Here is a 247,949-nt window from a genome sequence, read left to right on the forward strand (position 1 = left end):
ATTCTTAAAATTTAAAATGAGTCTTTGGAAGTAAAAGTTGAAAGTTGCATCTTCAGTCATACTACCTCCAGTATGTCTTTGCCTAAGAAGTCAAGCAGGGTCAGGCAGGGTTAATACTTGGAAGGGAACATTGAAAGTTTGGGAAACATTTTATTTCCTTGGTTTGGAAAACTGGGGCAATGGAGTCCAGTTTCCCTCACATTCTGCCAGGAATTCACATTGCAAAAGGAAAGACATGCCATAATCCTGTGGGCGATTCTTGTTATTGTTTGTTTATTTCAATGAAGAGATCTTTATTTTAATCTTTGTTCTCTATTCCCCCCCTGGCAGTTTCTGTCTTCACCCTCCCTCTGTGCATTGAAGGTCCAGTTCTTTGGAACTGTCATTCATCCCTCCCTGGAGGTTTGAATTAGTTCAAGAGCTGATTGTTTGATTGTTCGGTTCTAGTCAATTGTTTGACTACTCTTTCAAGCAAGTAACTTAAAGTGGGAAGCCATTTAAAACCAACCAAAGGCTGTGTCAGGCTGCCACCCACATGCACTTCAGCCAGCTTGGCCTTGAACAAGTGTGGCTCTTCCTTGGATGAAAAGGATGAGCAGAAAGATGAATCAGATCAGGCCCCAACCTCTATTAAAATTTATTTATTTATTATTGTCATTATTTTTTAACTACACGTTTATGTGCACCTGTGTGAGGGCTACAGGCATGTACTAATGCCTGAGGAGGTTAGAGGCTTTTGGTAGTTCCGGTGACTGTGAGCCATCTTGCAAGAGTGCTAGGATCCGAACTCTGGTCCACTGGGACAGAAGCAAGAGCTCTTAGCTGCTGAGCCGTCTTTACAGCCTGTGGTCTTAACCTTTTCATGAGTTCTTAGTGCATTCTCCGTGCACTAACATTCATATAGGTAAAAATAACATGAAACCTGCACCATCTTTGTCTTTGTCTGTCTTTCGTGGCTCAAAACAGGGCAAATGCATTTGTCTGGCTCAACAGTACAGTAACCTTGGACACATTTGTCTTCCAGGGATTCAGTGGATTACAAACAGGATCCTGACCTGGTGCTGGGTCTGGAAAGAGGCTCACACAGTGGTGTCCTAATGGTGGCCATACCTTTTCAGTGGTGCATTCCAGTGCCAGCTCCCCTAATCATCTTCCTTTCCCTAAGTGTGAGCTGTATGCTAAGTTTATTGCCTGGAGTTGTGACACACGTCAGTGCTGTGGCTGACTCCCTCACTATTTTTGTCCAGGAGTGATTGCTGTGGAGGCCTTACCGAAAGTGATGGCCTCAGGCTGCCTCCTGCTCCAACAGCTGCACTTTGCAAAGTACAGGTTTTCTCCTCTTTTCTTTTTCCTCTTGTTTTACTTCACGTGGTTCTGTATTTACCTTTGCTTGTCTGTATTTGAAGCTATGGGGAAATGATAATACAATATTATTTCAGGGCTCTCTTCTAGAGGAGGGGAGGGTCTTTGAATTACATTTCTGTTTCTCCCTCCCACCCCATCTCTGTTTTATAACATGTTAAAAGGCACAGCAACAAGGGTTTACCCTCCACTTCGGGGAGTAATAAATGAAACAGTAAGAAGCTATATGTTTTGGGAGATTCTTTTTTTTTTTTTTTTTCCAGACAGGGTTTCTCTGTATAGCCCTGGCTGTTCTGGAACTCACTTTGTAGACCAGGCTGACCTCGAACTCAGAAATCTGCCTGCCTCTGCCTCCCGAGTGCTGGGATTAAAGGTGTGTGTCACCTTGGATAGCCCTGGCCAACCACTGAAAAGAGGGCCTCTCATGTCTGGCGCTGGGGTTTTGTCATGGGGATCTTGACATTTGGCTATTGCAGGGAGCACTGTTGGCACAGATGAGAAAAATTTATTAAGGTTGTAGATTTACACATGGAATCATGTGTCCAAATATGGGCTGAACAAGAGTGACATCATATATATCCAAATGGGATGGGGGAAGCCCACAAAGCCTCAGTCGGACACAAAGAACCATAAGCAACTGAGGAAGGCTGGGAGCCGGAGAGGTGGTCGTTCTCAGGGACGAGCACAACAACTGGTAGTCTATTGCTGGTCGGTTTACCCCGGGGCGGATGCTGTCCATGGGGATCCATAGGACATTAGCCCAGCTGGCTGGACAAAGAGTTATAGCTCTCCAAGGGGAAGCTGGAATAAGATGGGCTTCTGGGTCTCTTCTGTGGCCATCGATGCCCCGGATTCGGTGGCAGGTGGTGAGATGACAGTGGGCAGCTAGGGGCCAAAGTCAGGGCCACGGAGCAGGAAGTGACACATGCACACACTCAGCTGGTTGGTCCAGTGACTGAAAGCTTAAGGAGAGAAAACGCTTCCCTGGAGTGTTTACAGCTCAATAAGACAGGCACTCTCAGACGATCTTTGATGAAATAACTCGTGGACTTTATTCCTGTGGATAGCACCTTATAAACGTTTGTGGGTGGGGTGGGATCTAGAGGCAGATCGTTTCTATTGGATTAGTCTGAGATGTTAGGGCTGCCTCATCTACATGTAGAAGGACTTCAGATGTCATCTCTACTGTGATTGATTGTCACAGTCCTCTCAATGGGTTTTGTGGTCACGTGTTCCAAAACAGGAACATGGTTGGGAGTCGATTTAAATGCCTACTGCTCTCAATTATAAAACTTGCCAGCGGGTGCTGGTAAGATGGCTCAGCAGGTAAGAGCACCCGACTGCTCTTCCAAAGATCCTTAGTTCAAATCCCAGCAACCACATGGTGGCTCACAACCATCCGTAACAAGATCTGACTCCCTCTTCTGGTGTGTCTGAAGACAGCTACAGTGTACATTACATGTAATAAATAAATAATCTTTAAAAAAAAGAAAAAAAAACTTGCCAGGGCTTCTGAATTATGTACCGAACAGGTTATATTTAGGAATGAATATGTGCATGTGTATATACATTTATTTTCACACACACACACATACACACACACACACACACACACACACACACACACTAAAAACTAGTATGAAAAGAATCCATGGTTAAGGGGTATATGGGGGGTTTGTAGGGAGGTAAGGGAAAGGAGAAACATTGTAATTAAATTATAATCTCAAAAGGAAAAAGGAAAAAAAAGTTACACAGGAAATCTCCAGTTGATCATCACTGCCAGTGTCATGAGAAGCTCATGACCGCCCACAGCTCTCCATAGCACTTTCACATCTGTACCCCTACATGGCTTTATGAGTACTTCCTGGAGATGTGAGGTAGGTGAGACAGAGATCGCCAGGATTAACAAGGCCCTGTTTCAGCTTCCTCTTACACACCCTGCTGGTATTAATCCACATCCTGGCTTTTATGATGAAATCCAGCCCTTGAAGCTGGGCACGCAACTCGGTGGTAGGATGCTTTTCAGCATGCATGAGTCTTTGGGTTTGATCTTCCTTCTTCTCTCCATCCCCATCCCATCTCTTACACATAAGTGCAACCCATCAGATATGGTATATAATTGGACGGTGGAATATATAGGTTAGAAGTCATGTTTGCCATTTCCAGACCTGGTCCATACACGATTCAGATCTGTTATGATTTTTTGTTTCCTAGTGTCCAAACAAAAGCAAAAGGACAGTAGATGGCATATGGTAGAGGCATCCGTAAAAGGAGACTGCCCACAGATGTGTGAATGATTCATTTCAATCTCGGAAGACTCCATGGAACAATAAAGAGAATTAAAGAGATAATTGGGATGTGAGGGGCTTTGTGCTTAGTTCAGCAGTTAGCTTATCTTCTTTAACTCCCCAGCCCCCAGCTCTGATTGAACCTAGGGCCAGTAGGTAAGCGTCATATACAAAGCTCCATCGTTCCTCCTTTTCATTCTTTCCAGTGAACAAGACCAAGAAGAAAGAGAGGGGAAGGGTCATGATGTAAATCTAGGAAGAGTAGTCCAGATTCATCTGGTGTTTAGTCTTGCTAAGGTACAGTATGGGACACTTTCAGGTGCTCCCAACAAATGGATGAGGAAGATACTCAGTGGTAACGTGCCAGCTTTATAAATGGGCTAAGGGCTGTAGGAGATGTCATCATTTTCTTCTTTTGTTGGATATTTTCTTTATTTACATTTCAAAAGTTATCTCCTTTCCAGGTCTCCACTCCAGAAACCTCCTACCCTATCACCCCTCCCCCTGCTTCTATGACTGGTTTTTTTTTTTTTTTTTTTTTTAAGCTTTCCCAGTATCTAAAGGTCCTTCCTATTTTTGGGAAGCTTCCTCTGGGCGACAGTGTTTACAGTCCAGACTTTCGATGAAAGGAGGACAATGTGCTGGATCTTCTTTTTTTCATTTTTTATTAGGGCCATCAATTGGCCTATCAGATTCAGCAATGCAATCTCCAGGGAGACACACAGGGATGCAGGAATAACCTTCAGAGCTACTTGAGGTTGCTCTGAGTCGGCTGGAGAGTGCTTAAGGCTGCTTGCTGGCAGTGGCTTTGGATTGAGGCATCCTAACTACTAAAACTCAGGGAGGTGTGCCAAATTTTTGTCTTCCTATTGACTTGGTAGAACTGGCTGTCTTTCTAGTACATTATAGCTTGTTCACACTCTGTTGCTTATAGACAATATATTTACCTAGTACAGAGAGGTTGAACAGATGACTAAGGATTGCCGTACTGATAGCAACAAAGCAAAGATTTTATTATAGGCTTCCCTGGTCCCCACACTTATACGCACAACCTCTGTATTTCCTAGCCCAAGCTGCATCTTCAGACACACCACTTAGCACTCTCTTTTTGTTTACTCTCCCAACCTTATTAGGTTTAAATAAAGAAAATCTGGGCTTAATATAGGTCACTCCAGTAACCCATAGTCATTTTAAAAGCAAGTTTATCGCATTAAAATAAAATAAAATACTAAAACAATATGTTTTGAGGAGAAAAACTACTTTGATTGATGGGCTCCCATGAGATCCTTCCCCATCCATGACCAAATGTTAATGGATGCAGGCTGGCTCTGTGCAGGCCACCCTGGCTGCTGTGAATCTGGGATTTCAGCAACAATGTTATATCCAAGAGACAATGGTTCAAGGCTCTCCTCCATATCTTTCAGCTGTTACTTTTTTCTGCTCTTTCTTTTTTGATCATCTTTAAAAGGGGTGACACGCGCTTCTGTGGAGGGCTGAGTGCTCCAAGATCACTTAGGTATTTTGCATTAATTAGTAGTTGCTGCAAAAAGAGGTTTCTCCATTAGACTGTTACCTTATGTTTCTACCATTGTATCTATGAAAAGAGTTACAGGATACAAGCTACAGCTTGTCTGTTACAAGTTACAGCTTGCCCTTTTGTAGATTCACCCACACTTTCACCTTTAGAGAAAGATTTATGATTCAGTGGCTACAATTTTACACTTATCAGAAAGTGTATGCTCTTTGCAGGTACTCCCACATGAGTCATGAGGAGGTTGGGGGTCTCTTGTTTGTTTCTAAGGTCTTCAGAGAATAATTTCCTTTGCAGAGCTGGTACCAACCTGTGATCCTTGGACTGTTGTGTAAGTCTGTATGACGTTTTACATGTAGAGCAGTAGAGCCATCTCACATCTCTTGTCTGCCTTTCTGAAAATTCAAGCTAAGATTGTTCTGAAAGCTTGCCCACAATGCTGCTACTCCCCTGGAGAAAATGCTCTGCAGCTGGGATGTTCCCATCATGCTCTGGGAGTGAACCACGTGACAGTCAGCTACCCTGGAACTCAGACAGCCAGGGTTCTAAACAGTGGTTAACAGTATTTTTTCAGTGACAAGCTGGTTGAGTTTTCACAACATCTTTATTCTCTCTCTTTGCCTCTTCCCTGTTTCTCACTGTTCATTAATGGTCTTCACAACTGAGTGCTAGTGAACACTAGATTATGCTAGAACACAAGGAAATGTGCAAAGTACTTACTGTATAATTCCTCTTCTCCTCCCCCTCCTCATGTCACAAGTGATCAAGTGAGGCTGCTGTGACAAAGCAGACCCAAGTCACTGTTCTAAGGTCACAGAGCTCAATAGTTATATAGTTAAGGGTAGTAAGCAGCAGTATGGTCCTAGTTTACAGAAATGGAAACTGAGTCTTAGAAAGACTTTCAGAAAGTTCTTCAGGATGGCAGTGAGGGGAGACAGACCAGAGAGTGGGCTTTCTAACTTCTGTGTTATAGGAAGACATTTGTAGTAGAAAAACAAGGGAAATCAAGCCTCAGCCATCCTTAGCTGTGTGACTTTTGTAGAGATGAATTTCCTTTTGTAGAGATGAAAGTCTTGTGCTGTGAGTTTTTTTTTCTGGACGTACCATCTAGGTCCCTTGCTCTGTCAACAAATGCCATTGCCATAGTCACTTCTAATAACAATAACATAGTATCCCTCCTCTCCCCCCCCCCCCAACTTTCTCTTTGTGCTTGTTTTTCCCTCTCAGTTTCTGTTCTCCCAAGATTGCCTCTCAACTTGCTCTATTGCGACCAAGGACGACTTTGAAGTCCTGCTTCTCTTGATCTCAAGTCCTGGGATCCACAGGTGTTCACCACTATGGCTACTTTATGTGTTGTTGGGGATGAAAACCAAAACTTTGTACATGTTAGACAAGAACTTAGAGGAGCTACATCCTTAGGAACTTGCTTATCCCTGACTTTAATACACACAGTGAGTGTGTGTTACACACAGTGAGTGTGTGTTAGTGCACAGACCGCTTATCCCTGACTTTAATACACACAGTGAGTGTGTGTTACACACAGTGAGTGTGTGTTACTGCACAGTGAGTGTGTGTTAGTGCACAGTGAGTGTGTGTTAGTGCACAGTGAGTGTGTGTTAGTGCACAGTGAGTGTGTGTTACACACAGTGAGTGTGTGTTAGTGCACAGTGAGTGTGTGATACACACAGTGAGTGTGTGTTAGTGCACAAACCGTTCGACTTCTTTAGATTCTTCAAGAAAGTAGACATATCTCCATTAAGATGTAAATGAAGTAAGAAAATTTTCATGTATTCTTTTTAAAATTAAAATCAAATTATTAAATTTTATTCCTGTTTATAGTATGGCCCTGTGTGAGTTTATGTGCACCAGGTGTGTGTAGGAGCCTGCAGAGGACAGAAGAGGATGTCAGACCCTCTAGTCTATAACTAGAGTTATAGGTGATTATGAGCTGCTGTGTGGGTACAGGGATCCAAACTCTGGGCCACAGGATAATAAGGGCATTAAAGATCCTTAGCCACCTAGCCCATTATGCATCTCTTTTATGAGGGTGGATTAATAATGGACTCAGGGATAATGTGAAAGGTGGGACATATCATCTAATTTTTCATATTATGTAATTTTGTATTGTAGACTTTGCTAATTAATAATCTCACTGCTCCTTTCAAGGGTTGTTCAAATTTGTTAATAGAACTTATTTATTTTTGGAAGTCTCAACTGCAAGAAGCTCTTTGGAAATGATAAAAAGATGCTATACTTTCCTTCTGTTTCTTTTTAAGAAATATTAGTATTGTGTCTATAAGAATAATAAATTATTATTAATGATAACTGGGTTTTCTCATTTTAGGGCTCAAAAGAGAGCTTGTATCCTTTTGAAATTAGTACAGTTTAGAGCATGATTTCAGTGCTAATATCTAGAAAGAAGAGTTTCAAAGCCAGATCAACTTCCTAAGTCCTTAAAAAAAATCTCATTGCACAACAAAACTACTGAAGGCTCTAAGGTGTTTAATCTTTTTAGAAAGCATCATTTTAAAATTTGCTTCAGGTAGCATATTCCAGGTTTATTTGCTCATGCACTCTTTCTTTGATGACATCTACTAACATAGAACAATCAGAAAAATTCCTTGGAACATACAGAGCATATCTTTCCAAATATAGCAAAGGACACTTTACTTTTCTCAGACAGATGGAGGCTGTCATTTTAGTAGACAAATACTGGTTTGGATGCATTAAGAAAATATATGTCTCATTTACAATTTTATGGATTTTGTTGCTTGGGATAGACCCAATATATGTCAAAAAGAACAGAATTCTAAAATGTAAAGTAAATGCCATTAGAAATAATATGTAAAGGTGACAAGAGCATAAAGGTGGTAGGGGAATGTCCAAAGGTTAGGTAATGCTTGCTAGCTTTAAGTAGAACTGCAAACTTGTGTGCTAATCCAGGAGGTACATCACTTTGAATCTGTATACTCAGATCCGATCCAGTTATCAGGAACCTAAAGCCAGGGTAATTACTTAGTTCTCTAGATCTGCCTTAAAATAATCCTCTGAGTTGGGGTCTTGGTCTCCTTTTCTGCTCATAAATACAGGTAATGCAGTAGTCAGCATGTATACAGCTGCACCTATCTGCACCAGGAGAACAGTGCCCATACACAGACCCAGCACATATTAGTGAGACTGGGCTGTCACATTCTAGGTTGGCTCTGGCTGGAGCATGAGGCAGAGCTCTAAATTATTTGGGGGTCCCCAGGGAAATGGTTATTCTTTAGGTCTATTTTCTCAAAGTTGCTGAGCAGTGTTCTTGATCTGAGCTCCTTCCTAGAGTGTAGCATCTTGCATAGTTCTGTCTACAGAGGATGTCCTAACGGATGACCGAATGACTGGACAGCTCGCATATTTCCTGCCAAAGGCCTAGATGTTCTCAAGAACTGAACAGCAGGTAATGAAAATGTGACTCTTCCTGAAGTCCTTTGCTCTTAGGTTTGCCCTTAAGCCTCTGTCTGTCTCCTTGTTATGTTTTCTTTCAGTTGGCTGGCTAAGGGTTATTGATTGCACTATGAGCAGGATCCCATGACCCACATTACTTTTTTTTTGCCTGTGCATTGTGACAATATCATGTAATGGTTCTGCCAGGTTGTCACACACTAGCTGTGTACCCTTACATACAGTTATTCAATCTCTGTTCCTTGAGGTTAAATAATTTTAAGATTTAGCATAGTAAATACATTTCAAATGAAAATTATAATTTTAAAATTGAAGGGATTGATACAGGAAAATAACGTTTTCAGTGTCTGGTGTATCATCCTCAAAACTACTGTTGGCTGTTATTCCTTATATAGTTCTCAGTCATATTACTAAGCTTATTTCTGCTGGTACTGTCACCCAACTGTCTTAAATGTTCTAAGACACAGTTATGTATTAGGAAAAGAATGCCAGTATAGGTATGCTCTTTCTCTCTTCCTCTGCTCTTCCCTTTTCTTCCTTTCCCTCTCTTTCTCTCATCCTCTTTTCCCTCCCTCTCTCCATCCATCCACCCATCCATCTCTTCCTTCTGTTCTTGATTGGCAAGTGCTTTATCACTGAGTTTAATTCCCAGTTCACAGTGATCTTGCTTGGAGTCTCCTTGGTTGGCATCCTGAACTTAGTATCTGTGTGTTTCAATTTAATAACTTCTTTTTATGGAACTTATTTACTATACTATATCAATAAAAATTTTTCTTTCTGACATGAACATCTTCATCTTGATAATGTTTTGAGAACATTTTTTTCATGTGGATTATAATTCCATACTATAAACTCTATGGTTTTTTACATTTACACATTAGTATATATATATATTTGGTTAAAAATCAGGAATAGAAATATCTGTATGCACCACTCAGCTTAAATAAAATGTCACTGGACACTTAGAACCCCTCTGTACCACTCCTCAATTGCTTCAAGAATTTTAAAAGTCATTTACTTGCTTTTTTGGTTGTCATATTCTTCAAATTTTATTTTCAAGTTAGCACACAAAATAATGGCTTCCTTGGTGGCATTTGCACCCATACATGTCACCACACTGCCCTGTGGTATGTTTATTGTCCCCATGTCTTACGAGGTCTCTTTTCTTTGTTTTGTGTGTGTGTGTGTTTTAGTTTTATCTTTGTCAATATAAGCTAAGACATGCTAAAATTACTTAGTAATTCATTCACTGTATTTATTATTTTTATTATTTCTTTTGAGATCATAATTATATAATTTCTTCCCTCCCCCTTTCCTCTATAAACTCTCCTGTCTTAGTTCGGATTTCTATTGCTGTGAAGAGACACTATGACCAAGGCAACTCTTATAAAGGACAACATTTAATTGGGGCCAGTTTACACAGTTTCAGAGGTTCAGTTCATTGTCATCATGGAAGGAAACATGGCAGCATGCAGGAGGAGATAGTGCTGGAGGAGCTGAAAGTTCTACATCTTGATCTAAGACCAGCCAGGAAGAGACTCTGATTTCAAATTGGGTGGAGCTTGAGCATAGAAGACCTCACCTCAAAGCTCACCCATGTAGTGACACACCTCCTACAACAAGGCTATGCCTCGTCCAATAAGGACACACCTCCTAATAGAGCCGTTTCCTATGGCCAAGCATTGAAACACATGAGTCTATGGGGGCAAACCTATTCAATCCACCTCTCCACACATACACTCTTCTTTTCTCTCTTTCAAATTCCTGGCCTCTTTTATTCATTAATTGCTATGTATTTTTTTAAATATTACCTGCTTAGTCTGTATAATATATGTGTATATATGTTTCCAGGGCTGACCATTTGGGATTGGATAACCCTTAGGAAGACTGACTCTTCCTCTCTCAGAAACCCTTAGCTTCCTGTAGTTCTTTGTGTAGAGTTGAAGCCTTGAGGTCTTTCCCTGTCCACAGTTGTGTTGATGAGACTTTTTGGGTGGAGCTTCTGTGATTCTTTCTATGGCTTTCTGAGTTTGGCTGATGAAGATGGGGCTTTCACCTATTGGAGATTAACTTAGTTCAGGTTCCTATTGCTGCCATGAAACACCATGACCAAAAATCAAGTAGGAGAGGAAAGGATTTATTTGGCTTATACTTTCCTATTGTTGTTCATCATTGAAGGAAGTCAGGGTAGGAACTCAAACACGGCAGGATTCTGGAGGCAGGAACTGATGCAAAGGCTATGGAGTGGTGCTAATTACTGGCTTGCTCCCATGTCTTGTTCAGTCTGTTTCCTTATAGAACCCAGGACCACCAGCCGAGGGGTTGCACCACCCACAATAGGCTGGGGTCTCCCCATCTAAAACAAATTAAGAAAATGCATTACAACTAGATCTTATGGAGACATCCTCTTAATTAAGATTCCCTCCTTTTAGATGCCTCTAGCTTGTGTGTCAAGGTGACACAAGACTAGTTAGGAGAAGCTCCTTGACACAGATTCTGAGAAATGCAATTACCAGACCAGCAGGAGTGTTTTAAGAGCTTTAAACAAGTATCAATTCACAAACTGTTTTCCAAAAATCTTGCTTCAGCTTATATTCTCAAAAAATGGGTTAGTAACACTTCAGAGGACAATTCAAAAGGCAAGAAGTCTGCCAGGAAGAGGGAAAAATGCCTGCTGCCAAACCCTGATGCTATGGTTTCAATATAAACTATCCTCCACATATGCTTGAGCATCTGGTTTCTAACCCATGGGGCTATCTGGGAATCGTTAGGAGATGGATAAAGTACCCAAGGGCAGGCTTTGTGGGTTTATAGCCTGGCCCTACTTCCGGTTCTGACCCCCTACTTCCGGTTTTGACACCGCACTTCCTGAGTGCAGAGGAAATGTCATCCGTCTGCCACTTGTCTGCCAGGTTGGCCTCACTACAGGTCTCTTGCTGCCATGCCTTCTCTGCTCTGATGGACTATAACCCTTCTGGAACTGGAAGCCAAAATAAATCCTTTCTTTCCTAATTTGCTTTACGCCAGGGTATTTTATCACAGCAACAGCAATGTAACTAATACACTTGATAGTCTAAATTTGATCCCTGGGATCCCCAAAGTTGTCCTCTGACTTCCATAGGTGTGACATGACACGTATTAAAAAAAAAAACCCACAAATGAATAAAAATGTAAAAAGAAGTAAGGCAAGAAGTGTCACGAGTATATTGTACTGTACCATATGGTAAGGCTATAATTAAAATCAATTATATTTTTAGAAGGATCATTCACTTACAGGAATATTCATACAACCCAAGAATTTTGCCTGATGAATTCTTGTGAGAGAAACATGACTTTATAACTAGCACCAAAATCAAGAAGCATATGCCTTTTTTAATAAAAATTTTAAGTACTGGCTTTTGACTCATTTTGTTTATATGGCCACAATCATCCTTTCTATATATGTAAGACTGAAGTTATAAAACAAATTTATCAATTAAGAAAGCTGTATGGACTCTGTGATAGTTTTACTGTTGAGGTGGCACAGCCGGGAAACACCTGGAAAGAGTCTTAAGGATTGTCTAGATCAGAGTGGCTTGTAGACATGTCCTTGGGAGATTTTCTTGAATACATTAGTTATTGTGGGAAGACTAAGCCCACTGTGGCTGGCACCATTTCTTAAGCTTTGGGTCTGGTACTGTTTAAGTATAGAAAGTGGATTGGACACACGCAGATATGCAGGCATTTACTGTCTCCTCTGCTCTCGACCCTGAGCATGACCAGCTGTTTCACTTTCCTGTCTTAAATTCCTGGATGGGATGGACTAGTGGTTCTCCATGGTCATAATGTTCTGAGCCTTTAATACTATTCCTCATGCTGTGGTGACTCCCTCCAACCATAAAATTACTTTGATGCTATTTCAGAACTGTAATTTGCTACTGTTATAGATAAAAATGTAAGTATCAATATACAGGATATCTGATATATGACCCCCCAAGTGGGTCACGACCCACAGGTTGAGAACCTCTGAAATATAACCTGGAATTGTAAGCTGATCACTTCTCCCTTAACGTTGCTTCTGTTGTGTATTATCACAGCAAGAAAATGAAGGTAGAAAGAACATCTTACCCACTTATTTGTACTATTATCTCTCTCCTCCTTACAAGTCATTACATAGACCCAGGTATTGTATGATTGTGAGAGTGGGCACAGGAAGTTTCATATATAACTACACCACACACACACACACACACACACACACACACACACACACCCCTTGTGAAGTATAATCCATAAATTATTTCTTCTTAGAAAGGCATAGAACTTGATTTCCTTAATGTCTTTCCATCTTTCTGTGAGACCTGTCCTGACTTATTTTAGTATGGCCTACATTAATTAGTGAGACTATATGAAATGCCACAGATGCTTAAAGAAATCTACCAGACTGGGACACGCTAGTCTTTTAGTTCCTAAGAATACAGATCTTGGTCAGAAAAAGGCGACTGTTGTGGTATCGGTTGCTTCCCAGGTGTTCTCTGAAATCCGACTGGCCCCCTTGAAGAGAGAACACTGGGCTTGACCTCACACTGCTGTGAATCAGGGGTGAAGTTTATTAGCTCTCCCTTAATTAAACCAGTGCAGCAAGAGCTACCGTATCATTTGCTCCTTTGTTACTCTTGGCAATATTCCCATTTCTCCTTTATGACAAATTACCCACCCTTTGGCCTCTGATTACCCACCAGAGAAACAGGCCATTGCTTTGTGAAGCAGGAGGGGAAATATACTATAGTTTAATTTTCAACTGTAAGGATTGGCACATTGTGTCAGGAACAAATAAATTTGAATTGTACTTATCTAATGTTTAAGCAATTCTGTGAGGCTTTTATGGGTACTTTAGGGAAAACTGTCAGCAGTCCAGGCTGATGTCCTTCTCTGGCTGGCAGATGCCAATGTTATTGTGCTGGTTGCCTTTCTGTCTGCTCCAGCTGTCAGTAGCATCTGAGAAGAGTGGACCTCAGTTGAGAAGATGTCTCCAACAGATTGGATTGTAAGCAAATATATGGGGCTTTTTCTTCATTAATGAATGATGTGGGAGTCTGAGCCCACAATATATGGGACCTGGGACTTAGAAAAACAACAAGGTTAAATACCATTCTCCCACAATCTCTGCTTCAGTTTCTGACTCCAGGTTACTCCTTGAGCGCCTGCCCAGAACCCCCTCAGTGATGGACCGGGATGTGGACTTGTTGGAAAAAATAAACTCTTTCCATCCCAAGGTGCTTTTAGTCAGGGCCTTATCACAGCAACAGAAAGCAAACTGGAAGGTGGGAGAGGTCCCTGGCTTCAAACAGGAGGAGCTACTTTTTCAGGGTGGGAGGTATCTGCGTAGCGTGAGCAGGCAGCCCACAGAGCTCCACAGATGTTTCTCAATAGTTCCCTTTATCTATTTTAAACCATTATATTGTGTGTTGGGTATGGTGGTGTGCTCCTATAACGCCTGTGCTCAGAGATATCACAAGTCTGAGGACAGCCCAAGCTTCATAGTCTGATCTATTTTGAAAGAGTAAACTCCTCCCTTGAAGGAAACTGGCATATGGTAGATTTCATACTCCATTTTCATTTCATACTCCATTTTCATACTCCAATGGGTGGCTTTACACCCATGCACAGATGGGCAGTACTAGTTGAACCCAATGGGTCCTTTAAAAAGATAGAAGAAAATAGAAAAAGAAAAAGAAAGGAAAAAGAAAGAGAAAAGAAAAAGAAAGGAAAAAGAAAAAAAAAGAAAAAGAAAAAGAAAAAGAAAAAGAAAAGCCTTGGGCAGTGGTAGGTAGTTCATGCCTTTAATCCCAGCACTCAAGAGGCAGAGGAAGGTAGATCTCTGAGTTTGAGGCCAGCTTGGTCTACAGAATGAGTTTCAGGACAACCAGGGTTCCAAAGAGAAACCCTATCTGGGAAAAAAAATGTCATGGGGAATTATGAGAGGCTGTGACTGTGAAGGAGCTGCTGAGAAGGAACTGGAGGGGTTGTATATGATCTAAGTACATTGTGCAAATGTATGAAATCACAAAATAAGTAAATATAGAGCCAAAATACCATGACAGGCAACCAAAAACAAAGCAATGGAGCAAAGCAAAACAAACCAAAACAATTGTACCAAGCTAGACCGACAGAGAAAAGAACTGTCCACATTTAAGGTGTACAATACGGTGAACTTGAAGACAAATACTCACTTGTGTAATCATTGCTACAGTTAATGTTTTCAACACACCCACCCGCTGCAGTTTCCCCTGAACCCCTATTTACCTTTTGCCTTTAAACTATTTTATTCATTTTTTGAAATTTTCATACATTTTTTTCAATGCATCTTGACAGTGTCAATCAATTCCTTCTTCCCCAAGCCTCCATCATATCCCCATTCCATTTCTTTTCTACTTTATGCTTTCTTTTTGTTGTTGTTATCAATAATTCCCCGAGTCCACTGAGTACACGGTATGTGGGGCTGCTCACTGGGGCATGGCAACCTACCGGTGGCCAAGTCCCAAAGGAGAGTAACTCCCTCGCTCAGCAGCCACCAGCTGCCAATAACTACGCCAGGGCTACTTTACCATCTGTGCTGGAATTTTGACTGGTTTGGTCTTGCACAGGCACCACAAGTGCAGCATCTGTCAGGTTGTGTCGGGAAGGCAGCACTTCACAGTTCTCTTCCGTTCTTCCCACTCCTTCTCCGACCCTGTTGCCTGATCCTTCCACAGTGGAAGGCTGACTCAGTAGACTTCACTCACAGCGGAGCCCGCACTGTTACATATACTGGATGCTTTGCCCAGTTACGAGTTTCTGAATTAAGCGATATCTACTGCAAAAAGCAGCTTCTCTCACCAAAGTCGGGAGCAACACAGAAATCAATTTCCATAAGGTTTCTTCATTATCTTCCACTTCCTGTCCTCTCCCTGCTAAAAATAAACCAATCAAGAGTTGAACATGTGTTTCTGAACTGATCTACTTTGCCAATCTTATGAAGTCTTACATTTAAGTTTGGTATGAGTGACAAGAAAAGAGAAGAACTGTGAACGAAAAGAAAGGTTTGAAAACCCAGAGCGAAGACACCATCCTGAATTGGCTCTGTGGGGGAGCTGAGCAAGGTTCTCCATGGTCTGCTTGTCCTGCCAAAATAACATACCGCACACAAAGTAGGTTAAGCAAGATAAATTTCCTTTCTTACAGCTGTGGAAGCTGCAAGGGTATTGGCAAGTTAAGATTCAGACACATCTCTGTGCTATGCAGATGCTCAGGCTCTTTTTGCCTTGCTTCTGTGTCCCCAGAGAACCTGCCTCATGTCAGGATACCAGTCAGACTGGATTAGAGCTGACCCTAACCCATGTCCCCTTGCTCCCTGCCCTGAGAGCCTTGTCCCTCTTTACTGGTAGTCATGTTGGGACTCCAGTTTCAATTTCAGAGAGTGGGCATCACAGCCAGCCCGCAGGAAGGCAATCCTTACAGGGCTTTTTATTATTCTGACAGAATTCGAAAGCGAATTGAGGATGTAAATGACTACAAACCTTCAGACCGAAATTAACTGGGGATAGCTCACTGAAGAATGAGGGTGATTACTAACACATTATGCAAATGGAGGAAACTAGATAAGAAAAGTAAATGGGCAATTTGAAGTGTAAGTGGCTTTATGCTACACAGTGAATTCATGGCCCGTCATCGGAGAAGTCATGCGTTTGCGGTGTCGGAGAATTAACTTGTCAAAATTGCTTGCATTTCTCATGTTTGTGTGGTTTGTTTTGAAACCTTTCTACAAGTCAAAGAGATTTATGGTATTTCCTTTATTATTTTTGGAAGAAAAAGCGGTGGAAAGAAAGTGTAAACATTAAACAAAATGAAGCTCTAGTTAAGTTGTTATTTAGTAACAAAGGAAATAGTTACCTAGTACCTAATTCATAATCTTTTGAAATATAATAAAAAATATTTAATTAAGATAAGCATCTAGTAAGGTGTTTATTTCATTTTATTAAGTTCTGAAAACCAATATTGCCACAATTATAATAAAAACTACCAAAACTATTGAGTTTTTTTAACCTTTTATCATTTTCAAATTAAAATGATAAATTAAAATTAAAATCCTTAATACTTAGAATGCTGAATGCTCAAATGTTTCTAGAAGAATTTAAAAATGTATGTATTGTCAGCTTGTCTATTTGACATATAACATGCATTGTCTGTGCTGTTACTTGTCCTCCCTCCCTCCCTCTCTCCCTCCCTCCCTCCCTCCCTCCCTCCCTCCCTCCCTCCTTCTTTCTTTCTTTCTTTCTTTCTTTCTTTCTTTCTTTCTTTCTTTCTTTCTGTCTTTCTTTCTTTCTTTGTTTTAAATCTACCTTTTGTTTTCATTAACAAGGCAAAATGACCATACCCAAGTCGCGGCATTGTTCGAGAGCTTTGCATGTGATAGTGAGATGGTGAATTACTTTATCATTGAGGTTATGCAGTATGGAACATTTCTCGTACATTTAACTGGATCTTTTCAGCTTTAATAAAGCTGTGAGTTAAATAACAAAAATCAGATAATTAACTCAGTCTTTACTTATTCAACTTGAAACAAACGAAAAATGTTTTGTGTCTTGTTTTGTTTTTGTTTTTCCCCAAATTGCTTGTGTTAGGTATGCAATGGAAAGACACAGCTGCCTGGCATACAATTCTGGTCTTACGATTCTTAGCTGTAACAACTCTGGGCAAGTTGTTGAGTATGTTTTTGTCTCAGTTTCTTTTGTGTGAAATGGTATTGCATTAATGCCTACTTTTAGTTTCGCTGTAGGATTAAACGAGGTAGCTGTGGAAAGTGCTTAGGAGGGGTACACGCCCATCATTAACATCATAGGTGTTAATTTACTAGATGTTTTTATTGTTAGCTGAAGTGGCATACCCTCCCCCACCCTTCTGCATTGTATAGTTGCACAATTAAACCCAAAACCCCAGAACCATTTCACTGATAAATAGTATTCCATAAGAAAGGAAGCTCTTGATCTGGGAATTATGACATCTTCTCCAAACCAAATTTGAGAAAGCTCTGCCCTTGAGCATCAATGAATCCAGAACTGGCATCTCCCCACATCTTGAACAGCAAGTATTATGTTTGGCTGATGTGCAAAAATTGAGCTGGCTACAGAGAAGTTGAGGCAGGATTGGTTATAGTTTCCTAGAAAGGAATTGCTTTAAATACCGAGAAGAGCAGAATGGACTCTTCTCAGCACTCCATAGATGCAAGCTGCTTAACAGGAGTGACTGAACGTGGAGGCTGAACGTCACTTGCAGGGTGCACACGGTAATATCCCAGCCTCCTCAGGGCAACTTGCAGCAACTGAAAAATTATATCCCCACACATAGGTGTATGGAATCCTAAAGGAGATGGACTCATGGATCTTGACTGATATCAGATCTAGCCTGTGAAGATTGTCTCATCTGGTGGCTAGGATGGGTCACCAAGGGATTATTATTGGTTCTGAAAATGTGTGGCTTCTTCAGACTTATATAATGATTGCTTAGATTCTTTGGACCTTAGTTTCTCCACAAATAAGTGAAGGGAAAGACATTTTTTTAATTGAAATGATTTTTTTCATATACTATATGCTGATAATTGTTTCCACCCCCCCAGTTCCATGTGCTTTCTTATTCTCTTTGGAAAACAAACAAACAAACAGACAAACAAACAGGCAAACAAAACAGGATAAAGAAAAAAACAAAACAGCAACAAAAACAAACCAAAGAAGAATCACAAGAAACATGCACACATGCACATACACATACACACACACATACACATACACATACACGCACATGTACACGCACACGCACACGCACACACACACAAATGAAACCTATAAAGGAACAAAATCGGAAAGCATAATATCAAAGCAAGTCAAAAACATCTAAACAAAGCAGTATGAGGTGAAATGTCTACAGAAGTACCATTGAGTTCATTTTGTGCTGGGCATCTACTGCTGAGGATGTGGTGTGCCCTTAAGTGGAGTTAAGATACCCAGTGAAATGCCAAGAGAAAGGCTTGCATTTGATGTGAGAATCTCAAAGACACAAATAGAAAATTTGGGAAATAGTTGCTATTAGTCTAGAAGAGCAAAGCCATGAGCCTGCTGTGTCTTGTCTTCTTTTGTGTTTCCTCCTTTTCCCTGTATAGTTCCTTATAAGCAACTGCTTTGTCTTGGAACTAGAAATAAGACGCTTTGGATAACCACAACTATTTGATGGTAGCTCCACATTTAGGGATTAAGGTATTGCTGGCCGCAGTGTTGTGTGAGAATGTCTTCGATGTGTTAGACTGAGTGAGTGAGTAGAGTCAGGGAAAGATGAGAGAGGCCATTACACATTCTTTTATCATAAAGTGGAAGTTAAGTACTTAAGCTCCTTCAGGCTCTAATGCATAAGTTATAAACCAGATCACAAATTGCCTTAAGTGCACCAGGTCTCTTGCTGACTCATTTCAAATGTCGATGAACAATAGGGGGTGGGCTGAGTGCCAGAGGGCGAGAGAGGATACAGCAAGAAATCTATACACATTTAGAGAGGTGGCATCTGCTGGGTGGTGACGGTGCATGCCTTTAATTCCAGGACTTGGGAAGCAAAAGCAGGTGTTCAAGGCCAGTCTGGTCTACAGAGTAAGTTCCAGGACAAGGACAGCCAGGACTACACAGAGAAGGCATGTCCCCCCCCCAAAAAAAGTAAAAAATTCCCCCCCACTCCAACAAAGCAACACCATCATCAAAAACACCATCTAAACAAACAAAAAAGAAAGGTGTCATCCAGTGGTGTAGATATAGAAGTAATATTGATTATTATTATTATTTTATTATTATAATCTTATTTTTCTTTGAGAAAGAGCAACACCAGAGGGAGGAAGAAAATAAATATATTAGGACACACCACAAGTTCAGCAATCAGAAAATTATTAATTGGGGCAAGTAATATTATGGTTGATGTTGCTGATAACTGGCTATATGAAGGGGCATGTTTTGCCTTTGCCTTAAATGTGTTTGAGGATGTGAGGAGGCTTTTGAAGAGTCCATGAAGCTATATAGAGGTAAAATATATAACTTTAGGAAAATTAGTCTGAACAGGTGAGAGGGTGCGCCAGAGAACCTGACAGCTTCTGGAACAGGCAGAAGCACAGAGGCGCTGAGGCAGCACCCTGTGTGGGCCGGGGACAGCCGGCCACCTTCCGGACCGGAGGACAGGTGCCCACCCGGCTGGGGAGGCGGCCTAAGCCACAGCAGCAGCGGTCGCCATCTTGGTCCGGGACCCGCCGAACTTGGGAAATTAGTCTGGGCAGGTGAGAGGGTGCGCCAGAGAACCTGACAGCTTCTGGAACAGGCGGAAGCACAGAGGCGCTGAGGCAGCACCCTTTGTGGGCCGGGGACAGCCAGCCACCTTCCGGACCAGAGGACAGGTGCCCACCCGGCTGGGGAGGCGGCCTAAGCCACAGCAGCAGCGGTCGCCATCTTGGTCCGGGACCCGCCGAACTTAGGAAATTAGTCTGAACAGGTGAGAGGGTGCGCCAGAGAACCTGACAGCCTCTGGAACAGGCAGAAGCACAGAGGGGCTGAGGCAGCACCCTGTGTGGGCCGGGGACAGCCGGCCACCTTCCGGACCGGAGGACAGGTGCCCGCCCGGCTGGGGAGGCGACCTAAGCCACAGCAGCAGCGGTCGCCATCTTGGTCCGGGACCCGCCGAACTTAGGAAATTAGTCTGAACAGGTGAGAGGGTGCGCCAGAGAACCTGACAGCTTCTGGAACAGGCAGAAGCACAGAGGCGCTGAGGCAGCACCCTGTGTGGGCCGGGGACAGCCAGCCACCTTCCGGACCAGAGGACAGGTGCCCGCCCGGCTGGGGAGGCGACCTAAGCCACAGCAGCAGCGGTCGCCATCTTGGTCCCGGGACTCCAAGGAACTTAGGAATTTAGTCTGCTTAGGTGAGAGTCTGTACCACCTGGGAACTGCCAAAGCAACACAGTGTCTGAGAAAGGTCCTGTTTTGGGCCTTCTTCTTCGGCCAGGAGGAGGTCCAAATACAAGATATCTGCGCACCTTCCCTGTAAGAGAGCTTGCCAGCAGAGAGTGCTCTGAGCACTGAAACTCAGAGGAGAGAATCTGTCTCCCAGGTCTGCTGATAGACGGTAACAGAATCACCAGAAGAACAATCTCTAAACAGAGTCAACTATAACTACTAACTCCAGAGATTACCAGATGGCGAAAGGTAAACGGAGGAATCTTACTAACAGGAACCAAGACCACTCACCATCACCAGAACCCAGCACACCCACTTCGCCCAGTCCAGGGAACCCCAACACACCTGAGAACCTAGACCTAGATTTAAAAGCATATCTCATGATGATGGTAGAGGACATCAAGAAGGACTTTAATAAATCACTTAAAGAAATACAGGAGAACACTGCTAAAGAGTTACAAGTCCTTAAAGAAAAACAGGAAAACACAATCAAACAGGTAGAAGTCCTTACAGAAAAAGAGGAAAAAACATACAAACAGGTGATGGAAATGAACAAAACCATACTAGACCTAAAAAGGGAAGTAGACACAATAAAGAAAACTCAAAGCGAGGCAACACTAGAGATAGAAACCCTAGGAAAGAAATCTGGAACCATAGATTTGAGCATCAGCAACAGAATACAAGAGATGGAAGAGAGAATCTCAGGTGCAGAAGATTCCATAGAGAACATCGGCACAACAATCAAAGAAAACGGAAAATGCAAAAAGATCCTAACTCAAAATATCCAGGAAATCCAGGACACAATAAGAAGACCAAACGTACGGATAATAGGAGTGGATGAGAATGAAGATTTTCAACTCAAAGGTCCAGCAAACATCTTCAACAAAATTATTGAAGAAAACTTCCCAAATCTAAAGAATGAGATGCATATGAACATACAAGAAGCCTACAGAACTCCAAATAGACTGGACCAGAAAAGAAATTCCTCCCGACACATAATAATCAGAACATCAAATGCACTAAATAAAGATAGAATACTAAAAGCAGTAAGGGAAAAAGGTCAAGTAACATATAAAGGCAAGCCTATCAGAATTACACCAGATTTTTCACCAGAGACTATGAAAGCCAGAAGAGCCTGGACAGATGTTATACAGACACTAAGAGAACACAAACTGCAGCCCAGGCTACTATACCCAGCCAAACTCTCAATTATCATAGAGGGAGAAACCAAAGTATTCCACGACAAAACCAAATTCACGCATTATCTCTCCACGAATCCAGCCCTTCAAAGGATAATAACAGAAAAAAACCAATACAAGAACGGGAACAACGCCCTAGAAAAAACAAGAAGGTAATCCCTCAACAAACCTAAAAGAAGACAGCCACAAGAACAGAATGCCACCTTTAACAACTAAAATAACAGGAAGCAACAATTACTTTTCCTTAATATGTCTTAACATCAATGGTCTCAACTCGCCAATAAAAAGACATAGACTAACAAACTGGCTACACAAACAAGACCCAACATTTTGCTGCTTACAGGAAACTCATCTCAGAGAAAAAGATAGACACTACCTCAGAATGAAAGGCTGGAAAACAATTTTCCAAGCAAATGGTATGAAGAAACAAGCAGGAGTAGCCATCCTAATATCTGATAAGATTGACTTCCAACCCAAAGTCATCAAAAAAGACAAGGAGGGACACTTCATTCTCATCAAAGGTAAAATCCTCCAAGAGGAACTCTCAATTCTGAATATCTATGCTCCAAATACAAGAGCAGCCACATTCACTAAAGAAACTTTAGTAAAGCTCAAAGCACACATTGCGCCTCACACAATAATAGTGGGAGACTTCAACACACCACTTTCACCAATGGACAGATCATGGAAACAGAAACTAAACAGGGACACACTGAAACTAACAGAAGTGATGAAACAAATGGATCTGACAGATATCTACAGAACATTTTATCCTAAAACAAAAGGATATACCTTCTTCTCAGCACCTCATGGTACCTTCTCCAAAATTGACCACATAATAGGTCACAAATCAGGCCTCAACAGATTCAAAAATATTGAAATTGTCCCATGTATCCTATCAGATCACCATGCACTAAGGCTGATCTTCAATAACAAGATAAATAACAGAAAGCCAACATTCACATGGAAACTGAACAACACTCTTCTCAATGATACCTTGGTCAAGGAAGGAATAAAGAAAGAAATTAAAGACTTTTTAGAGTTTAATGAAAATGAAGCCACAACGTACCCAAACCTTTGGGACACAATGAAAGCATTTCTAAGAGGGAAACTCATAGCTATGAGTGCCTTCAAGAAAAAACGGGAGAGAGCACATACTAGCAGCTTGACAACACATCTAAAAGCTCTAGAAAAAAAGGAAGCAAATTCACCCAAGAGGAGTAGACGGCAGGAAATAATCAAACTCAGGGGTGAAATCAACCAAGTGGAAACAAGAAGAACTATTCAAAGAATTAACCAAACGAGGAGTTGGTTCTTTGAGAAAATCAACAAGATAGATAAACCCTTAGCTAGACTCACTAAAGGGCACAGGGACAAAATCCTAATTAACAAAATCAGAAATGAAAAGGGAGACATAACAACAGATCCTGAAGAAATCCAAAACACTATCAGATCCTTCTACAAAAGGCTATACTCAACAAAACTGGAAAACCTGGATGAAATGGACAAATTTCTGGACAGATACCAGGTACCAAAGTTGAATCAGGATCAAGTTGACCTTCTAAACAGTCCCATATCCCCTAAAGAAATAGAAGCAGTTATTAATAGTCTCCCAGCCAAAAAAAGCCCAGGACCAGACGGGTTTAGTGCAGAGTTCTATCAGACCTTCAAAGAAGATCTAACTCCAGTTCTGCACAAACTTTTTCACAAGATAGAAGTAGAAGGTATTCTACCCAACTCATTTTATGAAGCCACTATTACTCTGATACCTAAACCACAGAAAGATCCAACAAAGATAGAGAACTTCAGACCAATTTCTCTTATGAACATCGATGCAAAAATTCTTAATAAAATTCTCGCTAACCGAATCCAAGAACACATTAAAGCAATCATCCATCCTGACCAAGTAGGTTTTATTCCAGGGATGCAGGGATGGTTTAATATACGAAAATCCATCAATGTAATCCATTATATAAACAAACTCAAAGACAAAAACCACATGATCATCTCGTTAGATGCAGAAAAAGCATTTGACAAGATCCAACACCCATTCATGATAAAAGTTCTGGAAAGATCAGGAATTCAAGGCCAATACCTAAACATGATAAAAGCAATCTACAGCAAACCAGTAGCCAACATCAAAGTAAATGGAGAGAAGCTGGAAGCAATCCCACTAAAATCAGGGACTAGACAAGGCTGCCCACTTTCTCCCTACCTTTTCAACATAGTACTTGAAGTATTAGCCAGAGCAATTCGACAACAAAAGGAGATCAAGGGGATACAAATTGGAAAAGAGGAAGTCAAAATATCACTTTTTGCAGATGATATGATAGTATATATAAGTGACCCTAAAAATTCCAACAGAGAACTCCTAAACCTGATAAACAGCTTCGGTGAAGTAGCTGGATATAAAATTAACTCAAACAAGTCAATGGCCTTTCTCTACACAAAGAATAAACAGGCTGAGAAAGAAATTAGGGAAACAACACCCTTCTCAATAGCCACAAATAATATAAAATATCTCGGCGTGACTCTAACGAAGGAAGTGAAAGATCTGTATGATAAAAACTTCAAGTCCCTGAAGAAAGAAATTAAAGAAGATCTCAGAAGATGGAAAGATCTCCCATGCTCATGGATTGGCAGGACCAACATTGTAAAAATGGCTATCTTGCCAAAAGCAATCTACAGATTCAATGCAATCCCCATTAAAATTCCAACTCAATTCTTCAACGAACTAGAAGGAGCAATTTGCAAATTCATCTGGAATAACAAAAAACCGAGGATAGCAAAAACTCTTCTCAAGGATAAAAGAACCTCTGGTGGAATCACCATGCCTGACCTAAAGCTTTACTACAGAGCAATTGTGATAAAAACTGCATGGTACTGGTATAGAGACAGACAAGTGGACCAATGGAATAGAATTGAAGACCCAGAAATGAACCCACACACCTATGGTCACTTGATCTTCGACAAGGGAGCCAAAACCATCCAGTGGAAGAAAGACAGCATTTTCAACAATTGGTGCTGGCACAACTGGTTGTTATCATGTAGAAGAATGCGAATCGATCCATACTTATCTCCTTGTACTAAGGTCAAATCTAAGTGGATCAAGGAACTTCACATAAAACCAGAGACACTGAAACTTATAGAGGAGAAAGTGGGGAAAAGCCTTGAAGATATGGGCACAGGGGAAAAATTCCTGAACAGAACAGCAATGGCTTGTGCTGTAAGATCGAGAATTGACAAATGGGACCTAATGAAACTCCAAAGTTTCTGCAAGGCAAAAGACACTGTCTATAAGACAAAAAGACCACCAACAGACTGGGAAAGGATCTTTACCTATCCTAAATCAGATAGGGGACTAATATCCAACATATATAAAGAACTCAAGAAGGTGGACCTCAGAAAATCAAATAACCCCCTTAAAAAATGGGGCTCAGAACTGAACAAAGAATTCTCACCTGAGGAATACCGAATGGCAGAGAAGCACCTGAAAAAATGTTCAACATCCTTAATCATCAGGGAAATGCAAATCAAAACAACCCTGAGATTCCACCTCACACCAGTCAGAATGGCTAAGATCAAAAATTCAGGTGACAGCAGATGCTGGCGAGGATGTGGAGAAAGAGGAACACTCCTCCATTGTTGGTGGGATTGCAGGCTTGTACAACCACTCTGGAAATCAGTCTGGCGGTTCCTCAGAAAATTGGACATAGTACTACCGGAGGATCCAGCAATACCTCTCCTGGGCATATATCCAGAAGAAGCCCCAACTGGTAAGAAGGACACATGCTCCACTATGTTCATAGCAGCCTTATTTATAATAGCCAGAAACTGGAAAGAACCCAGATGCCCCTCAACAGAGGAATGGATACAGAAAATGTGGTACATCTACACAATGGAGTACTACTCAGCTATTAAAAAGAATGAATTTATGAAATTCCTAGCCAAATGGATGGACCTGGAGAGCATCATCCTGAGTGAGGTAACACAATCACAAAGGAACTCACACAATATGTACTCACTGATAAGTGGATACTAGCCCAAAACCTAGGATACCCACGATATAAGATACAATTTCCTAAACACATGAAACTCAAGAAAAATGAAGACTGAAGTGTGGACACTATGCCCCTCCTTAGAAGTGGGAACAAAACACCCATGGAAGGAGTTACAGAAACAAAGTATGGAGCTGAGATGAAAGGATGGACCATGTAGAGACTGCCATATCCAGGGATCCACCCCATAATCAGCTTCCAAATGCTGACACCATTGCATACACTAGCAAGATTTTACTGAAAGGACCCAGATGTAGCTGTCTCTTGTGAGACTATGCCGGGGCCTAGCAAACACAGAAGTGGATGCTCACAGTCAGCTAATGGATGGATCACAGGGCTCCCAATGGAGGAGCTAGAGAAAGTACCCAAGGAGCTAAAGGGATCTTCAACCCTATAGGTGGAACAACATTATGAACTAACCAGTACCCCTGAGCTCTTGACTCTAGCTGCATATGTATCAAAAGATGGCCTAGTCGGCCATCACTGGAAAGAGAGGCCCATTGGACACGCAGACTTTGTGTGCCCCGGTACAGGGGAACGCCAGGGCCAAAGGGGGGGAGTGGGTGGGTAGGGGAGTGGGGGTGGGTGGGTAAGGGGGTCTTTTGGTATAGCATTGGAAATGTAAATGAGCTAAATACCTAATAAAAAATGGAAAAAAAAATAAACCACATGCGGAATAAAAAAAAAAAATATATAACTTTGTCATTGTCATGAAACATTCAATGACAAAGCTCTGAATATGGAGGTCACAAGAATGTTTTAAACATTCTATGCCTATAACTTTGTTAACTGCGAGCAAATGTTCAGTGCAATACGAAGCGATTTTGATATTTTACGTGTCAAGGTTAGGTAGGGCGGGGAGTATGCCTTACCTGTTTTGCCAGCTGTGAAATACTCACTTGAAAGTCACTGCAATGTTCTTACTGAAGAAGACCTCAAGCACCACCATAATCAACGCGAGGAAAACACATGTCATCCAACAAGAAGATCCCTTCCTGTCTACATTTCTTTTCAGGCTTCTTAAAGCTAATGATCTAGGAGAAAACACTGTTAAGCAAGGAAAAAAGTACTTGTCACCAAATTTCTTCTGCTTATAGTCAGATAAGGAATCATTCTCATGCTTCCTTTCAGAATATAGGCAGCAAGGTTTTGTTGTGGCCAGGGGGCGGGGCATGCACAGTAATGTTCATGCAGATCACAGCAACCCTTTGTCAGTCTTTAAGACTTTCCCTCCTGTCAGTTGTATATACCAATGGAATATATATGAGAGGAAAGTTAAGGTACTGTAAAGATCTTCCCAGGATCTGTGTGAGATTAATAAATCTGCAAGCTTAGGATAAGACCTTCAGTGGCAGCAACAATGATTTTAGTCTACTTACTATATTCAGTAGAGAACGTGATAAAAGGAGTAAGTCCAAATTTTGTGACTAAGGGAAGATAATACTTGCTTACTTAGAAAATACATCTATAGTAACTGCTTTATTCCAAGACCAGAAGAGAATGCAGCATTCTACGTCCCTTAAAGTGGTAAGCTCTCCAAGTGATGGTAGCTGCCTCAGAGGATAGAAGCCAACACTGGGCCTCAAACTTGTCTTTCTGCCAGTCTGTAAGAGGCTACAGAAATAAAATTCTTCATTCTCATAGAGTAAAGGAGCTCTGTGGGCCAGGTTGGAAATCCGAATACATTTCTTTAATGACTGTTAGCATCTCCGGTAGGAGCAGATTTGCCTTCCCTCTGATGGAATTTTGTAATAGTTGTTTTTCTTGACTGGCTCATATTAGTCATTTTTGTTCTAAAGTAGATCAGAGGTTCCCTTTGGCTTCCTTATTGCCCTGAACAATGGATCCAAACTAATAATACTGTAAAGTACTTGAGAAGGGTGAAATAAGGAGCAGACAGGGAGAGACAGAATTAATGAACCTACAGGGCAGAGAAGATAGGATCAGGGAATGAAGGCTAGCAGGGGTCCTTGGCACAGAAATAACAAGGAGAATGGTTAATGCAGTAGTCCTCAACCCTGCAAGCACATTTGAATGCTCTGATTTGGTTAAAAAAGTATGGCTCCCTGGATATGGCAGTCTCTACATGGTCCATCCTTTCATCTCAGCTCCAAACCTTGTCTCTGTAACTCCTTCCATGGGTGTTTTGTTCCCAATTCTAAGGAGGGGCATAGTGTCCACACTTCAGTCTTCATTCCTCTTGAGTTTCATGTGTTTAGCAAATTCAGGGATCCACCCCATAATCAGCATCCAAACGCTGACACCATTGCATACACTAGCAAGATTTTATTGAAAGGACCCAGATGTAGCTATCTCTTGTGAGACTATCCCGGGGCCTAGCAAACACAGAAGTGGATGCTCACAGTCAGCTAATGGATGGATCACAGGGCTCCCAATGGAGGAGCTAGAGAAAGTAGCCAAGGAGCTAAAGGGATCTGCAACCCTATAGGTGGAACAACATTATGAACTAACCAGTACCCCGGAGCTCTTGACTCTAGCTGCATATGTATCAAAAGATGGCCTAGTCGGCCATCACTGGAAAGAGAGGCCCATTGGACATGCAAACTTTATATGCCCCAGTACAGGGGAACGCCAGGGCCAAAAAGGGGGAGTGGGTGGGTAGGGGTGTGGGGGTGGGTGGGTATGGCGGACTTTTGGTATAGCATTGGAAATGTAAATGAGCTAAATACCTAATAAAAAAATGGAAAAAAAGAGAAAACTTATTATTAGATCCTGTTTCCTTATGTAACATTTGATAATTATACTAGTATTTATTATTTTTTTTAAACATATACTCACATTTATTTATATGTAAGTAAAACATATAGTCACTGTAGCTGACTTCAGAAACCACAGAAGAGGGCATCAGATCTCATTACGGGTGGTTGTGAACCACCATGTGGTTGCTGGGATTTGAACTCACGGCCTTTGGGAGAGCAGTCGGTGCTCTTTACTGCTGAGCCATCTCTCCAGCCTTTAGTATTTATTATTAAGTGCCACCCTTAACAGGTCCTGTTTTTGTTTTGTGGGAGTAATCACACTGATATAATATTAAAGCTGACTAATGGAGAATATGAAATAATAAATACTTTTAAACAAACAAACAAAAAAGTATGGCTCATACTTGAACTGGTTTCCAGAGTGATAAACACTTTTTAGGAGTTGCCAGTGACACCAGGTGTCAGAGTGTGGAATGAGTCTTTGGAAAGGGCAAGGCCATGTGTAGAGGATGGGTGTTTTTCAACCACTCTCAGGCCAGATCAGGATAGAAGGCAATGCCTCAAAGGACTCAGAAAACTGTTGGTCAGAGGCTACTGATCTTTTTAAAGCCTTTCAAAAATTTATTCATAAAGTAATATTTTGTGATGTTTAATGTAAGGTCCGGCTTCTTTAAGTTGATAAAAAATGATGATAAGACTCTAGTAAATAGGCTACTGCAATAGCTCAGGCACCAGGGCAGAAGGTCTGTGTGGAAGCCATAGGGAGGGAAACAAGAACACAGGGTAGAAGGACGTCTGAAACCGTGAAATGCTACACGATGTGTCCTTAGCACAGAAGATATGAACGGAATGTAAAGGGGGGGGGGGCGTCCCCAAAAGAATTTCCAATATTAGTCATCAGAGTAGACTTACTATGACAACAGAAAAGGAAAAACTGGAGAGAGGAGTTACACTGAAAAAAGAGTTTCTGTTTAGCATATATTAAATTCTGATGGCAGAGCTATTAACTATAGCTAACATTTGCATGATTGTCTGCCTAAGAGAATAACAGCCCATTTCTTTTGCTTACTTCTCTTGTACTTAAGGTCTCTGGCCATTGCAACCCCTTTAAGATGTATTTCTGTGTTTCTCAACCTCCCTAATGCCATCATCCTCATGTTGTGGTGACCCTCGACCATGAAATTATTTTCATTGCCACTTCATAACTGTAATTTTGCTACTGAACTCTGGCTGCCTGGTTCAACTCATCTGTTCGGGCTCAAAAGTCCTCTCCAAGTTGACTGATTTAAACTAGCTTCCTTTGGGTTCTCACATAATTGTTCTGCTTGGGAAAACTGTCCTTGAATTCCATGAACTGAACTGCAGGGACTGCACACACTGAATAGAACTGAATAAAATTGCCGGAGCTCAAATGAACTCAATTGCATTTAACTGAACTGTACCAAACTGCACTGAACTGAACTCAGCTTAACTGCACTCACTGGACTGCTGCTCTCCACTCCTGACTCACTCTGCACTGCTCTTTAAATTGCCTCTTTTTCCTGTCTGTCCTCCTGAGAGTTGGGTGTATCCTATCTCTGACTCACTCTGTCAAATCTTTCCCTGATTCACCACTTTGTCTTCCCTTCAATTAGACAACACTTTCAAACATGGCTGCCTCCTTCTACAAACTACCCTTGCCTACATTGTTTGGGATTAAAGGTGTGTACCAAGGGCCTGTATGTATTCCAGCCAGATGACACAGACCTAGAAGGTCTTTGGATGTGATCCCTGGTTAGAGCAGCCATGTTTCCAGATTAAAGTTCCTCTATAGTTATAATTTGGAATTATAAGTATTTTTGGAGATAGAGGTTTGCTAAAGGGATCCTGACCCACAGGTTAGGAACCACAACTTTGGCATTTTTTCAAGGTCCTTCCCTAACATTGATGGGGACTAGTTCTCAGTTTTCCATGGACCTCATTCCATTTGAAGTTTCTTTAAAGAAAGTTTTCAGCTATATTACCAGCAGGATTCATGTCCACATTACGTTGCTCAGCATTGTATCTCTGTATCATCCCTCTATCCCATTTGTCACTCTCATTCTCTAGCTATGGTTTTCTCAAGAGGTTGCTACCCCCATAGCTGGTGACCTGCACAGGCAGACACTTTGTTTTTCAGTCTTATAATCTCAGAGTCTATCACATAGTAAATTAGTAAATGCTTGAGTATATACACACACAAACACACACACACACACACACACACACACAAACCACAGTGACACTGTAACATTTACCAACCTGTGTCCTAATAGCAGCTCTGGAAAACTGAACAGGGAGCAAGGCTGGTGATAATGGTGGCATGAAGCAATAATTTAAGGAAATTGGCTGAGGGTGTGTGTGTGTGTGTGTGTGTGTGTGTGTGTGTGTGTGTGTGTGTTAAATATTGGGCATGAAGCATCTCCTTTAATCCTCACAACCCTTTATGGTGGATACTATTATCCATTTCACTTTATGAATAAGTAAATAAGGAAAAATAGCTCTCACCCTGTCTGTATGTAATAAAACCTTGGATTTTTGCTTCTTACTATTTGACTCTTCTGTCTCTGACTGGTGATAATGTTTGTAGGAGTTTAGAAACACAAAGCTATTGGAAGTCAGAAGTCAAGGGATATAAAAAAGAGTTGAATGTTTTAGAAAACAAGAGATATTTCCTAAGTTAGAAGGGGTATTAAGGTTCATAGTGACCAAAGCTTCATTGCATGGGCTTGATGATGGGGTAGAGGTCACATGGCTGGTTATTGTTTGGGAGGATGCTAGAACCCTTCTAGATTTATGCTCTTTATGCAGGTCTAAAAACATGGAAGCAATGGCTTAAGGGCCATAAATGGGTGAGTCTCTTTGACCCCTGTCTCTCCAAGTTGAGGACAGAGGAAAAGAAACTGGGAAGGAACTGAATGGGTATTATGGGTAAATGAAGTGTTTTATGGAGCCTGGATGGCTCTGATTACAGTATAACCACTCTTTGTTGTAGCAACAGATGGACCTTGCTATTGATGTCTATGCTTTAGTCTCCTCTCACCTTAGTCTCCATACTCTGCCAGGATGGGTGTGGTGTGGTCATGGAAGTTATTCCTTTGTTTCATGAAGTAATGGGATAATGGGAGTCTCTCCAACAGTAGCAGGGTGGTTTTATCTAGATGTAGCCCATCTACAACTTCCCCATCATTTTTCTAGTGAAGAAATGAAAATTTGGAGAGGTAAACGACTTGTCACTTTTGGATAAAAAGGTAGATAATAAAGAAACACGAAGGAAAGAAGAAGAAAGGAGCATCAGCCTGCCACTGCACTATGAGGACTGAGTTAGGGGTACGTATCCTTATGTAAGCCCAGGTAATTCTGTTCTTGAGAGTAACTTGAGGGGAAATCTATCTTTAGATTTCCTCTATGGTCATATTGAAATCTCTAGTTCTGAACTTCTAAGACTGGGTGGCCATTATCTTAATACTGGGAAATAGACCTGTTAGATATTTTCCTAAGGGCATCCAGAATGTGTTGAGCTGCAATATAACTGTGGAAGCCACTCTCAGGTCCAACTAGGATTAGACACTTAGACTATTGAGACCATTTCTCACACCTTCATCTGAACTTTATTTATGCAAATACAGATGATGTTGTTGATCTTATTTTATTCTTCTTCAAGTTTAACTCTCTACTAAACACACACACACACACACACACACACACACACACACACACACACACACCCTCAGCCATTTTCCTTAAATTATTGCTTCATGCCACCATTATCACCAGCCTTGCTCCCTGTTCAGTTTTCCAGAGCTGCTGTTAGGACACAGGTTGGTAAAAGTTACAGTGTCACTGTGGTTTGTGTGTGTGTGTGTGTGTGTAGGTGTGTGTAGGTGTGTATAGGTGTGTGTGTGTGTCTGTAGGTGTGTGTGTGTAGGTGTGTGTGTGTGTGTGTGTGTAGGTGTGTGTAGGTGTGTGTGTGTAGGTGTGTGTGTGTAGGTGTGTGTGTGTAGGTGTGTGTGTAGATGTGTGTGTGTAGGTGTAGGTGTGTGTGTGTGTAGGTGTGTGTAGGTATGTGTGTGTGTAGGTGTGTGTGTGTGTGTGTGTAGGTGTGTGTGTGTGTGTGTGTGTGTGTGTGTGTGATGGAAACAGAAACCTAAATGAAGTTCAGTGAAATTATAGCTGTTGAGGAATTGTTCTACCTTCTGGCCCTTTGTGACATTCCTCTAACAATGTCAGGAATTTCTCTGGCATCCGTTTCTACGGAGCTCAAAGTCATTAACAGATGTGATCCGATTATCTCTCTAAATCTCTGGATGTAGCCGGCATCAGGGTTTATCCACCCACTAGACTTTAAGAATCATCAGGATTTAGGTGAAAGTTTCTCTCCAAATCATATTGGCACTTGAGACTTGTCTGTTAGTCAAGTTTCCTGGTGTCTTTGTCTTCACAGAGCAAGATGTACATAGTGCTCATGTTGGTCTTTCAAAGACAACTTCTTTCTCTAAGGATTGTAGCTCTCCCGAAATCCTTTAAAGAGGTGGAACAAGAATTATGTCTCAGAGTCTGCACTTACTCTGTGTCTTCATAGAATAATATGAAATCTGGCACTTAAGTGAGAATGTTCTAGACTGTCTTACCTTAAAAGTAACTGAAATGCAGAATGTTTGTGACCGAGGCTTATAGCTGGGGAGGCAGGTGGTTCTTTTCTTTACAGCTGGTACTTAGCTGGTGCTTTGAGGGTAAACCAGTGTCATCTATTCTGTTTATCTCAGGGGGCAAGGGAATATTAGCCACAGAATCCAGTGCGTGTCAGATTTTATTCACAAGGCAAATGTGTTGCAGTACAGGCCTTCTGTTGCTACTACAGAAGAACCAAATGTGTGACAGCTCTGTGACTTGCTGTCAGGAATGTCACACAGGCTGACATGAGCATACTCATGGTTATATGCATCTGCAATCTCATTTTGTAATGGTGGGGATATTCAGAACTTCTTTATTTGAGAGAAAACATGATATTTCAGTTAAACTTGTTTATTTCACAGAAATTCAGCTATGTTCACAAAGTGTTTTTTTTTTTTTTTTGTCTTGCGGTTGGTTATATAGATATTTATAGCCATGGTTTTCTTAATACCACATACCAATAATGCTAGTTATAAAAGAATATTTTATGTAAAGCAAGAGATTTTTAAAACAAAATATCTTCTCCAGGCAAGTTCTGCTCTCCTGTAGCACCATCTCCATTTGCTCTTCGGCAGCCAGTGAAAACATTTAGTAACCATGGCTCTGTCTGGTTCTGGTAGCCAAGAAACTTCCCAGTTCACGCAAACCACCTCCTCAACTGGGCCTCCCGTGGTGCAGAACATAGCCCCAGCAAACCCTTCCAGCAATATCAACAGCGTCACTCTAACCAGACCTGCAGGGACAACTGCAACAAAGAGTGGCCTGTCCAGGCCTAGCTCCCCTTCTGCTCCTGATTGGGGTGGGTGGGTAGGGGGTGGTATCTGAGTGCCTCTCAGCAAGCTTGTACAGCCTGTTCGAAGATCATTGCCAGCTCCTAAGATCTATGGAAAGATGACAGTTGGAAAGATGGCTGTTACTGACTAGCAGAGACCAGGACACAGATGTCCACAGCTTCATGAACAACCCGTCATCAAGCTGAAACCAACCTTTATATGTAGACTCTTCAGATGAAACTTTTGGGGTTTGCAAACTCCTAGCCTCACTGTCTTAATAGCACAACTGACAGAAACAAGGAAGCAGCACTTTAAAGCCATGTGACATCGAATGTGTTTGGTAATCATGCAGTCACTCTCCATGGGCCCCTTAACTTTGTTCTCTAGAAACATGATACATTTTATTATTTGACAGAGGCCATTATCTGGGCAAACACCTACTGGATGCCAATGAGAAATGCCCATTTGTTTTTTGTTTTTGATTTTGTTTTTGAGACAAGGTTTCTCTGTATAGCCCTGACTGTCCTGGAACTCACTTTGTAGACCAGGCTGGCCTCGAACTCAGAAATCTGCGTGCCTCTGCCTCCCAAGTGCTGGGATTAAAGGCGTGCGCCACCACGCCCGGCACAGAAATGCCCATTTGTGAAGAGAGTACCTATATACATGGGAAGATGGTGAACCTAGGCTATCCAAAACCTCACATTCAACCATTCAACCTATTTTACTGTATAAATAGTATCAATAAATATTGTGTTAACATGAACTAACAAAAAAGAATCTTTTTTGTAAAGCAAGAGATTTTTAAATCAAACTTGCATCCAGTTAATGTATGTAAACATATTTATTTTGTACTGTGCTTTCAACTTTCCAGATGACCTTCATGTAACTGTCCTGTGGAAAATTCGGCACTACAATGACTGCCCATCTATTGTAGATAAGAAAACCCCATCATGTAGCAGTGTGTGTGACATTTAGATATCACCCAACAAAGGTTTGAAATGAATTGATGGTTATCATATTTATTATAATTTTCCCAGGTTACCTTAACCCAAACAAAATAGAAGGATTTAATGAAAGAAACAATTATGGGAGAACTTTTCTTCCTTATGTTTCTGAAGTTTGAACCCAGGGCCCTGACATTGCTGTAACCTTGAGCTGCATCCCCAACCCTATAATAGAACTAACTTTCTTTTTCCCTTTCTTTCTCTATTTCTTTCTCTCTTCCTTCTTTCCTTCCTTCCTTCCTTCCTTCCTTCCTTCCTTCCTTCCTTCCCTTCCTTTCCTTCCTTTCCTTCTTTTCTTCCTTCCTTCCTTCCTTCCTTCCTTCCTTCCTTCCTTCCTTCCTTCCTTCCTTCCTTCCTTTCTTTCTTTCTTTCTTTCTTTCTTTCTTTCTTTCTTTCTTTCTTTCTTTCTTTCTTTCTTTCTTTCTTTCTTTCTCTCAAGTTATTTTACTTATTTTACATTCCAGGCATTGTCTCCCTGCTGCCTGTCCCATTGACCCACAGTTCCTTATCCCATTCTGCCTCCTCTTTGCTTCCAAGAGGATGCTCCCGGCCACACCAGGCCTTCTCTTTTCCTCGGACTTCAAGTTTTGAGGATTAAGCCCATCTTTTGCTACTGCAGCAAGATCAGGCAGACCTCTGCTATATGTGTGCCATTGGCCTTGGACGTGCCTATGTATGCTCCTGGTTGGTGGCTCAGTCTCTGGGAGCTTTCTGGGGTCTGGATTAGTTGAGACTGTTGGTCTACCTTTGGGCTCACCCTCCCTTTCAGCTTCTTCAGTCCTTCCCCTAATTCAACCACAGGAGTCCCCAGCTTCAGTCTAATGATTGGGTGCCTCTGTCTCAGTCAGCTGCTGGTAGGGCCTCTCAGAGGACAGCCATGACAAACTCCTGTCTGTAAGCACATCATAGATAGCACCAGTAATAGTGTCAGGCCTTGGTGTGCTCCCCATAAGATGGATCCCAACTTGGATCAGTCATTGGACCTCCTTTCCCTCAGTCTCTTCTTCAATTTTGTCCCTGCAGTTTTTTAGATAGGAACAATTCTGGGTCAGAAATTTTGGCTGTGGGTTAGTAAGCCTGTCCCTCCACTTGAGGCCTTGTCTATCTACTGGAGGTGGACTCTTTGAGTTCCCTCTTCCCACTGTTAGGCATTTTGGCTAAGGTCACCCGTATTGAGTCCTGAGAGTCTCTCACCTCCCAGGTCTCTAGTACTTTCTAGAGGGTCTCTCCACCTTCCCCCCTCTGTGGCTATACATTTCTATTCATTCTCTTGGCCTTCTGGGCTTCCCCAACCCCACCCCATATCTGATCCTGTTCCCCTTTTCCTCTCCCACTGTTATTATAGTAAGTAATATTTTCAAGCACTTTTGATGATGTTACACTAAGAAATAAATTTTTTATCCCCATTACATGTATCACATTATCAAAGGAAATGTATGGGGTTATTGTCAGCATTATTGATTTTCATTCTTTTCTACTTTAAAAAGTGGTATTCATAACCCACTCAAATAATTTCATGACTTTAATTTGTGAATAAATGGAGGTCATTGGAGATTGTGTAATAATACAGTAAAAAGCAAGTTGAAGTAAGTTTAAACCAGCTTATCTCTTCAAATCTCCGACATTTTTTGTGCTGGAAATATTTAGAAAGCTTTTCAGCTTTTCAAAGATGCATACGTTATCTTTAATTTTCATCACTCTCTTTTGCAATAGTATACAAAGTAGCCTTTCTTCATCTAACTGTAACTTAGTACTCTTTGACCAACCTTTTACATCCCTGCCTTCACGCCATTCTTTGCAGCCCCCTGTAACATTCAATCCTAATACCAGTACTTTTAGATTTCCCACCGAAGGGAAGGTATATGATGCTTGCACTTCTCTTCTTTCAGCTTTGTATGGGTTTGGGGAATCAAATGGAGGTGGTCAGAATTGTTGTGGTAGATGATTACCTGCTGAGATATCCAATGGGCCTTCAAGACTTGGGCATATTTTAAATAACATATTTTTTAAAAAGTGTATCTTTGGAGGACAGAAGAAGGTGTTGAATTCTCTTGGACTGGAGTTACAGATTGTTGTAAGCTGTCATGTGAGGGCTGGGAACTGAACCTTGGTCCTCTGGAAGAGCAATAGATGTTCTTAACTGTTGAGGCATCTTTTTTTTTTTTTTCCATTTTTTATTAGGTATTTAACTCATTTACATTTCCAATGCTATACCAAAAGTCCCCCATATCCACCCACCCCCACTCCCCTGCCCACCCACTCCCCCTTTTTGGCCCTGGTATTCCCCTGTACTGGGGCATATAAAGTTTGCAAGTCCAATGGGCCTCTCTTTCCAGTGATGGCCGACTAGGCCATCTTTTGATATATATGCAGCTAGAGTCAAGAGCTCTGGGGTACTGGTTAGCTCATAATGTTGTTCCACCTATAGGGTTGCAGATCCCTTTAGCTCCTTGGCTACTTTCTCTAGCTCCTCCATTGGGAGCCCTATGATCCATCCATTAGCTGACTGTGAGCATCCACTTCTGTGTTTGCTGGGCCCCGGCATAGTCTCACAAGAGACAGCTACATCTGCGTCCTTTCAATAAAATCTTGCTAGTGTATGCAATGGTGTCAGCGTTTGGATGCTGATTATGGGGTGGATCCCTGGCTATGGCAGTCTCTACATGGTCCATCCTTTCATCTCAGCTCCAAACTCCGTCTCTGTAACTCCTTCCATGGGTGTTTTGTTCCCAAATCTAAGGAGGGGCATAGTGTCCACACTTCAGTCTTCATTCTCCTTGAGTTTCATGTGTTTAGCAAATTATATCTTATATCTTGGGTATCCTAGGTTTGGGGCTAATATCCACTTATCAGTGAATACATATTGTGTGAGTTTCTTTGTGAATGTGTTACCTCACTCAGGATGATGCCCTCCAGGTCCATCCATTTGGCTAGGAATTTCATAAATTCATTCTTTTTAATAGCTGAGTAGTACTCCATTGTGTAGATGTACCACATTTTCTGTATCCATTCCTCTGTTGAGGGGCATCTAGGTTCTTTCCAGCTTCTGGCTATTATAAATAAGGCTGCTATGAACATAGTGGAGCATGTGTCCTTCTTACCTGTTGGGGCATCTTCTAGATATATGCCCAGGAGAGGTATTGCTGGATCCTCCGGTAGTACTATGTCCAGTTTTCTGAGGAACCGCCAGACTGATTTCCAGAGTGGTTGTACAAGCCTGCACTCCCACCAACAATGGAGGAGTGTTCCTCTTTCTCCACATCCTCGCCAGCATCTGCTGTCACCTGAATTTTTGATCTTAGCCATTCTGACTGGTGTGAGGTGGAATCTCAGGGTTGTTTTGATTTGCATTTCCCTGATGATTAAGGATGTTGAACATTTTTTCAAGTGCTTCTCTGCCATTCGGTATTCCTCAGGTGAGAATTCTTTGTTCAGTTCTGAGCCCCATTTTTTAATGGGGTTATTTGATTTTCTGAAGTCCACCTTCTTGAGTTCTTTATATATGTTGGATATTAGTCCCCTATCTGATTTAGGATAGGTAAAGATCCTTTCCCAATCTGTTGGTGGTCTTTTTGTCTTATTGACGGTGTCTTTTGCCTTGCAGAAACTTTGGAGTTTCATTAGGTCCCATTTGTCGATTCTCGATCTTACAGCACAAGCCATTGCTGTTCTGTTCAGGAATTTTTCCCCTGTGCCCATATCTTCAAGGCTTTTCCCCACTTTCTCCTCTATAAGTTTCAGTGTCTCTGGTTTTATGTGAAGTTCCTTGATCCACTTAGATTTGACCTTAGTACAAGGAGATAAGTATGGATCGATTCGCATTCTTCTACACATAACAACCAGTTGTGCCAGCACCAATTGTTGAAAATGCTGTCTTTCTTCCACTGGATGGTTTTAGCTCCCTTGTCGAAGATCAAGTGACCATAGGTGTGTGGGTTCATTTCTGGATCTTCAATTCTATTCCATTGGTTGTTGAGGCATCTTTTAACTCTATTTTAACTATTTAAAATCTGTGTTCTAAGCACACTGTATTAAAAATACTTTATTCTTTTAAAAAATTTGTCTTGTCTACATATGTCTATGTGCCTCTGGTGTGCACCTGGTGCCTGCAGAACCAGAAGATGGTGTCAGATACTGTGTGGCTGGAGTTAGAGACAGGGAGGGCGTGGGAGAAGCCACTGAATGAAAAGACAGTGGCGTGACTACAAATGGAACAGGAGCACTGGAAACTGAGTTTCCAGGAAAAACAGGCACTGATTTCTAGAGAGAAATTCACTGTGCATGGAGATGTCCATTCTCGTATTTCTGATTTGCACAAGTATCTTGTGAGCTACATTATTGCTCCGCTATGAACTCTGGGTTCTACCGAGTGACAAAGGGGAAGAGGATGATGTGTCCTTTCTGAATGTCCATGCCATTGGAACCAACTTTGATTCTGTTTTCATTGGCTGTTTGCTTATGTGGTAGGAGTTCCACCTACAAAGCAAATGTTCTGTCCTCAAGTCAATTATGGTTTACAACCATGGCAAGAAGGCTGGCAAGTTGTGCACCATTTACTAAGGCACGAGGTGCTCTAATAATATCTCGGCTGTCTTTTTTGTTCTGATGTTTATTCTATTTTTTCAGCAGACCCCCAGCCCCCTTGTTATCTTGGAAACTAGTAGAGAGAATGGAACATGCAGAAGCAATGAAAACATAACAGTCCAGTTGCCAAGGTCTCATAGTGCTTACTGCAAGTAATCTTTAAGGATTTGAGCCAGTAGTGTCTACAGATAGTGTTATAACTTTGTGGGGCTTGGGCTTGCAGAGGATGCTGCTGAAGGGTTTCAATTTTGTTTATTTACTCACCATTATGTATTAGGTAGATCCGTTCTGTACAAAAGAACATGAAGGATGACAATTCAGCAGTCGCTCAGACAAGCTTGATAAAGATGTCTTTCTTCGATGATGGTCATGGCTGTGGTTGTGGAATGTCTCTTCTGGTTGTTTCCTTTGTCACTTTAGTATTCAAACAATGCGCCCATGTGCAGAAGAGCTGAGAGCAGAAGGCTACGTGTAGAAATGCTTTCCTCACTCTCAGTTCTTCATTTAATGACACAATTGGTGGGTGTGCTTTCAGTCTGAAAAACCTGTTCTTTTTGTTTCAGGGCCATGAGTTGAGTGTAGAGATAACTCAGTAACATAGGATTACTGACTGAAGCTGGAGCTACTGTGGGAACTATTGTCAGTTTTCTTCTCAGTCTGGGTTGGCTAAGAAACATAAAGACTTTTAAAAAAAATCTCCATTCAATCTCCTTTCAAGTCAAAATTATAACTAAAAATTTCAAATGGAAAGATGCTCATATTTATGAGTACTGAGCTATACGTATAATGTATTTATACGTACGTGTGTTGAGTAGAAAGGGGCAGTTGCTTCTTCCCGCTCCCTTTAACTGTTTCTTTTGTAAGAATAAAAGGAGAGGGTGCTGAAGAGATGGGTGAGTCAGGGGCTGAGAGTATGAACTGCTCTTACAGAGGACCCAAGGCCAGTTCCCAGCGCCCATTTCTGGTAACTTACAATTGCTTGTAAGTCCAGCTCCAGGATATCTGACATGCTGATAGGTACCTGAACACACACACACACACACACACACACACACACACACACACACACTTACCCACAGCATGTAATTAAAATAAAATAAATCTTAAAGGAACAAGGACAGGCAGTGACAATAAAGTGTTACTATAAAAAAAGAAACAAGATTGAGGGCTAAAACATTGGCATCTGTTTACTAGAATATGATAACCAAAACATGACACTTAGAATGTACATTGTAAATATCAATTTGCTATATGAATTTCTTATGAAGCAGGCATCCCAACTAATCTGTATTCATATAAGTAGGTCTTCCTGCTTATATGCAGTGTTTTTGAAAGCCTGTTTTTAATAGAACAGCCTCCAATAGGGTTTCAAGTTAATTCAATAAGTATTTATTGTGAAGCATTATTGTGTCCCTGTGTCTCAGGGACAAAGATGACTAAAAGGAGTTCAAAGTAGCGATAAAAGAAACAAAAGGTTAAAGTAAGAACATTCTGTGTACTCAAGTGATTGTGAAAAGGACAATCTGGACAATATGCTGGGTTGTTGTGGGGTGTGTTGTGGGGTGTGTTGTGGGGTTGTCCTTAAGGCTGTCCCAGGCATTCCAGGGTGGGGTCCTTGTACCTTTCTGGGAGAGCACATTTATTTAGCCTTGATTCCAAAACTGTTTTCTTTCAACGAATCTGATTTTGACTGAGGGCTTTGCCTTTGGTGGTTTATTGTAGAAACTTGTTTCACGGTCTGAGTTCTGTCTTTGATTGCGTAATCTTTGAGCTGTTGGATCATTGTTCACATCCCCTTTATCTTTTGTTTTGAAATCCAGAATAAGATACAGAGTAAAGTGCTGAGAGACTCAAGAAAGGAGAACAGAGCAACTAGAACGAAAATCATTATATGATGTGTTGGCACACTAAGGGATGTCCTCCAAGCAGTCCTGCCAAAGTCCTGTCACCTTCAGAGCGGCCTTCCTGGCCACACGGAAGTAGCGGCCTTCCTGGCCACACGGAAGTAGCTAGTTTTCATCGATGGTGCTGGAGGTTGAAATCAGGGCTCTGTACAGATAACAGAAATACCATACTACTGAGAGATTTTGTCAGCCTGTTTGTTTTTGTTTTTGTTGTTTTGTTTGTTTTAAATGAATGAGTCAGAAAGACCTTTCCAAATCTCCAATTCCTCTTTCAGGTACCCCAAGAAATTTACCAGAGAACTGTGAGCTAGTCTTAAAGATAACTAGAGAAAAAAAATTAAATTATTTTATTTACATTCCAGTCATTGTCTCCCTTCAGCCCCCCCCCCCCTCAGTTCCTCATCCCATTTCTCCTCCCTTTTGCCTCGGAAAGGGTGCTCTCTCCTGCACCAGGCCTCCCCTGTCCTGGGGGCCTCAAGTCTCTCCAGGATTTAAATACATCTTCTCCCACTGTGGGAGACCAGGTAGACTCTGTTACACATGTGCCAGGGCCTTGGACCAGCCAGGGTATGCTCCTGGTTGGTGGCTCAGTCTCTGGGAACTCCCTGGAGTCTGGGCTAGTTGAGGCCCCAGGTCTTCCTATGGGGTCACTTTACCTTTCTGCTTCTTCAGTCAGTCGTTCCCTAATTCAACCGTAAGAATTCCCAACTTCCAATGGTTGGGTGTAAATGTCTACATCTGACTCAGTCAACCACTGGTAGGGTCTCTCAGAGGACAGCCATGCCAGGCTCCTGTCTGTAAGCACATCACAGCATCAGTAAGTGTCAGGCCTTGGTGCTTCCTCCACCCTCATGTGATAGATCCTAAATTGGACTTCCTTTCCTTCAATCTCTTCTCCATTTTTGTCCCTGCAGATCTTTTAGACAGGAACAATTCTGGGTCAGGAATTTTGACTGTAGGTTCTTCCACTTGAGGCCCTGTCTAACTACTGAGATGAATTCTTCTAGTTGCCTTTCCTCAATGTTGGACATTTTGGTTAAGGTCACCTCCATTGAGTCCTTAGAGCATCTTACCTCCTAGGTCTCTGTTATCCTCTACCTCCTATTCTCGGAGGCTGCTTATTTCCATGTATTCTCTTGGCCCTCAGGGCTTCTCTCCTATCCCTTTCCCTCCAAATCTGATCCTGTTCTCCTTCTCTGCCCCCCTCCCCTCTCCCATCTAGACCCTCCCTCCTTCCACCTCCTGTGATTATTGCTTTCCCCCTTCTAAGTGAGGTGAAGCCTCCTCACTTGGGCATTTCTGCTTATGGATGATTTCCGCTACACCCTTTTGTTTGTTTGTTTCAGAATAGTCTAGAGACTTGATATGGGAACTTTCCTGAACATCATCAATCCATATCCTAACCAGATGCAAAGCTTTTGGATGCCCAGAGCAAACAATGGTGTTTGCTGTGCCCTCACACATAGATCCAAGGCAGGAGGCTATTAAGACCTTGGTATTTTAAAATCACAAGCACACCTCAACTACTAAATAAATAAGCAATTCAGGGAGCGTAGTTGTAGAATTTGCACAGAAATATTCTAACAGTGCACTTTAAGGCTTGAAGAAATAATGTCATTAATGCAAAATGGGGGGTAAAACGGGAAGTGTGTCTTAAGGTGTAAGGCTTTTGTGCTTGAAAGGACAACGTAGATGTGTTTGAGATGATGAAGTAGGACAATCCAGCTGTGTTTCCAGTTGGCAATATATGGCAGACTGTTAGGTGAATTGGCTTTGATTATACTCAAACACAATCAGAAGATCCAGTTTCTGGTCTCCCAAAGCAGTTAATGTGCTTATCTTGTTTATTGATGTTGGTCTTTCTGAACGATGATAGAATGGCTCCCTATTTCCTCATTGGGCAGCTAAATACTTTTTTAAATTGAAGGTTTCTACTAGCACCCGGGTAGAGGATATAATGTAAAATTCACTATACATTTGTTTGGTTTTTATTAATACACATATATTTTATAAAGTAATAGATTTCATGACATTTCCCCACATTTGTATCATGTACTTTGATCATTTCTGCTCCCCAGTTATATATTGTTCCTTTCCCCTTTTCAAATTCAAAACTAAAAAATGACATTGTTTTATCTGTGTGTGTATGAGCACACACAGGAGAGAGAGAGCCACATGGTGCCTGTTAGGAGGTCAGAGAACAACTTTTGGAAGCTGGTTCTTTCCTGCCACCATGTGTGTCCTGGACACTTACGCCAGCTCAGCAGCCTTTCCTCCCTGAGCCATCTTGCCAGCCGCCTTTTCTCCTTCTCTTGCTGCTTCTTGTTTTCTTTCCAGTTGCCCCATTTTGCTTTCATGCTCTATTCTTTTAAAACCTAGATTCCACACAGCTGAGAACACATTGTTATTTATCTTGTTTTACTTCTAAGATTTACTGTTTGGTGTCTGGTTCTTTTGTGATGTTTAGGAGGATGCTATCTAGAACATCCTTTTCAGATTGATCATAATATCGAATATCCAAAGGTGAGAGGCCGTCTGCACCCTCCTTTGATGTTATATTAGCTGACAGTCTCTGCTCTTCTGCATGATGCATAGTATCAAGTAAAGATATTTCTTTTTGGACAAACTCCATAAAATTAAAGCCTCAGAGAAATAATAAAGAGTAAGAAATCCCCCCTATTTTAGAAGGTAGTTAATCATATTTCCTACTTCAAAATCAAGTACAGTGCAGAGTATTTTCTTTGCTACTTCATTTCTAAGGAAATCTTACATGAGAAGAGTCAAATTATTTAGCAGAAACATCAGATGTTGGTCCACCTGTCTGATTACTGTTAAGATCTCTAATCTTGTAGTTAGGTAAATATCTTAATTAGATCACATGCCATTTCTGATCACATGCCAGTAGAGTGCATCCAAAGCTGAAATTTTGTTCAGAAATTTGAGCCCCTGTTGGTTGCTACTGTGTTTATTCATGCATAGTTAAGAATCTACCAGTACAACCCACAACATTAAATATTCACAAACCCAGATTCCAAGACTTGCTATCGATCTTGGGCCTCAGCTCCCTGTTTAGGACAATTATGTCTTGTGAGGCTGGTGTGGGTATGAGGGGACACACTCACTGTGTGAAACTCTTGGCTGGAGGGCGCTTGCTGACACTTGCCTTTCTATTATAATGACACAGTAACCTTTGGTTTGTCATCATCTTATCTATTGGCTGAAGTGCTCAAGTGGCTTTAACATTTTATGTTTTTCATTTTATATTTATATTATATATTTTATTTTTATATTTCATTCATTCATGAGATAATTTACTATTACTCAGACATGAAAAATAAATGATCTTTACTTCTACATTCAGTCTGATTATCCAAATGATGACATGTGAACTGCCACTTAACTAAGTCTAAAATAATCATCGTCTCATTTTGAGCACATCTTCTCCTGTTGTTCAGTCCTGTGGTTTGTTAATCAGGAATCAAACGGGCAGAACACCAAAACTATTTGGGAAAATTCTCTTCAAAATACTGATCCCTGGGCCCTAGGGCATTAGTTGAGTCAGATCTTTAGGGTTTATGTGTAATTAAAAAGCTCCCAGGGACCATGGGGTTGGGACTCATTGGGGTAAAATGATCCCTAACTCAGCTTGTCCTTACTTTATTCTGTTTCACATCTGTTAGCACACCATTCCTGCCTGTCAGCCTCTTAGCCTCTGAGTGCAGCTTCTGTTCCACCTTTCACGATGCACACAGGTCCCTCTTCTTCCTGCTTGGTGCACACTTTATTTCTCTATTATTTTATCATTTGGGATGACTGGACAAGTGTGATTGAAAAAAAAAACCCTGTATAACCATGTCTTCTCTATATTTTGCTTTTCAAGTTAGTGCCTAAGTCTGTTATGGAAGAAACTGGATGCTTTGGTTTTGCCGTTGTTCACCATTCAGAGTGAGCCTCACATCGCTTCTGACCACAACTGGCATGAATGGTCATGGCTAATGGACTTACTTCTGCAAATCTGACCCCTTCCTCTAAACTATTTTGGTTTTGCCACCTGTGGGATACCAACATGTTATTGAATTTTTAAGTCTGAATTTCTAACTGCAAAATTCACTCTTTTAATCAGCTAAAATTCTTTGGCATTTAAGCTTAGCTTTTTACTAGTCTAACTGAACCAAATAAAAAATAAACCCTAATCTTTGGATGTTTTTTAAGGGAACTGTATTATAAAGCCACAACATGACATAGCATGTGCTTCCTTTGGAAGGAAGACTGTATCACATGTATCACTGTATCCCAGGCAGACCAGAAAGAGAAGAGAGGAGAGAAAGGACCACGAGGGGAGGAGGGATGGAGAGGATTTGCTGTGAGATCGAGATGAAAGAGTAGACGCAAGGACATGTGGACCAGAGTGAGCCAAGACCAGACTCAGAATAAAGATAAGGGACCATGTGACTGGGAAATAGCCTTATAATAACCTACCGAGCTTAGGCTTGCGTCTTGTAAATAAAAATACCAGGTCTCTGTGTCTATTATTTGGGAGCTAGAAATGCTCAGCAGTTATTTGGGTACAAAGGGGACAGAAGAAAAACCCAAATAATTATAGCCACAGTCTACTGTGTACATGATTTAAGATTTTTCTCTATGCACTTAAGCATATTGTTACACTACCTTGTGAACCTCTTCACAGCGAGACTGACTGCCCCAATATGAACTGTGGAAAACAAGTCACTTGACTTGATATCACTGCCAAGAGTGGCTGACTGGAGTGTCTAGCTCTCACTGTATCCTCAGAGTCTGACCAAAACTCGCTGATAAGGATTCTGTGATAGAGATGCTGGAGCCCGTATGTCAACATGCATGACAAAAGCTGTTCTAGTTTGAAACAAACCTAAAGAGAACTAGAGCACATTTAAATGACAGGACATGGTAAACTCACATGTCATCTACAGATTTTAAAAATAGTTTATTTTAAGTGCTTTATTAGCAAGTGTAAAATATAAATAACAACTTTCAGTATAATATTTTCATTCATGTATAATGTTTTTTGATCATGTTCACCACCATCATCCTCTCTTGTCGACTTTGCATCCTTTCTGATGCTTTTGCTCTTCTACACTACATTTACATTCTACATTAAAAAAATAGAGTTTCTTTTGACAGATAGGCGCTGTAGGCCTTTTGGAGGACTCTTTGACTGTTTCTGTATCTCTGCCTTTCTCTACGTCTCTGTTCATCTTTGTCTCTGTCTCTCTGTCTTTTTCTTTCTGTCTGTTTGTCTGTCTCTCTCCCCTTCCCATATTCCAATGGACTTTTGTGGATCCCTCTCAGACCAAAAGAGAGATAAAGTATTTTCATTTTAACAACTAGATCACTGCTATGCCATCAGAGATTAATATTACATAGGGACATGATTTTGTTGATTACAACACTACTTACTTTGTAAGAAACCAAGAAGGAAGACAAAATATTTACTCAGGGAAGGTTAGAGGTACTCTTTAAAAACATATTTATCTTTGAAGTGAACAATCATGTGTATATCTTTTGTGTATCCTTTCTTGCCATTTTAATAGCTCTGTCTGATCTAACACTTGAACCTTTACCTCCATTACAGTAATGATAATGATACTGGTTACATGACTCTTTTCTCCAGCCAGTCATGGCCTTGAAGAAGTCAGGGTTAAAACACTTTACTTACCATATCCTTAGGACTTATCTGGGCCATGTGTCACATGCAAGTGACTGATCATTGATTACTTGGTTATGGAAGGAGAGGTATAGCTCTGAGCAGAACAGCATCTTAGATAGATAATCAGTAGTCATAACAGCTTATTTAGGACAATCAGATGATATAGAAATGTGATCCTTACTTTGTAGAATAGGAAGCAAGGCACAGACAGATTGAAATTCTCAAGAGAAAGCCAAGGCTAGACATGAAAGAGTTTTAATTCTTTGTTCTATAATTTTCTTTCTAATCTATTTAAATGGAATTCATGGTAGATAAAAAAAGAGTTGTTTTTAGATTATATAGGGAAAATAGCTGGCAAATCACATGTATATTATGTCTTATTATGCTGCATGCTGATTCTTTCTGGTATGTTTTAGTATAATGTAATGGAGAAACATTTTTGTGCTCATTCTAAGGGGATGAATTTTTATAGGGATTCTTGAAGAAGATTGAAGAAATGAATCACTTCATAAAAGAGTACAAATAAAGGCAACGTTGGGCTGGTAATGTCACATAATGCTGTTATTAATAGGCCATATTTGGACAAGTGCCACATTTGTATTTATATTCTACAATTTCTGGAACGTTAAATGACTAAACTAATTTCATGTTGTGTAAGTAAAACACTATTTGACAACCTTACAGCAGCAAGCAATTTTCCTTAGTTTTTTTTTTTTTTTCTTTTTCTTAATAGTGCCTTCTTTAACTTTTTTTTTCTTCTTTAAGACAGTGAGAGGGAATAAACTTAAAGGTTTGTTATAGTAGCTGGATTGATTAATCAATTGGTCATTTTTAAAGAAGTTATTTTGAGTGAAGGCTTCCAGCAGGAGGATTAACCTGATTAAAAATCAATCAGTTCATACCTTTGACACCTTTCTGCATCAGAACTGAAAATGAAGATTTCCATTAGCTCTTAGAAAGTAAAGATCAATTAAGTAAATTGTTTTTTTTTCCCCCTTCAAAAACTCATGAGGGGAGGTGAATGGGAGAGTATTAAGAGAAGCATCAAGAGGTCTCTGTTGAAAGGCAACAAGTAGTTACCAAGGAAGCAAAAGAGACATCACAACAAACAAACAGCAAGGACAACAACAATAAAACACAAATAAATCTTTTATCATCTGAGAATTGGGAAGTGACATCTGTGAAGAAAGATGTACGGGCCAGACCACCAGCACTAAGAAGACCCAGCCATCTATGGCTTCCGTTTAGTCTGTCTCCTGGCGACTTTCATGTGATTGAAAAGGAGGCTAAAGATGGAAGTTGGTGCCTGGTTTTGGGAATAAGGTGTGAATGCTCCATTGGACAGGGTGTCTGTTATCTAATGATGTTGGGCACTGGGTGTGGGGAAATAAAGGGGTGGGAGAGACCTGTGTCCCACCAGAGCTCGGGAAGATTGCTGCTGGATCCCACAGAACCCCTCGGGATGAGAGTAGGGCCTCACAGGCCACAGAACCCCGCTTCGGGGGATGGTCGGGGGTGTGGGGGGGAGGTGCAGACTCTGACTCTGGGGCACTACAGACTGCTGGGTACCACGGAGGAGCTGGTTTTGGGGTTTCTGGACGCATGTTGCCAGGGACAACAAGTTCTTGCTCTCAGACATCCCAGACCACTGTATGTTGTGGAAGAGCTGAGAACAGACCCTCCCGAAGGGAGGGCAGGGGGAAAGCTCTAGCTGGTTACTGTAGGGATGAGAGAGTCTGGCTAGCTCAGGCTGCTAGCTCAGCAGGCGACTTGGGTTGTCTGATAGCTGTGGCCAGAGCACAGGGAGGCCTCCCAGTGGGAGGTTAGATGCGTGGCTCCTTAGAGGGAAGCCTGTTCCATTGCTCCAGCACGGTGGATCTTGATGAGAAGAGATGGTCCATGCTTTCAAGGTGTTTATTGTAGAAAGGCAGAGAGAGGGAGAAGAGTAGAGAAGAGGGTGGTCATGGCCATGTGGAGAGAGGGGAGAAGTGGGGGGGGGGGGAAGAAGGAGAGCAAAAGGAGAGAGTAAGAGCAAGAGCTTAAGAGAGAAGAGAGAAAGGAGGGGCCAAGCAGCTTCTTTTATAGTGGGCTGGGCTACCTTGTTGTTGCCAGGCAACTGTGGGGAGGAGCATACCTGGCTATTGCCAGGTAACTGTGGGGGTGGAGTCCAGACAGCCTAAGTGCCTGATGGCCACAGAATTATGGAGCTGGGTCCTTGTGTCGGGGGCTTATATCTGGGAGCATGGCAAATGGGCTTTCTGTCCCTTGCAGATTAATCTGTTGGGTCTTTGGGGTTTTAACCTAGCTTGACCAGAAAACAGGCTGCCTTTCATGGTCCCACAACGTGATAGCCTTTGTTCCAGCTTAAAGTTTTAATTAGCACTCTTTTAGTTGATTGCTAATTATTTTATTAATGCACCAAGTATTTTGGCGAGTTCATTGTTGTGAATGTTACTACAAAAAATTTTGGGTATTTTTTTCTAATCAGAGTGGAAACCCATAATGTAGTCACATCTTTTCTTCTTCTTCCTCCTCCTCCTCACCTTCTTCATTTTCTTATTTAATACTTTATTTATTTTTTATGTGTATAAATATTTTGTCTGCATGTGTGTATGTGCATCCCACACATGCTTGGTGAGGGCAGAAGAGGGCATTGGATTTTCTGGAAATGTAGTGCAGTTGCTTGTAAAGTGCCACATAGGTGTTGGGTACCGAATTTGGGTCCTTTGCAAGAGCAGCCAGTGGGCTTAACTACTGAGTCAACACTCCACTGCACTTCCTTATTTCTTATTTCCTTGTTTCATGTGCTCATCATTGTCCTAGTTTGGCTTCTGCTGCTGTGATAAAATGATCTGATCAAAAGCAACTTGGGGGAAAAGGCTTTATTTGGCTTATACTTTCATATCACGGTCCACCATCAAAATGAGGACAGGATTCAAGACAGGAACTTGGAGGCAGGAACTGAAGCAGAGACTATGTTAAAATGGAGCTCACTGGCTTTTTTCTCCATGGCCTACTCAGCTCATTGTTTTTGTATAACCCAGGGCCACCTATCTAAGGGAAGCAGTCGGGCTCTTCCACAGCAATCATTAATCAAGCAAATAACTCACAGACTTGCTTGTAGGCTAATTTGATGGAGACATTTTTCTCAGCCCAAGTCACTGTTCCCAGATGACCCTATCTGTGTCAAGTTGACCAAAAACAAAAAACAAACCCCCCCCAAAACCCAAAACAAAACAAAGCAAAATCTAGGACAATTGTTCTATGAAGACATAAACCTTATATTACCCGGTATAGCACAACCATGTAAATGTAAACTCCCATGTAACCCAGCCAAAATGTATCAGTAACATCTTATGTATCAGGTATGACTTTAGGACCTCATTGAAAATAACACTCTGAGCACTGTATGAGTCTAAATTGTGTCTTCCTTTTTTTCTTCTACCGTGGAACCCAGGGCTGTAGGAGGACTTTAGTAAATGCCTCCTATGGAGACACTTATGCTTGTACTGCCCTGTTACTTCCATATTCATACATAGAAATTTATGTGTGCATATTCATACATATGCATATTCATATATGTATATATTTAAATGAAGTTATACTACTTGAAGGGATGGTACTCTCCCCTGGAGCCGTAGATTATCTAACAAAACCTCCACTGTCAGGCACAGCCACAGGTCCCAAGGATCTTCCAAAACAATGTAAGCTATTCTTGTTACCCTTGGTTGCTTCTCAAAACTCGAAGATAAATCCTATTGCTGAAGGCACCACCTACTTCAGACACAGGACTTTGACAAATCGACCTGGAACTGACTTGCAAGTTTCAACTCTGAGTACCAACTCTCATCTGAAGGTACCATATAAGCTGCCTAGGGAGAAAAGCAACCAATAGTCCAAACCAGTTACAAAGCCCATGAACCACAATAGTGAACACAGCAAGATGCACTCAGAAGTGCAATAGTGGCACTTTTGTCTTAGTGGTAACCAACAGCCACATAATGAGACTTAAGACTTGCTTAATAAGAGGGAATTCATGCCCGGTACTAAAAACCTATTTAACTATCCCCCAAAACTGCATCATAAGATGTAAACTTTGTGGAATATTTTCTGAGTAATAACCATGTTTGATATAATCACATTTCTATAGCATTTCTATATTTCACCTCTGGATATTAAGCTAGAAATGTCTAGTAATACAAACACATAGATGATCTTGACAAGTATAGCTGTGGGAGATTCTCCTACTGCAAAAGTTAAACACACAAGGGTTTTAAGTTTGTCCTACTTCCATGCAATGCTATGTTTTCTAGACAGTTCTTCCTTGAAAACCTAATGGAAATATGTGAAAAGCAACACAGGTACAGATTTTAAACAGCAAATATTCTTTCATTGTATGATTCTTATGATATCAGTACACATTTTTTTTTTCTTTTTACTTCAGTGTCACTAATTCCTCATAGGAGATGACGAAAGACCATTAGTAATGACTAAGTCTGGATTTTTTTTTTCAGAACATTGAAATCAGCCTTTGGGCTGGGGAGGCAACTTAGCTATGCATGCCATGTAAACACGGAAGTCTGAGTTTGAGTATTGGGACCCATATAAGAAGAAAGTTGGCCCCCATATAAGCTTACACTTGTAATCTCAGGGCTAGGGAGGAGGAGATACATACATTGCCAGTGCTCACTGGCTGGCCAGCCTGGCATGCTTAGCAAGTTGCAGGCTTGTTAGAGATGCTGTCTCAGGCAAACAAGGGAGACACCACTTGAGGAATGACTTCTGGTACACATACTCATAACATACTCATAACACCTGAGAACACACACACACACACACACACACACACACACACACACACACACACAGGAAAACAGTCGTGGTAGATTAATTCTGTTTGTTAGTTTTTTAAAGTCCACACTTTGTCAGGAGATTCATGGACTGAATTTGGCCTCTTTTTTCTTCACTATCAATGAGAGCTAATATCTGAAATGTTGGATGAGGTGACATTTCCCTATGGTATTCCATTTAGTTTGTGTTGCACTTGAGAATCTTTTTAAACATAGGAATCAAAGAAGGGGTTTTCCCCATATCATTTGCAAGGTCCTGTCTTGGAGACATGGTGTTTTTATGAAGAAGGAACAAAACAAACCTCCCAAACCAACAACCAAATGAATAAAACCAAAACCAAAACCCACAAACAAACAAACAACTCAACCCATTTGGAGATCATTAAAGGCAGTGTTCAAAAAATACAAATAGAAACAGAGAAATGCTGTTATTTAACACCTAGGGCAACTTTCATAGTAAAACATGGTTACCCGTATTTATTTTTAAAAGTTGGCATCATCGTTCAAGTAAATGAAGCACTTCTCTAAGTGGTAGATAGCTTCTGGTGGCAAACTCATACATCTCTTAGCTTTGTCTTTAACTACATGAAATTAATTCTTGTCTAATAATTCATTAGGACTTTGTTTATTCCTTACATAATAATTGATGAAGGCCACATTCTAAAATAACAAGGTACATGGCCAAGGGATTATAAGTAAATGTGAGTGACAGGGCAAGGAGATGGGAAGACTTCCAGCCTTTGTTCTCACATTACCCCGTGTTCAGGAAACTGCTCCCCAGGGAATGAGAGCTGGGACTCCCATGCTGTCATGAGAGGGACAGGCTTGCTTCACTTTAAGCTACTCTTGTTTTCACAGGTTAGAAGGTATTTACTATTACTTTGAGACAGTTAGTGGTTGTGAAGCTCTTTTAGAAAGAAGTATATCCACTCTATATGATTCAAGGGCTTTATTATCTTTCTGTTATTTATAAACACCTTGAGGTGCAATTAACTTTGTTTTTAATAATATATTTTGTTTGAACTCTACAGGATGCTGTTATTATCTTGTAAGTTAGAGAGGCTTCTGAGAGCTATAATTAGATTAGAGTAATCAGAAGCGATGGGAAGGAACCACGCTGGAGCTCAGGGATAGGGCTTAAGAAAAGACATGAACAAGGATGGACTGGCTAGACAACAGCATGAGAATGGAAACAGACAGCTATGAGGAACTTCCCTCAGAAGGGAGAAGATTTCATACTGTATCACAGGCCTGGCGCTCTGTTCGCCAGAAGAATTCACAGCACCGGATGGAGCTGTGGTGTGTGCATGTGACTTCAGCAGCTCTGGTTGGGACCCTGACTGACTTTGTTTCTGATGAACCCCGAGGGCTTCGACAAATCACCTGTACCATTGGATCTGTTTTAACCCGTGAAAACAGACGGAAAAGTAGTAATTTTTAGGAATGGTGTGGACATTAGAAATAGTGTGTGACAAATGCTACATGCTGAGTCCCATTGGTTATGGGTACTCAGCATGTTATAGAGACAATTGTGACAAGTGTGTAAGTGGTAGCATGAGAGCAAGATGGAGAAAATAAGACCAATTCCTGTGAGCATCATTTAACAATGCTACTTGAAACTGGCCTTGCATTACATTGATTGAATTTGTCATAGACATTGGTTGTAACATGCTAACTCACTAGTTGTCTAAAAAGCCACTGTTTGTATTTAGAAGATGCCCATAGTAGGCCTACAACTCAATGGGAAGAATAGCTTCGGTAGGACAAGGGGAGATGAAGGCAGGTATAGAAGAGCTTTAGGGGGTAAGGTGGCCTTTTGACTTTCAGGTCATATTGTATGAGGGATAACTTATGTTAGAAACAGGGGTGCTTTGCCTTATTCAGGCTTTGCTCTGCTGTCTGATGTAAAGATGAATGAAGTGCCATGGGAGAAAGGTTTAGTGTAATTGTAACACATTTATTAATAAATTGTTAGAACATGAGGATAACAATCTTTTTGGCTTGTGTAATGAGTCTTTCTCTTGACAAACACCAGTTTTCTGACTTATACTGTGACTGTTCTTGCAAGAATGAGAAACATTTTTTTTTTTTTTTGAGACAGGGTAGCCTTGTAATTCAGCCTTGCAGCATAAACTAGCCTTGAGCCTGTGTTACGTTCCCAAGGATTAGAATTATAGCTCTGTGTCACCTAACCTGACAAATATGTGAATATAAAATTTAAAGTCAGGCACATGTCTATAATCCCACTACTGGAGATGTTGATGCAGGAGAATCAGAAGTGCAAGATTAGCCTCACCTACATTGTGTGTTTGAGGCCTTCCTGTGTTACATGAGACCCTTTCTTTCTATTTTTTTTTTTTAGAGTAAAATGACTTTTATTTTTTCATAAAGTCCAATTTTAGACTTCTTTAGGAAACTTCCATTTTATTAAAAGCAAAGACCAATTAGTCCTCAGACTCTGAACCATTTTCATCTTGACTAATCTGGAAATAACAAAGTCGTAAGTTTCCTTGTCAGATGCAACCACATGAAGCCAATCATGGAGATTATTCTTCTTAAGGTATTTCTTGGTAAGATATTTCAAATACTTCTTGGAGAACTGTTTCTCAGAAACAACTGTGATTTTATTCTTCAGGTGTTCAATGTGAACAACATTTCCAAGATTTCCAGTTTTTCCATTGACTTTAACCTTCTCCTGTAGAAACTGTTCAAAATTTCCAGAGTCAAAAATTCCATTTTCTACTGGATGAGTAAGGTCCAAATGAAACCTCCAGGTTGACTTCTAAGGCTTCTTGTCTTTCTGCAGTGCCATGTTGAGCTGCAGATGTGGAAAAAGGACTATGAGACCCTCTCTTAACCCCCATATCCCCAGTGTTTTGTTTTGTTTTGTTTTGTTTTGTTTTGTTTTGTTTTGTTCTTCACAGATTTTAATCTCTATCCTGGAGAGTGAAATGATTAAGATAAATTAAAAATCTTATAATAATGATGCTCCTTATTATTCATTACTTTGCTCAAAGAAAGCAATAGAGCTTCCCTTAGGGATATGTCTCAGCTATCAATTGCAGTATAATAGACCCCTCCACAGCTTAGAACTCTATGACAGTAGCCCTCTGTGGACTGAATTCATGTGGGTGGTTCTTCTGGCCTTCCATGATGTTATTCTTATAGTTTTTGTTATTTGGAGATGTTCTTCAGCTGAAATAATCTCCAGTGGTTCCACTCAGACGTTGGTCACTTAGCTAAGTTGCCTGGGACATCTTTTACCCTCTGCACAGAGGTTACTGTAAAAGGGAAGAGGATTTTTTTTTTTTTTTTAAATCTTATGTAGTGGCTTTGCGCTTCAAAGAAGGCAAAAGCAGAAGTGACCCTGGATTTTAAGGCCAAGATGTCAGCCAATGCTGGCCAAGTTCCACTTTCACTGCTTTCTGTTGATTTAAGGAAAGTCACCCTGCCAGGTTGATTTCACACTAGAGAGTAAATGGACTCATCTCTCTGTGGGAGGAATGGCAAAGTGTTTAGGCTGTGGTTAGTTCAACACAGAATGCAAAACCTATGCAGCATATACTAGCAATCCCTAAGAATTACTATTAAACGTATAAATCGAAGGTCAGCTGGAAAATGTGACACAATACAATTCCTAAGGGCCCAATTTCAAAAGGACAATTTGCCAATCATGCCTAGTCCAAGACTTAAAATCTTAGGTCAGCATTGTTTATCAAATGATAGAGTAGATTGTGGAGAGAATATGGACGTTATGCAGTCCAAACAAATTTCTTATAGTCTAATCATTTAAACAAGGTTATGGTTATTTGTATAGATGTACCACATGGGATGGATCATATGTATGAAGAACTCACTTTGACTTCAGTTGAGGGAAGGATCAGGGAAATGAAACACATTTTGAAAGGAAGCATGAAAGCTGGAGAGTGTTCAAGGTCTGAGAGTTTTCAGCATATCCATGCTAGTAAGGGGTCTTGCATGGGAGGTTCAAGGTATTAAATGAGCTTAGAGTTCAGGAGGAATTGAAGAGTCTATAAAACATAGTTTGCCAAGTTTTCATTTTCCCCAAAGAAGAAACTGCACCATGCACTTTCTACAATTGTGTTCCCATTGGTCAGAGTAAAGACTTCTTTGAAGGAGTGTTGCTACTGAACTAGAACAAGAAACAGCTTTCCTATGAACTGATTAGTTGTTAACATAGGAATGCCTGGCTTCCCCACTAAACATGGTCTTTATATCCATGTACAAGGTGTGTGTGTGTGCGTATCTGGCTATAAAATATGAAGAAACAGACCAATTTATAGATGCCACAAATGGCTAAGGACATTGCTGGCCAGAGGTGTCTGTTTTGATGTATAGACCTCAAGTATATATCTATATCTATCTCTCTATCTCTATCTATCTATCTATCTATCTATCTATCTATCTATCTATCTATCTATCTATCTATCTATCTATCTATCTATCTATCTCAGCAGTTAAGAGAATTGGCTGCTCTTCCAGAGGTCTCTATTTCAATTCCCAGCAACCACAACATGGTTCACAACCATTCAATAATGGGAACTGATACCCTCTTCTGTTATACAGGCACACATGCAAGTAGAGTACTCACATATATAAATATGTAAATTTTAACATACATATAATTATCTAGTGTGTATGACTAGCAGTCACCTTTACTGTGCCTTTCTTTTCTTCCTCGTTCCTATCCTAGCTAGGTAGGCATTTACTTGGTGAGAGATCACTAGATTGTATTGTTACCTGGTCTCCTTCACTATTTTCAGAGTGCAAGTGTCAGGTGGTAGTCACTGCTTGTATGTATGTTTTATTATAATGCTGCCTTGTGAAGTCCAGGCTGCAGACCTTTGGCCCCAGCGTTTGCAGAAACACGTTTTTTTGTCATTCTTAGTTACATTCTTAGTGCAAGCTTAAGTTTCACAGCTTGGATTTGCTGAAAATGATGGGAATGTTCTGAGGCACCAACACACCTCACCACGTCCTCACAGAACTGTCAAGACAGGCAGAGGTCATCATGAAACTGATTGATTAACTCTAGCTGATGAAAGGAAACTTGAAGAGACGAGACTTTCCATCTCGTGCCCATCCCGGCTGTTGCTGTTTGATCCCTTCCTCTCTGGTTCCTTGTTGACCACCTCAGTGTCCACCGATTTCTTTCTTTTTCTTTTTTTTTTTTTTGGCAAGGAAAGGGTTTATTTCACTCACATTTCCATATAACATTCACCATCCAAAGCAGTGAGAGCAGGAACCTGGAGGCAAGAGCTGATGCAGAGGCCAAGGAGGGATGATGGCAGTATTTCTACCTGCAGTTTCTAAATGGAAAGCATCCACACCATTTTTGTTAAATAAACCAAAATTTGGTTGTTTTTTTTTTTTTTTTGGTGTGTGGGGGGGTCAGAGTCACTTTTTTCTTTCTTCAACATACTAGAATTGCAATTCCTTCATTTATTTGAAGAAAGTTTGTGCATATAGCAAGACTGTAAAACACCTAATTCAATTTAACATGTCCTGCCTTGGGTACAGGATAGTTTTTAAATGTTTCTTGACAATTTAAAGTGTTTTAGGGCACAATAACCTTTCGATGTGTAGCTTGTTTTTTTCTGTGAAAGATTCATAGGCCTTAGGGCTAGGTCACAATTCTTGGCTCTCCTTTAGTTGGCTCACTTATTGAATCACCAAGATAGTAACTAGTCAATGAGTTGAAAAGACAGATACCTTGGTCTCACACACTCCAATCATCAAAAACTAGATTTCCACTACAATGCAATGTAAACAAAAACATCACTGCTGTCAATTTTATGAAATTCATTTATGGGACTCTGGATGGACCTATCCCCAAAGCTAGCTTCTGGCCGACTGTGTGCTGCTGTTGGGGGAGAGTTTCTCTTCTGAGATGCCATTAAGGTACAGTGGAGGTAAATCAATACCTGTTACCTCACAATTGTGGTTTTTTCATTTGTTCCACTGATCTGATGAAATGGCTTCTTAACTCATTTACCCTTATTACAGAGGACACCTCTGGCCAGCGATGTCCCTGGCAATTTGTGATATCTGTAAATGTGTCTTCCTTTCCTTCCTCCTCCTGTTCCCAGTATGATTTTTAGAAGGATGATGTTCTCATACATGTTCTACTGTGGTAGACAGCAGAATCTATGGGTGGCCTACAGGAAAAGTAGTGTCTTCAGGTTGGAGCCCAAGAGAAATGCGAGTGACTCGGAAACCTTTTTGCTTGAGGGACAAATCATCTGTATCAAGACCTGTTCTCCAGATTCCGGGGATCCTGTGCTGAGCTGGTCCTTTCAGAAACCCGCTTTCCTTACGTGCTTCTGAGTAAACTTGGGAGAGTGAACCAGCATTAACAAAATACCCAAGACTGTCTCCATGCTTTTGATGTGGCAAAACTGAGGAGAAAGGGACAATTCTCTCATATCTGTGCTGGGCACTCTACCTGGAGTCCTTGTTCCACTTTTTGCAGAGGTCAAATTTCAGTTCTAGTGCCTCAGAGAGCAGTGATCATCTCACAGCTGGGAAAGACTCAGGGAATAGCTTAGGTAGGACAAGAAGATCAAGCTGTCAAACAACTTCTCTTGAACTCAGACTGGGTCAGTGACTTAGGTAGAGTACAGCTTTGGCTGTTGGTAATTCTGGAATTGATTAGAGGCTGTGCAGGTATGAGAGACAAACAGCTCCTGGCCTAGAGCAGCCTGTAAGCTTCTGGCTGTTGATTTGCAGAGGAGTAGTATGTTGGCAGGGAAATTTGTTATTAATCATGCATAAGAGAACACAGAGAAGTGGGGTGAGGGGAGAGTCGAGAAGAGAGGAGAAGAAACGAGAGGAGCAGTGAGTTAAGATATGGGTTATGGTAGTTTTCCCAAGAAAGTTGAAGTACAGGAGATAATGAGAGTAAAGAAAGAGCCCTAAGGGACTCATGGTGTTGCATGCTTGAGTCACCTCAGAAAACTCATATTTTGAAGCCCTAGTCCCTAATGTGACTGGGTTATGGCACATATGGATAGGTTTATTTAGCTCACAGTTCTGGATTTCAAAGATGACACTGGTAGTGGTTGAACTCTGGTGAGGAACTCATGCCGGATGGCTTCAGGGTAGAGGGCAGATCAATGGTGTGATTGGAGCCAGAGAATGGGTCAGGGTTTAGTATGACTGCTTTAGAGCAGCCTGATAATGACAACTAATCAAGGTACCATTTGGACCGATACTATTCACGCACCTTGTCATGTTCTCTGCTCTTCTTCACATTGTCATAGTGAAGACCAAGTTTCCACAAGTCACATTTAAACCACAGTGGAGACACCCTTGATCCTCTCTTTATCTTGGATCCTCACACCTAATTCACCAGCACGTTCTCCTACTTTGTCTCCATCAATGACTTATCGCCCTCTCTACCATCGGTCACTGCATTACCAAACTGTCGCTGCACCTGGATACCTGCTGAAGCTTCTGTTTACTTTCCTGTTTCCATTCTTGTAACTCCCATGGGATTTTCCCACTCAGCATCTAAAGAATAAGCTAAGAATTCAAACTAGGTTACTCTGTGCCTTTCCTTTCCATCCAACAGAATAAATCAAAACTGTTGCTGTGCCTCATAAGAGACTGTGTTGTATGATCATGTCCTTAGCTGAGACCCAAACTTATCACAACTTTTTTTTCTTTTTGTGCTGCATGGCTCTCTTCTTCCTGAAGTACATGAAGAGATATCCAACACATAACTTTGTACGTTTTCTTTTCCATTTTCCAATGTGTCTACCCTAGAGTTGCTTAGTTCCATTTTCATGCCACTTTGTATCAAATGAACAACCCTTTCAGAGAGAGCCCTTCCTTGGTGTCTATCATTTTAGGATGGTCTTCCTTCCATCTTTGTTCATGACAATGGTCACAGCATGGCACTGTCCACAATATTGAACTATATACTCCATGAAGCTAGATGCCCTGATGTCTTTGTTTGAGAGGCTAGATCAAAGTGTGGTACTTTACAGGCATTGAATCATGGATGACAGTGTGGATCAGTTGTCTATTTCATGCCATCCAACAAACATGAAATAGTATTAGGGAGAGAGGGTCTGTGCCAGCACACTCTTATCATGCATTTCATGTGCTGTTTTTGACTAGTTGTAGTTAATTAAAATTTTGTAGGTTGCTTCTCACTAGATTATAAGTGCCTCAAGAAGGTATTATATAGAACTTAAATCTTTCATCTTAGTAAATTTATAATAATAGCACATTAATATTGCTTCAAGACTATATATTTTTAAAATGATTTCAGATGTAAAAAATGGAAACTGGGCATGCTGGTGCATATTGACAGTCCTTGTTGAGCATTGACTCTGGCCTATGCTGCATATTAAGTACCAAGTCATCCACAGTGAATAACAAGGCCATGTCTCAAGAATTTTGAGTTACTCTTCCACAGTGTGTGACTGTAGATTTTTTTGGGTAATAGATTTCTGCAGTCCCACCATCCTCCAAAATTTATTCAGGATGGCTAAATATGGAACCGAAATGAAAGGGGGATGGAAGAACGAAATGTAGTATATTTACACAACAGAAGTTTGTTGGAGTAAAAGCATTATCATGTAAAACTAAAAAATTAAAGTACCAAGGAGTTTGCTAAATGTTACACTAAGACACCAGTACCAGTTTTTCTTAAATGTGTTATTCCAAGATTCTCCTTTTGACTATTCTCATTACTACACATTTGCAGAGTGTTCTTTCTCCAAATTAAAGCTTTGTTGCTTTTCACAGCTGTTTTCATCTTTTCAAGTTAATTGGGTTCAAGCAGGAACTTAACAAATGGTGTAATTAGATTTAGGTTTTGAAACTTTTTATTTGGTTTAGTAATCACCATACCACTCTTGACATAAAAATGATAAATAACATTATGTTTGCTTAAAATACAGAAATACAGAAAACTATCATTCTTACCATTGGCATATGTGCTCATTGGTTTTATGTCAACTTGACACAAGACAAATTCATTTTCGGAAGAGGGAACCTTGATTGAGAAAATGCACCCAGCAGATTGGCCTGTGGGCAAATCAGAGGTATATGTTTTTGATTGACAACTGATGGGGGAGGGCCCAGCTCACTTTGGTCATTACCAGCCCTTGCCTGGTATTCCTGAATGGCACAAGACAGCAAGTTGAGCTAGCAAGTAAGCAGCACTCCTTAATGGCCCTTGCAGTAGTTTCTCCCTTCATGTTCCTGCCCTGACTTGCCTGGATTTTGGACTACAAGCTGTAAGATAAAATAAATTCCTTCTTTTCCAAGTTGCTTATGGCCACAGTATTTTATCACAGCACTAGAAACCCGAACAGCTTGCAATGGTGTTGCTCACACTCCCTGAAGACCTAACCCTTCAGTTAATTCTTTATGGCGCTTAGAGCTGCAGAGGGATGATCTTTGATAATTCTCCAACCATTTCTTAATCCACACACGCTGATAATCAAGACCAACCAATACACGTCTCAGCTTCAAACAACAGGCTTTCTGAGAAAGCATCTGCTCATCACCAATGAGGGCTCTTCTGTTCCATCTAGTTAGAAATCGGGCCAAACCAGGAGAGGCTACTTACCTGCTGGTTTCTAGTAGCTTTTACCTTTCCTTTATTATTTGGCAGCAGCAAGGTTTACAGTTCTCTTGGAGATTGGGTCTTTTAGCACTTTACAGTGGTCACTGTTGGAGCACAGTCGGGCATCTGAGATCCTTGGTCCTGAGCACTTGACAACTCTCCTGGACTCCCTGGCAGCCAATGGGAAGAGGCTCTCTTCTTTAGATCCTTACTGTTTTCTGTTCTCCATCATGTCTTCCTCTACTTTTGTTTCCTGTCTTCCTGCCCAGATCACTTTGACACTGTTCGTTCGCTTTCCAGGTATCAGAGAGCCACCACTTCTGCAGGGTGGTGGCTGCTTCAATAGAGTTGCTCAGACTTTGTCCAGGAGCTACTGCGCTTCATTAGTTATTTTTATTGTTGCAAAAGCAGCAGCCTATAATGGTGGGGTAGACATGGCAGCAGGTGGCTGGATCAGCAATCTGGAAACTCATTTCATCCCTATAAAACATTAAGCAGGATGTGAACTGTGAGGCAAGGCTACAAACTCAAATTCCTTTCCCACTGACTTTTCCAGCAAGGCCGTGCCTACCTACTAAGGTTCTACAGCCTCCACATACAGCAGCACCAACTGGGGACCAAATGATTAAATACATGAACCTCTGGGGGGAGTTCTATTTTAAACCACAGCATTCTATTCCCTGCCCCTCATAGGCTTCATGGCTTTATCACAATGAAAAGTCCCAATAGTCTTTAACGGTCTCAACACTGTTCGAAAGTCCAAAATCTCTTTGAGACTCATCATAATCTGTGAACCACAGTCCCATGTTAAAAAAAAATAAAGAAATGATATCTTCCAAACATACAGTGTCACAGAATATCATTCCTATTCCCAAATGGAGGAATGACAGCATAGTGAGAAAATACTGGACCAAGACAAGACCAAGACCCAGGAGGGTGAATACCAAATGCTATAGCTTCAGTTTTGATTTCTGGGACTTTGGTTTCAAAGGGCTTAGATGGCTCTTGTCCTCTAGCCTGACTGTCTGCAACATTCAGCCTTCTTTTAGGATGGTTCAACTCCTTGTATGCACCTCTTATTGATTTATGGCTCTCTGTGTCTCATGGCTCTGGCATTTCAACACCAAGTAGGGTCTTGACTGCAAGTTGAGTCTCACTTTCATAGCTTTATAAAGTGGCCTCTCAGGGTCTCTGGGATGCTCAGGGCCTTCTTCTTGCTGTGACTCTAGTGAAGGTACATTTTGTTGGACCTCAATGGCTCTCTGAAACTGTAGCAGAGGAATTTATGATGTCCCCACTCTTGTGTCTTTGATACTTCCAGTGCTAGTTCCACATGCGTGAAACTACCAAGTTCCGCTGCTAACGTAGGATGGCCCCTCACTGCTGTTAACCACATTAACAGCAGCTGCTGAAATGATCACTTTCTAGAAGGAAGCAGCTCCTTGGGATTTCTCCTTTCACAAGCTGGAAGCTTATATAGGAAGGGTTTTGCCCTCAGTCCCCACCCCCATTACAGGGCAGCAGACTTATTGATGATAATCTTCTTAACAATTAGAGTCACATCTTTCAGTATATGCTTTGACTGCAACAGTAAACTTCCTAGCACTCCTTTTCCTTCAGAACTATACTTTTTCATTTCTTTCTGCCCCACAGGCTCTTTTGTATTGCAGACATACATAATACTTATCAGTAGCAACCAATGTATAGACTTTTGAACAGTGTTCAATTTTGTACTGACTTGAAATTTCCTTTGCCAAACACAGTAGTCTGTTCTTATTGTTCTTGCTGTTTTATTGCCTTCTAGACGAGCCAGTTCAGTCCAAAGTGATATGGAAATCAAAGGACAATAAAAGCAAAACAGCAGGTTCTGGTAGAATTTCAGACTGGATTTGTTTTAAATTCATAGCTGAGGAAGGAGTAATGAGTGAGACCTTGAGCCAGTGAGTTACTGTACGATTTCTTTAAACAGAGGTTAATTATAATGCACAGCAGGCTCTAGGGCAATCAGGAACTGTAGCCAGAGGCAGGAAAAGATGTGAAAACAGGGTATTCCCATGTTTAAATCAGAGTGTCATTGTCCTCTCAGGTATAAGGAATTGGCTACGTTTTGGCCATTCTTAATTTTTACATGTTATCAGCAGCTACTTACTGTGGCCTTGGACCCTCAAGTTTCTTTTTTTGACTTCTGCTCGAAAGCCTTATCTTCTTCACCTTTCCTCTTGCCCTGTGTCAGGACTTCTTCTTGGCATATTTATGTCCTGATGATGATAACTTCCCCATTATTTATTCATATCTCTCTCTTATCTATCTATCTATCTATCTATCTATCTATCTATCTATCTATCTATCTATCTATCTATCTATCTGAACTAGAAGTCAAGCAGGGGTATAAACTGTCAAAGTCTACCACCAGTGGTATCTCTCCTTCAAGAAGGATATACTTAATGGCTCTTCCAACTTTCCTAACATCACCACCAACTGTAGAGCCATTCAAACACACAAGCCTGTGGTTGAAATTTCTCATTAAAAGCAGAACAAGTGTAAAGGTGGACATTGGGAATAATTAGTATTTTTCAGGCCAGGGAATCTACTGCTCCAGTGATATTGCTGTGTGTAGGATCCCAGCAGGAAGACAGGATCACTACTAGGCTGTTGGGATTGATAGCAGCACACTACATACCACCGAATCCCCAGCTGCTAATGAGTATTTGCTGACAGACTGCACCTAGAAGCTGGTGGTTGAGGCTCTGAGAACAGATGCTGAATATAAGTTGGGCTGCTTAGTACTTTGGAGGTGGGTATAAGCTCTTGCTACTGCTGCTACCATCATTTTGGATGATGCTTCTACCAATACCAGTATTTGTTGTCTCTGATGCTTCTTCTTTGCACAGGAAGCTTATTTGTAGTACCAAAGGTTGCTAAAGAACTATTACATATGAGAAGCCTTTGCAAAGCCTAATGTTACAACACTGTAGGAGGTTGCCCAGGAGTGTCTCTCAGCTGAGTTATTAAGTCTTAGCAGCCTGTTTACACAACCAGAAAAGAAGTATTTAGACCAATCTTAGGATCTTAGGACAAGAGAAGAAGGCAGCTAGATTCTTTGCTGAAATACTATATACACATTTTTTTGGGCCCAGTTGGGTGGAAGTCTTGGTTTTCTTCAAAATCTCATGAGCTGAGGGTTTACAGGTCATATATTTCTCAGAGGTACTATCTTCCAAGCAACAACAGGTTCCCAGGAGTAGCCCTGTAAATACTGCTTATAGCATTTAATTGAAACTTCTAAAGTCTTCCATAGTTCCCCCCATAAACCAACATGGTTGGGTTCTTTGTAGCAACACTCCTCTTCTAGTCTAAATTAGTTGCTTTTCTGTTGTGATTTAATATCAATGTCAAAAACAACTTATAAAAGAAATAGTTGTACAAGCAGACATTCGCTTTGACAGATCAGACATATTCTCTGTGCCAATCATGACAGATAATTGTTTAGACAAAGGGCTGTCTTGCTTTTTTAGCTGCAACCACAGTAGTCACTCTCCCAGGGGAATTAGCAACAATTATAGTCGTTCTTTCACCAGGGGAAGTGTTTCCTCTTCAGTCAAAGTAGAAATTGTCCTGAGGTCATTTAGGGTTCATAGGCTTGTTATAGAAGAAGCCTGTATAACTGGCTGCAAAGATTCCTGTTGCAAGCCGCACCCCCCCCCACACCCCGCCCCCGGGAGCCATGCGATGAGCTGTAATTTTTTTTTTTTTTTGTATAGTTGTCTCAAGGTATGCATGGTATATTACAAAAAGTTAGTTCTAACATTAGAGGAGGTCAGCTGGCTATTGTACCCATATTCCAATCAGTCAGGGCAGACAGGAATGCAACCAAGAGTTCCATAGCTGCTAGTGAGAATCTAATTACTCTGTCCCGAGTGTATTTGCTTAGTTACAGGAAAATAAACCACAAAAGGAATGTTTATGATATAAATTAAGAAATTTATCATTAACACCAAGAACGATTTTTTTAATAGAGTGTAACGGTGCTTCAACAATAATCGAACTGACTAGTGCCCGAGGAGAGACAACACCCCTCAACTGCTTCCCACTCAGTGAGCTCCTCCATCTTCAATGGTTCCACTGTGGAATTAGACACGGTTGCGGTAATGTCTACATCCATTGCCTCTTGCTATGCTGAGTTATTTCTCCTTCTTTAAGAAATGCATTCCAAACGCTGACACCATTGCATACACTAGCAAGATTTTATCGAAAGGACCCAGATGTAGCTGTCTCTTGTGAGACAATGCCGGGGCCTAGCAAACACAGAAGTGGATGCTCACAGTCAGCTAATGGATGGATCACAGGGCTCCCAATGGAGGCGCTAGAGAAAGTACCCAAGGAGCTAAAGTGATCTGCAACCCTATAGGTGGAACAACATTATGAACTAACCAGTACCCCGGAGCTCTTGACTCTAGCTGCATATGTATCAAAAGATGGCCTAGTCGGCCATCACTGGAAAGAGAGGCCCATTGGACACGCAAACTTTATATGCCCCAGTACAGGGGAACGCCAGGGCCAAAAAGGGGGAGTGGGTGGGTAGGAGAGTGGGGGTGGGTGGGTATGGGGGACTTTTGGTATAGCATTGGAAATGTAAATGAGCTAAATATCTAATAAAAAATGGAAAAAAATCCCTAAAAGCCACTTTCCTTGTACGACTTTTATGAACATTTTAAAAACTTACACAATGTGAATAGCAATACTCTATGACTGTTTTTATCATTTCTATAATTCTGTAAGTTAGTAGATTACAAGTACAAAATATTTAGTAACCAAAAAGGAGATTTGCAAGTTTTTTGACATAAACTTATACCATTGTTTTTCCCCTTAAATTTTATTCTGGTTTTGTCAAATAAACTTTAAGCCTAAAAAAAAAAAAAAAAAAAAAAAGAAATGCACATGTAGCAGAGGATGGTCTAGTTGGCCATCAATGGGAGGAGAAGCCCTTGGTCTTGTGAAGATTATATGCTCAGGTACAGTGGATGCCAGGGCCAAGAAGCAGGAGTGGGTGGGTTGGGGAGCAGGGCTGGGCGGGGGAGGGTATAGGGGACTTTCAGAGAGGAAACTAGGAAAGGGGATAGCATTTGAAATGTAAATGAAGAAAATATCTAATAAAAAAAGAAAAGAAATGCAGCTGGCAATTTAGTGTGGAGGGGATGATTTCTTTTGAAGTAAAACAACTTTTTTTTTTATTAGATATTTCCTTTATTTACATTTCAAATGTTATCACCTTTCCTGGTTTCCCCTCTGAAAACCCACTATCCCCTTCCTCCTCCCCCTGCGCGCCAACCCACCCACTCCTGCTTCCTGGCCCTGGCATTCCCCTGCACTGGGGCACAGAGCCTTCACAGGACCAAGGGCCTCTGGAGGAGATGAGTTTTAACTGCCAGAAAGAAGGAAACACTTTTAGATGAAACAAGAGTACTCATCTCTAATGAGGGCCTTTGGGTGGGGCCACCAAAGGACTGTGAACTGGTATTTGACTTAAGGGACAAATCTATTTTTTAATTAATTAATTTTTGACCAGCTCACCTTGCCTGCCCTGGTGCAAAGAGAAATATTTACAACAGGCAGACAGGGCTATGTTAGCATTTTTCCTTTTTAAAAAGTTACCTGTTAGCCTTTAGTTTTAGCTTCTCATGTCTAGTATTTAACCCCTTTTTCATTTCTCATAATTACTTTTATATTCTGTAACCTGAAAGCTTTTGCAACTGAGAGCCGAAAGTGAATCTGTAAAGTACAGAGAAAAAACACCATAATACTCTTATGTAGGCTAAACATAGACATAGACACACACAGACACACAGACACACACACACACACACACACACACACACACACTTATTCATATACAAACAAATAAACATTCCACTGTGCTTGGTCATGGACAATCCAATAATTTCTACCCAGTTAGAAGAATGGAGAGATGGTGATTTTGGATGTTATCTCTTCATTATTAAGAACAATATCAACTTCCTGAATGCTCACTAAGTGTCAGGTAGCTGTTAATTGCTTCACGTATAATTCTCATGGCATCTCTCCTCCGGTAGATATTAAAATACTTTTGCTTTGTTTTGCAGGGAGAACTAACCATTGAGGTTAGATAATTTCCCCAAGAGTATTTATTTAGTGATAGACCCAGATCTTATTACAAAACTGACTCAGAGAGATGTGCTTTTAATAGGCATGAAACTATACATGCATGTTCTAAGGAAATGGATAGAATACAACTCTAGGGACTGGCAGGATGGCTCAGTGGGTAAAGGCATGTTCAGTATGAACCTGGTAACCCGAACTCAGTCTTTGTAACCCGCACATATAGTAGATGGAGAGACCTGAATCCATGAAGTTGTCCTCTGACCTTCACACAAACACACATACCAATCTCTCAGCAGGGCTGGGAGTTTATCTGAGATCATCCCACAAAGGAGATGATGGCATTCTGGTTGCATGAGCCAGCCTCGGTTCTAATGTTCTTTGTGGGCCAGTAACCCTCCCAGTCAGTGGTGTTGAAGGGAAAATCTATAGCCTCTATCAAAGCTACATTCAGATGGTCTCAAAGATGGCTGCACAGGGTTTCTGCATTGAACTTGACTCCTGGCCCTGGCCTCTTGTAGGACACTTTATATGTGTTCATCTTCAGATAATTCTTCCAGATCTTCTGCAGCCCCAGGGGTTAGCATTTTTTTGGTACGAGGAGTCCTTGTCCCACACCTGGAAGGAGGGCAGTGGTTTGACCTTGGCTGTGACCCTGGGATGACTGAGGATTTGAATGTCCTGTTTAGGGTCTTGTTTGCTGATTGAAAACAGAGCAGGAGCCAGACCCCATGGCCAGTTTCTCCTGGCTCTTTGGCATCTGGAATTCCTTGGCTTGCAATATAAGAGCCTCATAGTCTCTCCCTTCCTTCCACATACAGATGACTGCAAACAGGAGAAAGACAAGGATGAGGGAGCTGAGTTGTATGTATCAAGTTGGTATGAATCATAAGGAAAGGTATGTACAGGAGAGCTAGTGTTCCAAGCAGGAACCATGCCTGCTTCTGGCTAACCCTTTGGGGCTGTTGGCCCTCCAGGTCCTTAGGAAGCAGCACTATTCTCCATGGGAAAGAGGTTTACTTTATTAGGTCTGGAGGCCAAGGCTCATTTTCCTCAAGATGATCAGAAGCCATCTGAAGGCTGTGTTAAGACCCTGGTGTGTATCAACTCATCTCATTCCTGCAGCAAATACTCCATTCGGTCTGCCCCACTGACCTCTGCATCCTATTGGCTGCAGGCATTTCCTCTCTAGTCCAGGGGAAAAAAAAGCGCTACTCTTCAGTCCTGGAAAAGTTTGCAACTGGCTCACTGTCATTTCCTCTAACACTACATCTGTCAGGATGCTCAGTGATATTCTTCTCTGCCTGAAAACATTCTAGTTCTCAGGACTTGCAGTTTTTCAATCTTCTCTATTAGAGGTGACTGTGTCTCAGCTGCTTGCTCACAAGGAAATAACTCTGATTTCCTTATTTCCAAAGAAATCTACCCAACCAATAACCCCCGTTTCAGACATCCTCCTTCCAGTCACAACATCAGCCTTTGGAACTTACTTGTATGACTATCTCAACCCTAACAATCTTCTCTGAATGCCCCCCTCTGCCTCCCTCGCCTCACTTCCTTCTGATTGTCATAAGTTTCTTTTTGCTTTTGTTTTTGTTTATTTTTTTTTTGGCTGTGGATTTAGATTTTTATTTTTAAAATGTTTCCTTCCTTCCTTCCTTCCTTCCTTCCTTCCTTCCTTCCTTCCTTCCTTCCTTCCTTCCTTCCTTCCCTTTACATCCTGATCATAGACCACTCTCTCCTCTGAGCCGCCTCCTCCCGAGTGCTCCCACTCTCCTTTACTTCTCCTCTAAGAAGGGGAGCCTCCCCCCATACCAGCCCACCCTGGCACATCAAGTCATTGCAGGACTAGGCACATCCTCTCCTACTGAGGCCATACAAGGAATCCCAGTTAGGGGAACAGGATCCAGAGGCAGGCAACAGAGTCAGAGACAGTCCCACTCCAGTTGTTCGTGTACCAGCATGGAAGACCATGCTGCACATCGGCTACATTTGTGTGGAAGGCCTAGGCCCAGCCCATGTTTATACTCTTTGGTTGGTAGTTCAGTCTCTGGCAGCAGAGTTGTTTAGCTCTTCTTATGGAGTCCCTATCCCCTTGGGCTCCCCAATCCTTCCCCCAACTCTTCCACGATACCCCCTGAGCTCCATCTAATGTTTGGCTGTGGGTCTCAGCATCTGTTTCAGTCAGCTATTGGGTGGAGCCTCTCAGAGGACAATTATCCTAGGTTCCTGTCTGTAAACCCAACAGAATATCATTAATCGTGTCATGGATTGGGACTTGCCCATGGGATGGGTCTCAAGTTGGGCCAGTTATTGGTTGGCCATCTCCACACAGTTTCTGCTTCATCTTTGTACCTGCACTTCTTATAGGCAGGACACATTTTGGGTTGAAGATATTGTGGGTGGGTTGTTGTCCCAATCCCTCCATTGGGAGTCCTGCCAGACTACAGGAGGTGGCCATTTCAGGCTCCATATCTCCCACTGCTAGGAGTCTCAGCTAGAGTCACCCTCATAGACTCCCTGGAGCCTCCCCTGTCTCAGATCTTTGGCACATACTAGACATGCCCCTGCTCCTTGCTGTTGATTTCTATTCATTCTCCTGGCCTTCGATCCCTGGCTCTCCCTACATCTGATCTCCTTCACCCCTTCCCCTCCACATCCCCCTTCCACCAAGTTCCCTCCATCCATCCACCTCTGATGACTATTTTATTTTTCCTTTTGAGTGAGATTCAAGCATCCTCCCTTGGGCCCTCCTTGTTATTTAGTTTCTTTGGGTCTGTGGATTATAACATGGGTACCCTGTACTTATAATATCCACTTATAAGTGAGTACATATCATACATGTCCTTTCTGGTATGGGTTATTGCACTAAGGATGATCTTTCCTAGTTCCATCCATTTGCCTGAAAATTTCATAAAGTCATTGTTTTTAATAGCTGAGTTGTACCCCATTGTGTAAATGTACCACATTTTTTCTGTATCCATTCTTACATTGAGGAACATCTGAGTTGCTTCCAGTATCTGGAAGTTATAAAAAAGACTGCTGTGAACATAGTAGAGCATGTGTCCTTGTTATATGTTGGAGCATGTTATGGGTATATTCCCAGGAGTGGTATAGCTGACTTTTGAGGTAGAACTATTTCAAATTGATATCCACAGTTGGTTGTACAAGTTTGCACTCCCACCAGCAACGGGGGAGTATTCCTCTTGTTACACATCCTGACCAAAATGTGCTTCCCTTGAGTTTTTGACCAGCCTTACACTCTGATGGATGCAGGGTAGAATTTCAGGGTCATTTTGATTTGCATTTCCCTGATGACTAAGATGTTGAACATTTATATAAGTGTTTCTTCACTATTCGAGATTCCGATGTGAGAATTCTCTGTTTAGCTCTGTGCCTGATTTTTTAGTTGGGTTATTTGGGTTGTTGGTGTCTAATTCTTGAGTTTATATATATATATATATATATATATATATATATATATATATATATATATTTGAATATTAGCCCTCTGTCAGATGTAAGGTTGGTGAAGATATTTTTTTCATTCGTTAGACTGCCATTTTGTCCCAATGCCTTACAGAAGCTTTTAAGTTCATGAGGTCTCATTTATTAATTGTTGATCTTAGTACCTAAGCTGTTGGTGTTCTGTTCATGAAGTTGTCTCCTGTATGAAATATGTTCAAGGTTATTCCTCAGTTTCTCTTTTATTAGATTTAGCATGTCCAGTTTTTTGTTTAGGTCTTTGATCCACATGGACTTGAGTTTTGTACAGAGTGACATATATGGATCTATTTCATTCTTCTCTATGCAGACATCCAGTTAGAACAGCACCATTTGTTGAAGATACTTTCTTTTTTCCATTGTATAGGTTTGGCTTCTTTGTCAAAAATCAAGTGTGTGTAGGTGTGTGGGTTTATTTCTTGGTTTTCAATTTGATTCCATTGATGAACCTATCTGTTTCTGTAACAATAACATGCAGTTTTTATTACTATTGCTCTGCAGTACAGCTTGAAGTCAGGGATGGTGATACTTACAGAAGTTCTTTTATTATACCGGATTGTTTTTAGCTATTTTGGGATTTTGTTCTTTTCCATATAAAGTTGAGAGTTGCTCTTTCAAGTTCTGTAAACAACTGTGTTGGAATTTTGATGGGGATTGCACTGAATCTGTAGATTGCTTTTGGTAAGATGGCCATTTTTACTATGTTAGCCCTACCAATCCATGAGCATGGGAGATCTTTCCATCTTCTGATATCTTCTCAAATTTATTTCTTAAGAGTCATGAAGTTCTGTTCATACATGTCTTTTACTTGCTTGGTTAGAGCGACATCAAGATATTTTATATTATTTGGGGCTATTGTAAAGGGTGTTGTTTCCCTAATTTCTTTCATGCCAGTTTGTGTAAAAGAGGGCTACTGATTATTGTTGTTGTTGTTAATTTTGTATTTCCACTTTGCTGAGTGTGTTTATCAGCTGTAGGAGTCCTATAGTAGTTTTTTTGGAGTCAGTCATATATAGTATATATAACCTGCAAATAGCAACACTTTTACTTTGTCCTTTGCAATTTGTATTCTTACAAATTATTGTAGTTTGTCTTGCTTTCTTCAGGTAGTTTGTTTGCTGTCTCAATGGTGTGTATGTGTGTGTGTGTGTGTGTGTGTGTGTGTGTACTTTCTGTGTCATTTACATTGCTCCCTTTTTTCATCTTTTCCTTCCTTGTGTTGTGCCTTTGGGTGGAAGCTTCTCTTACTTAGATCATATCTTTATCAATTTTGATGGAACCCCTAGTCTTTCATAAGCAAAACTTCTTACACTGTGTAAGACTTATGAAAGTCTCTGACTTTTGACATTAAAACAACTTTTAAATACACAGGTTGATCTAATTTAGCAGTTTTTTCTACAATCCAGTGTCTTTTGCCTAATCTTATTCCCCCTTTCTATCAACTTACAATTCTTTATGAATTTACACATAAACTAGGTATTCAGCCACTTGTGTTCCATGTCCAGCTCCACACCAGGGAGCATGGCTTCTCCCACCATTATCAGGTGGCTGTCTATCTTGATCCTCAATTACATTAGGTATCATAGGTTCACAACTGAGCAGTTCCTGTTCTTCTGTCTTTTGTCTCTCACACCTTTGCACTATCATAGTTAATTTTTCTTGTTGTACAGTTATTCTTTCAACCTTTTTTTTTTGAGAGGAAAAATATAAAGTTTGCAATTGAAAGTAGGGAGGGTTTTACTCCAGTGGGCAAAATTGCAATGAGTACTGAGATGATATTTTCTTTTTCTTTTCTTTTCTTTTCTTTTTTTTTTTTGTATTGTTTTTTGAGACAAGGTTTCTCTGTATAGCCCCGGCTGTTCTGGAATTCACTTTGTAGACTAGGCTGGTCTCAAACTCAGAAATCTGCCTGCCTCTGCCTCCCAAGTGCTGGGATTAAAGACGTGAGCCACCACTGCCCCCCCCCCTTTTTTGTATGAGATGATGCTTTCAAAAAAAGTTTCTATCCCCTCTTCTCCTACCCTTGGTCTTAAGGTATCCGAAATGGGACATCCCATTTTTTTTTTTAATGCAGAAAAAGTCTGTCTATATAATTAAAATAGTCTTTTGGAGTGCCTTACTGTGATTTGATGATAATTAACTGTCTCAGAGGCTCCTGAATTGCCCCTTGCTCTGAGCTGAGGGCTCTTGCCCATTTGGTGTTTTCTCAGTCTCTCCAGGCATCCAGCTGAACACAAAGAATGGATGGTTCCTCTGGAGACAGTCCCAGGAGAATATCTGCCCCAGGCAGCATTCTGTCAAATGTCTTCTGTCTTCTGCAATGTTTTTTGTCAGATATCCTTTGCTTTCTGCAATGTTGTGGGTTTTCTTCTCCAATCAAGTTGGATGTTCCTTCCAACTACGTTGAGCACTAAATGTAAATGTAACCTTTGTTCTCCTGTAATAATTGTCATCTTCTTGGCTGACTGCTTCAGTCTGCTAACATAGGCCTAGTCCTAGTCCTGGAAGCTTTTAGGCTCTATACAATCTAATCTAGGCCTAGAATAATTTCAGTTTTTTAGACTCACTGCTGAGCAACTCATTCCTAACTAGTTATTTTTGATCCTGGCTCTCTGATTCAACTCAGTTGTTCCAGATCAAACTCATTTCCAACCTGACTGATTCAATCTGGCTTTCTTTCTCAGCCTCTCCTGAATGAATTTCTCTGCTGTGTTTTAATCATTCTGCTCCTTCTTACTCTCTGGGTAATTCTGTATTAACCTGTGTCTAGCTTGTTCTCTTTCTTCAACCTATTTCTGTAAAACTGTCCTGGTAAAACTGTTTCCTTTTTTTTCCCTTCATTTTCTTCTCTTCCTGCACTACTCTCTTAAGTAGCTTCTCTTTTCTCTCTCTTCTCATTAAAGGTGGACACATTCTATCCTGTCAAATCTTTCTCTGATTCATCAATATTGTCTGCCACTCAATTAGACATACTTCAAACATGGGTGCTTAATTGCTTCACCCTCATTATTTGGGATTAAAGGTACATACTAAAAGGATATCAGTATTCCAGCCAGAGGGACTAAATATGTGTTTTAAGGCTGAGCCACACCACAACTAGAAACAGGGCTTTTCAGTAAATAACACAATGTGATCAAATATCCTGCAACAGTAAGCTACTGTATTAAATCTTATATATTATGTATCATTTAATAATTATATAACATATTTTATTATATATAGTATAATATCCAATAACATGTGCATTAATAAAGTTATCATATAATATACATATTATAAATTACATATATGACTTATTAGAGTATATTACAGGCTGGGGCATATGTACTCAAACAATGTAAAGACTAAGAATTCAGTAGTTGTTCAGTTGAGACTGAAAATCTCATCAAGAAAAAATTTCACAGGCATGCCAAGCTGTGTGGGTGTAGTTGATTCCAGATGTAGTCAAGTTGACATAAAGAGTAATCATCTTGTTATACATAGAGATGAGAACATGATGGATTTACTTTTCTAATTCTGGCTTATTTCATTTAAGAGAATGATTTTCTACTGCATCTAATTTTTTTCCTGCAAAATAATATTTACTCTTCATATGTACCTTATTTTATTTATTTATCTGTTCATAGGCATTTATGATGATAATCATATTGTCTATTGCAAAATAATGTAGCTTTAAACAGTGTACATCATGTCTGTCATGTGTTGACTTAGAGCATTCAAGTAGCATAGCTAGGTCATATGATAATTCTGTTTTTAATTTTTTGAGGACGTTGATACCGAATTCCATAACGACTGCACCAGTTTGCACAGCCACCAAAGGTGAATAATGGTTTCTCTTTCTCCACATGTTTGCCAGCATTTGTCATTTGTTTTCTTGATGATAAAGCATCCTGTTGATTCCTCTGCTGTTCAGAAGAGTTTATGTTTCGTGTAATAGCATGCCAATTCCTGAGGTCGTCTTCTTGCTATTGGTTTCCTTTTCAGGAAGCTCTTGCCCATGTTTATATGTTGAGATGTTTTTTTTCTCTAGCATTTTCAATGTTGGTGATGTTATGTTAAGATCTTTGTTTGATCCATCTGAATTGATATGTGTCTAGGACGAGAGATAGAAATCCAGTTTTCACAGCACCATCCACTAAAGATGCTGTCTTTCTTTCTTGTGCCCCTCTTTGATGGCTTTGTACAAATTTAAGTTGCTGCAACTTTGTGGTTTTATTTCTATTTTTCTCCATCCCATTCCACTGGCTTATACATCTGTTTTTGTGGCAGCATTATATTGTTCTTGTTATCATAGCTCTGTAATATAAATTGATTTTGAGTATTGTCTAGAATCCCCCTCCCTTTTAAGCTAAGAATTACTTTGGCTATTTGGGATATTTTGTACTAAGTTTTAGCATTTATTGTTTCTAGCTGTTTGAGGAATATCACTGGGTTTTGGGGGAGAGTCCATTGAATTTGTGCAATGCTTTTGTCAATATGATCATTTTCACAATCTTTTTTTCCTGCCAATCCATTAGTATGAGATGTCTTTTTATCTTCAAATGAATATCTTTTTCAGCTTCCATCTTTATTGTCTTCATGTTTCAATGTATAGGTCTTTCACTTTCTTGGTTAGGTAAATTCCTGTGTATTTTAATTTTTAAAGTTATGTAAATAGGATTTTTCTTATCTGGTTTGTTATTTTCTATATAGAGAGCTACTGAGTTTTGTATGTTGATTTTGTGTTCTACTTCCTTGCTGAAGTATTTATCAGATCTGAGAAACTTCTGGTGAAGTTCATAAGGTCCTTTAAGTACAGGATTATGTTATATTAAAATAGTGATCATTTTCTACAGATTAGTATAATTCTTACCTATATCAAAGAACTTTCTCTTTGCAGAAAACTGGAAAATGACATATGCTTATAATTTAGAGGCCAACTGACTGTGGGGACCCAACCCCAAAAGATACATCTACAGATGAACCCAAGGCTCACAACCTTTTGGAAGAAGGGGCACCAACACTGAAGAATCAGGCAACCAGGAAGTCTGCTGTGAGATTGTTTCTCTAAGGAATAACAGGAAAGCAGCATCAACCAAATATCAACTATATGGATGGCTAACAAAACTAGAACAGAGACAATTTCAACAAACATGGTAGGTAATCCAGAAAAGGGAAATTTCACTGAGTCCCACCTCTAGACACATAACTATAGTCAACTAATGACTTCGGAGATAGAGAGAGAGGGAACTAGTCTCTCCCAGGAATGAGTCCATAGTCCCTTCATTTGCTATCCAGCACAAAGTGGATACAGCCTTGAAAATGTATACACAAAAGTAATACAAAATATATTCACCAGGTTGTTAATTAATGTAACACTAATGATCAAAGAAAAAGAGAACATCAATGAGAGAGAGAGAGAGAGAGAGAGAGAGAGAGAGGAAGTGGTGGGGACAGGTAAGGAGTTGGAGGGAGGAAAGAAAAGGAAAATGATATAATTATAGTTTTAGCTAAAATAATACATAAATACATGTTTTAAAAATAGGGATAAGTTGACCTTTTATTTTCTGATTTGTATTCCTTGTCTTTCCTTCTTTTGTATTTATTCTCTGCCAAAGGCTTCCAAAGGCTATTCTGAGCCAGGGTGGAGAATATGTACCCTGTGTTGTTCCCGATTTTAGAGGAAGTATTCTCATTGACTCTTTCATCTAATAGAAAGCTGACTAACAGTTTTCTGCATATGGCTTTATGTCTTTTTGTCAACATGTGATCCTTTTATTCTTAGATTCTTCATAGATCTTATAGTCATGTAAAATTTTTCTACGATGGTTGAAATGAACATGTGATTTCTCTCTTTTGGTTTATTTATGTACCAAAATACACATATTGATTTATGTATCTTGAACACATCTTGCATCCCTGGAATGAAACCAAGTTGATTGCAGTGTCTGACCTTAATTAAGATGTTCTTGAATTTGGTTTATAAGAATTATATTGAGAGGTTTTGCATCTGTGTCCACCAAGGATTTCGAGCTATAGTTTTCTTCATATGTCCTTACATGTGTATCTTCAAAGTAATGCTCTCTACATGGGATGAGCTCATAGTCTTCCTTCCTTTTTTGTTGTATGGAGTACTTTGAGGACTGTTATTATCTCTTCTTCAAAAGTGTCATCGAGTTTGGCAGTGAACCCATGCAATCTTGAGCTTTTTGTTGTTGTTGTTGTTAGATTGTTGTAGTTTGAATGAGATGTCCACTGTATTCTTGGGTTTCTGAATGTGTGGTACCTAGTTGGTAACAGTATTTGGGTAGCTTAGGGGTTTTGGCCTCACTGAAGGAAGTGTGTCACTATGGTGGATTTTGAAGTTTCAAAAAAAAAATCTCATGCAGTTCGAAGTTTGCTTTCTTTGCTTCTTGTTTTCTGTTTGAGATGCAAGCTCTTATCTGTTCCCATGTCACCATTCATGGTTCTTGCTGTAATGTTCTTCTACTGTGATGGTGCTGGACCCTTATCCTTTTGGAATGATGAACCTGAAATAAACACTTTCTATGTTGCCTTGGTGATGGTATTGTATCACAGTAAAAATGACTAGTGCAGAAATATTTCATTATTACCTCAATTTAATTTCTTGACATGGATGGATCTCTTTAAGCTATTTATATCCTCTAGATTTAATTTTTAGGTCATACATGTTCATGCATTTTTGCATTCTTTGTTCTTGATTTTATAGCGCTTTTGGTAATAGAAAAATTTAAAGTATCTCATGATTGTTCTCCGTGTTTCATGAGAAAATAATTTTATTAATTTGGTCATTTCTTTCTTTTGGTTAGTTTGGCTATAGGCTTGTCAGTCTTGTCTTTCTCTTCTTCAGAGAAACAACTCTTTGGTTGATTTTGAATGTTTCCCTTTTAGCCTCTACTTCATGAATTTCTGCTCTTACCTTTATTCTTTCTTATTCTCTACTGACTTATTGTTTGTTTTTATTCTTGTCCATATAGGATAATGAGGGATGTCATTCAGTTGTGTAATGTTTTCTGATTTTTTTAAAATTTCATTTTGGTGAGAATTTTATATATGTGTAATATATTTACACCATTTACATCTTCCTCCCCAAAGTCATGTCACCTATTCTCAAGTTCATGAATTTTTTTCTAAAATTATGATTGTTTTGTGTGTGTGTGTGCCATACCTAACCCTGACACCCCCCCACCCCCCGGAGCTCATTTAGTGTTGTCCTTGTGTACACATGTTTAGTACTGACTGACTCCTTGTGATAACGTATCAGAGGCACATCCCTGGAGAAGACTGAGTCTCCCTTTCTTGGCATTCATTGATTGCCTGTGGTTCTTCACCTAGGGGTAGGGCCTTGTGAAATTTATCTTATCCATGTTGGCTTTTTGACTGGTGCTGTCATGATGTAGGTCTTGGTTAGGCAATCATATTGTTAAGAATCCATGGGTGCAGCTTCATTATCATATCTAGAAGTCTATCCGGCAGCATGCTTTCTGGTCCTCTGGCTCTAACAATGTTTCTGCCCCTTCCTTCATGACATTCTGTAAGCCCCGTGTGTAGGGGTTGTGTTGTAGATTAATCAGCTGTAGCTGGACACCTCGATGTCACTTAGTCTCTGCACTGTGATCAGCTGTGAATCTCTGTAGTAGCCTCTGCTGCAGAAAGAAACTTTGTTGATGAGAACTGAGAGGTACATTTACCTGTGGGTATAAAGATAAATTTTTAGCATACAGCTAGAAATTAGCATGTAAGGAATGTGACCAGGCCTTTAATATAATCTCAATCCTTAGGCAAGATCAGTAGATTCATATTTGAGAGAAATCTTATGCAGATAATTTACCCTTTGAGGGGGTTAATCAGATGTTTATACTTGTTGGGTATTTTTGCTAAAGTCCTCCCTGTTGGGTCAGTCCTGGGAACATTTTGGGTCCCTGGCACTTTTACAAACTACATGAAACACAGTTTTGAGAATTTTGACTCTGAAGAACAAGACTGTTCCTGTTCAATGTCAGCCAGTAGTTTTATCTCTACCACATAGAATGAAATTTGAAATGCTGGAAATGTGGAATGTGAGTGGGCATTAATTATTTGAAAGTTCAAGTAAAAGGTGCTTAAAACATATCCTACTGGTGGAGGGGAATATGTATTTATCAAAATTGTGGATCCACAACACTAAATGTGACTGTTAGTATATACTATGGATTTTATGTGATAATGATGTGCCACTGTCTGCTAATCATGACAAATGCTTTCCTAGGCATGTCGGCATGTGCCTGTTACTCCCACACACACAGAACTTGTGTGGGAAGATTTCAAGTTCAAGACTAGCCTAAGTTATGTATAAGGCTATATCTATGAAGAACACATCAAAAGAAAAATAGAAATAAGAGAAATGCTCCACTCTGATTATTTATGATAAAGAAGGCTGCACATAGGTGAGTAGAGGAAGAAGAATGTGGAAACTTTTTTGTTCAAATTTGCTGTGAACCCAATACTCTTCCAAAAAACTAAAGTCTATTTCAAAAAATATCCATTGACCTCTTAGAGGAACACTCAGATTTGGTGAGCACTGGTTTCTGTAATCATCCACCCGAGCAGAACTACACACAGCTGCAGCACCATTATTAAAATTATTGCCTTTTCCTGTCCCAGCTATGGAAGCTCACTACCTCACAGAGCCATTTCCATTGTTGGGCAGCACCAGGATTCCAGAGCTCTTCTTTGTGTGAAACTGACGTCAGCCTCATTGTGACTTCCAATCACTGTGCGTCATTCTTCCTGTTGGAACTACGCAGAATAAATCTAATTTCTTAGCCACATGAAGTTCATTTATATATTGGGAGGCAGAGTTCATATTCTCCCTGACTCTAGTTCATTCCAAGTTTTCTTTTTCCAAGGCTGAAGATTCTTTGTATTTTCAGTGGTTCTTCCTCTAATGCAATTTCCAGACAATTACTACCCTGATTAATATGTCTACTCTTCTTAATATGTCAGTTTCTGAAAGTATTCACATCCCATTGGGCACGTGCAGTAACTATCTAGAATGAAGACCTTCCTGTCTCCATTAACCTTCCGTTAACTCTGGTTGCTGTGCTTGGCCTGCTGGTGTGTACTTGCTGAGTATTAGCCTAAATAATCTTCCTTATGGAATGTTATTACCAGCAATGAACATGAGGCTTTTCATGTGGTATGAATTAGAGTTGAGTGGATTTTTGCCAGCCTTCAGCCACCTACAACACAGAGTAAGTTGTATGTCTGACAGTAAGACAAATTGAGAACATTTTTCCTTTTGGGGGGAGTATTTTAAAAATATATATTTAAAATTTTAATATTATTTTAGTACACCATTTCCCCCTTTCCTTTCTTCAAAACCTCCCATATACCTCTCCTTACTCTCAAATTGTTAGTCTCTTTTTTCATTAATTGTTGTTGTATGCATGTATGTATATATACATATATATTGCTAAATATAACCTGCTCACTTGGCATAATGTTAATTGAGTACATGTTTTCAGGGTTGACCATTTAGTATTGGATAACCAAATGTTCTTCCCCAAGGTATATGACTTCTCCCTCTCTCAGCATTCCTTAGTTCTCTTGAGTTTCCTCCGTCTACTATGGCAGGTCTATGGTTGCTCTCCTTGTTCAGTTTATGTTTAGGCAGTCATGTCGGTGAGACTTTAATGGGTGTAGTAGCTCTGATTTGCTAGGAAATATAAACTGCCCAGAAATTCATACAAGGAGTAGATATCTGGAAGAAAGGGAGGGTCGATGGGAAAGGGCCATAAAGAAGAAAACCAGAGCAAGAACTAATGAAGAGCAGGGAAGTAATTTATACAATGGAGACTCAGAGACCAGTTCATACCAACCAGACGAGCAGTTGGGTCTTTGAAAACATCAGATAAAATTGGCAAACACTGAGTCAATTGAACTAAAAGAAAGAGAACTAAGATTCTAATTATTAGTATAAGAGGTTAAAAGGATGCCATAGATTCTCAGGAGATTCAGGTGATCGTCAGAGAAGACTTTGAAATCCTATATTGCAACTTTCCTGAAAACCTAGAAGTGTCTAAGTTCCTAGACAGGCATATTACCCCAAATCAAACCAGGATACTGCAAAGAATTTAAATAGATTTATAATATACAGCAAGATTGAAGCAGTCATAAAGAATTTCCCAGCAAAGCAAAGTCCAGGACTAGATGGAGTCACAGGCAAATTCTGCTGCACTTTTAAAACTCAATAAAATAGAAGGGGAAGGAACATTATTAAGTTTATTACATGAAGCCAGAGTTGCTAAACAAAAATCAGATAAGGACACAAAAACAAAAGCAATAAACAGCCATCCCTGATGAGTAAAGATCTAAAATTACCTAAGAAAATACTTGTATGCTGAATTCGAGAGAACATTAAGATTATGTTCCTAATATATTATACTTATAGAACATTGCCTCATCCAGTCATTATTAATTTCCTCTGGCAGTGGATGGGAACAGATGCAGAAATCCATAGTCAAACATTATATAATGGAGAGAGCGAGCCTAAGTGATAGGTCTCCATCAAATCCATCTTCTCAGAGTTCAGAGAATCCTGTGAAGAGGAGGAAAGATTGTTAGACCCAAATATAGAGGACACCAAGAAAATATGGTCCTCTTAATCAACTAAGCAAGGCACATATGAGCTCACAGAGACAGAAGCAGCAAGTGCAGAACCTACATAGGCCTACACCATGTCCTCTGCATTTACATTACAGATATTAGCTTAGTATTTTTATGGGGACTCAGAACCATGAGAATGAGTGGGTATCTGACTCTACTGCTTGCTCTTTCTCCTCTTGGATTGATGAGTCCAACTTTGCTTTGATAGTTTTTGCTTCATCTTACATTTTATTTTTTCAGGCTTGTTTTTTAAAAAAATCTCTTTGAAGCCTCTTCTTTTCTAATGAGAGACAGAAAAGGAGTGGATCCAGAGGGGAGGGGAGGTGGGGAGGAATTGGGAGGAGTAGAGGGAGGGAAAACTATAATCTGGATATATTGTATGAGAAAAAATCTATTTTTCAATTAAAAAAAAGAAAAAAAGAAGATCATGTCCCATGACCATGTTTATTTTATTGCTGGGAGGCAAGAATAGTTCTACATATCCAAAGTTATAATTAAAATGCAGGACTATAAGTATGTTTACGTATAAAAATCACATGATCATCTCAACAGACCATAAAAATGCCTCTAGTAAAAGTTAACACTCAACTCATGATAAAAAACCTTGATTAAGTGAGGAAGAGGAAGAACATTCCTTCAAGTAATAAGGGCTACCTTCCCTGTTATAATTTTGTATCATTATAAAGCATGCATAAAACACATCTCCAGGAAAGGTTGTAAAGGCTCGTTTCTTTGTTGGCCTTATGAATTCTAACTGGTAGGGGATCCTATATTGCTCTAGTGGTGTATCCATTTCTGTGCCCAGCCATGGACTAGAGGGCTCCTGCTTTAATGTAAGGATCAATGGTTCCATGAAAGGGGCTTTTGATTACACTTTAGTTTCTTCAGACAGTTCTACAATTGTCTACCCCAAACTACTCAGATTTCAGTTCATTTCTTAGATTTTTTTTGAAATGTAGATTTCATTTGTGTCTGGCATTTTCTAGGACTTCTTAAAGCCATCAGCTTTTTGAGCTGCCTCACCAGTGGTCTTGTACATCTGTTACCTAGAGTTCTAATGTATGGGATTCATCACTGTATCTTAACACATGTTGAAAGGCACTTTAATTTGTTTATTGGTCATGAGTAAAGCCCCTAGAACAGAAAAAATAAGGGTTGTATGAAACTAAGCAATGCTATACTATACTATACTATGCTATGCTATACTATATAATACTATACTATATATCAGACAATAATATATTAACTGAGGAAAATTGAAAACACTTTCTCAAAAATCAGGAAAAAGATGATAGAGACCTCTCTCTCTCTGCTTTTTATTAAATATAGTGTTTTTCATGATGTCTTGTCTAGGACAAAAAGTAAAAAAAAAAAAGTCAAGGAATGAAGAGTATTCTTTTCAGAAAGCAGGATCCTATGCTTAAACATTTAACGACAACTGGAAAGCTCTTAGACTTTCTTGTTTCCACCAAGAGGAAAGATCCAAGTCAATAGCAGAGACCAAGTAGCTTTCCTGTTAGTGTGCCAGCAGTGAGCTTTCCTGTGTACCAACAGTGAGCATTCCTGTTAGTGTGCCAGCAGTGAGCTTTCCTGTGTACCAACAGTGAGCATTCCTGTTAGTGTGCCAGCAGTGAGCTTTCCTGTGTACCAACAGTGAGCATTCCTGTTAGTGTGCCAGCAGTGAGCTTTCCTGTGTACCAACAGTGAGCATTCCTGTTAGTGTGCCAGCAGTGAGCTTTCCTGTGTACCAACAGTGAGCATTCCTGTTAGTGTGCCAGCAGTGAGCTTTCCTGTGTACCAACAGTGAGCATTCCTGTTAGTGTGCCAGCAGTGAGCTTTCCTGTGTACCAACAGTGAGCATTCCTGTTAGTGTGCCAGCAGTGAGCTTTCCTGTGTACCAACAGTGAGCATTCCTGTTAGTGTGCCAGCAGTGAGCTTTCCTGTGTACCAACAGTGAGCATTCCTGTTAGTGTGCCAGCAGTGAGCTTTCCTGTGTACCAACAGTGAGCATTCCTGTTAGTGTGCCAGCAGTGAGTGAGCTTTCCTGTGTACCAACAGTGAGCATTCCTGTTAGTGTGCCAGCAGTGAGCTTTCCTGTGTACCAACAGTGAGCATTCCTGTTAGTGTGCCAGCAGTGAGCTTTCCTGTGTACCAACAGTGAGCATTCCTGTTAGTGTGCCAGCAGTGAGCTTTCCTGTGTACCAACAGTGAGCATTCCTGTTAGTGTGCCAGCAGTGAGCTTTCCTGTTAGTGTACCAGCAGTGAGCTTTCCTGTGTACCAGCAGTGAGCTTTCCTGTAGTGTACCAGCAGTGAGTGAGCTTTCCTGTGTACCAGCAGTGAGCTTTCCTGTAGTGTACCAGCAGTGAGCTTTTCTGTGTACCAGCAGTGAACTTCAGAAACCAAGTAGCTTTCCTGTTAGTGTACCAGCAGTGACCTTCAGAAGTAGCTTTCCTGTGTACCAACAGTGAGCTTCAGAAGGAAGAAGTCAGGAAAAAAATCTCATTCACAAGCTAAAACAAAGACCAAAACTAAAACCAAGACCAAGCTAAAACCAAGAAACAAAACCAACCAAAAGCAAGTAACCAAACGAAATCCTGGCAATCAACAAAACTAAATAGGTGAAATGCCTCTACTACAAAAACTTGAAGAAATAGAGAGATGCGGGTAAGCACTTTCTGCAAAGGGCTACAAAACTGCAGGAGAAAATCCTAAGAGAAGACAAACTGACTGTGATGGTTACCTAGCATCACAGAAGAAGAAACAGTCAAAAGAGTAAGGAAACAGCTTATAGAATGAGAAAAAAATCTTTACCGACTATTCTCACTGGGAATGATATGTAGAATATATAAAAACACCAAACATTAAACAAAAAACCAAATCATCTAATCTGTAAATGGGATAACAGATGTGAATAGAAAATTCTCAAAACCAGAAATCTATCCTTATACCCAGTAAATATTTAAAAACAGTGAACTATCTTTATTTTATTTTTTATTATTTTCTTTATTTACATTTCAAATGTCATTCCCTTTCCTAGTTTCCCCTCCAAAAATCCCCTCCCCCCATCCCCCTGCTCTCCAACCCACCCACTCCTGATTCCTGGCCCCGTTATTCCCCTATCTTGGGGCATAGAACCTTCACAGGACCAACAGCTTCTCCTCCCATTGATGAATGACTAGGCCTCTGCTACATATGCAGCTAAAGCCATGAGTCCCTCTATGTGTTTTCTTTGATTGGTGGTTTAGTCCCAGGAAACTCTGGGGTTACTGGTTAGTTCATATTGTTGTTCCTCCTATGGTGCTGCAAATCTCTTCAGTTCCTTGGGTCCTTTCTCTAGCTCCTCCATTGGGGAGCCTGTGCTCTCTCTAATGGTTGGCTGTGAGCATCCACTTCTGTATTTGTCAGGCACTGCCAGAGCCTCTCGGGAGACAGCTATATCAGGCTCCTGTCAGCAAGTTCTTGTTGGCGTCCACAAAAGCATCTGGTTTGGTGGTTGTTTATGGGATGAATCCCCATGTGGGGCAGTCTCTGGATGGTCATTCCTTCAGTCTCTGCTCTGAACTTTTCTCTGTAACTCCTTCCATGGGTATTTTGTTCCTCCTTCTAAGAAGGATCAAAGTATCCACACTTTGGTCTTCCTTCTTCTTGAGTTTCAGGTGTTTTGCAAGTTGTATCTTGGGTACTTTGGACTGTCTTTAGATATCAGAAGATACAAATTCAAACTGCTTTGAGATTCCATCTCAACTGACTCAGAATGGCTAACATGAAGAAAGCTAAAGACCACAAATATTGGTGAGAATGTGAGGAAAGAAGAAAGAGGAAATTAAACTGGAGCAGCTACTATGGAAATTCCCCAAAAAGCTAAAAATAAAACCAGTGAAACCTAGTTATACAATTTCTGAGTGTATACCTGGTGAATTCTAAGGTAAGGCAATGTGTTTATTACTGTACTATTCACAAGAGTCAGGTTTAATGTTCTTTAAGAAATGAGCAGTTAAGGAAAACGTGACTACATAAACAATGGATTTTTTTGAAACATAAAAAAATAAAGTAAGAGTACTTATAAAGCAATGGATGCTCTTGGAGATTATATGAAGTAAGATAAGCCAGACTTAGAGAAATACCACATGTTCTCTTTTATTAGGGTGGTGGTGATGGTGGAGGTTTTGAGGTTGTGTGTGTTGTGTTTCATGGAAATACCAAGAAGATGATGTGAGGGGAAGAAGAGATCTTAATGGAGATAGTGGAGGGAAAATTATGAATGATAGAATCAGTGTGAAATGAATGCCTAAAGTAGAAGTATTTGGTTGAGATAGGGGCCCAAGAAAAAGGGCAGATAGGCTAAAGAAGAGCAATGGGTAACAGGGAGGTAAGAACAGTAAAATAACATGTGTGTGGAAATTCATAATACAACTAATTACTTTTTATGCTGACATTAAAAATAAAAAGACCAAAAATACTCAAGGCAATTCCAAATTAAACTAACCATGTTAAAGTATCATTTCAAACTGTACTACAGAGCCATAATAATGAAAACAGTGTGGCAGTGGCCCAGAGGAAATGGAATAGACGAGAGGAACTAGCAGCCATATTTGACAAAGTAACCAAAACAAAACAACAATAACAACAAAACAAAACAGAAACTACACACTGGAGAATGGTTAGCTCTTGAACAAATGGTGCTTGGAAAACTGAATATCCACTTGCAAATGATGGAAACCCGATCTCTATTTCTGACCCTGCGTAAAAATCAACCCAAAGTGGGCCAAAGGCCTTAATGGAAGACCTGGAACCTTCAGAATACTAGAGGGAGACATTTGTAGAACACTTCAAGATGTAAGTATAGGCAAATAACTTGTGCAAAGGACTCTAGTACTAGAAAAAATAATTAAGAATTGAAAATAAGATTTAATAAAATTGAAATGTTTATGTACATCAGAGAAAACAGTGAAGAGAAAATATTGGCCCACCACACATGTGATACGTGATTAATGCTAATATGCAGAATTTAGAAAAAAAAAAACCCTAATGAATAACAAATCTCCAAATTCATCCACTTGAGTAATTCTCAAAGGAAGAGGGAGAAATGGAAATTTTTTTGTATGTGTATTTGTTTTTTTTAAATTTTTTATTAGATATTTTCTTCATTTACATTTCAAATGCTATCCCAAAAGTCCCCTATACCCTCCCCTCACCCTGCTCCCCTATCCACCCACTCCCACTTCTTGAAATATCTTTCACCATCAGGTAAATGCAAATTTAAACCTCTCTGAGTGACTACTATCAAGAAAAACCACAACCTTAAACACTATGAGAATAGGCACACACAGGAAATTTTATAAATCACTGGTGTTAATGTAAACTGGGACAGCCAGCAGAGAAGTCTGTATGAAGTTTGCTAAATGAAACTTCAAATAGACATTGCCTATTATCTACCTTTATTACACTTGGATCCACTTGTGATGGATCCCAAGTTGCTGGGCCACACTTATTGTACTGTTTATAGTAATCAAGATATGGACCAGACTAGATGGTTTCCCCCGGACAAATGAATAAGGAGAACATATTATATATACACAATGGATTTTTCTCCAGTTGTAAAGAAAATGAATACATGACATATTCAGGAATATGGTTAGAATTGCAACTTCTGGTTTCTTTTCTCACTTTCCCTGAGTTTTTGGTCCTTGAATAGAAGGACTCTGTGTCCCATGCATGATATTATTAATACATTCACTGGATTACAGGTTCTCAATAATCTTTTGGTGGAGGTAATCAAATTACATTGTTATTAGGGATTTCTTTATTTGTTCATGTGTGCATGTGCGTGCATGTGTGCACGTGTGTGTATTGTGTGCACCTCAGTGTGCAGTGTGTCAACAAAGGAAGGTACATGTGGAAGTCACAACAGGATATCGGGTGTCTTTCTTCATCACTCTGCTTTTCTGCCTTGAGACAGAGTATTTCACCAAGATGGAAGCTTGTTGTTTAGGCTGGGTTGACTCCTTGGGTACCACTTGGTATCCTCCTGTCTCTACCACATCCCCTCCATTAGGTTCTGGGATTGCATCAGTTCCCGTCATGTCTGACTTTTTATGTGGGTTCTGGGGATATAAGCTCAGGTCCTCATGCATACAGAGCATCCCTCTTAATGGGATTTCTATCCGATCTCATCTTTATTTTTCAAAAATGTATATACATGTGTGGATTTTATGTAAACTTTCCCCCAATGAGGAATGTATCCTTACTCATTAGGATACATGTATACATCAATTTTATTACAGTTGTCTCAAATACTGATGTAGATGGATGTTATTTACAATGTATTATAATCTGAGAGGAATATATTATAAAATTAAATGTATAGGACGATTTCATTTTACGAATGTTAAATGTGTGTGTATAATATATGTATTATAACTATGTGCACAAATAACATTATAAGATAGGAATTGGGATGCATGCTTTATTATATGTATTAAAAGAGTTTTCATTTCAAACACCCAAATCACTATTTCATTTTGTGGTGCTGAGGATTGGCCCTCTGCAAGCTCAGCACGTGCCCTACTGCACAAGTACACCCCCAGTCTCTTACGTGATCAGTTTAAATTCTCCCTCTATATCACCTTTCAGTTTTTCTTCACACAGAAGGATAAGAATTGAGATGCCACCACATATAATAATGTATTCTGCTTTCCCTGTGGCGTCTTTAAACACAGAGCAGGAACAGTGATAAGCATCCTTATCCTCCTTCAAGGGATGTTGTGCAAGAACAGGCATCGTGTGGAGAACTTGGGAGGAGAATCATTTATTATTAATATCTCCTCCCTTGTCTGCTATGTTTTGAAATGACTCAGAATATTAATATGTGAGTCAGGGGACTACTTGGGAAAAGAGGAAGGAATCTGATGATATACAACACAGTATAAAGCAGTTACGTTTTTATCACCCTGGGAGCTAGCAGGACTTGTCCCTTATCATGCCTCACTAAGTAATGATCCCCCGGAGTCTCTGTGCCCCTCCCCTCCCTCTCTTCTGCTGAAGGTGACTTATTTATAAAGCATGCTTCTTTCTGCCAATACTAAGAAGAAACTTGGAACATTTAAACTGTGTACATTTGTTTAGCATACTCTATCAACATTAAAAGCAAAACTACCTGGTAAAACTCAAAGTGAAACAATTTGTTTTAAATTTTAATACCTAATAACATCTCTGCCTTTACCTTAATGATCCCCAGAACAAGAAAGACCACAAAGTTAATGTGTTCATCAAATAAATCATTTTCTAGCCGAGACTCATAGGAATTTCTTCCAAATGGTTGTAATAAAGGAACATGCCTTTCTCCCTTTTATTAAATGTCAAGGTGGTAAATTTTCATTTTATTTTATACTTTTTTTTTAACTTTAAAGGAACTATATTATCCATAGATAGGTTGAGGTCATTGTGTTATATGGTATAATGATAAGTTCTAATAAATATTAGAACCCGATATTGTCCTTGATGTTCAATGTGTCAATCCCATTTATTATCATTACTATTATTTCCTACTAAGTAATACTATTTAATAACTTGAAGAATTTTCTGGCTTACTTGTAGAGTGTACAAGTGCAGACATTATACTCACTTGTAAGTGTCCAACCACACATACAGCACCAACGTGTGACAACAGGGGCACAGTTGAAAGAAGGAGTAACACATTTACAGGAAGACAAACATCAGGCGGGCCCCCTTGCTGTGGGCAGTCTATCTGTGTGAATGGGGTGACATATGTGTTAGTGCTCAAATCAGGATCATCTCAGACTGGTGATAACTGTGCAGTAATTGGGATAAAATGTAGAAGCTGGGACTTTTCAGGTCAAACTGCGGTGTTTGGGCACCCTACTTAAAGGGTAGGGAGTAGGCAGCCCCCAAACAATGAGTTGTCTGGTTCAGAAGGCTTTCAGGCATCTGCTGTCTGGGACGATTGCACTTGAAAATTTCATTCATAGAGAGATTTAAGCCTATGCCTTCTGATGTGTTTATACTTTATATTTCTTGATCTATTTAGTAGATGCACACATTATTTATTTATTTTTTATTAGGTATTTTCCTCATTTACATTTTCAATGCTATCCCAAAGGTCCCCCATACCCACCCCCCCCCCCAATCCCCTACCCACCCACTCCCCCTTTTTGGCCCTGGCGTTCCCCTGTACTGGGGCATATAAAGTTTGTAAGTCCAATGGGCCTCTCTTTGCAGTGATGGCCGACTAGGCCATCTTTTGATACATATGCAGCTAAAGAAAAGAGCTCCCGGGTACTGGTTAGTTCATATTGTTGTTCCACCTATAGGGTTGCAGTTCCCTATAGCTCCTTGGGTAATTTCTCTAGCTCCTCCATTAGGGGCCGTGTGACCCATCCAATAGCTGACTGTGATCATCCACTTCTGTGTTTGCTAGGCCCCGGCATAGTCTCACAAGAGAGAGCTATAACTGGGTCCTTTCAGCGAAATCTTGCTAGTGTATGCAATGGTGTCAGCATTTGGAAGCTGATTATGGGATGGATCCCTGCATATGGCAGTCACTAGATGGTCCATCCTTTCGTCACAGCTCCAAATTTTGTCTCTGTAACTCCTTCTATGGGTGTTTTGTTCCCATTTCTAAGAAAGGGTAAAGTGTCCACACTTTGGTCTTCATTCTTCTTGAATTTCATGCGTTTGGCAAGTTGTATCTTATATCTTGGGTATCCTAAGTTTCTGGGCTATTATCCACTTATCAATGAGTACATATTGTGCGAGTTCCTTTGTGATTGGGTTACTTCACTCAGGATGATACCCTCCAGGTCATCCATTTGCCTAGGAATTTCATAAATTCATTTTTTTAATAGCTGAGTAGTATTCCATTGTGTAAATGAACCACATTTTCTGTATCCATTCCTCTGTTGAGGGGCATCTGGGTTCTTTCCAGCTTCTGGCTATTATAAACAAGGCTGCTATGAACATAGTGGAGCATGTGTCCTTCTTACCGGTTGGGACATCTTCTGGATATATGCCCAGGAGAGGTATTGCGGGATCCTCCGGTAGTACTATGTCCAATTTTCTGAGGAACCGCCAGACTGATTTCCAGAGTGGTTGTACAAGCTTGCAATCCCACCAACAATGGAGGAGTGTTCCCCTTTCTCCACATCCTCGCCAGCATCTGCTGTCTCCTGAGTTTTTGATCTTAGCCATTCTGACTGGAGTGAAGTGGAATCTCAGTGTTGTTTTGATTTGCATTTTCCTGATGATTAAGGATGTTGAACATTTTTTCAGGTGTTTCTCTGCCATTCGGTATCCCTCAGGTGAGAATTCTTTGTTCAGCTCTGAGCCCCATTTTTTAATGGGGTTATTTGATTTTCTGGAGTCCACCTTCTTGAGTTCTTTATATATATTGGATATTAGTCCCCTATCCGATTTGGTATAGGTAAAGATCCTTTCCCAATCTGTTGGTGGCCTTTTTGTCTTATTGACAGTGTCTTTTGCTTTGCAATTTTATGAGGTCCCATTTATCGATTCTTGATCTTACAGCACAAGCCATTGCTGTTCTATTCAGGAATTTTTCCCCTGTACCCATATCTTCGAGGCTTTTCCCTACTTTCTCCTCTGTAAGTTTCAGTGTCTCTGGTTTTATGTGGAGTTCCTTAATCCACTTAGATTTGACCTTAGTACAAGGAGATAGAAATGGATCAATTCGCATTCTTCTATATGATAATCAGATGCACACATTATAATTCAACTACCTTAAGCAAAGGAAAAGTATTTTAAAACTTTAATTAACTAATTAATTAACAGTGTGTCTAGTGTATATGTGTGTATGTAGTATATGTGTGTCTGTGTACATATGTATGTGCACATGTGTGTGCATGATGTGTGTGGTATGTGTGTTTGTCTGTGATTGTATGTGTGTGTATTCATGTGTGTTTCTACATATGTGTGTATATACATGTTAGAGTCAATTCTTTTCTTTTTCCTTTATGCAGACAACCCAGGTTGTCAGGCTTGCATGGCAACCTCATCTGCACCCACTGAGCTATTTTGCTAGACCTTAGATTTTCCTTTTTTAAAAAAGAGATAAAATATGCATGCACAATAGACTTATTCAGTCACAGAGAAGAGTGATATCCCATCATTTTTTAGCAAAATCACTGTCATTATTGAATGATTTATTTTCAGTGAATAAGGCAGACATGGAAAGGTGTAGCTCACAGTCTTTATCACATGGAAAATTTAAAAAGTTAACTGGAAATAAAAGTAAAAAGTCAACCAGGATGCACAATTGTTACCTGTGGGAGGGGAATGTGGGTTGATGGGAAGGTTGGGAAACAGCAGCTAAAATGGAGTTAGTGCATATTGTGGGCATTAATAGAAGTAGCACATGGGAGCTATTCATATGTACAGTTCATAAAGGTGACAGAAGTAAGATTAAATAGATTTAAAAAAGAGGAATAGTATTTGTGATGTGCTGCATATCTGTTCCCTAAGTTTCAACCATTTAAAAATACTTATTCTAGTTACTCTTTATGAGGTACCAAATAGTTGTCAGGTGCTGTGCATGGCATGTTATTTCTTGCAATCTCCAAAGCCCATCTTTTCCATGTCACCTATCTCTGTTGCTCTCTTAGATGAGGAAACTGTAAGATTCACAGTTTTGGTCACAGTCGTGTGGATAGCAAAGTCTTAGGGCTGTGTTAGAACCCAGCTTGGAATGGTTCCTGAAGAGAAAAGAACCTTGTCATACAAGCTTGTGCTGAAAAGCAACCCAATTCTGTGAGCTACACATGCATTATTAAGGAGCAAGTACATAGGAGGTCAAAGAGACTATTAGAAAAAGGAACCCAAACCCACGTGATGGTTAAGTTCAAAGGCGCCTTTAGAAAAGTCTAGAACTTTGTCCTCTTTTTAGTTGCTGCAACAGTAGTCATCTAGGTCCTAGAAACATTTGCTATTTTCAAAGTCTAATGAAATCATTGGGCAGAGAAATACTATCTAAAATTTAGTTCCCTCAACATATATGGAACAACTGCCAAGTTGTTACATTAAGGTCACAGGCATCTACTTTTGGGAAGAAATTACAGCCATGTAGAAATGATTATGCAATGTTAGGGAGAGACATGTGAGGTGGCATGGCCCACTGATTGTTGTCATACTCTATTCTAGAGAACCTTGGGTCCTGCTGGTGTTTATCTACAGCTGTATTTGGGTACAAGAAAAAGGGAGAAACTAAAAGATGGAGAGCCTCAGAATCCTGTTCCTGCTCTGCCTCGATCTTTTATTTATCAGTTTTGATAGATTTTCTTCTATTTATAAAAAGATACTCTGAAGCATCCAGTTACTGATTGTGTGGGAAAAGTACCCTTCCACCTGTCAAAGGAGTCAGTATTGTTCATGAAATCCCTGTGTCCTTTATTTGCCACATAGTCTCAGTATGTTGTTTTGGCTATCCTGGGGCTACTATGTAGCCTAAGACTGCCTCAAAATTACTGAGTGTAAATTAAGAGATTAAATTAAGATTAAATTAAGCAGGGCTCATAGGGGCTCACTGAGACTGATGTGGTAATCATGGAACCTGCGTGGGTCTGGCCTAGGTCCTCTGCATGCATGTTATGGTGGTTTAGCTTAAAGTTCTTGTGAGACTCCAAACAGTAGGACCGGGGCTGTCTCTGATTCTTTTGCCTGCTCTTGGACCCTTTTTCTCCTACTGGGTTGCCTCATCCAGACTTGATGTGAGGGTTTATTGCCTCTTGTTATGTCACGTTAGGTTGATATCCCTGGGTGTCTTGCTCTTTTCTGAAGGGAAACAGAGGAACAGTGGATCTGGGGGAGAGTGGAGGGAGGGGGAAGTGGGGGGAGTGGAGGGAGAGGAAAGTGAGGTTAGGATGTATTGCATGAGAGAGAATAAATATAAAGAAAACAAAATAAAACAAGACAAGGCCTGACAAACAAACAAAGAAACAAGTAAACCAACTGTGTATCTGGCAAATACATCTTTGTATATCTTAAGAGTGAGATTGCCATTATCAGAGAGACTTCCTCTAGCAGCTGATGGGAGCAAATGGAGAGCCCTACAGCCAAATATTAGAAGAAATGATGGGGGTGGAGAGGGAAAGAGGGAGGGGGGGGGAGAAAAAGTGAGGGGAAGGGGAAGGAGAGCAGCAAAGGGAGAGAGAGAGGAAGGGAGGGAGAAAGGGAGAGGGGAGAGAAGGGAGAGGGGAGGGGAGAGAGGGGAGAGGGGAGAGGGGAGAGGGGAGAGAGGGGAGAGGGGAGAGGGGAGAGAGAGAAGAGGGGAGAGAGAGAAGAGGGGAGAGGGGAGAGGGGAGAGGGGAGAGGGGAGAGCCTTTCTTGGGTGCTTGGTCAAGCCAGTCACATTGTGCTCATGTAAATGTGTTAACAGATACTGACTATAGCAAATGTGATGACTTTGGCCTTCTAAAAATGTGGTAATTAAGTATAATATAAATTTCTTTAGCCTTTGCTGACTTTGCTGTTAGATCTTGAAACTTTTTGGATTAGTTTTATCCTAATCTCCAATTGAAGTCTTCTCTGTCTCTGTCTCTGTCTCTGTGTGTGTGTGTGTGCGCGCGCATGTGCACATTCCTGTGCCATATATGTACTTTTGTATAGGGGTCCACATGTCAATGGAGGACAGAGGTTGATGAGACCTTCTTTAGTTACTCTTTACCATGTTATTTTAAAGACAGGGTCTCTCACTGAACTCGAAGTTCATGCATTCAGGTGGGCTGTCTGACCAATGCCCTTCAAGGATTTGCCTGCCTCTTCCTCCTTACTATTGGTATTAAAAATGGGCTACCTCAAATCAAAACAACCCTGAGATTCCACCTCACACCAGTCAGAATGGCTAAGATAAAAAATTCAGATGCTGGTGAGGATGTGGGGAAAGAGGAACACTCCTCCATTGTTGGTGGGATTGCAAGCTTGTACAACCACTCTGGAAATCAGTCTGGCAGTTCCTCAGAAAATTGGACATAGTACTACTGGAGGATCCCTCAATACCTCTCCTGGGCATATATCCAGAAGATGTTCCAAATGGTAAGAAGGACACATGCTCCACTATATTCATAGCAGCCTTACTTATAATAGCCAGAAGCTGGAAAGAACCCAGATGTCCCTCAACAGAGGAATGGATACAGAAAATGTGGTACATTTACACAATGGAGTACTACACAGCTATTAAAAAGAATGAATTTATGAAATTCCTAGGCAAATGGATGGACCTGGAGGGCATCATCCTGAGTGAGGTAACCCAATCACAAAAGAACTCACATGATATGTACTCACTGATAAGTGGATATTAGCCCAGGAACTTAGAATACCCAAGATACAAGATACAATTTGCAAAACACATGAAACTCAAGAAGAACGAAGACCAAAGTGTGGACACTTTGCCCCTTCTTAGAATTAGGAAAAAAACACCCATGAAAGGAGTTGCAGAGACAAAGTTTGGAGCTGAGATGAAAGGATGGACCATCTAGAGACTGCCACACTCGGTGATCCATCCCATAATCAGCCTCCAAACGCTGACACCATTGCATATGCCAGCAAGATTTTGCCGAAAGGACCGTGATATAGCTGTCTCTTGTGAGGTGCCTGGCAAGCACAGAAGTGGATGCTCACAGTCAGCTATTGGATGGAACACAGGGCCCCCAATGGAGGAACTAGAGAAAGTACTCAAGGAGCTAAAGGGGTATGCAACATTATAAGTGGAACAACAATATGGACTAACCATTACCCCCCAGAGCTCGTGTCTCTAGCTGCATATGTAGCAGAAGATGGCCTAGTTGGCCATCATTGGGAAGAGAGGCCCCTTGGTCTTGCAAACTTTACATGCCTCAGTACAGGGGAACACCAGGGCCAAGAAGTGGGAGTGGGTGGGTAGGGGAGTAGGGGAGGGAGGGTATGGGGGACTTTTGGGATAGCATTTGAAATGTAAATGAAGAAAATACCTAGTAAAAAGAAATCAGCCCCCTTGGGCTGGAGAGATGGCTCAGAGGTTAAGAGCACTGCCTGCTCTTCCAGAGGTCCTGAGTTCAATTCCCAGTAACCACATGGTGGCTAACAACCATCTATAATGAGATCTGGTGCCCTCTATTTTTTGCATGCAAGAAGGACGTGTGTGTGTGTGTGTGTGTGTTTGTGTGTGTGTGTGTGTGTGTGTGTGTGTGTGTGAAAAATCGGTTACCTCACCCACCCATTTTGTGGGTTTTTGGATCTGAACTCAGGACCTTATGCTCACATGGCAAGCACTTTACCAACCGACCCAGCCAGTCCTGAAGCACTGACTTTACACTGAAAAATCCCAAGGCTTTTGGTCAGCAAAACCAGCCATTCTGATCTCTGCCCTCATTTCAGCCATTCTGGTCTCTGCCTCATTTCAAGAGAAGACTCTGCATTAGAGGAGTTTGCTCTATTAAATCTAGCTTTTTGTGCTCTCTGCATGTACGTGAGTTTTCCCAGAGACAGTGTCTTATTGTGGAGGAAAAGGCACTCCCTATTCGGTCTTTTTAGATTTCACACACTACCTACCGCTCCTGTCTGGTAAGAGAGTCAGAAGACATGAGGCGTTAAGTGTTTCATTTCAAATTCTAGCAATATTCTGTCTGAATTATGGAAAATAAATTATGGAAGACAGCGATGGGCATTTGATCTAGTTGAATTGTATCTCTCTAGCATGGGCTTTCCTGCCTATGGCCTGAGAATCCGAGGCAAGGAGAGCCACTGGGCCTTTAAGGTGGGAGGCCTCGGTTGAAGTGTAGGAGTGAAAGAACCATCTAAATTCCACCAGGGACATGTAGGAGCGCACCAGATCTGCAGCTGGAAAGGATCAGCCAGCAGCTGCAGCCAGATCATCATGGTGACTGTTACCCAGACACAGAAACAGTGTGGGAGGCAATCTGCTGGCGGCTTCCTTGTGTCACTAGTAAAACAATGTTGGGCTTACTGCCTTCTTTAGTGAAGGAGAAAAATAATCCCCGAAGATTTCTTCCTGAAGGGTTTCTTTTTTTGTGTGTGGTCGAAACAGAAATACAGAAAATGACTTTCATTAATAAAAATCCCTACTTCTAGAAATTCAGGTTTTTAAAATATAGTTTCTTTTTACATTTTGCTATAAAAAGCAGTATTGTGACAAGAATCCTTATTTACTTTTTTTTTTTCTTCCCCGAGACAGGGTTTCTCTGTGTAGCCCTGGCTGTCCTGGAACTCACTCTGTACAGCAGGCTGGCCTCGAACTCAGAAATCTGCCTGCCTCTGCCTCCCAAGTGCTGGGATTAACGACGTGTGCCACCACTGCCTGGCTTACTTACTTATCATCTTTTTCACTTGGGTTAAAAGTCTAGAATGTAAGTTTCTGAGGTAAAGAATGTATATAGTCAAAAGTTTAAAATATGTTACTAAATTATCTTTTAAAAAGCCTTTGCATTCTTCTATGAATTTCTTTTTGTATTTTTGGGAATTCATACAAATAGAGTACACCCCAGGAACTCTTGACTTAGCTTGATTCTCAGACCTGAAGCATTGTGTCTATTGTAGTAACATTACACCTTGATGAGAGCAAATTTCACTTACGGTTAGCCTCTTACCTTCTATTCTTATGCCCTTGATTTATTAATACTCAAAGCCATGGCTAAGGGAACTACTGAGCCAAAATGATAGAATAGAATCTACTCTTTTAAGAGTTTACAGCAAGCACCGCAAATTTAAGACAGTTATAGAATGTAGCTGGGGAGAGTGGGTTCAGGTATCCCAGGGTCTTAGAGTTGTGATCCATAACTGACAAATGGCAAACTAGAGATAAAATTAAGCACAAAAACCTTGAATGTAAGAGAGGGATGGGACCTGTAACCAGCAGAGACCAGGTAGGCTGAGGACAGAAATCAGGGCAGTCCCTGTGAGTACCACCGACACAATCTCCAGTTTGCTTATGGACTCTCCTGTGCCTTCTCATGTTAACTGTGCTGATCTTTGTCCAAAGAAAAACCAACTCTAAGGAACACTGCAAGGCCAACCCTTTACTTTAAAAGCACCCTTCATTTCTAGGGTTGATATTAGCAGCATATTAAAACCATTTTTATATGTTAAGAGCGTTCAAACGAATAGTTTTCAAGTTAGCACATTTTTATTAAAAATGACCAGACCAAAAAACATTATGAGCCCTACCTTTAACTGTATGAATGTATAGAACCCCTCCATTTCTTACTTTAGGTTTATCTAGCCACCTATCCATCTCTGAGTTTTTTTTAACCCCTGAAATGTTCTTGCCCAAAGGAAGAACAGGGACCAAAAAAAAAAAAAAAAAAAAATGGAACAGATACTGAAGGAAGGGCCAACTGGGGAATGGCCCCACCTGGGGATACATCATGTCTGCAGACACCAAACCCAACACTGTTGCCAGGGTCAAGAGGTGCTTGTGGACAGGAACTAAGTGTGGCAGTTCCTGGGTAGGTTCAGCCAGAAGCTGACCAGTGCAGATCTGGATGCTTGGAGCACCATCAGGCTGAACTCTGGGAACCTGGTAGGGGAGCTGGCAGAAGGACTAGAGGAGTAGAGGGTGTTGCAACCCCACTGGAAGAACAACGTAGATTGGCCTGACTACCCAGTTCTCCCAGAGACTAGACCACCAACCAAGGAGTGTACCTAAAGGGACCTTTGGCTCCAGATACATTTGTAGCAGAGGATGACCTTGCCTGACAGCAATGGGAGGAGAGGACCTTGGTCCCGGGGAGGTTTGATGCCCCAGGGTAGGGGAATGCTGGAACTACGGGGCAGGAGCATGTGGGTGGGTGGGTGAGCACTCTCATACAGGTAAAGGGAAGTGGGGAGGGCAGATGTGGGTTGGGGGGTTGGTGGAGGGGGTAACCAGGAAGTGGGATATCATTTGAGATGTAAACAAATGGAATGATTAATAATAATAAAAGAAAAAAATTGACCACACAATACTGTTACCACTGGGATCAGGTGTAACATAGACCTCAGGATATGGCCCGAGACATTTTAGTTTTCTGGAAAGTCTTTCTGTCTAGTAAGAAGCACGGAGGAGGTCAGAATGTGAGAAACTCCATCGAAGAAAATACTAAAATTCCTCTTATTTTACTACTTGTTTTTGGGAAGAGATTTTTTTTTTGTATTACCTCTTTTCCTTTATTCTCTTCTCCCATCAGCTGTCCTACATCTTCTGATTTCCACCCTTCACATCCCCCTCCCCCCACTTTCTCCACCGTGACACTCATTCCACAGCTTGGCCATTGTTGTCTGCCTCATTAACTGCTGAAAACCTCATGGTTGGAAAAACGAATTTTTACGTATGTATCCTACTGGCTAGCATGACAAGTAAACACAGCAAGAAGAGATACAAACACGCTGTGCTTTAAAACAGTGAAGGAAAGTTCCGTTTCTGTTTTTGCTGATTCTTTCAGTCATTTTAGAAGACGTTATCTGTGGGCTTGATTACTCCATTTCCTTCCAGTGAAATTAGAAGCTTTCACTTGCATAATTATGTCTTGACCTTAAAAAACTTTGTTTTATTTTACATATGTGAATGCTTGTCTGTGTGTGTCTGTGTGTGTGTGTGTGTGTGCGTGCATTTTGTGTATGACTGTTATCCATGAGGGCCAGAAAGAGGGCATCAGATCTGCTGGAACTAGTTACAGTTGTGAGATGCTATGGGGGTGTTGGAGAATTGACCCTAGCTCTTGGGTCTTCTAGAAGAGCAGTAGCATGCTTAACCACTACAATGACCCACCTCTCTGGCTTCATGTCTTGAATTTCATCATAGAATCCAAGTGGCATGCTAGAATGGGAGGACATATGTGTATTCACATGACATGTATATTTCATTTTTTCCTTATATTAGCTTCTTAAGGTGTAACAAGTGTAGTAGGAATTCAAGTGGGTGCATATACATCAGACACGTCTGACAGGTCATACCTCTCTGTGAAGAGTATCCAGTTCATAGAGAATTCACTTTACTCTGTGGCTTCTAGCCCTTGGCTCTGATTGGGCAACAACGCACAACCCACTAAGCTGGACTGTCATTACTTCATGTAATTGCTCATGAGTTAAAGGCATCCTGATGTGGTGTGACTGAGGTATTTTAGAAATTAACAATCCTGGATTCCAGCCTCAGCTTAAGCTTGCATTAGTTTCATGATCCTTGTTAAGTCCTTTTAACTTGATGGTAGAGCTAAGGTTTTCGCACAAATGACTTAACTATTCTTCAAATCTTAGTGCTTTCTGTGCCTGTGAAGTTAAGAGGAATATGTTTGTAAGGGTAAATCATGCTTTAACCATAGGCTTAGTTTCACAGGTTTGTTTAATATGTCAAGACATGATTTTCTGGAAAATGTGTGCAAGGACCTACGAACTGTATAGCAGAATGTTCTAGAAGTAATTAAAAATTTTAGTCAGTAGTGAGTTCTTGTACTCATTTATTTCCATGAAGAAGGAAGTTGAATTCTTGCCAGGACTGATTATATAAAAGGGGCTTTTTATATTTTGGTCAAAGGAACAAGACCCCACTCAACAAACACATTTTCTTGGCTATTTCACTCAACAAACACATTTTCATGGCTATTTATCATTTTTTTTTATCTTGTTCCTGTTGAACTTCCTGGCCACAGTGACTGTATGCTTGACTCTTGAACTAGATAACATGATCTCAGAAATATGCTCTTTGGGAACTGCAGAGAGTCCAGACTTGAAGGATCAGCATAGTCCCTTGCGAACATGTTCCAAGCATCCAGCTGTTACCACTGCAATGAGCTGGTGCTTCCGCACTGGGAAGTACAGGGTTCCAGTGCCAGAAGCGTTGGTAAAATGCTTGTTCCCGAACTTTAGAGCAGATAAAGAAAAAACAGTTTTGGGGAAGTGATGGTGAGCATGGGGAACATACTTTCACAGTGATGAGGCCACAGCGAATTTCTAGGAGACAAGCTGTCACTTAGGTATGATCAGAGCTCTTTTCCCAAATACGTTCTCTCATGGCAACTACTTGGTGCAGTGTGTGGTCTGAGATGGTAACTTCCTTTCATCCCTAGTGTTCTAACAGCCCCTGTCTGAATGTATCCAGCAATGAAGTACATTACAAAAAATAAGAACAAAGGTTGTCCAGCTCAAGTGGTTGACTCTTGGCTTATCTGTGCTTTTTCATTAGTCATGTTTCAATTGGGGACTTGATGGAGATACACAGGACCTTTCAGAGGTTGCATTTTCCACGTCGCAGTGGAAGGTTTCTTTGATTTCATGGATCTTTTAAAAACATCTTAAATCAAAATACACTGTTAGAAGAGCATACCCACCGGGCAGTGGTGGCGCACGCCTTTAATCCCAGCACTTGGGAGGCAGAGGCAGGAGGATTTCTGAGTTAGAGGCCAGCCTGGTCTACAGAGTGAGTTGCAAGACAGCCAGGGCTATACAGAGAAACCCTGTCTCAAAACAACAAACAAACAAACAAACAAACAAAAGAAAAAAAAAAGAAAAAAAAGAATTGCAGACCTATCCCACAGTAGATAATCATATTAACTGATTAAGATCATCTCAGAAAGAAAAATACGTTTTTTCCTTCTATTTGTGGTTCCCAGGTTTTATGTAGAGGTATAAAATCATGTACCTATGTATTATGGGAAAGTAGAAACAAGACTCTCTAGGAGAACAAAAGGGATGCTTGGGGGCAGGAGGGAGCGAGGGTGGGGAATGAGAGGTTAGGAAGCATGGAGGGGAATGTGCTCAAATGCTCATATACTCTTGCCTGCATGAAATTGTTTTCATGGCAATGTAGTCTAATGCCCAGTGAATGTTTTGAAAACTATATACATTACTAGATACTAAATAAGCTTATGCAACCAGTGGTTAGGTCAAGAAGTATAATATCAGCAATACTGTATAAATTACTCATGCTCCTGTTGTAGGCCCAGCCCCTCTCTCCATTAGGGGTAATGCACGGTCTTGGCGTTTTGTGTTCCTGGTTTTTGTTCTCTATTTCTGGGCTGGGACTTGCCCATATGATGTAACTTTGTTGGTTGAGTTTTTCCTTCTTTTCCTTCGATATTTCATACTTTTTAATTTTCTGTTTAGCAGTGGTGATTTCAATGTTCAGTGGACGACTAATCTGTATCAAGTTTGAGGTGTCAAATTCTATGGGATTGTAGTTTGGCCAAGCCACATGCATATTTGCTTTACACAGAGTCAGATCTAATTCTAACCCTGAGTCAGTAGCTTCTCTTGAAGCTCCTAGGAGGTATTAATTATGATCAGCATTAAAAAACTCTTTAGAGTTTGTAGTATGAATATTAAATTTAAGTAAAATATTCTAGAATCATATTAAATGCAAACAGACAACAGTTCCTTATAACCATAATGACAGTATTTGATAATATTTCCTTTTTGGCATGAAAAACAATTTTGTTATATACAGAAATTCTAAGGTACATATTTACAGCTTTATTTGCTCAAAATTGTACCTACTAGCTGTAATTTAGCTTGTTTAATGTTTGCAGCTTGCAGTGACACAAATAATTTAATGTGGCTTCCTTGGGAACATGAATCACATAGATTCTAGGAATGCATTATGAGTAAAATGTGCACTTTCTTTTTTTCTGTGTGTTGTGATTACACACATGAACTTCCAAGTGTGGAGTCGGTCAGTTTCACACAAGAGCAAAGTGCTGTTGCAGCTCACAGCACGATCTTGTGCTCTGCTGCCTCTGGGCTGGGATATTGTGCATTAGGCAATGAGATGTCAATGAAAGGTTTTCATGGAGGAATGAGATTAGAGGTGGCCTTGAGGAAAGAGATTTTGTTAGGAATTGTAAGCAGAAAGAAATGTAAACACCCAGACATGCTCAGGTGGAAGAACTTCAGAAAGTCAGAGTCATTTTTGCAGAATCACCCACCACTGCTAAATTTAACTTAAAGTAGCTAAGAAAGTAAACTTATAGCATAAATAATGGCCTCATAGAATGGCTGAATGCTGATAAACAGTGCACAGAACAGAATATGAGGGAAAATGCCCGGAGCAACGCATTCAACTGAGAAAAACAGCACACTAATCTCCACCAATTCTTGAAAACTATAAAAGCATACAACTAAGATTCAATTGTATGGAAATCTTGGAGTATCTCTGGAAATTGGTGTGCTTTGGAAACTAACTTTGAGAACACTTTATTCTACTGTTTGTCTTGCTACTGAATACTTGAGTGGAAATAAATGAATAAACACAAGAAAGTAGGGGATAACCAGAAGGAATTGCCAAGTGGCAGGCTGTGAACAGCAAGGGTTAGAAGAACTCTTTTACGTGAAAATCTTTTTTTTTCCTCCCATGAAACCAAAACTTCAATGAATTCTGTGTTTTGGAGCTAATGGTAGATATTACATGTTTGGCAGCTTGTTAGCCTTTCTCTGGTCATTTTTCTCCTTAAGAATAAATAGCCTGTTCATGGGGAAGAAGACAGAGTGTGCTGCAATGCTCCTGCTCGCCTGCCGCTGTTCATAATTACAGAAGCTCGTGCATGAGCCTTGTGGGCAAACCCTCTGATCTCAAGACCAAAGGTCCTGGAAAATTCAGTCTCCCCTCCTGCATGACAGTAACAAGCAAGTGCTTAATTCTGCCCGTGGACCTCTATTCTAGCATGGCAACCAGGAATACACAACAGAGCTGCAAAATCCCAGGTGGTTTATGGTTAATGACGGGGCATTAGCAACACTGAGTAAAGAATGATACAACTTAACTCTGGTTCAGCCACTGCAGAGATAAATGATTCGCTTGGATAAATCATTCTGCACTGACCTTAAAGAGAACCGTGAACAAAATAAAAAACAACAAAAGAATTAAAGCAGAAGATTATTTGCACAATCTTAGCCAACTTGCTTGGGCCAAAACCAGCTTAAGAAAAGTGTGAGATAAATTGTCTTGGAGTAATTTTGAGCTAGAATAACGAACCAATAAAACCAGCTTTTGGTGCATGCAGTGTTTCAAGCAAAGACTTAACACTTCAGATTGCATGTCATATATATGCACATATATGTTTATATATATTTATTATTTTTGCAAGATAACATCTAGTTATGTCTGTAAGGAAAGAAGCAATATGCTTTTATGAACTAGGTATCTGAGACTTCTTAGTTCTACAAACTGTCTAATGCAAAAATATTTTCCTCCAAGTGTAGCGTAGCTGAGGTTTGGAAAGTATTAAGAATTAGATTTAGATAGAGTTACTGAGATGTATCCTTCTCAGTGAAGTGACACATGCTTATAATCCTAGTAGTTGAGAAACTGAAGTAGGGGGATCAAGAGTTCAGGACCAGCTTGGATCACACTGTGAATTTCAGACTAACTTGGTCTGTGTAATTAGACTATCAAAACAAAAGATAAACAAAACAAACAAGCAAAGAATGAGAGACTGTCCTCTGACTTCAGGCTAAAGACAATGGTATTGTTTCAGAGTTCCTTACCAGGTATTACACAGCTGTCTTAGTCAGGGTTTCTATTCCTGGACAAAACATCATGACCAAGAAGCAAGTTGAGGAGGAAAGGGTTTATTCAGCTTACACTTCCACATTGCTGTTCATCATCAAAGGAAACCAGGACTGGAAGGCAACCAAATCGGGAAGCAGGAGCTGAGGCAGAGGCCAAGGAGGGATGTTACTTACTGGCTTGCTTCCCCTGGCTTGCTCAGCCTGCTCTCTTATAGAACCCAAGACTACCAGCTCAGAGATTGTAACACCCACAAGGGGCCCTCCCCCCTTGATCAGTAATTGAGAAAATGCCTTACAGCTGGATCTCTTAGAGGCATTTTCTCAACTGAAGCTCCTTTCTCTGTGATAACTCCAACCTGTGTCAAGTTCACACAAAACCAGCCAGTACAACAGCCTTTTTTTTTAAAGCACAAATTGGATCCTAGCAAGCAAGAGATATTGATAAGAATCTGTGATATAAGAGAGATATTGTTTGAAACGTAAACTTTTCTCTTGGAATACAGAATATATTAAAGCTAAATTTACTTTCCTTAAAAAGCAGCAGGTTGCAACATTTATTTATTTATTTATTTATTATGGTACTCTTTTTCTTTTAAATTTTTATTGGGTATTTTCTTTATTTACATTTCAAATGTTATGCCCTTTCCCAGCTTCCCTCCTTCCTGGAAACACCCTATTACATTCTCCTTCCCCCTGCTTCTATGAGGGTGTTCCTCCATTCACCCATCCACTCCCAATTCCTGGCCATGGTATTCCCCTACACTGGGGCATCTATTGAGCCTTCATAGGACCAAGGACCTTTCCTTCCATTGATGCAGGACAAGGCCACCCTCTGCTACATATGTAGCTGGAGCCATGTGTACTCCTTTGTTCCAGGCTTAGTTCCTGGGAGATCTGGGAAGGGGCATCTGGTTGGTAGCTATTGTTGTTCTTCCTCTGGGGTTGCAAACCCCTTCAACTCCTTTAGCCCCTTCTCTAACTCCTCTATTCAGGACCCCGTGCTCAGTCCAATGGTTGGCTCCTTTCAGCATGCACTTCTTGGCATTCACAATAGTATCTCAGTTTGGTAACTGTATATGGGATGAATCCCCAGGTGGGACAGCCTCTGGGTGGCCTTTCCTTTAGTCTCTGCTCTACACTTGATCTCCATATTTGCTCCTGTGAGTATTTTGTTCTCCTTCTAAGAATGGTTGAACCACCCACACATTGGTCTTCCTTCTTATTGAGCTTCAAGTGGTCTGTGAATTGTATCTTGGGTATTCCAAGTTTCTGGGTTAATATCCACTTATCAGTGAATGCATACCATGTGTGTTCTTTTGTGATTGGGATACCACACTCAGGATGATATTTTCTAGTTCTATCCATTTGCCTAAGAATTTCATGAATTCATCATTTTTAATAGTTCCATTGTGTAAATGTACCACATTTTCTGTATCCATTCCTCTGTTGAAGGACATCTGGGTTCTTTCCAGCTCCTGGCTATTATAAATAAAGCTGCTATGAACATAGTGGAGCATGTGTCCTTATTACATGTTGGAACATCTTCTGCCCAACATGGTATATTCCCAGGAGTAGTATAGCTGGGTCCTCAGTTATGTCCAATAACTTCATATAAAATGTTAGAGACTAAAAGCAAAATTCGGGAACTCAAAACATGCTCAGGGGTTAAGAGTGGGTTCTGCCCTTTCAGAGGAGGCTGGAGGAATTGTATTAGGAATGATGCTTTTTGTTTTGGTGTTGGACATGAAACCTGGAAACTGTTTGCCATGGACTTCACCACCAGACTACACTGTGAGGCTGGAACTTTCCATGTTGGAATAAATATTTTCATGAAAAAGATTTGAGGGAAACAATTTTTTATATTTATGATATAGAGATGAGACATAAGATTAAACAATTCTTGCTGTGTCTTTACATTGATAATTACATCATATGTGAACATCTTTGTGTGTTTTTACATTATATATGTGAATTCTATATGTGAAATAATATAGTATATAAAAAGTATATAAATGTAACTATGTATACCTGAGCATGTGAATGCATGTGTGCACACAGGCATGTACATATGAGCGCTTGCGCTCGCACGTGCACACACACACACACTCACATACTTTGTTTTCTCTATATATCAAATATATCACATATGTCATACACAGTATATGTATGCTAAAGATAAAATAATTCAAGTAATTGTGTATATCTCTTGTAAAATGTCTGAGGACAGGATTGTTTCATATTTTCAATTTTTTCATTTGGAATATTTGCATATATAGCAAGACAGATTGCATAACAAAAAAGTCTCAACATTAAACTTCTCTGTGTCTTATATCTTTTACTTATAGCTTGAAGATAATTTTGCACAACATCTTGAATAGTTTTGAGCAGGAAAAAGTTTGGTGGTGTTGGGTTTCCTGCTTAGGGCATGAGGTAACTGTTCAAAAGCTTTACAGTCTGCATATCCTGATGAGAACTACTTACCAGGTACTGAAAGCAAAGTGTGAAAAGTGGCAAAATCCCTTAGGATTTTTTTTTTTGAGGAACCATTGGCTCCTTAATGACAGAATGATGTTAAATATATTAATGATAAATAGATTAGTGATATATATCATTACACATATATAGTAAATTTGAAGACACGTACCCAAGGCAAGCCCTTAAAGATGTTTTTCCACTGAGAAATAAAATCCAGCAGTGATGATTAAGAGGAAGAGCCTTGGTGGAATCTTCAACTGACATTAAACTTTAATTCCTGAATAATTTTTAGAAAGAATACATCAAAGCGTGTGAAACTGGTGGCCAATTATATTATCGTTAGTATAAGGCAACACAGTCTTATCATTCTTCATAAAATGCCGTGAAATAAGTGTGTTAAGAATATTTAATTATGTGCATGAGTGCAGTAATAAAGGAAAATTGCGAGTTAATTGCTCTCCTTAGCGATGCTGTTAGAGATGTCACTTGGCAGACGTCTGGGATTCTCATGATTCATCCTAAAGAAATATGCTGTGGGGCTGGTAGCATCGGAGACCTTCTGGGAAAACCAGGAAGGAAAACTGGGCCTTCCTGGCACTTGATTCACAAGACACCTCATTTTCAGCCACATGTCACTGCTTCTAAGAGTCCTTCTGTGACTTCTCCTAGTGCTATAACTTTGATGAGTCCAAAATACTCTGTAGACATCTCTGGCATGGTTCTTTGCATGTGAGATTTTAATCATTATTCTTGGTCTCTTCATGAGAGCTAAGGGTTCTTTCTCCTTCTACCTCCCTAGCTAGGGATTGGCCCAAAAGAGGATTTTTTAAAAAAATTAGGTATTTTCTTCATTTACATTTCAAATGCTATCCCAAAAGTCCTCCATACCCCTCCCCCCACTCCCCTACCCACCCACTCCCACTTCTTGGCCCTGGCGTTCCCCTGTACTGGGGCATATAAAGTTTGCAAGACCAAGGGGCCTCTCTTCCCAATGATGGCCGACTGGGCCATCTTCTGCTACATATGCAGCTAGAGAAACGAGCTCTGGGGGTACTGGTTAGTTCATATTGTTGTTCCACCTATAGGGTTGCAGATCCCTTTAGCTCCTTGGGTACTTTCTTTAGCTCCCCAGAAGAGGATCTTAGCTGAGATTCTGGAATGAATTGGTCCAGAGATGGAAGAAGCTAGGAAAGAGAGAGAGAGAGAGAGAGAGAGAGAGAGAGAGAGAGAGAGAGAGAGAGAGAGAGAGAGAGAAAGGTATGAGGCAGCGTTTTTCTCTTTTTCCCTTCCGGGAGCATCTGAAACATCATCACTATATTTAGATTTGCTTGAAGAGCTTCAGTCTGTTGACCAATCCCTCCTCACCCTTATTTTTCTCTAAAAAGAAAAATTTCCACTTCCTCTTCCTCCCATGTCATCTCATTGGAAAAATATGAATGAGTAGGGTGTGACTACTTAGAGCCCAGAGACATGTGTGAGCCAGGATTTCACAGGGAAATGATCAGTTGTCTGAGCGGATGATTTGCATCGCCTCGGACACTGTAAACTGTGCCTTAGAGTTCTGTAGTCTGCTTGAATGTGTCACAGATTTGAGTACATGTGAGTGATAAGGAGAAGGAACCACGTAAAATATCGCACAGTTATGGTTGAGCAGTGATGCTGATTCTAAATATAATTTCTTGGACTCCACGTAATGTATATAACAACTTACTCACAAATACATATTTTTTTTCTTGTTTGTGGTGGTTTAGTGCACCTGACTGCTCTCAAGGCACTTACCTAAGTGGTACTCATCTGGGAAATACCTGAATTGAAGTCTACAAGTGACTGATTATCCTCCGTATACATACTGTGTTCCCTAGAGAACCCAAATGCTTGTCATCATGATGAAAGGAAAAATTTTAATATTTAAAAATAGAAAAAATAAGAAATGAGTCATTTCTTTAAAAATAAAAGGAAATCCTCCAGGGTCTCCCTCTTGCTTTGCTTCTTCCAGCTTTTCCCTAATTCAACCACAGGGGTCAGCAGCTCTGTCCTTTGGTTGTGTACAAATATCTGCATCTGACTCTTTCAGCTGCTTGTTGGGTTTTTCAGAGTGCAATCATGATAGACTCCTTTTTTGTGAGCACTCCATAGCCTTAGTAATAGTGTCAGGTCTTGGGATCTCCCCTTGAGCTGGATCCCACTTTGGGCCTGTCGCTGGGCCTTCTTTTCCTCAGGCTTTTCTCCATTTCCATCCCTGCAGTTCTTTCAGACAAGGTCAATTATGGGTCAGAGTTTTGACTGTGGGAAAGCAATCCCATCCCTCACCTGATGCCCTGTCTTTCTGCTGGAGATGGGCTCTCCAAGTTCCTTCTCCTCACTATAGTGCATCTCCTCTAAGGTCCTTCCTTTTGGTTCCTGAGAGTCTCTTACCTCTCAGATATCTGGTACTCTCTAGACCCTCCCGACCCTGTCCACTTTCTCTCCCAGATCCCTCCCTCCAGGCTTGTGGTTGCTTTCTTCTCCTTCCCAAGTGGGACTGAGGCATCCTCACTTGGGCTCTTCAGCTTGTTAACCTTTTTGAGTTCTGTGGACTGTATCTTGAGTGTCCTGTACTTTTTCTTTTTGGCTAATATCCACTTATTAGTGAGTACATACCATGCATGTCCTTTTAGGCCTGAGTTACCTCACTCAGGATGGATGATATTTTCTAGTTCCATTCATTTGTCTGCAAAACTCAGGATGTCCTCATTCTTAGTAGCTGAGTAGTATTCCATTGTGTAAATGAACCACATTTTCTGTATTCATTCTTTTGTCTTGGGACATCTAGGTTGTTTCCAGTTTCTGGTTATCACAAATAAGGTCACTATGAACATAGTGAAACACATGTCCCTGTGGCATGGTGGGGCATCTTTTGGGTATATGCCCCAGTATATATATGTACAAGTATACACATACACACACACACACACACACACACACACACACACACACACACACACACATATATGTATATATATGTATATATATACATATATAGTTGTATATAAGTATATGCACAAGTATATATAGCTGGGTCTTCAGGTAGATCTATTTCTAATTTTCTGAGGAACCTCCAGATTTATTTCCAGAGTGACTGTACCAGATTGTAATCCCACCAGCAATGGAGGAGTGTTTCTCTTTCTCCACATCCTTGATAACATGTGTTGTCACCTGAGGTTTCAGTCTTAGCCATTCTGATTTTTTTAATCTCAGGGTTGTTTTGATTTGCATTTCTCTGATCACTAAGGACTTTAAACATTTCTTTAGGTGCTTCTCAGCCATGTGAGAGTCGTCCTTTGTTGTAAATTCTTGTTTTAGTTCTATACCTCATTTTTTGATTGGATTGTTTGTTTGTTGTTTTTGTTTGTTTTTTTTTTTTTGGTGGTTAGCTTTTTTTTTTTTTTTTTTTTTTTTTTGGGAGGAAAGGGTTTATTCGGCTTACACTTCCACACTGCTGTTCATCACCAAAGGAAGCAGGTCAGAAAGCAGGAGCTGATGCAGAGGCCATGGAGGAATGTTTTTTACTAGCTTGCTCAGCTTGCTCTCTTATAGAACCCAAGACTACCAGCCCAGGGATGTTCCCACCCACAAGTGGCCTTTTCCCCCTTGATCACTAACTGAGAAAATGCCTTACAGCTAGACCTCATGTGGGCATTTCCTCAACTGAAGCTCCTTTCTCTGTGATAACTCCAGCTGTGTCAAGTTGACACAAAACTAGCCAGTACAATTGACCCCTTGTCAACTTCACACACAAACACATCACTAGTAAGCCTCAACCCTTACATTCTTATTCATCCCCAAGATCTAAATAATTTTAAACATCCCACAGTTTTTACATATTAAAAGTTCAATCTTTTTAAAATCCAAAGTCTTTGTCCGGAGTCGAAAAGTTCACAGAAACAGTCTCCTGGAATCGTGGCATCCTGTATAAAGAAGGCTTCAATGTCCTTGCTTTAGTTGGTAAACAGATCTATGTGCTTTCCCTTAATATTTCTTTATTACAAGTGCTCCTAAGGATTGATTTTTTTTGACATATAGCTAAATTAGATTCTAGGCAGTCCTTGATCCAACCTTGGCATGGATAGCTAAGTCCCTGCCCTACACAGGAATTTAGGTGGTTAGCTTTTTGAGCTCTTTACATATTTTGTATACTAACCCTCTATCGTATGTGGGGTTAGTGAAGATTTTTCCCCCAATCTGCAGGTTGCTGATTTGTCTTACTATGTCCTTTGCCTTATAGAAGCTTTCTAGTTTCATGATGTCCCATTTATCAATTCTTGATCTTAGGGCATGAGCCATTGGAGTTCTGTTTAGGAAATTCCCCTCTATGCCAATGAATTCAAGGCTCTTTCCCACTTTCTCTTCTGTTAGATTGAGTCTATCTGGTTTTATGTTGAGGGCCTTGATCCACTTGGACTTGAGCTTTGTCCAAGGTGACAAATATGGGTCCATTTTCATTTTCTACATACAGACAGCTAGTTAGACCAGCACCATTTATTGAAGATGCTTTCTTTTTTCCATTGTATATTTTTGGCTTCTTTGTCAAAGATCAGATTATATTCAACTGAGCTGTAGTTATGTCCAGGTAGAGAGATTGATTTGGTCTGAAGTACTTTTGGGAGCATGTTCAAGGAAGTGAACTGCATTCTCAAAGTGAACTTTTATGGTAGACAGCCTATTTACCATCTTAAGCTTATGCACAGGTGGGTGTGTGAACGTGATTCAAATTAGATGCATTATGGAAAAGGACACACATTGTAGATGAAAGGTTATATAACTAATTTGTCAATCAATCTAGAGAACTACACAGACAATAGCCCTAGCAATCAAACTCCAACTTTTTAAGATTTCACAGAAAGAAGACTCAGGTAGTAACTCTGGGGCCCTTGAGTGTGCTCACTCATGAGGCTACCTCTCACCTTTGAAATTGCTTGTGAGTTGCTTTTTCTTTGTCTTTGAATAAAGTTAAATTACTACTTTAGTATTCTGTGTAAGCCTTCATTTCAGTTCTTTGACAAAGAGGCCAGGAACCTGGAAACACTGGACAGTGATCCTGGCCACAAGGCCACCAGTAACAGGAGTATTTCACTGAGGGAGGGACTGAGGGAGGAAGAGAAAGAGACAGAAACAGACAGAGACAGACAGACAGAGAGATAGAGAAATATAGGAGAGGGAAGAGAGGAAGGGAGAACAAGGAAGAGGAGGGGGGCTTAGGGGCAGGAGAGAAGAAGAAAGCAGAGGAGGTGAGGGGAGAGGGGAGGAAAGAAGAAGAAGGGAAAGGGGAGGAGAGGAGAGGAGAGGAGAGGAGGAGGAGGAGAGGAGGAGAGGAGGAGGAGAGAGTATTGCTTCAGAGGTCTTCCTTGCTTTATTTGTTTTTGTCCCAGTTGACATACCATGGAAAGGATAAGATAATGAAGTTCCAACTCATTTCATATTTAAATTTCTGTTTTCAACCAAACATTTGCTTGAATTCAGAGATTTGAGTATCAGGCTTTTTAAAAAAATTTATTCCATCCATGTGTTATTGTGCACGCTTTTTAGTCCTAGCACTTGGGAGGCAGAGGCAGGTGGCTCTCTGAGTTTGAGACCAGCCTGGTTTATAAAGTTCCAGGACAGCCAGTGCTACAAAGAGAAATTTGACTGACTCAACAAACAAACACAAAACAAAACAAAACAAAACAAAAATCAATAAAATCACAAACAGATAGTATTAATTCCATTCCCATCATACAGCATATTGTAGCTTCAATTTTATATTGTGTTCTCTTTTCTATTAGTAAATACCAGCCACAAATCTGGAGAGATTTATTGACTGACTAAATTGCTAAATTGATACTCTGTGGCAGCTTTGTTTCAGTTTGTAGCATGTGTCAACCTAATAGAGACCATTGCTCAATTCAGTATTATGATTTCTTTTTCATATTTTAAGTGTGACCCCTTCTCTGTTGTATTCAAAACATTATATAACTTTAGCAGGAAATGTAGGCATGGTACCCATGTGCTTTTGCTATCAACTTGGAGATGTGCTTTGAACTTTATTTAAAATATATATATATATATACAAGTATATGTATATATATATATGTGTGTGTGTATGTGTGTGTGTGGAGGAGGAGGAGGAGGAGGAGGAGGAGGAGGAGGAGGAGAGAGGGATATCAGTTCACCTAGAGTTAGAGTTATAGGCAGTTGGATGCTGCCTGATATGGGTGACGGGAATCAAATTTAGGTCCTTGGCCTGAATATTATATGCTTTTAACCACGGAACCATCTATTCAAGCCCCTATTTTAAACTTCTTAAAAGCTTTACAGTATGTTTTAGTGAGGCATGAAGTAGATGGAAGAAATATGCTGGCCATTGGTTTTGCTGGATCCCACTGATGAGAACTAATAGACATAAACCTTATTTGAGACACTTTCTTAAAACTTTGCACTTCAGACTTTAAACTTCAGGTTGGTTTCTACATTTTTCTTTTTCATTTTTAATTTTTGTGGTTCTAAGCTATGTTTGTCAACTTCTATCCCTGTGACAAAATTCAGAGACAACCAATTTCTGAGGAGAAAAGGATCATTTTGACTTATGGATAAAGAGTTTCCAATACATGGTCATTTGGCCCTGTCACATTGTATCTGTGGCCCTGTGGTACTTCATACCTCATGACTGCCAGAAAGAAAAGGGAGAGAATTCAGAAGTGGCTAAAGTACCCCTATCTACTCCAAGGGAATACCTTAATTATCTCTTTTCTTCTCAGTAGCCCTCATGTCTTAAAGATTTTCCTATGTCCCAACAGTGCCAAAGGCTGCAGATCCTAATCATTGAATCGTAGGACAAACTTTTTTTCTTTTATTCCCCCTTGTCAAGGACAAATTAATAGTGGCACTTGTTTCTCACCATTGTCATTAGATATGTCATTTCTCCCAAAATCAGAACACTCGATAACTTATACTATATTCATGGGAACATACAAATTTCCAAAATTTTCATTTCTCGTGCTCTTTGACTGTAGTTTGCAAGTGGCAAAATTGAGTTCTGTATTTGGCTTTAAAAATAGCTGTACACACTGGTGGGAAACTCTTGTTGTCTGCCTTTTAGACATGCAAGCTCCCCTTGCTTCAGGGTGTGTGATGGTTTATGAGACTGTCCTCTAGAGGCTCAAATGTTTAAATTCTTGTTGCCTGGTTGGTGGCAATGTTTGGGTAGGTTTAAGAGGTGTGGCCTTGTTGGATGATATGCATCACTGTGTGGGGGCTTTGAGGTTTCACAGGTATACACTCTACACAGATCTCAGTTTCCAGCTAGTAGTTTGAGATGTGAGCTCTCAGCATTCATGTCTGACCTACATGTCTACAGCTACCATGTCTGCCACATGCTGCTATCCTGGCCCTGCCATTGTGGACTCCCAACACTCCTAACACTTACTCAGAACCATAGGCCCAAATAAGCTTTCTGTAAGCTGTCTTGGTCACATTGTACTATTACAGCAATAGAAAAGTTACTAATACAGGGGGTAAGTTATATCTTGTGTAAAATGATGTGGTAACCTGTTGCTTTTTACTAATGACTTGTCTGAGATTGGAAGCTTAGACTTTTAAAAAACCCACTTTAAGAAGTGTTCTCAAATGCTTTGACCCCTCTTTTAGCCCACCATCCAAAACTAGGGAAGAAAGATGGTAAATAGGAGAAGGGGATATGGACCTGTTTAGAAGTAGTTCTTTGGGGTAATTCCAGTCTTTGTTGTCAGGATACCAGCAGTCCAGTTCAGTAGTGTCAGAATACGAAACACAAATCAGCAGTGGCAGGATACAGCAGAAATTGCCAGACCTCTGCTGAATCAGCACTAGTCAGCAGGAATGAGTAGGACCAGCAGGGGATGCCAGGAGAAGTTCTCTGCTGTGCTTCTCTCAACAAAGTGAAGATGAGCGAAGATGCAAGACCACCAAAGTGTTGCAAAAGTAGCAAGTGAACCTTCATGGTCCATTGAGTCCTTTCATACTCTCTCCACACATCATGTGTCCTCTCTTGGGTCTTTCCTCAGCAAAACACCACATGAGTGAGTCTGTGTTGCATGATACTACTAGAAACTTCTATTGAACTACTTCAATACTGCTGTTGAAAATGAAGTACACTTAAAAGATCAGAAAATACTATCCCTGTATGAGGAATCTATGTTTGGATCTTTGGTAACTGTCATTGACCTTGATGAAGAACATTGGAACCACAATGGCTTCCAATGGAAGGATGACTAAACTAAAAAGTGAAGAATTCCATTTCCTCAGCTGTACCATTGAGCCATCTACTCTGTTCTGGGCTGGATTCTATCTAGTTTTTGTTAAGTAACATCCTTGTGTTTTAATTGTTACTTTCTGCTACTTGTAACTAAAACGTTTCTAATTTATGCATTATTCTAGGACTTGCAATGGTCTGAGATTTTCCCCTCCCAAAATTTATGTTAAAGTCTAATTCCCAGCGTTAATGGCCTTTGAAGGTAAAGCCTTTTAAGGATAATTAGGGTCAGACAGGATAATCCAGGTTCTGTTCCATGATCTAATTGATAGTTGCAGAAGGAGGGGAGGAGGAGGAGGGGAGGAAGGAGGAAGAGGAAGAGGAGAAATGCTAGTGGTTGAAGAAGTGAGAGTAGAAAAAGAGGGTGAAATGAGGATGATGATGAGGAAGAGGATTATGGTGAAGCAAAGACACATGGGTTAGCACAGGTGATGTCTTCCCATCTCTTTTGCTGGCTTGTTCTGATGCAGCAAGTACATCCTCAGTAGCCTCTGACACAATGTTTCCAGAATTGTAAGAAGTACACTTACTTTCTTTACTTATCACCCAACCTCAGGTACTCAGTTACAACAACAGAAAAGAATCCACAGGACTGTATTATTATTTGCTTCCCTTAACTTTCAGTTTTGCATTATAGAAGGATCTACACTGTGATGGAAATGTCAGGTTAGAGGCTGGAGAGATGGGTCAGTGTTTACGACCACTGGCTGCTCATCCAAAGCCTTGGGTTTCATTCCCCTCACCTACATGGTGACTCATAACCATCTGTAACTCCAGTTTCAAGGAATCTTCTGGTTTCCACAGACACTGCACCACTGCACAATGATACACACACACACACACACACACACACACACACACACACACACACACACATATGCAGGAAAACACCCTTATATATAGAATAAAAAATAATATTAAAAAACAATTTAGTTAGATATAAGATGTCTGAATCTGATGATATTAGATGAATAATGAAGACGTTTGGTTGTTATCGTAAGGAAACTAAACATAAAATAATTTAGCATTAATAAAAATTCCCTATTACTTCCAGACAAATTATCTATAATACATATATAGTATCTATCTTAGTTATCATGTTTCTATTTTGGACTGATGTCAGGGTAGCTAACTTTGAGATAATGACATTTGCAGGTGAGTAGAAACATGCTTACCTAAAGCAACAATGTACTTCAGTCTATTTAAACTGGGAAAGCATTGGGAAAGCATTGGGAAAGCATTGGGAAAGCATTGGTAAAGGGCAAAAGTGTTGGTGAGATCTAGAAAAGCAGGATCTTCAAATAGCCACTGAAAGTGTTCAAGATGCCCGTGGCAAAGGGCTGCTGGCCCAGGGTCTTTGTCCTTTCTCCACCCTGCCTTGCTCTTGAGAGAAGACAAGGGGACAGAATAAAGCCAGGGATACCAGGGTGCCAAGTAGCAGAAGAATCCGTAGATGGCCAAACATGCTTATTAACAAGAGAACAAGTTTCTACATATTTGAGCCTCTATTTATGTGTATGTTTTCAAGGACCGCTTACTCATTACCCATGAATTCTTGGCCTCAGCACAGTAAATACAGTACTGAGCTCCCCGATGCTGGTGTTGTGACAGCAGCAAGTTCTTGTTCTGAATGAAAGCAGTCTCAAGTGTGTGAGAGAGCATTAGAGGAAGGCTATTACTTGGTGACTGAAAGCCAGCTGCTCGGCCCTTTAGTAGAGTTTATACTTTTGCAGCTCCCCTCCCCTCCACCTTTGGCATGCCTACAAGCCAATGAAGTGCTTTTCCTGAAATGGCAATCACTATTGAGTCCATTAGCTGGAAACCAAAATGCTTCCCTAATTGTTTAAAGTCTCACTGTCTAAAGGATGTTACCACTGATTGGAATAGGAGGAGGAGCCCATCTGAAGTTCATGATGCTTTTCCATTCTATAAACAAAGTCGGATGAGTTCCAGGCTCTCAAAAAGTCAGATTTATCTCTCTATTTCTCACAGTTTCTTGTTTGGTTTTATTTTGTGCCCAATACTTATATTTTGTCTATTGCATTTGCTGATCATTATTTTCTTCATCTTCTTTTATTGTGCTTTTGAATTTTATACTTTTTTCAGCAATTTATTCACTTCCAGGACTTTTGAACAAAAATCTCAAAACCATCTTTTATTTCTGGTCTGTTTGTTAAAAACATTAATTGAGTGATATCAGGCACAATGGTGTATGCTGGTAAGTACTCTGGAGGTAGAGACACGAGGATCAGATATTGAAAATCATCTTCAGCTACATACAGATTCTGAGCTATGTGATACTCTGTTTAAAAAAATAAAATAAGGCAGGTGAGAGTGCGGACTACAGAAGCAACACAGCTTCTGGGACAGGCAGAAGCAACACAGCTTCTGGGACAGAGCCCGTTTCGGGGTCCAGACATCCAGGCACCTTTCCCAACAGAGGAGAGGTGTCCACCCAGGAGGGCTCTGCTTGAGCAGGTGGGGGAACCATCTTGGGTCCAGGATCCCTCAGAGACTAGTCTGCTTAGGTGAGAGTGCAGACTACAGAAGCAACACAGCTTCTGGGACAGGCCCTATTTCAGGCTTTTATCTTCAGCCAGGAGGCAGGTCCGAACGCCAGATATTGCCTGCAGAGAGTACTCTGACCACTGAAACTCAGGAGAGATCTAGATTCCAAGGTCTGCTGACAGAGGCTAACAAAAATCACAGAAGGAACAAGCTCCAAACAGAGACAACTATAACAACTAACTCCAGATATTACCAGAGGGCAAAGCGCAAATGTAAGAATGTTACTAACAGAAACCAAGACCACTCACCATCATCAGAACTGAGCACTCCCACCTCAGCCAATCCTGGATACCCCAACACACCTGAAAAGCAAGACTAGGATTTAAAATCATATCTCATGATGCTGGTACAGGACATTAAGAAGGGCTTTAATAACTCACTTAAATACAGGAGAACACTGCTAAAGAGGTAGAAGTCCTTAAAGAAATACAGGAAAACACAACAAAACAGGTGATGGAATTGAACAAAACCATACAAGACCTAAAAAGGGAAGTAGAAACAATAAAGAAAACCCAAAGTGAGACAATGCTGGAGATAGAAACCCTAGGAAAAGAACCTGGAACCATAGATGTGAGCATCAGCAACAGAATACAAGAGATGGAAGAGAGAATCTCAGGTGCAGAAGATTCCATAGAGAACATTGGCACAACAATCAAAGAAAATGCAAAATGCAAAAAGATCATAAGTCAAAACATCCAGGAAATCCAGGACACAATGAGAAGACCAAACCTATGGATAATAGGAGTAGATGAGAATGAAGATTTTCAACTTGAAGGGTTAGCAAATATCTTCAACAAAATTACAGAAGAAAACTTCCCAAACCTAAAGAAAGAGATGCCCATGAACATACAAGAAATTTACAGAACTCCAAATAGACTGGACCAAATAAATATGCACTAAATAAAGATAGAATATTAAAAGCAGTAAGGGAAAAAGGTCAAGTAACATATAAAGGCAGGCCTATTAGAATTACACCAGACTTCTCACCAGAGACTATGAAAGCCAGAATATCCTGGACAGATGCTATGCAGACCCTAAGAGAACACAAATGCCAGCCCAGGCTACTATACCCAGCAAAACTCTCAATTACCATAGATGGAGAAACCAAAGTATTCCATAATAAAACCAAATTCATGCAATATCTTTCCACGAATCCAGCCCTTCAAAGGATAATAAAGGGAAAACACCACCACAAGGATGGAAACTACACCCTGGAAAAAGCAAGAAACTAATCCTTCAAAAAAATCTAAAAGAAGAGAGCCACAAGAACAGAAAACCCAACTTTAACAACAAAAATAATAGGAAACAACAATTACTTTTCTTTAATTTCTCTTAACATCAGTGGACTCAATTCCCCAATAAAAAGACAGACTAATAGACTGGCTACACAAACAGGATCCAACATTTTGTTGCTTACAGGAAACCCATCTCAGGGAAAAGGACAGATTGAAACCTCAGAGTGAAAGGCTGGAAAACAATTTTCCAAGCAAATGGTCTGAAGAAACAAGCCGGAGTAGCCATTCTAAAATTGAATAAAATTGACTTCCAGCCCAAAGTTATCAAAAAAGACAAGGAGGGGCACTTCATACTCATCAAAGGGGAAATCTACCAAGATGAACTCTCAATTCGGCATCTATGCTCCAAATACAAGGGCACAGATGAACTCTCAATTCGGCATCTATGCTCGAAATACAAGGGCAGCCACATTCATTAAAGAAACTATACTAAAGCTCAAAGCACACATTGCACCTCACACAATAATAGTGGGAGACTTCAACACCCCACTCTCACAAATGGACAGATCCTAGAAACAGAAACTAAAGAGAGACACATGGACACTAACAAAAGTTATGAAACAAATGGATTTAACTGGTATCTACAGAACATTTTATCCTAAAACAAAAGGATATACCTTCTCAGTGCCACATGGTACCTCCTCCAAAACTAACCATATAATTGGTCACAAAACAGGCCTTAACAGATACAAAAATATTGAAATTGTCCCATGCATCCTATCAGATCACCATGGACTAAGGCTGATCTTCAGTAACAACATAAATAATAGAAAGCCAACATTCACGTGGAAAATGAACAACACTCTACTAGATGATTCCTTGGTTAAGGATGAAATAAAGAAAGAAATTAAAGACTTTTTAGAGTTAAATGAAAATGAAACCACAACATACCCAAACTTATGGGACACAATGAAGGCAGTCCTAAGAGTAAAACTCATAGCCCTGGGTGCCTCCAAAAAGAAACTAGAGAGAGCATACACCAGCAGCCTGACAGCACACCTAGAAGCTTTAGAACTAAAGGAAGCAAATTCACCCAAGAGGAGTAGACGGCAGGAAATAATCAAACTCAGGGCTGAAATCAACCAAGTGGAAACAAAAAGAACTATTCAAAGAATCAACCAAAGGAGGAGCTGGTTCTTTGAGAAAATCAACAAGATAGATAAACCCTTAGCCAGACTAACTAGAGGGCACAGGGACAGTATCCTAATTAACAAAATCGAAAATAAAAATGGAGACATAACAACAGAACCTGAGGAAATTCAAAACATCCTCAGATCCTACTACAAAAGGCTATACTCAACAAAACTAGAATACCTTGATGAAATGGACAACTTCCTAGATAGATACCAGGACCAAAGTTAAATCAGGATCAGATTAACCATCTAAACATTCCCATTTCCCCTAAAGAAATAGAAGCAGTCATCAATAGTCTCTCAATTAAAAAAAAACCAACAAAACAACAACAACAACAACAACAACAACAACAACAACAACAACAACAACAAAAACCAACACAGGAGCAGATGGGTTTAGTGCAGAGTTCTATCAGACCTTCAAAGAAGACCTAATTCCAACTCTTCTCAAACTATTTCACAACATAGAAACAGAAGGTACTCTACCCAATTCATTCTATGATGCCACAATTACTCTGATACTTAAACCACACAAAGATCCCACAAAGAGAACTTCAGACCAATTTCCCTTATGAATATTGATGCAAAAATATGCAATAAAATCCTCGCAAACTGAATCCAAGAACACATCAAAACGATCATCCATCATGACCAAATAGGCTTCTTCCCAGGGATGCAAGGATGGTTTAATATACAGAAATACAACAATGTAATCCACTATATAAACAAACTCAAAGATAAAACCACATGATCTTCTTGTTAGATGCTGAAAAAGCATTTGACAAAATCCAACACCCATTCATGATAAAAGTCTTGGAAAGATCAGGAATTCAAGGCTTATACCTAAACATAATAAAAGCAATCTACAGCAAACCAGTAGCTAACATCAAACTAAATGGAGAGACAGTCAAAGCAATCCCACTAAAATCAGGGACCAGACAAGGCTGCCCACTTTCTTCCTACCTATTCAATATGGTACTTGAAGTTTTAGCTGGAGGTATTTGGCAACAAAAGGACATCAAGGGGATACAAATTGGAAAAGAAGAAGTCAAAATATCACTATTTGAAGATGATATGATAGTATATATAAGTGACCCCCAAAATTCCACCAGAGAACTTCTAAACCTGATAAACAGCTTCAGTGCAGTAGCTGCATATAAACTTAACTCAAACATATCAATGGCCTTTCTCTACACAAATGATAAACCGACTGAGAAAGAAATTAGGGAAACAACACCCTTCATAATAGTCACAAATAATATAAAATACCTTGGAGTGACTCGAACTAAGGAAGTGAAAGATCTGTACAATAAGAACTTCAAGTCTCTGAAGAAAGAAATTATAGAATATTTCAGAAGATGGAAAGATCTCCCATGCTCATGGATTGGCAGGATCAATATAGTAAAAATGGCTATCCTGCCGAAAGCAATATACAGATTCAATGCAATCCCCATCAAAATTCCAACTCAATTCTTCAATGAATTGAGTTAGAAAGGGCAATTTGCAAATTCATCTGGAATAATAAAATACCTAGGATAGAAAAACTATTCTCGGAGACTCGAGCCTCGGGCTACCTTGCCAGCAGAGTCTTGCCCAACACCCGCAAGGGTCCACACGGGACTCCCCATGGGACCCTAAGACCTCTGGTGAGTGGATCACAGTGCCTGCCCCAATCCAATCGCGCGGAACTTGAGACTGCGGTACATAGGGAAGCAGGCTACCCGGGCCTGATCTGGGGCACAAGTCCCTTCCGCTCGACTCGAGACTCGAGCCCCGGGCTACCTTGCCAGCAGAGTCTTGCCCAACACCCGCAAGGGTCCACACAGGACTCCCCACGGGACCCTAAGACCTCTGGTGAGTGGATCACAGTGCCTGCCCCAATCCAATCGCGCGGAACTCGAGACTGCGGTACATAGGGAAGCAGGCTACCCGGGCCTGATCTGGGGCACAAGTCCCTTCCGCTCGACTCGAGACTCGAGCCCCGGGCTACCTTGCCAGCAGAGTCTTGCCCAACACCCGCAAGGGTCCACACGGGACTCCCCACGGGACCCTAAGACCTCTGGTGAGTGGATCACAGTGCCTGCCCCAATCCAATCGCGCGGAACTTGAGACTGCGGTACATAGGGAAGCAGGCTACCCGGGCCTGATCTGGGGCACAAGTCCCTTCCGCTCGACTCGAGACTCGAGCCCCGGGCTACCTTGACAGCAGAGTCTTGCCCAACACCCGCAAGGGCCCACACGGGACTCCCCACGGGACCCTAAGACCTCTGGTGAGTGGAACACAGCGCCTACCCCAATCCAATCGCGTGGAACTTGAGACTGCGGTACATAGGGAAGCAGGCTACCCGGGCTTGATCTGGGGCACAAACCCCTTCCACTCCACTCGAGCCCCGGCTACCTTGCCAGCTGAGTCGCCTGACACCCGCAAGGGCCCACACAGGATTCCACACGTGATCCTAAGACCTCTAGTGAGTGGAACACAACTTCTGCCAGGAGTCTGGTTCGAACACCAGATATCTGGGTACCTGCCTTGCAAGAAGAGAGCTTGCCTGCAGAGAATACTCTGCCCACTGAAACTAAGGAGAGTGCTACCCTCCAGGTCTGTTCATAGAGGCTAACAGAGTCACCTGAAGAACAAGCTCTTAACAGTGACAACTAAAACAGCTAGCTTCAGAGATTACCAGATGGCGAAAGGCAAACGTAAGAATCCTACTAACAGAAATCAAGACCACTCACCATCATCAGAACGCAGCACTCCCACCCCACCTAGTCCTGGGCACCTCAACACAACCGAAAATCTAGACCCAGATTTAAAAACATTTCTCATGATGATGATAGAGGACATCAAGAAGGACTTTCATAAGTCACTTAAAGATTTACAGGAGAGCACTGCTAAAGAGTTACAGGCTCTTAAAGAAAAGCAGGAAAACACAGCCAAACAGGTGATGGAAATGAACAAAACCATACTAGAACTAAAAGGGGAAGTAGACACAATAAAGAAAACCCAAAGCGAGGCAACGCTGGAGATAGAAACCCTAGGAAAGAGATCTGGAACCATAGATGCGAGCATCAGCAACAGAATACAAGAAATGGAAGAGAGAATCTCAGGTGCAGAAGATTCCATAGAGAACATCGACACAACAGTCAAAGAAAATACAAAATGCAAAAGGATCCTAACTCAAAACATCCAGGTAATCCAGGACACAATGAGAAGACCAAACCTACGGATAATAGGAATTGATGAGAATGAAGATTTTCAACTTAAAGGGCCAGCTAATATCTTCAACAAAATAATAGAAGAAAACTTCCCAAACATAAAAAAAGAGATGCCCATGATCATACAAGAAGCATACAGAACTCCAAATAGACTGGACCAGAAAAGAAATTCCTCCCGACACATAATAATCAGAACAACAAATGCACTAAATAAAGATAGAATATTAAAAGCAGTAAGGGAGAAAGGTCAAGTAACATATAAAGGAAGGCCTATCAGAATTACACCAGACTTTTCACCAGAGACTATGAAAGCCAGAAGAGCCTGGACAGATGTTATACAGACACTAAGAGAACACAAATGCCAGCCCAGGCTACTATACCCGGCCAAACTCTCAATTACCATAGATGGAGAAACCAAAGTATTCCACGACAAAACCAAGTTCACACAATATCTTTCCACGAATCCAGCCCTTCAAAGGATAATAACAGAAAAGAAGCAATACAAGGACGGAAATCACGCCCTAGAACAACCAAGAAAGTAATCATTCAACAAACCAAAAAGAAGACAGCCACAAGAACAGAATGCCAACTCTAACAACAAAAATAAAAGGGAGCAACAATTACTTTTCCTTAATATCTCTTAATATCAATGGACTCAATTCCTCAATAAAAAGACATAGACTAACAGACTGGCTACACAAACAGGACCCAACATTCTGCTGCTTACAGGAAACCCATCTCAGGGAAAAAGACAGACACTACCTCAGAGTGAAAGGCTGGAAAACAATTTTCCAAGCAAATGGACTGAAGAAACAAGCTGGAGTAGCCATTTTAATATCGGATAAAATCGACTTCCAACCCAAAGTTATCAAAAAAGACAAGGAGGGACACTTCATACTCATCAAAGGTAAAATCCTCCAAGAGGAACTCTCAATTCTGAATATCTACGCACCAAATGCCAGGGCAGCCACATTCATTAGAGACACTTTAGTAAAGCTCAAAGCATACATTGCACCTCACACAATAATAGTGGGAGACTTCAACACACCACTTTCTTCAAAGGACAGATCGTGGAAACAGAAACTAAACAGGGACACAGTGAAACTAACAGAAGTTATGAAACAAATGGACCTGACAGATATCTACAGAACATTTTATCCTAAAACAAAAGGATATACCTTCTTCTCAGCACCTCACGGGACCTTCTCCAAAATTGACCATATAATTGGTCACAAAACAGGCCTCAATAGATACAAAAATATTGAAATTGTCCCATGTATCCTATCAGACCACCATGGCCTAAGACTGATCTTCAATAACAACATAAATAATGGAAAGCCAACATTCACGTGGAAACTGAATAACACTCTTCTCAATGATACCTTGGTCAAGGAAGGAATAAAGAAAGAAATTAAAGACTTTTTAGAGTTTAATGAAAATGAAGCCACAACATACCCAAACCTATGGGACACAATGAAAGCATTTCTAAGAGGGAAACTCATAGCGCCGAGTGCCTCCAAGAAGAAACGGGAGACAGCACATACTAGCAGCTTGACAACACATCTAAAAGCCCTAGAAAAAAAGGAAGCAAATTCACCCAAGAGGAGTAGACGGCAGGAAATAATCAAACTCAGGGGTGAAATCAACCAAGTGGAAACAAGAAGAACTATTCAAAGAATTAACCAAACGAGGAGTTGGTTCTTTGAGAAAATCAACAAGATAGATAAACCCTTAGCTAGACTCACTAAAGGGCACAGGGACAAAATCCTAATTAACAAAATCAGAAATGAAAAGGGAGACATAACAACAGATCCTGAAGAAATCCAAAACACCATCAGATCCTTCTACAAAAGGCTATACTCAACAAAACTGGAAAACCTGGACGAAATGGACAAATTTCTGGACAGATACCAGGTACCAAAGTTGAATCAGGATCAAGTTGACCATCTAAACAGTCCCATATCACCTAAAGAAATAGAAGCAGTTATTAATAGTCTCCCAACCAAAAAAAGCCCAGGACCAGATGGGTTTAGTGCAGAGTTCTATCAGACCTTCAAAGAAGATCTAATTCCAATTCTGCACAAACTATTTCACAAAATAGAAGTAGAAGGTACTCTACCCAACTCATTTTATGAAGCCACTATTACTCTGATACCTAAACCACAGAAAGATCCAACAAAGATAGAGAACTTCAGACCAATTTCTCTTATGAATATCGATGCAAAAATCCTCAATAAAATTCTCGCTAACCGAATCCAAGAACACATTAAAGCAATCATCCATCCTGACCAAGTAGGTTTTATTCCAGGGATGCAGGGATGGTTTAATATACGAAAATCCATCAATGTAATCCATTATATAAACAAACTCAAAGACAAAAACCACATGATCATCTCGTTAGATGCAGAAAAAGCATTTGACAAGATCCAACACCCATTCATGATAAAAGTTTTGGAAAGATCAGGAATTCAAGGCCCATACCTAAACATGATAAAAGCAATCTACAGCAAACCAGTAGCCAACATCAAAGTAAATGGAGAGAAGCTGGAAGCAATCCCACTAAAATCAGGGACTAGACAAGGCTGCCCACTTTCTCCCTACCTTTTCAACATAGTACTTGAAGTATTAGCCAGAGCAATTCGACAACAAAAGGAGATCAAGGGGATACAAATTGGAAAAGAGGAAGTCAAAATATCACTTTTTGCAGATGATATGATAGTATATATAAGTGACCCTAAAAATTCTACCAGAGAACTCCTAAACCTGATAAACAGCTTCGGTGAAGTAGCTGGATATAAAATAAACTCAAACAAGTCAATGGCCTTTCTCTATACAAAGAATAAACAGGCTGAGAAAGAAATTAGGGAAACAACACCCTTCTCAATAGTCACAAATAATATAAAATATCTTGGCGTGACTCTAACTAAGGAGGTGAAAGATCTGTATGATAAAAACTTCAAATCTCTGAAGAAAGAAATTAAAGAAGATCTCAGAAGATGGAAAGATCTCCCATGCTCATGGATTGGCAGGATCAACATTGTAAAAATGGCTATCTTGCCAAAAGCAATCTACAGATTCAATGCAATCCCCATCAAAATTCCAACTCAATTCTTCAACGAATTGGAAGGAGCAATTTGCAAATTTGTCTGGAATAACAAAAAACCTAGGATAGCAAAAAGTCTTCTCAAGGATAAAAGAACTTCTGGCGGAATCACCATGCCAGACCTAAAGCTTTACTACAGAGCAATTGTGATAAAAACTGCATGGTATTGGTATAGAGACAGACAAGTAGACCAATGGAATAGAATTGAAGATCCAGAAATGAACCCACACACCTATGGTCACTTGATCTTCGACAAGGGAGCTAAAACCATCCAGTGGAAGAAAGACAGCATTTTCAACAATTGGTGCTGGCACAACTGGTTGTTATCGTGTAGAAGAATGCGAATTGATCCATACTTATCTCCTTGTACTAAGGTCAAATCTAAGTGGATCAAGGAACTTCACATAAAACCAGAGACACTGAAACTTATAGAGGAGAAAGTGGGGAAAAGCCTTGAAGATATGGGCACAGGGGAAAAATTCCTGAACAGAACAGCAATGGCTTGTGCTGTAAGATCGAGAATCGACAAATGGGACCTAATGAAACTCCAAAGTTTCTGCAAGGCAAAAGACACCGTCAATAAGACAAAAAGACCACCAACAGATTGGGAAAGGATCTTTACCTATCCTAAATCAGATAGGGGACTAATATCCAACATATATAAAGAACTCAAGAAGGTGGACTTCAGAAAATCAAATAACCCCATTAAAAAATGGGGCTCAGAACTGAACAAAGAATTCTCACCTGAGGAATACCGAATGGCAGAGAAGCACTTGAAAAAATGTTCAACATCCTTAATCATCAGGGAAATGCAAATCAAAACAACCCTGAGATTCCACCTCACACCAGTCAGAATGGCTAAGATCAAAAATTCAGGTGACAGCAGATGCTGGCGAGGATGTGGAGAAAGAGGAACACTCCTCCATTGTTGGTGGGAGTGCAGGCTTGTACAACCACTCTGGAAATCAGTCTGGCGGTTCCTCAGAAAACTGGACATAGTACTACCGGAGGATCCAGCAATACCTCTCCTGGGCATATATCCAGAAGATGCCCCAACAGGTAAGAAGGACACATGCTCCACTATGTTCATAGCAGCCTTATTTATAATAGCCAGAAGCTGGAAAGAACCTAGATGCCCCTCAACAGAGGAATGGATACAGAAAATGTGGTACATCTACACAATGGAGTACTACTCAGCTATTAAAAAGAATGAATTTATGAAATTCCTAGCCAAAGGGATGGACCTGGAGGGCATCATCCTGAGTGAGGTAACACATTCACAAAGAAACTCACACAATATGTATTCACTGATAAGTGGATATTAGCCCCAAACCTAGGATACCCAAGATATAAGATATAATTTGCTAAACACATGAAACTCAAGGAGAATGAAGACTGAAGTGTGGACACTATGCCCCTCCTTAGATTTGGGAACAAAACACCCATGGAAGGAGTTACAGAGACGGAGTTTGGAGCTGAGGTGAAAGGATGGACCATGTAGAGACTGCCATAGTCAGGGATCCACCCCATAATCAGCATCCAAACGCTGACACCATTGCATACACTAGCAAGATTTTATTGAAAGGACGCAGATGTAGCTGTCTCTTGTGAGACTATGCCGGGGCCCAGCAAACACAGAAGTGGATGCTCACAGTCAGCTAATGGATGGATCATAGGGCTCCCAATGGAGGAGCTAGAGAAAGTAGCCAAGGAGCTAAAGGGATCTGCAACCCTATAGGTGGAACAACATTATGAGCTAACCAGTACCCCGGAGCTCTTGACTCTAGCTGCATATATATCAAAAGATGGCCTAGTCGGCCATCACTGGAAAGAGAGGCCCATTGGACTTGCAAACTTTATATGCCCCAGTACAGGGGAATACCAGGGCCAAAAAGGGGGAGTGGGTGGGCAGGGGAGTGGGGGTGGGTGGATATGGGGGACTTTTGGTATAGCATTGGAAATGTAAATGAGTTAAATACCTAATAAAAAATGGAAAAAAAAAAAAAAAAAGAAAAACTATTCTCAACAATAAAAGAACCTCTGGTGGAATCACCATGCCTGACATTAAGCTACATTGGTAGACCAATGCAATAGAATTGAAGACTCAGAAATGAATCCACACACCTATGGTCACCTGATCTTTGACAAGGGAGCTAAAACCATCCAGTGGAAAAAAGACAGCATTTTCAACAAATGGTGCTGGCACAACTGGCGGTTAGCATGTAGAAGAATATGAATTGATACATTCTTATCTCCTTGTACCAAGCTCAAGTCTAAGTGGATCAAAGACCTCCACATAAGATTGGAGACACTGAAATTAATAGAGGAGAAAGTGGGGAAAAGCCTCGAAGATATGGGCACAGGGGAAAAATTCCTAAACAGAACAGCAATGGCTTGTGCTATAAGATCAAGAATTGACAAAAGGGACCTCATAAAATGGCAAACCTTTTTTCTGTAAGGCAAAAGACACTGTCAATAAGACAAAAAGGCCATCAACAAATTGGGAAAGGATTTTTACCAACCCTATATCTAATAGGGGACTAATATCCAATATATACAAGGAGCTCAAGAAGCTGGACTCCAGAAATTCAAATAACCCCATTAAAAATGGGGTACAGAGCTTAACAGAATTCTCAACTGAGGAATACTGAATGGCTGAGAAGCACCTGAAAAAATGTTCAACATCCGTAATCATCAGGGAAATGCAAATCAAAACAACCCTGAGATTCCATCTCACACCGGTCAGAATGGCTAAGATCAAAAATTCAGGCGACAGCAGATGCTGGTGAGAATGTGGAGAAAGAGGAACACTCCTCCACTGCTGGTGGGATTCCAAGCTTTTACAACCACTTTGTAAGTCAGTCTGATGGTTCCTCAGAAAATTGGACATACTACTACTGGAAGATCCAGCAATACCTCTCTTGGGCATACACCCAGAAGATGTTCCAACTGTTAATAAGAACTCATACTCTACTATGTTCATAGCAGCCTTATTTATAATAGCCAGAAGCTAGAAAGAACCCAGATGTCCCTCAACAGGGAATGGATACAGAAAATATGGTACATTTACACAATAGAGTACTACACAGCTATTAAAAACAATGAATTTATGAAATTCTTGGGCAAATGGATGTATCTGGAGGATATCATCCTTAGTGAGGTAACCCAATCACAAAAGAAGTCATTAGATATGCACTCACTGATAAGTGGATATTAGCCCAGAAACATAGAACACCCAAGATACAATTTGCAAAACAGAAGAAAATCAAGAAGAGGGAAGACCAATGGGTGGATAGTTCGTTCCTCCTTAAAATAGGGAACAAAATACCGATGAAAGGAGTTACAGAGACAAAGTTTGGAGCTAAGACGAAAGATCGGACTATCCAGAGACTACCCCACCCGGGGATCCATCCCATAATCAGGCACCAAATCCAGACACTATTGAGTATTCCGGCAAGATTTTGATGGAGGGACCCTGGTATAGCTGTCTTGTATGAAGCTATGCCAGTGCCTGGCAAATACTGAAGTGGATGCTCACAGTCATCTATAAGATGGAACACAGGGCCCCCAATGGAGGAGCTAGAGAAAGCACCTAAGGAGCTGAAGGGGTCTGTAACCCTATATGTGGAACTATAGGGGATGAACTAACCAGTACCCCCAGAGCTCGTGTCTCTAGCTGCATATGTAGCAGAACATAGCCTAGTTGGCCATCACTGGGAAGAGAGCCCCCTTGGTCTTGCAAACTATATATGCCCCAGTACAGGTGAGTGCCCGGGCCAAGAAGTAGGAGTGGGTGGGTAGGGGAGCAGGGTGGGGGGAGGGTACAGTGAACTTTCAGGATAGCATTTGAAATGTGTATAAAGAAAATATCTAATAAAAATAAATATAAAAGAATATAGACAGCAGAGATTGGAATTATTTTTCCTTAAGAAATTAGTTAAATAAAATGGAAGTGGTGTGAATCTGGAAAATAAAATAAAATAAAAAGTTAGTTGCTTGAACTCTGCTTCTTGGATTTGCTTCCTTTTCTTTTCTAAATAGCTATGTCAACTGTTGTGAAGTACAGACTTCCCTTTTCATTTATGTTTTTTTCTTTTTCCTTTAGAATTTTATACTTAAATGAAAATAAAATATGATTGTATCCACTCCTCATTTTCTTCTTCCAAATCCTCCACTTCTTTCTCAATATGACGTCATCCCAACTTTATGCCTTTTGGCTTTTATTTTTTGATAACTATCTAAGTCCATTTGGTGATTCCTGCAAGCACATGGGGAAGGGCACACTGGCAGGAGAACGGGAACCCCACTAGTGGCCACACTCTCAGGAAAGGATGAGAGTCTCCCCAAGACCCCATCAACTGTCAGCTTCCGATAGCTCCCCGGTAGGAGATCTGTCCTGGAAGTTACTACCTTATCTATGCTGGAAGTTTGGAGTGGCTTGATCTTGTGCTGGTCCTGTGTAGGTAGTCTTAGCTGCTCAGTGCATGAGTGTTAACAGCCATGTTATGTCCAAAACAACCTCCCTTCATAGCACCTCTCTGTTGGGAGCCGCCCCCACATTCGCCGTCACAAGATGGCGCTGACATCCTGTGTTCTAAGTGGTAAACAAATAATCTGCGCATGTGCCAAGGGTATTTTACGACTACTTGTACTCTGCCTTTCCCGTGAACGTCAGCTCGGCCATGGGCTGCAGCCAATCAGGGAGTGATGCGTCCTAGGCGAAATATAACTCTCCTAAATAGGGAAGGGGTTTCGGTTTCGTTATTGGGGTGGCTTTCGCTTTTGGGGCTGGGGGTTTGCGCTCCTAGCTCCTGAAGATGTAAGCAATAAAGTTTTGCCGCAGAAGATTCTGGTCTGTTGTGTTCTTCCTGGCCGGGCGTGAGAACGCTATTAAGAATTGGTGCCGAATTCCGGGACGAGAAATTCCGGGACGAGAAAAAATCCGGGACGAAAAAATACAAGAAAACTCGGGACCGGCGCAAGGAAGATCCCTCATTCCAGAACCAGAACTGCGGGTCGCGGTAATAAAGGTTCCCGTAAAGCAGAATGTTGAGAAGGATTCAACTGCATGAATTCAGAACTTTTCAGCTGGGGAACGAGAGTACCAGTGAGTACAGCTTTACGAGGTAAGTCTGGTCTTGAACTTTCTAAGGAAATTCAAGACAGTCTATCAGAAGTAAAGTGGAAAATGTTTGGCCTTGAATTTTTTCTAGTGTTAGAAGCCCTTTTGTTCCTTTTCACGTGTTATCAAGTGGTTAAGGCAGGGCGGATTCTAGATGAAATTCAGGACAATCTATCAGAAGTAAAGCGGGGAGAGAGAGTAGGAGCAAAGAGAAAATATGGTACACAAAATAAGTATACAGGCCTTTCCACGGGTCTTGAACCCGAGGAAAAGTTTAGGTCAGGTAAGAATACCTGGGGAGAGATTAGAAGGAAGGAAAAGAAAAAAGAAAAGAAAAAAGATCGATTAGCGGAGGTCTCTAGGAGATACTCGTCACTAGATGAGCTCAGGAAGCCAGCTCTTAGTAGCTCTGAAGCAGATGAAGAATTCTCCTCTGAGGAAACAGACTGGGAGGAAGAAGCAGCCCATTACCAGCCAGCTAATTGGTCAAGAAAAAAGCCAAAAGCGGCTGGCGAAAGCCAGCGTACTGTTCAACCTCCGGGCAGTCGGTTTCAAGGTCCGCCCTATGCGGAGCCCCCGCCCTGCGTAGTGTGTCAGCAATGCGCAGAGAGACAATGCGCAGAGAGGCAATGCGCAGAGAGGCAATGCGCAGAGAGGCAGTGCGCAGAGAGGCAGTGCGCAGAGAGGCAGTGCGCAGAGAGGCAGTGCGCAGAGAGGCAGTGCGCAGAGAGGCAGTGCGCAGACTCATTCATTCCCAGAGAGGAACAAAGGAAAATACAACAGGCATTTCCGGTCTTTGAAGGAGCCGAGGGTGGGCGTGTCCACGCTCCGGTAGAATACTTACAAATTAAAAAACTTGCCGAGTCGGTCCGTAAATATGGAACCAATGCTAATTTTACCTTGGTGCAGTTAGACAGGCTCGCCGGCATGGCACTAACTCCTGCTGACTGGCAAACGATTGTAAAAGCCGCTCTCCCTAGTATGGGCAAATATATGGAATGGAGAGCGCTTTGGCACGAGGCTGCACAAGCGCAGGCCCGAGCAAACGCAGCTGCTTTGACTCCAGAGCAGAGAGATTGGACTTTTGACTTGTTAACGGGTCAGGGAGCTTATTCTGCTGATCAGACAAACTACCATTGGGGAGCTTATGCCCAAATTTCCTCCACGGCTATTAGGGCCTGGAAGGCGCTCTCCCGAGCAGGTGAAGCCACTGGGCAGTTAACAAAGATAATCCAGGGACCTCAGGAGTCCTTCTCAGATTTTGTGGCCAGAATGACAGAGGCAGCAGAGCGTATTTTTGGAGAGTCAGAGCAAGCTGTGCCTCTGGTAGAACAGCTCATCTATGAGCAAGCCACAAAGGAGTGCCGAGCGGCCATAGCCCCAAGAAAGAACAAAGGCTTACAAGACTGGCTCAGGGTTTGTCGAGAGCTTGGGGGACCTCTCAGCAATGCAGGTTTAGCGGCTGCCATCCTTCAATCCCAAAACCGCTCCATGGGCAGAAATAATCAGAGGACATGTTTTAACTGCGGAAAGCCTGGGCATTTTAAGAAAGATTGCAGAGCTCCAGATAAACAGGGAGGGACTCTCACTCTTTGCTCTAAGTGTGGCAAGGGTTATCATAGAGCCGACCAGTGTCGCTCTGTGAGGGATATAAAGGGCAGAATCCTTCCCCCACCTGATAGTCAATCAGCTTATGTGCCAAAAAACGGGTCATCGGGCCCTCGGTCCCAGGGCCCTCAAAGATATGGGAACCGGTTTGTCAGGACCCAAGAAGCAGTCAGAGAGGCGACCCAGGAAGACCCACAAGGGTGGACCTGCGTGCCGCCTCCGACTTCCTATTAATGCCTCAAATGAGTATTCAGCCGGTGCCAGTGGAGCCTATACCATCCTTGCCCCCGGGAACCATGGGCCTTATTCTCGGCCGGGGTTCACTCACCTTACAGGGCTTAGTAGTCCACCCTGGAGTTATGGATTGTCAACATTCCCCTGAAATACAGGTCCTGTGCTCAAGCCCTAAAGGCGTTTTTTCTATTAGTAAAGGAGATAGGATAGCTCAGCTGCTGCTCCTCCCTGATAATACCAGGGAGAAATTTGCAGGACCTGAGATAAAGAAAATGGGCTCCTCAGGAAATGATTCTGCCTATTTGGTTGTATCTTTGAATGATAGACCTAAGCTCCGCCTTAAGATCAACGGAAAAGAGTTTGAAGGCATCCTTGATACCGGAGCAGATAAAAGTATAATTTCTACACATTGGTGGCCCAAAGCATGGCCCACCACAGAGTCATCTCATTCATTACAGGGCCTAGGTTATCAATCATGTCCCACTATAAGCTCCATTGCCTTGACGTGGGAATCCTCTGAAGGGCAGCAAGGGAAATTCATACCTTATGTGCTCCCACTCCCGGTTAACCTCTGGGGAAGGGATATTATGCAGCATTTGGGCCTTATTTTGTCCAATGAAAACGCCCCATCGGGAGGGTATTCAGCTAAAGCAAAAAATATCATGGCAAAGATGGGTTATAAAGAAGGAAAAGGGTTAGGACATCAAGAACAGGGAAGGATAGAGCCCATCTCACCTAATGGAAACCAAGACAGACAGGGTCTGGGTTTTCCTTAGTGGCCATTGGGGCAGCACGACCCATACCATGGAAAACAGGGGACCCAGTGTGGGTTCCTCAATGGCCCCTATCCTCTGAAAAACTAGAAGCTGTGATTCAACTGGTAGAGGAACAATTAAAACTAGGCCATATTAAACCCTCTACCTCACCTTGGAATACTCCAATTTTTGTAATTAAGAAAAAGTCAGGAAAGTGGAGACTGCTCCATGACCTCAGAGCCATTAATGAGCAAATGAACTTATTTGGCCCAGTACAGAGGGGTCTCCCTGTACTTTCCGCCTTACCACGTGGCTGGAATTTAATTATTATAGATATTAAAGATTGTTTCTTTTCTATACCTTTGTGTCCAAGAGATAGGCCCAGATTTGCCTTTACCATCCCCTCTATTAATCACATGGAACCTGATAAGAGGTATCAATGGAAGGTCTTACCACAGGGAATGTCCAATAGTCCTACTATGTGTCAACTTTACGTGCAAGAAGCTCTTTTGCCAGTGAGGGAACAATTCCCCTCTTTAATTTTGCTCCTTTACATGGATGACATCCTCCTGTGCCATAAAGACCTTATCATGCTACAAAAGGCATATCCTTTTCTACTTAAAACTTTAAGTCCGTGGGGTTTACAGATAGCCACAGAAAAGGTCCAAATTTCTGATACAGGACAATTCTTGGGCTCTGTGGTGTCCCCAGATAAGATTGTGCCCCAAAAGGTAGAGATAAGAAGAGATCACCTCCATACCTTAAATGATTTTCAAAAGCTGTTGGGAGATATTAATTGGCTCAGACCTTTTTTAAAGATTCCTTCCGCTGAGTTAAGGCCTTTGTTTGGTATTTTAGAAGGAGATCCTCATATCTCCTCCCCTAGGACTCTTACTCTAGCTGCTAACCAGGCCTTACAAAAGGTGGAAAAAGCCTTACAGAATGCACAATTACAACGTATTGAGGATTCGCAGCCTTTCAGTTTGTGTGTCTTTAAGACAGCACAATTGCCAACCGCAGTTTTGTGGCAGAATGGGCCATTGTTGTGGATCCATCCAAACGTATCCCCAGCTAAAATAATAGATTGGTATCCTGATGCAATTGCACAGCTTGCCCTTAAAGGCCTAAAAGCAGCAATCACCCACTTTGGGCGAAGTCCATATCTTTTAATTGTACCTTATACCGCTGCACAGGTTCAAACCTTGGCAGCCACATCTAATGATTGGGCAGTTTTAGTTACCTCCTTTTCAGGACAAATAGATAACCATTATCCAAAACATCCAATTTTACAGTTTGCCCAAAATCAATCTGTTGTTTTTCCACAAATAACAGTAAGAAACCCACTTAAAAATGGGATTGTGGTATATACTGATGGATCAAAAACTGGCATAGGTGCCTATGTGGCTAATGGTAAAGTGGTATCCAAACAATATAATGAAAATTCACCTCAAGTGGTAGAATGTTTAGTGGTTTTAGAAGTTTTAAAAACCTTTTTAGTACCCCTTAATATTGTGTCAGATTCCTGTTATGTGGTTAATGCAGTAAATCTTTTAGAAGTGGCTGGAGTGATTAAGCCTTCCAGTAGAGTTGCCAATATTTTTCAGCAGATACAATTAGTTTTGTTATCTAGAAGATTTCCTGTTTATATTACTCATGTTAGAGCCCATTCAGGCCTACCTGGCCCCATGGCTCTGGGAAATGATTTGGCAGATAAGGCCACTAAAGTGGTGGCTGCTGCCCTATCATCCCCGGTAGAGGCTGCAAGAAATTTTCATAACAATTTTCATGTGACGGCTGAAACATTACGCAGTCGTTTCTCCTTGACAAGAAAAGAAGCCCGTGACATTGTTACTCAATGTCAAAGCTGCTGTGAGTTCTTGCCAGTTCCTCATGTGGGAATTAACCCACGCGGTATTCGACCTCTACAGGTCTGGCAAATGGATGTTACACATGTTTCTTCCTTTGGAAAACTTCAATATCTCCATGTGTCCATTGACACATGTTCTGGCATCATGTTTGCTTCTCCGTTAACCAGAGAAAAAGCCTCACATGTGATTCAACATTGCCTTGAGGCATGGAGTGCTTGGGGGAAACCCAAACTCCTTAAGACTGATAATGGACCAGCTTATACATCTCAAAAATTCCAGCAGTTCTGCCGTCAGATGGATGTAACCCACCTGACTGGACTTCCATACAACCCTCAAGGACAGGGTATTGTTGAGCGTGCGCATCGCACCCTCAAAGCCTATCTTATAAAGCAAAAGAGGGGAATTGAAGAGATTTTACCCCGAGCACCAAGAGTGTCTGTGTCTATGGCACTCTTTACACTCAATTTTTTAAATATTGATGCTCATGGCCATACTGCGGCTGAATGTCATTGTTCAGAGCCAGATAGGCCCAATGAGATGGTTAAATGGAAAAATGTCCTTGATAATAAATGGTATGGCCCGGATCCTATTTTGATAAGATCCAGGGGAGCGGTTTGTGTTTTCCCACAGAATGAAGACAACCCATTTTAGATACCAGAAAGACTCACCCGAAAAATCCAGACTGACCAAGGGAATACTGATGTCCCTCGTCTTGGTGATGTCCAGGGCGTCAATAATAAAGAGAGAGCAGCGTTGGGGGATAATGTCGACATTTCCACTCCCAATGACGGTGATGTATAATGCTCAAGTATTCTCCTGCTTTTTTACCACTAACTAGGAACTGGGTTTAGCCTTGATTCAGACAGCCTTGGCTCTGTCTGGACAGGTCCAGACGACTGACACCATTAACACTTTGTCAGCCTCAGTGACTACAGTCATAGATAAACAGGCCTCAGCTAATGTCATGATACAGGGAGGTCTCATGCTGGTTAATCAACTCATAGATCTTGTCTAGGAACAACTAGATGTATTATGGCAAATAGCTCAGCTGGGGTGTAAACAAAAGTTTCCGGGATTGTGTGTTACTTCCATTCAGTATGTTAAATTTACTAGGGCAGCTAATTTGTCAAAAAGTCTTTTTCAGTATATGTTACAGAATTGGACGGCTGAATTTAAACAGATCCTTCGGGAATTGAGACTTCAGGTCAACTCCACGCGCTTGGACCTGTCCCTGACCAAAGGATTACCCAATTGGATCTCCTCAGCATTTTCCTTCTTTAAAGAATGGGTGGGATTGATATTATTTGGAGATACACTTTGCTGTGGATTAGTGTTGCTTCTTTGATTGGTCTGTAAGCTTAAGGCCCAAACTAGGAGAGACAAGGTGGTTATTGCCCAGGCGCTTGCAGGACTAGAACATGGAGCTTCCCCTGATATATCTATGCTTAGGCAATAGGTCGCTGGCCACTCAGCTCTTATATCCCATGAGGCTAGTCTCATTGCACGGGATAGAGTGAGTGTGCTTCAGCAGCCCGAGAGAGTTGCACGGCTAAGCACTGCAATAGAAGGGCTCTGCGGCATAAAATGAGCCTATTCTAGGGAGACATGTCATCTTTCAAGAAGGTTGAGTGTTCAAGTGTCCTTCCCCCAGGAAAAACAACACGGGACCAGACCAGGACCCCTCTGGGTGATGAGCCTGGGAGGAGGTTATGTGTACGGCTCCTTTACCTACACACTGGGGATTTGACCTCTATCTCCACTCTCATTAATATGGGTGGCCTATTTGCTCTTATTAAAAGAAAAGGGGGAGATGTTGGGAGCCGCCCCCACATTCGCCGTCACAAGATGGCGCTGACATCCTGTGTTCTAAGTGGTAAACAAATAATCTGCGCATGTGCCAAGGGTATTTTACGACTACTTGTACTCTGCCTTTCCCGTGAACGTCAGCTCGGCCATGGGCTGCAGCCAATCAGGGAGTGATGCGTCCTAGGCGAAATATAACTCTCCTAAATAGGGAAGGGGTTTCGGTTTCGTTATTGGGGTGGCTTTCGCTTTTGGGGCTGGGGGTTTGCGCTCCTAGCTCCTGAAGATGTAAGCAATAAAGTTTTGCCGCAGAAGATTCTGGTCTGTTGTGTTCTTCCTGGCCGGGCGTGAGAACGCTATTAAGACCTCTCCCCAGTCTCCTGCCTTTATAGTCTTCTTGCATCCTTTTCTGAGCTGCTCCCTGAGGAGGTGTGTTAAGTATGGGAATTGGTCTAGAGCACTTAGATGTTTATGTGAACACTTGGATCATTTGTGTGTCTACACTGATTGCTAGTCACTGCACAGAGAAGTTGGAAACACTAACTGTAGTGCATTTCTGGCCTTTACCTATATATCCCTAGTTTCTAAAATAGGGATTAGCTCTTAGTGGATGGTGATGAATATTACTCAATTAAACTACCAATTTAGATGCCTTTTGTATTTTATAGAACATCTACTTTAACCACATAGACACACCTAAATAAAAGCCACTTAAAATGAAGATTTTTGCTGTATATTTTATTGGGTTGAGACTCTAGGCTTCTTGGGTAAATCATTGCTTTTAAAAATATATTAGAGGTGTTTCAAAAGTTTAGGGCCAAGGAGAAAAATCATTTTATTTATACCCTGATATAAGTTCTTGTTGCATCCAACTCGACTAGCCAGGAAAATGCAACCACCGGTTCTTCTTAATGCAGTTTACTCTCTCTTCAAATCCCCCACCTCTCGGGGTACAAGCGTTTTTTTTTTTTTTTTTATCCACTCAAGACACAACCATGCCTCAACCAATCACCACAGGTCACATCACCTCACCAGGCAGGCTTGCTCAGCCAATCCGGGATTAAGGGCGAGCCATCCACCAAATATGGGCTTGTTTACTGCCTGGCACAGATTTCTGTCCGGCTGGCCAGGGAGTCCGGAATGGCTTCCCACAAGTTCTTATATTTGGCAATATCTAGTATACTTGTAAATTTTGATATTTCCAAAAGGGTCCAGTGTGCAAAACTAAACATTTTGTGTCACAATCTGGCTACATTTTTATACTAAATAAGTTCCATTAGGCTCATAAAAGACTTCAAATAGGAGAAACTCCTAGATATTCTTTTCCACAGGTTTAAGGAATGGGTTAAATGGGTTCACACTGGATGTAGTTATATTTTAATAGTATACTTAGCAGGCAACATTTATATTCTCTTTCTTCATTAATTATACATCTTACTATATAGAGACACATCATTATATTTGATACTGTGAAATTTAATTTCATTCAATGATATGATAAAGCACAGACCCTCAAGTTTGCATGCTTTTTTCATGGAGTTGATATTTGGGTATTGTCAGGTTTTTTTTAAAAGTGTTTTTTCTTTTTATTTCATGTGTATTGGTGTTTTGCCTGTAGATATGTCTGTGTGAGAATGTCAGATGCTCTAGAACTGGAGTTATAAACAATTGTGAGCTGCCATGTGGGTGCTGGGAATTGAATCTGGGTCCACTGGAAGAGCAGCCAGTGCTCTTAACTTCTGAGCAATTTCTCCAGATTACAACTGTTAGATTGTTTAAGAGCATTCAATTACATGTTGGATTCACTGCCAAAATACTTGACAGAATAAATAGAGAGAGATCTCCTGATTCCAATTTAGCTGTAACTAGGAAGGAGGATGACCACTCACCAAGCTATTTATCATAGCCAAAGTGTAAGGGGTTTTCACTCTGATTATTATTATTTCTTGACACTTAGCTGTTAATTTCAGATGCTATGTGTGCCATGGTGGTCTTTATGGTTTAAGTACTGGATAACCCGTATAACAAAACTATAGAGATGAGTTAGATATCTTTTAGAAGCTAGTTTCTAGAAGCAATCTATGGACAGCAGAGGAAGAGGTTTAAATGATACAATGGTGTAATTTGGTCATTACATGCTTATGGTTGTAGAGGTGTCTGGAGGTCAACGTTCTGACCCTCTTACTTGGAGTTAGTGATCAGAACACACAAATTGTCTAAAATCAGGAACTCTTCCCTTTGCTTTTGAGGTCCAATTTATTTGGTAATGCATAATTAATTTTTTTCTGTTGTTAAATTTTTTTTCTTATGTTTCAGATTTGCCTGCCATTTTCATAATGTGGCAATTTGCTTGAAGTCTGAGATTGTATGGCTCGATCCATATAATACAAACAAAACCAGTTGGCTTCCTAGGATTCTAGGATTGAATCAGACAATCTGATACCAACTTTTAATTTGGAAATGAAAATGTGTGCCAGGATGTGTTAGAAAATAGTTTGCGAAAGCTTCCTTCTTGAGACTCTGAAGATAGAGCAAGATGTCCCGTTGGAGGTGCCCATTTCTCTCTTGGGAGAGACTTTTCTAGAGCTGTTTGTCCTGTGGGTGTGAATCAGGTCAAACCAGGCAGCATGCACTGGGTGCTTGCCATGTTCTGCTGAGCTGAGGTGCTTAGTAACTCAATTCAGTCTCACAATGAATCTGTGATGCAGGCACTAACACTCCACTCATCCTACATATGAAGACACCAGGACATATGTTACACAGTGTTTGATACCAGAAAGACCTGTGCCATTCATAGAGTCAGCTCAAAGTCCTCATCACATGGCTTAGAACGCACCTCACAAGTACCAAAGAAATTCAAAAGCTTTTTTTTCCCAGATAAAGATGTTAAGTAACATTAAAAAGAAGGTTTTTAATTAAAATAGAATTACATTACTCCCTCCTCCCTTTTCTACCGTTAGCGCTTCTGAGATACCGTCCTGTCAATGTCTTCCATGTATCCCGTCAAGTTGCTAGATTCTTTTTCCAATCATTATTTATTGTTGCATACATACATATCTACATAATAAATAATGATAATAATACATATGTATAATTGTAAAGAAGCCTTTCTACAACAAATAGCGATCATCACAGAAAACTACAGCTGTACACATTGCCTGAGATCAACAGATTGTACAAAGCCTAGCCCCAACAGATATATCTATACCACAACTTCTGCATCTATGACTCAGGAAACATTACAGAAGAGGGGACAGAAAGATTGTAAAAGCCAGAACTCCAGGAAGTCTTCTGAACTAAACAAAATACCACACCCCCAAACCTCTCCTAGAAATGACTGCATACACAAGACCAAAGCAACAGCAAGGTCAATAGACAAGCTAAGGTGGATGGAGGAAAATGTCATGGGGTCCCACCCCTAGGACAAGAGCTACAGGGAATTAATGACTTCTGGAGAAGTAGATTTAGCTTCTCCTGGGGGTGAGGCCCTTTATTCGTTGTCCAATGCATGTCCTGGAAGCACATGCACACAATAGCAAAAAGAGAGTGGGCAGGCTGAGCCCCTTTTTTTGTAAGATAGAATGTTCTTAGATAGAGGAGGCTGGATCTCTATAAAACTTCTGTGTGCATTATCAATGTACTTAATTTACCTTTGTGCCTTTCCCTCAACATAGGGGCTTGTGTCCTAACCCCCACAGCCTGGGCTTGGGTGTGGTAAAAGAGAACAAGGCTATGGATGGAACTAAGATTCTTAATCAACTGATCTAAAAATTGGAAGACGTTCTTGGATTATTCAGGTGGGATAACGTCAACACAAAGATCCCTTAACGATGGACAAGGAGCCAGAAGATTAATCAGTGCTAGAAACGTGAAAGGTAACAGACACTTGACTAGCTATAAGGAGAGGCTTTAAAGACACAAGGAGTCCTAAATCTGTGGTGGCGGGCATCTTCTATACGACAGAAAAGACAAAGAGATGGATTTACTCCTTGGAACATTCGAAAGCATCATAGCTCTGGTGCTTCTTGTTTGCAGTCTAGCAAGACCTGAAGAATTTAACACTGTTCTTGACACAGCGTCATTGCAGAGCTTAGCTCTTCATTAGAATGGTGAGTGTGGACAGCTCTCAGTAACTGCAGCAATGTTGATAGAGATTTAGATTCCAATCACGGCTGCATCCCGGTATAGACACTGCATACTTCACATAATTTTCTGCACCAAGAGGGAATTTGTTACAATGGAAATAGAAACAGTTACTTACACTCTATTGGGAATATTTTATATATGTTTGTTTTGCTCAAGTGAGGTTAAGTTCTTACTAAAAGCGATTAATGACTGGGCCATGGGTAGCTAAAGAAATAGAAAGCTGATTCACTGTTTGGTGTCCTAGATTGCTTAGGTAAGTGATGGACTTTTGGGGATAGTACTCTAAAGGACTGGGTGACAAAGTTTAACACAAGATAGAAGAAAGGGCTTTTTATGACATCCCACCACCAAGTTTGGCAGCATTCTAGAGCCAGAGGATTAGAAAAAGCTTCCTTCCTTCCTTTCTTCCTTTCTTCCTTTCTTTCTTTCTTTCTTTCTTTCTTTCTTTCTTTCTTTCTTTCTTTCTTTCTTTCTTCCTTCCTTCCTTCCTTCCTTCCTTCCTTCCTTCCTTTCTTTCTCTTTTTTTGCATAAACCTAATTTTCTGAAATGGACATCTTTTGTAGTGGTAGCAGTGGAACACCATGAAGAAACCTTGTAAGCATGATTACACACTCACTCGTAGACATTATCTTATACTTACATGTACTCCACACTCTTTAAATAAGAGAGCATTATGTGTGTATTAAAAGAAATAACTGTCAGTTAGATGGACCAGGCCTGAACCATTGATAATTATGATACCATTATAAAATAGGCTCTTATTATCTTCATTAATTAGTCAATAACTTTTGTTGAACAATCACCATGTACCAGGTACTGTGCTATGTACTTTTCATTAATTTTCCACAATTGTGAATTAGATTTCTCATAAGCTTTTTGTCTGTACATGCTTTCAAGCACAGTTGGGCAACTGTGAGCACTGAATGCTGTGAAGGGAGACCCCCCCACTTTAGGGATACATTATGACTTATGATCGAGAGCCTTTCCTGGTCCAGGTACCTAAGATGCCATCAACTCATGGGCAACTGCTCACCCAGGCATTTGGAGCATCTACTTACACTTTTCAGGGACCAGACAAAACTCATTTTGCTTTCTCGCATCAGGGTAAGAGTTGGTGACTTAGAAACTGTGAAGGGAACTGTTCCATGCTGGTCTTGCTCTACCCAGTCCATCTCAGAATGGCCCAGCTGTGTCTTCCGCACAGGGTGGCCATGATTAATATAGTAATAAGGAAAACTGAGGACCCATGGAGTCTGATGGCTTTTCCAAAAAATTCTAAGATTCTTTTCTAAGTTAGAAATTTGCTTTTCCTCATAATCATCTCTGAAGCTAGAGCTTTGAATGGAAACTTTATATAACTCAGATGTCTTCTAGCATACATGGTATGTCAACACTAAAGAATAATTCACTAACTTTACTGTAGAAACAGACTACTTATCTCTTCATTAATTCGTCAGAAGCTTTTTGAGGGAAGGCATTCTAAATGACTGAAAAAAACCTATTAATTTTTGAAGGAATAGTCATAGTATAATGTAACCCAGGTTAAGTGTCCTATTGCTGGAGATAAGAGCAAAAATGGTCCCATAGAAGAAGAATGTTCAGGGCTAGAAGTGTCACATGGCAGTTATAGCTCACCTGGCTTCAAAAAGCATATGGCATTTCACTAAGCAAAGAAGAGACTGTGCTCTGTGCAGGGAGGTGATGTACTCTGTGGCTTATGTCTCTGAAGTGAATGAGTTAGCAATACAGTGGTGGGGACTGCAGCTAGCTGTGTTGGAGTAGCGTGTAATTATCTGTGGAAGGAAGATGCCAGTGGGGTGGAGAAAGAAAGGTTCTCACATAGAAGTTAAGCTCAAGATTTCATTTGAGTATACCTCACCCTTTAATTTCAAGTTATGGACTATGATTATTGACACAGGGGACCTCCAGGAATAAATCCAGATGAACTGTCACTCCTGGGAGGAAAGTGTTTCAAACAGTTACAAAAGGAGATCAGGTGGAACTGAAAACTGGTCCAACCACACTGGAAACCAAGGTGGCAAATTGGCTGTCCTCTGAGAGGCTCAACATGCAGCTTAAAGGGTCAGATGCAGATACTAGCACCCAGTCAATGGACAGAAGCTGGGTGCCACTGCGATTGAATTGGGGAAAAGCTGGATGAAGCTGAGGAGGAAGGTGGCCCCATGTGAAGACCAGCAGTCTCAACTGACTTGGACTCCCAAGGTTTCACAGACACCAAGCCACTGACCAGGCAGCATACACCAGCTGATATTAGGCCCCTTGCACAAATACAGCAGAAGACTGCCTGAGACAAGATGGACCTAACCCTTGAGAGATTTGAGGCCCCATGGAGTGGTGAGGTCTTGAGGGGTGGGGACATGCTCTTGGACACAGAGGAGAGGAGGTATGCGATGGGGAGCAGTTGGGGGGCAGATGAAGTCTGGACTGTAAAAAAAAGGATCAAAGAATAAGAATAAGAATAAAAAGCTAAAAGTAAATCTACTAGGTGACCCAGATATAATATGCCCAGAGGACTGCAAATGCTACTTCACAGATACTTGCTCAGCCATATTGATTGCTGCTTGAATCACAATATCTAGGAAACAACATAAATATCTGTTAACCAACAAATGACAATGGAGATGTGGTACATGCACACTAGAATAGAATGCTATTCAGCTATAAAGAAAAACGAAATCATGAATTTCACGGTAAATGGATGGAACTAGAAAAGATCACATACAGCAAGGCAGTCTAGACCTAAAGAGACAAAAGCAGCCTGTTTTTCTACATTTGATGTTCCTAGCTTAAAATCTTCTACTGTTGGAACATATCTTAAAGTAACTTCAGAAACCAAGAAAGTAAAAAAGAAACCAGTACTAAGATCTAGGAAGTGTGAGGAAGCACCAGACAGGAGAATAGAAGGGTATAATGATATGATGGGGCAAATGGCCACTAATTTTGAAAGTGGAGGGCAATAAAAAAGGAGAGAGGGGATAAGGTAACAGTAAGGATGCCTGAAAAAGTCATAGGAATCCTGCGATTAACTATCTACCTAAAGGAACCTATAAGACATGCAAGTCAGAGTCTGAATAAACATATATAATTTTAATAAACTTTTCTCATCTGGGCTGACAGTGATCCCTCTGAGAGACAGAGACAACCTAACAAAAAAACCTCAATACAAGACATGAGAGATCCTCTTTTGAATTTGTCCAGTGTTGGTTAAGAGATTCCCAAAACATACAAGCTATTGGTTCTCTATTACCCCTTTAGATGTCAGACCCTACTGGCAAAGGCATCATGCTCTCCAGGGCAGGACCTATAGATCCATGATCTGGAACTAACTAGAATACTTCCTCCTTAAGTGGTAGATTTCATGGTAGAATGTGCCATGAACCCTTCCAAAGGAGGGACGAAACCAACAGTCCTATCCAGCTGTGATGCCTATAATCCATGGCTTCTGTCAAGCATAGCACAAGAACCCTAAGGGTTCAGATGTAGCATGCATACTTTGGTGGTAGCTAACAGCTCTCTGATTGGAATCGAGACACGCTCTACAAGAGGTAAACCATGGCTCCTGGAAACCTAACCAACAACCTAATGCTAGTGAAGTCACGGATTTTGGAGAAGAACCTGCAACTGGCACTTTACTAAATCAGCATGATCCTTAAGTAAATGATAAATATCTGTACTTACAACCCAGATAAGTATATTCCTTGCCTCTTGCCAAGGAAACTTCCCTTTACCACAAAAAGCCACACTAATCAAAATGCAGAATTGTGGCATCTAGTTTCAGTGGATACATCAATAAAACAACTTGAGAAGATTAGGCTTAGGGAACATTATGAAAGATGGGGATGGGAATATTGTAAGAGTTATGAGATTCTGTCTCCTAGCAGTGTCAGAAGCTACACTCACATAAATCTCACCAACCGGATTTCCTGAACATAAGCTGAACAAGGGTGACAATACACATGCTAACATGGTTGTGGGGTGGGGAGCTCAAGAGACCTCAATCCTACACAAAACAATACAGGCAACAAAGGAAAGCTGAGAGCAATAGAAATAGTCTTTTTTTTTCCCAGTGAATAGCATACTAATTTGCTATTCAACACCAGGTAGTCAGCCTTAAAAGATACTTACAAGTAACACAACACAGACTGAACATGTTATATTTATGTAGGTTGTATTTATGTACCACACATGTAACAATTATTAATATGAGAAGAGGCCATGAATTTGAAAGAGAACAAAGAGGGTTCTATGTCAGGGTTAGGAAGGTGGAAAGGGGAGGGAGAATTGTGTAATTATATTATAGTATCAAAAAGAAATAATTTTTAAAAATCCCAGCAAAGTCCAATGCTCTGAGCTCTCTTATTTTAAGCAGCAGATCAAGTCATTCTTTGATAAAGGAAGTGATTGATTCAAATAACAGAGACAATTTATTTTGAGAGTCCAGGACATCCACATACCTTTCCTAAGCCACCCTGTGCTTCTTGCTTTCAAATTAAAGAATTTCCACCAAATCATGTATTTCTAGTATAAAAATCTAGTCTTGTACTACAGCTTTTTTTTTTTTTTTTAAACCATAGTGAAGATATCTGCTAACTTCATCTGGGACATGTTTCTGAAGTTTGAAAACTGAACCTGAATTTTAGTGGAGACTTACTGGAAACTGGTCAAAAGGAGAGAGAACATTCTAGAATCTTGATTTTTTTTGGTCATATTTTTTCCCCACTAAATCCAGATTTAGAACTCTATGCTCAGAGGTGGCTCAGATAAACTCAGTCTCTCTAGGCAGCCTTTAGTTGCTCATTAAGACAGTGTTAGCAGGTGATGAGCAATTCCCCGAAACTAGATAGGCCCGGAAGATGGTGAAACCATTCCTTCTCACACTACTGGCTGGGAGTTTATTTCAAAAAGCATATAGCATGACACTAATTGTGAGTGAAATAAGACATCAAAAGAACCTTCATAATTAACTTAAATAGTGATCATTACCATAAGAAAATGAGTCATACAGAAAACACACGTAATTGCACTCTTCCTATGTTATGGGAAGCTCAGAGACTGAAGAGCTACATTATGGGAGAGGAATAGAATAGACCATGGTGACATTTGTCATAATGAAGAAATGGGCTTTGCCATTACTGGCTGTGGCATATGACATGTGCCCAAGTGAAAACACATATTTGAGAACCAGGAGGTTGGGTGGATGTCCTGTAATTTCATCCCTGCTAGAGAAAAATGAAAACACGGTGGTGGAACGTCTGATACCCCAGCATTAAGCAAATCAATGAAATGTAGGCCCCCAAGCCAGGCAAACCTGTAAGAGAGGCGTGAGTTTTTCTTCTTGGCCTGCTCCCTTCCTCTTTGATGATTCTAATTGCATAATTTTCTTTTCAAATCTTTTCTTTAAGGAGTAAGAGAAGGCTGTTGTTTAACAATTGTACCTCTGTGTCTATGTAAATAACTATATATCTTTTAGGGGATACTTGTGCATTAATTCTTTCCCCTAAATACATTACAAAAGCTCTGCATTTTTTTTCTTAAAAGAACTTTGGAAATTAGTATAAAATTAGGAAGGCAGATGAGACTGTATTTTTCTTAGTGCCTAAAAACGTCCCATCTTGGACTTGCTGGGCACACGTTAGAAGAGCTGAGCAGGTGGAGTCACAGAGAGCAATGGAATCTCAGAATAGTGTTCAGTGGGAAGGGATGGTTTACAAAGTTAACTGAAAGAGATCAGTTTGTGGAGTAGATGCTATATTCTTTGGGAAAATTGACATGTCCAGCACAGAAATTACTGATTAAGAGAATTGTCATTTCAGTTCCAAACAGTAAAATTCACTTTGTTGTTATTGCCTATTAAAATATCTCCCGAGTTTGTATAGCTACCACCACCACCACCACTACTTTGGTATGGGATCTTGCTATGCTTCCTAGTCTTGGATTTCTGGGTTCAGTTGATCTTCCTACTTCACTCTCTTGGACTGTTTGAGCTAAAACATACCTAGATCTAGTTGCCTTTTTTTCTTGGTAGTTTTAACATTTTTTAAATTAATTTACATGCACCGGTGTTTTGCCTGCATGTATGTCTGTGTTCCATGTTTATGCCTGGTGCCTGTAGAGGCCAGAAAAGGGCATTAGTTCCTCAGGAGCTTATGTTAGGGATGATTGTGAACCACCATATGGCTGCCAGAAATTGATCCCGTGTCTTCTGGAAGAGTAACTAGTATTCTTAACTTCTGGAAAACCTTTCAGTCCCTAGGTGAGATTTAATTTTTTGTTGGTGCTTTCTGTCAGATTCAATGCAATCCCCATCCAAATTCCAACTCAATTCTTCACTGAGTTAGAAGGGGCAATTTGCAAATTCATCTGGAATAATAAAAAACCTAGGAAAGCAAAAACTATTCTCAAAAATAAAAAAACCTCTGGTGGAATCACCATGCCTGACCTAAAGCTGTACTACAGAGCAATTGTGATAAAAACTGCATGGTACAGGTACAATGACAGACAGGTAGATCAATGGTATAGAATTGAAGACTCAGAAATGAATCCAACACCTATGGTCACTTGATCTTTGACAAGGGAGCTAAAACCATCCAGTGAAAAAAGGCAGCATTTTCAACAAATGGTGCTGGCACAACTGGCGGTTATTATGTAGAAGAATGCGAATTGATCCATTCCTATCTCCTTGTACAAAGTTCAAGTCTAAGTGGATCAAAGACCTCCAGATAAGACCGAGGACACTGAAATTAATAGAGGAGAAAGAGGAGAAAATCCTCGAAGATACTGGCACAGGGGAAAAATTCCTAAACAGAACAGCAATGGCTTGTGCTATAAGATCAAGAATTGACAAATGGGACCTCATAAAATTGCAAAGCTTCTGTAAGGCAAAAGACACTGTCAATAAGGTAAAAAGGCCACCAACAGATTGGGAAAGGATTTTTACCAATCCTAAATCTGATAGGGGACTAATATCTAATATATACAAAGAGCTCAAGAAGCTGGACTCCAGAAATTCATATAACCCCATTAAAATGGGGTACAGAACTAAAAAAAGAATTCTCACCTGAGGAATTCTCACTGAATGGCTGAGAAGCACCTGAAAAAATGTTCAACATTCGTAATCATCAGGGAAATGCAAATCAAAACAACCTTGAGATTCCACCTCCCACCACTCAGAATGGCTAAGATCAAAAATTCAGGTGACAGCAGATGCTGGTGAGAATGTGGAGAAAGAGGAACACTCCTCCATTGCTGGTGGGATTGCAAACTTGTACAACCACTTTGGAAGTCAGTCTGATGGTTTCTCAGAAAACTGGACATAGTACTACTGGAAAATCCAGCAATACCTCTCTTGGGCATATACCCAGAAGATGTTCCAACTGGTAATAAGAACACATACTCCACTATGTTCATAGCAGCCTTATTTATAATAGCCAGAAGCTAGAAAGAACCCAGATGTCCCTCAACAGGGAATGGATACAGAAAATATGGTACATTTACACAATAGAGTACTACACAGCTATTAAAAACAATGAATTTATGAAATTCTTGGGCAAATGGATGTATCTGGAGGATATCATCCTTAGTGAGGTAACCCAATCACAAAAGAAGTCATTAGATATGCACTCACTGATAACTGGATATTAGCCCAGAAACATAGAACACCCAAGATACAATTTGCAAAACACAAGAACATCAAGAAGAGGGAAGACCAATGTGTGGATACTTCATTCCTCCTTAGAATAGGGAACAAAATACCGATGAAAGGAGTTACAGAGACAAAGTTTGGAGCTAAGAGGAAAGGATGGACCATCTAGAGACTACCCTACCCGGGGAACAATCCCATAATCAGCCACCAAACCCAGACACTATTGCTTATTCCAGCAAGATTTTGATGAAGGGATCCTGATATAGCTGTCTTGTATGAGGCTATGCCAGTGCCTGGCAAATACAGAAGTGGATGATCACAGTCATAGGATGGAACACAGGGACCCCAATGGAGGAGCTAGAGAAAGCACCCAAGGAGCTGAAGGGTCTGCAATCCTATAGGTGGAACAACATTATGAACTAACCAGTACCCCCAGAGCTCGTGTCTCTAGCTGCATATGTAGCAGAACATGGCCTAGTCAGTGATCATTGGGAAGAGAGGCCCTTTTATATGTCTGAGTACAGGGGAATGCCAAAGCCAAGAAGTGGAGTGGGTGGGTAGGGGAGCAGGATTGGGGGTGGGGTGGGTATAGGGAACTTTCAGCATAGCATTTGAAATGTAAATAAAGAAAATATCTAATAAAAAAGAAAATAAATAAATAAAATATCAAAAAAGCTTTCTATCAATCTTGTGAAGTTTATCTTCCTCCAAGTAATATTTTAATAAATAAAATTATATACTTAAAATTGTCATAAAAATTAAAATTATTACTATTGAAAGATATTTATTAACCTTTTTACACTTTTTGTGCTGTATATTTTATGAAGACACTAAATATGTGACCTGGTACACAGGCTTGGTGGCTACATAATTTCTGGTAGTGATGAGCACAAATTCTATTTCAAGGTAACTGCTAGAATTTGCTTCTGTGGCATGGTAGTTCTGATGGAGGGAAGTCTCAGGTACTCTAATACTGCTGCAGTCATTACTTTATACAATACAGAGGCATAGTGTATTTAATTAGGAGTAAAAAGCTTATAGCCTGTGTTCTGGGCTATCACATCTTTTAGCTTTAGGCATCCTGTGACCTCAGAGTATGTGGTTTTAAATATAGCAACCCTGGCTGCAGCTCTCCATGAAGCTTTTAATTGAGGTGCAGTGTTCCACTCTATCATTTCATCTTTTAGAGTTCAATGTGCTTACCTTTAATCTGGGAGACACACGGAGTACAGCACGAAGCAACTGAGTAGAAGAAATGATGTAGCACTCATGCAATCTACCGGAAATGCATACTATAACGTGTTCAACAGTTCACAGCTGGTGTGTATTTACTAACAGGAAGAAAGTTAAGGGTGTTAGATTAGATGATATGTAAAGTTTAGTCTTGTGCCTGACAGACTAATGTAGTCTATTAATTCCAAAATGATTTAAGAGTGGACACACATTGGGAAATGGATTTCCTACTTTACACATATCTGAAATGTGTCATGAATCTACTTGTCTGAAGTTAAGTAATTTGTAAGTATGTTCTCATTGTGTGAAAAAAAGAGTTGCAGCATGACATTTACTTTTTTAAATTAATTTTTTATACTATGTATTTTATTCCCCCACCCCATCCCCATCCACCTTCTGACTGTTCCATATACCATACCTCTTCCCCACTTGTCTCTACGTGGATGTTCCTGCCCCCCACCCCACCTGATCTCTAAAGTCCCTGGGGCCTCCAGTCTCTTGAGGGTTAGGTGCATCATCCCTGAACGAACACAGACCTGGCTGTCCTCTACTGTATGTGTGCTGGGGGACTCATATCAGGTGGTGCATGCTGCCTGTTTGGTGGTCCAGTGTTTGAGAGATCTCAGGGGTCCAGATTAATTGAGACTGCTTACCCTTCTACAGAATCACCCTTCTCCTCAGCTTCTTTCAGCCTTCCTTAATTCAACAACAGGAGTCAGCTGCTTCTGTCCATTGGTTGGGTACAAATATCTGCATCTGACTCTTTCAGCTGCTTGTTGGGTCTTATGGAGGGTAATCATGATAGATCCCTTTTTGTGCGTGCTCCATAGCCTCAGTAATAGTGTCAGGCCTTAGGACCTCCCCTTGAGCTGGATCCCACTTCGAGCCTGTTGCTGGACCTTCTTTTCCTCAGTCTCCTCTTCATTTCAATCTCTGTAATTCTTTCAGACAGGAACAATTATGGGTCAGAGTTGTGACCCATCCCTCACTTGATGTCCTGTCTTCCTGTTGGAGGCAGGCTCTATAAGTTCCCTCTCCCTACTGTCAGGCATTTCGTCTTTGAGTCCTGAGAGTCTCTCACCTCCCAGGTCTCTGGTGCATTCTGGAAGGTCCCCCAACCTCCTATCTCTCAAGGTTGCCTGTTTCCATTCTTTCTGCTGGCCCTCAGGGCTTCAGTCCCTTTCCCTCACCCAATACCAGACCAGGTTCCCCTTTCCCTCCCACTCCCACCCACCACCCACTTTCCCTCCCTTCCTTCCTCCCCACTTGTGATAGCTTTCTTCTCCCTCCCAAGTGGGACTGAGGCGTTCTCCCTTGGGCACTTCAGCTTGTTGACCTTTTTGAATTTTATGGACTGTATCTTGGGTATCTGTACTTTTATTTTATTTTTTGATTAATATCCACTTATTAGTGAGTACACACTGTGCATGTTGGGTCTGAATTACCTCATTCAGGATGATATTTTCTAGTTCCATCCATTTGTCTGCAAAACTCAGGATGTCCTCATTCTATTTATTTATTTATTTATTTTCAATTTTTTATTATTTTCTTCATTTACATTTCAAATGTTATCCCGAAAGTCCCCTATACCCTCCCTCCTGCCCTGCTTCCCTACCCATCCACTCCCACTTCTTGGCCCTGGCATTCTTCTGTACTAGGGCTTATAAAGTTTGCAAGACCAAGGGGCCTCTTTTCCCAGTCATGGCCGACTAGGCCATTTTCTGCTACATATGCAGCTAGAGACACGAGCTCTTGGGGTACTGGTTAGTTCATATTGTTGTTCCACCTATAGGGTTGCGGACCCCTTCAGCTCCTTGGGTACTTTCTCTAGCTCCTCCATTGGGGGCCCTGTGATCCATCCTCTATAGATAACTGTGAGCATCCACTTCTGTATTTGCCAGGCCCCTGCATAGCCTCACAAGAGACAGCTATATCAGGGTCCTTTCAGCAGAATCTTTTTGGCATGTGCAATAGTGTCTGTGTTTGGTGAGTGACTACCGGAAGATCCAGCAATACCTCTCCTGGGCATATACCCAGAAGATGTTCCAACTGGTAATAAGGGCACATGCTCCACTGTGTCCTCATTCTTAATAGCTGAGTAGTATTCCATTGTGTAAATGAACTACATTTTCTCTATCCATTCTTCTGTTGTGGGACATCTGGGTTGTTTCCAGCTACTGGCTGTGTAAAATTGTGTAAAAGAAAGAGTTGCAGGATGACATTTTCATACACATAATGCCCTTCGATCATTTCTCAGTTGCCTAGTGTTTTGAGCTTCAAGACTATAAGACAAGTTTTTAAGGATAGGTACCAAAACTCATACTCAAGTGATGTAAAATAATTTGTCAGGGTCTGCATGTGAGCAACTTTATAAGAAAATGATAATCAGTGATGTTCTTTCTTTCTTCTCTGTAAACCTAGGAGGAGGAGACTGACAAGAGAGCTGTTTGTGGGTCTCCTTGGAGACAAAGTCCAATCTGCATGAGAACCAGATGCAGCTTTACCCTGAAACCTCGAGCAGAACACCGGGTCCCAGGGTGGCTTCAGGCATAGAGCTACTTAGCTTAAATGAGCTTACAGAGACAAAACATTATGTGTAACTTAGTATGTTTTGAAATTTTGATGTTAAACCTTCTAGAAGCATACACATTAATTTCAATAATATATTTAATTACCTCTTACATTCTTGTAACAATAGCTCTGTGTACACACATACAACTTGAGGGAATCTGATAACTTCTATTTTGGGGTTTGAGAAGTTACAATTAAGTTATTGAAGAAGTAGAACTTGCTTCAATGAAAATCTCATGGTCATGGAAGAGGCCAGATAAAGACATCACTCTACCAGAAGCATGACTTTAAGGAGAATAGTACTATTTCCCTAGGGAGAAACTCATCATGGTTAGCTTGTACACATCACATTTTGTGATTTGTAAACATTTGATACAAAGAAGTATCTTAGTTAAGTGCAACTGCAACTACACTGCTCATTTGTTTTTCAAAACTACAAGTTAAAATTTACGGCTAAATATATTTCTCTTTTCTAGTTCATTTTTTTCCCTGATTGAACTGCACTGCCGAACTCCCTAAACTAAGCTTTATGTCTTACTGAAAGTAGAATTACAAATGCAAGTTACACAATTCATTCAAATGAGGACTTAAAGATTTTTTTAACCATTGAATGTAGCAGGGTATCTTTAATCTACAGATAAAACACAATTCAGATAAAATAGACACCCAAGATGTCTGCAGTTGTGGTATTAACCATTTAACCCAAACTGTGAACACTTCTCTGTCTTCTTCCTTCTTGATTTTCCATTAGTATTTGAACAGGTGAAAACTCCCCCATCACCTCCAAGTCCCTATACCAGTCCTATTTCCCTTCTCTTTTGTTACTGCTTCCTATACCTCCCTTGAGATACTGTTTAATTCTGGATACTCTTCTCCATTATTCATATCTTATCTACAAGATCTACTCGTTGCCCAACCTTTCCATGAGTTACATTCTTATGGTAAAACTCAAGCTTTACCAATCTCTTTATCTGTTACCCTACGTGCCTTGAAATTTCAGATATTGAATTATTTTGAAAAGCAACAAGGCCTTTTTGCAAAGTGAAAGTGCAGGTCCTTTAACCCAGCTTTTTTTCTCAGGACTTTTAAGTGCATTCTTATGCCACAATTAGCTTAGACATTTCCTACAGGAAACATCAATGCAATCCTAAGTTGTTATCAGGAAGTTATATCCACTTATCATTGTTTTCAACCTCTTCTTGGACTATGAATTAGATGCAAACAGGCTGAGACAGATCATTTGTTGATAGGCTACTGGACAAAAAATATTTCTATTGGCTGCTGTAGGGAACTCATCAGTAGAGTCTCTGAAATAACTTTGTGTCCAAAACAGGTGGTCTTTTCACTGTTTCTTAATTCACGTCATGTGGACAGCCTTATATGAGCAGAGCATGTTCAGCCTTGGTCATATGCTGCAAAAGCACCGAGAACTTCATGACAGCACTAACATGTAGCGTGCTTAAATATTCATTTTCTTTCTCAGACAGACATATATTTTCAAAGATCTGCTCATAGTAATAGGAACATGTTACCATGAGGTCTGAGAATTACTGACATCTGTAACAGAATTATCTTTGTATTAATTACATTTGGGATTTGATTCTCCTTTAATATCCTAGTAGTGTTCACATCACAAAAGCAAGTTACAAGAATAAATATTTTAATCTACCTGTATTAGTTAGGTTGCTCTAGAGGAACTGATAGAATATCTATCTATCTATCTATCTATCTATCTATCTATCTATCTATCTATCTATCTATCATCTATTTATCAAGGGACTTACAGGCTGTGGTCCAACTATTTTGGTAATGACTGTCTCCTAACAGAAAGTCCACAAATCTAGTTGCTCAATTCACTAGGCTGGATGTTTCTGCTGGTCTCAGTTACACTGACATCTGCATGAAGTAGTTTCTAACAGTAAAGCGATGCTTCATTAGCAGGTGAGATGAACTTGCCAGTCAGAGTGAGGACAAGCCAACAAAAACCAAACTTTCCCTTTCCATATCCTTTTATGTAGAGTATCACCAGAACGTGTGGCCCAGACTTAGTGTGGGTCTTCCTACATCAAGTGATCCAGTCAAGGAACTCCTTCACCTGTGTGTCCTGCTACTTGGATTTTAGTTGATTCTAGATACAGTCCAGGTGACAATGAAGATTCACCACCATACCTAACCCAGTGTGACTAGCACTTTTAGGGATTAACATGATTTTAACTCCAACCCTAGCCTTCAAGGATACTGTCATTTTTTTCACTATTAGTATCAGTTTATTCTCTTAATATTTAAATATGTCTCACATATATAATTTACATTATTGTTGATACTGATAGCAGTTGTTCAGAAGCCTAGAAGCAGGATCCAGTGCAAGTGATTAATTCTGATTAATTTTGAAAACATGTTTGACATTTGCACGTTTATGTCTTAGACTCAATTCCTCAAAAAATTGCCTGATTCAGCCCTGCTGCTCTCCTTGGTGTCTTATTCAGAGTTTCTATTCCTACACAAACATCATGACCAAGAAGCAAGTTGGGAAGGAAAGGGTTTATTCAGCTTACACTTCCACATCGCAGTTCATCACCAGAGGAAGTCAGGACTGGAACTCAAGCAGGTCAGGAAGCAGGAGCTAATGCAGAGGCCATGGAGGGATGTTCTTTATTGGCTTGTCTCCCCTGCTTGCTCTTATAGAACCAAGACTACCAGCCTAGAGATGGTCCCACCCACAAGGGGCCTTCCCCACTTGATCACTAATTGAGAAAATACCCCACAGCTGGATCTCATGGAGGCATTTCCTCAACTGAAGCTCCTTTCTCTGTGATAACTCCAGCCTGTGTCAAGTTGACACACAAAACCAGCCAGTACACTTGGCCATGATACATGTGACCCTTAGCTGGAATCACATTTTATAAATGAGCCCATGAACACAGTCTAAGAAGTGAATATGGGTCAGGCAAGTAATTTTGGAGGTAAAGATGCTTTCAACGTCCTAATTTTTGGTTGATGCTTAAAACCAGTCTAAAGTTGATCTTTTTAAGTCATGTGTGGTAGCTCATGAAATGAGTACTTTTAAATTAGATTTTTCTGAATTTACAAAAAATGCCAAAGTTAAAACAACTGACATTAAACAAATTCTTCTGAAAATGTGTGGTATTTTGTTTTTGTTTTTAGCTGTTTATCAGAAACAAAGAAGTCCTTTTACTTGTAAAATTGAGTTGACATTTCTTTTGTTCGTTTGATTGTTTTTTGTTTTTGTTTGTGTGTGTGTGTGTGTGTGTGTGTGGTTTTTTTTTTTTTTTTTTGTCTTTTGTTTTTCAAAACAGGGTTTCTCTGTATAGCCCTGGCTGTCCTGGAACTCACTTTGTAGGAAATCTGCCTGCCTCTGCCTCCCGAGTGCTGGGATTAAAGGCGTGCGCCACCATGCCCGCTGAGTTGACATTTCTAGGTTATCATATATTTAGATAGCATGCTATCTTATTGAAAACTGAAATATTAAAGTCCACATTAATGGAGAAAAGTTATGTAATCAGTGATTTATTCACATGCTGGTGATTTATTTTATTGGTATAAATAATGCACTGTTCATATCCATAAAAGACTATCGTGACTCCATTTGTGCATTGCTCCATTCTAAGAGACAAAGTATTCCACAGCATTATATGCCCCTAAACAAAGAATCATTTAAAAATCAATATTGCATCTTTATCATAGAGACTGAAGTTCATTGCATTTTACTCAGCAAAATACAATCCTCCTGCATGAAAATTTGGTTCAAACAGCTTTCTGTCTTGGCAGACATTATCACAACCACATAGTAACAAGGAAATGAACAAAAGTTTGTTTTTTTTTTAAACAATAGCTAAAGACCTAAAGATGGTTTGGTGGGTGATTTTCCTGTTCTTATTATCCTACTGGTAATGAGAAAATAGCATGGATATTCATACATCATCTTTGGTCTTAGGTTTCTATGGATTTATAAGGAAGAAAGACAAGGGAGGGTGATTTGAAATAGATGTTCAAATGTTTTACTCTCTGTGAAGGCAGAAGGTGACCCCATGTGATAAAATACTCTAGAACAGCTGGCTGTCTATACCCAAGGGGTCTAGAGATGGAAAGTCACTTATAATTTGAGGGGGAACATAAAGTTTTGGAAATATCATTAGCATGACATAAAGAAGACACCACTGACATTTAGTGATCCATTAGTAATGCCATCTTCATTTTAAGACTTAATTTCGATTTCTATTCCTTGTCAATATTATTCTAGAGAATTGGGGAAAGCGAAATGTGTTTTAGGCTATTTGGCTGAGCAAAATCAAACTCTAAGGAAACAACTTAACACACATAAGTAGATGGAGAGTCTGGTCAGCACAGAAGTAGATGTCCTGGAAAATATGCTTTCTGATAAGCTCATAAGTGCCTGACTGTTGACCTCCTTGAACTAACCTATCAGGCCTTACTGTCCAAGAGCTTGCTCACACCCACAGGTTCTCTAAGTGATGCTTAAGAAAAAAGGATTCTAAATGACTTTTACAATTTTCCCAGTTGTTCACATTCATTCAAACAGAGACTCATGATATATTTTTTTAAATCATTGACAAGCCTGGTCTTTAAAAAAATCAATACAACTTAATTTAAACATTTAATATAACAAAATACAGATTTATCCAAATGCTTGATTATTTTGAAGAGATTCTCCAAAACCTAGTGCTTTGATTTGAATCTGGAATGTCTCCCACAGGCTCATGGTTGAATACTTGATACTAGCCTGTAGGGTATTGCTTTAAGAGATTGAGCCTTGCTGATGGAAACAACCCACAGAGGCAGGCATTTAAAACTGATATAGCTCTCTCCTGAGAGGCTCTGCCAGTGCCTGACAAATACAGAGGTGCATGCTCTCAGCCAATCACTGGACTGAACACAGGGTCCCCAATGGACCCTGAGCTAGAGAAAGGACCTAAGGAGCTGAAGGGGTTTGCAGCCCCATAGGAGGAACAACAATATGAACCAACCAGTACCCCCAGAGCTCCCAGGGACTAAACCACTGACCAAAGAGTGCATTGGAGGGACTCATGGCTCCAGCCTCATATGTAGAAGAGGATGATCTTGTTAGACATCAATGGGAAGAGATGTCCTTGGTCCTGTGAAGGCTCCATGCCCCAGTGTAGGGGAATGCCAGGATAGGGAAGTGGAAGTGGGTGGGTTGGTGAGCAGGGGGCAGGGGGATAGGATAGGGGGTTTTCGGAGGGGAAATGAGGAAAGGGGATAACGTTTGAAATGGAAATAAAGAAGATATCTAATATTTTTTTTCATTTAAAAAAGAAGTTATTCCTGTCCTGGTTTCCTGTTTTGCTCTGATTCTTGGTCTGCCATATTGTGCACAGCCTGTTGACATGATCTGATTGGCTCACTGTGCCTTCCCTGCCAGAATGGGGTGAAACTTTCAAAATCATGAGCCAGATTGATCTTTCTTCCCATAGTTGATTCTGTTAGGTATTGTGGTCACAGAGTTCACATTCCTCAGGCAAACCCTGCTTTCCCTTCATACGAGGTCTTCTGGGTCTGCGAATTGACTCAGGTCTGGAAGTTGGCTCTCTGGCTGGGGATTCTCTTTTGCCACTGTCCAATGGAGATTTCTTTCACTTGTTTATACATTTTTCTGCTTATACATATCAAACAAAAATTCAGTAGGCTTCTTATCTACTTTCTGCCTAGAAACACAACGATTGATTAGCTAAACATAGTACCAAAGGTCTATGTGAGTCATGCCACCATCAAATTGACTTTGAGCTGCCCTTTATGGGACAGGACGTCATGGACATTGCAATCGATTATGATTTATGATAACTACGATCACCTTACATTTTGCTAGTTAGTGCTGCTACCTGGCTTCTGCTATTTTGAGGCCCAATTACACCTATTCACCAATCATTCAATTAAGCAGCAGCATCTCTGACCCTAAGGTCTAGCACAAGGAAAAGGGCAATAAAATAGTCTTCAAATGCGCTGGTGTCCTTCTCACCGTTTTGTGTCTTACAGGTCTAGTGAAGGGCGTGTCTTCTGGGCCTTCCCATTGTGGAGGATCGGGTTTTACACAGTGTGCCCACTCTAGTGCTGCAATTTCCATGAGCCTTAAGATCCCTCATCAACACTAAACCAAGGGATACCAGGCATCTCCAACTCTTTTTCAGTGGGCCATCTTTTGACTAATTCTTCAGCCAATCATTCAAGCAAACCTTTACATGTATATATATTTTTTAAACTGTGAAGGCTTTTATATTAAATCTAGACTATCCACTCAGAGTGCTCATATCAATAAGCCCATCTACATCCAGTTTTCTGCTCCTTCCACCATTATGTCACATACTAAAATTCATTCCTACACATATTTCCCAGAATGTTCTTGAAGGAATTAGTGAACTTATTAAGCTCATTAGAGATGAAGTGAACCTCCTATCTAGGATCCTACCTAGACTTAAGTCGAGTTATGGGTCTAGAAGCAACTATTACTGGGCTTTCAGGGACATCAGTATTGTCTTGCCTGGTAGCTCCTTTAGAGATAGTCATTGCTGGCTTAGCATGCAATGAAGGAATAATTACCCCAGTGAAAGGCAGAAAAGGCAATATTTTGGGGGTAGGGTAGAATTTAACCACAGAAATGTTATCATTCCTTTTCTTAATGAATTAATTTCCATTCTAATTTTCTTTCATATTTTAATCTAATGATTTTATCACTGTATAATTATATTTATGAATATCAAAGTAAATTTTATATGGTAGCAGCACATAAAGAGGAACCATAGCTCTATATTTGTATTTGAATATTGCTAATTATTGGAATGAAATAGAGTTTGAAGTTCCATAAATGCAGTTTACAAAAAGAATGCAGGTTACAAAAATACACTGATTTCTTCCATATTCTCATGATTCTAAGCTTACCAAATCTGTGATAAGAATTAATTAGCAAACAGAATTTGGTGACCAGTGACAGCTGTCAGAAGACTTGGCATGTAATTGTAATGTATGCATGGCTCTATCCATGCACAGTAGTGAAAGTGGAGGTACAGAAAGGTGCGTCCTGGTTGCTGCATTCTTTGAGTGAAACCAGGGATCTGGACACTTCATTGCTTTCAATGGCCCCTAACTGTTTAGCCTTTGAATATTTAGGTGTAACCAAATTAGATGCTAATTTGAAGACCTCTAATTATATACCATCTTTTACGAGTATAATTGATGCCCTGATGTCTTAATGAAGAGAAATACAAAGAATAATATAAAATGTCTGTAGTTAGGAATGTGCATTTTATTTTTTAGTAGAAATTAAAACACTGAAAAGAGAAAAGGGCAGGGAAGATGGCTTGGTGGTTAAAAGCCACAAAAGACTGGTGGCTGGAGTTTGGTAGTTGGAATTCATGTAAAGGTGGCAAGAAAAAACCTGTCCAGGGCTGCTCTCCAGCCTCCACACATGTGCTGAGGCACATACAAGTGCACTCACACCCACATATACCACACATATGCAAACAATAATAATGATAATGAAGTTGAAGTAAAAAAATGATAGAATGGATTATTTTCAAAGTGAAAATAAAGTTCATGCCAGCAAATACTTCATAAATGTTTCTAGGAGACAAAAGGCAAATCAAACACATATGAGAAAAATTGATTAGATTCTCATCACATTATCAGAAAGAGAGACACACGAAAACAAGAAAACCAAACTTGAGCACAGACGGCCAGTTGCCCCTTCCGGTCATTGAGTTTATCATGACTTTAGCAGTATACAGGCATGCACTGGCCAACTTACAGCCCAAGGTGGGTGATGGGACTTGGTCACATGCTTTCTCATAGATTCTGGGTATAATTGGTTTGGTGTTCATTTTTATAGATTATATTACGGACACTAGTTCTCCTTTTTCCACTACTCACACCCTTCAGTGTCTCTCCATTCTTTGTGCTTATGTATATTAAGCTTAAGTCAGGTTATACTCAATTTGTTCCTTTACTCATCTATCTAGGACATAGACATTACGAAGCACTTGGCTTTGGAAATAAATTGGTGGATGTGGCAGTGATTGTCTATGAGCTCATAGACTTTAAGATATCTTCAGATGATTCCGTCAGGAAAAAGAAGAGTCTAATGGTTATTTATGGTTGTCTTTTGAGTTTTGTAGGAGTTACTTTGGATAGCATGGCCACATATAAATTTGTCAACTAGGTCATGGTTCTAGTTCCTTTGGGTTGCTCTATGTCTCCCAGTATAGATCAGAATACAGGAAACTGGTGCTTAATATGCATGTCCTTATTCCTGCATTTGAAGCTGAAATGATTGATGACCAATAAGTTATTCTAAAAAATGATGCCCAGTAATTTTTTTCTGTAATTGTGTTTCAAGCCTGTGCCTGCAATTCTCATGGAAGCCACTGCCTTTCCCTACACTTGTGCTCCTGCCACAGTCCATGTTTAAATAAGAACAGCTAAATTCTTGTCTCTGATTGGTGGTTTATTGGTTACTGGCTTCATAGCATTGTTGTTCATGAAGACTCCTAAGAGCCGGAAAACAGCGTTTCAATGTATCTTTGCTTCACTTGTCCTGCCAAGACAACTGAGACTTCTGCTCCAGGCTGTGCTCATTTGCCTAGCCTTGAAGAGGATTAGCTGCATGGTAAGGAGCACCCGTGGGAACTCAAGGCATTTTCATGTTAGTATAATGCCACAGCAAATAGTTGCCTATGAGTTGTAACTTGTTAATGAGTTTCTGTTTTAACTCAGTCACTAAAAAAACAAACTATTTTTAGCTTGTTCTTAGCAGTAGGACGTGGTTGTAGGTAAACACTTTTGATTGTATCTTTCAAAGGGCATTGAACATCTGCCTTCTTTATGGTCTACCAGGACACACATTTATTATAGGAACATGCCCCCTATGGACTTTTGTACAATATCTGTCTTTGCCACTGGAAATAAGACAGACTAGACAAAAATTCATTTTTGTATCTTTTCTGCATATCTTCTTACTCTCGGGGCTTAAACTATGTTATAAGTGAACCAGTAAATGAATATATGTAATTACCAAATATGGTGCTATTTATGATGAAGCTTTCTCAGGAAACTCACAAAAGCTTTGGCAAAGAATTCTGTCAAAGGTTTTTCTACCCAGGATACATTCCATAGAACTCAAGAAGGTTAACAAGCCAAATGGCCCAAGTGAGGATGCTTCAGTCCCACTTGGGAGGGAGAAGAAAGCAATCATGGGAGGCAGAGGGAGGGCGGTATTTGGGTGGGAGAGGGGAGCTGGAGGGGAAAGGGGAACATGATCAGGTATTGGTGGTTGGGGGCAGGAGAGAAGCCCTGAGGGTCAACATAATGAATGGAAATATGCAACCTCGGAGGGTGGGAGGTGGGGTGACCCTCTAGAAAGTACCAGAGACCTGGTAGGTGAGACCTAGAGTAGAAAGACAGGGCATCAAGTAGAGGGATAGGGTTGCCATTCCATAGTCAAAAGCTCTGACCCAGAATCGTTCCTGTTTAAAAGAACTGCTGGGACAAAAATGAAGAAGAGACTGAGAGAAAGGAGCTCCAATGAGCAGCCCAATTTGAGATTCGTCTCAAGGGGTGGCTCCAAGGCCTGACACTGTTACTGATAGTATGGTGTGCTTACAGACAGGAGCCTAGCATGCATGGCTGTCCTCTAAGAGGCCCTACCAGCAGCTGACTGAGACAGATGCAGATCCTTACACCCAACCATTGGACTGAAGTCAGGGACCTCTGTGGTTGAATTAGGGAAAGGCTGGAAGAAGCTGAGGAGAAGGGCTACTCTTTAGGAAGACCAGCAGCCTCAAATAACCTGGACCCCTGGGATCTCTCAGACACTGAGCCACCAGCCAGGCAGCATACAAGAAGTGGTCTGAGAGGATTCCCCCTCTCCCCCAGTCATATATACAGCAGAAGACTGCCTGGTTTGGCCTCAGTTGCAGAAGACTCACTTGAGAGTCTTGAGACCCCAGGGAGTAGGGAGGCCTGGTGGGGGTGGGGTGGGGACATCCTCTTAGAGACAAGGGGGAGGGGGAATGGGATGAGGAAATGTGTGAGGGCTGACCAGGAGGTGGGTAATGACTGGACTGTAAAAAAAAAAGAAAAGAAAAAAAAAAAAGAAGTCTGTTTCTCTTTTTAGTATGAAAACAAACAAAAAGATGTGAATTAAAGTCTTAACAAACACAGATTCATTGCATGAATAGAATATAATAGAGCATTTATTCCTTTTGTGTGTGTGTGTATGTGTGTGTGTCGAAAAACTTAGTCTCTTAAAGCTGAATATATAATCTTGGAGTATGCTTCCAGGCAGTAAAACTGGATCAGCAACTTAAAGATTAATTGTTCACAATTTCCTGTAAGGGTTGGGGAAATCGCTTAGTGGTAAGTGCATGCCTAGTGTGAATGATGCCCAGGGTTTAATACCCTGCGCTGCCAACCCCCAGAACTACTGAACTGTCTTAGCCTTTTGGATTTTCAGGTAATTGAATAGTTAAAATTTTTAAATAGATTACCTCATGTTGTGAAGATAGTAGCATAATACAGAAAACAATGTTACTCTTTTTATTTAAAAAAGAAAGTATAGTTTATTTTGACTTTAGTTTTGGTTACACTTTAATACATTTAAGAACAACACTTCTCCCTTCCCGTTTCTTCCCCCAGCCCCTCCCATGATCTCCCCCGCTCTCACAATAATAGCTTTTTTTTTTGCTTGGGTTTTTTGTTTTTGTTTGTTTGTTTTTCGAGACAGAGTTTCTCTGTGTAGCTCGGGCTGTCCTGAAACTCACTGTGTAGACCAAGCTGGTCTTGAACTCAGAAATCTGCCTGCCTCTACCTCCCAAATGCTGGGATTAAAGGCATGCGCCACCACTGCCTGGCTTTCTTTGCTTGTTATTACAAATATATATATGTGCAAACTGACAAATCTTGTTTTGTTGTTTGTGTGTAGTTGATTTCAGGATTGACAGCTTCATGTTGGCTAACTATTAATAAGAATTTTTTCTTTGAGACAAGCTAATTCTTCCAGGAGCTGGGATTAGTTACCTATAGCTGTTTAGCTCTTTAGCTCCTTGGGTACTTTCTCTAGCTCCTTCATTGGAGGCAGGCTTCTTGTATGTTCATGGGCATCTCTTTCTTTAGGTTAGGGAAGTTTTCTTCTATAATTTTGTTGAAGATATTTGCTGGCCCTTTAAGTTGAAAATCTTCATTCTCATCTACTCCTATTATTCGTAGGTTTGGTCTTCTCATTGTGTCCTGGATTTCCTGGATGTTTTGAGTTAGGATCTTTTTGCATTTTGCATTTTCTTTGATTGTTGTGTCCATGTTCCCTATGGAATCTTCTGCACCTGAGTTCTCTCTTCCATCTCTTGTATTCTGTTGCTGATGCTCACATCTATGGTTCCTGATTTCTTTCCTAGGGTTCCTATCTCCTGAGTTGTCTCCCTTTGTGATTTCTTTATTGTTTCTACTTCCATTTTTAGATCTTGGATGGTTTTATTTAGTTCTATAACCTGTTTGGTATATTTTCCTGTAATTCTTTAAGGTATTTTTGTGTTTCTTCTTTAAAAACTTCTACGTGTTTAACAGTGTTCTCCTTTATTTCTATAAGTGAGTTATTAATGCCTTTCTTAAAATCCTCTACCAGCATCATGAGATATGATTTTAAATTGGAATCTTGCTTTTCAGGTGTGTTGGGGTATTTGGGACTCACTGTGGTGGGAGTACTGGGTCTCGATGATGCTGAGTGATCTTGGTTTCTGTTAGTAAGATTCTTACATTTGCCTTTTGCCATCTGGTAATCTCTGGTGTTAGATGTTCTAGCTGTCTCTTCCTGAAGCTTGTTTCTCCTGTGATTCTGTTAGCCTCTGTCAGCACTCCTGGGAGTTCAACTCTCTCCTGAGTCCCAGTGGTCAGAGCCCTCCCTGAGGCCAACTCTCCTCTGGTGGGGAAGGTGTCCAGAGCTCTGGGTCTCAGCTATGCCTCTTGGCTGAGGATGAAGGCCCGAAGGGTCCCTTTCCAAGAAGCTCTGTTGCTTCTGCGTCCTGTGTGCTCTCCTGCTTGGACTGGTCTCTGAGAGACCCGGATACAAGATGGCAATCTCACCTGAGTCCTGGGGTCAGAGCTTGAGAGTATTAATATAGATTTTAAGAGTGGTTTCACAGTGAGTGAAATTCCTCTTTCTCCACAACCTTTTTAGCATTTCTTTTCTCTCCCCTCCCCTGTCTCTCCATCTCTCTGTCTTTCTCTCACTCTCTTTTTCTCATTAGGTGTGTCTGTGTGTGTGTGTGTGTGTGTGTGTGTGTGTGTGTGTGCCATAATGGAGCCCATAGCATTACATGCTAACTTCACAAATTAACTTAAAGAAGAAAAACATCTTGGTTATCTTCAACTATACTTGCTTTCAAGAAAGGTTTTGAACAAAGGTATTGAACCAATGAGAATGCTTTAGATAACTGAGTATCTGGAAAGGATGCAGATATAGAAGGAGAAATGGTCAGGCGTAGATGTCAGTGTTTACACAAGTAAAAGAACTACCATATGCAGACAGCAGACCGGAAGTAAAACATGGCATAACCAATCAGAAGACAAATAGTTATGAGAAGAATATGTTATTATTTATAAAAGATCAAAGCACTGTCATTCTTTAAAAGGTTATCTATGAAGATGGGTAGAATGGTAAGGATTAACATTGCATAGAAAATTTCTTGGTGTGCTGGGGGGAGTGTTACACTATCCTTCAAAGTTTATTGTATACAACACCAATTTTACATTAATGTTCTGGTCAAATGCCAGTAAACACCCATGAAATACATCTATTGGGCAGTAAGCAATTGGTCTATGAAGAAGCATATTTTAAGGATATTTTGTATTCATCAACATTTAGAAGTAGCCTCCATGGTTGACAGAGCACTTTAAACAGAAAAATGAAACTATGGGCATCTGCTAATTGCATACTTATTCAAAAATCTTTTTTAAAAATTCTGTATAAGAACCCAGCAATTGCATGATAATAGACAGCCCTACCTACAATGCTTAAGCCCCATCCCTTACTACACCCTCAATTTCCTGGTTCACCTTAGACACATTACTCAACGTTTCTCTCACTATCAAGTTCTACAGAAATGACATTTGATTTCTTAGGTCCTTCTGTTCCATTTTAATGTTGATATTCCTATCTGTGCTGTATTTGGTGAGAGTAAGGTCAGTTTATTAAAAGTTCATTTTTAATATAGAGCTATTTACAAAGCATCCTTAAAATATGATGGTACTTCAGGGGAATGCCAGGGCCAGAAAACAGGAGTGGGTTGGTTGGAGAGTGAGGGGAAGGTATAGGGGGCTTTGGGGATAGCATTTGAAATGCAAATGAAGAAAATATCTAATAAAAATAATGAAAAAAATATGATGGTACTTATTATGTACTAGGCACATAAGATACACTCTTTCATGAGAAGAGGCAAGAGAAGACAATAGTCAGAGAGTGAAGTCTGGAAGTTTGAACATATCCATGTATTACTCCCAACCATGTGGTCTCAGGTGCTTCAGAATCTTTAATATTTATAGGAATCATTAGTATCGAAAGCAGATTACACATCAGTAAAAGGAGGTGGGGCTTGAGAGCTTGTAGTTCTAACAAGCTCTCTCTCATGTGAGGCTGATGTGTCTGCTCCTTGGATTATATTGCTGTCATTCAGTTTTCCTTCCTGTAACTGTTTAGGGCTAACATAGTTCCTCTGAGTGTACTTTAGAAATGGCTGACATTCAGTGAATGCCACTGTTACTTATTAGCATGACCGGTCTTTATGTAATTTCCACAGGACCAACAGGTGCAGTTATTAACCGGTTTCTCTAACGTCAGTGACTTGTTTGGGGATTGAGGACAGAAAGTTTAAGTGTCAGTCTCTATGACTTTCACAGGAAGTTGTGGTACAGACTTCCTTGTTTACTATGACTACGACTATGACTACGACTACTACAACTACTACAACTACCACTGCTGCTACTACTACAAATACTACTGCTACTACTAAAATATTTCATTCCTCAAACTCAAGTTCTTTTTTTTTTTTTTTATTTTTCTTTCCATTTTTTATTAGGTATTTAGCTCATTTACATTTCCAATGCTATACCAAAAGTCCCCCATACCCACCCACCCCCACTCCCCTATCCACCCACTCCCCCTTTTTGGCCCTGGCGTTCCCCTGTACTGGGGCATATAAAGTTTGTGTGTCCAATGGGCCTCTCTTTCCAGTGATGGCCGACTAGGCCATCTTTTGATACATATGCAGCTAGAGTCAAGAGCTCCGGGGTACTGGTTAGTTCATAATCAAACTCAAGTTCTTAACCATTCTGTTCCCTGTTCAGTGGACTCATTTCTTAGTAGTTTTCCCAAGAGTCTATTAATCATCGGAAATTTCCTCCTTCTGGACCTTGTGACAACCTAAGTCATGACTTTAATGGACACAGCGACCTGTCTTCTCTGCAGTTTTCAATGTGCGTTGACAGCTTCTGATCCTTTATAAGCTACTTGCTTCTCTCAGCATAGTTTTTCTTCAAACTTGTATTAACTTTATTATATTGCAAAAGGAGAAAGAACCAGAAATGATGGGTTTAGATGAGAGGGTTTTTGAAAGGAGATTTTTTGGGGTGGGGATGGGGGGAGAGGCTATGCTTTCTGCCCTCTTCATTGCTCTCATGATCACTGGGGAATCTCTGGGGTGGCCTTATCAGGTTTAACTGTGGGGTTGGGCCTTCCTTAGGTGAAATTTTATTAGAGTGACTGATTTGAACATTTAACATCTGGTAAGTTCTCTCTGGATTCAAAAGAGCTTAAAAAGAATGTGGACAGTGGTCAATAAACCCAGGATGCTAATGAGAATGTGAGTCAAGCCTGGCTCAAGTTTTTAGTGTTTTATTGAAAAAGCAATGATCCAAGGCATTTTTATAGGGGCTAATGTTCTTTGTGTACCAGAAAGAAAGTGAATTAATGTTTCCTATTCCTAAAAACATTACTTGTTTACGTTTGAAATTGAGTTTGGGCTTGAAAAACAAATATAAAACATTGGCTCAAAACAATAAGTTGAAAAACACCCCAACTTATTTCTTATTTATTCTTTTCTTGGAGACTGTTGTCAGGAACAGTTTGCTGTGGTTCATTCTTTCTCAGCTTCAACAGAGCAAAGCACTTGTTCTCTTTCAGATTCGAAGTTAGCTTTTTCCTTGCCTTTAGATTTACACACCAGTAGTAGGCTACAAAGTCAGTGGCTGATAACTAATATATTACCGAAGTTTAGGTGTTTGTTATTTTCAGAGAGCAATGATTTAAAAGTGCAACACGCCAACTAGAACTTATTTAAAGCGATTAACAGAAGAGAAATCAGATATCTCAAAATAGCAATGCTAAGCAGACTGTGCCAGTAATTTAAGGGGAAGTGATCAAATCTGAGAAGTGAGGGTTCTTGCTATAAATCTTAGCATCTGACTTTATCACCGGTTTCATTTCCTCATGAGAGATTCCAAAGACATGTTAAGCATGAACACTGTGCTTCTGTCTTTGACCTCTATGGAATAATTTCTCATCATTCCCTTCACAGACCAATGCAGTTGTATACACTTATTTGTTTTTACATGAACCCATCCACTCCATGCTTGTAAATTGAGATCATTCTACAAAATAGCCTTGCCAACAGACTGAATGTGGGGAATCCAGAAAAAGTGAACATAGCAAAGACAACCCTAAGATGGTCGACTTGATAAATGGGTTTGTAGTGGAGTACTTATTGCTAGGCACAATTACCTGAGAGGGAGGAGACATGATGATACTAACACATGGTCCATGGTCGATAGAACAAAAGATCTTGTGTTTAAGTGCTAGGTCAGGGCTGGTGAGCAAGAGATCATTAAGCTGTGGGAAAAGATGAGAGCTCTGGAAAGTGGGTGTTATTTTAGGTAAGAAGGCTATGGTAACTCTGTCACTTGGTGGCACTTCAGAATGGAAGAGGCATCCTACAAATTGGAAGGAAAAAGGCAACCTATGAAGCAGAGACAGACAATGGAGCAGGGTGTGCTGGGAGCTAAGACAAGATGATGTTCCCAGAAGGACATGATTGTTTATGCTTACTGCTGTTGAGTGTTGGAGTGGCATGGGCACGCAGCCATGTTGCATGACCATCCTCCATGAGAGGTTAAGAAGACATAGATGGAAGCCCTCACCTTTCTTACTCTCTTCTCTATCCCTCTTTCTCTTTCTCTCCCTTCCCCACTCTCTTCACATTGCCATGGCCCATCTCTCTCTCTTTTTACCTTCTCTCTTTCTCCTTGTCTTTCTACAATAAAGCTCTAAAACCATTTAAAAAAAAAAAAAGAAATTAGAAGACCTAGATGATTCGTCTACATTTTTATCTATAGGGATTGTGCTACTAGTGAGAATAGTGCTAAATGCTGGAAAAGGGTGGGGTCAAGAAGGGTATTTTCAAAGTGGGAGGGATTGTAGCATAGCTTCATGATTATCAAATATGATGTTGTAATAAAAAAAAGGAGATGCCCGCATGATCAAAGTCTTTCAATGTATAGAATAGAATAAAACCCCAATATTAAGAAAAGGGCTAGTACTTAATAGGAGTATGTCAGTTTATTCAAGGCACAAGAGGGAAAGTAGAGGATATGGTCACAGGTATATGTAGAGGTAAGTTTAGTATGTGGAAGATATAGGAATTACCTCCTAAATACTTCTATTTTATTTGTAAAAACAAGAGGCAAATCTTTCAATTTAAAGCAAGTATGGATCCTATTTTGGAGGTTGAAGAGAAGAAGAAAAGGTATAAAAGGAATATTTGAAAAAAATTCTGAATATCCTTACATGTGGCAGCTAAAGCATTTGTTTCAGAAGTGGATAATAAAGTAGTGGTTAACAGTGGTTTAGGGAAATGTGGGCAATGGAAGTATGATGGTAAAAAAGTTAACAGTGATATACTTGGCAGGAGGGTATATGGGGCTTTGGGGATAGCATTTGAAATGTAAATGAAGAAAATATCTAATAAAAAAGAAAAATAAAAAAGATATACTTGTATAAGAGGAATATCTTCATATGTTCTATAGCACAATGGGTAACTATGTGTGATAACAATTAACTATATATATATATATATATATATATATATATATATATATATATATTAATTGCTACTAGAAATGTTTTAAATGTTTCTAATACAAAAAACAAAACCAAAAATCAAAACCAAAACAAAACCATGATGACTGTTTAAGTTTATGGATTTTCCAGTTGCCTTGATCAGATCATTTTACACATTGTTCATATCTTGAAATACAGTATATTTAATAATAATATACAATTATAGTATGTGTCAACTAAGGATAAATTATATTTGAAAACAAGAAAAAGAAAAACATGTCTGAAGAAAATATCAGAGGAACGGGTACTGTTGCTAGGCAGTATTTGTCCTTTTGAGGGTTAAGTTTATATTTGAAAGAACAGTCACAATAGTTATGCATTTACCTCCAGCCTCACCCAACTGCTCAATTATAGACATATAATCAGCACCCTAGCTGGATTAAAGAAGATGGGCCTTTGACTATCACTACAAGGGACGCAGGTAGCTGGAGATGTATGGAAAAAGCGATTTAAATGATGGAATTTGGGGTCTAAACTTAAAAGGAAAATGAGGGAATTTAGAAGTGTAGATGGTAAGAACAGTGGAATGAATCTCCCAAAAGCTTCTCTAGACATAACTGATAAGTTTGTACTTGAGATGGAGAGAAGGCCATATCGACTGAAATGGGCAAGTTAAGAAGCTCCCATAATATAGAATGAAGTTAGATTGTGGAGAGCTTTTGGGGCTGCTTCTAGGAATTTGACATTGGGCTAGGACAAGGAAGTAGGATCAAGGTAAATACAGCTGAGGAATGTATGGTATTCCTTTTATCTTGGTCATCCTGACAAACCCCTAGATACAGTGACCACAGGACTTTGTTTATTGCCTTATTTGTCCCTAGACTACTTTTTCTATGCTTTGTTTGTTCCTTGACTACTTTGTCTTTGATCTAGAACTAATCCTATTCTTTGCATGTGCCTAGAATGGTATAAAAGCAGACTGGGAAAACATAAACCAACTTCAGCTTCAGCTTCAGCACTGGCTGGAGTCACGTTAAAATGCTGTCCAATTGTCTTTTCTTTTTTCAATCCTTACTTCCTCCCTCTAGACCCTGTTGACTTGCTGAGCTGGCTTGGGCATTAGATTAATGATCTTGGTATGAAAATTACAAATAAATCAGGAAAATGGATCAAAAAATGAGAATTTCGAAGTTTGACTTTCTGAGGAATGAAAATATGCAATGTCAGTGAGACTCAATGGCCTGTGGTGAAGGCATTTGGTAAAGGAACTGTGGCAATCATCACTTTAAAGGAAGTCATAACTATACTCATGTACTTATGCATATTATCTTGGCAAATTTAGTTTTTTCAGACAGAGACCTAAAATAGGTATGTTGTAAGGTATTACTAGTTCTAGATGTTTGTTAAATAAGTGTGTTGAGTAAACGTTGAGCATGAAGGGTGTGTTCAAGAGAGTCATTCTGATTGAAGGTCAATAAAATTTGAACTGGGTAAGAAAAGAAGCAAAGAGACTAGATGATCAAGAAGAATAGAAGGATGTCTGGCACTTTTCAGTGGGTTAGAAGTCTGTACAATTCAAAGTAGAGAATATCATGGATATGGATGAAAAAGAAGAATGAACTCAGAAGATAGAACCTGGTAAGAAATTTGAAGCTTAGCTGTTGAAAGCAGTGCCATTGATAGTGATAATAAAATCATTATCTAAACTATGAGACTGGACTGGAATGGAGGAAATAATATCTGGACACAAAGAAGTAGGTAATCCAGAAATCAGAGTGTTGATCTCACTAGATGTTTTGATAGGAAGGGGTAGGGGTGGAAAGAAAGATACAGGCACTAATCTGGAAGAAGCTATAAGAGGTTACTAAAATTTGTAGATGACAGTAGCAAGCAGGAGGCAAAAATAGAAAAAAGAAAAGAAAAGCACTAAACCTAGGAAGCAGACAATAGCGTAGGCTTTGGAGGTTGCAGAGAAGAAATGGATTATGGTGTGAACAATGATATCCAGGAGCAGTGATATTTCACCATCAGGTTTTATGTATAAGGAATAGAAAGAAAAAATTCCATTATTTATTGAGGGTTGTTGAATACATTGCCATGTGGAGCTAGTCTTTAGATAAGTTCTGTAGTAGCTGATGCAGAATTGTAACAGAGCTCCACACTCTGGGTGGGTCACAACAACATAAACTTACTGTCTTATCATTTAACTAAGAGTGATTGAAGTCTTATATTCCGATTTCAGGCTTTAGGCAATGAACTACTCCAGAGAGCATGACTCTAGTGAACACATGACATCCTCTCTGTGTGAAGGTGTCTGTGCCTAAATCTTCCCTTTTTAAAATTAAGGACACTTGTCATGTTAGAGTCAAAGGGCATTTTAGTACAATAAGACCTCATTCAAGCTTAATATCTACAATATATGCTATATCTAAATAAATACATTTCCAAATATGATCATGGTACTAGGATTCCAACTAAAAAGAATGAAATTCTACTTGTTTCCAGCAAGCAAGGATGTTTGTTGATGATAGTAGAGTGGACACAGTAGATTTTGAAGACAGAAGATGGTTGGGAAAGTGGGTCAGGGTGGCTGATACAGAGGAAACTTTGGGTCATGAGTTGTATGAGAACTCAGCTCAGCTCTCTGATTAGTAGATGATATAAATTTGAAGCGCAATGATATTAGGTCTGATGACTAACCAGTATGATGCGAGGTCACGAGCAGGTGCTTCTCATTTGCAGCTTGTAGCAGTGTGATAGCCAAGGGCAAAGTGAAAGAAGCCATGTGTGATGACATCCAGAGAAAAAGGAAACATAAATGTTTATTTCTTCTTGTTTGGGATCAATGGGATCTTAGACAAGAGCGCTACACAGGAGGCTGAAAAATTCTCTCCTTTGTAGGGATTGTACCATGCTGGTAGGTGCATGGGATGTGAAAAGTCTTTGCCATGAGATAGCTTGGTACCATGGTACTTATCAATTAGACGACCTCTGGAATCTGTTTTGTCAGCTGTAGGGTAGAGTACAATGTGTGATGTTAGGAAAACACCCTGAACACATTTCATCAGTGGTGAAGCCCTCATCAGAAGGAGTCAAGCTTATGACTTTGGGGTGATAGATATTTTATTGGGTACCAGTACATGAGGTTCTCTAACGTGCTCAATATTATCTGATCCTACAGATTAGTGAGTGTTGTATATTTGTCAAGGCAAGTGTGATGAGATCTCTATTTATCAGAACAATGTTCATAAGATTTTTCAAACAGAAGTTTGGTTTGAAAGTCCATCTATTCTGTTTCCTTCTACACCCTCGCCCCACCTGTGACACACTGCTCCCCTTTTGCTTACCATGGAGTCTTCACCTGCCTGATACTTTCCTTTTCTTCATCCTCCATTTGCTTCTTGAATGGCCCCAACGTGTTTTTAGACAAATATATTTATTGAACTAATTGTTTTTTTTTTTAAAGGAAGAATGCAAACTAAAATTTATTAACCATTAGCTATGATGTTAGATGCTTTCACAGTGTCCTTTCCTAATTTCAATTACTCCTTGAAGATTGTATCCTCTTTAATACATGAGGAAATTAAGCCACAAATAGACTAAGGGATATTGCTTAAGGTAATGCATCTAGTTACAGGCACTTTATTCAAAATCAGGCTGGTGGGCTTTTAAGCCCCTTCCACTTTCCCTCCCTGGCATAGGGATCACCTTTGGGCCACCCTGATGGTTACTTGAATGGAAAGAAACACCATACTGTATGTACTGTATGTACTGATGTAGTAAAGGCAGCTTCTTCCACTGGAGAACGGAGACCCTGCAATTATATCTGTCATTATCACTTAGTAGGCACAGACTACCTATCTCTAACTGTAAACTAGTGTTCATTATATCTCTCCCCAAAATTATGATGATGAATGATGACGTGAAAAGAGCCAAGGGAATTTGCACCCACAACACATGTTTAATACTGAATTTCCTTTTTCTTTGCTATTAATTATTTAGCTAGAATCAAAAATCTTATTGAATCAGAGAAAGCAGAACTTCAATTGGCAATGATGGACCATGGAACAGGCAAGCAGGAAAAAAGATATATCTGTATCTCTATCTCTATCTGTATCTCTGTCTGTATCTGTATCTATATATATCATCTATTCTATATCTATATCTATATCTATCTATATCTATTTCACTACAAAGCAATCTACATCAAGACTGAAAACTCAGCTCTGAAAGTTTGGTGTTAATTTATACTTTATAACGCATTATTAGAACTTAGGGATAAAAAAAAGCTACCTTTCAAATATCTGCTGACTCTGGCTACACTAAGGGTAATGCGACTTTAAGGGATTAATCAAATCTTTACTGTGTTCACCTATTAGGTGTGACCCAGCTATTAATAAAGGAAATTCAGGAACATACCACAATTTCCTTTCAGCATAAGAGCCAAAGGAATGCCTTTGGCATGTGAACTTGATTAGAAGTCAGAAAACATTGAATGGGACTCAGAATGGAGTTTTATTCTTTTTGGATTGAATCAGGCTCACCTCAGTCTGTACTCAGACCTTATGAATGACATAGACTTGAGGTCAATCCTATGACAGCTCAACAGTCAATGTTAATATACTTGTGGATCCTCTGAGAGATGCTTCTCTAAGAGACTTTAGACCATGACACACTTTATAATGCCTAGGCCTTTGCTTGCTCCAAGTCCCAGCAGGGGCTGATCAGAAGCTCTGTCCATGATGTGTTATGGAAAACAGATCAACTGGCAGAAGCTCAGTGTGTGACACATGAGGTCATTTTAAGAAGGTGACTAATGCATTTACAGTATTCTTTTTTTTCTTCCTTCTTTAATTATTTCTAAAGGTAGGATCTCACTGTATCCTTGGCCAAGCTGAAACTCACTATATAAACCAAGCAGATCTCAAAACTTATAGAGATCCCCTTGCACCTGTGTTGGGATTAAGGTGAGTGCCGCCAATCCATGCTTGAACTTTAGATCATAGCACCTCATCTAATGTAGAGCAGGGTTCTTAGTATAACCTACTGGATAGACAACAATGGCAATTCTGCATGGGAGATTATTATTACTTCAAGGAAAGTGTCAGGAATATTTATGTCCTACATAGATTTTTAGCAGAAACAATGGCGAAATATTTTTCTCTAGATCCCTCAATCACAATTATCCATCATGATGAAAACAGCATGATCATTAACAAAGTAATGTCTCAGCCTTAAAACTATGCTTTCCAGGAAAAAAAAATCAAGTTTGTTGATCTAATGAGACTTCCTTTTAATTTCACACCTCTTAGGGGCATGGAACCAACAATCAGATTTATAAGACTAGAAATGTCATCAAATGCCACGTAATGTGTTCCTTGCCTTTGGCAGAATGTCCTCTAAATCAACCTATTGCAACTGTACATCTGAGAGGACCAGCAGAACTTGCCCTTGTGCTAATGGGGCACTCCAATTACATCCAGCTCTCCCATTTCTGCATATCAGGTTGTATATTTTTATATGAATTAACTATTGATTCGTGTCATGCTATTAGGACGGGAAAGGGTGCGAGGGTTTATATCTGAGATTTTGAAGTACCTGGCAAACATGGTCCTCATAAACAATGAAAGAGTTGGGTTTTTTTTTTTTTTGTTTTTTTTTGTTTTTTTTTGTTTTTGTTTTTTTGTTTTTTTTTTTGTGAATAAAGATTTCAGCACTCGTTCTTTAGGGGATAAAGAGGAGGCTCAGAGTATATGGCAGCAGCCACACTAGAGATGCTCTGTTTGCTTAGGCAGTGGTACCTTCACGGGAAAGTTCTTTACCTTTATCTGTCCACAAAGTCGGTGGGAGTGATTAGGGTTTCACAGGACCAGCATTAATGGCAATCAGGTGTGACCTCCAGGTTTCACATCCGTTTTAATTGTTCTGCATCATCTGTTTGTTCCAGATCATCTTTTTAGAAAGATGCTAGTGTGAATGGTACCAGAGCAAGATAAGGATGGGGACAAAGCAAAGATCAAAAGCCAGCCAACCATACTCCAAACAGGTTGCTGCAAACTGTGGAGTTAGCTGTTTGTTTGTTTGTTGTTGTTTGGTTTAAGTTTTATTGAATCATGATGAGAAAAGATACACAATTTCAATTTATCTGAATTTGTTAACACTTAAAAACACATTTTGAGTAAAAAGACTTATATCACATTCTTCTCGCCCTTTTGTACCTCAACTTCTTCTGGAGAGCCTCCCCCTTCGAAACCTGCAATACCTTTAGATTTTTTTCATATTCTTTAAAATTCATAAAATATTGTAACAATAAAAATGAGTATTATCAAAGTTGTTTGATATAAAACAACAATCAATTGTACAGTCTTATGTAGATATTTGTCTACAGCAATACTGAAAATATATTTTTTTCTCAATATAAATTTTAAATAACTCCAAATATACTAACTGTATGATATTTTAAAATAATATATCGCTATTAGTTTTTTTAATGAACATAAATAGATAAAGTCTTTTTGTTTGTTTGTTTGTTTTGTTTTTAGTAGAGCTTAAAATCTTGGCTCTTTCTGTGGTACAAACACAAAATAAGAACAGTTTTTGGACATTGGATTTCATTGTAATAAGGACACTACAGTGTCCCTCACATTACCAAAGGATTTTACCTCCATAGTAGATAAGCTAAGAGTTGACAGTTCTGCCGCACCAAGGAATGAATTGCAGGCACAATTTTTGGATACAGATTTCCTGCTATGGTCAAAGCTATTTGACTTGAGTGAATGTCGTCACTTTCAGCCCACAGGGAACAGGTTACATTTATTTAAGAAATGGTGTGTGTATTAAGATGGTCTATCCATGAAGTCATTCATCAATTGTTTCAATGAACAATGGTTCTGCTTGGAGGGTGGCACAGACATTAGGTGAGGGTAAGATTCATTGCCTGTGATGATTTTGAAAAGCATTCATCTCAGAATAAGAGTAACTTATAAAGTTCCCTTCTTCAAAATTGATACAATAATTACAAATATCAAGCAAAGCCTTCAGTCTTACTCTGCTGTTCTCTTACAAACCACCTCCCAAATTAATTGTCTACATTTCTTTTGGCTATATAAATAATTTTGAAATATGTAAGCTGTTTTGAAATCCATACTATAGTGTAAAAACATCAAACAAACAATCCTATTACTAGAGAGGCTGAGATAGGAGAAGCATGATTTCAAGACCGTTATGTGGGACACAGCAAGACCCTGTCATGTACAAAGATGCAGAAAGTGTATATGGGTTGTACAATATTGGACCTATTACTCCCATTACCAAATTAGAGAGACCACAGGATGACAGCCAACAAATTTCTAATTCCTCATATTTTTGAATTTCAATCGACTAGAATATGTTGTAATGTTAATTTTCATATTAAGAGATATTAAGGAAAAGTGATTGTTACTTTCCGTTAATTTTTTTGTTAGAGTAGTATCATGTTTGTGTGGGTTTGTTGAAAGATTACTTTCTTGCTTCTTCAAGGGTGTAGTTTCACTCTTTGTGTTAGTGTTTTCCATCTATTTTCCTTTGTAGGGTTGGATTTGTGGAAAGATATTGTGTAAATTTGGTTTTGTCATAGAATATCTTGTTTTCTTCCTTCATGGTGATTGAGAGTTTTGCTGGGTATTGTAGCCTGGGCTGGCATCTGTGTTCTCTTAGGGTCTGTATGGCATCTGTCCAGGATCTTCTAGCTTTCATAGTCTGTGGTGAGAAGTCTGGTGTAATTCTAATAGACCTGCCTTTATATGTTACTTGACCCTTTTCCCTTACTGCTTTTAAAATTCTTTCTTTGTTTAGTGCATTTGGTATTTTGATTATTATGTAATGGGAGGAATTTCTTTTCTGGTCAAGTCTATTTGGAGTTCTGTAGGCTTCTTGTATGTTCATGGACATCTCTTTCTTTAGGTTAGGGAAGTTTTCTTCTATAATTTTGTTGAAGATATTTACTGGCCCTTTAAGTTGGGAATCTCCACTATCTTCTATACCTATTATCCTTAGGCTTGGTCTTCTGATTATGTCCTGGATTTCCCCAGATGTTTTGGGTTAGGAGCTTTTTGCTTTTTGCATTTTCTTTGTTGTGTCAATGTTTTCTATGGTATCTTCTGCACCTGGGATTCTCTCTTCTATCTCTTGTATTCTGTTTCTGATGCTTACATCTATGGTTCCTGATCTAGGTGTTCCTAGGTGTTCTAACTCCAGGGTTGTCTCCCTTTGTGATCTTTTTATTGTTTCTAGTTCCATTTTTAGATCCTGGATGGTTTTGTTCCTTTCCTTGGCCTGTTTGATTGTGTTTTCCTGTAACTCTTTAAGGGATTTTTGTGTTTCCTCTTTAAGGGCTTCTAGCTATTTACCTGTGTTCTCCTGTATTTCTTTAAGGGAGTTATTTATGCCCTTCTTAATGTCCTCTATCATCATCATGAGAAGTTATTTTAGATCTGAATCTTGCTTTTCCAGTGTGTTCGGGTATCCAGGACTTGCTATGGTGAGAATATTGGGTTCTGATGATGCCAGGTAACCTTGGTTTCTGTTCCTTATCTTTTTATGCTTGCCTCCCACCATCTGGTTATCTCCAGTGCTACCTGTCCTGGCTATGTCTGACTGGAGCCTGTCCTTTCTGAGATCCTGATTGTGTCAGAACTCCTCCAAGTCAAGCTGTCTCTGTGATTCTGTGATCCTGAGATCCTGGGTATGTCCGAGTTTCTGGGAGTCAAGCTGCCTTTGGGACCTTGAGATTCTGGTGTGACCAAGCTCCTGGGGACCTGTGATCTTCTGATCCTGGTGTGTTAGAGCGCCTTGGAGTGGAGCTACCTCCAGGTGTTGTGGGTCTGGCTGCGGACTTTGTGCCTGTGGTCTGCTCAGGGTGCTGGCCAAGACAGACCAGAAGGAGTGCAAACCTCAAAACCTCAGCTGGATCTCTGAAATTCACATACAAGTAGAGAAGTGACTCAACATGTACCAAGGTTTGGGGCTTTAGTGGTCTCATGCCCTGTGGACTACTGGCTTAGTGTCTGTCTCAATTAGGGTTACTATTGCTGTGATGAAACATGATGAGCAAAAGCAACGTGGGGAGGAAAGGGATTATTTCACTCACAGTTCCATAAAAAAAGCAGTGAGGGCAGAAACTGATGCATGTACCTGGAGGCAGGAGCTGATGCAGAGAACATGGAGGAGCGCTGATTCCTGGTTTGCCCATCATGACTTTTTTTCCCGCCATTAATTTATTTATTTGTTCACTTTAAATGTGGATCCCTGCCCCACACCTCTGGTCCCTCCATCCCAAGTCCTTTCTCTCTCCTCTTTCCCCTTCTCCTCTGAGAAGGTGGAGATATCCTGAGTAACCTTCCATCCTGACATATCAAGTCTCTACAGGCTCAGTCTGCTTTTTAATAGAACCTCGGACCCCCAGCCTAGAGTGGCACCAAGCAAAATGGATTGGGCCCTCCCCTATCCATCATTTATTAAGAAAATGCCTTACAGGCTTGCTACAGCCTTATCTTATGGAGACATTTTCTTAATTGAAGTTCTCTCCTCTCAGTGACTTTAGTTTGTGTCAAGCTGACATAAAACTGTCCAGCACAGTGTCCACACTGGGGCTCAGGATCAGTCAACTCTGTTCTTTGTGTGTCTACTCTGGGTCAATGTCCCCATGAACTTGGAGAAAATATTGCGCTGTCAGAAAGTAAAAGCACCCAAGCCTTTATTTAGTGTGCTGTTTGTGTTTCACAATAAATATTTATTACTTTAGAGAAAAGAAGTTTCTTTGTGTGTGGTATCCCTTCTTCCGGGAAAAAAAATGTTGAGATAAAAGGATATTTATTGGTTCTCACTGTTTATTTATTCTGAAAAGGAAAACAACCTCCCTATCTGGTAATAGTGACAGAACAGAGCCAAGGGTGTAGTGAGGTGATGACCACTTAGCCTGTGTCAGCGACACAATTCTTCAACACAACCTTGCCTTCACATGAGCACATAGCTACTCTGCTTTCGATTGTTCAAGTTTATGGCGCATCTCTCTTCTAGACCGTATGATCCTAGGAAGGTCACATCTGCTCTGAGCCACAGGCTCTCCATTTAAAACATACTAATTGGAGTTGTGACCTCCTGTGATTTTTCACGTACAATTACTGTAATTACCATCTTCTAAAGCCTTGAGCCTATTTTGGGGCGTGGGATGGGGAGTATATAAAAATCCCTTGAAATGCTTGAAGTATAAACAAAATTCCCCATGTTCCATGTGCTGTATAAGAGCAGATGGTGTTGAGATGGGCGCTTCTCTCTTAGCAGTGATCTTGGGAGGTCTGCTCTTCACTCATGGGACCCTCTGGACTGCAGAGCAGGGTTCTGCTATTGAGCAAAGGGATCTTCACTTCTTTCCTGTTTGTGCTTCTCTTCTAGTCTCTGTGTTATTTGCTCCTCCTTTTTTTTTTTTTTTTTGTCTTGTATCAACCTCTGAGCTTTGTGACTCTGCTTGGATCACTTATACTTCCATAATGTAATACCTACAGATTTATAATACACAGAAATGTATTTATCTGACTCATAGTTATGAAAATGTGTTGCTGGCATCTGGTGAGGGTCTTTGGCTACACCCCAACATGGTGCAATGCACCACTGCAGAGGCTGGGAGATGACATGACAGCAAGCTCATTAAAAACCCACTTCTTATGACAATGGCATCAGTTCTGAGTTCTCTCAGTTGTCTAGTCATCTCTTTTTTACTAGATATTTTCTTTATTAACATTTCAAATGTTATCCCCTTTTCAATTTTCCCCCCAGCCCCCCTATTCATCCCCCTCCCTCTGTTTCTATGAGGGTGCTCCCCCACCCACCCATCTACTCCTGCCTCCCTGCCCTGGCATTTCCCTACACTGGGGCATTGAGCCTCCACAGGACCAAGGACCTCTCCTCCCATTAATGCCTGACAAGGCCATCCTCTGCTACATATGCAGCTGGAGCCATGTGTACTCCTTGGTTGGTGGTTTAGTCCCTGGTAGCTCTGGGGGGGGGGGTCTGATTGGTTGATATTGTTGTTCTTCCATGGGGTTGGTTGCAAACTCCTTCAGCTCCTTCAGTCCTTTCTCTAACTCCTCCATTAGGGACCCTGTGCTCAGTCCAATGGTTGGCTGTGAGTATCTGCCTCTGTATTTGTCAGGCTCTGGCAAAGCATTGCAGGAGACAGCTATATCAGGTTCCTGTCAGATAAAATAGTCTCTGGGTTTGGTGAGTGTATATGAGATAGATTTCCAGGAGGGGCAATGTCTGGATGGCCTTTCCTTCAGCCTGTGCTCCACACTTTGTCTACATATTTCTTCCCATGAGTATTTTGTTCCCCCTTCTAAGAAGGACTGAAGTGTCCACACTTTGGTCTTCCTCCTTCTTGAGCTTCATGTGGTTTGTGAATTGTATCTTGCATATTCTGAGCTTTTGGGTTAATATACACTTACCAGTGAGTGCATACCATATGTGTTCTTTTGTGATTGATGATATTTTCTAGTTCCATCCATTTGCCTAAGAATTCATCTAGTCATCTCTTAATGGTCATACCTCTAAAAACTATAACATCTTGGATTAAGTTTTCAATTTCTAGCCTGATACATTTGGTATACAACTGTAATCCAGGTATTTGGAACTTGAAATGGAAAAATTAGTAGTTAAGTGTCAACCTTGGCTACAACACACATTTGATTTCATTCTGGGTTATATGATACCACCACTGACAACCATGAAATAGGTTTGCCAAGTGCCAAAGAGAACCTGGGGCACCACATTCAAAACACAACATCAAGTCCTTTCTTTTCATTTCATCTCAACCCATGAAAGTGGAGAATTTGATGTGGAGCATTTAAGTGGACAGACAACCTGGTTCTTGAAGACATGTCTTATCAAAAGGTTATTTCACACTGAAGAACACCATGGTGACAAATGACACAATACTATAGCAATAGAAGGCTGTCATTCATTTCAAAGTGGAAACTCAGCGCCATGTGAATATCCTGGAACCATAGAGTCTTCTTATAGATAGAGTATTTGAAAGTCTTTGGGATTATTGGTAGCTAGAGAAAGGTAGTTAGGATGAAATACAGTGAGAATCAAGTCATGTGAGGCCTCTAGCAGAGGGAGGAGAAATTTGATGTGAATGCAAAAAGACTAAATAGTAGAGGTGATTCTAATTTATTCAGTCACAGGACAGATGCACAGAAAGAAGGTAATACATTCGGTACTCATGAGGGTAGAACCTGTTCTTGGTTGAGGTTCTTAGGAAACATAGATGGTCTCAATAAACAAAAGTGTCAGGGAGTTGGAGGCAACTAAGAGTTAACAATGATTTACTTCATTGACATCTGTGCTAGGTAGGAAAGAGCAGCCTGGCTTCGGAAGCGAAAGAGCCAGCCAGGTGGGGAGTGGGCTTCTGCACTAGCCTGGAGGTTGAATTTGATGACAGCTGAGGTTTTGAGGCTATGAGATTCCAAGAGATAATGGACTGGGTAATTGTATTTTGCTTAGTTGAAAACTCACTTTGCATCTTCAGTGATAATGTTAAACCCAAACGACTTTAAATAAACAATAGCTTCCAGGGTTCATTTCTGCCACATAATTCAAATTTCCTGTTACAAGATACTTTTATTGCAGAAAAATTCAATACACTCAATAAGCCTGACACAGTACATGAAGAGGCTCTTAGGATGCTACAGTTTGGTGACTACAATGAAAATAAATCAAGCTCAAGTGAATTGGATATTTGTTTTTAAGCTCTCAAATATGCCTAAATATTAAATCTTGAGAATTGGCACACCACGTGTCTTAGTTAGGGTTATCACTGCTTTGTTTAAACATCATGGCCAAAATAACTTGGGGAGGAAAGGTTTTATTTGGCTTATGCTTCCAAATCACTGTTCATCATTGAAGGATGTCAGGACAGGAATTCAGGGCAGAAACCTAGAGGCAGAAGTTAATGCAGAAGCCATGGAGGGGTGCTGCTTACTGGATGGTTCCTCATGGCTTGCTCAGTCTGCTTTTCTTTTAAAGAACCCAAGACTACCAGCCCAGAGCTGGCACCACTCACAATGGCTGATCCCTCTTAGTCACTTTAAAAAAGAGCGCCCTATAGCTTAATCTTTACTTGAACTTTCCTCCTCTCCGATGACTTGATCTCATCAAGTTGGCATAAACTAACTGACACACCATATATGACATTCAATATTCCCTATATTGATTTAATATTAGACTCCAATTAGCATAAATCTACCACATTAGAGATTTTAGATATTTAAGCAAACATTCAAAGCAATTTGCCATCGCCACACTTCCTTTTAACCATTTCTGAAGTCTTTCCCTGGTCCCAGCATGACACTGATCTACTGGTCAGTTTCTCCTATAATGTCACTTAATGTTCTTTAAAGTGCACTGAAGGGACCTTTTTCTTTTCCTTTGGCTTCACAGAACAATCTCAATTAGAAAGGAGACAAAAAATTTAAGGGGCATTCCACTATAATGGAAACAGCAAGTCTTTGTGTTCTGGAGTTTTTCTACGAAGCGATGGGCAGCTCCGCTGCTTTCAGATTCAGTACAACAGTGTGAGTAACTTCACATTGCTCTGTTTGCCTAGAAAGTCCCACCTTTCTCCTCCTACATCTATCACTACACACAAAAACAAAATGCAGAAGCTTCATTTCTGGCAGAAGGAAATACAATTTTCTCTTGTTCTTCTCATTTGTTTTGAAGTGAGTTTTGAACAAGGAGGGGAAATTATTTTAAAAATTTTAAATAAAGAAAATATCGAATAAAAAAAGAAAAAAAAAGAAAAAAATTTAAATGGGAGAAGATAAGTGGGAGAAAGTTAGCCCATAGGCATCAAGTTATATCTAGATAGGAAAATAAGACTCGGTATTCTGTTGCATAGCAGGGTGCTATAGAAAATAACAATACTATGAACATTTTTAAAAAAATCTAAAAGAAGTGGTTTTAAGTATTTATGTTGCAAAGATATGATATATCTCTGAGGTATAGTTAAGTTAACCCTAATTTGAACATGATACAATGTATATATGTTAAATATCACATGGTATACCATAAGTATGCCTAAGTTTTGTTTTAAAATATGAAGTCAAAAGGTGTTTTGTATGGTATTCTTTAAATCTGAAATCAACTCTTGCTTTTCTGGTGAGAAAAAAAATAGTTATTAGTACTTCCTCTTTAGTGAACATCTTACATTAGGAAATACTCTCATTTGATGTCTGCCCATTCCAACTGCCACCCTTAGCTAACTTTAGTCTGTGCTGATGCTTCAGACAAGCAACTTGGGGAATTCCGTATGTTGCAGCCAGCCAGCTTCAAAGAATTCTATAGCTGAGTCAAATGGTTTTCTGAGAATTGGCTTATGACTCTCAGAACACCGAAATAAGGAGTTTAGGACATTTATATAAGAACTCAGATTTCTGCCCTACAGGTACTACACCTCTAGACATAGATGAATGCTGCTCTCAGCTGCTGTCAGTGAGGGTTATCTTTTGATTAGTGGGCAACTCGTCCATACAGAGACTCACAGCTTTTTCAAGTGAGGAAAGTAAGTGTCTGAAGAGTAATTGGTCTTAAACAGGACATCTGTGTCTACTGCTCAGGGCCATTGTGAGAGAAGAGTGTGTGCAAAGAATGCAAGAGTAGAGGATGTGAAGGAACCATGCAAGATAGTGTCTTGGGGACACAGCACAGCTGTTGTGCTCATAAACTCATCACATCTTACTTGCATAAAATTTGCACAACATTGGGTATCCTTATTTCAGCATGCCTGAAGGAGCATATGAGACTCCATTTTCACTGAAGAACTATGAATAGTTAGTTATTGCTAGTGGAGGGTTATCATTTTCTTTAGTGATATAGCCAATTTTAAGTTGCCTATGTTCCACTAAATAACCTTCCACCCAAGTTCATGAAAATAATTACAGTTAACTCAGTGGGACACACACACACACACACACACACACACACACACACACACACACCATCAATTAAGGCAAGAGGAAGGGTTTAATTTACAGAGGGAGGGAAATAAGGTGGGTATTGGGGGATAAAAATGACCAAACATTTATTTCGTTCACTTATATATACATTGTTAAAGAATAATAATAAAAATGGAACTTGTGTTCCTTGATTTCTTGCATGGTGTTCCTTGTTTTATGACATGAGTGTGATGACCACATATTTCTTTTAAAGATCATTCTTATAAATGAATTTACTTTATTTAAAAATTGTCCTCCATGTGAGTAATATGGATTTTGCCCATTGGTACAAAATACTATGAATTTTATTGCATACATGGACTTGTATAATGTTTGCTATCCATTACTTAGGGAATGTTTGTCAAATGGGTCTGTGCATAGTGTAAGCTTTGAGTCTGGCATTGTACTGAGCATCATACACTTGAGATTTTTTTTTCAGTAGTTCCATGAATTGTTCATTTGCTGTTTGTTATTGTCAGTTGATTTTCATCATTTGGTTTCATTGTAGCTTGTTCACCCATCAACCCATTGAGAGACAATGGCATTAGCTTCAGAGGACTGGTAATTAATTGGCAGGAACAGATTTTCTAACTTCTGGTTTAGGGAGGCCAGTGTTCACTTGCTTCGAGAAGTGCCTCTTACATTACTGTACACATTGTCCTTAGTAGAAGCCTAAACCGATGGGCATCTGATCTCGACCTGAAACCTTTAGAATCATGTATCCAAACAAATCTCTTTTTACTTCTTAAGTAACCTGTATAAGTGGCGACAGAATGCTGAGTAGTGTATTCTAATTGTTATTCTTTCAAATATATGCAAAAAATTAAGCAGAGAGCCATCAAATTTGATTAATCTAGGATTCTTTTCAAGGTAGTGCATAACAAATTTAATTAAGATGAAATCTAATATTTCTAAATAAAAAATGAGAAACATCTGACTTCAGAAATACCTTAATGGTAAATTATTCTTGTTTTCAACTCTTCAAGAGCAAGAGAGAATGTGGCTAGTATATGCATAACATATACAAACTGGAAGTAAATCTGACAAAGCTAAGAGAAGCTAGACCAAAAGGTGGATTTTGGTGCTGTTCGGTGTAGTTGGCATCAACAGAACAAGGAAAGGTTAGGCCAGTGCAGGTGTTGGGTTTTGTGAGGTTCCCTCTTCCTGGCAGAATGCTTTTAGTAACAAGAAGAACATGTGAATGTTTTGGAGACTGAATGGACTTGGCTCCAAGCAGGTAGTGTGGAGCAGGAGCTCAGTGATGCCGCAGGACATCTCTGTGATGCTCTGTCTTTGCATTTCCCCCCTCAGACTCACACAATAAATGATTCACAGCAAATGCTCTGGCTTCAATTTTTGTCCTATTTAAAACTTAGTTTGGAAAAATTATGACATTATAATATAATTGTAACAATTCTTCCCATTCCTCCAACCCTCCCATACGCCTCTTCCCTCTCTCCTGAAATTCATGGCCTCTTTTTTCACTGGTTGTTATTGCATGCATGCTTGTATCTATAGATATATTCTTTTTTCTATTGATTTTTTTATTAGTTATTTTCTTTATTTACATTCCAAATGTTGTTCCCCTTCCCAGTCTCCCCTCCATGGACCCTCTACTTCCTCCCCCTCCCATTTGCCTTTAAGAGGGTACTTCTCCAACCACCCACACACTCCCACCTCTCCCCCTCTAGCACCTCCATCCCCACTTCTCTGGGCCATCAAGCCTCCACAGGACCAAGAGCCTCCCCTCTCACTAATGCCACATATGGCAGTCCTCTGATACATATGTAGCAGGAGCTGTGGACTGGCCCATATATACTTTTGGTTGGTGGTTTAGTCCCTGGGATCTCTGGGTGGTTCAGTTAGTTGATATTGTTGCTCTTCCTATGTGGTTGCAATCCCCTTCAGCTCCTTCAGTCCTTCTCCTAACTCATACATTAGGGTCCCAGGCTCAGTTCAGTGGTTATCTGTGAGTATCTGCATCTGTCTTAGTCAGCTGCAGGCAAAGCATCTTAGAGGGCAGACATACCAGGCTGCTGTCTGCAAGCACATGTTGACATAAGCAATAGTGTCAGGGTTTGGTGTTTGCAGGTGGGATGGTCTCTGGATGGCCTTCAGTCTCTACTCCATTTCTTGTCAGGAACAGTTCTGGATTAAAGTTTTTGAGATGGGTGGGTGGCCCTATTCCTCCACTGGGGGCCATGTCTATTTATTGGAGGGTGGTCTCTTCAGGTTCTATCTTCCCGCAGTTGGGCATTTTGGTTAATGACATCCTCACTGGGTCCTGGGAACCTCTCACATCCCTGGCGTCTGGGAATTTCTAGTGGTTCCTCCTCGTCACCCCCCACCGCCCTGCTATATATTGCTTACTATTTTACTATTCATTCTCCTGGCCTTCTGGACTTCTCTCCTGTCTTCCCGCATACTTGATCCAATACCCTTTTTCCTCCCCGTCATCTCTGCTTCCTGTGATTATTTTGTTCCTCCTTCTAAGCGGGATTGAAGCATCCACATTATCGCTTTCCTTCTTGTTAAGCTTCATGTGCTCTGTGAGTTGTACCATGGGTATTCTGGGTTAGTATACTCTTATCAGTGAGTACATACCATGCATGTCCTTTTGGGTCTGGGTTACCTCTCAGGATGATACTATCTAGTTCCATCCATTTGGTTGCAAAATTTGTGAAGTCCTTTTTTTTTTTTTTTTTTTGGTTTTTCGAGACAAGGTTTCTCTGTGTAGCCCTGGCTGTCCTGGAACTCACTTTGTAGACCAGGCTGGCCTCGAACTCAGAAATCTGCCTGCCTCTGCCTCCCAAGTGCTGGGATTAAAGGCATGTGCCACCACCGCCTGGTGAAGTCCTTGTTTTTAATAGGTGAGTTTTATTCCATTGTGTAAATGTTCCACATTTCCTGTATCCATTTTTACATTGAGGGACATCTGGGTTGTTTGCAGCTTCTGGCTATTATAAATAAGGCTGCTATGAACATAGTGGAACATGTGTCCTTGTTATATGTTGGAACATCTTTTGGATATATGCCCAGGAGTGGTATAGCTGGGATTCAGGTAGAACTATTTCCAATTTTCTGAGGAACCACCAGACTGATTTCTAGAGTGGTTGTGCCAGTTTGCAATCCTATCAAGCAATAGGGGAGTGTTCCTCTTTCTCCACATCCTCACTAGCATCTGCTAGTGCCTAAGTTTTTGATCTTAGCCATTTTGATTGATATAAGGTAGAATCACAGGGTCATTTTGATTTGTATTTCCTTGATGACTAAGGATGTGGAACATTTCTTTGGGTGCTTCTCAGCCATACAAGATTCCTCAGTTGAGAAGTCTTTGTTTAGCTCTATACCACATTTTAAAATTAGATCATTTTGTTTTTCCATACACCTTTTCCAGATCTCCTTCAAATTCATGGCCTCTTTTTTCACTGATTGTTATTGCATGCATGTATATATAGATATATTCTTAAATGCATCTTGTAGGCTTAGATTTTTCAAAACCTACTTTAATAAGGGTTCTCAAATGCGTTGAGAATCTAGTTCACAGTCCAATGCTAGGTGAGGAAAGATGATAAATAGAACAAGGGGATGTAGGCCTGTTTAGATGTAGTTCTTTGAGGTGATTTCAGTCTCTGTTTGTTAGGATATCATCAGTTCAGTTCAGTAGTATCAGGATACAAACACAAATCAGCAGTGGTGGCATGATCCAGAAGAAACCTCCAGTCCTCCTCTGAATCCTCATGAGCCACCAGGAGTGGCCAGGACCAGCCAGAATGCCAGTTCTCTGCTGTGCTCTCTCAATAAAGTGAAGATCAGTGAAGATGCAAGAGTAATGAACTTTGTAAGCACATTGTCACTGTCCATTGAGTTCTATTCATACTCTTCCCAAATATCACGTGTCCCCTCATGGGTCTTGCCTCAGCAAAACATCACATGACACACAAAAATTTCCACATCAACACTCTGCTAAGCCTGTATGTCACCTGTATATATGCTTTATGGTCTGGGCATTTGGCACTGATCAATTTGTGTGCTCTTTCTTGGAGAAGTTTATCTCTTCTACTCACACCTTTCCTCAGTTGCCTATAGTTCTTTGTGTAGGGTTGAGCCTTCCTGGGCTTTTTCCTGTCCAGTTTGGCATGTCAGTTGGTGTTATTCTTGTTCAGTTGATGCTTGGGCAGCCATGTTGGTGAGATTTTTTGTGTGCAGCTTCTAGGAGATAATTTCATAGCAAAAACTCTGGCCCTCTAGCTCTTACAATTTTTCCACTCCCTCTTTTGCAACATTTCCATTGTAACACTCCTCGGAGGTGGGGCTCCTCAGAGATAATTTCACCATCAGGGTGTTACCCTCATGGATGGATGAATGTTGTTTGTGTGCAGAAGTAACCATTATTAAAGGAGAGGGCTTACTTTCCCTTGCTCTTTTTCTCTTGTTTTCTTGAATCTTCAATGAAGTAATGCAAAATAAACACTCTTGGAAATTGCTGGCTCTTCTGTCTTGGGTTTCTTACTCTCCAGAAACATGAGAAAAATATTCCTCTTATTAAAAATTATTAACTCCATGCTATTCTGTTACACATTATACAAGACGAATTAAAAACATCCTTGTTAAGGGCAAATAGATCACATCATCTTTGACTCTTCTACTTTTATGAGGAAAGAAAAACTATCAGAGGTTTCCCCAGTAGATTGCCCTGTTTAGCTACTTCTAACAGAAAGGGAGTTTGCAAAAGTCAAAAAGTGTCACCTAAGGTCAATCAACTTCTGTTGTCTAATACTAGGAGAGAGGAGAAAGCAATTGGGTGATCGAACACTTGTTATGGCTCACGTTCTGATTGGAGTGCTACATTGACCAATACACACACACACACACACACACACACACACACACACACACACACACACACACACACACACTCACAATCATGCCAAATGATCTCTTTGAGCAGAAGTGTGTGTTATTCGTAGATAACCTATGAGATCGCGCCTGTTCGATTATTGTTTAATGAGTGGCTCTATCAGAATGGTGATGTCCCTTCCGTTTTCTTTTTCCCTCAGCAGTGGGTAGTTTTGTAGTTCATGCTATGTTCTTCAGGTGCTGTAATTATTAATTGCTTTGAAAGTGAAACTCTTTGTGGTCTATGGCCTGCTTTATGCAATGGATACTCCTTTCCTTTTGTTTTGTGGACAGTTGTGTCCAGGAAGCCTTCAAATCCCTATCCTCTTAATTGCCACTTTCATGTCTCTGAACCTCTGCAGAATGTAGGCAGGATGATGCTCAAAAATCTAACAAGGATATGCTCCACAGCAAGTGGTGCAGAGCGGAGCATGTCTCACATTCTGCTTTTCATCCTCTACAGGGCATGGTTGTCTCACACCTGTGTAGCAATTTTTGTGGCTCTTGATTCATGTGACTCACTGTAAGGATTGCTATGAACCACTGATGCTAAAAAACACCATGTTCAAAAGGTTCATTAGATGTTTTAGAAGAACTTTCTTTTTCTTTTAAAAAAAAACCTTGTTTTTGCTTATTTATTTTTTATTTTTTTATTCTTTAGTCTTTTCTTATAGTCCGGACTTTACCACCCTCTCAATTCATCCTCCGACTGTTCCACATCCCACACAAATCTCCAAGATGATACTGTAGAGGGGTGCCCGTTCTGGACTCAGTCAGAGAAGATGCACCTAACCCTTGAGAAACTTAGAGTCCCAAGGAGTGGGGAGGTCTGGTTGAGTGGGGGTGGGGTAGAAAAACCTTTCTTTTTTTTCCCCCAATTTTTGTTAGATATTTTCTTCATTTACATTTCAAATGCTATACCGAAAGTCCTCTATACCCTCCCTGACCCTATTCCCCTACCCACCCACTCCCACTTCTTGGCCCTGGCATTCCCCTGTACTGGGGCATATAAATTTGCAAGACCAAGGGGCCTCTCTTCCCAGTGGTGGCCAACTAGGCCATCTTCTGCTACGTATGCAGCTAGAGATATGAGCTCTGGGGGTACTGGCTAGTTAAAATTGTTGTTCCACCTAAAGGGTTGCAGATCCCTTTAGCTCCTTGGGTACTTTCTCTAGCTCCTCCATTGGGGGCCCTGTGGTCCATCCAATAGACGACTGTGAGCATCAACTTCTGTATTTGCCAGGCACTGGCATAGCCTCACAGGAGACAGCTCTATCAGGGTCCTTTCAGCAAAAACCTTGCTGGCATATGCAATAGTGTCTGCATTTAGTGGCTGATTATGGGATGGATCCCGGGGTTGGGTAGTCTCTGGATGGTCCATCCTTTGTCTTAGCTCCAAACTTTGTCTCTGTAACTCCTTTCATGGGTATTTTGTTACCTTTTCTAAGGAGGAATGAAGTATCCACATGTTGGTCTTCCTTCTTCTTAAATTTTTTTGTGTTTTGCAAATTGTATCTTGGGTATTCTAAGTTTCTGGGCTAAAATCAGTGAGTGCATATCAGGTTACATCTTTTGTGATTGGGTTACCTCACTCAGGATGATATCCTCCAGATACATGAATTTGTCCAAGAACTTCATAAATCAGTTTTTAATAGCTGAGTAGTACTCCATTGTGTAAATGTACCACATTTTCTGTATCCATTCCTCTGTTGAGGGACATCTAAATTCTTTCCAGCTTCTGGCTATTATAAATAAGGCTGCTATGAACATAGTGGAGCATGTGTCCTTCTTACCAGTTCGACCATCTTCTGGATATATGCCCAAGAGAGGTATTGCTGGATCCTCCGGTAGTACTATGTCCAATTTTCTAAGGAACCGCCAGACTGATTTCCAGAGTGGTGTACCAGCTTGCAATCCCACCAGCAGTGGAAGAGTGTTCCTCTTTCTCCACATCCTTGCCAGCATCTGCTGTCACCTGAATTTTTGATCTTAGCCATTCTGACTGGTGTGAGGTGGAATCTCATGGTTGATTTGATTTGCATTTCCCTGATGATTAAGGATGTTGAACATTTAGAAGAACTTTCATAAGGACTTGTTCAAGCTGAATTATGTTATGCATGAAAAGTGTACAGTTTTAACTGAGAAGATTTCTAGTTAGAAAGCATCATTTATTTCAAGGAAAATGGCAGTCAAGATAAGAAAGTCCAAAGAGCTAAGCCCCAGGTTCTTTTGCTTTTAATGAAGGCAGAGAATGTAAAATTTCTTAAATTAATTAATTAATTAGTTTTTATTAGATATTTTCTTTATATACATTTCGAATGCTATCCCGAAAGTTCCCTATACACTCCCTCCACCCTGCTCCCTTACCCACCCACTCCTGCTTCTTGGCCCTGGCATTCCTCTGTACTGGGGCATATAAAGTTTGCAAAACCAAGGGATCTCTCTTCCCAGTGATATCAGACTAGGCCATCTTCTGCTACATATGTAGCTAGAGATATGAGCTCTGGGGGTACTGGTTAGTTCATATTGTTGTTCCACCTATAGGGTTGCAGACCCCTTCAGCTCCTTGGGTGCTTTCTCTAGCCTCTCCATTGGGGGCTCTGTATTCCATCTTATAGATGACTGTGAGCATCCACTACTGTATTTGCCAGTCACTGGCATAGCCTCCTATGAGACAGCTATAACAGGGTCCCTTCAGCAAAATCTTTCTGGCTTATGCAGTACTGTCTGGGTTTGGTGGCTGATTATGGGATGCATCCCTGGGTGGAGTAGTCTCTGGATGGTCCATCCTTCATCTGAACTCCAAACTTTGTCTCTGTAACTCCTTTCATGAGTATTTTGTTCCCTATTCTAAGGAGGAATGAAGTATCCACCCATTGGTCTTCCTTCTTCTTGATTTTCAGGTGTTTGTAAATTGTATCTTGGGTGTTCTATGTTTCAGGGCTAATATCTACTGATATCTAATATCAGTGAGTGCATATCTAATGACTTCTTTTGTGACTGGGTTACCTCACTCAGTATGATATCCTCCAGATACATGCATTTGTCCAAGAATTTCATAAATCCATTGTTTTTAATAGCTGAGTAGTACTCCATTGTGTAAATGTACCACATTTTCTGCATCCATCCTTCTGTTGAGGAACATCTGGGTTTTTTCCAGCTTCTGGCTATTATAAATAAGGCTGCTATGAACATAGTGGAGCATGTGTTCTTATTACCAGTTGGAACTTCTTCTGGGTATATGCCCAGGAGAGCTATTACTGGATCTTCCAGTAGTATTATGTCTAATTTTCTGAGGAACCTCCCGACTGACTTCCAAAGTGGTTGTACAAGCTTGCAATCAACCAGCAATGGAGGAGTGTTCCTTTTTCTTCACATCCTTGCCAGCATCTGCTGTAACATGAATTTTTGATCTTAGCCATTCTGACTGGTGTGAGGTGGAATTTCATGGTTGTTTTGATTTGCATTTCCCTGATGATTAAGGACATTGAACATTTTTTTTTTCAGGTGCTTCTTAGCCATTTGTTATTCCTCTATTGAAAATTCTTTGTTTAGCTCTGAACCCCATTTTTTTAATGGGGTTATTTGAATTTCTGGAGTTCGGCTTCTTGAGCTCTTTGTATATATTAGATATTAGTCCCCTATCAGATTTAGGATTGGTAAAAATCCTTTCCCAATCTGTTGGTGGCCTCTTTGTCTTATTGACAGTGTCTTTTGCCTTACAGAAGCTTTGCAATTTTATGAGGTCCCATTTGTCAATTCTTGATCTTACAGCCCAAGCCATTGCTGTTCTGTTTAGGAATTTTCCCTCTGTGCCCATATCTTTGAGCTTTTCCCTACCTTCTCCTCTATTAATTTCAGTGTCTCTGGTCTTTTGTGGAGGTCTTTGATCCACTTAGACTTGAGCTTTGTACAAGGAGATAAGAATGGATCAACTTTCACTCTTCCACATGATAACCACCTGTTGTGCCATCACCATTTGTTGAAAATGCAGTCTTTTTTCCACTGGATAGTTTTAACTCCCTTGTCAAACATCAAGTGACCATAGGTATGTGGATACATTTCTGGGTCTTCAATTCTATTTCATTGATCCACCTGTCTGTCACTGTACCAGTATCATGCAGTTTTTATCACAATTGCTCTGTAGTACAGCTTAATGTCAGGCATGGTGATTCCACCAGAGGTTTTTTTTTTTATTATTGAGAATAGTTTTGCTATGCTAGGTTTTTTATTTTTCCAGATGAATTTGCAAATCTCTCTTTCTATCTAAGTGAAGAATTGAGTGGTGATTTTGATGGGGATTGCATTGAATCTATAGATTGCTTTCGGCAGGATAGCCATTTTGCCTATATTAATCCTGCCGATTCATGAGCATGGGAGATCTTTCCATCTTCAGAGATCTTCTTCAATTTCTTTCTTCAGAGACTTGAAGTTCTTATCATACAGATCTTTCACTTCATTAGTTAGAGTCACACCAAGGTATTTTATACTATTTGTGACTATTCTGAAGGGTGTTGTTTCCCTAATTTCTTTCTCAGTCCATTCATCCTTTGTGTAGAGAAAGGCCATTGATTTATTTGAGTTAATTTTATATCCAGCTACTGCACTGAAGCTGTTTATCAGGTTTAGGAGTTCTCTGGTGGAATTTTTGGGGTCACTTATGTATACTATAATACCACATCTGCAAATAGCGATATTTTGACTTCTTCTTTTCCAATTTGTATCCCCTTGATGTCTTTTTGTCGTTGAATTGCTCTGGGTAGAATTTCAAGCACTGTATTGAATCTGTGCGGAGAACGTGGGCATCATTTTCTAGTCCCTAATTTTAGTGGTATTGCTTCCAGTTTCTTTCCATTTAGTTTGATGTTGGCTACTGGTTTGCTGTAGGTTGCTTTTATTATGTTTACGTATGGGCCTTGAATTTCTGATCTTTTCAAAACTTTTATCATGAAGGGGTGTTGGATTTTGTCAAATGCTTTCTCGGCATCTAACGAGATGATCATGTGGTTTTTGTCTTTGAGTTTGTTTATATAGTGGATTACGTTGATGGATTTCCATGTATTAAACCATCCCTGAAATTTGGATGAAGCCTACTTGGTCATGATGGATGATCGTTTTGATGTGTTCTTGCATTCAGTTTGTGAGGATGTTATTGAGTATTTTTGCATCAATATTCATAAGGAAAATTGGTCTGAAGTTCTCTTTCTTTGTTGGATCTTTGTGTGGTTTAGGTATTAGAGTAATTGTGGCTTCACAGAATGAATTGGGAAGGGTACCTTCTGTTTCTATTTTGTGGAATGTTTTGAGAAGAGTTGGAATTAGGTCTTCTTTGAAGGTCTGATAGAACTCTGCACTAAAACCATCTGGTCCTGGGCTCTTTTTTGGTTGGGAGGCTATTGATAACTGCTTCTATTTCTTTAGGGGAAATGGGAATGTTTAGAATGTTAATCTGATCCTGATTTAACTTTGGTACCTGGTACTGTCTAAGAAGTTGTCCATTTCATCCAGGTTTTCTAGTTTTGTTGCGTATAGCCTTTTGTAGTAGGATCTGATGATGTTTTGGATTTCCTCAGGTTCTGTTGTTATTTCTCCTTTTTCATTTTTGATTTTGTTAATTAGGATACTGTCCCTGTGCCCTCTAGTTATTCTGGCTAAGGGTTTATCTATCTTGTTGATTTTCTCAAAGAACCAGCTCCTCCTTTGGTTGATTCTTTGAATAGTTCTTTTTGTTTCCACTTGGTTGCTTTCAGCCCTGAGTTTGATTATTTTCTCCCATCTACTCCTCTTGGGTGAATTTGCTTCCTTTAGTTCTAGAGCTTCTAGGTTTGCTGTCAGGCTGCTAGTGTATGGTCTCTCTAGTTTCTTTTTGGAGGCACCCAGGGCTATGAGTTTTTCTCTTAGGACTGCCTTCATTGAGTCCCATAAGGTTGGGTATGCTGTGGCTTCATTTTATTACACTCTAAAAAGTCTTTAATTTCTTTCTTTATTCCTTCTTTGACCAAGGTATCATTGAGAAGAGTGTTGTTCATTTTCCACGTGAATGTTGGCTTTCTATTATTTATTTTGTTATTGAAGATCAGCCTTAGTCCATGGTGATCTGATAGGATGAATGGGACAATTTCAACATTTTTGTTTCTGTTGAGGCTTGTTTTGTGACTAATTATGTGGTCAATTTTGGAGAAGGTACCATGAGGTGCTGAGAAGAAGGTATATCCTTTTGTTTTAGGATAAAATGTTCTGTAGATATCTGTTAGATCCATTTGTTTCATAACTTTTGTTAGTTTCACTGTATCCCTGTTTAGTTTCTGTTTCCATGATCTGTCCATTGATGAAAGTGGTGTGTTGAAGTCTCCCACTATTATTGTGTGAGGTGCAATGTGTGCTTTGAGCTTTAGTATAGTTTCTTTAATGAATGTGGCTGCCCTTGTATTTGGAGCATAGATATTCAGAATTGAGAGTTCATCTTGGTAGATTTTCCCTTTGATGAGTATGAAGTACCCCTCCTTTTCTTTTTTTGATAACTTTGTGTTGGAGGTCAATTTTATTCAATACTAGAATGGCTACTCCAGCTTGTTCCTTCAGACCATTTGCTTGGAAAATTGTTTTCCAGCCTTTAACTCTGAGGTAGTGTCTGTCCTATTCCCTGTGATGGGTTTCCTGTAAGCAACAAAATGTTGGGTCCTGTTTCTGTAACCAGTCTATTAGTCTATGTCTTTTTATTGGGGAATTGAGTCCATTGATGTTACAAGAAATTAAAGAAAAGTAATTGTTGCTTCCTGTTATTTTTGTTGTTAAAGTTGGGATTCTGTTCTTGTGGCTGTCTTCTTTTAGGTTTCTTGATGGATTACTTTCTTGCTTTTATGAGGGTGTAGTTTCTGTCCTTGTGTTGGTGTTTTCCCTTTATTATCCTTTGAAGGGCTGAATTCATGAAAAGATTTTGTTTGGATTTTGTTTTATCATGGAATACTTTGGTTTCTCCATCTATGGTAATTGAGAGTTTTTCTTGGTATAGTAGCCTGGGCTGGCATTTGTGTTCTCTTAGGGTCTGCATATCATCTGTACAGGATCTTCTGGCTTTCATAGGCTCTGGTGAGAAACCTAGTGTAATTCTAATAGGCCTGCCTTTATATGTTACTTGACATTTTCCCCTTACTGCTTTTAATATTCTATCTTTATTTCATGCATTTGTTGTTCTGATTATTATGTGTTGGGAGGAATTTCTTTTCTGGTCCAGTCTATTTGGACTTCTGTAGGCTTCTTGTATGTTCATGGGCATCTCTTTCTTTAGGTTTGTGAAGTTTTCTTCTATAATTTTGTTGAAGATATTTGCTGGCCTTTTAAATTGAAAAATCTTCATTCTCATTTACTCCTATTATCCATAGGTTTGCTCTTCTCATTGTGTTCAGAATTTCCTGGATGTTTTGAGTTAGGATCTTTTAGCATTTTGCATTTTCTTTGACTGTTGTGCCGGTGTTCTCTATGGAATCTTCTGCATGTGAGATTCTCTCTTCCATCTCTTGTATTCTGTTGCTGATTCTCACATGTATGGTTCCAGATATCTTTCCTAGGGTTTCTATCTCCACCACTGTCTCACTTTTGGTTTTCTTTATTGTGTTTAGTTTCCCTTTTAGGTCTTGTATGGTTTTGTCCTATTCCATCACCTGTTTGGTTGTGTTTTCCTGTATTTCTTTAAGGGATTCTACCTCTTTAGCAGTGTTCTCCTGTATTTCTTTAAGTGAGTTATTAAAGTCCTTCTTGATGTCCTCTACCAGCATCAAGAGATATGATTTTAAAACCGAGTCTTGCATTTTGGGTGTGTTGGGTATCTAGGACTGGCTGAGGTGGGAGTGCTGGGTTCTGATGATGGTGAGTGGTCTTGGTTTCTGTTAGTAAGATTCTTATGTTTGCCTTTCGCCCTCTGGTAATTTCTGGAGTTAGTTGTTATAGTTGTCTCTGATTGGAGCTTGCTCCTCCTGTGATTCTGTTAGCCTCTGTGAGCAGATCTGGTAGTGTAGCTCTCTCCTGAGTTTCAGTGGTCAGAGTACTCTCTGTAGGCAAGTTCTCCTTTTTCAGGGAAGGTGCACAGATATCTTGTGTTTGGACCTCCCTCCTGGCTTAAGATGAAGTCCTGAAACAGGGCCTGTCCCAGAATCTGTATACCTTCTGTAGTGTGTTCTCTCACCTGAGCAGACTAGTCTCTGAGGGATCTGGTACCCAATATTGCTCTCCCAGGTGCTCTGTTGTAGAGCCCTCCTGGGCAGGGCAGATACCTCTCCTCTGTCAGGGAAGGTGCCGGGATGTCTGGAGCCCGAAATGGGCTCTGTTCCAGAAGCTGTGTTGCTTCTGCCTGTTGTAGAAGCTGTGTAGCTTCTGTAGTCCGCACTCTCGCCTGGGCAGACTAGTCTTTGAGGGATCTGGGACCCAAGATGGCTCCCCCCAGGTGCTCTGCAGCAGAGCCCTCCTCTGTCGGGGAAGGTGCCTGGATGTCTGGAGACTATAAATTTTTACTTCCTGGTTCCTGTTTTCTTCTGTGTAACTCTTCAACTTTACACTGTATCCTTGTTTCCTTTTCTGTAATCCCTCAAAAGCATAGACTTTTCCCTGGAAAGGAAACTAGAGATCCTGTTGTCCAAGTCCTTCACCTTACAGACGAGAACCTCCAGGCCAATGTTGATTTATTAACACCCGGAAGATGAATAAAGTAATAGCAGAAGTGAAAGATTAGGATCTTTTGAGCATAGTTGCTGTCAACGTGGTTTGACTCTTCTCAGAGCTCTGAGTCACTGTCTGTGTGATTGCACATTTGATTAAACACATACAGTTCCTTCTATAATTAGAGGCAGGTAAAAATAGCAAAGTGACTTGACCACTTCTCCATTTCCCTGGAGCCCATGTCACAATTATCGTCTTCCTTTTGACAGCAATGTTATAGTTTTATATTAACTATTTTATTCGTTTTTGGGGGTTTAATATAATTACTGCCTGGGGCCACTGAGGATTAGTGAAGCATATGTAAATAAAATCTGGGTGAGTTCAGAAAAGCACGAGGAGGGGAGATGTAGGAAACCCCCTGTAGCATTGCAGAGGTGTCAGGGCAGAAGTGAGAGCTGCAAACATGTCACAGCCTGGCGATGCTGTATCATAACCTACAAGTCAGGAGGTCTGGATTCCCTGTTCCTGGGTGCAGGTCTGAACCTTGGAAAGTTGATGACATTTAGCTGTCATTGGTGGCTTTCATTATTAGAATGAGCTAAAAGAGAAGGGACCTTTAAAGTGACCTTTCCCACCAGAACCTATGACCCAGATGATGTCATGCATGACAGGCCCTGTTACAGGGATTTTTCACATGATCAGCTGAGGAGCTACAATATCCATTTTGAACTTGTCCTGTAGTTCTCAAAAGAATGTACTAATCTTCAGCCGTGTGTGTGTGTGTGTGTGTGTGTGTGTGTGTGTGTGTGTGTGTGGGCCTTCTGTATGAGAATGAGAAGATGTTGGGTGAGAGCCTCATTTAGGTGACAGGAAAATAAATTACTTCAATCTACATTAATGATGAAAGTTCATTTACTCCTATTTTATTAATATATTTTTAGTTAAAAGAGAATTACATCCCTTTCCCACTACCCCTTTCCTCCCTCCAGCCCCTTCCCAGATATTTTTTCCTCCAATCCCTCCTATGACCTTCCCATGCTTACATTGCTAGCCTCTATTTCTTTGATTATTACTGTTTCATATATACATATGTGTGTGTGTGTGTGTGTGTGTGTGTGTGTGTGTGTGCACGTGCATAAGTATCCACAAATATATAATCAACTTTCTGGGTCTTTTTTGGTTGTTTGTGTATATATGGACCCGTATTCATTGAGTAACCAACAAGGGGACTTATATCCAGGAGAGGCTAATTCTCCTCTGGCTGTTATTAGTTGCCTGTGGGTGGGTCCCATGACATTTTACCCACTTTCATGTCACCAGATCTATTGATAATGAAATTGTTCCAGTCTTGTTTATTCAGCCATTTCTAGGAGAGACTGTTTCACAGCCAACTTCCTGGTGTTCTGGATCAGACAATCTTTTTACCCTTTCTTCCAGGATATGCCCTGAGCCAAGCCATAGATATAAGAGCTGTGATATAAGTGTATCCATTGAGGCTGGGCTCCTCATGATCTGTCGCTGTATTGTGTTCAGCTGTGGGTTTTTTGTGATAGACTCCATTTGCTGTAAATAGAGGCTCTGTTTGATGAGGTGTGGGAGCTACCTACACTTATCTGTACCCACAGCATTGAAGGATGAGATTTGAGTTGTAGTGAGTAATTACTCTGGTTTAGCCAAGTCATGGTGGTAAATTCTTTTCTAAGGTCTATGCCCTCACAAAACTTGAGAAGCTAGCTAGATTTCCCATACAAGGCATGAATTCCTTCCTGTTGCATGAGACTTAAGTCTAATTAGACAGCTGTTGGTTATCACCAACACACAAGGGATTCTCATTTCATTCTTTGGATATCTTATCATGCTGATCATTGTTGTGCTTCATAGGTTTTGCAGCTGGGTAGGACTCTTGAGTTGCCTCCCTCCACTGACAACTTGTATATCATAGAAGCTAGAGTCATCCACTTGACTCATCTGAGTTCTGGGTTCAAAGTGTGTGGTGTTAGCAGTAAACGAGGACTACATTGATAGTAGTCTGTGTTGTTTTAGGAGTCACTTGAATAACTCTTAAACATTCCAAAGAAAATTTCTCATTCTGGCTCCTGGATTTTGTTGGTGTTAGCCTATGGTTGTTTTGGGGAAGCAATTAAAAAAATAGCATGTAAGTGAATGGAGTCTTCAGCAATAGTGACTTACCTCCCACCTCTGGGGCAACAAAAGGCAGTCCAGTAGCCTATAATATTTTGGGATTTTCTTGGAAAACCCTGACAAAAACGAGAGCTTCTTGTGCTTGGTGTTAGGGTTATGTTAGTCTATGACTCCTCAGGGAGCACTGTATCGATGGTCATCTCTGAAAACATACACAGAAAAGTAACATTGTTTGTACTGAGCAGGTTGTATTTATATATTTACGAATATGTATATATGTATATAAATTTATTACATATTTGTAACCAGTCTTTTTTTATTTATTAGGTATTTTCTTCATTTACATTTCCAATGCTATCCCAAAAGTCCCCCATACACTCCCCCCCACTCCCCTACCCACCCACTCCCACTTCTTGGCCAGGCATTCCCATGTACCGGGGCATATAAAGTTTGCAAGACCAATGGGGCTCTCTTTCCAATGATGGCAGACTAGGACATCTTCTGATACATAAGCAGCTAGAGACACGAACTCTGGGGATACTGGTTAGTTCATATGGTTGTTCCATCTATAGGGTTGCAGAACCCTTTAGCTCCTTGGGTATTTTGTCTAGCTCCTCCATTGGGGGCCCTGTGATCCAGCTAATAGCTGACTGTGAGCATCCACTTCTGTGTTTGCTAGGCCTCAGCATAGCCTCACAAGAGACAGCTATATCTGGGTCCTTTCAGCAAAATATTGCTAGTGTATGCAATGGTGTCAGCGTTTGGAGGCTGATTATGGGATGGATCACCGGGTATGGCAGTCTCTAGATGGTCCATTGTTTCGTCTCAGCTCCAAATATTCTCTGTAACTCCTTCCATGGGTGTTTTGTTCCCAATTCTAAGTAGGGGCAAAGTATCTACACTTTGGTCTTCGTTCTTCTTGAGTTTCATGTGTTTTGCAAATTGTATCTTGTATCTTGGGTATTCTAAGTTTCTGGGCTAATATCCACTTATCAGTGAGCACATATCATGTGAATTCTTTTGTGATTGGGTTACTTCACTCAGGATGATGCCCTTCAAGTCCATCCATTTGCCTAGGAATTTCATAAATTCATTCTTTTTAATAGCTGAGTAGTACTCCATTGTGTAAATGTACCACATTTTCCGTATCCATTCCTCTGTTGAGGGACATCTGGGTTCTTTCCACCTTCTGGCTATTATAAATAAGCCATACTGGAGCATGTGTCCTTCTTACCAGTTGGAACATCTTCTGGATATATGCCCAGGAGAGGTATTGCAGGATCCTCTAGTAGTACTGTGTCCAATTATCTGAGGAACCTCCAGACTGATTTCCAGAGTGGTTGTACAAAACTTTCAATCCCACCAACAATGGAGGAGTGTTCCTCTTTCTTTACATCCTCGCCAGCATCTACTGTCACCTGAATTTTTTTATCTTAGCCATTCTGACTGGTGTGAGGTAGAATCTCAGGGTTGTTTTGATTTGCATTTCCCTGATGATTAAGGACATTGAACATTTTTTCAGGTGCTTCTCAGCCATTCGGTATTCCTCAGGTGAGAATTCTTTGTTTAGCTCTGAGCCCCATTTTTTAATGGGGTTATTTGATTTTCTGGAGTCCACCTTCTTGAGTTCTTTATATATATTGGATATTAGTCCCCTATCTGATTTAGGATAGGTAAAGATCCTTCCCCAATCTGTTGGTGGCCTTTTTGTCTTATTGATGGTGTCTTTTGCCTTGCAGAAGCTTTGCAGTTTCATGAGGTCCCATTTGTCAATTCTCGATCTTACAGCACAAGCCATTGCTGTTCTATTCAGGAATTTTTCCCCTGGGCCCATCTCTTTGAGGCTTTTCCCCACTTTCTCCTCGATAAGTTTTAGTGTCTCTGGTTTTATGTGGAGTTCCTTAATCCACTTAGATTTGACCTTAGTACAAGGAGATAGGAATGGATTAATTTGCATTCTTCTACATGATAACCACCAGTTCTGCCAGCACCATTTGTTGAAAATACTGTCTTTTTTCCACTGGATGGTTTTTGCTCCCTTGTCAAAGATCAAGTGACCATAGGTGTGTGGGTTCATTTCTGGGTCTTCAATTCTATTCCATTGGTCTAGTTGTCTGTCCCTATACCAGTATCATGCAGCTTTTATCACAATTGCTCTGTAGTACAGCTTTAGGTCAGGCATGGTGATTCCACCAGAGGTTCTTTTATCCTTGAGAAGATTTTTTGCTATCTTAGGTTTTTTTGTTATTCCAGATGAATTTGGAGATTGCCCTTTCTAATTCGTTGAAGAATTGAGTTGGAATTTTGATGGGGATTGCATTAAATCTGTAGATTGCTTTTGGCAAGATAGCCATTTTTATGATATTGATCCTGCCAATCCATGAGCATGGGAGATCTTTCCATCTTCTGAGATCTTCTTTAATTTCTTTCTTCAGAGACTTGAAGTTCTTATCATATAGATCTTTTACTTCCTTAGTTAGAGTCACGCCAAGGTATTTTATATTATTTGTGACTATTATGAAGGGTGTTGTATCCCTAATTTCTTTCTCAGCCTGTTTATCCTTTGTGTACAGAAAAGCCATTGACTTGTTTGAGTTAATTTTATATCCAGCTACTTCAGTGAGGCTGTTTATCACGTTTAGGAGTTATCAGGTGGAATTTTTTAGGGTCACTTATATATACTATCATATCATCTGCAAAAAGTGATATTTTAACTTCTTCCTTCCCAATTTGTATTCCCTTGATCTCCTTTTGTTGTCGAATTGCTCTGGCTAGGACTTCAAGTACAATGTTGAATAGGTAGGGAGAAAGGGGGCAGCCTTTTCTAGTCTCTGATTTTAGTGGGATTGCTTCCAGCTTCTCACCATTTACTTTGATGTTGGCTACTGGTTTGCTGTAGATTGCTTTTTTCATGTTTATTATGGGCCTCGAATTCCTGATCATTCTAAGACTTTTATTATGCATGGGTGTTGGATTTTGTCAAATGCTTTCTCCTCATCTAATGAGATGATCATGTGTTTTTTGTCTTTGAGTTTGTTTATATAGTGGATTACATCGATGGATTTCCATATATCAAACCATCCCTACATTCCTGGAATGAAATCTAGTTGGTCAGGATGGATGATTATTTTGATGTGTTCTTGGATTCAGTTAGCGAGAATTTTATTGAGTATTTTTGTATCGGTATTTATAAGGGAAATTGGTCTGAAGTTCTCTATCTTTGTTGGGTCTTTCTGTTGTTTAGGTATCAGAGTAATGGTAGCTTTATAGAATGAATTGGGTAGAGCACCTTATGCTTCTATATTGGAATAGTTTGTGAAGAACTGGAAATAGATCTTCTTTGAAGGTCTGATAGACATGTGCACTAAACCCATCTGGTCCTGGGCTTTTATTTTTTGGTTGGGAGACTATTAATGAGTGCTTCTATTTCTTTAGGGGATATAGGACTGTTTAGATCATTAACCTGATCCTGATTTAACTTTGGAACCTGGTATCTCTCTAGAAATTTGTCCATTTTGTACAGGTTTTCCAGTTTTGTTGAGTATAGCCTTTTGTAGAAGGATCTGATGTTGTTTTGGATTCCTTCAGGATCTGTTATGTCTCCCTTTTCATTTCTGATTTTGTCAATTAGGATGCTGACCCTGTGCCCTCTAGTGAGTCTGGCTAAAGGTTTATCTATCTTGTTGATTTTCTCAAACAACCAGCTCCTCCTTTGGTTGATTCTTTGAATAGTTCTTCTTTCCACTTTGTTGATATCGCCTCTGAGTTTGATTATTTCCTGCTGTCCACTCCTCTTGGGTGAATTTGCTTCCTTTTGTTCTAGAGCTTTTAGGTGTGTTGTCAAGCTGCTAGTGTGTGCTCTCTCTAGTTTCTTTTTTTGAGGCTTCAGAGCTATGAGTTTTTCTCTTAGGAATGGTTTCATTGTGTCCATAAGTTTGCTTATGTTGTGGCTTCATTTTCATTAAACTCCAAAAAGTCTTTAATTTCTTTTTTTATTCTTTCCTTGACCAAGGTATCATTGAGAAGAGTGTTATTTAGTTTCCATGTGAATGTTAGGTTTCTATTATTTATGTTGTTATTGAAGATCAGCCTTAGTCCATGGTGATCTGATAGGATGCATGGGACAGTTTCAATATTTTTGTATCTGTGGAGTCCTGTTTTTTGATCAATTATATGGTCAATTTTGGAGAAGGTACCATGAGGTGCTGAGAAGTAGGTATATCCTTTTGTTTTAGGATAAAATGTTTTGTAGATATCTGTTAAATCCATTTGTTTCATAACTTCTGTTAGTTTCACTGTGTCCCTGTTTAGTTTCTGTTTCCATGATCTGTCCATTGATGAAAGTGGTGTGTTGAAGTCTCCCAGTATTATCGTGTGAGGTGCAACGTGTGCTTTGAGCTTTAGTATAGTTTCTTTAATGAATGTGGCTGCCCTTGTATTTGGAGCATAGATATTCAGAATTGAGAGTTCCTCTTGGAAGATTTTACCTTTGATGAGTATGAAGTTCCCTCCTTGTCTTTTCTGATAACATTGGGTTGGAAGTTGATTTTATTCGATACTAGAATGGCTACTCCAGCTTGTTTCTTCAGATCATTTGCTTGGAAAATTGTTTTCCAGCCTCTCATTCTGAGGTAGTGTCTGTCTTTTTCCCTGAGATGGGTTTCTTATAAGCAGCAAAATGTTGAGTCCTGTTTGTGTAGCCAGTCTGTTAGTCTATGTCTTTTTATTGGGGAATTGAGTCCATTGATATTAAGAGATATTAAGGAAAAGTAATTGTTGCTTCGTATTATTTTTGTTGTTAGCGTTGGCATTCTGTTCTTGTGGCTGTCTTCTTTTAGGTTTGTTCATGGATTACTTTCTTGCTTTTTTTAGGGTGTAGTTTCTGTCCTTGTGTTATTGTTTTCTCTTTATTATCCTTTGAAGGACTGGATTCATGGAGAGATATTATGTGAATTTGGTTTTGTCGTGGAATACTTTCGTTTCTCCGTCTATGGTAATTGAAAGTTTGGCTGGGCATAGTAGCCTGGGCTGGCATTTGTGTTCTTTTAGCGTTTGTATAACATATTTCCAGGATCTTCTGGCTTTCATAGTGTGTGTTGGAAAATCTGGCGCAATTCTGATAGTCCTGCCTTTATATATTACTTGACCTTTTTCCCTTACTGCTTTTAATATTCTATCTTTATTTAGTGTATTTGTTGTTCTGATTATTATGTACCAGGAGGAATTTCTTTTCTTGTCCAGTCTATTTGGAGTTCTGTAGGCTTCTTGTATGTTCATGGGCATCTCTTTGTTTAGGTTTGGAAAGTTTTTTCTATAATTTTGTTGAAGATATTTGTTGGCCCTTTATGTTGAAAATCTTCATTCTCATCTACTCCTATTATCCGTAGGTTTGGTCTTTTCATTGTGTCCTGAATTTCCTAGATGTTTTGAGTTAGGATCTTTTTGCATTTTGCATTTTCTTTGATTATTGTGCTGATATTCTCTATGGAATCTTCTGCACCTGAGATTCTCTCTTACATCTCTTGTATTCTGATGCTGATGCTGGCATTTATAGTTCCAGATTTTTTTCCTAGGGTTTCTATCTCCAGTGTTGCCTCACTTTGGGTTTTCTTTATTGTGTCTATTTCCCTTTTTAGGTCTAGTATGGTTTTGTTCATTTCCATCCCCTGTTTGGATGTGTTTTCCTGTTTTTCTTTAAGGACTTCTACCTGTTTGGTTGTGTTTTCCTGTTTTTCTTTAAGGACTTGTAACTCTTTAGCAGTGTTCTCCTGTATTTCTTTAAGTGAGTTATTAAAGTCCTTCTTGATGTCCTCTACCATCATCATGAGATATGTTTTTATACCCGAGTCTAGGTTTTCGGGTGTGTTTTGGTGCCCAGTACGGGGTGAGGTGGGAGTGCTGTGTTCTGATGATGGTGAATGGTCTTGGTTTCTGTTAGTTAGTGTCTTATGTTTGCCTTTTGCCATCTGGTAATCTCTGGAGTTAGTTGTTATAGTTGTCTCTGGTTAGAGCTTGTTCCTCTCGTGATTCTGTTAGCCTTTATCAGTAGACCTGGGAGACTAGATCTCTCCTAATTTATAGTGGTCAGAGCACTCTCTTCAGGCAAGCTCTCCTCTTGCAGGGAATGTACACAGATATCTGACATTTGGACCTGCTTCCTGGCAGAAGATGAAGGTCTGAAACAGGGCCTGTCCCAGAAGCTGTGTAGCTTCTGTAGTCCACACTCTCACCTGTGCAGACTTGTCTTGGAGGGACCCAGGAACCAAGATGGCTTCCCCAGGTGCTCTGGCAAAGCCCTCCCAGGTGGGGCAGACACCTCTCCTCTGGCAGGGAAGGTGCCTGGATGTCTGAGCCCTAAATGGCGTCTGCCTCAGAAGCTGTCCTCTAGGGACCTTGGGGTTGTCCACCGACTCAGCATCAAGGGGACCTGTTGCTGGCACAGACCGGAAGGGATTTGTGACCCTGGTCAGGCCGGGTTTTCTGCTTCCCTAATGCTCTCTCAGGTCCCACGTGATTGGATTGGAACAGAAGTTGTGTTCCACTCACCAGAGGTCCTAAGATTGAGTGGAGAGCCTTCTAGAGACCTTGGGGGTGTCCTCCGACTCCACGCCCAGGTGACCCCATCTTAAATAAAGATATGAATTTGAAAGAAAGAAAGGTGGGGTAGCGTATGAGAGGAGTTGGAGAAAGGAAAGGGAAGGGGAAAATGATATAATTATATTATAATCTATGTGTGGTTGTGAGTACATGTGTGTTTGTGTGTGTGTGTGTGTGTGTGTGTGTTTGTGTGTGTGCACAATTTAAAACATGTAGAAAGTAAAAAATATAGCAGCTTAGGTAATTTGAAAATAAAGGCATCCTGAATTTGGACTTATCAAGGGTAGGCTGACCACAAGGTGTGAGAAGTTTACAGTTTTGCATTGGTTGTCTATCAAAATGATGTCATGGGCCACTCCCCCTCCTTCACCTTTTTCTCCCTCTATCTTACTGAGTCCAATTTCTGTTTCTTACCTACTCCTCAGTGTGGGTTATGCCTTGGAATGTGGTCATCCTACCAGGGGTCACATCATTAAAGAAAACTCTCCTGGACTCTCATATCCCTCCTCAATCTCTTTCAAATTATTTTTTCACTAATTGTTTTTATAAGCACATGTATATGTATATGAATATGTATATGTATAGTGTATATATATATATATATATAATGCTACTTATGTATGTTTCAGGGCTGACCACTGGATATGTGATATGTGGTAACTAATTGATGGGCTCATCATTGGAAGACTATTCTCCAGCTCCTAGCTTTCCTCTTTTGTCTGTGGTTCTTTGTGTAAGGTTTATGGGTTTTCTCCATCCACGGTGGCATGTCCATTGGTGCCATCCTTGTTCAACACGACTTTGGCCAGTGATCTAAATATGTGTGCATATATGTATATAAGTACACTGTGGAATTCTATTTACCTGGAAAGAAAAATGAAACCATGAGCTCTGCAAATAAATAAATGTAACTAGAAAAGATCATATTGAGTGACGTAATTCAGACCTTTAAGGTCATAGATTTCATGTTCTCTCTCATTGGAGCTCCTAGTTCCAAATCTTCAGACAGGAGCACATACCCTAGAGTAACTGCAGAAACCAGCAAAGTACAAAGGGACCATTTCTAGGATAGAGGTTGGGGAAAATAGAGAAGGGAAGAACAGGAAGAATTATATTTTAAAGTCAAGTAACCTTTAATATATATAATCAGAGAACTAGCAAATAAAATTGGGCCTCAGTTACTCCTTTGGAATACAAAGATCTTATTTTTAAATCTGCCAGAAATTGATCAGTTTGAGAACAGGATTTCTGTCAGATCTAGCAAAATGCAGCTTGTTTGACATCTGCTGTCAGCTTCAAGATAGATCCTGAGATCCTAGCTGTTCATGTATAGACTTGAACTAACACATGAACACTGTTTTAAGATAATAATCAGTGTTAACTTGACACACTTCAATAGAAAACCACTGCAATGCTAATACCAGGAAAATAAATGCATGTCTAGACTCTGTAAAACAGGAAAGAGAGATTTTTTAAAAAAGTCATAAACACAAAGGCAAGTCACCGACAACATTTAATTATTTTTATTTTGGGACAGGATTTCATGCAGCGTAGGATGTTCTTAAACTCACTGTGTGGCCAAGAATGACCTTGAATTCTTGACCTTCCTCTTTCTGTTTCATGAGTGCTGGAGTTAAATACATAACCCATCACCCCTGGAGCCATACAGGACTAGGGATCCAACCCAGAGGCTCTAATATGCCAGTCAAGCACTGTACACACTGAGATACACTTGTAGCTCTGTGTCTAACCGCTGGCATCTCAACAGCAATAGTAAAGTCTAGATAACCACAAAATCATATTGTCAAGCATGTGAAAGAAAAGAAGTTTGTTTAGAGAAGGGGTTCTCAACCTTCCTAATGCGGCCACCTCATGTTATGGTGACCCCGAACCATAAAATTATTTCAATGCTACTTTGTAACTGCAATTTTGATATTGTTAGCAATCATAATTATCACAAATGCAAGATATCTGATATGAAACACCTGCCACAGGCAGACCAGACAAACCATCTTAAATAATATAAGTTGAATAAAAATGCTTTCAAGAACAATTAAGATGGAGTGTTTTCCCCTAATAGTCACTGATTAAAAAGATATTTTGGAGAAAAGCAAATGGTCGAAAGGAAAATCTGAAATACCTAGAAGAAAGATGAGCTAAGAAAATGGTAACTATGCTACCTTTGAAAACTCACTCTACACACACACACACACACACACACACACACACACACATGTATATTTAAAAATGATTCAAATGTGAGATAGAAAAAGCCTGAACAATAATAATGACCAAAACCTGGAAGCTGTGATTGGAAATTTGTGCTCATGTCTGAATTCACATCTACACATCAGAAATATAACGTGGCATGACTAGGATCTCCGGGTCTACGTCGAGAATGAAGCCAAGAAGTTGAACAGGCTGAGTTCTGCTAGGCTCTGGGGAAAGCACTGCTCCCAAATGAATCAGTGTCTTGGCAAATTTAAGTTCCTCTGTTTGTAGGAATGAAGTCACATTTGTTCATAGGTGGTTGGCCAGGGTTGTTTTCTAGTTTCTAGAAACTATCTTCATGCCTTATCCTGCAGCTTCTTACCTCTTCCAAACAGCTGTAGTTGCCAAGTCTTTTTGCAAGTCTCTGACTTCATTTCTGATTTTGTTCCTAGATATAAAAGATTTATATGCTTCATTCAGATTAGCTACTCAAGCAAATCTTATTTTCTTCCAGTAAAATGTGTCATCTAGTACAATCTAATCCTAGGAGTGAAACTGTCCCTAGTCACAGTCCCAGGAACCAGGCAGGACATAGACACTAAGAAGTAGATTTGTATCTGAACCTTGTGAGGTCAGGTGAAACCTCTGGTCCACAGCAAGCTATTGGCACATAGTTATTAATTCTGAGCTGCATCTAGCTGAAACCCAGTAAAGCACCCTTTCTCACTTAGTAGAAAAGTTATGGTTAACAATACCTTTTTTCTTTTCTCTTTCAATTGTAATATGTTTCCCTTAACCTTTTTAAATAATAAAGTCACCTATCACTAAGATGTTAAGAATTCTGGATAGATGAGTTAAGATGTTTATACTCTTATCAATTTTTTTTTTTTTTAGGAACTCTAAGACACATTGATAGGTGGCAAGATTTACCAACTAAGGCACTTTTATCTTCTATATGACATATTTGTACTCGACATTGTTTAAAGAAATCTATACATATAGATCATTTAATAGCATAGAAACACTAGTAGCAGTTGGCTTGTTCTGAAATCCCATTCTCCCCTTCCAGGCAATAGACCACAGGAAGAGGAGAAGGTTGTTACTACTACAAATAAACTATCTGAAGCCAGACTTCCAGCAAATGGCAGAAGCATCCAAGCAATCATAACCAAAGAGGCGCAGCCATCACAGATTTCTGAGACGCAGTTGAGGACCCTGACCTTCGTTTTGCTCCTCCGTTATAAATCCAGGTGGATGGAGGTGAGACACAAGGTAGTCTGTTGTTTGTTTGTTTTTTTTTAAGACTATTAATATCTGCCTTCTCAGACTTTGAGATCTCTGAATAAAGAGCAACTTAACAACTGAATCCCCATCATTGCTCATTGTCTCCTGTGATAGAGACAACACGCTTTAGTATTCTGGTTGCATATTGTGGTGGTGCTGCCAGAATGCTTCTGGACTTCTAGGCAAATTAACAAGGAGTTTTGATTTCTGCCTAGACTGAGATGCCCCAGAGTTCTGGGCTTGGAAACTCTTTACTGGCTGTCAAGTGACTTGAATTGGGAACTTCCTTTCCTAGGAACCCATCTCTCTGACTTGCTCACTTAACAAATTCAAATCACTGCTATGTCTTTATGTTTTCTGTGTTTTTGTGTTGATGTTGTTGTTTTCTGAGAATGGAGTGAAGTCTTGCTTGGGTAATAACACAGTTTTGATGTTCTACTCTGCTTTTCAATCTGCCATTGAAGTGAACACCTACTCCAGTCACAGAAGAAAAGAAGAGAAGTTGGTAATATTAGCAACATGAGTTTCCATGTCAAGTATCCATTAACTTCACAGCTCTTGTGACCTCTGGGCGGTGCCGGGTGGCAGAACTGAGTCATGCATGGTCCCACTGATAACGGTCATGACATGTTCTGAGCAGCCTGTCTTTGGGGCTTGCTGGAGCTTGATCTCTGAAGAATTTCATCATTATTCTTTTAGTTATTGCTATGCTGGTAGAAGTTCAAAAAAATGGAGAACCAAGGGAGTTGCTTCTGGTCTCCATTTATCCATGCAGCTCTCAGCTCAGTATCATGGTATAATAATTGTTAACACACTGATGGTAGGAAAACTAAGTGTTGAAAGACAATGTTCTACCCAAGACGATGGTGTTGAGAACCTTTCTTGTGGTGGTCATATTGACATTTATGGTGTCACAGATCTTATGTTAGCGGCTTAATTGACTTCTCGTCTCATTACCTAGGTAGTAAGGGTCACAGCCCATCCTCTAATTCCCACTGTGGTCTTCTGCTCTCCACCTCAGCACTGGCCAGCTCGTGGTTATCTGAGTACTGGAAGTCTGTGTGACTGCCATTGCCCTTGTCTTCACCACCCTTATGGACACAGCCATTGGTTTAGGTTACTTGGTTTTTCATTTGGTGCCATGGTGAACCTCATCAACCAGACGTTGTTGTCTTTATTTTTTCATCTTATCTTCATACTGACACCTGTCATGGTTACTTTTATTGGTTAAAAAAAATAAAACTGCATGGTTGACAGGCTTATTTTGATTCCATAAAAAGAAATCTGGGAACCAGGAACTTCTGGAGTTTCCTGACCCTTAGTGTGTGACTTTGGAGAAGCTCTGAGGTCCTTCAGAATCAGCTGTCTTAGCTGTATAAAGGAGGAAGCCCAGTGCAGCGATATCTAACATTCTGTTTTTAATCACAGGATTTTTGTTTTTACCATTTTACTGAAATGATTTAATTGGACAGGCAAAAATCAGTTTACTGTAGTGGAAACAGCTTCCCTATTACCTTTGTGGCTCTGGAGACTGATATAGGTTTTTTCTAAGGCACTGCTATTATATTACTGGGTTGCTCCAGGGCTGTACTTGTTCTCTATTGAAGACCTAGTGCTGGAGTTCCTGAACTATTCAACATTTGCCTGAGGCTTGAAGTTTGGCTAGGGTTTTAGTGGAAGTCATCAAGAGGCTGGACTCAGTAGACAGGAAATGGATTAATTCCTAGCTGTAACTCCATACCATCCAGATTACTTTTGGAAAATACCGTAATCTCTGTGTACCTTTTCTGTATCTTTAAAATACTACTACTACTACTACTACTACTACTACTACTACTACTACTACTACTACTATCTGCTTTGGGGTGTTATTGGGAATATTAAATATGCAAAATATTTGAAACAGTATCTGAAACTGTATAAGTACTAGCTGTTAGAAACCCACAGACAAACATTAGGTGGAGTTTAGGGAAACCTGTGGAAGAGGGGGAGGAGGGATTGTAGGACCTAAAGGGGTCAAAGACACCTCAAGAAAACCCACAGAAACAAGTAACCTGGGCCCATAGGGGGTCACAGAAACTGAACCACCAACCAGGGATCCTGCATGGACCTGATTTAGGCCCTGTGCACATATGTTACAATTGCACAGCTTGACCTTCTTGTGGGACTTCTAACAGTGGGAGAAGGGGCTGTCTCTGACTCTGTTACCTACCTTTAGGTCCTCTTCCCTCTACTAGATGCCTTGCCTAGCCACAATTGAAGAGGTGGCGTCTAATCTTACTACTGTTTGACTGTCATGGCTGGTTGATATCATTGAGGCTGGCTCTTCTCTGAGAGAAATGGAGGAAAAATGGATGGTAGGGAGAGGAGAGGAGGGGAGTAGGCAGGTAAAACCGAGGTTGGGATATAAAATACAATAAAGTTAGCTACTGTTCCTATTGTCTTGAGGGCCTGGCAAAGATTTGCAGGGATTAAGCTTAACAACTATTACTTAACTGGCTGAAGAAGAAAGGGATGCATGGAAGAGTTCCCTGATGTCATACGGTTCCTGTCTTCCAGATTTGTATATACAGAGATTTTCCTGGGCTACCACCACTGAGAACGTAGTTTCTCTCAACAGGACAGCTCAACTTTTTAAACCAACATTTCTGGGGGGGAGGTCAGGAAATATACATCCTTATAAATGACTGATAGGATATTTGTGATCAGGTAAGTTCAAGATGGAAGCAGGAGCACATAACTCTTACACTTCATGTTTGCTTATGAATAAGATTGATTGTTCTGGTCCTGGGCCCCATTCTTTTCTTACTGTACCTCTCTCTTCTCTGTGGTGGCTCTGCTACTTTGGTCCAGGTGCCTGAGGATGTCTGAATACAAGAGACAGTTCCATAACAACTTTACCAAAATTATATATGGCAATATGCAGAGCTCAGCTGTCTGGCATACGAGAATTTTCTTCTGCAGGCAGACTTTGAGTGCTGCAGACCCTCTTGGGTCCCTTGTTTGTGTAGGATGGGTCTCTGGGTGTAGATGGGCAAGGAGTCGGTGGGAATGACAGACAGATGCACACAGGAAATTGTGTAGAATCTGAATGTAATTTGTCAAGTCAAGCATCAAACTTTTTATACAGAAGAATAACAAGAAACCAGGTGAGATACATCCACCGAGTTACAGTGACACAATACAAAAGGAATGTATACATCAAAAGAAGGCGGGGACCAGCCCATTTGCCACTAAGAAGGGAGCCAGGTGTAAAGCTAGTCTATTGTTAAGGCCAAAACCAGGAGTTCTGCTCTAGCAGAACTTCTCATGAATAATGCAATACCACAACCCCCCTATTTCCTAGGCCTTGATAAATTCTTGTATGAGTGTAACTTTGCTGTTCTTTTAAGTATCTGTGGAGAATCTCCATTTGTCAGAAGAATTCACCAACTTGTTTCTAATATTCAATGTAACCTGCTATACCTGGCTGTACTGAAGATTCCTGTCTCAGTAGGATTCCCTAACTTTTACATGGTAAACCCACCCATTAGCTAGGCCATTGTGTGTGAGTGAGACTGGCTACTGCCTAAAGTAAACACTCTGCTGACTAGCCATGAGCTATTTTAGCTCTGTTTTTTGTAATGCTTAATTAGTTTCACAGTCTCTACTAGAAGTAAATTTGAATGTTACTGAATAGGTAGCCTTCTCACTGAATTCCTACTGAATTCCCAGTTTGTCGGCTTCAAGGGTTTTCTGAGATATTGGAACACTGGCAAAGGCTTAGCTATGTCAGAATTCAATCTTAAAAGGCACTTATAATAAGATAATACTAAAAGAGAGCACATGGATCCACACACCAGATTAACTCAGGGATAGGGTATGAGTATACGGGTTATGAGAACGCCAAATTTCCAGGAGGTGAGTTTCTGTGAAACTCTGCCTTGTGAGTACTCCCAGGCCTCTTGGCCTGCCAAGCAAACTTCACTGGAGTATGCATAGCATTTGAGCTTACCTGTTTGTTCTTGGCCTTGTTTCTAGAATAATGGCCTCTGGAAACATGCACTTTCTGAAAGATTTCTGAGTCTGGAAACTTTTTTTTTTTTTTTTTTTTTTGCTGCCCAGTTCACAAAGGAACAACAATATATTTCGAAATGCAAGCTGCTGCCAAGACAGTGGGAATGGGTGGGCAGGGAGAAATGACAAAGCCATGAGAAATGCCAAAGCCACTTGGCTACTTTGCATCATGTGAACCACGATGATGCCCAAGGACAGAAACCAAAATATGCTTCTGTTTAGAGGGCAGCCAGCAGCACTAATTACTAGTGTTATTATTGTTATTATCGTTGTTCCTCTTCTAAAAAATGGAGAGGTAGGTAGCTAGACTATTTCTTACATTAGTTCTGCAGGAAGTGTGTGAAGGCGTGCATGACCCATAATTCAGCCTGCAGTGGCAACTCTCAGCGCTCTTGCATATAATTATTCTACTCAGTTTTGATTTTTCTGAGTTCAGTTTTCTACACCTGGATTGTACTAACAGGAAAGAAACACACATTCATCTGTATATACACATGTATGTACACATGGAATCAAAACCCATGCATAAGAACAGGTTTACGATCATATCATTAGGAAGGATTTGATGAGAGGAAGTTGAAGTCAGGAGAATCCAAGGGAGCAGCAGAGTTCAGCTCTTCATTCCTGGAGAGTAGGTGGAGTCCTTGAATTTGACAGAATTTAGAGATCAACAGATTAGATGTAATTAGAGTCCAGGTCCTTAGGGAAGTGCCAATTTAAACTCTGTAGGTGGGATTGGATGTACTGCAAGTGGAAGAAGAAATGCAACAGTGAGTGCCATAACAAACCAAGCCAAACCTCACCAGAATAAAAACTGAAGCACGGGTTTGTGGGGCTAGACCTTTATTCACCCAGCCAGCCCACTCCTGAAGATTTAGATGACAGATCTGACTTCTCCCAGGAGAGAAGGGAAGCTTCTTGTCATCATCTTCTAAGGCCCCCCTCCCTCCCTCTCTCCCTCCCTCCCTCCCTCCCTCCCTCCCTCCCTCCCTCCCTCCCTCCCTCCCTCCCTCCCTCCCTCCCTTCCTCCCTCCCTCCCCCTCTCTTCCCTTTCTCTTGTCTCCCCCTCTCCCTCTCCTTCCTCCCTCCCCTCTCCCTCTCTTTCAGGCAAAAAAAAAAAAACCAGTTTAAATTGTGTTAGGCAGGGCTATGCCCTCTCCTTCCCTGGCCTCTCTTTCCCCACCAGCTTCCCCCTTAACTACCCTCTCAAGGGAGTTTGGTTTCCATTGTAATTTCAAGAACTATACCCATACGCGAATACACACCCTATACACACATCAATAAACATTAAACTTCACGGAACACATCCACCTTGGCTTGGGCAGTGTGGCCATGGCCAGAGCCGGGGGAAGGGGTGTGTGTGAGCTCTGCACAAGGAGCCTGGGGTGGACAGCAGGAAGGGAAATCGAAAGCACAGCCGGAAACCTGCCAAGGTGGATGTGTTCTGGGAAGACCTGTGTAGCAAGACAGAGAACCTGCTTGGGAGCTATTTCCCCAAGAAGATCTCAGAGTTGGATGCGTTCTTAAAGGAGCCAGCTCTCAATGAAGCCAACCTGAGCAATCTGAAGGCGCCATTGGACATCCCAGTACCTGATCCAGTCAAAGAGAAAGAGAAGGAGGAGCAGAAGAAGCAGTATGAGAAGGAAGAGAACGATGAAAAGAAGAAGGTGGACAAAAATGACAAAGGTCCTCAATGTGGCCCAGTGAACTACAATGAGAAGATCGTGGTCCTCCAGAAACACCTAAAACCTGAGATCAAAGATGCTATTGAGCAACTCAATCTGGTCACTACCTGGTTGCAGCTACAGATACCTCGGATAGAGGATGGGAATAATTTTGGTGTGGCTGTCTGATACCTCGGATAGAGGATGGGAATAATTTTGGTGTGGCTGTCCGGGAAAAGGTGTTTGAGCTGATGACCAGCCTTTGTACCAAGCTGGAAGGCTTCCGCACTCAGATCTCTTAAGTATTTCTCCAAGAGGGGTGATGCAGTGGCCAAAGCAGCCAAGCCAGCCCCACGTGGGTGATTATCGGCAGCTGGTGCATGAGCTGGACAAGATAGAGTACAGGAGATCCGTCTGATGGTCATGGAGATCTGAAATGCTTACGCTGTGTTATATGACATCATCCTGAAGAACTTTGAGAAGCTCAAGAAGCCCCATGGGAAAGCCCCTTCTCTCATTCTGTGATGGTTATAGCAGAAACCTTCCTGTTCTTCACCAGGAACTCTAGACTAGACCTAGTCTTCTTCCTGCTGCGGTTTCTCCCTCACAAATACAATAAATACATAGTTACCAACAAACAAACAAACAAACAATAAACAAACAAACAAAACAAAAACCAAAAAACCCCATTAAACTTTAGAATGCACACAAGAGACAATAAGGTATTTATTCAAGAAAAAATAACTAACTTTTACATCAGTCAAATCATTTTATTGAAATTAGGTTTTGCTTTTCTCTGAGTGACACAGTGCAAGCTCTGGGTTTCAGAGGCTATGTTTTTGGACAAAGCAGCCAAGTGTGAGCTAACACAGCTATGGTTCTGTATAAGACCAGGGCAGATACAGCATCAAGAGACTGTTATGTCCCACATAAGATGTTAGGCTTTCATGGTGATACTGAGCTTGTCTGCAGTCTTTAAGTTGGTTTATTGTAAATGAAAGAATGAAGTTTGTCATGGTGGGTAAAGAAATATAATAAAAGTTTATATTTGTCCTTTAAAAGATGAAATGTGTTATATAAGAAGAAACTAAATATAAGATTTAGCTTAACATTTTTGAGAATTTCATGTATGAGTGTGTATTTACATCATTTCTACCCATCAGTATCCCCCTTCCAACACCTTCAGTGACTCTCCCAACTCCCATTCAAAGTTGATTTCCTTATTATTACATCCCTTTACACACACACACACACACACACACACACACACACACACACACACCACACACAATGTGCTGAGTCCATTTATGATTTTAGAACTTAAAGATACTGACTAATTCCAACTCAGTAATAGTAGGTGATTTTAATACTCATTTTCTCCAATAGACAGGTTATCTGGATAAAAAAATAAACAAAGAAACATTAAAATTAAGTGAAATCATATATCGAACTGACATATCTATACAATATTCACCCAAACATCCAAGAATGAACACTCTACTCAGCAACCTGTGGAAGCTTTTCTAAAATAGACCACATATCGAGACACAAAACAAATTTAATAAATTCAGAAAATTTGAAATAATTCCATGTATTCTTTTTGACCACAATGCAACAGAGGTTAAAAACAATAGCAAAGGAATCTCAACTAATCAAGAAGGAAATAAAATACATTCCTGGAACTAAGTGAAAATAGAAACAAAATACAATAAAACCTCTAGGATACATTAAAAGTAGTCATAAGCAGAAAAATTATAGCACCAACATGAAAATTCAGAAAGAGCACAAATAAATGACTTCATGATGCACCTCAAGAATTTGAAAATAAAAAAAAACAAGAACAAACCAAACTCAAGTTCAGTAAACAAGAAGAAATGATAAATAGCAGAGCAGAAATTAATGAACTCGAGAACAAAAGACCACAAGAAATGATGAAGCTAAGAGCTGGATCTTTGAGAAGATAAACAAGATCGTCAGACCTTTTCACTGACTGACTAACTAACTAACTAACTAACTAACTAACTAACTAGCTAGCTAGCTGGCTAACCAAGAAAGCAGAACTCCTAATTAACACAGTCAAAAATGTATAGGGAAATGTCAAAACAGACACCAAGGAAATTCAGTATTTTATATGGGACAACTTTAAAAGCTTATATTATTATATTAAGAATTTTGAAATAAATGCGTGAAATCCTACATTTATCTAAACCACCAAAACTAATGCAGAAGAGATCAACAACTTTACAGACACACAACAAATATGGAGAAACAGTATTGAAACAGTATTAAAAACAATGCAGTTGAAAGAAGCCCAGGTCTGGGTATATCCATAGTAGAATCCTAGCAGACTTGTAAAGACTTAAAACCAATACTCTAACTCTCTTATGACTGAAAGCTCTGGAATGCTAAGAAATGTGGGGCCAATGGCCAGCATGACTGAGCAAGCCTCGTTTTCTTCAGTCAAAAATTCCTTTGAAAAATTTTGTTCTTTCAATTGATTAACTTTAAAAAAATTTAGATAAAAGGGGTTTTGATTTTTGAGAATTGCATGCATGAGTGTTGTATGCCATTTCCGCCGTTCTCTATCCTCCTCCCACAATCTCCACTCTCTCAAATTCATGACCTATTTATTGTTTCTCTCTCGCTTCTCTCCGTCCCCCATCTCACATACACATTTAAACATATATACAACTTGCTGAGTCCATTAGAATTGCTCTTGTGTATATATGTTTACAGATGGCCACTTGGGACTGGGTAGCTTTTGAGGGTACTCTTCCCCAGAGAAGACCTCTTCTTCCATAGCCTTTAATTGCCTTTAGCACTTTATCAGAGGGAAGGGCCTTGTGAGATTTCCCACACCTGTGTTGGCATGGCAACTGGGGTTGTATTTAATACTAACAGCACATTTTCTGGCCCCTTGGCTCTTATATTTCCCCATTTCCTTTTCTGTAGTGCCCTCTGAGCACTGTTAGGGTTTTATTACAGACATAGCTATTATCCCATTACCACTTGTTCTCTGAATTTTGAGCAGTTGTGGCCTTCTGTAATGGTCTCTGTCTACGGCAAAAAGACATTTCTATGATAAGGGTGAGGACTTCACTTATCTCTGTGTATAAGGTAAGTATTTACAATGCAATTAGACATCATATTGGTTCAGGAAAGTGGGAATAGATCTCCTCTATGATCTGCAGCTTCACCAACCATAGGTTGGCTAGGTTGACCAGGCCAGGCATAATGCTTTCCTACTGACAGGGCTTTAAGTCTAACTAAAGCACTGAGGAGTATGCCAAGATGTAAGTGCTACTATTACAGCATTGAGACAGGGGCTTGCTAGCTTGTCTGTCTAGTTCCTTTGCCGAGCTTCAGGCCAGTGAGAGACTCTGCTTGTCTCAAAGGAGATGAACAGTGTTTTTGAAGATGATACCCGAGGTTATCCCTGGCCTCTACCTGTACACATATAAGTATACATATGCACTTGTATGCATGCATATGCACACACATAGGCACACATTACCACTACCACCATTGCACACATGAACAAACTTACATGTACACAGAGATAACCATGCATGAAATGATTAAATGTAGAAATTCTGTAGTAGTCTTGACTTTTAAATAAAGAAATGAAAATGAAAGTAATGAAATGATCTGGTGGAAGTCACACTGCTTGCCAGCAATAAAGTTGGGCCAGGCATACAGAAGGAAAGAAAAAAATACTAAGGTTCCAAGATCTCCCACTTAGGAGCATGTCCATTCCAAATTTGTCCCTATTTGTCCCTAGCTCTTGAAGCTTTCTTTATCTCTCAAAAGAACCAAATTGGAGACCACATCTTTCATATAGATGTCTTTTGAGAACAACTAAGATTCAAATTATAGCATGACAAGTGTGCAGGACAAGAAGAAATATAAACCCAATGCTAATTCTCCCAGTACTTAATATCTACAGATTGATATAAGACTTACAGGATGAACAAATAATGAACAGTACAACCCAGTGATTCTTCTCAAGTTCCCTGTGCATAAAAATCACAAATGCATTTTGCTACAAGCACGGACTTTATTTCAGAAGGTCTGAAGTATGGTGAGTCTGGGTTTCTTACAAAATCTCAGGTGAAAGACAAACTACTAAAAAAGATGTATTTTTAGTAACAAGACAAGGCAGAAGACAATTAACCTTAAATTACATCATACAACTAGACAACAGGAAGGAGTTCAAAGGAACAAGGCACAATCATGGTCCTTTTAATGAAACAGATTGCATTTGAGACCATACTGCTTGGGACAGATGGTACAGCAGTGCTGGGAAACACCCTTTGTGAGAGTCTCCACTGGTTCTCTATAGAATTGTCTGTATAAAAGAATAGACTAAGCGAGAGCAACAGGGCCATCATATCCAAGGTCAGCTTACAAAGACATATCACCTTTCATCTTGCTCTCTCTGCCCCACTGGCCTGTTATAAGCTGCCAATCACTGAGGCTATGTGAAAAGCAAACAACCAGCTGTGATCTGAGATCTGATGAGAGTCACAGGAGTGAGGCAGAAGTAGGTCTTTGCCGAGCCAAGTGTTGAGATGATTATGATTCCAGGACACCGAAAGACTGAACTGTAGGATTCTTAATTCAACTCTCAGATTCCCCCTCACAGATATATTAGTCATTGTTTTAAGCTCCTGAATTGCACAGCCATAAGTAATTGATACAGCTAGAAATAATCTTAAAAGGAGAAAGAGTGAAATTTGATTCTGGAGCAGGCAAGGGCTTGGTTGACTGCTGGAAAGAATATGAACATGATGCAGGAGCCAGTTTATGTTTGCTCTCTCTCTCTCTCTCTCTCTCTCTCTCTCTCTCTCTCTCTCTCTCTCTCTCTTTCTCTCTCTGTCTCTCAGTCTTGTGTTTTCTATCATTCTCTCTTCGTGACTGTATGAAGCTATAGTTCACATACAATACACATAGAATATATTTCAGTCGTTCAAGTGCACAACTCACTGGTTTTTAGCATGTTTAAAGAGTTTTGAAACTCACCACAGTCCATATTCAGATACTGTATTTTCATTCGAGACAAATCTCTTACTAAAGAGAAAACGTATCTAATTTCTTTCGATGCATTCAAGCCCAAGAGAAAGGGTTTCTCTGTGTAACAGCTCCTGGAACTTGCTTTGTATACCAGGCTGGCCGGCCTCGAACTCGCAGAGATCCACCTGCCTCTGTCTCCCAAGTGTGGTTTGATGAGGGGTAAGAAGTATCCTTACCTTCGGGTATAAGGACAAATATTTAGAATGTAATTAGTGATTATGTTGGTCTGTGAGGCGGTGGTCTGTGCACAGACAGCCTGGTCCCGGTAGAGCAGAGGTCTGGAACTCTGGTGACCCGCTGGGTGGTGACTTCACCTGCATGGGACAGCAGGTGTTCAGCCATGCCTCCTGGGCCCCTGGCTCCTGTCATCGAAGCTACAGCCCTCCACAGTCCCCTGCAGAGAGGTATGTGGCCATCAGTCAGGAGCAGCACCAAGCCTTCCCACATGCAAATGAGGTTTCCCCAAAGCTCTCAGTCCAAACCACTGAGAAGCACCTGTTGTCAGACCCTCATCCACCCCAAAACTGTATATAAGAATCCTATCCAGAAGGATCAGAGGTGTGGGAGAACTATTCTGTCTTCTGAGCCTTCTGTCCAAGGAGCTGTAACACTTGGGAAGAGGTCTGCTCTCCCTAAGCGCTGCCTGAAGCTCCACCTCACTCCTCACTGGCTAGTCGGCCTTTAGTCAGCCCAGCCCGACCCAACTCAGTGCAGGACTGCGCAGGAGTACCCTGGAAGACATGGCAGAGACAGAGGTGGAGCCAACTGCAGCAACAAAAGCGACCTCCCCTCCCTTCTGGCACTTGCTTCCCTTCACTGGAACTCTCACACCAGGCCGGGCCAGAGATCTCCATGGAATGCCTCTGGTACACAGGCCCAGAGACTTGTGGTTGTAGATTCTTCTCTAAAATCCATGACTTCAGCAGCCCTGATCGGTTAGCAAGATTTCCAATACCAGGTATGACTTCCCTTTTGTTGAGTGGGTCTCAAGTGAAATTGAGAGCTGTTGACTGCTTCGGATGGCAATTATTGTGCCATGCTAGTCGCTGTTGTAGTCCATAGCATCATAGCTGGTTACTTCCCTCCTCTGGAAGCTTGTGCTGACCCTTTGGCTTTGGTACCATGAAAGCTAGTCCTCATGGAGGTAGCATTCAGGTCCAATCCAGTTCAGGGACCTCTGTACCTTGTATCTACAGTGCATGTTGTCTTCAGCAATAGATGTTTACTTTCCTGTATGTGTTGGGAGTCTCTTGGACAACCCGGACTAACAACTCAAAAAAGGGTTTCTTGTGCCTGGTGTTGGGGTTTTGTTACATCATTGTCAGCCCAGGTGGGAAATTTTCCTTTAAACTCTATGCATAGTTACACATAATTTATGTGTATGATAGGTACTTTAGGTAGATAGTATGACTTCTAATGACTTTTACATATCCTTACTATTATTTGTACCATCTTCCTTCGAGGTTTACTTTCTTCCCCCACCTTTATTGTAGAACCACCCCTTTTCAGTTTCCCCTATCAGATCACCTGTAGCCCCCCATTTCCTTCTTAGTTGGTCCTCTCCAACCTGCTACAATGTCCAGTTTAATGTTGGTTTCTGTAGCTACTCTAAGATTTATATCCACATCTGAAGATTTAGAGCAAGGATCCTCCAATAAGAGAGACCATGTGACATTTGTCTTTCTGGGCCTGGTTTACCTCACTCAATCTCATCTTTTATAGTACCATCTATTCTCCTGTAGATTTTTTTTTTTTTGCCTTATAGTTGAATAGTCTTCCATAGAGTATATGTGCTACATTTTCTTATTTTTTAATTAGTGATTTTATTTATCTGTGTTCTAGATGTTGCCCCCACTTCCAGTCCTACTCCCACAGTTCTTCATCCCATTCCTCCTCCCCTTTGCCTCTCAGAGGGTGCTCCCTGCCTAGGCATCCCCCTTCCCTGTGGTCTGAAGTCTCTACAGGAATAGGCTCATTCTCTCCATCTGAAGCCAGACAAGGAAGTCCTCTCCTACATATATTCTGGGGGCCTCTAACCAGCCCTTCATGCTCTTTGGTTGATGGCTTAGTCTCTGGGAGCTCCCGGGGGTCCAGGTAAATTGAAACTGTTGGTCTTTCTTTGGGGTTTTCATCCCCTTCAGCTCCTTCAATCCTTCCCCTAACTCTTCCATAGGGGTCCCCTGTCTTCAGGTTGTCTCGAAGTATTTGCATTTGTCTCAGTCAGCTGCTGGTAGGGCCTCTCAGAGGACAGCTATGCTAAGCTTCTGTCTGTAGGCACAACATGGCATCGGTAATAGTGTCAGGCTTTGGTGCCCCAACATGAGATGGATCCCAAGTTGGGCTGGTCACTGTACAGTCCCTGCATTTAGTCCTTTTAGACAGGAACAATTCTGAGTTAGAAATTTTGATGGTGGCCTTGTAACCCTATCCCTCCTCTTGGAGCCCTGTTAATCTACTGGAGGTGGACTCTTCGAGTTCCCTCTCCCCATTGTTGGGCATTTCATCTAAAGTCACTCCCATTGAGTCCTGGGAGCCTCTCACATCCCAGGTCTCTGGGACTTTCTAGAGGGTCCCTCCTAGCCCTCAACCCCAGAAAGCTGTACATTTTCATTCATTCTTCTGGCTCTCTGGGCTTCTCTCTGCCCCCCCCCCCTACCTGATCCTGACCCATTTTCCTCTTCCTCTCCCCTCTCCCACCCAGGTCTCTCTCTCCCTTTGCTTCCCATGACTATTTTGTTCTCCCTTCTAAGTGGGATTGAATCATCCTCACTTGGACATGTCTTCTTGTTAAACTTCTTACAGTTTGTTGGTTGTATCCAGGGCATTCTGTACTTTTTGGCTAATATCCACTTTTCAGTAAGTATATACTATGCATATCCTTTTGAGTCTGGGATACCTCACTCTGGATGATATTTTCTAGTTTTACTTACTTGCTTGCAAAATTCATTATGTCCTCATTTTAAATAGCTGAATAGTATTCCACTGTGTAATTGAACCATATTTTCTGTATTTATTCTTCCATTGAGGGACATCTGGTTTGTTTTCAGCTTCTTGCTATTACAAATAAGTCTGGTATGAACATAGTAGAGCATGTGTCCTTGTGGTATGGTGAAGCATCTTTTGAGTATATGCCCAGGAGTGGCATAGCTGGGTCTTCAGGTAGAACTATTTCCAATTTTCTGAGGAACTGCCAGGTTAATTTTCAGAGTGGTTGTACCAGTTTGTATTCCCACCAGCAATGGAGGAGTGTTCCTCTTTCTCTGCATCCTGACCAGCATGTGCTGTCACTTGAGTTTTTGATGTTAACCATTCTGATTAGTGTAATGTGGAATCTCAAGGTCATTTTGATTTGTATTTCCCTGATGACTAAGGATGTTGAACATTTCTTTTAGTGCTTCTTGGCCATTTGAGGTTCTTCTGTTGAGAATTCTGTTTAGCTCTGAGCCCCATTATTTAAAATTGGATTATTTGATTTTTTTAGGAGGATAACTTCTTGAGTTCTTGGTCTGCTTTAGCTGTTAGCCCTCTACCGGATGTAGGGTTAGTGAAGACTGTTTTCCCAATCTGTAGGTTGCTGATTTGTCCTATGACAGTGTCCTTTGCCTTACAGAAGCTTTTCAGTTTAATGAGGTCCCATTTATCAATTATTAATCTTAGACCTTGAGCCATTGGTGTTCTGTTAGGAAAATTTCCCCTGTACCAATATGTTCAAGGCTCTTTCTCACTTTCTCTTCTATTAGAGTCAGTGTATCTGGTTTTATGTTGAGGTCCTTGACCCACTTGGACTTGAGCTTTGTGCGAGGTGATAAACTTTATCATATTATGTATATTATATAATATATTATAGTGATCATTGGCTATTTCTATTAATTTCTATTAGGTTGTTTCTGTTTTCTAACTGTTGTATCTAGAGCAACAATAAACATAGCCAAGCAAATATTTGTGGGTGCATGTCAAGGAGTTGTTTAGCTGGGTGATATGGTAGTTTTATTATGTTTAGCTTTCTGAAAACTCTCCACACAGACTTCCAGAGTGGCTGCATCAGACAGTGGTGCCACCAACAGTGAATGAAGGTTGGGAAACCTTTCTCTAGTTACTTATGTTTGGGAAATTGTATGAAACAAAGTTTTACCTAACTCAAAGTCTTTATGATTTACTCCCACATTTTCTTAGAAGAGGTAATACTGTCCACACTTAGACTTAATATCCCTTTACAGATATTTCTTGTGCATGGCATAAGCATTACACTTATTTCCTTCATGTGTGGATGGTAAAGTTCCTCTAACACCATTTATCATAGTGACAGTTTGCCCTTTGAGTTTTCTCAGTACCCTTTGAAAAATCAATTGACCAGCAATGTGTGAATTTATTTTTAATAATTTCATTAAAGTTGCAAAGTCTAATAATTACAACCATAATGATTTTTATTTTATTTTTGATCTATGTGTAGCCTTATGTTAGGACAATACACTCTCAGTAATAGTTGCAGTTTTGACAATACAAGGATGAGTTTCTGGGTTTTATCCCTAGTACAACACAGCATACACGGACAAGCCCACACACAGACACATACACTCAAACACAGACAATGAAGATATAGACACACATACACTCAGATCCAGACACACAGATATACACAGATATACACAGATGCAGACACACAGGCAAGCACACACACACACACCTAGCTGATATTTTTGAGAAAATTTGCATTTATTTCTTTAGAAAAATTTAAGAAAGATCATTAATTATTCCAGTAATGAATGCAAATATTTTTGCATTTATTTAGAGGCTTTAAAGTTTTTCAATAATTTACATAATTCTGCCTAGTATAAGTTTTTCACAAACTCTATTACTTTTATTCCTATGCACTTTATTATTTTGATTGTTGTTATAAATGACATGTTTTTCTAAAGTTCGTTTATTCGTTGCCAGTGGGTGCAAAGACAGTGATTTTTGTATATTCATTTTGTACCTTACCACACAGTAAGGTCATAGCTATAACCATCTATCTATCTATCTATCTATCTATCTATCTATCTATCTATCTATCTATCTAAAGTGAGTCTTTTTGTTCTTTCCTAGAGTGTTCTTTATATGTTTGGAAGAGTAAGGGAGACACTCAGCCATTGCTAACAGGAATGCAAACTTGTATAACCACTATGAAAATCAGTGTGGCAGTCTCTCAGGAAGCTGCAAATAGATATACCTCAAGATCCAGCTATAGAACTCTTGGGGATATGCACGATGGATGCTTCATCCTACCACAGAGACAGTTGGTCAACTATTGCTCCTCTATTCATAGTAGCCAGAAATTGGAAATAGCCTAGATGCCTGTCAATGGATGAATGAATAAAGAAAATGTGGGGTCACATTTACATAATGGAATATTACTGAGAGGTTAAAAATGAAATAATGAAATTCACAGGTAAATGAGTGAACTTAAAATAAATCATCTTGAAAGAAGAAACTAAGATCCAGAAAGTGACATGTGGTATGTACTCATATGTGGATGTTAGCTGCTAAGTCTTTGATAAAGAAGCTACAATCCATATAGTCACTCAGAGGTTTAATATAGAGTAAGGGACTGGGGGGGGGGATATATCTCTCTAGGAAAGGGAAATAGAATAGATAGTTAGGGTCAGAAATGGGATGATCGAACAAGAGAGGAGGGAAGGGGAGAAGAGGTAATGCAGGGATTGACAGCTAAAACTAAGGGTCATTAGAAGTGTTGTTTAGAAACCTAATAACAGCTTTCTAAGGAGAGACAGACAGGGTGTGGATTTGGATTGAAGGGGCAATGTAGAGAGGATCTTGAGGGAGTTGGAGAAGAGGAAGTCATGATCAAAAATACATTGTATGAAAAGAATTTATTTTCAATAAAAGAAAAATAGAAAAAAATGTCCATGATTGTACTGCCTGGTTTTGTGTGTCAACTTGAAGCAAGCTAGAGTCATCAGACAGGAAGAGGGCTCAGTTGAGGAAGTGTCTCCATGAGACCCAGCTGTAAGGCATTTTCCAACGAGTGAACAACAGTGGGTGGTGCCATCTGTGGGCTGGTGGTCCTGGTTTCTACAAGAAAGCAGGCTAAATAAGTCATGGGGACCAAGCCAGTAAGCAGCACCTCTCTATGACTCTGAGTCAGCTCATGTGCAACAGGTTCCACCCCTGCCAGACTTCCTGTCTTGACTTTGTTTAACTGATGAACAGCAATGTGGAAATGTAAGCTGAATAAACCCTTTACTCTCCAACTTGCTTTCTGGTTTTGGTGTTTTGTTGCAACAATAGAAACCCTAGCTAAGACAATCATCTATATTAGACACAGCATTTCCTCTTCTTTTCCAATTTTAGTGCCTCTAGTTTCCTTTTTTACTTGCCTAACTGACCACACTGAGCAGAAATACCAACAACAGACAATCTTGTCAGCTCAAGATAGTGGCAACACTGACAAGAGAAAAGCCAGAGAAGGCCACTTGTGTGCCTAGAACTCCAGAGATGTTGAGGATAGAAACAGAAGGATGCCTGGGGGCCTTTTTTCTGGCTCGCCTAGAGGACCTGAGCTCCAGGCTTAATGAAAGAGTCTTTCTTAAAGGAATAAGACTGAGAATAATAAATCAGTACACAAAGGTATGTACTTCCTCCTCTGACCTCCATATACAGGCACTCATGAGTGTGTGTGTACATAGATCACACACATATGCTTCCACACAAAATTAATAGATGGAATTATTAAAGGAATATATGATATGTTTTTGTCCTTTGTTTTATTGACATAATACAGTGCATGCCTTATTGACATACTATAATGGTATTTCATTGATAAAATTTGACTGTGAAGCCAATTTAGCCTATTATTAGGATTAATGCCACTTAGTATGATAGCATTTTCTAAAAATTTTGTGTCTATGTATAAAGAATACAATGCCCTATGTTTTTCTTTTCTCTCTTTCTTTTTTGTAATATATTTGCTTGGTATTGTTATGAGGAAAATAGTGATCTAGAAGAATTAGTTGGGAAATAATGTTTTACTTTGACGACTTCACAAAGGATGGCCATTATCTATTTAAATATTTAGAATTCAGTAGGAAATTCGTTGAATCTAGTTTTTTTTTTTCTTTATGGAAAGTTTAAAATCATTAAGGTAATGTCTTTAACATAGATATGTATATATATATATATATATACACACACATATCTGTATCTATAGCACTCTCTCTATATATACACACACACATATCTGTATCTATAGCACTCTCTATATAAATGCCTATCTCCTCTTGGGACGGTTTAGAAAGCTTTGTCATTCCCAGAATTTGTGTACTTCACTCAAGTTGTTTACCTTAGTGTTATGAGTTCACCACATTACCTTATATTACTCCTGATTACTCTTTTCCCAACATTAGTGGCCTGAATGTCTATTGTGCTTCTTAATCAGAAAGCTAGTTTGTCAATGAAGTCTTTTTAGAGGAATATTTTTGACGTTGTTTTTTCCTTCTTGACTAGCTGTTCCCAGTTTCACCAGCTCCCAACTGCTACCTTCTTCCCTCCCTCTACTTCCTCTTAACCTGCCCTCCTCTTTTTCAAGCTGAGTTCTGTTTTCTTCCCTCAGTTTTTAGTAACATTGAAAATATTTCTACCTATATATTTTCCTCCAAGCAGTACCTCCATGGTATCTCACAATTTTTGATTGGTTACACTTTTGTTTTCATTTAGCTGACAGATTTTAATATTTCTGTGTGATTTTATTTTGATCTGTTGATTATTCAAAAAGTCTTATTTGACTTCCAGATACATGAAAACATTCTGTATTTTCTTCTATTGATTTCTAATTACATCCCACAGTTGTGTGGTAGAAATTTTACATAATTTCATTCCTTTTCAATTTATTGAGACTTCCTTGAGCATATGTACCATATGGTGGATCCTGGAGATGTGTATGCAAAATAGGTGCCAATTCTTTTGTTACTGATTAGAGCACTTAGTAGAGATGTCAGAGGCTGATTTCAAGTGTTCCACTCTTACCCCCCCCTACTTTCTACATAAATCTAAAAATAATCAACTCTCAGTATCACTCACTCGGTTCTCCTAGACCAATGGAACATAATTGAAGACCCAGAGATGAACCCACACACCTATGGTCACTTGATCTTTGACAAGGGAGCTAAAACCATCCAGTGGAAAAAAGACAGTATTTTCAACAAATGGTGCTGGCACAACTGGCGGTTATCATGTAGAAGAATGCGAATTGATCCATTTCTATCTCCTTGTACTAAGGTCAAATCTAAATGGATTAAAGAACTCCATATAAAACCAGAGGCACTGAAACTTATAGAGGAGAAAGTAGGGAAAAGCCTCGAAGATATGGGTACAGGGGGAAAAATTCCTGAATAGAACAGCAATGGCTTGTGCTGTAAGATCAAGAATCGATAAATGGGACCTCATAAAATTGCAAAGCTTCTGCAAGGCAAAAGACACCGTCAATAAGACAAAAAGACCACCAACAGATTGGGAAAGGATCTTTACCTATCCCAAATCGGATAGGGGACTAATATCCAATATATATAAAGAATTCAAGAAGGTGGACTCCAGAAAATCAAATAACCCCATTAAAAAATGGGGCTCAGAGCTAAACAAAGAATTCTCACCTGAGGAATACTGAATGGCAGAGAAGCACTTGAAAAAATGTTCAACATCCTTAATCATCAGGGAAATGCAAATCAAAACAACCCTGAGATTCCACTTCACTCCAGTCAGAATGGCTAAGATCAAAAATTCAGGTGACAGCAGATGCTGGCGAGGATGTGGAGAAAGAGGAACACTCCTCCATTGTTGGTGGGATTGCAAGCTTATACAACCACTCTGGAAATCAGTCTGGCGGTTCCTCAGAAAATTGGACATAGTACTACCAGAGGATCCTGCAGTACCTCTCCTGGGCATATATCCAGAAGATGTCCCAACCGGTAAGAAGGACACATGCTCCACTATGTTCACAGCAGCCTTCTTTATAATAGCCAGAAGCTGGAAAGACCCCAGATGCCCCTCAACAGAGGAATGGATACAGAAAACGTGGTACATTTACACAATGGAGTACTACTCAGCTATTAAAAAGAATGAACTTATGAAATTCCTAGCCAAATGGATGGACCTGGAGGGCATCATCCTGAGTGAGTTAACACATTCACAAAGGAACTCACACAATATGTACTCACTGATAAGTGGATATTAGCCCAGAAACTTAGGATACCCAAGAAATAAGATACAATTTGCTAAACACATGAAACTCAAGAAGAACATATAAAGGGGACACTTTGCCCCGTCTTAGAAATGGGAACAAAACACCCATGGAAGGAGTTACAGAGACAAAATTAGGAGCTGTGACGAAATGATGGACCATCTAGAGACTGCCATACTGGGGATCCATCCCATAATCAGCTTCCAAACACTGACACCATTGCATACACTAGCAAGATTTTGCTGAAAGGACCCAGATATAGCTGTCTCTTGTGTGACTATGCCGGGGCCTAGCAAACACAGAAGTGGATGATCACAGTCAGCTATTGGATGGATCACAGGGCCCTCAATGGAGGATCTAGAGAAAGTACCCAAGGAGCTAAAGGGATCTGCAACCCTATAAATGGAACAACAATATGAACTAACCAGTACCCCGGAGCTCTTGTCTCTAGCTGCATATGTATCAAAAGATGGCCTAGTCGGCTATCACTGCAAAGAGAGGCCCACTGGACTTGCAAACTTTATATGCCCCAGTACAGGGGAACGCCAGGGCCAAAAAGGGGGAGTGGGTGGGTAGGAGATTGTGGGGGTGGGTATTGGGGACTTTTGGAATAGCATTGAAAATGTAAACGAGGAAAATACCTAATAAAAAAAATGTAAAACTTTGCTTTTGTGCTTTGTTCAAAGCATACATGTTCCTGAGTGTTCTAATTTTCTGATAGAGCAACTATCTTATCATTTTGATGCTCATTCTTATCTCTGTAAGTTTTGTTTAATTTTAAGCCCAGTATAAATGATTTGGTAGAACTATTCCAGCTTTCTTGGTTTTGCTGTTTGTATAATTTAGCCTTTCTTTCACTTTCAACCTTTTGCATCTTTGAACATACTGTGTCTCCTGTACATAGAACAGGCCTGGTTTTCAAGCCAGACTGTCTTTGATTTATTTAATTTATGTACATTTAATGCAGTTAGTCAAATTACTGAATTCACACTCACTATTTTGCTTGTTTTCTCTGCCTCACATTCTTTTCTCTTTTATTCCTCTGATTCTGCTTTAATGCTTTCTTTTTTTGGATTAACTGCAGCGTTCATGTGTGCTTTAGCCATCAGTCTTTTCATTGTTTTGGGATGAATCAGTGACTGAAGCTCATTTCTATGGAGTTGGTATTCTAAGATAGGACGACGATTGGATATTTAGCATCAGGCATGGGCAAGCATAAAAATGTGTGTATGTGTCAGGAGGGAATGGGTGGAGACAAAGAAGGATGAGGAAGATGAGGAGGATGAGAAGGAAGGAGGAAGGAGAAAGATAAATCAGGATGGGTGGATGCATTTGGTTCATAGAAACACTATAGTATAGAGAAGAGAGTTAGAGACGCCGAGGGAAGAACTGTGGGAAGTTTGTAAAGTGCTTTAAGCCAGAAACTCCCAACTTTCCTAATGTTGAGATCCTTCAACACATTTCCTCATGCTGTGGTGACTTGTAGCTTAAAAATTATTTTCATTGCTACTTCATAACTGTTAGCTTGCTCTTGTCATGGACCAGAATGTTCATATCTTTGGAGATAAAGTTTGGCTAAAGGGGTCTGGATCCACAGGTTGAGAAATTCTGCTTAAAGTAGTGATGTGGAATTTCATAATTTAGCAGGTATGAGTCAGCTTGTAAGCTGACATCTACACAATGAAGTCTTCTATGAACACAAGTAGCTAATACTAACTAGACCATTCCCGTGTGTCCATGGGAATCCCCGTAATTAACAAGAAAGTTTAGTTTTGTCAGGGTTACTTTTATTTGAATAGAGAAATGTTTCCATGATTGAAGGTGGTGGAGATCTGTAGATGCAACCCAATGTTAGTGATACAGATCTGCTGCATTTTCTAAGTCGGGCTTTTCCCAGTGCAGAGATGGCTGACCGTGATTGCGCCTTACATTTTCCCCAGGGAAAGAAGGTGCATTTATATTACTGACTTTGATGTGGTCGTAGGCACCCACTTGCTGTCGGTCATTATTCATTCTTGACCTTGTTTCTCACAAACTGTTCTCAATACATTTTCATGGATGAAAAGCTGTTTCCAGATCTAGGCATCTTATGGGCTTTGGTGCTGTGAACTCTGTTACCAAGCAATATAGTGAGAACCATGAGTGTAGGTGAACCTTTTATATGAATGGAAGGCTGTTACTTAACACAGATCATGGCTAATAACTGTCATTCATCTGAGTGTTCAAACTTGGTTTCTGTGGCAATTCCAGTTTCCTTATGAACTGTTCTTCCTCTATAAACCCCACACTTAGCTTTGATCTCTGATAAAGGACTCCATTAAAATGAGGGCAGCATTCTTTTGCAAAATAAGAGCTTAAAGAATATTAAACTGTTTGATTTTTAAATTACAAACTTCAGTAATGACAGTGAAAAGCTTTTGAAAGCATTACGTATTTCTGGACAGAAGAGCCTTGGGAAGTGCGTCAACATTTTATTATTCTGTACGAGGCCTGATTATCCAGGGACAAGCAAAGAGGCCAAGGAAAGTTTATGTAAGATTAGGTGAAGACAAAGGGTTAAACTCATGTCATGATGTCCTTGCTCTTGCCCTTCCTCTTTGAGCTTCCTTCGTAAATGAGATTTTGCTCCCTGATATCAGCCCTGATCTTCACCAGACTTCATTCTTGGTGGAAAGAAGAAGGTAAAAGGTTGATAACATGGGCTGGAGGTGGAGGTGACATGGATAATTAGTCACTGAGATGAAGCTAGAACTCCAAGTTAAAAATTTAGCTTTTCAATGATGAGTAGAGTCCTATCCTTGTTATAACTATACAGCACCCTGCACATGTGACAGGCATCTCATGAATACCAGGTCATGAAAACACAAGGGTTCTAGATTAGATTCGCATCACCTGGGCTTGTGGTTGAAGGAAGACTGTCTTGAGAAGACTGTCCCCATGTACTCCCAAGCCACTCACAGGCTCACAAATACCCATACAAATTCTCTTTTGTATTATCGTTTTTAAAACCTATTAGCGATTAAAAGATGTTAATAAATTTGAAATGTATTATTAATTTAATACTACCATCAGAAGAAAGATTTGTATGTCAAAGGCACATATGCAGTAAGACATACCCCAATATTTTAGGAACATCAAAATATATAAAATATATATTAGAATGAAAAGAATCAAGGTGTGGGAGTAGGAGAAATGTCTAAGCTAAGCTGTTAAGAGTGCTGGCTGCTCTTCCAGAGAACCTGGGTTCAAGTTCCAGCACTCACAGGGGAACTCACAACATCTGTGACTCTTGTTCCAGGGAAGCTGACATGCTCCTCTGGACTCTGTGGCATACACATGATGCACAGACATAGATGCAGGGAAAACACCTATATACATTAAATAAAAATATAAAATTAACAAATGACAACAACATATCAACAATAACAACAACAACAATAACAACCAAAACCCAAGGCATTTGTTGAGAATTCTTTTACCTTTTTATTCTTGCTAATTGTGCATGTCCCACAGGGCCACCTTCAAAAGGCATTTAAAACAAGTCCTGTTTCTGTGATCTTGAGTCAAGAGCAGGCCCACCAGTTAGCTATGATAGTGTTCCCTAGACAAAGATGTGAGACTTTCTGAATTCTATTGCATGTGCTATGTTGCAATATAAATTTTCTTACATTAGTAAATTTCTCAAATCTGGAAGTACTTAGCCACTGCAACAAACAAACAAACAAACAATCAAACAAACAAATAAGTCAATAGACAAAGACAACGAGTCACAATATTTTCTGGTTGGAGCATGGTCCAAGAATAAAATTGTGTGAGGAGATTTCTGAGTGCTTGTGAGAAAATTCCAAGAGAACAGGACACAAGTCTTATGACCTTAGTTTCTTTAGGACAGAATTGTTCCTGGAATGTGTTTTTGTGCTTTCCCCTAAGCATAGAGGACAGGAGTGTGTTCACTTTAACTGTTGTTATTCATATGCCTCTATGGAAAAACCTATTTTTGCCACTTAAAGTTTGTTATTGTGGTTGTATACTTTATTCAGGTGATTCCTCTTAATCCTCAGAGTATAAATTGCCTGATGCTTTGAATAAACTTAGCTATTGCATAAGATGTTAGTCGGCCTCATTTTTAGACTCCTCTTTCTCAGGTATACGCTGCCAACTAGAGTGGTAAACATCTCCCGAAGCCTTACAGTTAGTGAGATATCTCCTCATCAAGTAAATTATAAGGAATCACTTATTTTATGTGTTTCTATTTGATGGCTTTTCCATAAATAGGAAAAATTCTCTCCCTCATTAAATTGTTAAGAAATATTATAATGACAAGAAATGAAAAAAAAAAAGCCTATGTAATTGAATGTTTATGTAGACTACAAACCTCTGGTGTCCATGGCTGTCTTTTCAAACAACAGTGATTTTGTGCTTTGATGCATATATATATGCATAGCAGGAGGCAGGGAGAACTACTCTGTACAATGTAATGTCAGACTCATTGGTAATGAAAGTATCTTGGTCTTGCAGTGTCTTGTTGATTTAAATATGGCATTATGTGCTCTTCAAAGCCCTTCTGCTAAGTCTTTCACTTGAACTCGTGTGTGTGTGTGTGTGTGTGTGTGTGTGTGTATGTATTTGCATTCATCTATTGAATTTACTGCATTTCTCTCCACAAATTCAGATACACAGTATCAGAAGAGATGTTTTAGACATGGAAGCCAGGTATACGCTGTTTGAAAAAGCTCAATGAGTACTTCTGATACCCTTCTTGTCTTATCTTATTCTTGATTTCCCCAGTGAGGTTTCTTGGTGAGAAACAAATGAGGTATTCTGTGAAACCTCATGTAGTGTAAAGATAGTTCCAATATCTTTCGAATTATGTTCTTGCTTTTATTGTACACATCTTATAGTCATTTATAGACCTGAGTTACCGACTTACTTTATAACTTGGTCCATTGTCAGGAATAATGCCTATTTTTTTTGAGTCAATTTCATCATCTTTCCTGTGTCTTAAGTCTATTTCTAGTTTCACTGCTCCTATTTTCTTGTCTTTGTATAAAAGTTCTAAATTTATCATCTTCATCATCATGCCAATTTTTCTCTGACTTCTCTGAGATTTTTCTCAATGTCTTTCATCCACTGAGGTTTCTGTCTGAATACTCCAGCACTTACTATTTTTATCCTACATTAGATATCTAATCACTTGCTGTTTTATGTTGTTTTCCATCTGTTTCCCGCACTTGTTACTGCATTTCCAATGTTCCTTCAGGGCTCCTAGAGAGCAGATAAAGTGTTGTGTATTGTGTTCATAAGCTCCAAAGTAGTTAATATACTATCGACAGTTTTTTTTTCAGATTTTGATTTTATGAAATTCTTTCATTACACATTGTTGCAGCATAAAAATTTATCAGCATAAGAAATGTGTGTAAGCAAGCCAGCATCATTTTAGCCTAGACTAAATGTAGTAGTCTCTACAAACCTTTGGTGTCCGTGACTGTCTTTCCAAACAACAGTCATTTTGTGATGCTCAACGTGCTTAGCTACAATCTCTTATTTCTGACTGAAGTTATACATATGCATATGCACACGCACACACACACCACTGAACAATGATAAGTACTTGGATATACATGCAATGAAACTATATTTTCATAAAATAGTCAAAAGACAGAACTTTGCACCATAGTCATATTAGCAATCACATTTTGCCTAATGAGCACAAGCAATTTTTAGAGAATTTGTGAAAAATTGTGATATTTTCATATAAAAAAAGCACTAGTGGAAAGGCATAAAAATGTTCTTGCTGTGCAACAGTAAACAGGCCCATGCAGTCAGAGATAATGCACTTTCTATGCAGATATATATGCACATTGTAGTAGTTGAATGAAAATACCACTCTCATAGGCTTATAGGGAGTGGCAAATATTTGAAAGGATTGGGACTTGTGGCCCTGTTGGAGGAAGTATGTCACAAGGCTTTGAGGTTTCAGAAGCTCAGTCCAGGACCAGTGGCTCACTCTCTCATCCTACTCTCTGTTCATCTGTTTGTAGAAGTCTTGGCTCCTTCTCCACCACCAAGCCTGCCTGCATGCTACTGTACCTCTTGCTATGATGATAATGGACTAAATCTCTGAACCTGAAAGCCAGTCCCATTTAAATTCTTTTCTTTATAAGAGTTGCTGTGGTCAAGGTTTCTCTTCATAGCAATAAAGCACTGACTAAATTACACATATATGTTTATTTTTTTATGGAAAATAGATTCCTTTCTCATATATTATATCCTGATTACAGTTTTCCATCCCTTTTCTCCTCCCACTTCTTCCCAACCTCCTTTCTCATTTATATCCATTTCCTCTCTCATCAGAAAAGAACAGGTTTCTAAGAGATAATAATAGAATATAAAATATAATTAAAAATTATCACATTGAAGTTTGATAAGATAAACTTACAGAAGGAAAATAACCCAAGAGAAACCACAGATATCAGAGACCCACTTGTCTTCATATTTAGAAATTCCATAAAAATACTAAACTGGGAGCCATAATTTATATCCAGAGGACTCTGTGCAGACCCAGCAGGCCCTGCAAATGCTGCCTCGGTTTCTGCGAGTTCATGTGAACTCTTATCACGTTGATTTAGAGGGCCCTGTTTTCGGAGTGTTCTCCAGCCCTTTTGATCCTTACACTCATTCTGCCTCCTCTTCCATGGGGTTCCTTAAGCTCTAAGTGGAGGAATTTGAAAGAGGCATCCCATTTAGTCATGGCTGCTCCAAGAGCTCTCACTGTCTGAATAGTTTCTGGCCCTAGCTATACATATTTGTTTCTATCTGCTGTGGGAAGAAGCGTCTCTAATGATGGCTCTACAAGGCAGTGATCTGTGAGTATAGCAGAATATCACTAGAAGTCATCTTATCACTACTTTTAAGACTAGTAGTATCCTAGATCCAGAAAGACAAGCATGGTATGTATTCAGTTACATGTGGATATTAGATATTAAATCACTAATAACCAAGATACAGTCTGTAGAGGCACAGAGCATAAGAATAGAGTAAGGGATGAGAGGGTTCCAATAGATCTCATTAGGAAAGGAAAACAGAATAGATAATTATCGATGGGATGGTGGTTGCTAGAATGGGAGGATAAAGTGGGAGGGGGTGGAGATGGGTTGTGAGAGGGAATATGGGGAGAGACAGATGAAACTACCAGCCATTTGAGTGGTAGTTTGAAAACTAAAATCAGTAGAAATCTCCTAAAATATATACACATATGAAGGTAATCTAAATGAAATTGCCAAATAATGAAGGAGAGAGAGTCCCACCTGTCAATGAAGCTTCCAGCACTGTATTGGGTTCTAAGTGAGTCATTGACCAAAGGGGTCTGATGGGGATCCCCAAAGAACTCACCCTGTTGCCAAGACAATAGATTGTTCTCCACAAACTGACTGCAAGGTCTCATTGTTGAATAAGACACCTTCACAACTCGTTGAACATGGAGAAGTTGAGCTGGAGTCTACCTAAAACCTTAACTTTTATACTCTAGTGTCTTTGGTACACAAGGAGCTTTATACTCTACCAAAGGAGAGAAATAACACCAGCCTCTGATCTATAATGGTGTTCTGCCTGCAAGATGTTCTGGAGAAATGGGGGTCTCAAAGCTTGTTGCCAACCAATATCTGAGCTGACCAAAGCTCTATGCTATAAGATAGAATCCATACCTGATCCTGCTTGGGTGACCATGAACTGAGATTAGACAGCACAGACATATATCGTAGGAATTTCAGGCTGGAAATGAACTTAAAGCAGTGGTTTTTGTTTGTTTGTTTGTTTTTGTTGTTGTTTTAATAGTATAAGCATAAATTTAAAAAAGTAGAAGAAACTGATTTGTAAAATGTTAAAAATTCCTTATTAGAGGATTACATTTATTAATCAGAAGCCAGTTTTTCTTTCTTTTGTTGTATGAATGGCAGACTTCTGTTTTAAACTTATATTACTTCACTTTGAAATCAACCTGCATATTGTTGGTATTCATCACATTTATTGGGTTGTGACTCATGTGTCCAACTTGCAGTTAGATGTTTAAGAACACGTAGGGGAATCTGAGAATGTGGTTGACTGATTCTTTTTATTTTTTTTTCCTTTCTTTCTTTTTTTTATTACGTATTTTCCTCAATTACATTTCCAATGCTATCCCAAAAGTCTCCCACACCCTCCCCCCCACTCCCCTACCCATCCATTCCCATTTTTGGCCCTGGCGTTCCCCTGTACTGGGGCATATAAAGTTTGCCTGTCCCACTGGGCCTCTCTTTCCAGTGATGGCCGAATAGGCCATCTTTTGATACATATGCAGCTAGAGTCAAGAGCTCCCGGGTACTGCTTAGTTCATAATGTTGCACCTACAGGGTTGCAGATCTCTTTAGCTCCTGGGATACTTTCTCTAGCTCCTCCATTGGGGGCCCTGTGATCCATCCAATAGTTGACTGTGAGCATCCACTTCTGTGTTTGCTAGGCCCCGGCCTAGTCTTACAAGAGACAGCTATATCACGGTCCTTGCAACAAAGGCTTGCTAGTGTATGCAATGGTGTCATTGTTTGGAGGCTAATTATGGGATGGATCCCTGGATATGGCAGTTTCTTGATGGCCCATCCTTTTGTCTCCGCTCCAAACTTTGTCTCTGTAACTTCTTCCATGAGTGATTGTTTCCAATTCTAAGAAGGGGCACAGTGTCCATACTTTGGTCTTTGTTCTTGACTGATTCTTTTTAATGCCGGTCACTTGAAAAATTAAACTGTAAAAGACAACTCCACCATCTTCCATCTCTACCCTTGCCTCGGGGCATAATAATGCAAGATTGTTTTGAGAAGAAAAGGTTGCCTGCTCTAACAGCTTGTGATATTGAAAACTTTCCATCTCAACACTGCCAGCAATGGAAGGCTGTCCTTCCTCAATACTATGATGTAGTTGTCAACACTGTGAGATTAGGAAGGGTATAAGTGGTGGAGGAAAACCATTTATCAAGGCCTTTTAGAGGGAACCTTCTAGGTGTTTACAGTTCCTCACTATGCCTTTGACATGTATTCTGTCCCTAAGTAGATTTTTATCAGGATTCTAATGGCCTCAGTCACTTAAGTAGACAAATTCCTTAGCTGTAAGAACATCTTTCCTTCTTCCACTTTAATATCCCCTGTATGTGTTAGACTGTAAGAGTCTGTCTTGGGCTTGTTATCCCTCTCCATACTTTCTTCCTAACATATTTTCTTATTTCATATATTAACATTGTTGCCATCTTTGGAGAACTAATCAAAGATTAACCAGTCTTTTCTACTTCGTCAGACTTACTACTCCTTTTCTTTACGTTGTAGAGAGTATGCACAAAAGTGTGAGGGGAAAAACTCCAGGCTGAGGGTTTTAATCATTTTGGTTTCAAGGATCCCCCAAGGTTATAACAACTCTATAGCTTCTCTCCATTTTCAAGGTACTCATAAAAGTTTAAAAATACAATTTCATAGGTTGTATGCACTTCCCCCAATGCCTGAATCTGTCAGGTCCTAGATTATAAATCCCTGTCTAAGGGGCTCAGTTTTTAGAGTTCCTGCTGTGCAAGCATTGGATCCCCAGTGCTCATGTAACTGCTGGGAGTAGAAGCAAGTACCTGTAACCCAGAGATGGCAGGTTAGCAGGCCAGAAATGAAGACAGGCAGGTTCTTGAAGCTCATTGGTTGGTAAGCCTGAACAAATTGATCAATTTCAGGTTCAGGAAGTGATGTTGTCTCAAAAAAAAAAAAAGCTGACATCTATACATGAAGATAACTAAAGTTGATCACTGGCCTCCATAGACATTACACACACCTGTACATACACACACACACACACACACACACACACACACAAATAAACAATGCAACACACACACACAGACACCATGTGATATAGTTTATTAATTCTATAGATGGCATACAGCCTTAGGAGATGAAGTTACTATATTGAAGAAAAATCAGCACTCTCATGAGTACTGCAGCAGTATAAACAATAGCTAAAGTAAAGAATTAACTTAAGAATGAAAGGTGTGTTTCTATTGCTGAAAACAACTAGCACTTTAGAAACAGGGTCCTAAGATGGTATTGACACAAATGGTACCCTCCCCGAGGACTAGATTTCAAGGTACTTGCCATGTAAGCTTCCAAAGGAGGATGGAGTCATCAGACCGACCCAGCTATGTTACCTATGAACAACATCAGTGACAAGAAGAGTATGATAAACCTAAAGCTTAGCAATGGCACACACATCTTTGCAATACCCAAACACTTACTAATTGAAATTGAGAGCTGCTCAACAAGAGGGTACTATGCCTCGTACTTTAAACATAGCTACCTAATCAGTGATAGCGACATCATTGCTATTGAAGAAGAATCTGCAACCACTAATATACCAAACCAGCATATTCCCTAATAACACTCTATAAATATTTGCTCTTATACCCACGGATAAGTGTAGTCTTCATCCTTCATTATGGAAATTTTCCTTTGTCAAAATTAGAGACCACAACCAGTCAATATGCAGAGTTGAGGAGTTGCCAGTCCAATGATATATCTACAAAGCACCCCCACACCAAGGATCAGGGAACATTGCAGGAGGCAGGGGCCATGTAAAGATTATAAAAGCCAGATCAGTGAGTTTATTGTGAGATTGTGTCTTCTAGTAATATCAGAAGCTATACCTACACAGTTTTGTTAACATGACTGCCCAAATATGAGTGAAATAAGAAAGAATACCAATAAGCATGCCAAACTGAACAGAGAAAAGTCCACGAGGCCTTAGTTCTACACAAAGAACTACAGGCAAGTGAGTAAAGCTTAGAGCTGCAGAGGTGACTCTCCTAGGGAAGAGTATACTAATTAGTTGTGTAGTGCTAAATGTTTAGCTCTGAAAACATATATATATATATATATATATATATATAACATTATATGGACTCAACAGATTATATTTAGGAATATATATGTATATACAAATGTGTATATAATAACAATGAAAAAGAGGCTATAAATTTGAAGGAGAGTGGATGGGGTATATGGGAGGATTTGAAAGAAGGAAAAGGAAGGGATAAATGTTGCAATTAAAATGCAGTATCAAAACCAACCAACCAACCAACCAACCTAACTAACCTAAGTATTTGTAAGTACATGCATTCATAAAACACATATGGTGTCTTAGTATTGACAGTCTCAAATGACATTGAAAAAGAAAATGAGCTGAATAATAAGCTTTATCAGGTTGGTCTGTGAGGATGTCTATGAGGGATTGTCCTGATTAACAATCACATAAAAGGGCCCAGACCACTGTGGTTGGTACAATTCCCTGGGAAGAATAAAGAAGATACCAGAACATGAGTGAGCCAGAGAGAAGAGCCAGCAAGCAATATTCCTCCAAGGTTTCTGCATCAGGTTCCTGCCCTAACTTTGATCAATGATGGATTGTGAACTGAAAATATAAACCAAATAACCCTGTATTTCCAAAGTTGCTTTTGCTCTAAACACTTTGTCATAGCAACAGAATGGAACTAGAAATTGTCCTTTATCATAAAGGCTGTGTTCTAAGATGTCTTAGAATGACAGGAATGGCAGATAATAATAGAGCTTTAATACACTTTGCTTACTATATGTCCTGCAGTGTTATCACATAGTTAATCTGGTTTCGTAGGCTTTATGTACTTATGATGTCATTTTTGCTTTATTGCACTTGTGATGTGGAGGCCACCGTGAAGAAAATTAATAGATACCTGAACTTAGGCACAGTGACTCAAGCGCATGTAATAAACAAGATGGTTGTTAAGTGGATAATGGTTGGGTGCTATACACAGTGTGGATTCACTGGAGAGGATTTAGGACTTGGTGGGATGGGGAAATATTTCACTATGCTACTCAGAATGACAGGGTATTTAAAATTCGTAGATTGTTTATTTGTGGAACTGTTAATCTTTTCTTTTTGACAGTAATTTTTATTTATTTTTGTAAATTCATTTTTTTCTACTTTTGAAGAATGGTTGACTGTGGGTAATGAAGCCATGAAAACCACAGATAAGGGTACACAGAGTGGAATATTATTGACTCTCAAAAAGAAGGAAATTATATTATTAGTGAGAGAATGATGACCCTGGAAGACAATGTTACCAGTGAAATAATCTATTCTTACTACATTTTTAACTACTCTTATCATTATTTTCAAGATGAAATTGAAAATATAACTATCATGATCTAGTAAGAGGCCCATGGCTTGTCGTATCCCTTAGCCTCAGTTTTCTGTTCTTGGGAAAGTTTCTTCTCACAGAAGTTTCAGGTTCAGTCACTAATATAAGAAACAACTTTATCTCCAGAATTATTAAACGGGTGGTAGTGTGGTCCATACCCAGAAAGACAGGAAGAAGATAAGATGTTGTCTGTTTTTGGCACTAAAATACTAATCATGCAAAGAGACAGTTTCAGTAAATTTTAAAAAAACCTTAAAATTAGAAAATATTGGTCTAATTAACCTTCTGCATTTTACCAACAGTTACAAACACATAAACAATATTTATTATTTTGAGGAGAATTTTCTTTATATTTCTGAAATTATAAATATATTCCAGGTGACTAGTAATACTTGGTGTGCTATTTTTGGGAAAAGGCAGAGTATGTTACTCTAATTTATCCTAAATTTGTAAAGTTGGTTTGCATGTGTTCATGGGTGTGTGATGTGTGCATGCTAGAGTTTGTGTGTGTTCATGGGTGTGTGATGTGTGTGGGAGTCGGGATTGCTTCCTTCTTCCATCTGTGACAGGCAAATATAAGCAATAAGACATTCAACCCTAGGGGATGGTTCACTGGGTGAAGTGTTTGCTGTGTAAGTGTAAGGACCTGACACTCACATAAAAAGCTGCATATGCTGATATATGCCTGTGCCCTGGTGTTGGGGATCGGGAGGGGGAACGGATATATCCCAGCAGTTCATTGGCCAGCCATCCAAGCTAAAAGGCAAACTCCAGATACAGTTCTTTTTCTTTTCTTTTCTTTCCTTTTCTTTTCTTTTCTTTTCTTTCCTTTTCTTTTCTTTTCTTTTCTTTTCTTTTCTTTTCTTTTCTTTTCTTTCCTTTCCTTTCCTTTCCTTTCCTTTTCTTTTCTTTTCTTTTCTTTTCTTTTCTTTTTTAAATGATGTGGAGAGCAATAGAGGAGGCCCAGAGTTGACCTCTGGCCCCCACAGAAACACACACATGTGCAAATGTATCCTTATACACATGTGCACACACTGTGTACACACACATACCACATAAACTAACACAGTTGAACATGAACATGAAAACTAATCACCCATGTTAATTCACTCATTAGGTGTGATTGTGAAGATTTAGTGGTAAAATGTAAGTGTCACTCTCATATTGGAGTGAGGACACCATGGCTTCTATTGGATAACTCTTTGAACATGAATGGGCAGTTTTTGTTTGTAGTGTTCTTTGGAGAGAATGCAAGCAGGAACATATGCGGAGCCCAGTTGTTTTAAAGCAAAGCTCATGCCAACCACATCCATTATAAGTATTCATGTGACAATGACACCAGGCATCACTCACTGGCAAGGAGCCTACCCACTGTTCATAGCACTAGTCCTATTGAAATGAAATGAAATCTGAGTGCTAATCTATATACTTTCAGAACATAGCTGAGAACCCCAAGGCTGCCTGGACTTTGAGTTCCTGCCAGATTAAACATTTAACATCTATGGCCATACATCTCATGAAACAGCAGAGTTTCCTTGAAGTCTTTTTCACAGTCTTTATTACTGCATAGATGATGGATTTTGAAGCAAGTAAGATGAACTTAGCAACACATGGGAAAGGGAATTTATGCCAATTTAGGAAAGACATAACAGCACAGTCTATTGGTAAAATGGTTGGGGTTTTTCAGAATATAGATACTGGTTGGTGTTCTATAACTTTGTGCCATCCTCTTGGGGGATCAAGGATTAAGTAAGAGGTTCTCTTCCAGAACCAAAGCTGATTTAAGTCATCAGGTAAATAATACCCATGAGGAAGATCTAGGTGTCTTCCTGATTGGTTAGTGGTTATTATATTGGTTATAAAATATAGTATAAATATGAACTTCTATCAATAGTAAACTCAGATATAGGCAATCTATGGCTTCCGAGAGAGAAGGAGAAAGAGAAGGGGTGTGTCATAAGACTTAACAGGGAAGGACTGGGAGGGGTAGGAGGGGTCTGTAGATCATTTAAGCAATAGTCATGCTTGAAAGTCTCAAAGTGATTAAAATTAAATAACAGCAATAAAACCCACAGTTTATATTGTATGTCCAATTTATGATGTTTTCTCCTGGTATTTGTTCATGAGTTTATAGTGCAGGTATCTATATGGATGCATGCACACATATGCAGGTAGAGGACAAAAGCCAACCTTGGATATCAGTACTCAAGAGCTGTGTACCTTGGTTGTTCTGTTTGTTTGTTTATTTTTGAGAACCTTGTTTGTTCTCTCTTTTGAACCTGGGACTCACTAATTAGTTTACACTATCTGACCAGCAAGCATAGGGACTGTCCTGTTTCAGCTTCTCCAGCACTGCAGTTACAAGGGCACAACACTGTGCCCAGCTTTTAAAGTGGGTGCTGTGGCCCAAACTGAGGCTCGCCTACTTCCATGGTAAACCAATGGCTGGGTTTGCAGAGCCACACAATGCATTCATATTCATTACAGCCCTATACTTAGACAGGACTGGGTGTGGTGGGAGGAGCCAGTGGTTCAGTCTAGCGTTGATCTGTTTAGTTCAGCTTCCTTGGCTATCTTTGTTATGTTACCTTTATCTTCTTAGCATCGCCTTGGTGATAGTATATGTGGCTGGGTGTGAATTGAGGGGGCAGCAGCAAGAGTTGCTCTAAACTTTGTTAAGATCTGAGTGCCAGAGGCAGAGAGAATTGGCTCTCAGAAGGAGGGGGTGTAGTTGGGAATGTGTGGGAGGGCTATTAACATCTGGTTTCTTTCCTGCTGGCTTGTTCCACAAACTTCTTTCTTCTAAGACATCTCTGTGTGTCTTATCATATTTATTTATTTTTCTCTGCTGAGCACCCAAGGAAGCTAAGAGCTGGCTAAAGTTTGCAAATGAAGATCAGCTATAAACCACACTGTCCCTTAGTAGTGTGGCCCTTGCAGGAGAACTTACATGTTCTCCATCCAACACAAGGCTGTAGAGCACACGGTAGCTGATGTCACACCCCCTTTTTGGCATCTACACCCTATTTTGTAAAGTTAGGAGATCTCAAGACCATAAAAAATGTCCTAGGGTACTGTCCTAATTCAAATACACATGCATGAACATATGCATGCACACAAGCACTTATGCACCTATACATGCACGCATTCATACATGCACACATGCACACATGTTACCTTCTGAAATGATTTTTTTGTCTGTGACGCATTCTTTTTGCCCCTTTCTTCACATTTTGAGCCTTGGTTTCACAACATCACCTTGGCTTCTGGGTGGAATTGACAACTCTCTGTTCTTCCCATAGGGTCACCAGCTGATGGTGGAATGAGCTGGCATCCATTCTGAAGCTGCTATCTGTTGGAATGCTTTCAGACAAAGCAGGAAATAAAAAGGAAAATTTTAGGAATTAAAGACAATTTCCATGGAATAAGAAAATCCCTACTGATAATTTCCCCAGACATACTTAGAGAACCTATGTAAACAGAAAAAGAAAATTTCAAAGATTTAATCAGAGCCAAGGCCCAGAATATAACAGAAAGGCTAAAGACATTACAGGGAAGAATGTGGTCTTCAGAAAAGGATCAGAGAGAGTTTAAGAACAGTGATAGGGCTGTAATAGGCTCCAAACGTTCTGTGGTCTTCAGTTTTGCACACTAGTTTATGTTGACTAGTACCAAGAGACTGAAATCCTAGCAGCTGGGCAGACCTAGGATGCCAACTAAGGTGGCTAATAGTCTATTGGGACTATGGGAGCACTTGGTTTGTGGCTAGTATAGACTGTGACATACTCAAAGTGTAAGATGCTCACCATGTTCTGATGACTGCATATGGGGAAAAAACAGCAGAAAAAAGGTGCTCATTAATAGTCTAACATTGATTAGATACTGAAATGATGAGTATTTTGAACATGTTAAGTTAAAATGTATTACTGAAATTAATCTTAATCTATGAAAAAAAAAAAACCTGTCCTTACTAGAAAATTGAAAACTATACCTGTGGTTCCTGTGAGTAGCCTGTATTCCATTTCTAGCATGTAGTGTAGACTTGGGCACAGCAAAGCTTTGTGTAGGAAGCTTAGCTGGCTGGGCTTCAGTGTATGCATCTCTGAAAGTCAGGAGCAAAGATGACTGGAAGGACTTGGTCCTCAA

The 247,949-nt window shown here is 40.2% G+C and overlaps 1 long non-coding RNA gene and 3 pseudogenes across 4 annotated transcripts; 2 read left to right on the forward strand and 2 right to left on the reverse strand.

Annotated features, from left to right (window-relative positions):
- The first annotated feature begins 7,494 nt into the window (after positions 1-7,494).
- Gm41257 lies at positions 7,495-80,569 on the forward strand. 4 transcript variants are annotated; one of them, XR_875006.1, is made up of 5 exons: positions 65,715-65,839; positions 68,651-68,727; positions 75,100-75,152; positions 76,213-76,468; positions 79,582-80,569. It is a non-coding gene; the product is annotated as a predicted gene, 41257 (long non-coding RNA). The 4 variants fall into 4 exon arrangements; XR_875007.1 differs by lacking the exons at positions 65,715-65,839; positions 68,651-68,727 and adding an exon at positions 7,495-8,620; XR_875005.1 differs by lacking the exon at positions 65,715-65,839 and having other exon boundaries at positions 67,625-68,727.
- Gm2157 (predicted gene 2157) lies at positions 54,450-54,929 on the reverse strand (annotated as a pseudogene).
- On the reverse strand, positions 68,116-68,719 carry Gm2150 (predicted gene 2150; annotated as a pseudogene).
- A 20,165-nt stretch (positions 80,570-100,734) lies between the features above and the next one.
- Positions 100,735-217,756, forward strand: Gm46496 (annotated as a pseudogene).
- Positions 217,757-247,949: the final 30,193 nt, after the last annotated feature.

This window comes from Mus musculus, chromosome 15 (assembly GCF_000001635.26).
Source record: "Mus musculus strain C57BL/6J chromosome 15, GRCm38.p6 C57BL/6J".
NCBI classification, from domain to species: domain Eukaryota; kingdom Metazoa; phylum Chordata; class Mammalia; order Rodentia; family Muridae; genus Mus; species Mus musculus.